This window comes from Ambystoma mexicanum, chromosome 1p, assembly GCF_040938575.1.
Source record: "Ambystoma mexicanum isolate Mex_15411 chromosome 1p, UKY_AmexF1_1, whole genome shotgun sequence".
Classification (NCBI taxonomy): Eukaryota; Metazoa; Chordata; class Amphibia; order Caudata; family Ambystomatidae; genus Ambystoma; species Ambystoma mexicanum.
The window spans coordinates 1,053,052,183-1,053,340,540 of NC_090921.1; the positions used below are offsets into that span (position 1 = coordinate 1,053,052,183).

Genomic DNA, 288,358 nt, shown 5'->3' on the forward strand with positions numbered 1-288,358 from the left:
TCTGACTGCAAATATAACGTTCTATTGTTCAGTGTCCTTGGGACAGGGGCCATGGCGAGGATGCAATGATTGATATGAATAGTTTGGGATGCGCAATAGCGAAGTGGATGATGAGGCCGGACGTTCCCAAATACATGTTACTTCACAACACTGGAATTACGGGCTGGGGCACAGTGGATTTTGCAGGCTGCATAACGCACAGACTCAATGGAATTCTCACATGTTATGTGAGTATGGTAACAGGCGTTCTCATTACGGGATGAGGGAATGATGAATGGATGCATGGGCAGATAATTTGATACAGTGTTTGCCATGTACAGGGCTTCTTGGAATCTGTCCGCCTCCCCTGCGCTATGTGATGCAGGGCTGCCATAGTGGGACCATCGTCTATCTGGCCTTGTTGAGCCCTCCCTGTCTCGACGCGCCTTCAGACACTTGTGTCCATGCACGTTACCAATCCCATCTGATGGATTCTGTTTTCACAGACGCATGCACAGGTACACTCGTTTGTGATGGTGTTTTCACCTCGATATGGATAGTTATGAGTCGCAAGTGGTTTTGGGGTGGTGATGATCCTTTGGAGTGGGCTAGCATGCATATGGCTGTGGATTTAGTGTGATCATTGAGGTGAGTTGTTCGGATGTAGTTCTGATGGCCATTCTTTTCTTTTTCTTTTCTTTTGGTTGACAGGTATCTCCTCCCCTTTTGCCACTGCCATCTGTATGCCACTCCTGCAGATGGGTTTTACTCCCGACACCTGCTGCTTCGTGTTAATCAGTGGAGCAGCATTACGATCTTATGGGACGATCGCCAATGGGCCACATGCCCTTACGCAGTACTAGTGGCTCGGAGCAACATTTCGGCCTTTCAGCTGGACTAGTGCCTCCCTATTGGGACGGCCCTGCGGTTCTAGGCGCTTCCATGTTGCCTTTTCGTACGGAATGTAGCCCCTGTATACCATGAAGGAACAGGGCGTCACACAAGAAGTAGCTGGTCATTTCTTGCGGATGCAGCCCACAATGGTGAAATGTGTTTTGGAGTTCATGGCCTAATGGCTGTATGGGCTTGGTGAATTTGTTGTGCATTAAATTTCTATTCTGATATGGGCCGTGTAGCGTTCTTCTTTGCAAGTGATGTGGCATATTCCTATTTGGGGAGCGATGTATTGTGAGGAGATCTGCATTGGGTTCCAGCTTCGGAGTATAGTTGCGTGGTACTGTGCTGGGCGCGTTTGCCTACGAAGCCCAGTGAGGTCAGGGGTGAGGGCTGCCAATATGACTGTTTGGATGATGTCATGCTCAGGGGCGGGGGATTAGGTTTTGTGTGACAGATGCCGGTCAGCCAGGTGGATTGGTGGAATGATGTGATTATCGGAATATTGCTGGTCACAGGTGCCTGTGTTTGCGTGCGTTTCTTGGTGGGAGTCTGAGGTCATGTCCATTGGAATAGCTTCTGTGTTCGTGCCATCTGTGCCCTGCAGCTCCCATTGGCCCCTCTTGTGATTCTTTTGTTCGTTGGCATGCATGGGTGACTTGTACATTTCACTGGTTGCATTGTGACTTCGTTGCACCTACGGGGAGTTGTACTATGTGGCCAGGGAGCGGTGTACAGGCACTCAGTGGGGCCGTTTACGGTTGATTCGCGATGCCGTACTTCTCACCATGGCGGAATGGTACTTTCCGCCGTGCTTGATGGCGTTAAGTACATGTCCGCTAGGGTCGGAATTCGCGTACCCTTGCGCCATGGTGCTAATTACGGTTTGGCATGGCGCGCGCGTGCGTACTTGGTGCAGTTAGCGTTGGCGTTCACTACGGTGTCGCTAATGGCATCGTACTTTACGGTGACGGGTCATAGTCGCACCGAGCGCTATTCGATGGCGGTATTGCATTTCCGCCATTGTTTTTCGCTTTCCGCAAGGGTCGTAATGAGGGCCAATGTCTGTAGTGTTCATTATCTTTGGAGATGCTCGTTTTGTTCGCCTTGCTGAGCATGGGAGGGGTTATTGATGGTGTGGTGTATTGGGAAACTTTTCATCATATCAGCAATTATTGTTTCTCTATGGCATCGCTTATTTGTATACTCACTGGCTTCAGATGTGACTGATGTGCATACAGCATCCCTTTACGACCCAGTTCTTTCTCATTGGTCCTGCTTTGGGATGTCATATGTTGAAAGGAAAACTGCATAAACTGCATGTGATGTAGTTTCACAGGACTGCATAGGATGTGACCATAAGTGTGAGAAATGTACTGGGATATTTATTTATTTTTTGTTATGTGGGAGAAGGCTGGTGGTTTGAGGGGGAGAGGCATGAGTTTAAAATGCACTATAGTGTCCCCTGCAGCTTTAGGATGGCTGTTATTATTTGCTTTTTGCTAGATACTGAAATACTGCTGTTCAGTGGAAGTGTCTGGTGCCTATGCCTGTAAGTTCTGAGAGTGCATGCTTGTATTCACAAACCTACTTGGATCTGTTTTTGGGTGATTTGGGATTTGCCTTTTCTCCTTAGCGGATTTTGTTAGTTTCACTAAAAAAACTGAGGGTCGGCTACTGGATCAAAGGGTGCGATGTGTGTTGCGATTTATTTTGTGTGCGTCATTTGACCAGAGTCTTGATTGATTTGATGGCTCTTTACTGCAGGGGTAGGAAGTGCTGTGATATTTTACACTATTCGCTGGGTTTTGGATTGTGAGATTTTCAAGAGTGTATGTGGTTTCTTTTTCAAAAGACTGTAATTAGTAGGGGATGATAAATTGGTTTGTGGTGGTTAACATGGGTGGGGAGGTTGATACATTATTTAAGTTGGTATTTATGTTCAATGTCTCAGGAGATATTTGGATTATACTGATTCTAGTTCATTGTGAAGGGCCTTGAAGCAGGGGGTTGTTAGGGTTTGGCGAGGGCTCTGTGACTCATTAATTGAGGGTAGGTGAGGAAGATATTCTGATAGTAAAATGTTAGGCATGGGAATCTGGGGGAGGTAGTTGGGATTAGTTTCATTCATGTATATAATGGTGTTTTGTTGAAAGCCAGGATATATTGGGTTTCTTGCAATCAATACTGTTTTTATATGTGTAAGTGTTGTCTTTTCTTGTCTGTGTGGTGTGGTGTGGGGCGGGGGGTGAACATATATTGCTCGACTTTGTAAGATGGGTTCAGCATTTCTCTCGATGTTCGAGAGGAGGATTGTGGATGATTGATGGTCTATGAGTGCATGTGAGAGTATGGAATGTATTTGTGAGTTATGAATAGGCCTGTTTCAGTGTGTACTTGGAATGTGAAAGGGTTGAATTGCATGCGTAAGAGGAAGAAGGTGCTCACTAAACTTTGGCGGGAAAAAATTGATGTGGCTGTTTTGCAGGAAACACATTTAGTGGATGGTGATGGTGATTCTATGACTAATGCAAGATGGTTGCCAGTCATTTGGTCGAAAAAAATTGGTCGACCAGACAAATGGTCGAACCAATTTGATCGAAAACCAAATGGTCGAATTTTTTATTTTTTTTATTTTAACCCTTTTTTTTTTTTTTTGGGGGGGGTCCCCCCCAACCCCCTTTTTTTCTCTAAAAACCCCTTTTTATATTAAACGAAAACCCGAAAAATAAATATATAAATTAAAAAAAAAATTCGACCATTTGGTTTTCGACCAAATTGCGTCGACCAAATTGCAGTCGACCAGTTTTTTTTCGACCAGTTGACTGGACACCATGCAAGATATATAAAAATATTCTTGAATTGCTGCTCCTCTAACTCCCGGGGTGTTGGAATTTTGTTGAGGAAGGGTTTGGATGCCTGTGTTGAAAAAGTAAGTATGGATGATGAGGGGCGTACTATACTGATTGACCTTAAATATGAGGGCATGTTGTTAACAGTTGGATCTTTATATGGCCCATGTGCGGGAGGAGGGAACTTTTGAGGTGAAATGATTTTTTGGGGGGTGACTTTAATTGTGTAATTGATTCTAAAATGGATAGGTCCTCGACGTGTACATTTACTGGGCAGAAGTCAAGTAAAGAGTTTCGGGATTTTTTGGAAGTGTGTGATTTGGTTGATGTATGGAGGAACTTTCATTGGGGGAATAGGGAGTTCTCGTTTTACTCACTGGTGCATGATTCTTATTCTAGGCTTGACTACATATTAGTGTCGGATAGGCTAATTGAAAAGGTGAAGGAGGTGACTATGGGAGAATGACACATTTCAGACCACTCAATGGTAATGGCTAGGTTGATTTTATCTGCAGAGAGGCCAGGATATAGCAGATGGAGGTTGAAATCTTTTGTGCTAAAAAATAAAGATGCCTCTGAGGCATTAATGAGGTTTATTCCGGATTTCTTTGAGGTGAATGATGGTACGGCGGACAATTTGGTGGTATGGGATGCGTTTGAGGCTTCTGTTAGATGGGAACTGATGAATTGGACTGCAAGGATGTGAAGGGTGGGGAGAAGCCAGGTTGGAAGAGCTTGAAAAGGAACTGGGAGATTTACAAAGAAATTATGCTTTGCCAAGGGAGAATAATATAAGACTCAAGATATTGGATGTCAAGGAAATTTTGAAAAGTGAGGTGAATTCACAAATTGGGAGAGGATTGTATTACATGAAGCAGAAATACTGGGAGCAAGGGGATACAGTCGGTAAGTTGTTGGCAAATAGATTGAAGACTTATTCAGAAAGGGTGAATGTTCAAAAAATGTTGATGAATTTGGAAATATGGAGATTAAGTAAGGTAAAATAGGTGAATCTTTTTGTTCGTTTTATGCTAAATTGTATACAGAAGATATTGCCCCACAAATGGATGATTTTGATAGTTTCTTTAGGAAAATTGCCCTCCCAACACTTTCTGAAGAAGGTAGATGTTTTATGATGTTTTATGGAGGCCCCAATTACCATCCTAGAGGTTTTGTCGGTAATCGGGGAAATGAATAAAGGTAAATCTCCTGGAATGGACGGTTTGACCGTGGAATTTTATCAAACATATGACGAAGTGTTGGCACCGATTTTATGTAAGTTGTATAATTGTTTTTTGAGGGAGGGGCGGTTATGTGATTCAATGAAGGAGGCAATCATCACAGTGATCCCGAAACCTGGAAAGGATGCAACTAAGTGCAGTAATTATCGGCCTATTTCTTTACTTAATGTTGACTTAAACATCTTTACCAAGATACTGACGGTGAGGCTCAAAAAATATATGGGTGAGTTAATAGAGAGATCTCAGGCAGGATTCATGGAGCGAAGGTATGGATATGGCAATATTCGGACACTGTTAGATATATTGAGTTTGCCAGACTCAGAGATAAAGGATATATTGTTGATCTTTTTAGACGATGAGAAGGCCTTCGATAGGGTGAATTGGGGCTTTCTGTATTATACACTGTTGAAATTAGGTTTTGGTCCTTTATTTATTAAATCTATTCAAGCACTGCAGAATGGTATATCGGCAAACGTGTGGGTGAATGAGGGATTTTCTATGTCATTTCCATTGTATAAAGGCACACGCCAGGGTTGCCCTTTGTCGCCATTGTTATTTAATTTGGTGTTGGAGGCCTTGTTACGTCAGAAGGGGTGTATCAGAGGGTTGGGTGTGGGAGATGGGGAGGTTAAGGCTCTGGCTTATGCAGATGATGTGGTGGTCATCTTGAATGATCCTGTTGTAGGGGGTCATGTATTGAGGAGTGTCTTTGAGGAAGTGGGTAAGCTATGTGGATATCGGATCAATTGGGATAAAACGGTAGTATTTCCGGTGAGGAATTGGCCAGGATGTGAACATTTGCTGGGTTGGAAATGTAAATTGGAATATTCTAGTGTGAAATATTTGGTTATTTATATTACTCAGGATTTCAAGAAGTTAGTGAGTTATGATGTGGATAAAATCACTGAGGTTCTTAGGCGGGACATTATGAGATGGGGACGGGTCAATCTTACTCTTTGGGGTAAAATTAATGCTATTAAAATGCTTTTGCTACCAAAGGATCTCTATGTTGTTCAATCTCTGCCTCTGCATTTTACAAAGGGGGCAGTTGCATGTATAGCCACTGGCGTAACAGGGGCCCCTGCAGCCCCCGCAGTGCGGGGGCCCCGCCAGCACATCTCCTGGGGGGCCCGACTGGAGAAAAAAATTGTTTGTTCTTTTTTTAAATATTTTTTTTCTTTTTGAATTCAGTTTTCATTCATAAAGAAATTATTTCTGTAACAGAAATTATTTCTTTATGAAGGCAGAGTGACTACAAAAAGAAAATTTCTTTTTGAAGCCCGAGGGCTCCACCCTCCCCATGGCATGGAAGACGCTAGGCTCGAGGCCTGCATGTCTTGGGGTGGGGGAGCCCTATGACTTCAAAAAGAAATAGTTTATTTTTGAAGTCACTCTGCCTTCACAAAGAAATTATTTCCGTTATGGTTTGGTCTTTAACGGAAATAATTTCTTTATGAAGTCAGAGTGACTTCAAGAAGAAACAATGGGCCTCATTACGGGTTTGGCGGTAACCGTGCCGGTGCTACCGGCAGGATGCCGCCAGACCCGTAATGATGTACTGGTCCCCAACTACCCGGTAACACCAGGGGATTACAACCCCGGCGGTCCGGGAAGTCCCAATTTCCATAGAGTCCTATTGGACTCTATGGGAATGGAGACCATGGAAGCACCGGCACCGTTAATAACGGTGCCGGTGCTTCCATGAAAACTCTGCGGGTGGGTGCCATTCTGCCTAGCAGGTCTGACCTGCCGGATGGGATGGCAACCGCCCGCAGAGCTGTAATATGCTTACTGGTAAGCTTACCGGCACTGTTGTTTCCAGACCGGCATATTTGTAAGAGGCCCAATTTCACAAGAATTAGGGCTCCCCTTAACCCCATGATGTGTGCGTGTGTGAGTGTCTGGTGAACAGGTGCACACTTAAATGTATAGGTGGCTGCCTAGGTGTGCCTATTTGGTGCAAGGGTGCACACTTAAAAGTATAGGTGGATGCCTGTGTGAGTGTATGGTGAAAGGGTGCACACTTAAATGTATGGGTGGGTGCCTGGGTGTGTGTGTCTGTATGGTGAAAGGGTGCAAACTTAAATGTACAGGTGGCTGCTTGGGTGTGAATGTATGGTGAAATAATGCACACTTAAATGTAGGGATGGCTGGGTGTGCGTGTGTGTATATGGTGATTGGTGTGTGTGCTTGCATTCAGGGGCGCAACAAAACCCACATTTCGGGGGTCTAACCCTTCAAATGTTGGGAAGGTGCTAACTTCATGGGCGGTGGGGGAGGGGCAAACCTATTTGTTTGGGGGCATCTCATTTCTTTACTCATTTTAATGAGACTATTCTAGTGCAGCTTCAATGGTACAAGCAGTTAACTCTCTCCTGAAAACACCCACTTATGGACTGCTGTGAGAATGAGTGGTCTCCTGTTCCCTCTCTACCCTTCCAGTCACTCCCCTGGCATACAAGTATTAAACCCACATCACGATTTCAATTGCATAAAACATTTGGCATTTCAAAAGCAGGTCCTAACAGTGAAATGCGTTATATTAGTATTTGCTGGGCTCTTGTTAACAGCGAAACCCAGGTGCCATTTAACATCTGTGCCATGTTCTGTCTGGCAACTGCTCTAAAGATCACCCAGGTCGAGTCAACAAACATAGCCCAAAGTTTCAGGAGGAGGGGGAGTGCTGAATCCCAGTCAACTCAATGGTGTTGCACAAATACTTGTGTTTAATGCCTTGATTACTCATTACTCCTAGCCCTATTCTTCCTTGTCCCATTGTGTATGAGAAAGTACTTGTGTATAAGGCACTCTGCCTCAGACAAAAGTACTGGGATGAGGTAGAGGTACATGGAGGTAATGCCTGACTTAGCTACCTGTACTCTTCATTACTCCTAGTCCCATTCTTCCTCATCCCAGTACTTACCTATGAGGCAAAGAGCCTCATACGTAAGCTCTAGGACAAGGAAGAGTGACATGGAGGTAATTCTGGGCCAAGGAGCAGATTTTGGAGGTTGGGGTAGGGGTGGTAGGGAGAGCGGATGTGTGGGGGGCAGGATTGTGCAACAAACCATAATGTTGTCCATGTCCAGGTTAAGCAGGCATGATATATGGTATTAGTGGCTAGAGAGGCATTTTGGTGCCGCCAGTCTAGTCATTCCTCAGTTTGGTATGACTTTTTTTTAACTGGGCATTTCTGATAAAGCAGTCCTGCTAAGTGCATTACCTGGCTAGACTGCCATTTATGTGCTGCCAGTCTAGCCATTTCTTACTGCGGCATTGTATATTTTTCTGGGCATCTGTGATCAAATGATATGTCATTTATAAAACGCCGGTACACAAATGTTTCTAGGAGTGAAAAGACAAGGGAGGGAAGATAGAGGGAGGACAAGACAAACAATCTTACTAAGCCTTGTGTGATTCAGATCGTGCAAGTGCGAGGACGTGAAGTGCAAGGGGAAAGGGAGGGGGAAGTGCAAGGGAGAGAGAGGGAAAAACAGGGCAGCAATGCTCTGATTAAGTGCAGCCAGGGCAAGGGCAGCACAGCTCTTGGTAGTGCAAGGAGAACAAGGGACAGTAGGGTTTCAGTTACAGCACCTAAGTGCGTGGTAGGCCCGGAGGCAGTGCAAGGGTGACTGATCAAGAAAGAGTCTGGACTCAGTGAGACTCTGAGGGTAGCCAGGCAACCAGTCGGTAAAGCAGGGGTTGTAGGAAAGAAAAGGGTAATCTGCTACATTTGTTGTGGAATTGTGAAAGGGTAATGCGTTTTTGGAAGGAGGTTATTCTCAGGATTGATCAAATCTGGAACATTATTTATCCACGCAATCCCTTAGCAATCATTTTTCTATTGTCCAGTGGTGGGCAGGATGTGAGCTGGGTAATATCTTATGGGGTGAGCAAAGTTTTGTTGGTGGCGGTTAAGCAGATAATGAAGGTCTGGAAGACACGTAAGAAACCGACAGTGGAGGAGTGGATTTTGGATGTTAAAGTTTTGTCAAGATATGAAAAAACTATATATAGTAAACAAAACAAGGAAACCCTTTATGAAGAATTGTGGGGAAGCTTTATTGATCTTTATGGATGATGCTGGATTGGGTTATAGAGTGGAGTGGAATGGTTTGTTTTCAGGTAATGTAAATATATGGGGGGGTTAGTGTTGTTTGTGTGGTTGTCTTGTTTTGTGTAGTCTTACTTGTCTGTTGACATTTGCTAAGTGCATCTGGGTTTGCTTTGGGTTATTATTAGTTTAGTTTGTATCATGTAGAGTTATGTTTGTAATTCTACTAAAATTGTCTTCAGCTATTATGTATGTTGTGGTTCAATGATCTATGATGTTGATACTGTTGTTTTTGTTGTACATTGTTGAAAATATGAAATAAAGAGTTATAGAAAAAAAAAAAATAATAATAATAATAATTGCTACGGCCCTTAATGTTTCCTCTTTTATCCATGAAAGCATTAATATCACGACTTACCACTTTCTGAAATAAATCAATTACATTTTCAGGTCCAAAGACGGGTGTAAACCTGGATGTGTCTCTTAATTCTGCCTCAGTTAGATGTTTGGGTTTCATATTGAGATCTTTGAGAAGATTTAATTCCTCAATATTTTCACGTTCCTCTAATGGAATTAGTAGTTTGGATTACTGATGTCAAAAGTGGCAACCTGCTCCACGTGGCTACTCTCAGCTCTCGCTCTGCTGTCAAAAAACTCCTCTGATATCTGTCACCTCCTTGGACTTCTGGACCTGGAGTTTCTCGATCCTATCGAGACATGGTTCAAGGCTAGCTCTGTCACAAGTTTTGACACACTCCTCCCTGAGGGCTACACAATCCTCTCAGAGCCCAGTCCCAAGAGGCCCAAAAGCGCAATGCCCATGATCTTTCCTGAGTGGATCCCTGCTTTCATCATCCCCACTCAGACCTACTCCTCCTTTGAATGCCTGTTTTGCAGGCTCTCTATCAATCCTGGCCACTCTCTGACCTTGCCCACCATCTACAGGCCACCTGGCCCGGTCACCCTCTTTCTCTCTGCATGGGCTGATCTCTCCTCCTCTCTACTTTCCTCCACCTCTCAGCTTCTCCTCCTTGGGGATCTTAACATCCACCTGGACTTCCCTGACTCCTGTGGGCTCTTTTGTAACCTATGCAACTCTCTTTCCCTCTACATTCTACCCTATGGTCTGATGCTCTCTGGTGGCCACACCTTGGATGCTGTCATCTATTCAGGCATCTCCCTCTCTAATCCTCTCACTGGTCTTCTCTCCTGCACTGACCACTTTCTTCTCTCTTCTCACTTGAAACTTCCTGTCCCTTTGGCAAAGGCCCTCCTAGCACTGCCAGCTTTCTTCGCGGTCATACGACTTATGAAGCGAGTGTCATCGGCTGCCTTTGCCTTCACCTTCTCCCCTCCACCTACTCCTGCGGCTGACTCCCATCCTGACACAGCCCTTTCCAACCTTCACCTCTCCATCTCCAACACACTGGATATCCTTGTCCCTGTTGTGAGGATCTGCCTGAAGCCTGCCACAAAGTGCCACTCTTTGTACGAGTCCAATTTGGCTGCTCTCAAACGAAAGTTCAGAGTAGCTGAGCAGACGTGGGCAGCTTCGGGTGCACCCTCTGACAAACGGGCCTGTGGCTTGCTCAAAAGGCAATACAGACTCTCCATCTTCTCTAAGAAGAGGATCCACATTGAAGTTTGCCTCTGTGCGTGCTCTAACAACATGGCCAATCTTTTCAAAATCTGCAAGGAGCTGGCCAATCCTACTGCAGTACCCCCCTCCTCTACACCCACCCAGGTCGTCTGCACGGTTCTGGTTTCTCATTTCACCACTAAAACCTAGGACATCCTGTCCGCACTCTACACCACTTCTCCTCTCTATGTTCCCTCACCCCTCTCAGGCCTGCCTTGGCACCTCTTGCTCTACTTCTATCCTCCTTCTCTCTTGTAACACCTGAATATGTTTCCAGACAAGTCTGGTCGATGAAAAACTCATCTAAACAGGTGACACCCTGCTCCTGCAGAACCATCAAGGACAACATTGTTTCTCTCGCTCCAGCCTTGGCCAATTTCTGTAATCACTCCCCAGGGCTCTATCCTCTTCTACTGGCTCAACATCTATCAGGCCCTTTGGCCCCCTAATCTCTACCTTCACATCTAACTTTCAGTTTTATGCAGAGGCCACGCAGCTCTCTTTCATGCTACCCTGGGCCTCCGCCTCCTCCTCACTCATCCCTGACTGTCTATCTGCTATTGTCATGATGCCTACCTCCAAGGAGCCAGGTCCGACCCAGCAACCCCAGAGGCAGGCATCATTTCCCCCAGGGGAGTGCCAGCGGGCCCAAGCTGGGGCCCTTTGGACGCAGTCCTGGCGCCTTAGGCGCCAGGCTCATGTTGGACCCCTGTCCTGGCGCCTTAAGCGCCAGGCTCATAAAGCTAGACGTGTTCAAGTGTTTTAATGTGCACTTACCTGATACAGACCATGCTGCCACATCCAGGCCCTCTTGAGGCCTGAATGGAACTACTTTACCTGTGGGATTACTTTCCACCCGGGTGTGGTCGGGGAAGGATACATACCTGATCGGAGGAAGGATACACACTTGGAACTTCTTCCAAAGCTATTTAAACCACACCCGATCAGCAACTCACGCTTCGCGTTGTTCTGCTCCTCGCAGCTGGACGCTCACCGTTTCAGCTCCTGCATCTGGACCTCAGCCACGCCTGTCAGTATCCTGGGTCACCTGCAAAGGGAGACAAAGACCTTACCTGCTAAATCAGCACCACAGAGACATCACACCGACGATCCTGAAAAGGAAGACATCATTTTAAAAGCATTTCGCTACGATCGCTGCAGCGCTGCATTTCACTCACCTTTCCTGGACGCCACCATCTTCAGCAGCGATCATCCGGATCCACAGCCACTTCCCAGAACCTGGAGAGAAAGACAAGAACAAGGTAAGAGAAGGAAGGGAATAGGAAAGCTCAGTTTCCTTCTAAGTCTTACCTGTTGGGTCATTCCCATTTCATTTCGGGTCTTGCCGCTTCCAGGCATCCGGACCCCGGCCTCTATGGGGAAAAAAGACAAAGACATTGAATGAGCGAATGCAAAGACATTACCCGAGCGCTCATGCAGAACTTACCTGTCATTTACTGGAACTGCACGTATCACTTCGGGTCGGCGCCATATCTCCGGCATTCCGAACCCCGGCCCCTAAGGGGAAAAAGACAATGAACATTATTATTAAGCTTGGATTTTTGAACTTGCAACAGAACTTTTACAGAGCCTTACCTGAATAGTCAAGCTTACCTGAACTCCCATAATCCTCAATCCAGTGAAGTAACTGGGTTTCAACACGCCCCTGCATCAGAAGCAGGATGGAGAGCTCATCCTTCCTGACCCTAAGGTGAGACTTCACGGGGAATCGTGGAAGGGTATCGTGGAGGGTTGGAAGAGAGTGGGAGGCTTGAGCATAACTCAGTCAGTAGGTAATACTCCCTTTTCACGCACAGGGGAATATTCCTGCGAGCCGGAGAAGCCAGAGTAGAGGGGCCCTTCCTGTCCATCTTCAGAGTCCTGCGCTTCACCATTGAAGAAGCATCAGCACTCGAAGCCAGACCTGCGCCTCCGTGGGAATCAGGTGAGCGTTACAGCTATTCAGTCATGGTGTGCCTCTAACGATCTCTGCCTAAACGACAGCAAAACAGAGATCCTTCTCATTGGGACCCCTGTTCCCATTTTCCCTCTCTCACTCTAGCCGCACTCCTCGGGCCCTCTTCCCTCATCTTCTATTGAGGCAAAAAACCTTGTAGTGATCTTTGGCTCCACACTCTCCTTATCTTCACACATCACAGACCTTGCAAGAAGGCCCACTTCCAGCTGTACCCCCTCCCTTTTCTCACCTTCCCCCAGAAGCTCACTGTCTCCAGAGCTCTGGTGGTTCTCTTTAGGCTGGACTACTGCAACAACCTCTTTCTCAATCTGCCTACCTCTACACTTCACCCTCTTCAACTCATCCAGAATAGGACCGGAGGACTTATCCTTCGCATGAAGCCCAGGGACCGCATCCCTCTGGCCCTGAAATTCCTCCACTGGATCCCGGTGGATGTAAGGATCAATTTTAAGACCCTCTGCCTCGTCCACAAGGCTTTTGGGGCAGTGGCCCTTACTACCTTCAGCTCTCTCTACCTAAGTACCTTCCCCCTAGAGCCCTTTGCTCGTCTACCTCTAACTCTCTGTGGGTGAGTAGCTTTTCCAAGCAGAGTTTGGGGGGCAGAACTCCTCTTCAGGTGCCTCTCTCTGGAATGGCCTCCCTGCCTCTTTCCGCCTTAAAACGGACCTCCTTAAGTTCGGGAAACTACACAAGACCTACCTTTTCTCCTCTTCATTCTCGCTCCCTCTATCCTACTAACCTTCCATTGCTCCTGCTCTGTCTACTGACTGGCTGCCTGGGGTTCCTCTGAGTCTTACATGACACCAGGCCCCGCTGACCAGTCCCCCTGCACTTGCCGGCTGGTCTCACTTGCCCTGCCTCCTAGTTAACCTTGCACTACTGGGCCGGGATTGCCCCTAATTGTCCCAGCCTACCAGCACTTAACTCAGGTCTCTACTGCTCTGGGTGCACTTCTCCCTTTACCCAGTGCACTTCTTATTTTGCGCACTTGCACAATCTTAATAACACAAGGCCTAGTACGATAGTTGTCTTGTCCGCCCTCTGTTCCCCCTCCATTGCCTTGTTGTGCCTTGAAACACTTGTGTAAAGGCGTATAACAAATAACACATTCATCAATCAAACTAAAGTACTGTCTGCCTCTTTTTTCCTGGTGTTGGTTTCCTTGAAATACATTTTATGGAAATATGTTTTTATTTCAATTTCCTAGTGTACTTAAAAAGATCATTTTGGGTGTCTATCCAGTCATTAGGAACTGTAGGTGCAAATGACATTCCTTTATTTAAGACTCTGATCTCTGATTCTATTAACTCTTCTTAGAGAGATTAAGTACAAGATTGTCTATCAGTGTGGTCTCTGTTGTTTTTGGGACCAGGACAAAGTCACTCTCCTTCTTGTGTTTATTTCATCCCCTCTCTCTCCTTCCTCCACCTCTAGTTCCTCGTCTGGTTCTTGATTGATTACAGATGACTGATTATATAGTAAGTTGTGCGTGCCAATAGAATTTATGTCACATTCAAATATGATCAATAGTACCAAGAGTTGCATTTATGAGCCACCAGCTGGCTGCACTTGTGAGTTAACTGCACTTCCCCCTTCGCCTCCCCCTTACACTTCTCCCCTTCCCTCTTCCCAGCACTTGTGCGATCTGAATGACACAATGCCTAGTAAGATCGTTAATTTGTCCTCCCTTGTTTCCCCCTCCTTGTCTTGTTGCGCCTAGAAACACTTGTGTACAGGCACGTTACAAATGCCACATCGGGGGGAGCGCTGTTGCACGAGCACCCAGTTGGCCGCGTCAGTTTTAGCTTCGGTGGCATCATGGTCTTCCAGCAGCGCAGATTCATACTCTCCTGCACTGCACAGCTACCATCCTCTGGCCGAGGTGTGACTACCTGCTAGGCTTCCTGCCTACCGAATCTGGGACTCCTGGGACACTCGCAACGCTCATTGGCACCATCTGTTCTCAGGCCTGGCACTGTGACTGTGGATACGTGCCGCGGACTGCCTTCAGCCGCTGGTTGTGTAGGGCCACTGGAATAATGCACGGCCCGGCTCGTACACCCAGACCCGTGCTGACACCTGATTCCCGCAATTACACACGCTCCCCCCTTGGCCCAGCTGGAGGGGGGTCAAGAGGAGACACGCTCTGGGGTTAAGACACTGAAGCCGAGTCGACATAGGAGCCACAGAGGAGACCCCGCTATCGTGTCCATTGGCCCCGGCTCCTCCTCCTTGCTGCGGGTGCCATTTGCAGCTGTCCCACCTGGTGTCCCTGCTGGGACGCCTCTGCTGCTACTTATATGGTGAGTCAACCACCGGGCTTGGAACATTAATTATTCTCTGCACGCCTGGACCGGCAGTGCGAGCTACGCTCTGGGGGCCCTCTACTCCCCTGCTGCTGGCCATGCTCTCCAGCTTCATCACATTGGATCTAACCTGTGCTATCCTGCGGACATCGACTGCTTCCTGCTCCTCGATGTAACCGGCAACCTTTGGCAATTGACATTGAGCCTGAGTGACCCCACGCTGCTGTCTGCATTGAAGACTGCGCTACCCCACCTCTAGGAGTGCAACTGCGGTGGCTCCAATGGTGCTGAGGAGGAGCTGCTTAGACCCCTGAACCACAGGGAGACTGGCACCTGAGTTTTGTACCTGTGGTGCACCCACACTGTTTGAGACTCTGTAATTGCCCGATAGGCGGTTCATCATCTCCCATTGATTAAGGTAGGGATCCTCCTGAGGTTGGTTGCACTGGAGGGGGGGCAAGCTAGCCGCTGGAAACCCTTAGTGGAGGCGCACTATACCCCTGGATACCCTTACCAATACTGACCTGTTACTGCTGCAGAGGGTCTGACCTATTGAGGGGAAATCACTACCCCTCCCCCATCAACTGCTGGGTGCCAGGTCCACCCCCTTCGTCGGATGCTGCTGCGGTGTACTGCATTGGATCCTGGAGCGCTGGGGGCACCACCACACTCTGGGCTTTCCATCTACTGCTGGGATCCCTGGGGGCACGTGGGGGTGGTGGGTGGCGAGCCGCCCTGCCTGGGTGCCCCTTGAGACTGTACCATAGACACTGGCTCTCACTCACAGATGAAGCTCATCACCTCCTCAGCCTGTGTAGTGTTAATGACCTAGCATCTCTGCAGTTTGTCTCCTCGGATACGCAGTGCCTGCTACAGTGCCTCTTTTCACGCTTACTACTTCTGGCCCCCTGGTGTTTCACATTCTGTACCACACTTATAACCCCACAAGACCATGACCAAGGGAGCGGGTTGGAAACAGAGTTCGATTAACATGTTCACCAAAGTGGCGCCAAAACCTGCGGAGGCTCAGGGTGAAACCGATGTACCTCCCTCAATGTCAGGTGAACCCACTGAACTCCAGAAGATGATGGAGTGCGTGCATGAAGGGTTCACAACCCCGCACATCAAGCTCGATGACGTGAGTGGGACAATCAGCTCCATCAAAGCGCATATGGAAAAGACAGACTCCCATGTTACAGAGGTGGAGGCAAGGGTGGGCTTGGCTTAGGATGGCGTCTCAGAACTAAGGTTGTCTCGCTGGCCAGGCAGGTCCAGGCGGTCAGCAAACAGAACGAGGACTTGGAGTCCAGGGTGCAGCATAATAATCTATGCATAATTGGAGTTCCTGAAGATAACGGACCCATGGAGGAGTATGTGGAATGCATCCTTCTTTCACTACTAGAAAGTCGCAAGCTGTCTCCACAATTTGCGATTGAACGGGCCCACCGCTCTCTCGCAGCGAAACACAGACCTGGTGCTCCTCCCCGGCCTATAATAGCCAGAGGCCCTAATTATAGGGACAGGGCCTCGATACTTTGTGCTGCCAGATCCAGAGGAGAGTTGGGATTGGGGTCTGCTAGGATCCACCTTTACCCTGATTTTTCAATCGCTGTTCAGCAGGAGCGCAAAACATTCCTTGCAGTTAAGAGCCGGCTCCACAAGCTTGGATTCAAATACTCCATGCTATACACAGCTAAACTCGGGGTTGAAAACACTGAAAAAGGTCTTTTCACTATTCCTGAGGAGGTCTCCAAGTTCCTTGAGGATCACTTCCCTGGTTGACCCCCAGGGTCCTGTTATATGACACAGAATCTCCCTAAGCATCCATTATGAGGGGACCACATCACCTAGTTCCAATAGGTGGTCCCCGCAATTCCTTGTATGATCTATGTTATATTACTCTTTGAAAGCTTGAAATGTGCATTATACTATGCTACCTACGACGCGTCCGTGTGGGAACAGACCTTGGTCTACGCACAGCCCCCATACAAAGTTGCAACTGTTGTTGTTGTTTTTGGACTAATGGCAGCTGGGGATTCACTCCCCATATTGGGAGCTGGGTAGGGGTGGGGGTGGGAGGTGAGGGACTAGAGTTAAAAAAGATTCTTGACCTGCAAGTTGGGGGAAAAGACAATCCTCACTTTCAATTCAGCTATGCTGAAGGCTGTTTCCACCTGGCCAGGACCAGACTTTTATTGCCATTTGTGTACTGACTAGATGGTGGATGAAGGGCTGACATTCATGAGCTGGCATGTTTGGGTGTTGGAGCAACCCGGTTAAGATGCGCAGATTACAGATTCATGCTGAGTGCCACAAGTGCGAGTTTTATTCTTGCAGGAGACGCACGCACTGGCTGTGGGATCCGAGAGGCTTGCTAAGTCGTGGGGTTCACAAAGTTATTATACTGCCTACTTTACACAGAGCCGCTGGGTTATGACCCATATACCTACGTCCATTAGATATACCCACAAAGAGACACATACAGACCCCCTGGGGCGCTATGCCAGACTATATGGTACACTTATGGAACGCAAAGTGGTTCTTTTAAATATATACGGTCCAAATGTAGATGACCCTGACTTTTTCTCGCAGCTTCACACACTACTGGCCCGGTTCCTTCTAGTCCCATTAGTGTGGGGTGGAGATTTTAATACCATAGTATACAACAACATCGATAGGTCCAGTACTAAACCCTGCCAGCTAAGTAGGGCAGCTAAGTCCATTCTATAAATGCAAGCCTCACTGGGGGTCGTTGATGTTTGAAGACTATTGCACCCTCTGTCTCGTGTGTTCTCCTTCTACTCCATGGTGCATGACTCGCACTCATGAATTGATAGGTGGCTACTCTCGGACACTCTGGTGGGGCTGATAAAACACATGGAGATCCTTCCTAGGACCTTCTCAGACCATTCCCCAGTAACGGTGTCACTGACGTGGGGTGAGAAGTGTGGGTCGCCTCGATCATGGCGTATAAAGCCAGAGGCACTTCTGGATCCCTTCTTTGCTGTCGAGCTAGTGACATGTATTGACTAATATTTTGAACTCAATACCAGATCAGTTGACTCGCAAGCAACCCTCTGGGAGGCCTTCAAGGCCTTCATCTGTGGGGTTGCTCTGGCAAAGGAAGCTGGGATCCTCTGCGCGCCTTTCATTCACTCTCAGCGGGGAAGGCCCCGGCTCCGATGGTCTTACTATGGATTATTATAAGTGCTACTGAGGGCGCCACGCACCTCGCCTATCCGCCATATGGGATGAATAATGTACATCAGGGAGGCTCCCCCCACTCTCCTGGATGCCATTATTTTGGTACTATTGAAACCTGATAAGCCACTTACGCAGTGTGGCTCCTATCACCCCCTCTCGCTGATTAATAGCGATGTCAAGATCTATTGGCCCTCCGGCTTGCCCCATACATGTCATATGTGGTTCGCCCTGATCAGGCTGGGGTCATACCGGGCCGCCCTACAGAGCTTAACCTGAGGTGTCTTTTTAACATCTTCGCCCAGAGGTGCAGGCTGTGGCAGCGGCACTCGACATGCAGAAGTCCTTCGACTCGGTCTCCTGGGAATTCTTGTGGGCCGTCCTGGAGAGGTGCAACTTCGGTCCCCGTTTTCGTTCATGGGTGAAACTCCTATACACTTGCCCGGTCGCCAGATTGAGCACCAATGGCCTTTCCTCAGCCCAGTTCACTATTGCCAGGGGAACCAGGCAGGTTTGCCCCTTCTCCCCCCTGATTTTTGCAAAAGCCATTGAACCGTTAGCAGAAAGGATACGACAGAAACAGAGCCGCAGAGGTGTGAGACTCCGCGGGGACCCCAAGATCATGTCACTTTATGCGGATGATATACTCTTATACGTACGGAGCCCTGAGGAGAACCTTGCACCTATTATGCAAGATGTTCTGCTCTTCGGCACCTTGTCCAGCCTCAGGGTAGACTGCATGAAATCTGAGCTGTTCCCACTGACGGATGCCACAAGGGCCCCCACCAGGGCTGCCACCAGGGCCCCCAGTGACCTTCTTGGGTTCATTTGGTTCCCACTAGAGATAAAATACTCAGAGGTAATTGTCACACGCCACCAGACCTTGGTATATGAGCACAACTATGGGAGCTACCTGCTGACACTTGAGAAGAAGCTGCACGGTTGGGCAAAGTTCCCCATCACAGTGTCTGGAAGTGTAGCGCTCCTCAGAATGGTAGCACTCCCACAATTCTTGTAGAGATTCCTGAATGTTCCTCTCTGGCCAGGTACTGCACTGTTCAGGAAGCTGGCTATGGCGATTAACGGATTCATGTGGCACTCTGGTGCGGTTTGCCTAAAATGGGACACACTGGCATGGCCCTACAGCCAGGGTGGATTTGCTGCCCCTAATTTTGTTAACTACTGGGTTGCGGCCCAAGCCTCCTTTGCTTCATTCTGGTTTGACCTCGACAGCCCCCATCCTCATGTCAAACTGGATTGACCTGCGGACGGGGCCCGAGACATTCAGTAGCTGATCCTCCCTCCCCAGGTACATCATCTGGGAGTCATACACCCAGCTTGAGTCACAATGTCGGCCTGGGGCAAAATCTGGAAACTAACTGGTGCCCCCAATCCATTTCATGGTGATATCCCCCTTTGGAATTGCCTGCTAGGTACACTCCCTATGGATGGGGCGGTGGTTGGTGGCTGGTCGGCAGCTGGCTTCTCCCTTCTCAGAGATGTCTACACGATGGGATCCTTCACTGAGTGGGTGGACCTGCCCGGACCACTGAGGGCGCACTCCACTTGGTGGCTGCAATACGTTGGCCTGTGCTGCGTGCTTAAAGACGGCTGGAAGGAGATCCCCTCACTCCCCCCCTGATGATCTGTTGCTATCCATGGTTACGAGTGGCTCCTCCCCGCAGAGGGATGTCCAGGTTATACAGACTCCTGCAGGAACGAGGATGCCAACCACTTGACACAATCCGGGGAGCTTGGAGTAGAGACATTGATGCCGACATGACAGACGATATGTGGGAATCTATGTGTGCCCGCACCAGTGAGGTATCATTCAACTCAAGATTTCATCTGATTCAATTCAAAGTCCTTCACATGTATCATTACACCCCTACCAGATTGCACCATATGTTGAGGGACCACCCCTCTGCATGCCCTAAATATAATACCGATGATACATTAATTTGCTTTGGGACTGCCCAAGGATTGTCACCTATTGGGAGGGGTATGCGAGGCATTGTCATCAATTTTTGACTATGTAGTTGGGCCATGCCCAATGGCTTACTTGTTCCACACATTCCCTCTGCTTAGCCGTACCTACAGGAAGCTGGCTGGTCTTTGCATGCTTTTGGCGACGCAATGTATATTATTGCTATGGTTCAGTGCTACAGCCCCCACAATAAACCAATGGCTTCACTATGTTACATGTTACTTCCAAACACCAAACAATCAAAGACGAGAATTGGTGTAATGACATCCAGAAGGCTGTGCTCGACAAAATTGACTTACTCCAAAAGAAAATCAAAGCCAACCTTGACAATCTACCCAAGTCTCCCCACAAAACGCGGACTGCCCCCAGCCCCAAGCACCCCCCCAAAACAAACACAACAACAGTCCTCCACCGCCTTTCACCTTTAGAGAGGTAACCGCCTCTGAGGTCCTACGCATCATGAAACAAATCAAACCCTCACTCTGCAAGGGGGACATCTGTCCAGCAAACATAATCAAAGACTGTGCTGAACCCCTAGCCCACTTCATTGCTACCTTCATTAATGTCTCATTCGCCACCGGCTCAGTACCATCCTCCCTCAAAGAAGCTTGGGTTTGTCCACTACTAAAAAAACCTACGCTAGACCCAGACTCACCCAACAACTACCGACCCATTACAACAGTGCAATTCCGGCTGAAAATCCTCGATAAGGCCGCATACCTACAGATACAAGCTTACCTTGAATCTCACAACATCCTAGGCAAGAGAAGTCTGGCTTCTGCCCACGCCATGGCACAGAGTCAGCACTACTCGACCTTAAGAACCAACTCCTAAAAAACATGGATAAAGGCAAATGCGCCATCCTCCTACTCCTTGACCTGTCGGCCGCGTTTGACTTAGTCAACCACAAAACACTAAGTACACATCTCACCAACACAGCCCACTTCTCGACTAAAGCCACAGCCTGGATCTCATCCTTCCTGGAAGGCAGAGCTATGAGGGTCTACTCAGACCAAGCGTCAGCCACCCCCTCCCTAATCAACTGTGGAGTATCACAAAGGTCCTGCACCTCCCCGACTCTATACAACCTATTCACACTCCCACTATTCAACGACTTAGAAGAATTTGGTATAACGTTCACCAACTATGCCGACAACACTCAAATCCTTCTCCCACTAACTGGTGACTACGAGCAAGACCTGAAAACCCTACAAAACACTTATGCCATCATCCAGGCATGGATGGCAGGCAATGGCCTCTGTCTCAATGGAGACAAGACAGAGATCCTACTAGTGGGCTCTAAAGAAACGCTCAACAAGCTAGACAATAAATACAGTACTTTCCTCATCGAGAACTCAGTAATCTCCGTCTCCCCGGCTGTAAAAACACTGTGGGTATACCTAGATTCTACCCTGTCCATGGACAGACATGTCAGTTACATCTCCTCCTCAGCAGCTCTTACAACCAAGATAATCAATGCAGTAAAGCCTCACCTGTCCACCACAAACCGCCTCAACATCGCCAGAGACACCATATGTGCGAAACTGGACAACTGCAACGTCCTCCTGCTAGGTACCTCGGCCAAAAACATTAATAGACTCCAGACTGCACAAAACAATGCTCTGAGAGCAGCCTTCAATATACCAAAGAGAGAACACATCACCCTAGCAAGACAAAATGCCCACTGGCTCCCAGTTAAAGAGCGCATCCAGTTCAAGACTCTCACAATTACACATAGATGCATATCCCAAACTGCCTCTAGCTACCTTAATGAACGGATACAACCAGTCCAATCACTCAGACCTAAAAGGGACCTATATGCCAACCAACTTGCAATCCCTAACTTCACTAGAGTCAAGGCTGGCGGCTCGAGTTTTGAAGTCCTAGCACCAAAAGCCTGGAACTCCCTACCGCCCAAACTAAGAGCTGAAACATCCCACACAGCTTTCAGAAAAGCTCTGAAAACCACCCTATTTAAGTGAAACCCATTTCTAATTCTATCGCATACAACAATGTCTGTAAATTACAACTGTATCATGATTACGGCTCCCATGTAACCTTGGAACCACAGCCAATCCTGCAACCGAATCAACATGTCAAGTAAACTTTCTTGTAACAGCGCCACAATGCCCTAGGGCAGCTGCTGCGCTTTAAAAATGCAAATAAATAAATAAAAATAAAAATAAATAAATGGGCCTCGGACTTGGATGAGCGATGGGCGGCCCTACAACCAGTTCCTCTGAGACCTGTTAACATTTGGCCTCCCTTCCCCATGTACTTGCAGTCATTGAATGCTGACTATGCTGGCAGTGTCAGCTCTCACTCACCCCCTAAATCATGATATAGTTTGTTATCTTTCATTTTTTTTTTTTTAAGTTCTGCTCTACAAATATTTGTATCCGGCCCTGTGCGGTCTCATTGTTAAGCAATAAGCCTTACAGCACTGTTCATCTATCCATTGTTGTAATGTCATGCATGTTAAATAAAGTGTTTTTTTTTTAAAATGCCACATCATATAATTTCATAAATTAGTCTGTATACCTAGTACATATTCAAGAGTTAGGTTTATTGTCATTTGATTTCTTCCGATCAGAGCTGATTCGTGTTTCGGCACAAAGTCTTTCTCAAAGCTGTTAATTGGACAGTGTTAATATGATGTCAGTTATACCAATGTGTGTTAACAGTAGCATTTAAAAATATGAAAATTATAAATACACACCAGGGTCATAGTTTGGGGATAGGAAAAAAATAAATATATAAGAAAAACAGAAATTAAAACATTAACTTCAGCAAAATATGTAGCAATAAGTAACTGTCATACTTAACACAGGTTATTCCATTTCACACCTTCTCTAGTAACAGTAGGAGCAATTAGCAATTTAATGTGAGCTCTAATATGGTTAGGTGAAGCACCCAAATTTGCTACATGTTGATTTACCAAATAGTGGTTGCACAGTCTGGTTAACAATACACCCATGCATTCTGCCAAAAAATGCACCAGTGATATTTAAAATGAAGCATAATTACGTGTATTACAGTGTCTAGTTATATCTCTGGTGAGCATAAGTTATTCCCGAGGTAATGCCCAAAAAAAAGGGTGGTCTCCTTTGTGTGTCTAGTGCTATGTCATAATGTAAACTCACCATTTGTAGCCTCTTATAATTTACTCTGAATCCAATTAAATAGATATATTATTGTCAGTCCTTTACAATCTGAACTATAACAATCCTGAAATTAGCAGAGTGTCACGCCGCCCGCATTGGGGTCCACTTACTTGAAGCGGCGCGCCCCGTCCTGGAGGCTGTACCCGCGCTTTCGCTTAGGGGTTCCTGGGTTGTTCTGGTCATCGGGCGCTTCCGGGTTTCCTGGGCAGGTTGGTCAGCGCATGCGCGGGCGGCCGTTTCGCGGTCTTCGCGCATGCGCGCTGCACGGAGTACTCGCTTTGGAGGACCTTGCGGTCCACGCCTCTCTCCGAGCCAACCAACGCTTGGGAGACGGCACGGCTTGCGTTCCAAGCCTCCTAGGGGTTGGCAGTCCTATTTAAAGGAGCCCGGTTGTTCATTCAAACTGCGTCTCAACGCGGTTTGATTAGGATCGTGTTTCCTCGCCGGTTCCTTGTGCCTTCCTTACCTGTTGCCTGATTCTTGTCCTCCTTGTTCCTGGTACCCTCGGGTACATCTGTAGTTGCCTTGCCTTGTCCTCCCTTCCCTTGTCCTGTGGTTGGGTGGTTCCTTTTCCCCTCTTCCGAGTTGGGTGGTTCCCCTGTGTCTATTAGTTGGTCCTTGCCCTTGTACCTTGTCTGCCTGCCCATTCAGCTTCCCTCTGCCTTGTGTCTACCTTGTGAGCCATACTTCTACCTTCCTTTCCCGGATCCTGCCTCCTACCAACTTCCACTGTGTCCTCCTTGGGACTTCCATCTTCCGGATCCAGTCTTCCTTGGGACTTCCATCTTCCGGATCCAGTCTTCCTTGGGACTCAGTATCGTCATCTGGAAAGGCTCCCCCTGTCAGTGCTTGCACTGTCCTGACGCCACGTTAATCAGGGGTGAGCAGACTCGTGGCGTTAGGAGCTGGTTCATCTCCAACCCGGTTCCATTCGGGCGGGAGCTGGGCTGGCTTCTCGCGTCATCAACCACATCGACGCAGGACTCCTGACAGCCTGGCATCATCATCAAGGTCTTCAACCAGACGAACAGGTACGCAACGTCCTCGTGACGCAGTCTATAACAGATTGAGACGCCTGCCTTCGGATACTTCGGACTCTGAGATGGAAGAGGACCCAGGTCTTCGTATTGAAGTACAAGCTCTTCGTGCTGAGATGACAGCACTCCGTCAGGAGAACGTGACTTTACGTCAAATGGTGACACAGAACATAGGGGCTTCTCCACAGTCTGAAAACACCATGGCCCACACCGCACCCATCAAGTTCGATGGAGATCCCAGACGTGTGGGTGAATTCTGCAATCATTGTCGGATACATTTCCTCTACCGTTCGACTTATTTCAACAATGATAAAGCCAAGATCGGCTACATTTTGGGCAATTTATCTGGGAATGCTCTTGCTTGGGCTACACCCCTGGTTGTTACTAATAGCCCCATTCTTAGCGATTTCTTGGCCTTTGAAAAAGCGTTCTTGGATGTTTTCCAGTCTCCTAATCTGGCTTCCACAGCACAGAATCTATTGATGGATATTCAACAGGCAAATTCCGATATAATAACTTATATCAGCCGTTTTCGTCAACTGGCGACTGATTCCCTATGGCCAGAGATAACACAGAAGACCTTGTTTCGCCGGGGATTAAGAGAGGAATATAAGGACGAGTTGTTGCACATTCCTGAACCCGAAGATCTACAGAAACTTATTGAACAAGTTTTGAGGATAGACCAGAGATTGGCCGAGAGAAAGGGCGAGAGACGTCGGTTTGAGAAGGTGTTCCCCAGGCCTTCAACCCTACCGACTGGACTGCCAGTACCTTCGGATTCCTCTACTGAACCAATGCAATTAGGTGCAGTAAGGGGTCCCTTATCAGAAGAAGAGAAGAAGCGCAGAAGAAGTCTGCGATTGTGTCTATACTGTGGAGCTGCCGGTCACTATCTGGGTACCTGTCCTTTGCGTCCTATCAAGAAAGGGGGAAACTAGGAGACCTGTCGTCTATTGGAAAGGCTACGACAGGTCCTTCTTTGCTACAAGTCCTTTCTTGTGCCAGTACAGCGTTTCCGCCTATGCAGCCAGCCGTCTTGATGATTTTGAAAATCAGTCTGAAGTGGCAGGAGAAGACAATTGATGTTCATGGATTATTGGATTGTGGGGCTTCCGGTAATTATATTGATAAGGAATTCGCCATCAACAACGGCATACCATTGCTTACCAGAAGAGATGCGATACCTGTGGAGGTCATTGATGGTACACCTCTATCTTCCGGACCTATACGATTGCATACAGTTGGCATGCTATTGCGAATCGAGGCTCATGAGGAGAAAATTGCTCTCGATGTCATCAAATCGCCTTCATATCAAGTGGTGTTGGGATTACCTTGGCTTCAGCGACACAATCCCTCGATCAATTGGAAGTCTCGTATTCTAGTGTTTACCTCTACTCTTTGTATTCAGGAATGTTGTGGTTCCAGCACGTCATTGAAGTCACCAACCTCAACCTCTCTTACCACTGGTAAGAACCCACTTGGTTTGTGCTCCTTGTCCCAGATTCCACATGCGTATGCTGACCTGAGGACAGTATTTTCTGAGCCTGGAGACATACCCCTTCCACCTCACAGAACTTTTGATTGCTCCATTGACCTGATCCCGGGTGCGGTGATCCCACATGGGAAGGTTTATTCCTTGACTCAGACCGAAAGACTGGTACTTCGGAACTACTTGGATGATTGTGTCAAGAAAGGATACATCGTACCTTCCAAATCCCCCGCGGGATTCCCGCTGTTTTTTGTGAAGAAGAAGGAGGGCACTCTACGGCCATGTATCGATTATCGTCAATTGAATGACATCACCCTTAAGGACAGGTACCCGTTACCTTTGATTCGAAACATCATGGAGTCATTACGGTCAGCCAGAGAGTTCACCAAACTAGACCTTCGGGGTGCCTACCATTTAGTCAGAATCAAGGAGGGCGACGAGTGGAAGACGGCCTTTAAGACTCCATTTGGGCATTACGAATACAGGGTAATGCCCTTCGGGTTGTGTAATGCCCCGGCCGTCTTCCAGCGGTTCATGGATCACATCTTCAGTGACTTGATTGGCATCTCGGTTTGGGTTTATCTGGATGATATCCTGGTCTTCTCAGAAAATCCGGAGGAACACGTTTCACATGTACGAGAGGTCCTTCTACGTTTATCACAGTATCAATTGTTCGCCAAAGCTGAAAAATGTTCATTTCATCGGAACAAGATGGAGTTTCTGGGGTATGTAATCAGCGAGGCTGGAATCCACATGGATTCTGATAAAGTACAAGCAATCCGAGACTGGAAACAACCTCATGACTTGAAGTCCCTCCAAAGATTCCTGGGATTCGCCAATTTTTATCGGCGCTTCATTCCTCAGTTTTCTCGTATCACGGCCTCGTTGACTCGTTTGACCAGCGTTAAGACTCCGTTCCTTTGGGATTCAGAGGCGTTAGCAGCCTTCAACCGTTTGAAGACGGCGTTCAGTACAGCTCCTGTTTTACGTCATCCCAACGACGAGATGCCTTACATCGTTGAGGCTGATGCTTCCAACTTCGCTGTTGGCGCTGTTCTCCTACAAAAGCATCCAATATCTGACGAAGAACACCCGGTGGCCTATTTCTCACGAAAGCTCGCTCCGAGTGAACAGAACTACGCTGTCATAGAGAAGGAACTCTTGGCCATTAAGACTGCGTTTGAGGAGTGGAGGCACCACTTGCTGGGAGGTCGTTTTTCTGTAGAAGTCCGCACTGATCATCGTAACCTGCAATTTTTACGATCCTTGCAGTGTCGCACCGCTCGCCAGGCCAGGTGGGCTTTTTTCTTTTCTCACTACGACTTCAACATTTCTTACATCCCCAGCTCTCAGAACCTGAAGGCTGACGCCTTATCGCGCTCTCTGGAGAAGGAAGAGAAGGATTGCAGTCAGAACACTCCATTGATTTCTCCTAAGCATTTTCTTTTGACGATTTCTCCTCATCTGCAGAGAATAGTACAAGAAACATTGGTGGACCCTGATCGAGTCGACATTCTGAAGCGATCACAGATCACTGAACACAACGGTCTTTTGTTCTTTTTGAAACGTCTGTACTTACCGACGTGTTCACTCCGGTTAGACATCCTTCAAGGGTTACACGATTCACATGTTGGTGGTCATCGTGGCGTCAAGGCCACTCAGGAGCTGGTTTCCAGACAATTCTGGTGGCCGGGTTGGGCTAAGGAGGTCAAGAGGTACGTGGAGAGTTGTCCAGTTTGCGCTCAAACTAAGACGCTAAGAAGAAAACCTTTGGGATTGCTTCAGCCTACTGAAACACCGCCTTACCCATGGCACACCATCGCCACTGACTTTATTGTCGAGCTTCCGCCTTCTGAGGGCAATACTTGCATTATGGTAGTAGTGGACTGTTTCACGAAGTATGCTCACTTTATTCCTTTTTCTAAGATACCTACCTCCTCTCAGATGGCTCTGGCATTTCTACACAACATTTACCGGCTACATGGATTACCGGAGAAGATCATCTCTGATCGTGGCTCGCAGTTTCTCTCTTCGTTTTGGCATCAATTGTGCAATCATCTTGGTATCCGCAGAGCCTTGAGTTCTGGTTATCATCCGCACACAAACGGACAGACGGAGAGAACTAACCAAACTCTTGAGCAGTACCTACGCTGTTATGCCAATGCTACTCAATCCAACTGGGTGAAGAATCTTGATTTGGCTGAGGTGTCCTATAACAACGCAACGCATACTGCTACTGGTATCAGCCCTTTCTTTTGCTCTACTGGACTACATCCCAAGTTGGTTCCTTTTACTCCAGTACTACCTAGTGCTGTTCCTTCTGCGGATCAATTGGTTTCTGACATCCAAAAGCAGCACGACCTGGCCCGGGGTACCCTGGTTGAGACACGGAAGCGCATGAAAAAGCAGGCAGATAAGTGTCGGACTACGGAGCCGGATCTCCAGGTGGGCGATTTGGTTTGGTTGTCCTCTTAGAACTTGCCAGTACGCAATCTGCCCACCAAATTGGCACCCCGATTCTATGGGCCTTTCAGGATTTCTAAACGTTTGTCCTCAGTTGCTTTTCGACTGGTGTTACCCCAATCTTGGCGAGTGCATCCAGTGTTTCATGTCTCCCTTTTGAAACCCTTTGTGAAGGATGTCTTTGGGCGTTCCAGTCCTCGGCCTTCCTCCATTCAAGTACGGGGGGTCCCTGAATTTGAGGTACAGAAAATATGTGACTCACGGATTCGTCGGGGCGTGCTCCAATTCCTTGTTGATTGGAAGGGTTACCCTGCTTGTGATCGCACCTGGGAGCCACGCTGTCATGTGCATGCGCCCCGTCTGGTTCGTGACTTTTTCCTTCGTTGTCCCTGGAAGCCGGGGGCTCCGGGTCTTTCTGGGAGGGGGCATAGTGTCACGCCGCCCGCATTGGGGTCCACTTACTTGAAGCGGCGCGCCCCGTCCTGGAGGCTGTACCCGCGCTTTCGCTTAGGGGTTCCTGGGTTGTTCTGGTCATCGGGCGCTTCCGGGTTTCCTGGGCAGGTTGGTCAGCGCATGCGCGGGCGGCCGTTTCGCGGTCTTCGCGCATGCGCGCTGCACGGAGTACTCGCTTTGGAGGACCTTGCGGTCCACGCCTCTCTCCGAGCCAACCAACGCTTGGGAGACGGCACGGCTTGCGTTCCAAGCCTCCTAGGGGTTGGCAGTCCTATTTAAAGGAGCCCGGTTGTTCATTCAAACTGCGTCTCAACGCGGTTTGATTAGGATCGTGTTTCCTCGCCGGTTCCTTGTGCCTTCCTTACCTGTTGCCTGATTCTTGTCCTCCTTGTTCCTGGTACCCTCGGGTACATCTGTAGTTGCCTTGCCTTGTCCTCCCTTCCCTTGTCCTGTGGTTGGGTGGTTCCTTTTCCCCTCTTCCGAGTTGGGTGGTTCCCCTGTGTCTATTAGTTGGTCCTTGCCCTTGTACCTTGTCTGCCTGCCCATTCAGCTTCCCTCTGCCTTGTGTCTACCTTGTGAGCCATACTTCTACCTTCCTTTCCCGGATCCTGCCTCCTACCAACTTCCACTGTGTCCTCCTTGGGACTTCCATCTTCCGGATCCAGTCTTCCTTGGGACTTCCATCTTCCGGATCCAGTCTTCCTTGGGACTCAGTATCGTCATCTGGAAAGGCTCCCCCTGTCAGTGCTTGCACTGTCCTGACGCCACGTTAATCAGGGGTGAGCAGACTCGTGGCGTTAGGAGCTGGTTCATCTCCAACCCGGTTCCATTCGGGCGGGAGCTGGGCTGGCTTCTCGCGTCATCAACCACATCGACGCAGGACTCCTGACAGCCTGGCATCATCATCAAGGTCTTCAACCAGACGAACAGGTACGCAACGTCCTCGTGACGCAGTCTATAACACAGAGTAATCCTAAATGCACTTACCCATTGAACCTTAGGTAATGCTTAACTGAAGCTAGATAATTGCTTGGACTGGTGTCCTAGAATCTGCTATTAATATCTGTGACAATTGCCTGGGTTGCAAGGATAATCAATTGGGTATTCTATTTAAAATGTGATATACTTTCTAGGAAAATATTGCCATAAACGCTCCTCTAAATGCTTAAATGTTCATAAATGTTGTAAATTAATAATGAGCGTTATCTATTCTTCATTCCAAATATATAATCCTGCAAAAAGAAGGAAAGCCCCAGCAATAGGTCTAGGAAATCAATTTCTTGAGAATCATTCGTACATTTGAATTGACTTCCGAACTCATTTAGATAACCTGCAAATTGGTAAAGTGTTTTAACATCCCCCTGACCATAAGATTTTCCTTTCTACCACTTTGTTCAAACGTTGATGTCCATATGGACGATCAATATGGTTGTTGGGATATGTATATTTGAAAATGATGCAATCCGAATATATGTTTTGGCAAAATTGATTTTAATTTCAACAATTCATATATGATTTTCATATGTGTACCATGTGGCAATACTGGCACATGATGATAGGGTTTGAAAATGTACATGTGTTTTCCATTTGAAATTTTGATAATCAGGGAATATTCTATAATAATGTGATGATTTGACAAATGTGTATTATGTATCATGGTGGATTTGTGATTGATACAGCCCTGAGGAAGGCCTAGAAGTGACTGAAACTCATGTTGGCTGTAGAGGAATGTATAACATCATCATTGCTAAGCACAAAAGTGTCAAACTGATTATTGTATTTGAAACTTGAATCAAAGGGATTATGAAGGGCACTTGGACGCAGGTAGCTTGGGTACATTATTAAATATTTCACAAATACCTTCTCCAGCTCTGCACCAACCGTTGCCTGTTATTGATGTGCCCTTTTGGTGCATAGATATGGACATAGTGGGGCCCCTTCAGCCATTTAGGTTGGGGAATCGTTACATCTTGGTAATTGTATATTATGCTACTCGATACCCAGAGGCTATCTCACTACGCAATAATACATACTTGTAGATTGTGAAGCACCTCATTCCATTTTTTTCATGGGTTAGTTTCCTGATCGAGATCCTAATGGATCAAGGGACTACCTTCATGAGTTGGTTAATGGCAGAGGTGAAGGAGATCCTACACATTAAAACTCTTACGACCTCTGTCTACCACATTTAAACCAACGGATTGGTGGAACATTTCAACAAAACCCTAAATATCAAACAAAAATTGGGTGTGGCTGACGGCAAACATTGGGATATTATGATATCATGGGCCCTTATTGCCAGCCCTAAAACACCACAATCCTCAACAGGGTTTTCAGCATTTGAATTACTATATGGGAGAGAGCCAGGGGATGTCCTTGACATGCTAAGGGAGACCTGGGAGGAGAGGAAGGAAGCCCTTTTACCACTCACCAAAATGGCCCAAGGTTTAAAAGAATATATGGCCACTGTGAGAAAGATAGTTCAAGCCCACTTAGCCAAAGTCCAAGAAAACCAGACGACCTCCTGTAATTAAAAAAAAAAAACTCTTCTTCTATAGGACAGAAAGTTCCTGCTCTCCTGCCAACATCTGAGAACAAGATGTTATCTAAATGGCAGGGACCATATGAGGTAATTGAACAACCAGGGCCATACAACTATCGGATCTCCCAGCCAGACAGGCAAATCAAGACCCATATCTATCATATAAACCTCTGTAAGGAGTGGACAGATGACCCCATAGAAACCAAACAGTGGTACTGACTAGTCTCTTAAGAGAAGAATCAGATAAAGATACTTTGATTCCTTCCCACCTACCCTAGACTCAGAAACCAGATCTAAAATACTTACCGGAACAGTTTCTAGATGACTTTAAAAATGAACCAGGTAGAGTGAAAGGGGGTTTTCACTAGACCCGTACACCCCCAGGCAAGGTTGTCCATTTAAAACCATATTGGATACCTGAAACCAGACAATAGCTAGTCAGATAAGAAGTGGAGAAGATGTTGAACTCTGATATCATTGAACCATCCCAGAGTGCTTCGTCCTCTCCGATAGTACTTGTTTCCAAGCCAGATCAATCTCTGAGATTCTGTATTGATTTTAGGAAGGTGAACGCGGTATCCCAATTCGACAGTTATACTATGCCAAGGATAGATGATCTGATTGATCAACTGGGAGCTGCCCTTTTCCTCTCCGCAATTGATCTGACAAAAGGTAACTGGAAAACAGCTTTCTCCACACCTACTGGACTATTCCAATTTAAAGTGTTAACTTTTGGACTTCACGGGGCACCAGCCACATTTCAAAGTTTAATGGATCAAGTCTTGAGTCCATATTCCTCTTTCTGTGGGGCTTATATTGAGGATACAATCGTTCATAGTAGGGCATGGGAAAAACATATGCACCATCTCTATTTTGTCATTAAAGCCCTAAGAAAAGCTGTCCTTACCACAAAACCCCAAAAATGTCACTTGGCACAGTCAGTAGTCAAGTACCTCGGTTTCTTTGTGGGAAATGGACTTGTACAACCCCAAAGTGAAAAGGTGATGGTGAAGGTGAAACGTGAAAAGGTGAAGGCTGTGCCGTACCCAAAACAAAGAAAGATTTGAGAGCCTTTTTAGGGTTGGTTGGGTATTATAGACGATTCACTCCCAGTTACTCCTATATTCCCTTTTGCCTCACTGATAAGCTTAAAAATGCTGAACCACAGATGGTAAAATGGAGTCCAGAAGACCAACACTGTTTTGAAAAACGGAAACAGATGTTGTGTAGTGAACCAGTATTAAAAGTGGCTGATTTTAACAAAGAAGGTATGTTACAAACACACGCCTCACATGTTGGATCAGGGGCTGTTCTTTCTCAAGATCATGATGGCATCGAACATCCGATTCTGTTTATTAGTCGAAAATGATATCCCAGAGAAAAGAACTATGCTACAATTGAGCTTGAGGCCTTAGCCATAAAATGGGCAGTCTCATACTTAAAATAATATCTCACTGGCAGAAAGTTTATACTGGTCACCGATCATTCTCCAATAACTTGGATTAGTCTTTGTAAAGACAGGAATGCAAGAGTTATGCCTAGATATGCAGTCCTAGTGCTTCATGGTAGAACAGCGAAAAGGAAGAGATCAGGGAAATGTAGATTTTCTTTCCCATTTCCCAATAGTTTTATGAAAGAACCAGCGGCATTAGGGAAAGGGTATGTGATGAATTTGACAATATCATCACTCCTTTTCCAGAGATAGCCTCTCCTGATGTGGCCAGGGGACAGCAGCCGATACCTGATCCTGGGGACAGCTATTTGAGGGAGGATCACATGAAGGGAGGCGACCATCAGGGGGGAGCCCAACATCATCAGAAGAGAAATGGTATCCCCCTTTCCCTTTTAGGGAAAGCCCTTCTATTACTCATACCTTAATGGTGTGTTGTGATCACCCCCTTCAATAAACCTTAAAGCCTGCTGATAGTATCCCTCAGTATTCTGTAACCAACAGAATAATGAAGACTAGGATGAGGAAGAGGGGCCAAGTAATGCAGAATACTCAACAGAATCAGAAGTAGCAGTCTAGTGTTTGGAGGAAGTCGATTGGCTCCAAGCAACTCCCTTCCTGGATTCAAGAGTTTAAAGATGGAACAGCTGAAGGTAATGGAGAGTTGCAGTCAGCTTGTTACTGCCGGGGAAGCTGACCTGAGAAGCCCACCAACGAGCAGGGAGATGGTGAGAGAAGAAGGACTGCAGGAGCTAGTTCGCCGTGCTGGGATAGCAGCAGGAAGAGCAGAGGATCCTTCCTGGCGACCGCAGAAACCAAGATGCAGTGTCTATGCCACCCGAACATGAAGAATGGCTCAGGAGTGATATGGGAGCCGCAAAGAACGCTGAAGCCACCAGATAAAGCTGGGAAGCTCTTGAAGTGGAAGGGGGACGCTGGGGCGCTTCTGAGAATTTTCCACGAGAGACCCGAAGAATGCCAGAGAAAGCCGGTGAGCCTGGGGAAAGGAAGCTGGGTCACCAGGGCACTTTGGCAGCTCCACCAAGTACTGGTACATGTGTCAGGTGACCCCAAGCAAGGAGGTAGGGTTACTGGGACATAAAACAGAGAAAGTGAATGAATGAGGGTTTGAGACCTGACACTTTGACAAAACTAATACTGAATACTGGAACTTTGTGAGTACGAGAAATGTCTGAATAAAGGAAGAACCTCGGAGGGGAGCATGCCAGGTGTTCGGACATATAAAAAAGGAAGAAAACGAAAGTGGGTTTGAGACCCAGTGTTTTGATGGAAGCAATACCAAATATTGGAACTGTGTCAATGCAAGAAATACAGGAAGAAAGAGAGACCCACATTGTATATAGGAATTGCAAGAGAGAGCCTGGCAGGAGAGTATACCAACTGTCTTGCGATTCTGGGACCCACACCCAAAATTGTGTTGCTTTGAAAAGAGAATCCCAAGGAAGAGTCATACTCTTGGGGTTTGTGAATGACAGTGTTTGTGAAAAAGACTTGGGGAAGGGAGTTATTTCCCCTGAAGCGGTTTGTAACAGCAAGAGGAGTCATGCATCCTCTTGGGCCTTAAAGAACTTGCCCATTCGTTGGAACTTTTGTTTGTGGTGGAAAGAAACCTGGGGAAGAGAGCCATTCCCAGGAACTGTGAGCATTATCCATTTGGAACTTGTGTTGGAGTTACACCTTTCTTTTGAACTTGAACATTTGTGCACTTTTCAAGCAAGAGACAATACCCTTAGCACCTTAGAGTTCGTTTTGGAATGTGAGGGCTAGGATAGCATTTCGAACACAGGACATTTTTGCTTTGGACATTTTGACACAGGACACGCCCTTTCTTTTGGTTGAGGTAGGGAAAATACCTCCTAATTTAGGGACAGGGAGGCATTTTCCAACTCCTTTATTGTTTAATAAAAGTCTTTAACCAATATCATGAGTGCTCTGTGTCCGTGCCTCATTCCTGGCTCCTCACACCTCATAGACATTGACAACAGGTTGTCTTTGCATGGCAATAGAAAGGCCCTTAAGAAGGTGCTAATAAGGCAGTAGACCAATACAACAAAATGTCCACAGCCATCAGTAACCAGGAAATCAATGGTTTATAATAGGCTCAATACAACAGAGCAGAACACTGCGGGTGCAGTGTTGTAAGGCGGATCAGGTCAGGGATTTTGCTTCTCTGGGGAAAACATTTTTACCGGAATCATGATCCAGGAAAATCCAGATATGTTTTTGCATTGTGCTTTGGATTCTTAGACTTTTAGGGATGTTTGGGTGATTACGCAGGGGACGCAGCTTTGTAGGTTGAGCAAGCCATTTTAAACTTGGTCATTGCTTTCAAACTAAACCCATGAAGTATCTTTTCCACTCTTGCAATGCTGCTATATCTTCTAACATCTAGTGGGAGATGTGCTGCCCAGTCTAATGTCAGCTTTAGAGAAGTGCTAAAGGGTCCACAACTGTTTTCCACCTATCTTTGTCACCCTTAGTATCAGGTTATTTGCACCTCGTATGGGCTGGGCACCTCAGCATCATGATGCCCACTGCAAATCGAGATACAGCAGTTTTTGAGTGAGGGACTCGACATCTGAGTAACAGGAGTCGTAGTGCTAGGCAGTGGGTAAGAAAAACATGAACAACAACCTAATTACCATGTGATTAAAACACTGTTGGCCTCTTACAGAAATCTAGTGCTTAAATACAGACTGAGAGTCGCTCATGCTGCTCCATATACCCAATACCTTTATGGTCCTGTAAGGAATCATCTTATGGCTTTTGAAGGAATCCAGCATTTGGGTAATGGAGCCCCCCACAGACGAGATGTTAATAAGAGCTGCCTTGCTGCAAGTCATTACTGCTGTGGGGCATTACCGAAGGGCCTTTTTCAGCGGGGGAAGAAAGTCCTATAGAGAGAGAACGAGAACGAGAGACCGAGTGAGGGACAGCAAGTGTGCCCACCAAAGAGCATGCAAGAAAACATGAACGAAACAAGGAGGGAAGGATGGAGGGAAGGAATGAGAGAGAACGTTTTTATTTAATTTTTATTTATTGAGCATTTGTATGGTGCCTATACAGCAGAGTTTCCAGGCGCCCCAAGACTAAGGGGGAAGGGTAACAGGGGAGGATAAAAAACAACAATTAACGATCCTACTAGGCCTTGTGACATTTGGATTGTGCAGACGCAGCTAACAGGGGGTGCAAAGGGGAGGTGGAAGGGCGGGGGGAGGTAGGGTGAGTAGCTGGGAGATGCAGGGGCCCAAGGGGCGGGGTAAGTGCTAGGGGGGGCATGGAGGACAAGTGCTAGGTGAGGCATGGAGGGCCAGCGGAAGGGGCATGGGAAGAGGGTGAAGTAGTGCAAGGGGAGGGGGTTGGACCAGACTCGGTAGTCTGATCAGGGAAGGGTGCAGAAGGCAAGTGCTGGTAGGGGAGAGTGCCGAGGCAGACTGTTGTATCAGCGGTGGGGGCATTAGCAAGTAAGGGGGGAAAGGAAGGAGGAGGAGAAAATGAAGGTCTTGAGGAGCTTCCGCAACTTAAGGAGATCTGGCTCAAGTCTGAGATGGGCAGGGAGGCCGTTCCAGAGGGAAGCTCCTGCGGAAGAGAGAGATCTATCCCCCACTCTCTCTTTGGAGAAACATCTGACCTGCAGAGAGTTAGAGCTAGAGGAGCAAAGGACTCTAGCAGGGATGTATTCAGTGATAGAAAGTTGAATGTAGTGATGTCTCAGGCCCCAGAAAGCCTTATGAATGATGCGGGGGGGGTCTTGAATTTGATCCTTGCATTCACCAGCAGCCAGTGGAGAGCTTTTAGGGCTGGAGAGATGCGGTCCCTGGACTTGAGGCCAAGGATAAGCCTTGCAGTCCTATCCTGGATTAGTTGAACAGGGTGAAGGGAGGAAAGAGGCAGATTAAGGAAGAGGCTGTTGCAGTAGTCCAGCCTGGAGAGAACCAGAGCTCTAGAGACATTGAGTTTCTGGGGGAAGGTGAGGAAAGGAAGAATGCCTCTGAGGAGGTGAAGTTGAAAAGTGAGCCTTCTTGGCAAGGTCAGCAATATGAGGTGCGAAGGAGAGAGAGAGGAGTCGAAGATAACCCCCTGTTTTCTTTGTCTCACAAGAGGGGGAGGGGGCACAAGGAGGGGGGCCAGAGAGTGGGGGGGGGCAAAAGAAGGAGTACCAATGAGAAGGATATCAGTCTTACTGGCATTAGGACAGATATCATTAGCAGTGCACCATGCCTGGATATTGGTCAGACAATCAGGGATGAGCGAGAAAGGAGGGAAGGTAGAGGAGGGAAGCTTGAAGGAGAGTTGAGTGTCATCTGCATAACACTGGAAGTGAGGAGAGAAGGTGGAGATCAGGTGGGCAAGAGGAGCGAGGTAAATGTTGAAAAGCCACAGCGAGAGGATAGAACCCTGAAGGACACTGCAGGAGGAGAGTGAAGTAGAGGAAAGAAAGGGGCCCATTGGAACCATATGGAAGGCCCGATTTGAAAGGAAAGCGGTCAGCCAGGCCAGCTCCCTGTCTGTGATGCCCAGAATATCACAGAGTCGATTAAGGAGGGTAGAATGATTGACCATGTCGAAGGCAGAGGACAGGCAGGTCAAGGAGGATGAGAACAGAGGGAGAGTTGTAGTAGAGGTTTGAGAGCATGTCTTCACAGTTGTTCAGGAGAGCAGTTTCCATGCCTCTGACTGCTCTAAAGCCACACCAGGTGGTCGTGATGACAACCAACAGATTCAGTTTCGCGGATTAGTTGGGAGATGGCCAACTTTTCCAAAAGTTTGCCCAAGAAAGGGGTGGTGGAGATAGGGCGGTAGTTCGCCGGGCAGGAAGGGTCTGCAGACAGCATTTTTAGGAAGGGATGCACCAGGTTGTGCTTAAGAGGTGATGGGAAGGAGCCAGTGGCAAAAGAGTGATTGCAGAACTCAGCCAGAGAGAGAGCGAGGGCAGCAATATTGTCCTTGATAGTTCTAGAGAAGCAGTGAAGCACCTGTTCGGAGGAGGCTTTCATAGAGCAAACAGCCTTGGTGACCTCATCCGGTTCTATGGGAGAGGAGGAGAGTAGGTGGGATGAGAAAGAGGGGCCAAAGGAGGTCTAGGTGCAGGTGGAGGAGGGAAGGGGTAGTAGAGAGTGAGGACAGGATGTCCTTAGTTTTTGTTGAGAAGTGGAAGGCAAAAGCCATGCAGAGGGCCTGGAAAGGAGGAGGAGAAGTAAAGACTGCAGTAGGATTGTCAAGTTCTTTACGGATTTTAAAGAGTTCAGCTGTGTTATTGGTGGGCCCAGAGATGCAGGCTTCTATGTGGGCCCTTCTTTCACAGGATGGAAAGTGTAATGCCTTTGGAGCAGGCAGCAGACCAGTTTGTCAGAGGATGTGCGGAAAGCTAGCCACTCCCGCTTCGCAACTCTGCACTTGCATTTCAGCAAGGATAGGTCGGAATCATACCAACTGTTACATTTTGAAGCAGGCTTCTTGCAGATCGTCATGGCAGGGCCAAGGATTTCAAGGGATTCGGAGATGGAGAGGTGAAGGTCAGAATAAGAATCAATAGCAGGTGTGGAGGGGGAATAAAAGAGGTGGGAAAAGCTGACACTGACACTCGCTTCATCGGTCGGATGACGGAGAAGGAGGCTAGCAGTGCGGGCTGAGGCTTAGCCAGGGAGCCCAGGAGCTCTGGATGAGAGGAGAGGAGAGAATGATCAGACCAAGAGAGAGGTTTACTAAGAGGGTTAGAGAGAGAGAGGTCAGCAGAGATGAGTGCATCCAGAGTGTGCCCAGCTGCGTGAGTGGGGCCAGAGAGAAGCATGGTGAGGGAGAAAGAGTCACAGAGTTTGCGGAAAGGTAAGGCTGCATCTGGAGAGTCAAGATGGATATTGAAGTCTCCAAGGAGGAGAAGCTTAGAGGTGGAAGTCAGGAGAGAGGAGGTGAGGTTGGTCCACTCGGAAAGGAAGAGGGAGACCAGCACAGGGGTCCTGTAGATAGTAGAAAAAGTGATGGAAATGGACGAGAGATGCAAAGCTTACAGATAGGACATTCAAAGGAGGAGTAGGATTGGATAGGTATGATAGAGGTAGGTATCCATTCAGGGAAGACAAGGGCCACTCTGCCTGCTGGCCTGTTAGGCCTAGACCTGAAGAGGATCATGTAGAAGAAGAGTGTCAAAAGCAGTGACAGAGCTGGCATTGAACCACGTCTCGGTGAGCCCAAGGATGTCGAAGTCAAAGTCTTCAAGGAGGTGATAAATGTCAGATGAGTGCTTGACAACAGAGCGAGAGTTGAGGGTAGCCAAGTGAAGCTGGTTACCACAATTAAAGGTTTTCTGAGGGGGTACAGGGATGTGGTACCACCACGGGAGAGGTGGGGCAGGAAGGATGGGAGAGAGAAGGCGGGGTGACAGGAGAGGGAAGGAAGTTAATGAGAGACGGTAGATGCCTGTCAAGAAGGAGGAGATTGGGTTGAGAGCCCTGAGCCATGATAATGCCATTCAAGTAGACATTGATGATGCACGTGGATGATGGGAAGTGTGCCAATAGCCTTCCCATCTGGTTCCATCATTAATGGGTGAGGGAGAGAAAGGGGAGAGGACAGAAACCATATGAGGAGTCCATAGGTCTGGAGAGGGGATGGCAAAGAGAATGTCAGTAATAGTCTGTCTGGAGAGAGCATTGACATAGGTGTCAGCAATGGGCAGACCGGAATTAGAAACCATGAGACCCTTCTTAAACGTCCTCCTTCCAGGCTTCGAAAGAGAGGGGGGATAGTTAATAGCGTAGCAGTTAGAATATATCGGGGAAATGGAGACCACCATAGGGAGGAGGAGCAGAAGAAGCCCACGTGTTATTTATTGGGTTTAAATGTGTGTAGGAAAGGGATAGATGCATGGAAAATCAGCATTGACTATATAAAATAATGTTTGAATTAGACAAACCTCAATTAACTCAAAAAACCCTCCACTTCACATAACCCACCACACACAGGAACTATGCAAGGCATAACATACATGTAGAATCCTCATTGAAAGAAGGTGGTAGGTAAAGTTAAATCACGTCATGTTTATTTACATATTTCCCCCAAACAATATAAAAATCACCATCATTGTCTTTAAGTATCTCAAAAGCAAGTCATCATTATGTCAGTTTGCCACATCTCCAGTTTTCATTTATTGTGATTTTCCATTCTTGCCAAATTATTGTTTTTGCTGCTGCTAACAATTATTAATGCAGAGTGAGACCTGTCTACACAGTATAATGAGGGATGCCTTTGAATAGGACCAACAGAGGGTCCAATTTAAGGTCAATTGTCAGCACAATGTTGACTCTCACAAGTATGTCACCCCACAAAATCTTTGAACATGTGTCTTGCATATTACTGTACAAGCCCAGCATGTATCATTTACCAGATTGCAATTGTAGCCATGATCATGAGTTCATATAAGTCAGGTTATGATGCAAGTGCCTCCAGGAGAGAGTGATTATACAGAGCCGTACCTCTCTGTTGTAACAATGCTTGGTCCACCTGGTGGATTGGATAAGAGGCTAATGAGGCATCTGGAATCAAGGAAACACACAATGGTACTTTGTGCACCTTAAAATACTTGTAAATGTTTATCAGTGGCAGCTCTTGGCTTTTACACATGCCATCTGGCTCCCTGCAGCTAACTGGCAGCCTCATTCAATCTAGGTCTGTCTCGCCTTGTCTCTTGGCTCTGCTCCAAGAGGCTATAGTAAATGTCTCTATGCCATCTCTGAACGTAGATGTGAATCAAAGGGGTGGTCTCAGAGTTCTTAGGCGGGTTTTGGCTTTCTGTCTCTGCTTGTAAATTGCCCTCAGTTGCCCCAGTCCTTGATCTTCAACATATCTCAAGCTTGAGATTCCTTACTTCTTCCTCAAACTCTCTTTGGTATATTAAAAGGAGACCTGCGTATACTTTTCCCACAGAACAAACACAGAAAAATGTGCTAACCTTTCATCAGTGTTTCAAAAATAAGAAAGCCCAAACAGCCACAGGTCCTTCAGGCTAAATATATCAAACAACAATAATATTCATTCCTACTCTCTCTTAATTTACATATTTATACATGTTTTACACAACCAGGTTTATACATAAACCACAATACTCACACTATTACATTAATCAATAACACTTGTCTAAATCTCAGTGAGGGTTAATACAAAAATCAAATAGCAAAATGCTTATTAAATGTAGCTCGATATATGTTTCAGTCATCAGGAAATAGTCTACCAATTCAGCCACCCAGTTTGAGGGACCTTCTTCAGGAAGCGGATGCTTAGGTTTAAAACGAATCCGAGGTGTCAAAAGGTGGGAGATGTGATCTAGCATCAATCTCCAAAATACAGTGATGGAGCCTTGTGTCAGCGGAGGAAAAAATCCTCAAACTGGGTGGCTGAATTGGTAGCCTATTTCCTGACGACCGAAACATATGTAGAGCTACATTGAATAAGCATTTTGCTATTTGATTTTTGTGTTACTGAGAATTTAGACAGGCGTTATTGATTAACGTAATAGTGTGAGTATTGTGGTTTATGTATAAACCTTGTTGTGTAGAATATGTATATTAAGAGAGAGTATGAATGAATAATGGAATGAATGGTGGTGGGTGTTGTAAATAAGAGGCACTTTTGTGCATGAAAAAGAGATGGTATACGAACAAATATTCAAAAACTGTATAGAAATAAATATATTTTGTTGATACTGACAAGATTTTTGTTGTCAATACTAAGAAAGTTTCTGATCTCATTTCCCAAGGTCCATAATTTTGTTGTCTAACCTTTCATCAGCCAGATGAATGACTTCAGACTTGGGCGTCAGCTTGCTTCTGTGCACTGGCAATGATCTCGTCACATCCCACATTAGTCTGCAGCCAATCACAGACATCAAACCTTGAGACACCCCTCACCAGACTGTCTCAAGAGCAAGGCTTTTATAAATAGTTGCACAGAGCAGTGTACAGAGACTTTTTGTGTACATTTTTAAAGACTTTATTTTATTTTTAAAGAACTTTTTAAATATAGAAGGACTCTATAGACGTTTTTTAAAGTTTTTTTTAGGAATGTAGCTGCTTAGGTAGGGTACAATTTTAAATAATGTTGTGTAATGTCCGCTCTTTTACATAAAACTGTTCAGAACTGCTGGTGTACAGGAAAAGGAGCTACTTAATTGAAAGATCAACTAAAGAGACCGTAACAAGCATTTCCTTTTGTATGCCAAGTTATTATAACCCAGGGTTTCCTTTGCTTTTCTGTCCCACATCAATTTCCCAGGGAGGTCCACCAAGGTGTTCTCGAGCTAAGCGGGAGTTGGAGACAGGTAAGCAGGGGTTAATTGGCAAAGTTGAATGTCATTAAGCATTTTTGTCGTGCCGGCCCATGCCTGTCTCCCAATAAATGCATAGTAACCATCCCCCTTACATTTTTGGAGGCAATGCTGAGATCACTGTTGGTGTGCCTATACCTGCCCTACTCTTCCTACTTACCTAGTCATACCTACCCTTTTCCTTCCCAGGCTTAGTGAACAGATTTCTAGTATATACGTTTCTGTTTTTTTGTGTAAATAAGTTTTATTTGTGCAAATTTGTGGCTAGGGTGATTTGTATACAACTTAATCATTGTTGCATGATTTTTTTACTGGATTTGCCAACCCACCTGACAGACAGGCACCAACCTCATGGAGCAGCTTTAGGTAGCCAGCTGGACAAAGGGTGATGGGACTATTTATTGGATATTTGTAAGGCACCTATGCAACAAATGGAGTTTCAAGGCGCCACAATAAGCTTGACCATTAGTTCATTATAGGTGACATCCCATGGAGCACGCCCCTCTATCAGGGACGTTATTTGGGGGTCGCTAGGAGGCACAGCTGCAACCCCAATGTCTCCCTTATAACTCCTGGCTTGGCCTTTGGGACCCCTACCTTTATCGACGGGCACCACTGGGTCTCGTGCTTTCAGAGTTTTGTAACATTTCACTAGTTGCTTAGCAACCACAAAAGGTAACAGAGCTCTTGAAAGCACGGGGTGGGGCAAACATGTTCCCATGACACGCTGTGCTGGCACAGGCCCACTGGCAGCTCTGGAGCCAGTGGAGCATTGTCCATGGAGAGGAGTGGAACTAGGTACAGCAAGGAGCCCTTGTCTGTTGCCACACACCGGCCCTAGAGCAGTCAGGAAGTGCTACGGAGGTGTCAGCCTCAGTTTCTTCCTCTGCAGGGAGGGGGGCTGTCACATACTTATTGATGGGATCTGGGCTGGAGTGCAGGTGTGAGCCGGTGGCTATATAATGATTAATCCTCGGCAGTGTCTTGATGGGGCGCCACGCTGCCCAGGAGACTGCACTTTGAACCATCCAGAGAGAGGAAGGAAGCCCTGTGGGTACATCAATGAAGGAGCGAGATGGTAATCAGTATAGCTCTGGAGAGGTAACTGGATATGAGGAAGAGCCTGTATTCTAAAGCGCTCCCTGAGCACCTGTCTGCCTCTAGGATCCTTGGTGTTGGCTTATGGGAGTGTTTCGAATTGATTGGTTTCTTTGGCATGTTATCAGGGTCCTCTGCTCCATTCCCTGGATGTCGGCTATCTGTCTCTGTCAGTTGTGATGGGTGGGGTTTGGGGTGCTGGCCATGGACATCGCACCAGCCCCCTGTGGGTGCTATGGGACGCCTGCAACACGGAGGCCCAGTCCGTGGTGGGGTTGCTGGGGGACACCTGCTCTTGGAGGGGGCAGGGCGTGCCTTACCCACACATGCAGGCCCTTGCTGACAAGAGGGCCCCATGGCAACATGTCCTGCAGGCCTGTGCTTAAAGGATGTGGGCCTGCAGGCCTGAAATGAGACACAGACTCAAGTCATTCTATCTTGGAGTCTGCTGCACGTGCCTGCAGGCTCCCTTTTATTAGCTTGGGCCATGACACACTCATGGCCCATCTTAAAAGGGCAATACACGTGGGAGGGACACATCCCATTAAAGGGGCAATACACATGGGAGGGTCTCGACACAACATCAGTGAGTCTGTTCCCGTCTCCGGCATGGAGGCCCACCTTATCTGTGGCAGAGAACTTGTGTCTGCCAGTGAGTGTGTTGTTGCTGTCGCTGTCATATAGTGTTTCTTTATTTCCAGCAGGAAGTCTCTCCTGTCTCTGCGCATCTAACCGGTTGTCAAACCTGTCTCTGTTTGTAATATTGAGCCGGGCTGTGCTTTTGGTAATGCCACTGTCTCGGCCAGTTAGTGTTTTTCTGTCTGTCAAAATCGAATACTGTTACTAGCAGCAAGACACTCCTTGTGAGTGGACCTGCCCTGTGTCTGCAGTAAGCCTGCTCCTTTCAGAGAACCTGCACTGTCTCTATGGTGTGCTTATTTCTGTCGGCCATCCGTCTCTGGCAGTGGTCTTCTCCCTGTCTCTGACAGTGTCCCTTTCAGTAAACATGTCCAGTAGGGAGTCTGTTTTATTCTCTCTCTGTCAATCGGTGTTCTTCTCTGTCATCAGCCTGGCTTCTCTCTGTCAGTAAGCCTTTGCCTGTCGGTGAGTCTTTTCTGTCTCTGTGGTGACCCTGGCCCTGTTACTGGCAGTAAGCCTATCCCTGTCACCGAACGTAGCCCTGTCTCTGGCTGTGACACAAGGTCTTTCTTGTCCAGGTTCATGACAGATCTATTATTGCGAGCTCGGTTGTCTGCTCTGTGCCAGATAACACTGTGCACTTTGTTGGTTAATAATTAAGACCACTGCAGACACCGGACAGTTAATAAACACACGCTCCTGGTCCTGTTTCTGAGCCCAGGAACAGGAGCAGCCATCCATGTGCCTCAAAAGTCTCACACTATGTGACCATGTGACACAAGCTGGCCCACGTGGCCCATGAGCCCCAAGCTCCTCACATGCTGTTCTTGGGCCCCGTGACCATCACACTGCCATTCATTGGACCCAGTGGCGGAAATGAAAAAAATGTAAAGGGGGATCCCACAGCTGGCATTTCAACTCCGCTCAAAGGAAAGGCTCCAAATAATAGTTTAAACATTGTGACATTTCTTTCATGCTGCTTCTTTCCATAGACACACTCTACACCAGAGTGCTACCGGGGTAGCTCAGCAGGTTGGGATATCATATATATTAAAAATTGGGTGTTAATCTTATTACTTTTTGCAATTCCTTATAAAAAAACAAGTGCTATAAAATGTGTTTGGCCAGGGCATGGGTTGGGCTGGTCGCCTATGTTCAGGGTGGAGGCTGGGGTATTTCTGCCCCTGTAGTGAAAATCCAAAGTTGGCACCCATGAACCCACAGTTTATTTCCTAATAACTGCTGTCATCATAACAGAAGCATTTATTTATTATTAAGTAGTTTGACAAGCATATAACATCTTCATAAATATATGTGTGATAAAACACAAAGGAAGAGGCACAAAAAGTACAGGGTATTTGTGTGGTACTCCGATAAAAAAAAAAGAAATACATTTCAAAGGAAACTAGCAAATGCAAGTTTACGAAGCATTTTTGAGTTTTGGGAAACAATAGTGTGCCCAGCATGTAGAAAGCCTGCTGTATGTAGGAGGAAGATCCTCAGTGCCCTGCTCCCCTCAGAGGTGCTCGTTATTGTGCAAAGGAGGTAGACCCTCAGTCGTTCATTCCCTTCAGAGGGGCTCTATATTGTGCATAGGAGGCAGCCCCTCAGTATCCCGCTTACTTCAAAGATACTCCATTCTGTGCTTAGGAGGCAGCTCCAGTATCCCACCCCCTTCAGAGGTACTCTGTGCTGTTCATGGAAAACATCCATTGAGTGGTCTGCTGCTTTCAAAGGCTCTCTATACTATGCATGGATGGATCAGCACTCCTAAAGCAATTGTACATTTATTGTAAGTGCATCTGGCATTTTACATCGTGTGTTTTTACACGCAGCCATTGATCTGAAGCACATGTTTTTAAATCCCTGTTGTGCTGGTGTAACGGTTTGGTGCGATCCCTACACTCGGGCACCCGATTTGCTTCTTGTGCTTTGTTAAAAGGGATTTACCCTTTTTGTAGACATTGGCCCTGATGTTTACTGGCCTTTCCAAGATGGCAGCACCCTTCGGATGACTCCTCGAGTAGCCTGGTCCTGGCTCCTCACCATTGGCCTCTCTCCCCTTCTTCAGCAAATCGGTAGCACCGGGAGGCAGGAGCTGGCCCATTCCGCAAAGGCCCACAGCTAAGGCCCTGTCTGCTCCCTGTCCGCTACCTGGCCGGGTCTGTGGTCCCCCACTACCCCCCTCAGGAACGCATGGTGACTGTTGAGCCCTGTACTCTCTCTGATGAACAATGTGACTCTTCCACCTCCATACAGGTTAGTCGCCATTACTAAGCAGCTCAGCCTACTCCTCTGACGCCCCTTACTCCTTCTCACCTGAACTTTCACTCTCACTACTACCATCTCTGCCTAGTGGCTGCACTGTATTTTCATGTGTCCTGCTGATTTCGAACTTAGTTGTGCCTAGTGCCTTCATTGCATTTCATGTGTCCTGCTGATTTCAAACTTAGTTGTGCTTAGCGGCTACACTGAATTTTCATGGTTCCTGCTGATTTCAAACTTAGTTGTGCCTAGTGGCTTCATTGCATTTCATGTGTCCTGCTGTTCCCATCTTGTTCCGTCCCTTCTACTTACATCCCCTCCTGTTTTCTCCCCCATTGTTCCAACTCCCCCTCTACTCTCTCCTCCCCAACATCACCTATGGAGCTCTCTGTTTCTCTTATCTTCTCCAACTGTTTCTCTATCGACTATCCCACCCTCCTCACTAAGTCTGTTAGGAAGAAGTTCAAAAGGGATATCCTGATCTCCAACCCAGGCCTCCCTATCGCTGATACCTCCACTAGCGCTTCCTCTAGACAGACTCTCACGGACATTCTCTTTGTCATTCCTTTGCCAGACCTATGGACCCTTCATATGATCTCTGTGCTCTCTCCTTACTCTTCCTCTACCATTAATGGTGGCACCCGGTGGGAAGCCCTCCTGGCTTCCATCTACTCCTCTAAGGTCATCATTATTGTTTACCTGAATGGCACTGTCTTGGTCCAAGGCCCTCAGACCAACCTCCTCCTCTTTGATAGACACTTCCCATGCCTTATCAATTTCCTCTTCTCTCCTGCTATCCCTTATGTCCCTTCTTTGGCTTCCTTGCTTCCACCCTCTGTCACTACTCTGGCACCATCTTCCGCCTCCTCGGCTACCTTGCCCTCTCCTCCTACCTCCCCTGCCCTCCTTCGGGCCCCTTCTACACCTCTGCAGGGAATACCTCTGATTTGTACCCCCTATCCCCTGGAAGTCTCTCAAGGATGGCAAACCTTCTCCACCTCGCCACTCTTAACACTTGCTCTGCCATCAAACACTCCTCTGACATCTGGCATCTCCTTGAAGAACTGGACCTTGATGTCCTGGGTCTCACCGAGACATGGTAAACGGCCAGCTCTGTCACAAGCTTTGACACTCTCCTTACTGATGGCTACAAGATCCTCTCCACCCCCAAATCCAACTGGTCCGGGGGTGGTGTAGCCCTGATCTTCCCAGAGTGGATTCCTGCCTCTATCATTCCAACGCAGGCCTACTCCTCCTTTGAATGCCTGGTCTGTAGGCTTTCTCTCTCTCCTGGCCACTCTCTCACCGTGGCTACTATCTGCCGGCCACCTGGTCTGATCACCCCCCTCCTCTCTGAGTGGGCCGACCTTTCTTCCTCCTTCTTGTCCTCCACCACTCAACACCTCCACCTTGGAGACATCAACATCCACCTAGATGCTCCCAGTCCCCCCTCAGGACTCTTTCATGACCTTTGCCACTCTCTCTCTCTCTCTCTCTCTCTCTCTCTCTCTATTCTTCCCTCTGGCCCGACTCACTCTGCAGGGCACACTCATCTCGTCTTACCTCCCCCTCTCTAACCCTCTCACCACTCCTCTCTCCTGGAGTGACCACTTTCTCCTCTCCTCTCATCTCTCTCTCTCTCTCTCTACCCCTCAGGCCAAGCCTACCCCCACACTGCCTCCCAACTTCTTAGTTATTTTACCCATGAAGCGTGTGTCAGTTGAGGTTTTCACTGCATCGTTCTCTACCCCTCCTGCACCACTGGCTGACTCACACCCTGACAACCTTTTCTATACTCCACTCTCCTATCTCTGATGCTCTCAATGTACTTGCCCTTGTCATGAGGATCCGCTTGAATCCTAAAATCAAATGCAACTCCTGGTACGACTCAGACCTCGTCACCCTTAAACGCAAGTGTAGGGTGGCTGAGAGGAAATGGTTGGCATCTTGTACATCCTCAGACAAACTGGCCAGCCGCCTGCTCCAAAGGCAATACCGACTCTCTATCCTCACTAAGAAGAGGGCACACATCCAAGCCCACATTTCTGCGACATCTAACAACTAGGCCGAACTCTTTAAAATCTGCAAGGAACTGGCCAATCCTGCCGCAGTGTCTACCTCTCCTGCCCCTTCCCAGGTCCTCTGTTCAGCCCTTGGTTCTCACTTCATCTCCAAAACTCAGGACATCCTGTCCACCCTCTCAGCTTCTCCCTCCAGTCTCTCCTCTTCCTCCTGCCCCCCTGTGGCCACTCCCCCCCTTCTCTGCCTTCGCACTCTTCTCCCCAGACAAGGTTTCTAGACAAGTCCGATCTATGAAAAACTCTTCAAAACAGGTTCTTCCATGTTCTTACAAAACCATCAAGGACCACATTGACACCCTCGCTCCAGCACTGGCTGACTTTTGCAACCACTCTTTCACCTCTGGAACCTTCCCCTCGCCCCTGAAACACTCTCTCTTGTACACCCTGTTCTCAAGCAACCCTCAGCCGACCCCTCCCTTCTGGCTAATTATCGCCCTATCTCTATCACTCCTTTCCTGGGAAAACTCCCGGAAAAGGTGGCCATCTTTCAGCTTAATCTTCACACTGAATATGTTGGTTGTTCCATGACCATCAGTCTGGCTTCAGAGCAGCCAGAAGCATGGTAACTGTTCTCCGGAACATCCATGGAGACTTGCTCTCTAATCTTGACTCTACTATCTCCTCTGTCCTCATACTACTTGATCTCTCTTCTGCCTATGACACTGTCAATCATGCCATCCTGCTCAATCGGCTTGTGATAACCTAGGTATCACTGATCAGGCTCTGGTCTGGCTGACATCTTTCCTCTGTGACCGTCCCTCCCAAGTCCAACTTGGATCCGTCTCTCCTCTATCGCTCTCTCCACATGTGGTGTTCCCCAGGGGTCTAACCTTTCTCCCTGGTTGTTCAACCAATACCTGGCCTCTTGGCCACCGCATTGCTGCTCTCTGCTCTAGCTTCCAGTGGTTTGTTGATGACACCCAGCTCGCTTTCTGGCTCCCAACGGCCACCTCTTCTCCTTCTCTCTTCCCGGATTGTCTGTCGTCAATCCAGGAGTGGTGCGCCGATAATGATCTCTGCCTGAATGCCAGCAAGATGGAGATCCTCCTCATTGGCACTCCTGAACCCCTCTTTCCGGTCACTCTCTGGCCGGCTTCCCTTGGCCCTTCTCCCGTTCTAACCGGTGAGGCTAAAAAACTTGGGGTTATCTTCAACTCCTCCCTCTCCTTCTCTCGTCATATTACTGACGTCTCTAAGAAGTCCAACTTCCAATTGCACCTCCTTAGAGGTATTCTTCCTTTCCTCTCTTTCCCGCAGAAGCTCACTGTATCTAGAGCTCTGGTTCTCTCTAGGCTTAACTACTGTAATAGCCTCTTTTTAAATCTATCTGCCTCTATTCTCCGCCCTCTGCAACTCATCCAGAACAGGACTGCAAGACTTGTCCTTAGCCTCAAGCCCAGGCATCGTTTCTCTCCAGTACTGAAATCTCTTCACTGGCTCCCTGTGGCTGCAAGAATCAAGTACAAGACTCTCTGCATCACCTGCAAGGCTTTCTGGGGCCTGGGACCGCTCTACCTCCAACTTTCTCTTCCAAAACATCTTCCTTCTCGAGCTCTACGCTCATCCACCTCCAACTCTCTGAGGGTCAGACGCTTCTCCAATCAGAGAGTTGGGGGCAGATTTCTCATTTTGTAATATCTTATTATCGTAATAATGGAGAATTTGCAATACGTACTATAGATTTTTTCATTTGATCACCATATGAGCTAGTTTGAATTCCAAATATAGTTCCAAATGGCTTAAAGTCTTGATTGGTCACAATTTAAGACCCAAATAGGTGACATCCATTGCACATGGCACCATTTGGTCCAATAGCTGCCACTAGAAATGGGGGGCAATCTCCTGAGGTCTTTTAAAAACGACGATTTCTGACTTCTGCGGATTAACCGTAAGATCATTCACCTTTGCATATTGACCAAATGCATTCAAGAGGCGTTGAAGGCCCACTGGTGTATGATCCAGTAGGGTGATGTCATCAGCGTATGCAATCCAATTTATGGATTGCCCGCCGATCTTTGGGCTAAGCAGAGAGTGGGAATTCAGGGAATATGTCAGATCTGCTAAATATAGAATGAATAGAAGGTGGTCCACAATACATCCTTGCTTAACCCCCCCTTCAGTGTGGTCTTCCCTTGATCGATCTCCTTTAGTGTACAGTCTCACTCTAAGGTTAGTATCCTCATGCATACTCATCAATATTGCCAGTAATGGTCTAGGTTGGCCCCAGGAATCTAATTTCCATTATAAACATTCTCTGGTAATTGTATTGAAGGCCTTTGATAGATCAAGCCATGCCCCATATAACATAGGGACGTTTTTCTTCCATGAGTTATTCGATACAACCGAAACAAGTAGGCCGTTCAACGAGGTGGACAAACCCTTCTTAAAACCTGTCTGGAATTTCAGAATGATCTTTTTTGCCTTGACCCACTTCTCTAGGGCTCTAAGCACGGCACCAGCAAAGATCTTGCTGTCAGCGTCCAGCAAGGTGATCGGTCGATAGTTGGCGGGATCAGACTGATCACCCTTCTTGTAGATCGGTATGATTATAGCTGATTTCCAAGAAGCTGGAGACTTTTGCCTAGTAAATATTCTGCTAAATAATTTTAGCAGGATCCCAGACCAGAGCTGTGTATTCCCCTTCAATATTGCATTTGTTAAGCCGTTTGGGCCTGACGCCCTAGAGGAAGAAGATTTTTTAATAAGATCTTCAATTAAGTCTTCATTCAGGGTCAATTTCCAGCTCTCATCCTTCCTCGGTTTATAGCTTTCAATGTTTGCCATTTTAAACATATTACCAAATAATTCACACCAGGTAGATTCAGAGATAACGTTACTTTGCACCTGGTTTTGGAAACCCGCAGTATTATTAACTAGGGCAGAAAAACAGCAGGAACTGTTGTTATGCTGAAGTTTTAGCATCATCGCTGCGTCTTACTGTTCCAGAGAATACCTATTAGCGCGCAACCACTCTCTGTAGTTGTCATGCAACCTTATACCTCAATGATGTAATGAGAGTGCCATTTAGAAAGATCTTTTTCCAAGTTTCATATGGAAGCCCTCAGTGCTCTTTTCTGCTGATAGGTTTCTACATCAAAAATGTGGGAATGATTGGAGAATCTCGTCTTAGGCGACTGCCCTGGGGGGGTCAAGCTCCCAAAGGGTTCTCCAAGACTCCCTGTAGTTTGATATTCAAGCCTGCTCCATTATGTTTGAATTTAACCACCCTATTTTGGGATCGATTCACAGTTGTTTTTGTGGCAAATAGACCCTCACCTAGATCCTGATTTAAGGCTATACTTCCTGTCAGCATTTCGTGGTCACTAGAGCCCTCATTTCTGACCTGGAGTCCTAGACACCTATCAACTAGATTGCCTACCAGGAATAAGTAATCTATTGTTGATCCAGAGGTGTTGCAGGTCCAGATGAGAGCTGGTGGAATTTCACCTTTCATACTGCCATTCATCATGATTAGATCCCAACCTGCTATAAATGATAACCACCTCTTGCCATTTAAAGTTGGTTCCTTATTTAAAGGAACCCCTCCCAACCTTGTTGTCCTGATGCACGGGGAGTTGAAATCACCTGTTAAAATGATTCCTATTGAACCATAATCAGTTTTTGTCCTCAGCAGTAATTCTGACAGATTTAGAAAAATCTGTTAAAATGGAAGAGGCAGGGTTCCAGTAAACATTCACTACTGTGATCTTATTGAGAGGGTAGGCACCTCTTAGAGTCAACAGAACGGCGAGGAGTCCATTTGTTGAAGTCACTAGATGTTCCAAATTTGAGCTGATAGCTGATCGGACGGCTTTAATTTGGCCACCAAATTTAAGTAGGTCGTCCACTTTTCCCTTTAATCGCTAACTGCTTGATCATCATAAAACCATCTAGGTTTAGCTGCTGGGTGAGCCAAGTTTCCTGGAATAGAATTAAATCATGGGTGCTAAAAAGGTGTTCTCTCATCCCCTTGGTAGTAAAGGAAGTGGAACCCTGTGTATTCCAGTCCAACACCTTAAAGTCGTTATTTACTAAAGAGCATTTTCAGAGGCCCTTAGTTTCTCAACAACTTGACCTATTATGTCTGATAACACAGACTACATTTTGTTTTTAATCTCCATAGAGACATTTCCCTCTTCTATTTATTGCAACTGCAGCACTGTTGGCCCACCCAAAGTGTAAACTAGTGCTTCTTCATGGTGTTTACCAACTCAACCATCTTTAGTCTTTGATACTTTGTTTTCATCATTCTTAATCAAGTCAGATGATATTTCGAGACCCATTCTTTCCAGATCTGTGCTGGCCGCCAATAAGGAATCCGCACCCTGGCAAGTTTTTAGGCCAAGTTCTGCAATATGAATACACTCTTCGTGTGGAAATCAAACATATTCAATATCTATCGATGAGAACAGATATAACTTGGGGATCTTCTTTAGAAACAATATAATTCTACTGCAATTAAGTGCTCTTTTGTCACCACCCTTCTCCTGTATCTTCAGCCATACTCTCGATTTGGCGAACACTTGATGCAATGGCGTAGGGGTAAACTTATTAGAGGACGTGCCCTCTTCCCCTGAAACAAAGTCGCAGCCTCCATCAGTATTGCTGACCTCCAATGGCTTCCCAATAGTTGGGCACGTAGAATTGATAGTCAACTTAACGACTTACTCTGAAGAGGTCGAACAGTCTGTTAGAATATCTCTAGAATTTGTGCAGGAGTCATTGAGATGGATTGCCACAACTTTATCTGGATCAAACGCCTTGTATTTCCTGCTTTGATGAAAAATTGGTTCATATTGTTTTAATTCACCACTCCATCTGTCTGGGTTCCTGAGGTTGTAGTGTTCACTATACCTCTGCAGTTCTCATTTTCCCCAGATAACCTCAGACCCAGTTTACTCATACTATAAGAGCTGGACATCGGGTTCGCTGTAACTCTTGTTTTTTTCACCCTATTGAATATAGGTTCCCATTTCACAGATAAATCGGTGGCCAAATTGCATGATGTAGTATCAGAGCACCCAGACACTGTAGTACTTATCACTTTGTTTGAGACTGATGTTAGATGCTGGAATCCAGTTTTTGTGGGGGTGTTCCTTTCTCTGGGAGCTTTGGTTTCGATTTAAAGTTGGAGTCAATAGGCCTTCCAAATATTTAGCCTTAACAGAGTTTTTTTTATTTTTGGGCCTTGCGATTTTTAGGTTTAGCAATCTAACTTCAGCTATATATCACTGTGCTACTAATAACTGGCTCCGAATTATTGGGCTTCTTGTTGCTTTTATGTTCTTCTAACCCCTGCGCCCAACTTCTAAACAGGCTGACAGATCTAGAGATTTAACCTGGGCACCTCCATCGTATCTACAATTGATCCTTCACATATCAAAGAGTCATTTGCTGCTTGTGCAGGTCGTCTGAACTCCTCTGAAACAGATCCGGAGAGGGGTGTGTCACCCAGATCTGAGGAATAATAGGAGGGACTATGCTCCTCTGCAACTGCAGCCACTACCTGACTGGTATCTAGCCCATCTGTATAGCCACTTCCCAGCATGTTGAGTTTGTTTGTTTATTTATTTCTTTATATGGCGCACCGAACCTAAAGGTAACTGGGCGCAAGAGGTACAAGAAAACTTTAGGCTTAGGTTACATAGTACAGGGTACAAAGGTAGTTTACATGGTACAAGGGTAGGTATTAACAGAAGAGGAAAGTGGCAGTGTAGATGATGCGTACACGATAAAAGGTACATAAATACAATCAGTAAAATTATCGTCAGATAGTAAGTCTGTTACCTGTTAAAACGTAGATGCAAGAGGTAAGGTTATTATCTATTGCATATTCTATTAAGCAGTATTAGGCAGCAGCGATGTTAAATATCATTAGTTCTCAGCCAGTTCACAATATTACGTCTGAGTAAGTTTGTTCAACTCTCAGTGCAAGAGGGAGTGAGTTCCAAGTTTGTGTAGACTTAAGTGGAAAGCTACTACCACCAGATTTTGTTAAGTTGAATCTAGGTATATTAAGGCAGAAGGAATTGGCAGTCCTAGAGGGGCGGCTGGAAGTTTTCCTGACTATACGTTCAGTAAGGTATAGTGGGTGGCATTGTTGTGTCATTTGAAAGCCAAGGAAGCTGTTTTGAGCAGGATTCTGTCGTTGATTGTCAGCCAATGGTTTTGTCTCCTTAGCTCAGATATGTGCTCTCTGTTTGGGATATTTAGCGCCGTTCTTAGAGCATTATCCTGTATGGTTTGAATTTTATTTAGGGTGTACTTGCTAGCTCCCATGTAGAGGGCATTGCAGTAATACAATTTCGAAAGCATGAGAGCGTTTGTTAAGGTAATGCAGCTTGTTTTAGATAGGTACAGCCTGCAAGCCCTAATTAATTTGCATGTGTAGGCTGTTGCCGATGCCATAGTGTTTACTTGTTTGCTCAAGGTTAAGGTAGAGTCAAGATAAAAACCTAACGTTTTTACTTCCTTTACGACCTTGATGGTGTTGCCATCAATGTTGAATGTAGAGTAGTTGGAGTTGAGTTTTTTTAGGTTGTCCGTGGTTCCGAGAATCAGGAGCTCGGATTTGTCGTCATTCAGGCAGAGGCCATGGGTTGCCATCCATGCCTGAATGGGAAGGTAGATTTTATTCACAAGAGCCGAGTCCTTGAGGTAATTGCCCGAAAGGGGTATGAGGATCTTGGTGTCATTTGCATAGTTAGTGTAGGTGACACCCAGATTTTCCAATTTGTCAAACAGCGGCTTTCTAAATATGTTGTACATAGTAGGCGAAACACAAGAGCCTTGTGGTATGCCGCAGGTTATGGGGACAGAGTCTGCTGAGGCTGAGGGGGAGAAGACTCTCATAGTCCTGTTATTTAAGAAGGATTGGACCCATGCTATTGCGTCCTTGGAGAAGTGAGCCGCCGAGGCAAGGTGTTTGCACAAGAGTTCATGGTCTACCAAGTCAAAGGCAGCTGACAAGTCGAGGAGGAGTAGCATGGCGGTTTTCCCTTTGTCCTTAAGCTCCTCAATTTGAGTCTTTAAATCAATTAATGCCGTTTCAGTGCCGTGTTGTGGCCTGAATCCTGATTGACGGACACCTAGGAGGTGGTTAGTTTCAAGGTACTGCTGTATTTGGAGATAAGCTACTTTGTCAATTATTTTAAGTAAAATGGGCACCGTTGTAATTGGCCTGTAATTAGTTGGAATGGAAGGGTCCTATGTTTGCTTTTTTAGCAAGGGTAGGACCCATTACTCTTTTAAGTTACTTGGTACAATGTTAGCTTAGAAGGACGCGTTGATGAGTTTGGAAATGAATGGTGCAAGGTCTCTGGCTGCATCTTTGATTAATTGTGCCGGGCAGTTATCAACCTGGCACCTTGATGGTTTCAGTGAGGAAATCTTTGGAGAAGTTGAATTGGTCTGGTAAATTAGTCGATCCATTGGGGATTAAGACTTGCGTGTCCTGGTTAGGTAGGGTGGATTTCTTGTTAGCAATCTTGGTTTGGAGAAGTACTATTTTATTTGCCAAGGTGTTCTGTATGTTAGTACACCAGAGTTTGGGGGTCATTCCGAGGTTGGTGCTAAGAGAAACCCGATGCCGGTAAAGGATTACCGGCATCGCTTACCGCTACTGGCTATTCTGACCAGCCAGACCGCTATTAGCAGCATCGTAAAGTACGGGGTCGCTAATAGCGGCATGGGTGTGGGCACGCGAGCCATCATGCCGGCAATAGCGGCATGCCGTAAACTGGAGGAGATCACAAGTGAAGCGGACATGCAAATAAGGGCATCATGATGGTGTTAAAGGTGGTTACCGGCATGCCGTAAATACCGGCATCTCCGACCTACCGTAAAATGCCTTGAGCAGTGTTCCCAACTGCCACAGGTGCACACAATCAGCACAGGTGGAGGCAATGGAGTCTGTCCCAGTCCAAAAGGAGCACACACCACACCCCCTCCCACACCAAGATGATTCCAATAGTAGTAGCATTACTGGAGCTGGAGGACATGCTTGCATTGCCACAACATCAACAACAACAACAACAATAGCCGGCACCACAGAGGAGACGCAGGAGGAGAAGGAGGGTGAGACAGGCCCAGCATGCCCCACCAGTGCAGCCACCATTAGCACGCAGGCAGCTCCCAATCCCTCGCATCAGAGCCAGTCCTTTCAACCTAACCCCTGAGCAGATCCACACCCTGTACCGTCTGGACCGGGACACCATCACCACCATTGTGGACATGATACACAGCGACATTGTCAGCCTCATTGAAATACACACTGCCATCCCCCCTCTACTGAAGGTAGTGTCTGTGCTCCACTTCCTTGCCACAGGCACCTACCAGCACACACTGGGGCACATGCATGGCATATCACAACCCTTATTTTCTCGGATTCTGAACCAAATGCTGGATGCCCTCCTCAAGCACAGAAGGGACTACATATCCCTACCACGGACTCCCCAGGAGATATTTGATACAAAAGTTGGCTTCCATGCACTGGCAGGCATGCCACATTGTGTAGGTGCCCTCGACTGCACCCACGTGGAGTTGGTGGTCACACATGCCATGGAGGTGGTGTACCGCAATTGCAAGCAATACCACTCCATCAATTTGCAGGTGGCATGCGACGCCGGCAAGATCCGCACACATTGTTGTGCCCGATATCCCAGATCAACTCATGACTCTATGGTCCTGCGGGACTCCACGCTACCACGCTTCATGGAGCGACATGCTGGATGACGTGCCTGGCTGCTTGGTAAATTGCAGGACTGGCACATGGCATTGAAATGGGGGGGGGAGATGCACCCACCACCATGCTGCCAATGTTGATGTGACTGCACGATGTGCACATCACCGAACACTGTGCCCCAAAGCATCACAAACGGTTCATGACACCCAAATACCATAGGAATGAAGTAATCACTACATGACTAACAGGAAACCACCCCACATCCCACAACACGTGCACCACTGATCTGTGGCCCTCACCCTTCGTAACGCCATCCAGCACCATGCAGTGCACATTCAGTATGTTGCTGTCTCCAGCAAATCACCACACAGGACAAGCATCCCTGGGAGTGCATCGAACGGAACCAACTAGGGAATCCACTGTCTGTCACAGGGCCGCCACACCCATAGGAGTGCTGCATTTCAGCATGGGAATGAACAGCGCTGATTGGCCAATATTGCTCAGACTAATGCCAACGCTCCCTCTAAGTAAATCTCACAGAACACAACACACCACAAATTTGACACAAACACAGCTGTATGCGTGCACAATGCATGTGCAACAAGACGTCAGTGCACACCATGTATCTTCTTGAAGATGCAACCCACACCATTATTCCATGGCACAGGAAACATTGAGGGACTGAAGATGGCTTAAATACATCCAGGGACATGTGCATGTGGCCAACGATAATCTGCAGGCATGTGTGACCAGTACAGCTGTCCATCATGAATCACCTAACATTTACCTTTCATTGCCTCTCATGCAGGTGATAGTGACTATCCCTTGAAGCCGTGGTTCCTCACCCCTGTCCGAAACCCACAGAACCGGCATGAGGAGGACTACAATCGTTCCCATACCCGTACCCGTGTGGTCATCGAGCAGACCTTTGGCCTGTTGAAGGCACAATTTTGCTGCCTCAGCCAGTCGGGTGGGGCACTCCTCTACAGGCATGAGAAGGTGGCCAAGATCATCATGACATGTGTCATGCTGCACAATATGTGTATCCGCCGGAACGTGTTCCTGCCCCCTGATATTGAACTGCTACCACCTGATGATGATGAAGGGGATGAAGACGATGTGGCTGGACATCATCTTGGTGCCGATGCACAAGAGGGACGTGCTGTGCACCAGTCAGTGATAGCACAATATTTCTGACACACATGGCAGCAGAGGGTGACGTGATAGTTGGACAGAGGGCACTGGGTGTGGAGGTACATGTACACTATGCACTGTATATGAATAAATGACACATGCGCAATGATGAATGTCCACTCAGGTCTTGATTTTCACACAACGGGTGTATTAAATATAACAATGGTAACGAAAGTGCAAAAACCCTCCACCACACTCACCCCTTCCCCCTCCCCCCACAACTCCCCCACACACCCTCACCCCTCTCCCACTACCCCCACAACTCCCCCACACACCCTCACCCCCCCACAACTCCCCCACACACCCTCACCCCCTCCCCAACAACTCCCCCACACACCCTCACCCCCTCATTCTCCCCCCACAACTCCCCCACACATGTCCCATCGAGTCACCAATGCCTACATGAGGCTGCCCTGATTATCAATTGGCACTCCCTGGTCCAGGTGGCGGCATGTCTTGCCGGCGCAGGGTACGTGCCGACCTGCGGAGCGGGCTCATTTGGATCGAACTGGATGAAGACTCTGTGGCCGCCTGCTGGGATTGGGTAGCCGGATGCCCTGCCTCTATGGCATCCGCTATGCTGCTTAAGACCTGGCGGAGGGCTGAGACCTCCTCGCAGAGGTGGCTGGTGTTATCTGCAATGGATTTGGCCATGGAGGTGGTGCTCTCTGTGAAGGACCTGCCTAGAGAGGCGAAGTTCTCACGCCACTCCTGTCTGGCCAGTCTGTTGTCCTTGACAAACTGCCGCACAAGGTCAGTTAGCTGTTCTGACAGCTGCGGCCCTGCAGAGGTTGATGCTCCCTGGCTGTCCTGCTCAGCCTCCACACTTGGCAAAATGGGACTGATGCTCCTGGGGTGGTGGCATGGTCACTTTCAAAGGACGAATTTGGGGGGATGCCGGTGGACTGGGCGTACGGACCACTTCCGATACATCGTCCTCAAACTAGACTCCTCTGAATGTGGTGCCTCGCCTGATTCCTCCGGATGGCCAATATGGGGTGGTGGTGGTGCTTCGCACTCTATGGGCCTTGGCGGCACTGGTGTGATGGCTACCTGGGGTGTCTTTCCTGTTGGTGCACGGCAGCCCCTGGGTTGTCCCCTCGAGGTCGAAGGGCGGTTGGCGTCATCCCGGGACCTCTTCCAGGGTGTGGTCTGTGCAGGGGTTGCGTCCTGCCCATCGCTGTCATGGTCAGAGCCTGTGGGGGTCGAAGAGAGGGACGGCATGAGTGATGTTTTGATAGGCATCATACATACATTTGGACAATTGATCATCCAATTGATCATCCACACAATTGGGGGTAATAGGCATTTGTGTTTGGATGAGCATGTTGTTTGATACATGGGTGGGTTATGCAGGCATACGTCGGCGTCACTCATGTTGGCCAAGAGCAATGCTATCTGACATGCATGGCATATTAGGCCTGCACGCTGTGTGACTCATGGCATTTACATCTTTGTGTGGTATGTGTCAGGTACGGCATTGCCTTGCAGCAGGCATCTGCATGTGTCTGTGATGCGTCCGCCTACTTTGCTGGGAGTGTGTGTGTGTTGGACCATGACTTTACTCTTTGGACTGACATATTGGTTGACTTTCATCAGACTTGGCATTACAGTGTTTTCTTAGGACACTCACCTCCATTGCCTGATGTTGTGGGGCCACACTCCATCTCGCCAACACCTTCTATCCCCTCCATTCCTATCATGCTGGAGCAGATGTCCTCCCATGGGGTGAGCTTGATCGGTGAGCTGGGACCTCCTCCTGTTCCCATTGCCTAGCTCCGGTTCACTGAGAGAATATTTCGAACTCTCAGTCGCAGGTCGTCCCAACGCTTGCGACAGTCTTTGATGGTGCGTGGGGTGTTCCCAACAGCACTGACCTTCTGAGCAACAAGTGGCCAGATCTCCTTTTTCTTCAGTATTGCCTCCTTCTTCATGTTATTGGAGAAATCTATTGCAGCATGCTCCTGCAGTGTGTCAACCAGCATCTGCAGGTCACCGCTAATGCCGCATTGGACCTTGCCGATAGTGCTATCTGCGCTATGCTTGATGCCGCTAAGGGCATTTAAAGTGCCTTTAACGGCATGGCGGTAATGGCCTTACCGGTATGCTGTAAAGCTTGTGCCGGCGAAGTCGTAATAGTCCTCTATTAGCGGACTGATGACTGCCCGGACACGCTATTTATGCCATGCCGGTAAGGACCGTTACTTACCTCCAAACTCGGAATGAGGGCCCTTGTCTTTTACGATGATGTCTGCCGGGAGAATTGGAGCTTCCATTTCGCATAGGATTGTGAATACTCCTTAGTATTAGATCTGGCGTTAGTAATCCTGTCATTGTATCAATCTTTTTTCGTACGGATTATTACTTTCTTATAGTTATCAGAGAAGTTGATCATGTTGATCTTATTTTCGCCGGAACGGGTATGTCGCCAAATGGCTTCTAGTTTTCTCTTTTCTAGTCTAAGGGCTTTTAGTTGTGGTGTAAACCAGGCATTCAAATGTGCCCATTGTTTGCTTTTACACAATTTGATGGGTGCAATAATGTCTAAGGCATTAGACATCATATTGCTGTAAGCGTCAGCTAGGATATTAGGGTCAGAAGCAGTTGGTAGTGAGTTCAAGGATGGGAGGATATAAGGTAAGTAACCTGTCTGACGTGATACCTTTTTTCTTCCTTGTGGGAAGGTGGGGAGCTATGTCCTTGTCAGTTGGGGCTTGCTTATTTATTGCCACCGTAAAGGCAATCCGAAGGTGGTCAGTCCATAGTTGCGGTGTTATGGAGTTGATCGATAAATCACAATTCATATCAGCCACCCAGTCAAGAGCCCTGCCTTTAGCATGGGTCAGCTGAGTCACTCTTTGGGTAAATCCCTGTTCTGAGAGCATGTTAGATATTGCTAGAGTGTTTTTGTTTGTTGGATCATTGAAGCCAATGTTAAAGTCTCCTAACAATAGTACGTGTGAAGATCCTTTGATATTGTTTGAGAGAATGCTCGAGATGTCCTCCTCAAAGGAGCCAATGGGTCCAGGAGGTCTATATACTAGATAGATCGTTAGGGTGCTAGAGTGAGAGATATGTACTTTGGCTGTGAAAATTTCACAAGATGTAATTGAAGGAGAGGGAGCTAATCTGATTGCTAGGTTCGATTTAGCGATAAGGGTGGACTATTGTAACAGCTGTTACTATTGTAACAGCCTCTTTCTAAAACTACCTGTCTCTACTCTCCGCCCTCTGCAACTAATCCAGAACAGGACTGCGAGACTTGTCCTTGACCTCAAGCCCTGGGATCGTATCTCTCCAGCTCTGGAATCTCTCCATTGGCTCCCAGTGGATGCAAGGATTAAATTCAAAACCGCCTACATTGTCCACAAGGCTTTCTGGGGCCTGGGTCCAAAATACCTTCAGCTATCCCTCCGCAAATACCTCCGCTCTCGAGCTCTTGGCTCCTCTATCTCTAACTCCCTCAGGGTCAGTCATTTTTCAAAGAAACAAGTTGGTGGTAGAGCTCTGTCTTTGGCTGGGGCCTCCCTCTGGAACAGCCTCCCTGCAACTCTAAAACTTGAGGAGAACCATCTCCAGTTCTGGAAGCACCTCAAGACCTTCCACTTTTCCTCTGCCTTCGCTCCCCCTCTCCCCTGCTGACCTGTTCTCTCTTGGCACTGTGCACCTGGCCAGCCTCTGTCCTCCGGGCACAGGTACCTGCTCACCCTGCCACCCTCCCGCTCCCGCACTACCTCCGGGCCACCCCTTGCACTGGGGTCTGTATCTGTACCCATACAGCCCCCCCCTTTTTCTTCCTGCACTTATCAGACCTACCCTGTCTGCTGCTTTAAACCTAGCATTTGCAAATTGCTGGCTGCACTACCACTGTTAGTTGCCTTTATTATTTATTTATTATTATTTATCTGTTTCTCCTCTGCTTCGCACTTTCCACTTCTCCCCTCTTCCATGCACTTTTCCCCTCCCCCTCTCCCATGCACTTGCGCGTTCTCAATGTCACTGGGCCTAGTAAGATCGCTGTTTTGTTCTCCCCTGTTCCCCTCCCTTGCCTTGTCGCGCTCTGAAACACTTGTGTACGAGCGCAATAGAAATAGAATATCGATATCAATATCAATAGCAACAACTTGTTGTAGCTCACCAATTTAATTTTCTTGTCCTACGACTTCCACTTTCAGATGTTGTATTGCATCTAGTATTGTTGTATTTAATACAGTCTTTAGACCCACCAGAGTAGCTTCGGTGTTACTCGACTTTGGATAATTCCAACAATATGCCTGAATGCACCTGTACTCCGGTTTTCAGCATCTGAAAGACGTTGACTAATGATGTTAAAACGAAGTTCAGGGCAGGTAGAGTAGCAGCTGATTCATTTTTTTGGGATTGATTACATTCCGTTTCAATTACGTCAGCCCTTGGTGGCAACTCATGTTGAGTCTGAAGAGCGCTTGAAGGATTTGAGGTTGGAGAGATCCTGGCCTGCTGAAATGATCTCTTATAAGTACCAGAATGCCTCTTATTGATATAGATGACATTAATACAAGTTGCATTCCAACAGAAAACAAACCTACAATAAGTTACATCAGCTGGTGGTTTTCCGTTTAAGAAAATAGTTTCACTTTGTAGCTTAGCCTCCAATTCTTCCGATAAGTTGGAATTGTTTTCTGCACCTATATGTCGATATTGTAATCATATCATATACTATATAATAAAAGTCCAGATGTATGTTTGTCAGAAACCGTCTAGAGGGTGCTGTTGCCTTTCGCACACAACAATTAGACTTCAAGTTCATCTTCCAGGTGAACAAAATGTGTGTTGGATACCACTTTAACAGCATACTTCAAGTTGCACACACTAAAAATATATATACATTAACAAACATTTTTATTTGATTTAGCACAATTTCTCTAACAAAATAAATTACTTATTTTTTCAATGCACTTATTCATTGTGATATAGCTTGGTATGTATTATTGTATCAATAATATTCATGTACGGTACGTTTTAAACTTTATTTGACTTCAATGTATGATCTCATGCCTACTTAGAATCATGCTGCACTTGAATCAATTGGCTGCATGTACTATTTTGAACTTTATACAGATTCCGTGAGAATTTGTTTGAGGAGTAAGATCCTTTGCAAATTTGTTTTTTTCTATTCACATAAATAACGTTAAAATACTCCACATAATATATTTACACTCTAAACATTTCTTCATTTACGCACATTAGCACAGGCTTTTCCCCTAGTTTCATCATAAACAATTTTCCCCAAAAAGTTCCCTTAAGGCTTCAAAACATGAAAGAAGGGCAGAGAATTTGCTCTGCCAAGTATGTGTCAGTCGTGAACAAAAATGTCATTCCAAACTATGAATAATTGCATTCCTGTGGACACTGGAAATGCTGCAAGTTACACTGACTGTTCCATGTCACAATTTATCAGGCTTGTCCAACTCCAGTCCTCGAGGGATGGACATATGCTAGATTTTCTGATATCCCTCATTAATAATTAATATTCATACAATGATTCTAAATCATGGTTGCACAACATACGGCCCACGGGCCAACTGCGGCCTGGCATGTTGCTTTTTCCGGACTGCCAGTGTCAAACACTTTCCTAATTGAGGCCAGCCCCCAAGCAGCAACTGCGGCCCTCCATTAGTAAAGCCTTTGTTTGCCTTGCCCGGTCAGGAAAAACACGGACCCCCCATTGGTTCAGCGCATGCACTACGTGGCTCTTACAAGTCACGCAGTGTTTGTGCTGCACTCATTGAGGGCCAGCACTGTAGCTGGCATGGCTAAAGGCTTATTGCCGGAAAGCATTTCAGCCTTGCCACACCAGCTGCAGTACAAATTCATAAAAGGCCCGCCCGCAAGCCACCTCTTCAGTCAGCCAGCCTTCAAGCTCACTCCTCCTTCAGCTCGCCCACCTGCTCTCCAGGTAAGTGCATTGTAGTTGGGGACCTGGGGGGCTTCATGGGGATGGTGTTTTGTTATGGGGTCATGGGGATGGCCTCTTGCTGCGGGGGTCATGGAGATGGCATTTTGTTGGGGGAGTAAGGGGGTCATGGGGATGGCCTTTTCTTGGGGGGGGTCATGGGGATGGCTGTTTTGTTGGGGGTTGGAGGGGTCATGGCGGTAGTGTTTTTTGGGGGTTCATGGGGATGGCATTTTCATGGGGGGTGCATGGGAATGGCCTTTTCTTGGAGGGTCATGGGGATGGCATTTTGTTGGGGTGTGGGGGATCATCGGGATGGTGTTTAGTTGGAGGGTGGGGTCATGGAGATGGCCTTTTCTTGGAGGGTCATGGGGATGGCATTTTTTGGGGGGTTAGGGGGTCATGGGGATGTCCTTTTGTTGGGGGTCATGGGGATGGCATTTTGTTGGGGGTGGGTGGGTCATGGGGATGGCCCTTTTGTTGGGGAGGATGTGTCATGGGAATGGCCTTTTGTTGGGGGGTCATGGAGATGGCATTTTGTTGCGGGTGGGGGTCATGGGGATGGCCTCTTGTTTGGTGGGTAATTGGGATGGCCTTTAGTTGGGACAGTGGGGGGTAATGGGATTGGCCTTTTATTTGGGGATTGGGGTCCTGGGGATGGTGTTTTGTTGGGGGGATCATGAGGATGGTGTTTTGTTGGGGGTACATGCCGGGTGACTCCCCTCACCTCCCGTCCGTGTGACACCTCCCGTCCGTGTGACACGGACGGGAGGTGAGGATCCCGGGTAAGGAGGGAAGCAGCAGACATATCATAACTGTGCCCTCGCGAGGTAGCAGTGCAGGACACAGAGGTTTTATCTTGCCACCAGCCAGTGGCATCGCGCAGCTCGCCCTCTCTGCAGAAGGGCAGGAGCCTGACTCATGTGAGGGAGGCCCTGCAGACTACCCTAGTCATTAGGACAATCAACCAAGGTGTCTCCACGGATCCGGGGTGGGGAAAGCCTTAAACTCTAGGACATTATTCCGGCCGCCCAGGGACTCCACTGGGGCCATTCAGAGACCGGTGCCCCCACCCCCAATAACAGAATTCACAGGGCCTTTGTCCTGGGGCCCCGGAGGAAGCAGAGGTGGTAAGAGCGCACATCCTACAACTGAGTGCAGTAAGCAGCGGCAGCCCAAGGCAGCCAAGTAGAGTCCTGGGATGTGGCAGGGCTCCACTGTTAAGTGTCTATTAGTGACTGATGCTAAAGTTCTCACAGTGCTTGCCTCTGGGAAAAAATGGCATTTTCACCCACTAAAGAGTACAGAGCATGCACGGAAGGCTGAGCTAGCCTCACCAGTTGCTTGGGTATCACTGCTTAGTTTTGGCAGGGGAGACTGGCTGCAGTGGAGATTGGTTGGCTTAGGACATAGAACAAGGCATGTCGATGCCCGCAGTAAGGCACAGCCTGGAGCTCCATCCTGAGCTGCTACACACATGACTCAGCTGCACCGACATCGGGGTCCAGCTAGGAGCCTTAAGAAACATAACCCTGCTCTGTGGCGGGACAGACCGGCAAGAAACGTGCACATTGAGGGGGAAATCACCCCCCCATCACACACCAAACCCAGGCCCACGAGGAGGAGGGTCATAATCAGGCAGGGGAAACATTTTGGAGCACCCTAGAGTGAAACCAGCCCTGACTGGCGCTGTTCTCCCAGGCGCTACATTTCAGGACAGCATGGGAGGAAATGGACGCCAACCGAAAATATACTCCTTCACGACTACCACCAAGTGCTCGCAGACCCTGTCACCAGGGGCGTAGGAGACACATAACATCTGGGGGGGACAGGGGACACCTTGGGGACTTTGCTACAGACGCAAATCAACCCATATTCAAACCAACATAAGGCAAGGACAGCCGAGTGCCAAAGCTTTCGTAGATCTACCAAATTCACTGGTACTTAGTCCTGTCACATGTCCATTATTAATTTCTATGTAGACACATTGTGTGGGCACTACACAACCATACAATCTGCACACACCCTATGCATGCCATATTTACGACTCTTCACACATTGTGCGTGCACCATTCCAAAATGTCTGCACACACAATGTGTGCACCATACTGACTGCTTTTCAAACACATGTTCTCAAAGCTTATCACTCTGCACACACTGGCACAACTTATCAACTGATTTACATCCCCTCCCCTTTATGCACCACAATACAGTTCTACACACGTTGTATCATCTGCGCTATCTACATCGGGTGCACATATCTATTTCACAGCACAAACCATGCATGCATTATACCCACTGCTCTACAAACACCTTGTGCACAGTTCCTACTCCTTATTGTGAACAGTGCTCTCCTCTGCCAGATCCTATGTGATTCGTACATAGAGCTCTCTGAACAATCATCATGTGCCCCATGCCTATGATTCCCCACATTTAGTGTGTACCACACCCACCAACACATTATGTGTATACCTTATGTGCCTAATATCTAACTACCACTCTGCGCACACAAACTGCACCATATTGATATTTGTACACTCGCCATGTGTGCATCATACCTACCACAATGCAAACATCAAATGCCCCATCCCTACTCTGCTCACAATACAAAAATAATATTTTTTTATTTATATAGCGCTTTTGCCAAAGCGCTGCACATACATCATTTACATGCAATTAATATCACCCAACCGAAGTTGGTACTCATCGATCCATCTCGGAAGGATGAAAGACTGAGTTGGCCTTTCAGGGATTCTAGTCTGCAACCTAAAGATGCTACACAGATCTCAGCAGCGAGTGTGTGCAACCCTCTGAGCTATCATACTGCCATATACCTACATTTATGCAGACAACAAATACATACAATACCTGCCACACGGTACTTGCACCTTACCTACCATTCTATACAGACATTATGCACCCGATCTACCTCTCTAGCTGTGCAAATGCCTTGTGGGCACTACCCATGCCACCCTGCTGCTCAAATTGTGTGCATCATTCCCCACCATAAACAAAACGAGCACCACACACACCATGTGTGCACCCTCCCAACCCCTTTGTACACCCCCTTATGTGGACCATAGATGCCACTTTACACAATATATGTGTGCATCATCCCTCAAATGAGCAGGCACACACGCCTGGGCAGAAAGGAATTATGGGCTGTGCACCAGGCAGCCAGCTACAGCCAGTAGAATGATGAGCGAACTGTGATGCAGGAAATGCTTCAGAGGGACAGGGCCTCTGAATCCTTGTCCTTTATTGCTTTATCATGTATGTTCTGTCTTGTTTTCCACGCAGGAGTTCACGTGGGACTCCTGGCGGTGCTCCTCTTCCTATATTTGGTTTCATGAACAGACCCTTGGGATACCCTTATGGCACCCATGGGTGGGGGTACGACCCTGTACTCCTAGTGTATGTTTTTGGGCACCTGTGTGTGGCCCACAGAGCAGGGTGCCCATGTTGCATCCTCCATTTTGGGATGCCCAGGCCCTGTCATTGGAATCAGTAGATTCCTGATGGAGACAAGATGGCCCCCATGGCCTCTTGCCTTCCATCACCTGTTACCTTGGTTTTCCCGAAGTCCCGGGAAGCCCTGACTCTGTCCCTTCCCCCTGACTGGCTGTTGGGTGGAAGTTCCATATATTGTAGTGTGGGGAAGTGCCGACCAGACTGGCTGGAGCCTTCCCAATGACCGTATGTTGTGTGTACGCCCATGGGGTGGGACCTGGGTGAATGGAGTGTGTGACGATTGCGCATTCTGTGTTATGGATGTCTAGTATCTGGTGTTTGACAAAATGACTGAGACAGCCCTGCTCGAAACTGGTATGAATGCAGTGTGTAGTGCTGAATGGCTGGGTACTTGTCCGAATCCACATTCTGTGTTGTGAGTGTGGCCTGAATGCACTGTGCTCCCGATTGGCTGACTAACTGCCTGAATGCCCTTCTGAGTGATTGGTTGTCTGAGTGTGACACAGCAGAGTGAATGGGAGATCAACAGTATATCTGGGGGCCTCTCACTGCTAAAAATTGTTCAGAAGCTCAAGTTAATACTTGATGCTTACTCTCGAAGCCAAGCCAGATGAAGGCGGTGAACCGCTGTTACCTTCTGTGTAATCTGAAAGCTGCTGTGTCTTCAAGAATTGATCCAAGAGAGGACTGGTAAGGAGACCTCTCCCCGCGCTACGAGGGACCATTGTGCACCAGCAGATCTTTGCCATATCTCCCTGGTAGACAGACCTACGACAGGCTGCTGACCGCAGAAGGGGACCACTGAGGAGAATGAAGAGAAGCACCGCACAGCCGTCCACCATCGACGACCGCCGTGCTCCCTTTGCCTAAGAACATTTGATCCACGGACTCCCTTGCTCATCACCGTTGACCGCTTTCGTCCTGCCAGAGAAAGTCGAGCTCATCAGCGACTGAGGAGAATCTGCCGGTGGGTTTCCTGCCACCCGAAGACCTTGGAGACACTGACAAAGCTACTGAAGCCAGCCGTGGTCACGTTCTGTTTACCGACGCCAGACGGCAAAGACTTGACGCCCTTGCTGGGTCAAAGTTCTTCACTAACTCTTTGCAACAACGAACCATCGTCGTCGAGGTGCACTGCACACCTCCCCTGTTACAGGATGTTTACGATCACTCGTCAACGAGCACCGCAAGGACCGATGCTGCTGCCTCAACGACAACGTTCACCTTTTCTTCATCTCAGAAGTTCGACCCGTGGCTCCTGCCTGAAAGGGAATACACTCAAGAAGGTCCTGTCGAATCCCCAGACGAGAAGAACTCTACAACACAAGGTACATTGGGTTGTAGAACTATAGAAGAAGATAAGACTCTAGTAGACAATATATGGACTGGGCTTGTAGTCCATCTTCATTTACAGGTTTCCCAGGTGGGGGGATCCTCATACAGAACTGTGTCTGGTTGGTAGGGACTCAGTATTCTGCTAATTGTCTAACCAACTTGTCTTTCTTCTAAGTCTTCGGTTGATATTGTTTTGCTGTGTTGATTCGTATGCTATTTGAACTGAGTACAGTTATGCATTTTAATGGAATCAGAGTCATCGTGGTACCACCTAGACCTGTATATATTTACCATTTTAGAATTGTCGGAGCACAAAGTTTATTATCGTGATTGCGTATATAACCTTGAAACATATTTATAGAAAGACTGTGTTTTAACTAATACAGTGTGTGGACATTCCTTTGTGGGTGCTTGGGGACTACACTGTACTTAAGAACCAGCCTGCATCACCACCCGAGAAGCTAGGCCTTGATTGCTCAACCACGATACCAATAATAGAGAATCTTGGCTGGCGTCCTTTGTGCCTCCCCTCTGCCATATAGAGAGAGCAGGAGTACAGACGAACCCCACCGGTGTGGTTCTTTACACGAACCATGCAGGCTGTACTGGATGTTTGCTTAGAGCCCAGCCCTGATTTTACTTAACGCTGCCTTGCTGCTTCATCACTTCACTTGGGAAAATAACAAAACCTGTTTTCCCTCAACTCACTTCTTATTGTGGGTGGGGGGGATGAATGGCATTATATCCCCCTACTTAAAATTGATGTGGGGGATTTGTATCCTATTCCTTCATTTCCCACACCCATGGCCTTGTGTATGACATATTGCCATTTTAGATTCTGTGTAAAAAACACCTTTGTCCTTCAACTTGCATGTTAGCCACTGCAACATATTTTTGATGCTAGCTGTGCCCAACGTTTGCAGGCAATGCTGTCGTAAAAACAGGCTCATCTTGCAAGTAGTACACTACAAACACATTTCCATGGTATGCAGCAAACCCTCTCTCTCGCCAAACACAGAACGAGAGAGAGAGCTACAGAGGCCTCCCATGAAATGAGGAAATGTTACACACAGACACACACACACACTCATTGAAACTCCCTTCAAATGTATTACATGAACACACATACACACAGCATCACCAGACCACCAAGCATAATCATTCAAACAAACCTTCTTATGCTAACACATACGTGTTGTTTCCATGACTTGTACAGCAAAGAAAGTATGTTTCATATTACATCCGACATGTAGTTGAATATTGTAAACACATGCAACAGATGCTGGCATGCTCCAGAGACCACATCCTCGAACTATGTTCAGAAAAAATTCATAATACAGGATCCAACTTCATATTTGCAAAAATGCTTATTTTTACTTGCGTGTACGGTACCATCTTTGTGGGGACTTGAACGCGTGTTACTATCCTTGTGGGGACTTACTTTATTATTCTTATTTGGGATGGATTGCACCATAAGCAAATGGAAAAAAGCTTACTTTATAGTACTCAATATACATTATACAATTGTATTTGTACATGTGAGTACCTGCCTGCATTTTAGCCATCACAACAGATGGATTTTGATGGTTTAGCATTTCCCACAAGATGTTTAATTTACATGTGAAACTTAAAAAGGCACTTAGTGTCTGAATTAAACACTATTATAAACACTCAAAATGTTCCGGAAAAGTTAACTGGGACAGAGGAGATGACTTGATTGACCCAGGCTGACACACTGAGACCAAAAAGGAATAAAGAATTCTAATTCGGATTTCATTCTTTCACAGGCATCATCTTCCCTGCTAACTCATATCTCCTCTTTAGAAATGGTGTAATGGAAATGACGTTCATTTCTCCTTTTGGAATGTGTATACTAATAGTGGAGTTAACTTTCCTCTAGGGGGCATGTTTGATTATGGAAACGTTAACATTTTCCACAGAGATCGTGTGCGATAATCATGAAAAAGTCCCCACAGAGACAGCGTTCACTTGCAATTATATTGAGGTCCCCACAGAGATGGTGTGTGATTACAATGATGGTAAGATCCCCATGGAGATGGTGTGTGATTAGGACTATACTCAAGTACCCACAGAGACAGTGGGCCTCATTACGAGGTTGGAGGTAGCCATGGAGCTATTAGCTCCATGGCTGCCTCAAAAACCCTACCGACTCAGTCCTGGTGAATGCAGCAATTACCGATCCATTGCAAGGTTGGCGGGACCGGTAATTCCCCATTCACCAGGCCCATTCCCCATTCCCATTTGAGCCCCCATAGGGCTCAATGGGAATTGGGAAGGCGCTAATAACGGTACCGCAAATTGCGGTACCGTTAATAGCTCTAGAGTCCCTTTGTGGGTCCAGTCCTTAACGCCAGAAAAAAACAGGCGTTAAGGAAGGACCCGCAAAGGGAACTCAGAGTAGGGCGGTAAGGGATTACTGGTGCCCTTACCGGTAATCCCTTACCACCCACCGCGTAATGAGGCCCAGTGTGTAATTATGATGCTATTAAGCACGTGGGCATTAGCCGCTATATAAATCTAAATATAATACAGAAAATACAAATAGAAAATATGGTCCCCACAGATATTGTAAGTGATTATGATAACACTAAAGTCCCCACAGAGATGGTGTCTGATTGTAATGATGATAGGGTCCCCATAGAGATGGTGTGTGATTAGGACTACACTCAAGTCCCCACAGAGACAGTGTGTAATTATGATGCTGTTAAGCGCTTGGGCATTAGCCGCTATAGAAATCTAAATAAAATACAAAATAAAATACATATACAAAATAAGATTCCTACAGATATGGTAAGTGATTATGATAACACTAAAGTCCCCACAGAGATGGTGTGTGATTATGACAACACTCAAGTCCCCTCAGAGGCAGTGTGTGATTATGATGCTGTAAAGTGCTTGGGCATTAGCCGCTATAGAAATCTAAAGAAAAGTTCATTTTAAGGATCCAACTTCAAATTTGCAAAAATATTGTTTTTTAATAACGTGTACGGCACCATCTTTGTGGGGACTTGAACATGTGTCACTATACTTGTGGGGACTTGCATTAATACTATGTTTTGGAATCCAGTGCTTTCATGTTCAAATGCAAATATGCATTTTTTACAACAATACAAATTAATTACACAATTCTATCCCCATATTTAAATCACTTTATGAATATTAGGGTGTACTCGCTGAATGCAGTTTAATGATTTTGCATTTTCTTAGAGATATATTGCATGTTCATTTATAGAAACTTAATTTTGGGATGTAGCCACATTCAATGTGCTTCGGGTTTCACAAATCTAAAAAACAGTGAGACATATTAATTGGGATTGGTCTAAGAGTATGCTATGTGGCAGAGAGTGGAAACTTTAGTTTAGATTTAGGTTTCATGGCTCCATAGACACCATCATAACCACTAGAACAGATCCTCTGCACAAAAATAGTATGATTATAAAGATGTTGCTTTCTACTTTGGGATGATATATTGTGACGGTGAGATGCATGTCTCCACGGGAATGCTATGTTGCATGATGATAGTGGGATTAAAGTCCCGTAGGGATGGTGCGTGATAATGACATTAAAGTCCCCACAGAGATGGAGTGCGGATATGGTGGTGCTAAAGTCCCCACATGGATGGTGTATGATGACAGTGAAGACTGATGTTAAAATCAAACAAAGATGTTTAAGTGACCACGAATATTTTGTGGGATAATAGAATTGTTTAAGTCTCTGCAGAGGGGGTCAGTGAGGTGGGAGATTGCAAAGTCCTCAGATGATGTGTGAGAATTGTTATATTGAAGTCCCCACAGAGATGGTGTGTAATGACTATGGTATTGGAGTCCCGACAGAGATGGTGGTTGTTGGAGATGTTTGAGTCAGAACAGAGTGAGGGCGATGAAGGGTATGGTATAGTCCTTACCGAGGAGGTATGGGATGATTGTGCGCACACACACACACACACACACACACGCACACGCACACACGCACACGCACACACACACACACACACACACACACACACTATATGACACTTCACACTTCACTTACCTTAGGTACTGTAGCTTAGGTCGAGTCGGAGTCTCACTCTGTCTCTCTCCCTCGATAATCAAACACTGTCAGTCACTCAGCATGAGCACTAGTCACTGCCTGGCTTCTCCTTCGATCTGCCCAGGCAGGGGCACATACAGTTTGTTCCCCGGCCTGGGCATGTTCCAAATGCTCAGGCGCAGGGCACGCATGAGTGAGCAGAAGTACTTTTAGTCCACTGCAGATAGTCTGCAGAAGTTAACTTGTACTTTTGCACGCTGCCATGACAGCTTCGGCCTGCAGACGTATTTTGACATGCTGCAGGAACACAATTCTGGGGGGGATAAATGCCATTATATCCCCCCACTTAAAATTGTGGGGGGGGTTTGTTCCCCTGTGCCCCTCCATGTCCTACGCCCATGCCCGGCACCGCTGATCTCCCCAACGAGAGCAGCACCCTCCACCATTCTGGAAGAAAAAATCTCAGAGGTTCTCATGGAAGTACAGGGCTCCAGAACGGCTATGAAGCTGCAAATTGGCCATGACATAAAGGAACTCAATCTGTTATGCGCTGACTTGCAGAAGAAGTCTGAGAAACAGAAGGAAACAGATATTAAGGTTGCCTTTGATTGCCTCAACAGGTATCCCAACTTATGCAGTCAACTAAAACACTAGAAGCGAGAACAGAAGATGCTGAGGGTCACTCCCAGGAGTGGTACAATTACTACTCGCATAATAGGGCTCCCGGAGGGCACAGAGGCAGAGTCCATGGAGCTCTTTCTATAATCATGGATGCAGGGCGAAGTGGGATCAAATGGTCTCTCCAAGTGGTTTGCGGTCCCCGCAAGCAGACCGCCACCCGGCGCGGAACTTTGCCCTGTGATTGCTAGGATGTTTAATTACAGGGATTGAGATGCAATCCTGCAAATGGCAAGGCGGTGGGATGTATGTGGGCAACAACACCGACCTAATTCTCCCGGACTATATGAAACAAGTCCAACACCAGCAGCAGAAATTAGAAGAGGTGAAACAGACGCGAGACAGTGGGGTATGCTACATTTTGCTCTACCCGGATAGGCTGCGAATAGTACAAGGCGATCGGTACTGGTCCTGTAACTCTCTGGAGGAGGCCTGGCACCGGTGGGAGACATTGGGGATCTGGACCACGGTGCCACCAACACAGCATCATGAGCGAGTAGCCCTGGTCCCACAGAGCTCATTCGGGAGATCAGCCTGGAGCCGGAGAGAACAAGTACAGGGAGGCACCATCGGAGACAGGATAACGGTGCCACAAGATGGCTCTCTGCAAAGGGGGGAAGCAGATACTGAAGGTGGAGCGGCTGCAACTGGCTCGGCGAATGATCACGCCTACGCAATAGAATCTCCAGAACAGACGGGATGCTCTCCCGCTCAAACTGCTTGAAAGACAAAACAGTCGACAGAGGGCAGCAGTGGAGAGGAGTGGGGAGCCAGAGGAGGTAGCAACTAGCTGCCTAGGATCCGCAAGCTCCCGACTGGACCGCCCCCATCTCCTTTGGGGTCAGGGTGGAAATCTACCCCAAGTGCAGGCCGGCGGTTGTACCCCTTCACCCTCCCAGGTGTCGGCGGTGGAGCGACCACCCGGCCAGCACACAAAGTGCAGGTATTCAGAGTATACACCCTCATGTTGAGGGCAAGTTCCTAGTTGTTGTTGAGGGCTTGGTAATTGAGACAGGGAGGGACGGTGGCAGGGGTGGACATGTTTAGCATTCAAATTAGAAAGGATAGAACAGGGGCTGAAGGGGATGGATGAATTGGTATCGGGAGGGGTTGGGTGATAAATCTTCCACTCGGAAAGTCACTTACACCAGAGGCGGTGCAGGGGCCTTGGGAGGTAGGCAGAGAAGAGGGGTGATGGTTTTAGATTCACTCAAGTAAAATGGGAACACTCACGATTTTACCATGGAATGTGCAGGGGCATGCGAAGAAGAAGGGAGAGATATACTGGGCTCCCGGAGAAGATGAAGGGTACAAGTAGCGCTGTTGCAGGACACCCATCTGACAGCAACAGGATTCGATAGGGGGAAAGCGAGTTGGGTGGGGAGGTTTATGGGTCACACTTCTCCACCTATTCTTGAGGTGTAATGATGTGGGTTGCGAGAGGGACTCCCTTGTAGGTCACCAAAGCCAAATGGGATGAAGAAGGCAGAACTTTGATTCTACAGGGGATCCTGGACCAAAGGGAGATCTGCATCATTGGGCCTCATTACGAGTTTGGAGGTAGCCATGCCCTTAACAAGGGCATGGCTACCCCCAAACCCGGGTCGGGGTCCGGGTCCCGTAAAAGGGAACTTACCGGGCCATTCTGACCTTGGAGGACCCGGTAAATCCCTTTCGCGGGACCCGGGTTGGGAGATTTCTCCTCTGTGAAATATAGTGAGCTAAAGAATCTGGGTAAGTCTCTCGCAACCAGGACTAATGTCTGGCAGAGAGACTCCCAGGACCCCCCCTTGTTTTTTGCACTTTAAAGGTTTACCATCTAGTGCACTGAGATGTATCCTCCGGTGTGTTTGTAGCAAAGAAGGTGTCTATGTCATTTTTAATGTCTGCCCGGAATACTACATCTTGCAAGGCATCTGATTTGAACCTCCATGTGCATCTCGTCGGGATGTCTCTATATTTTATGGTTAGTAGGATCGGGGAGTGGTCGAGAGTGTACACTGTCTAATTTCCACACCTCGCACTTTCCCCATTAGTGAGCCTGAAATCAAGAAGAGATCTTTCCGGGAAGCCATGTCATGTACCGTGGAATAAAAGGTGTATTCTCGGGCTGGAGGGTACATGGTACGCCATGCATCTCTGAGTCTGTATGTCTATATTAGGGAGAGCAATTGGTGGGCTGGCCGGGTTTGAGGTCGGGGGGCTTTGTTAGTTCTGTTGAGTGTGCGGTCAAGGATCAGGTTCATGTCCCCCCCCAAAACAGGAGTATCCCGTAGTACCCAGCCAACGTTTCTCCTAGGTCCTGGAAGAATTCCGGGGAGTCAGTGTTAGGGCAGTATGTATTTATCAGTATGGTCTCTATGCCTTCCAGAAAACAGTGCACCACCAGGTACCCCCCCTGCGGATCCAAATAGGTCTGTTTTGCAGTACATTTTAAGGACTTATGGACGATGATCATGACGCATCTAGCTAAGGTGGCATATGATGTGGATTATCTGTTTCCCCCCCCATGAGGGGGCTATATTGCGGCATGTATTTTCATTAGCATGGGTTTCTTGTAAAAATAGGATATTGGCTTTCAGCCTATGTGCATAGGAGATTATTTTACGAGATTTGGTGAAATTCCCGAGCCCCCGGACATTCCAGCTAAGTATCTTTATCTGTCTTGCCATACTCTCTGATTCCTGTTCTGTACCATGGGCCATGTTTGGCTCCGTGTCTATGTAGAGCGAGCCATTCGCCCTTCCGTGCCTATTCGCCAGGGTTTTAGTAATTTCAGCCAACTTCCCCTCTGTGTAGCGCAACTGCCGCTTGTGTTACCTCTTGGTTCAGGCAAGGATCCCGTGCCTGTTCCCCCCCCCTCACTGTCACCCCCAACCCAGCAGTGTGCATCCCCGTCCTCCTCCATCTCCCAACATCCCCTCTGTGCCAACGAGGCCTAGGGGTCAACAACATGATTCACGTAAGCAACAGCAAGTGGGAGCACTGTCACCGCACGGCTTGTGTCAGTAACCGGGGCATGAAGCCCTAGATCATTGCAAGTGTTTAGGTGGTTAGGCTTCTATGTAATGCCATCTGCACATAACAATAATTGGCATGGGATCAGGAACACTATGTATACATTTAAGCAGGGTTAGTTATCTCCTTCTCCCTGATCTCCAGCGGGGTGGGCCACTGGAATTTGCACCTTGATGAATTTTACAGCTTCATTCGGTACAGTGAAAAAGCAAAGTTTGCCCCGGAATTGAATTTCAGTTTCAGCCATGCAGGAAATAGCATTGCATATTGAATGTTTCTTTCCCGGAGCATTTTTTTTACACCAATAAATTGGCGGTGTTCCATTTGCAGTGGGATGGAGAATTCTGGAAAGATGCAAATGATTTGGGAGCCCATCCAGGCGGAGCAGTGTATCCCAGTCTCCAGGTTTTGGGTTGGGTGCGAGTGCCCGATGCGCCCGTTCGATGGCAAAGAAAGGCGCAAGGGCTGGCTGATCAAGTAGGTCATTGAGGAGGTTTTCAACTGCTAGCTCCATGTTACCAGTTAGGGCGTCCTCCGGTACACCCACCATTCTGAAGTTATTCCTGTGGGACCGTGACTCCAGATCATCGCACTTATTTTTAGTTTGCTTCATGTCTTTGGAGAGATTAGCGACTGTGTTTTGCAATGTACGGATACTGTCTTCGTTGGTACTGATTCTCTTCTCCGCGTCTGTAATCTATGCTCCTTCGTGGGCGAGTTGGGATCTGATCGAGGCCATGCTCACGTTGATGTCGTCCAATTTCTCATGTACTGAGGGAGCAGTATGGGGGCAGGAGTTAACGCCGGCGCTCCCTCACACAGGACCATAGCTGACCCAGGTGTTCCTGGGAGAATGGGAGGAGGAGCCAGAGCCCCAGCGTCTGCAGTGTGGACCCCGGCCCCACGCCAGTGTCGGCCCGGAGAATCCAGGCTGATTGGGAATGTTGGGATGCACCTTCGGGGGATGAGGGTAGGACTGGCTGTCGGTGTGGTCCGTGTCGAGCCCAGGTTGCGGCTGCCATGCTTTTTGAAACAACTCAGGAAGGCCAACAATCTGCGCTGCCCAATATCAGGGTACGCTCCCAGTGCAGACGGCTGGATGTCAGCGGGGCAGGGCCCCCGGCACTCGTCCCTCCGGCACAGTGGGCCCAGCGTGTGGTTAACTAGCGTACGAAGAATTGCAGCGTTTAATCTACTGTAGCTGCCACCATGAAGCAGAGTTTACCCTGTCGTGCAAAGCTCTCACACTAAGCAGCCATGGCGAGAGTGAGTGCGGAAGACACAGAATTTGCAGCAGTGGACATAGACGCGGTCAAAGCATTTGATTCCGTTCAATGGGTGTGGCTTTTCCAGGTGGTAGACAGATTGGGGATGGGTCCAACCATGCAGGGATAGATAGGTTTGATGTATCACTGCCCCTTGGCAAGGGTGAAAACGGGCAGGGAAGTCTCTCCTAGGTGGCAACTGGGCAGAGGCATATGGCAGAGATACCCACTCTTTCCTATCCTCTTCGTGCTCGCATTGGAGGCTCTGCCAAACATCTTCAGGGCCCAATTTTGGGATGTAGGTATCACAATAGATGGACAAATGCATGTCATATCCCTGTTTTTGGATGATGTCCTCTTCTATGTCCACGACCCAGGGTTGCATGTCCCATACATGTTGGGCGTGATGGCTAATATAGGAAGGTTATCTGGGTTTGTAGTAAATAAAAGAAAATCGGTGGTTTTCCCTTTGGGAACCCTGAGGGGGATGGCACGGTCCGACTTACCTGCGGTGGGGGTGCATTGGGAGACTGAGTCATTTAAGTACCTGGGCGTACAGGTGCACCATGATACCAAAGACACCTTTCAATATAATGTGGGACAAGCGGTGTCCAGGTTGGAAGATAGCATGAAGTTCTGGGACGAGCTATCTCTATCACTCAAGGGGAAAATAGCGATATGTAAAATGATAATTCTCCCCCGGTTTTTATATTTCTTCGTCAACATACCCTTTTTGATCAGAACTCCCTTTTTCAAAAGGTTGGATAGCCTGCTTTCTGGATTCTTATGGGCTGAGGGAGGGAAAGTGTAAGGTGTCTCTGGACACACTGATAAGGAGTTACTCGGAGGGGAAACTCTCTCTTTCAGACTTTGAACCCTATTATCTGGCTTCCTATTTGCAGCATACGGCCAGGTGGGGTTCTCATGTGGACGGGGCAGACAGGCGACTGATAGGCAAATCCCCACGATCTTAGGTAACAGGCATTAGGTCAGTGGTCCAATGGGTATGGAAGCGTGTGCGTGCAAACTTGAAACTGGGTAGGGGATACAGCCCGGACATCCCGCTGAGAGTGGACCCCAAAATAGAGTGTATCCTGGGAGATATAGGATCGAGCAGGTGTGTTACTGCAAATCTGCACACATTGGGGGACATGTTTGAAGGATGGACCCTGCTACCGTTATCCACATGGGCTCAACATTTCACATTCCAGAAGAGCCCTTTTTAAATTTTGTGGGACTGAGCAAAGCTCTGACTAAGAATTGTGATTCAATACCGGAAGAGCCCCTGATCACGGCAGTGCTTCACATGATTCTCTCACTAGGGGTGAAGCACTGTGCAACTAGGCAGCTATATACAGCGCTGCAAGAGAGTAAGACCCTTTAAAGGTCTGAGAAAAATGGGAGCGGGACCTGGAAGTATCATTGGAGGGGAACACGTGGTCCAGAGTCTGCACCACCATCCCAGAGGTTTCACGCAATGCTCGCCTCAAATTGATTCAATATAGTACAGGGGGACTATGTTACAAGTTGCACATGATGGATGCAGCGATCCCAGACACGTCCAAGGTGAAGAGTCTGCTGATTTGTGGCATATGGTCTGGGGATGTCCCCAGATAACTAGATGCTGGCAGGCGGTGCTTAACCGACTTTACACCCTTCTGGGGAGGGAGCTAGAGTATACGCCCTGGGTATGCTTGTTGGGGCTACTCCCAGGAGGGAAAAGGGCGGGAGCAGAGGCATTTGAATAAGATAGCGGCATTCGTATTGGTTCTAGCAAAGCGCTGCATGGCAATATCATGGAAGAACCCCAAAGGACCCCTAATACAACAATGGCTTCAGGACATTCTGGAGTGGGCCACCGCAAAGAGAGACAAAGTAAATGAGCAAAGCATGGAGGAGGGCTCTATTGCTAAGAACCTGCAGTGGAGTGCACTCCTCAATGTCATACAATCATCGCCGGATGACCTGCGCCCATGAGTACACACAGTGACATTTGCAGGAGTAGAGAGTTGGAAGACCAGTAAGGTGCCCATGGAACCAGAGACATAGGGACCCCACCCCCACCACGAAACAGGGTATGTGACTACTTTCTGAGTTGGAGAGGATGGGAGCAGGGGGGCGGGAAGGGGGCCAGTGGGGGTGGAGGGGAAAAGTGGGGGGAACAGGGTTTACGTTGATATGCGGTTGTACGGTTTGTTACAAAACTTAATAAACTCATAAAAAATTAAATAAGAATGCCAATGAAGTACAAGGATTTTGTAATGGACTCGGCCTATAGAGAGACACTGGTCTAGAGTGGGAAATGAGTGGTATCGACCGCCCGCAGGCTAGCACACACCTGCATGATGTGGCGCGAGTGAGCAAAACTTTGAGGGAGCAGGGAGAACACACGCAGGAGTTTCACTGTGTATTGTGAGGGGAGCAACCAGCAGAAGTGAGAGTGCTTGGCTTCTGGTTTGCTCTGACTACACTGCCGCTGGCGCATGTCATGGCTCTTGATTTTGTTACAGTCATAATAAATACGGTTACTTACCTTAAGAGAGCAATCCTCCCTGCAGAGTCTACTGCTGTGCATAAGTGATGGCCAGGCACTACACAGATCATTTCACCACAGCATGAATCGCAGCAATGTTTAGCATTCTACTTCCGCGTCAGCGGATTCACTTAAGGGCCAACGGAAATAAAGGAGTCCCCACGAGGACACCATGGTGCAGAGCAGTGCAAGGGACGATGGAGCGCGCCAGGATTTGGCGCACACATTACAATGAACACGCAGCGCAGTAACAGGTGCAGGGTTCCCTTCTTTCTGTCTCGCACTGTTGCCGACTACACGAAGCCTCTTTACTGAGCAGAGTGAAAAGTTGACCACGAGAGCTACATGTAGCCAATTCTTTCTCCCCGTGTGGATATCAACACACATTCAATAAACACCAATATTCAATGCATTTACTTAAAAAATAAACCCCTGGGTTACATAGTGACAAACAAATGCAAGACTAACTGAATGCAAACAGTATTCAACTGCTCACTTTGGGGCCTGAAGATGGAAGTGAATACATATTTTATAATGAAAAACTGAGGGTGTCAAGATGATTCAGACTGAAGAAGTCAATGTCAACTCAGGGAAAGTGTTTGCTTAGAAAACGTATTTATTAAAACAGACACAAGGGAAACATTTCTTATTGTAGGGTTGCTCTGAAGTGTTGTCCCATCACCATGGGATAGTCTTCCCATTCCAGTCGATGAGGATCCCATTATGGCTTTCATTGAGACCGTCCAGCACTTTAACAATGCCTTCCACACTCTGCTCCACCGTCAGGTCTGCCTGAGAACGGAGAAGAAGTTGGGGTACAGTTAAAACCATCTTTCAAAAGAGAGCATTCGTTGAGCATGCAGAAAGTCAACTTCAAACTGCACTACACCACAAGCTGCGCTGCCTGGTAATGGCCGACTCTACATACCACCCCTAGAGGCAATAATGTCCCCAAAGATTGCACCATATGGCTTGGTTTGCAAAAAAAGCATTGAATGACAAGAACGGCTCTCCCCCTCCCCCCTGAAGTCCAGTGCTTCATGTTTCACATAAATATGACTAGTGTGACATACATGCAATTCCAGAGCCTGTATGTTAATCAGATCATACATAAATACAGTATCATCCTATGTACATGATAAGATGTAATGTACACTCAACAATTGATTTAATGTAGCATTTGTAGACTGTGCGTCATTACCCGAAGCTGAGTAGTAATAGTAATCATGTTAAAGATGACTGTGGGAAAAAGGAAAAAGATTCTTGTACCACAGGTTAATTCTATGTCAAGACCAGAGGCGAGTATTATGCTTAAACTTCTTTAATGCCACTATCCAGCAGCTTTCAAATCTTAGAAAAAGTTTGCATAAAAAACTTTAAAACCGTAACTAACATTTTTTCCTGATCACTTTAAATCCACTGGAAACTTTCTGGTAAAAAAAAAAACTCTTTCCCATGAGTCCTTTCCTCATCCAGTAGTTTCCTCCTCCAAATCCAGCTCCTGAGGCCTCTCCAGACTCTTCCATGTCATGTCCTGTCTGTGTCCCTTCCACTTCTTTTTGTTGCTTTCCAGCAGATAAGTCCTATTTTAGTCTTGCTCCATGTATAATGTATTAGAGTTGTTGTTATAACCTGAAAGTGTGCTATTACTTATATGGGTTGTCGAGAGCATGTTTCACATCGACTTGTGCATTTGATGTTTGCTGTAGACATAGAGTGGTTTGGGTGCATGGGTTAATAGCATCTTATTAGGCTGCGTGCGCTATCCACTTCGTGGGCTATGTATTGTTGATTCAGCGAGGCAGCGAATATTCTATCGCTCGCGTTGCAAACGTTTTCTATCTCGCCGCTTTCATTGATGCGGAAGCCTCTGGATGGGGCGGGCGCGCTGTCAGGCGTATGTGCCTCACCGAGGGGGCACCCTTACAGGTTTAGGTGCCTCACAGAGCGGGCGCTTTATAGCAGAGCCGCGAGCCGGGTCTGCAAGCAATTTCGCTCTTGATTAGAAGTTGGCTCACGCTTCCTTCAGAACACTTCGGCCAACTACTCTTTCTGCCCATATTTCAGGCCAGTGGGCCGAGCGTGTCACCCATAGGACAGAGCTCGGCACTCAATTAGAGAATAGGACCTCAGAATGACATCACGCTCGAGGCCCCACGGCACTGAACATTCTCGCTGCAGCTCATTCGAGCATAATTGAACAGCTTGTTGCTCAATCCTACCAGGAGATACAGTGAAAATAAAGGTGAAGAAGTTGTTGGGAAAAAACAATATATATATATATATATATATATATATATATATATATATATATATATATATATATATATATATATATATATATATATATATATATATATTAGTATATTGACATTAAGAAGATACCTGAAAAGAAGGTTGTCTCAACAAGAGACCCCAGTAAAGCAGCTGTGACTGCATAGCAGATAGATTCTGCATATTGTGTCATCACTCAAGTGGAGGACACTCTGCCTGGCTGGAATATGGCTGAATCCTGGAGCGAAGGAAGCCAGGAGGAGGAAGGCCAGATGGGGATGGACTTAGAGGTGACTTAAGAAGGTACCTCGAAGAGGGAGATTCAGAACTGACACACCGCTTTAAGAGAGTGCTGGGAGACTCCACAGTGCAAGCAGTCTCACAGGGGGTGAAGCCCCTGTAAGATAGGCTGGAAATGTTAGAAGTCCTCAATGGCAAGAAAGACCAGTCGAGGCACAAGACGGGCAGCGAGAAGGAGGACGATAGTCTGAAAGAAGGTCCATCCCACCTACATCCTCAAGGAAGGGTTGAACATCAGGAAAGCCAAGTGACCCAGAAGCGGAAAACCTCTTCTCCCCCGGGTCAAGATAAAGCGGGAATAGAGAAGCCCCTGGAGGCAGCCGACACATTCTAAAAGCTAAAGGAGGCTTTTCTTCTAAATTCAGCATTGCCCTGCCTCTTACCTCCTGCCCCAGGTGTGCAAAATAGTGGGGAGGAGCCCGCAGGCCTCATCAGCAGGCAGGTAACAGGGCCATGCCCATCCAAGAGGCCTAAAGTGCAGGAGGAACCGAAGGAGGAGACATCTGATTTGTTTGACCCAGAAGCCAATAGGCACCCTAGGTCCTCTGAGTGGTCTACATCACCTAAGGTGACGGCCTATATGTCCCAGCGCTTGTGGAAGCCCCTAGATAAGGAAGCTAGGTACCACATGAGAACTGATTGCCACAGACCCGAGTTACCAGGGAAGGTATCAGACATGCTCGAGCTGCACCCAAGGATGCTCAGCTTCATCACCAAGGCAACCAAAGATGCCTGCATGGGTATGGATCGAACATGGAAGGGGTGCCAAGACAAGCTATTAGATCTGGCGGGTCCTCTAGCAAAGATTATGACCTCGCAGAGAGAGCTAAGAACACAGGGGAGCCTATCGATGCTCATACACTTGCCAGCTGGGCGCAAATTGCCATCTGCATGTTGGGCAACACAAACTAGGCACTATCGTTGGAAAGAAAGAGCATGTTGCTCAAGATCGATAATAAATTGGCCTGGCGACCTGCAAGGCAGGGGAGACTGCATAGGGTCTGTTATTTGGGGAGACATTTGCGAAGGAGATGAATACGTTTGTGGGAACTTTTACAGCGCTGGAGAAGGCCCAATCATCCATTAGGAATATTTTCCCGGGATCTGTTTTAGCTGGGGTGGTTGCTATAGGGGTTGAGCGACCAGTTGATTCCAGACGCAGAAATGACCTCAGGGGCCTAGGGCCCAATACTGGGAGAGCAGACAGCAGGACACCTTCTTCCCGTCCCATGGGAGAGGGCCCAGAGGTTGTAGGGTGTGGGATATTTTTACCCATGCCGAGATGCCCCACTGCACCTCTTTACCAATGGGGAAAGAAACAGCCAAAAATGGATGCGCTAACCCCTGTGAGCGCAAAAATCTGCAAAACTGTGCATGGGACACAACCACTAAAAAGCTGCACACCCCTGTGACACACAGTCAAGGTGGGGGTGAAAACAGAACTCACTGCAGGAGAATGCCAGCAGGTGCTGTTACATTTAACATGAAGCAAGGCCACAGAATTGGGCTAAAAACCAGAAATGCCTTTTAAAAATGCAGCTTTGCAACCTTCAAAGTGCTGTTTGGTGCTAGATTCATTCATTTTTCAGTGAATCATTGAGAGTAAAAGAATTACAGATCATCCAGTTTGGCCAGAGAAGCTGGGCCTCATTGACTGACAGCAGTTAAGAAATTTATCTCATGAAAAAGGCAGCCCGGCAACAATCCTTTTCAGTTCCACAGGAAAAATGCAGCTAAAAATGGCAAAACATGTAACAATTTCAGCTGTGCAGAGAAAACTCCAAGCAAAGGCTTGATACTTACTTCCAGACTGCAAACAAATATCAGCACTTAAGAGAAGAACTGGTGCTGAATAAATGTGTGTGCTGCAGAGGAAACTCTGATGTAAAGGATTCAGTTTAAATGTGCTTTTTCCATGAAGAAGTGCAAAATCACCTGTTTAAAAGCATGTTTTTGTGAAAGGCCTAATTCTTTAAATGTCAAAATCCCCTATAAATTGTGTTCATTTTTATATGTTTGAAATGAAAGATCTTGAGGTGAATCTTAAAGTCAAACCCAGTTTGGAGTTAATTAAATATTTAATTCTGACTTGACAGTGCCCAGCTTGGGAAAGATTGACACTTCAGGTTGGCACTTCACTGCTAGCAGGAAGGCTTAATTGATGTTGGGGGTTCTCGCACACTTAGAACAATTAACTCGTTAGACATTTGTCTGGGGCCTAGCCAAGGACAATGGCAGGCTGAATACTGACAGGCAACTTCCCTCTGGACCCCCACCCTGATCAAAGGAATTTGACAGCTGTTGCCAGTTGAAAGGAAAGAAAAAAACTGCTAAAAGACATTTGTTGTTTAAAATGCCTATTTGTGATTAAGTTTTGAAAACCTTTAACTTTGCAACATGAAGGAGGACAAATCTAAAAATTGGTAGTTGTAAATCTAATTTTATGCTCTTTCTGTGAAGACGTGAGTGAACCTTGTACTACATAAGGTACACAAGTTACACAAAAAGAATAATCTTGGCAAGACTATTGATGCTGCAAATATAATATTGTGCACCCATGTTGTAGGGGTAATTGCACAGATATGTACTCAATTTGGAAGTGTTAGGCCAAAACGTTATGATTAAAATTGACAAAATTCCGCAGAACGATAAAGCCAGCTCTCACTGAGATGGGAGTTAGATGTAAGGATAACCCATAAAATATGTAAGTATGTGTCCAATTTTATTAGAGGGCATAATTATAGAAATTTTCATTTGTGCAAAAGTTAAATTGTGGTCCAAATCAATGTGGGAGTTCCCAAATCACATAATAAAATATGAGAGCTCTTTCTGACTTCCAACCAGAAAAAGGCAAGTGCCTTTGACGTATCATAGCTGTAGGGTGTGGTTTGAAATTCTGCCCCTACCATAAACTTAGTGATGTCATTTGGCATGATAAATATAGGAACTTCACCACAAACAGAGACTGATTCCTGACTCCATCCTGATTTCGGCGTGACGCCCTGTTTCAGAATTCTTCATCTTGTTCCTGTTCCAGATTTCTTTACCAAGCCAAGGCCTCAGCATTTGCTGAACTCTTTTCAACTAGGCCCAAATTCTGAAACCATCCCAAAAGAACTTCAGGGAAACAATTCTGATCCAGTCTGGCTTGCTACCAGCCATGCTTGCCTACTGAAATTCACCATACCACTGATCTACAGGGTCCAGTGACCAGAAGGGCCAATCCAGTTGAGGTGCCAGTCCAATTGACCAGAACCGCCCAGCAATCCATCCCGCCAGAGGTGCCCTGCTGCCGGTAGACCCGAGCCGTGAGGACCAGAACCTGACGGTGCAATCTTAATTTACAGTGGACTGTAAGTATAAACAGGAATAATAGTAACCCATAGTATATTTGCCTTGTCCTGCCCCAATCTCAACCCATCCCATCTTTAACTTAAGAACCTCTAATATTGTCAGAACCATTTTTTGCAACCCTGTTGGTAATCCCTAGTGTCAGCACTGATTTTTTCTCATTTGTTTTACTAGACCAAAAGCCATTAGTGATTTGGATTAAATAAAGTAATTCTATCATGAACCCGCTCGGATGGCGGTGGTTACCACGGTTACGGCTTCGCCACCATTGATTGGTTCCATCACGCTTCTCACGTTGCTGTTGTAACGTTCTAGTTGTTGTCCTGCTCGCCTCAGCCGCAAGTATTTCATCCCAGATTTCCTTGTGGTCTGCGCGTTGCAACCGTCTTAGCTCTGCACCTACGGTCACACGCTAGTTTTTTCTCCTTTATTCGCTTCACACATAAGCCTGCCTTTCTCTATTGTTTTCCGTACCTGTTCTTTCTGCCTTTCTTTTCCCTCCCATTCGGCTCGCTCGCTTTGTGAGATCCCCGCTCTATCCTCCTTTTGCCACTTACCTGCTCAGCTTGTTTACCTTTTTCTGTTCCTTTTCTGCCACCGCCTTTGGCTTGCTCCAGCCTGGATTTTTCTTTCCGCTCTTGTAGTGGGACATTCGTGTCGGACACCGTTCCACACATTGTTGTGGTTTGCTCTCTTCCTCTTACTGCTGCCTGCCTCCGGCTCCACTTCAGCGGGGCTTCTGCATTCAGTGCAGCCTTGGACATCGGACTTCACTGTACCTGTTGGCCAGCAACGAGGGATATTCACAGGTTTTTTTTTCCGCCTTTGGCTTTTTCCCCCAAACATTTCCTGCTTCCGGGATTGCAGCCGTGGAGTGGTCCAGTTTGGGATCCACCACGGCTACTTGTCGTGACAGTATCCAGGCATCAAAACAGAAGAAGGACTATCTGGCCCACCGACAAGCAATCAAGGAGACAGACTCCGAACATTCAGGTGAGGAGAGTGGTGAGTCGAGGGAGGACATTAACAGATTGCAACGCCAAAAACCTACGATAGGCACCCCAGAACAGGTTCAGGAACAGATGCAAGAATTGTGGAAGGCAGTACGAAGCCTTTCCCAAGAACTAGAGACAGTTAAGGCTGAAAATGTGATATTAAAACAACTGATCTCTAACCGAGAACAGGCACCTCCTGAGCTACCACCAATTGCCCTAACGTCAGGCAAATTTGATGATTCTCTGAAGAAGGTCAAGGAATTCCTGGAGGTGGCTACGGTTTACTTTACATTCAGACCAGAATGTTTTCTACTGATCAGGCAAAGGTGGGGTTTCTCATCTCTAATATGATCGGCAATGCTCTTGTCTGGGCTACTCCTTTAGTGACAGGAGGTGACTCAGTTTTGCAGGACTATGGTGGGTTTCAGACCCTTCTTAAAGAAACATTTGAGGGACCAGAACTCACTTACACTGCTATCGAGGACCTCTTATATGTCAGACAAGGGTCCTCTGACGTTCTTTCATACATCACCACCTTTAAGACCTTGGCTGCAGGTGCAGTATGGGCAGAACAGGCTCAATATGCCATTTTTCACAGAGGTCTTAAGGAGGACATAAAGGACGAATTAGCACGGTTTCCTCGTCCTAAAACGTTCTCGGATCTGTTATCTGCATCACTGCAGATAGAAGGTGGTCTGCAGGAACGATGCCACGAAAGAAGACACTACTGAGGAAGTGTAGCAAGTAATGAGCCTCCGCCAAGTTGTTTCTCAGCTATGTCTGCTTCTCGGGATGAACCCATGCAGATAGGAAACACTTGATCTCCACTCTCCTCTGAAGAAAGAAGACGGCGAAGAGAAAGAGGGTTATGTGCTTACTGTGGTTCAGACAAGCACCTTCTCAAGGAATGTCCTGAACTGCCTCAAAGACGATCAGGAAACAAGCAACCCCGGAGCTAAAAGGGACGAGTGTCCGGGGGTTTTCAGATGCATCCAGTCCCTATGTGTCTTTGTCTGTTTCTACAAAAGAAAACCAAGAAGATTCCAGGTTGATGGTGGTCAGTGTCAGCATCCAGGTCGAAGACAAACTGGTGGACACCTTAGCCCTCCTGGACTGCGGAGCTGCAGGAAACTTCGTAGATACTCTATGGGCCGACGAGGTGGATCTTAAGAGGCTGCCCTGCTTGGAAGATCAGAAGGTGGAAGGAGTGGACGGTACCCCGCTTTCCTCAGGACTCATTACGCAGACTACCGAGACCTTTGAAATTAAAATCTTTCAGCATACCGAAAGAATAAGATTTGACATCATCAGGGCGTCCCATTTTCTGGTTATTCTAGGAATATTCTGGCTCAGGAGACACAATCCTCACATTGACTGGGTCTCTAAACAACTAAGCTTCGAATCAGAGTACTGTAAGAGACAATGGGCCTCATTACAAGTACTCCGGTCCGGAATTAACACTGCCGGTAAAATCATACCGGCACCGTTTCCATGTCCGCCCAATCATGACCCGCGGCCCCGGTAATAGCACCACCCTCAACCGCCACTGCGGAAATAGGGGTCCCGTTAAGTCTGTCTGCTCGGAAACCCCTCCGTTACTGTCAACACGAAACACTGTGAGCATCACAACTAGCGCAGACACGGAAATACCGGCAAAATGGCGTAAATACTGTGATCACGGTTGCGGAACCGCCGCCACCGCGAACATGGCGTTATACACTGCCTGCTGAACTGAATCAGGGCACAGGTGCACCAAATCAGCCCAGCTGGACCTAGCAGGCCACTGGGAGCCTACAAAAGGGCCACACCCAGCCCAACACAACACAGAACCATGCAGGCAGCAGGTCTAGTAGCACTGGGACTGGGCCTACTCAACCAACAGGCAGCACTGCACATGGTGGCAGTAATGCCGCAGAGGAGTAGGCGTAGGCGGAGGAGGCGGAGGAGGCGCAGGCGGCAACCAGCCAACCCTGCAGCTATGGCAAATCCCATTGCCCAGCCAGCCCGACCCCGCCGCCAGCCAGCAATACCACACATCAGGGCCTCACCCTGGAACCTCACCCCAGGACAGATCCACACACTATACCGGCTGGACCGTGCAACAATCCTGCACATCACTGCCATGATTGAGGACAACATCAGCAGCCAAATTGACACCCCCACCGCCACCCCCCCCTCTTGAAGGTTGTCTCAGTACTGCATTTCCTTGGCACTGGCACCTATCAACACACGGTTGGTGAGCTGCACGGCATATCACAACCCTGTTTCTCAAAAATCCTGGTACAGGTACTGGATGCCCTGTTGCGCCATGTGTCGGAACACATAGCCCTACCCCGCACCCTCCCCGAGGTCATTGCCACCAAGTTGGCCTTCCATGCCATAGCAGGCATGCCAAATTGCATAGGCGCAGTTGACTGCACCCACATTGAGCTGACAGTACCACGTGCAATTGAGGTGGTGTTCCGCAATAGGAAACAGTATCACGCTTTGAATGTCTAGATGGTTTGTGATGCCATGCAACTGATTACACACTGCTGCGCACGTTTCCCAGGCTCATCACATGACTCAATGGTACTGCGGAATTCCACGTTGCCACGGTACATGGAACGCTATGCCGGACAAAGCACATGGCTATTGGGTGAGTACAGCTGACAATGCTACAACCCTGTCGAAGTGGTGTGTGTGTGTCCAGGCCAATGAGCATTGTGAGTGTGCCGCTGTGACCGCACATGCATCACCCCCCTTCCATCTACCAAATACACAGCGGATGCCAAACATCATGAAGGAAGACATGGCAGGGCACCACAATGTGCCCGTGCACACGCTGGCACAGCCAATCCTGTCACTGTCCCATGAACCTTGTGCCACTGCAGACACCCACCCTCAATTGAAACACTGCCTCAAAAGGCACGAGAGGCATGTAAATGAGACGACGTGTATTTACTACTTCCGTACAGTGGAGTCACTCTGCCATGTGTGGACAGCACTGCACCGTGACATGCACACAATCAAATGTCACCCGCAGGGCACAGTAAACATGCAAGTTGTGTAGGCCCATATCCAGTTAGCGACATACATCGTGATGCCCAAAACATACCTCCATACACTGCATGGTACATATGCATGAATGAATGATGATACAAGATTGCACAGCAGCAGATGAGGACATGATGCCACAAACACTGACATGTGCCCCCATCTACATCCCATGTAGGTGATGCGGGATATGCACTCACGCCATGGATGATGACACCTGTACGGAGACCAAGGAACAGGCATGAAGAGGCATACAATAGGGCACATATCCGCACACGTGGAATGATTGAGAGGACATTTGGACTGCTGAAGGCCCGTTTCTGCTGTCTGAGCAGATCTGGCGATCATTGCTGTACAGCCCAGTGAAGACGGGTAAAATCACGCTCGTATGTGCCATGCTGCACAATATATGCCTGCGCAGGAACATCCCAATGCCACCAGAAGTAGAAGAGGAAGATGGGGATGGGGATGGGGATGTGGATGGGGATGGGGATGGAGATGGGGATGGGGATGGGGATGGAGATGGGGATGGGATGGCACCGCCTCCCCCTGGGGGTCCACATGATGGCCAGAGAGCACCGGATGCCCTGATTCGCATTTACTTTTGAGTCACAGCACATTCACAGAAATGCACGAACATGGTGACGACAATGAATTAATAGTTGCACTGCAAAATAAATGATCAATGTCCACACATGTATGTCTTGATTCGAAATGGTGATGTATTGATGTAATAACAACAGGGAAGGAGGTGCATTGGTTAGGGAAGCTGTACACCCGGGGCCACCCACCACCCAAACGTGCCCACCCCCACCCAGGCCCCATTGTTCAAACCCCCAAAACTACCTACCCCACCACCCAAATGTGCCCACCCCCACCCAGGCCCCATTGTTCAAACCCCCAAAACTACCTACCCCACCACCCAAACGTGCCCACCCCTCTCACACCCTTGTAGTCCACATGTGTCCTGCACTGCCCCACACACATGCCATCACTTCCGTGTGCGCTTCTGTGCCTGTGCAACCTTGCCCGAGGGACCCGTTAGCCTACTCGAGCGCCTCCTTGGACTGGCAGTAGTGGAGCTGGATGGGGTGGTTGTGTTTGATTGCGCAGAATCTGCGATTGAGGGCATCCGTGCCAGATTTGCCTGTTGGCCAACCAACATGGCCTGTACAAGCCTGGAGGTGTGGTCGTTGCCCTCCCGCACATGGCGTGCAAGGGTTACTATAGTGCTTGCAGAGCGTCCGTGGACCTCGACAGGCGACGCACTGAGGTGCTGTAGCTCTCCCTCTGCAGCCTGGATTCCTCTAGCTGCCTCTCCACCAGCTGGGTGAGGGTAGCCTGCTGCTCCTCCATCCGATGCATGCGGGCATTCAGTTCGGCCATGGATGGGGTGGGTGACCACATGGGACTCCTCAGTGATGTGGGGCTGAACTCCAGCTCATGGAAGGAGCCCAGGTCTTCCAATGTGGGCATCTCCCCCTGTGGCCCCGTTTCCGAGTGCTCTTGCGGGGCACTGTAATCACTGCAGGCCGCCCCCTCTGCAGTGCTGCAATGCTGCAATGGGTGGCCATGATAGGTTCCCGTGGCACCTGTCCAGACTCAGGCAGTGTGGAGACGGTGTGGATGTCGGTGGTGGTGGTGGGCGGCACATCTGTAGTGGCTGGTAATGTGGCCAGAGGTGCAGAACTGCCGGCAGCATCCTCCTGTGTGGTGGCGGTGGCTTGTGTACTTGCCAGTGCAGATTGGCTGGCCTGTTGTGCAGTATCAATGTCACTTGAAACGGCTGTGGGGACACAAAGGGCATGCAATTAGTGTTGTTGTGGTGGCAGATGGGTGCATCACATGCGTCATTAAGATTGTACATTGAATAGTGTTAGTCACATGCATCTGATTACTGGTGTATGCATTCTGTGATATTGGTTGCCATACGGATCATGATGGGTCCTTTGGCCCACTCATGCACTGCCTGGGGGGGGTTGTTAATGGGTCCTTTGGCCCACACATGCACTGCCTGGGGGGGTTGTTAATGGGTCCTTTGGCCCACACATGCACTGCCTGGGGGGGGTGTTGTTAATGGGTCCTTTGGCCCACTCATGTACTGCCTGGGGGGGGTGGGTTGTTAATGGGTCCTTTGGCCCACTACTCACAACTGCATATTTTCATGTGGCATTCATGTTTGGGCACTTACCGGCATCTGCAGGTGGGCTCACTCCTGCCTCAGCCTCCCCGATCCCATGGATTGCCTCAAGGTGGAGGACGCTGCTGCAATGCTCCTCCCATGCTTGCAGCCTCAGTGGGGAAGGGGGTCCTCCACCTGTCCCACTGCTGCATTGGCAGTGCGTGGAAATGAGGTTGCGTACCCTCAGCCTCAGGTCATCCCACCGCTTGTGGCAGTCCTTCACGCTCCTCACTGTCACGCCCACAGCGGTGCACTTGCGTGCAGCTTCGGCCCACACCTCCTTCCTCCGCTGCTGTGTGGCACGCCGTTGGTCGGCGCTGAACAGCATCTCTGCATTGTCCACAATGTGCTCCACCAAGACGGTTAGCTCCGCCTCGCTGAAGCGCTGTTTGCGCTGCCTCTGAGCCGGAATCCTGGCAGACATGCTGGTGGTCCCTTTTGGCTTCTCAGAGTTAGGATTGTGCTTGTGCTGACTCTGGATGGCAATGGATTGTGCTTTTATATGATGGCCGCCTCTCTGTTTCCTGTTTTGGCGATCATGGTATTTCCGGTTACGTGTCCGTGGCGGCGGAGGCGGACACGGGTTTTGCACCACTTGTGGCTGCGTTATTTCCATTTCCGTGGGGTTTTCCGTGACGGCGGTAACAATGTTTCCGAGTCCGTGTGGTGCGCACGACCGACAGCATGTAATCGGACGGTTTTTCCGCAACCTTGCGGACACGGAAACATTTTTACCGCCGTCACGGATTTTGCACGGTCCCGGACTGGCAGGTTGTAATGAGGACCAATGTCTTCCACACCAGTCTTTCACCAAGCTACAACCTGCCCCGGCTTTATGTCAAGAAACCTCAAGCATACATGCCTTGCCACATTGCTGTGATGATTTCCAAGAGGTGTTCATAGAGGTTGGACCTGCTGCGTTACCACCCCACCGGCCGGAGGACTACTCAATAGACCTGGAGACCAACGCTTTGGTTCCATTTGGCCGAATGTTCTCATTATCCCAGACAGAAAGGTGTGCTGTACGCAACTATCTGGACGCTAATCTACACAACAGCTTCCTTCAGCCCTCTAAATCCCCTGCTGGAGCTCCATTGTTTTTTGTAGCTAAAAGAGACTCAAAAGAATTGCGGCCATGTATAGATTACGGGGGTCTCAACAAGGTTACGATCAGAGATCGCTACCCTATGCCCCTCATAGCGGATATCATAGAGGTAGTACAAGGGGCACAGGTATTCACCAAGTTGGATCTGCGCAATGCTTACCATTTGTTACGCATAGCTGAGTGGGCTGAATGGAAGACCGCTTTTCGTACTCCTTTCGGGTTGTACGAATATAGAGTGATGCCACTCGGATTGGTTAACTCCCCAGCAATCTTTCAAAGATTTATGGACCGCATGTTCTCCGATCTATTGTATGTTTCGGTGATCATTTACCTGGATAATATATTGGTATACTCCATCAACAAGGAAGAACATGAAGAACAGGTTCGGAGGGTACTGAACCGTCTCAAGGAAAACCGTCTTCTAGCCAAACCCGAAAAATGCTATTTCGGAGTGTCTACCATTCCGTACTTGGGATTCATATTATCTGAACACAGTATTTCTATGGACCCCCACAAGGTTTCAGCCATCTTAGATTGGCCCTCTCCTTCTTCTATCAAGGAGGTTCAGAGGTTTCTGGGTCTCTCTAATTTCTATAGAAGATTTATTCCCAGGTTTTCCGAAACAGTACCCATAACTTCTCTCCTCAAGAAATCATCCAGACCTTTTGTGTGGACTACATCAGCTGAAGACAGCTTTAAGCATATCAAGACACTTTTCTGCTCTGCTCCCATTCTGTTACAACCGGATCAGTCGAAACAATTGATTGTTGAGACGGATGCCTCTTCAGCAGCCAATTGGTGCAGCCCTACTCCAAGAAAAGGAAGGAGTCAAACATCCTGTGGCCTACCTCTCTCATACTCTCACTTCCAGCCAAAGGAACTATTCGGTTTTGGAAAAAGAATTATTGGCCATGAGGCAGGCATGTGAAGAATGGCATCATCTCTTACTCGGTGCCAACCTTCCGTTCGTCATTCGAACTGACCACAAAAACCTCAAGGTCCTGCAATCTTTGCAATGTTCGAACTCTCGCCAGGCCCGATGGGCGTATTTTATTTCACAATACAACTTCAAGATTACCTACCTTCCGGGTTCACAGAATGTTTTGGCGGACGCTTTATCTCACAAAGAGCCTAATGCGGGATCTGATCCGCTTCCTCCAGAACCCATGTTTCCAAGAAACCAGATTGTAGCCCAAATCAACACCTTCTTATAAGAGGTCAAGGAGGCCACGGAATTGGAGCCTTTGAACATTAACCAAACGCCTTCACAGGAATATCAACTCAAAGATGGTCTCTGGTTCTACAAGAATCACTTATATATTCCATCGTGTCATCTTTGCAAGCAGATCATAAATTGGTGTCATGACAGCTTGACCGCAGGCCCCAGGGGTCAAGCGAACACTACCAAACTCATCGGACGTTCTTTTTATTGGCCAAACCTCAAGGAGGAAGTCCGATCCTACATATCGTCATGTCCGATATGTGCCATGTCTAAGAATCACAGGCAAACCATTTGGCCTACTCACTCAGCCAGATATCCCTCAACGACCCTGGGGCATCTATCCACAGATTTTACAGTGGATCTTCCCCTCTCCGAATCTTGTACCTGTATAATGGTGACAATGGATTCCCTTACAAAAATGGGCCATTTTTCTCATTTGGAGGGATTACCCACTGCTACTAGAATGGCCAAAGTCTTTGCCAGAGACATTTTTCATCTACATGGGCTCCCGGATAAGATTACTTTGGACAGGGGGAGCCAGTACGTCTCTACGTTTTGGAAAGCGCTGTGCAGATGGTTGGGCATTAACCGAGCTCTGTCCTCTGGTTTCCATCCAAAGACAAATGGGCAGACAGAGAGACTTAACACTACCCTCGAACAGTATCTCAGATGTTACACCAACCACCTACAAGACAACTGGGTTTAGCTCCTTCCCACTGCCGAGTTTGCATACAATAACTCTAAGCACTCAGCTACAGGTTTTAGCCCTTTCTTTTGCAACTATAGTGTTCACCCCAGGGCAATTTGTCCCATTTCTTCGTTACCAAGCAATTCCCCTACAGTGGAGTCTATCATATCTGATATTGCTGAAGCCCATAAGACAGCCAAGAACAGTTTGGAAAGGAGCCTGAGCATCTATAAAAGACAGGCTGATGCTCATCGGCACAAAACCCCAGAATGGGAAAAAGGAACAAAGGTGTGGCTTTCTACCAAATTCCTTCCTAGATGGATCCGACCCTCTAAGTTTTCCCCCAGGTTTTTGGGTCCATTTCCTGTTCTGGAGAGGATTAACCTTGTGGCCGATAAGATCAAACTACCGCATCATCTCAGACGCATACATCCTGTTTTTCATTCCGCTCTTCTCAAGGAATTTCATCCTGAGACGCGACGTAGACCTGGTCAGTCACCAATCTTGCCACAGGGCGAAACCCAAGACGAGTATGACGTTTCCAAGATCTGTGACTCCCGGGTTTTCAGAGGGCAACTCCAATACCTAGTATCTTGGAAAGGATATCCTAGGTCGGAAGTCTCATGGAAACCAGTGCACTTCCTTAAACCTCCCAGACTCGTGTCTCGTTTCCACCAATTACATCCCTGGAAACCTGGTGGAGTTATTATTAAGAGGGGGCATACTGTCATGAACCCTTTCGGATGGCAGTGTTTACCACGGTTACGGCTTTGCCGCCATTGATAGGTTCCATCACGCTTCTCACGTTGCTGTTGTAATGTTCTAGTTGTTGTCCTGATCGCCTCAGTCGGAAGTATTTCATCCCAGGTTTCCTTGCGGTCTGCACGTTGCAACCATCTTAGCTCTGCTCCTACGGTCACACGCTAGTTTTTTCTCCTTTATTCGATTCACACGGAAGCCTGCCTTTCTCTATTGTTTTCCGTACTTGTTCTTTCTGCCTTACTTTTCCCTCCCGTTCGGCTTGCTCGCTTTGCGAGATCCCTGCTCTATCCTCCTCTTGCCACTTACCTGCCTAGCTTGTTTACCTTTTTCTGTTCCTTTTCTGCCACCACCTTTGGCTTGCTCCAGCCTGGATTTTTCTTTCCGCTCTTGTAGTGGGACATTCGTGTCGGACACCGTTTCGCACATTGTTGTGGTTTGCTCTCTTCCTCTTACCGCTGCCTGCCTCCGGCTCCACTTCAGCGGGGCTTCTGCATTCGGTGCAGCCTTGGACATCGGACTGCACTGTACCTGTTGGCCAGCAACGAGGGATATTCACGGGGGGGTTTTCCGCCTTTGGCTTTTTCCCCCATACATTTCCTGCTTCCGGGACTGCAGTCGTGGAGTGGTCCAGTTTTGGGATCCACCACGGCTACGTCTCGTGACAGGATCCAGGCATCAAAACCGAAGAAGGACTATCTGGCCCACCGACAAGGAATCAAGGAGACAGACTCCGAACATTCAGGTGAGGAGAGTGGTGAGTCGAGGGAGGACATTGACAAATTCCCTTAACAGAAAACGTAGTATCCATCACGTGAAGAGTTACAATCGGCCGTGCGTAACTGTGGAGATTCACGGGTGGCATCCTCTTTTTCTTATTCATTAATATAGTTTAAATAAAACCAATCTGTCATTTTAAAACTGAATTTCTGCTTTTCTCTGATTTTTTTCAAAAACGCCTCTCATTAAAACTTACATAACTTCTTCAATTTTATAGCTAGAGACTTAATTTCAACTCTCACTTAAACCTAAGACCTGTAGCTACATCCACAACCAAAGTGTTTTTGACCCGTTTTTATTAAAAATCGCATAGTGCAATGTTTTACACGTGTCTTTTCCCATTCAAAGTGTTTCTTAACTTCCATTCTGATTTAAAGTGTGTTCTGTTGCTCATCTTGTAGCTCATGTAGGTTAGAATCTGTTCAGTGTTGCTCTCATAGGAATATCTATCAATTTAAGGATTTTTGCACACTTTTCATTGTTTCACAAAGCCATTTTCAACTGTCATTTCAAAAAGTGTAAAATGTCCCCAAAAGCTTTTCTCTCTTGTTTGGGGAGGGAAGAATGCATTCAAACCCTGTACTCTGTTCTTACATTCCTGAATACCTGCTGCTTACTTACATCTGTGTAGAATTGCTCATTTGTGCATTAAGAACTTTGCAGGGGGAAACCTTAACCTAAGAACTATCTTTTCACAAACCAAAACTGTTCTTTTCCCCTGTGTTTTCTATTCTGTATTACTATAAGTGAATTCAATTGCTTTACTTACTTTCCAAATTGTTTTGTCATAACATTGGTGATTGCTGCCCCACATATATTTATATTACATTTGTGTTGATTTAAATTTCAAATAAATAAATAAATAAATAAATAAATAAATAAATATTTACCTTTACCAACCAGCCTGATTTCTGGTCCAGTGTGACCTCGGGGGTATTTTCAGAAGGGTGTGATATGAGTGGTATCACTCAGAATATTGAACCTTTAGACGTAACAAATAAGTATTTCATTTGTGCATTACATGCTAGGCGAGACCCGGGTGTGTGCCTGATTGAAATCCTTAACAAGAGGTAGAGGCTTCTACCAGCACCCAGGTGCAGGCACAGGTGAGAGCATTGCCGCTTGCGTACCCTTCGGTGGGAGGGAGGACAAGTCAGTATATAGACAATTGGCGCGTGCTATCCGGCGATGCTTGGATACTGCAGACTGTAGCAGGCTTTATTCTACAATTTGTGGGTTTCCACAGAGGATAGCACAGGGGCAATGTGCTGGGCAATGTGCTGGTCTTGGAAGCAAGACCGCGCAGAGCAACAGAGGGTTGAATCCGAGATCCACGCTTGGAAACCTAACTCATGTATTAGGCATGTTGTAAAGAAACACTATTAAATTAAATAAACAGGATCAGCCCCCGCAACTGATGCAATCCTCTCACATAGAAGCACAGTTATTGGAGACAGAGCTGGAACAGCTCAGGGTAAAGGGGGCATTAGAGAAAGGTGTTCTCCAGGGACGGGAATAGAACAGCAATATGTTTCTAGTCCACCGGAAGGGGAAGGTGAGACCTGTGATAAGTTTCAAGGGGCTCAACGGCTGGCTCATATACCAAAAACTTTAGTTTTTATTGGCATTTTTAGATACAACAAACACAGTCAAGTAACCAAAAACCACATGTGGCCTCTGGTGCCAGTCTGTCCACATCCTCTCGGGCACCTAGGCGAGACCCCCGTGAACACCCTCGACAACTTCGCGGGATCCCTGTGCCACCCCTGTAACACCTTAAAGTTATGCTCCATGTCCGAGGTAAACAAATTTCCGTGAAATGCTATCTTGAAGATTCTGGCCCAGGAGTCCTCGGAAATCTCTTCCCCTGCTAGGTTGTTCCAAAACATACGAAAGTTCCTTCCGCCTTGAAGGTCGTAGGTGTTTAAGATTTTGTACATGCTGGACACCGCCCCCTTCCTTGAGGTCGCCAGATCGAGGAGTTTCTCAAAGGGGGTCAGCTGTCTCCTCAGGTTCGGGCCCCATGTCGGGTTGCAGAGGATGCCCTTCAGGCGGAGGTATTCGAAGATGGATAGCGAATCTCTTCCGAGAGCGTCCCTCAGGTCCTCGTAGGTTATGAATTCCCCTTCTCTGAACAGCTGCCCCGCCCATTCCATTCTCTTGTCCGACCATTCCTGAGAGTGCCAGAACCCTCTGCTTCCCAATCTAAGGGGATGGCCCCAGAGAGAGGTCATCGAGGATGACCAAGTGGTGAGGTGAGCAGTCCGGGGGCCCTCTCTCCAGATGTCCCAGAGGACTCCCAGGGTCGGGTGGGACCTTAAGTGTTGCGGAATCGACCCGCGAGGGGCCCACAAAAGGTCTCAGACCTTCAGGGGATGGGCATCCATATCTTCCAAGTATGACCAACACGTCCCCATTCCCTCCTTCATATGCTCCAGTAGGACACGCAGTTGGGCGGCACAAAAGTAGAGGTGAAAGTCCGGGAGCCCAAATCCCCCCTCCTCCCTAGGCAGAGTCAAGGTGGTCCTTCCTATCCTCTGGGTTTTCCCCTGCCACACAAAGACTCAAACCCCCTTTTGTAGCTCTCTAAAAGTCTGCGCTGTGATGTTGGTTGGGAGTGCCGTGAAAAGGTAGAGAAGCCGTGGTAGTATATTCATTTTTACTGCAGTCATTCGGCCATACCACGACAGGATCATCTTGTCCCATCTCCTCAAAACTGATTTGATCTCTGCCATCATGGGGTCATAGTTAGCTGCGCTCAATTTCGATATATCTCTGGTGAGGAGTACCCCCAGATACCGTACAGCGGCCTTCTCCACTTTAATCCCGTGAAACCAGTCCAGAGGGTCGAGCCCGGGGTCTAATGTCCACATAGGGAGCAAAACAGATTTTGCTGCGTTGATCTTCAGACCTGAGAAGTGACCGAACGAGGCCACCAGCGCCAGGAAGGGGGGAAGTGATACTACAGGGTCCAAGATGTCATCCGCAAACAGGGAAAGTTTGAATTCAACATCACCCCTTCTGATCCCCCTGATGTCCGGGTGAGCTCTAATCGCTATTGCCAATGCCTCCATTGTGAGGACGTATATCAGAGGGCAGAGAGGGCATCCCTGCCTTGTCCCTCGGGAGAGGGGGAATGGTTCGGACAGCCTCCTGTTCACCTGAACCCTTGCCGTGGGGGCCCTGTAGAGGGCGGTCACCCAGCTCATGATGTGAGGCCCGAAGCCCATCCTCTGGAGGAGGAGACCCATGAATCGTCACTCGAACCTGTCGAAGGCCTTCTCCGAGTCTAGGGAGAGGACACATGCGTTTAACCCCGACGTTTGGGCAAAGTGGAGCAGGTCTATTGTTTTGCGTAAATTGTCCGACCCTTGCCTTTCCGTAATAAAGCCCACTTGGTCGCCATGGATTAGCTTTGGCATGATTCCCTCCATCCGCCTCCCCACCACCTTGCCAGGATCTTGACGTCGATATTTAACAGAGATATGGGACGATAAGAGGAGCATTCCACGGGGTCCCTCCGTTCCTTGGGCAGCACTGCTATTATGGCCCCCTTCATGGACTCGGGGAGGATGCTATCCTCCAGCACAGCGTTGAAGACTCTCGCTAAGAAAGGGGCCAGGGTGGAGCGGAATCTTTTATAGAAGTAGACGGAGAAGCCGTCATCTCCGGGGGAGGTTCCCACCTTCATCCCACCTATCACCTTGTCAATCTCATCCTCGGTCACCGGACCCTCCAACCCCTCAGCCATCTCACGCGAAAGGGATGGGATCTGTATGTTCAGGAAATCCTCTATCTGGGTGTCATCCCCGTCATACTCCGAGGAGTAGAGGGTTTTGTAGTATTAGCGAAAGGCCTCTCCAATATGGGAGGAGTCGCGGCCGAGATGCCCTTGGGTATCTCTCACCTCCTTCTCCCTTCTGCTTCTCTGGACCTCCCTGAGCTTCCAGGCTAGGATCTTATCCGCTTTGTCCCCTTGCTCATAGTATTTTTGTTTTACCATTAGGAGGCTCCTCTCAGTTTATGTAGGAGCAGATCTTTCAGTTGTAGCCTGTAGTCCTCCAGTGCAGCCACACGGTCATGCTCTAAAGCCTGGTCCGGGGATCCCCCCGGCTGGAGACAGACTATTTTACCCCACAGGGCTTTCTCCTGGGCCTCCCTCTCCCTCTTCTTCATGGAGCCTATTTTTATGAGGACTCCTCGTAGGGTTGCCTTAAAGGCATCCCAAAGTGTGTGCATGGCCACCTCTCTGTTATCATTAAACTGAAAGAACTCTGCTATGGAGTCCAGGATCTCCTGGGCGAGTGCCTCATCTCTCAGTAGGGCATCATTGCATTTCCAGCGCCCTCTACGTTCTTCACACCAACCCATCGTTAAGGTAACTCGGACCATGTCATGGTCCGACCAGGGGACTGGGTCTATCCTATAGCCCGCTACATATGGAGTGAGGACCTTGTCCACCAAAATGTGGTCTATTCTCGAAAACGAGTTGTGAATGGCTGAGTAGTAGGTAAAGGAGGGGGTCCCTGATCTGGGGGTTGGGATCGTATCCGACAGTCCCAGGTCCCCATTAACCCTCTGAAAGTTCTGTGCCATGGCTTCATCCGCAGGTCTGAGGTTCTGGGGGCCAACCCGTCTTTTGTCTAGAGTTGGGTCTAGGACCATGTTAAAATCCCCCCCCACCACAAGTGGGCCCTGCACGAACAACCTCAGCTTGTCCCCTACCTCCTCCCAGAATTGGGCCTGACCTTCGTTAGGACTAAACACTACTGCTAGAGTCAAGGGGGAGCCCTGCAGGGAACCCCGCACCATCAGGTACCGACCCTCGGAGTCTCTCTGGATGGCCTCCTTCTCAAAGTCCATGTCCCTTGCCACCAATATGGCCACCCCTCTTATTTTGGCCTTGTGGGAGGTGTGAAAGACTTCCCCAATTCCTCCCCCTCGCATTCTAGGCTCTTTCCCCTTTGCCCAATGTGTCTCCTGCAGAAAGAGCAGGTCCAGTTTCGCCCTCCTAAACTCCCTATGAACCAGGGACCTCTTTTTGGGGGTGTTCAGCCCCCGCACGTTAAGGGTACCCACACCCAGGGCCCGACGGGCATCAGCCATGATCTATGTTTTCCTCTCTATTAGCCAATGATAACGCATCATCACTCCCTCCTTGCTCCCCTTGTTTCACCTTTTGGACACTTTTGGAACGTTCCCCAACTGCCCCCCAAACCCTTCCCCCAACAAACAAACCCGAACTAGTTAGTACTCCCCCTACCCCCACCCCGGCGTCCAGCCAGATAGTTCCGCCATTGCTGGCATTTGGCCGGACCACCAGCCTACCCTCCTCGGCTAGGCAATCAGTACAGTGCTCGTGTCTATGAGCCCCCCTCCCCCCACTGCTTCGTCCCTTCAGTTGACCCCGTTATACTTGCTGTTCAAGGGGACTCTGTATTCTGAGAAACCTCAGGAACTTCCTTTTTCCGACCCGCTGCGGGTCGGGGCATCACCACCGTCAGCCCTCCGAGTCGACGTGTTCGCTTTCCAATGCGGGCGGCGGGGTGTTCAATTTCTTGAATTTTCTCAAACTGGTTTTCTTTCGTCTGGCACTTGGCTGGCTAGGGCCGCCCCTTCCAAGGGCCTCCGGACCCACAGGGCCCCTCCGGGGGGTGGACTCCGCCATGTAATCCCGGATGGCTCCCCTTATGTCGTCTTCTGTAATCAGCATTGTCCGTTGACCCATGTATTCGAAGGCCAGGGAAAAGGGGTACCCCCACCTGTATCGCACCCCCTTTTCCTTTAGTAACTGCGTTGGGACGGCACATACTGCGCTTGGCAAGGGTGTATGCAGAAAGGTCCTGATAAATGGTGATCTGAGCGCTGTTATAGGTCACCACCCCTGCCTTCCTTGCTTCCTCGAGCACCTTCGTCTTTTCCGAGTAGTAGTGGAACCGGGCCAGGACCGACCGGGGGCCCCCTGCCCTGCCCCCTGCCCTATGCACTCGGTCAAACGTGAGCTCTGTGGTCATCTCCTCTGAAAACAAGAGTGTGCTAATGTCTCTCACCACTCTGATCAAGTCTCTCTCCGTTTCGCCCTCCGTTTTAGGGATCCCAAAAAATCTAAGGTTATTTCTCCTTTCCCTGTTTTCATAGTCATCCATCTGTCTAGCCCTTTCCTCGTCCCTCTTATCCAGGGCTGCGAGCCTCAACTCAGTTTGCACCTCCTGGGCTGCCGTTGATGACTGGTTGGTTTCCACTTGCAGGAGTCTGTCCTCGACCTTGTCCACCCTTTAGTCGATCTTTTTGAATTTCTGGGCGATATCCGAACGCATGTCCCTGATTTCCTTTAGGATAGAGGCGAAGCCCCTCTCCATCGCTGTCGTGTACTGCATTGAGGCCTCCGCTGTGCCATGTCCCCAGCGTCAGTGGGGCCGCTGACCGCACTCTCCGTTCCCTTAAAGCGATATGCCTGCAGTGCCACTTGACAGCTCATGCGGTCTTCCACTGTGCCCACTGCGGGGACCGCTGCGGTCCAGTGGCTTTAGGGAGTCTCCTCGAGGACCCAGCTTGAGGTCCCCAGGCTGTGTTGTCCCGGGGAAGCCCGCGGGAGGCTGGTGTCTTTCCGTGTGGGGGGGGCAGCTCCCAGGCGGGCACACGCCCCACCAGCGCCGGATGGGGGCCTCACACCTGGGTTCCTCCGAGAGGTTGCCGTTCCTCATCGGGGGGGGGTGGCGCCCGCGCCGTCCCACTGTCGCCGTCTGAGGTTGCGTTCCCCTTCCAGGGGGGTGTCAGGCAGGCACACGCCCTGGGAATGGGCCCAGGGGCCACCACCTGTAGAAGTCCGGTGCAGGCGAGCTAGGCCCCTCTGCGTGTCCTCAATGCAAGAGTAGGCTGCAGCGATTCTGGGACCCCTCGAGAGAGAGAGGGTTGCGTTTCTGCTCCGCCGGTTATTGTGCTCCGAGGGTGTTTTTTTTTAAAAATTATTAGGGGGGGGCATGGTGTTGTGCAGCCCCCCACGTGCCCTGATCCCGCTATCCCGCTCCGAGGGGGGGTCGGGGCCCGGAACCTCCCAAATCAGGCCCTGGTTGCCGTGTCCGAGACGGCTTGCACAATGTGCTTGCTGGGGCCCGCCCCGCCGGGGGCTCGTCACGGCCCGGGGGAGGTGGGTGGCGGTGAAAGCCCGAATCCCCCGCCGGGGCCGCTGTCCCGAAATCTTGTGGGCCCCCCGTGAGGGCAGGGGGGCGGATGGGTGCTGGGAGATGGGCTCGCCGGCAAAAGGCTCTCCCGCGGGCCGCTCCTCCTTCCCTGGCGCCGATGCGCTCTTCGCCGCTCCTAAGACACGGCCCGTTCTCAGGCTCTCAGGGGAGCTCGAGTGCCGTTCTTTTTGGCGGGGGCGTCACGGGGGGCTCGCCCGCTCAGGTCGAGCGAGTTAATCCACCTGGGGATTCCGGGGGGGGCTCAGTCCCCGTAAATGGCCCAGCCTCAGCGGGAGCACGACGCTCAGGCAGCCATCACCTGTGCGCCCCCTGGTGGCCTCCATATACCGGCATTTTAAGATGGAGACATCCTGCGGAAGGGGGGATGGCTGATGAGACTGGATCTCAAGGACACATATCTCACCATATGAGTCACAATTGAGCAATGTCCCTTCTTACGTTTCCATTGGAAGGGGCAGGTTTGGCAATTCAAGTGTCTGGCTTTCGGGCTGTCTTCAGCTCCCTGGGCATTCACTAAGCTCGTGAGGCCTGTTGCAGCAGCGACCCACGAAAGGGACCTATAAATTATAGTGTACTTCCTAGGACAAGACAAACTGCAGATGCTCGAGCAAGTGCAGTGGGCGACTTCGCTCCTAACATCGCTAAGGTTCCTAGTAAATCAGGAGAAGTCAAACCTAACCCCCAGAAGGCGCATTGAATTCCTGTGGTCTGTTGTAGATACTACCAAAGGGACACTCGAACTTCCAGTGCCTAATCTCAGGGCTATAAAGACAGAGCTAAGAGGAGCTCTCTGGAAGCAGGTTATATGGCTTCGGAATTTAGCTAGAGTAGTGGGTCTATTGACATTCTTAATACAAGCGATCCTCCCGGGCTTGTTGCGCTGCATGGTTCATAGACATAATTTCGAATACAAAATATTCGAAAGTCAAAAAGTCGAAAAAAAAACGTCGAAAAAAAAATGTGGAATTTTTTTTTAATGACGTTTTTTTTTCGAAATGGGGGGGTTTCCCCCCCAACCCCCCCTTTTTTTATTTTTACCTATTTTTTTCACAGAAACTAGAGCCAAAAAAAAATATCGAAAAAAAAAACAATTCGACATTTTTTTTTTTAGACATTTTTGATTCGACTTTTTTTACTTTCGAAATTATGTTTTCGAAATTATGACTGGACACCGCGCTGCATAGCTCTTCAGAGGCTGAAGATCAGACACTTGCAGAAAGGGCTGTGATACCATCAGCTTGTTTCTCTAGACAACGAAGTACAAGCAGAACTGGTGTGGTGGAGGCCTGTAACAGGCATGCCATTTTTGGAGATGCCCCAGACCTGGTTATAGAATCAGATCAGGTTGGGCCGCAAGGTGTGGCTAGCTGGAGACAGGAGGAGGAGGGTCACTGGAGGACTAAGCCCTGCATAGCAACTGCATGGAACTTCTAGCAGGGTCCTTCGCAGTCAAGGCGCTCACGAAAGACTGCATGAGATGTTGCATTCTTCTCCGAATAGACAACATTTCAGTGGCCTGATACATCAATCGCCTGGGAGGAACCAGGTCGAGGATGCTCACGGAATTAGTGATGGACTTCAGGCACTATTGCCTCAGCAATCAGGTGCCTATCGTGGCAGAGTGCCTGATAGGTGCGCAGAACGTGGTGGCAGATTGGAACTTCTACTACTTGAGGGACTCCAGCAATTGGAGACTTCAGAGGGAGATGCTCCTGAGGATTCAAGATATGTGGGGCCCCTTACATACGGACCTCTTTGCATCCCGCTCTAAAACGCAATTACCCAGGTACTTCAGCTGGAGACTAGACCCAGGTGCAGAAGCCTCGGACGCTTTTCTCCAGAAGTGGTTTGGTCACACGCATTACACCTTTCCCCCCGTTTATCATGATAGCCAGGACTCTGGCGAAGATACGCCGGGAGAAAGGGGAGGTGGTGCTGATAGTGTTTGAGTGGAAATCTAAAGCGTGGTTTCCAGTTCTGATGGAACCTTCCTTGGATTTCCCGAGGAGGATCCCATTGCAGTAGGACCATCTGTCCAATCCAGACGGTCATCCTCATCCTCTGATTCAAAGACAGAGTCTCAGGCTGCTGGCGTGCAGAGTTTTGGGCGATGATGGAATATGGCAGGGATTCCGGAACAAGCTGCTCTATTCATCAGAGAATCCTGGGCCCCTTCCACACTCAGGAGGTATAGTGCTGCATGGCAACAGTGGGAGAAGTGGTGTCAGCAGCAGGATGTACATCCCATTTCAGCCCCTGCAGTACAGGTTCTACATTTTCTGGCATCAATGTCGCAGAGCGGGAAGGCATTTCGGACAACAGGCGTCTATAGATCGGCCATCTCAGCCAGCCACGAGTCACTGGACGGCGCTCCTGTGGCCGAGCACCCAGCGGTAGTCCGGCTGCTTAAGGGAGTTAAGATGGTTAAGCTGCCTTCCGTGAAATGCACCTCATTGTGGGATGTTAACAAGGTTCTGGACCTATTCATGCAGTCGCCGACCAACAATCAGTTGTCAGCCAAGAATGAGTGCCCAATGCCAGGGCCCTTTAGGTGGATAGGAAAGTCTTCTACCCGGACAGCATGGAGTTTAACATCGCCAGACAGACTAAAGGAAACTCTGAAGTCATATCTCACCCTTATTTACCTCATAATGCCAAGCAATGCGTAGTGCAGTGTATTAAGGAATATGAGGGAGTGTCAGCGCCAGTTAGGTTGCAAGGCGCATCGCACTTCTGATTGCATGTAGGAAGCCTTTTCAAGCAAGTTTTTGGCGCACATTCTGCAAAACGGGCCATGGCATCTAGGGCATTTACAGTGGGAGTCTTTCTGCAAGATATTCTCAGAGCGGCCAACTGGTCGAGGAACTCCACAATCAGAACCTTTTACTTTTAGCCGATATCTGCATTAGCATTGGCAGCAGTGAGAAGCTTTGAACATGCATAATACTTGCCTACGGTCTTGACATAGAACGAAGATTACCCAGGTGTATAGCACAGGGAGTCTTGATTCTATTGACACTGATGCAAGCATTATCCTGCTCAGTGAAATATGAGGGTGGAAGGCTAACTGCGTGTGTGTTATATCGGTGTATAGCCCACCCTAATGGTGCGTTCTATGTTTTAGGGGATGACCAGAAGACTCTGTGAGAGGGCGCGAGGAAAGTGAACGTCTGGACTTTAAAGAAATCATGCAAATGCTTCACAAAAATGAATAAATAGAATCACATGATTTAAATTTCAATCAATCACTATTGAAGATTATGTGATTTGTGATTACACCACTTCCTAACCCTCAACATGTGTTTAAATTGCAAGTTGCATTCCCAAGCAATTGCAAACGTTAATGGTGTTCATTGTACAAGGTCTGGGAGAACAGAAAAGGTTGCTGAAAGAGAAATCTGCTCCTCACAAATCACAGGAAAACAGAAAAGACCCTGGAGAAATACAGTGCACGTTTACCTTGATTCGCAGCACGGTGCTGCTGCACTGGCTTCTTTGGCATACAGGAGACGGCGCATACCGCCTATGCCAATCAGCGCAGGCAGGTTTCTATGGCCATATTGTTTTCACCACAGAGTTCAATATATAAAGTCAGAGGCTGCATGCCAGTTGATGTCCTAGATCATAGAGAGTGGGATCTGTAAATGCACGACTTCATGTGGCGCCACCTTACAGCAAGGTTAGTACCTGGTAAGAACTATAACACACTAGCTCTGCGATTGTTCCGATTGATGTGTGGTAACAAACAGGTCTCATAAAGAGCATTGGAGAAAGTTGTAAGGAAATATCTTTCATAAAAAAAAGGTCCCTGATCAGAATTCCTTGGGATAGATATCAGGAACGACTTGGTAAGTGAGGGGGGGCTATTACCAATGAACACAGTGCATCGATGGATCAAAAACCTGTTTTAAGGGTTGACAGCATATCAAAATGAAAAGAATACGGTATGATCTGTAGGCATGATGGGCGTAGGAAATGGCGTCCGGGGGGAGAACAAGGGTGATAAATCCCACTCCCATTTTTAAGCAGGAGGGATACAATAGGATGTACCCCCTCAAACCCCCCAAACAATCTGGAGCAAAAGTAAATAAAGAAGGACTCTAAGTTTTTCCAATTGCGAAGCAGGGCAGCTTTTTAGAAATAAACGTTATTTGTTCCACATTTTCAAAATATAAACAGACACTCCTTACCTTCCCTTGAACTGCCCATTGTCTCGGCAGAATAGGGGGCGGGTGTTTGCACAGCTAGATTTTTGAAACCCCCCCACACCTGCAGGGCAAACACCAGAACTCAAAGCATCTTTTCCAAGACAGTGTTAAATATTGCTCACGGGATACTATAGAAAGACATTGCTTTCTTTTCTCCAATGGCCACCTTTTAGCCTGCTTAAGAATTAACAACACTGTCCAGTTCTGATAAATAGAAAACCCATATTTTTTTATTTTTTTTATTTTTATACGGTTTATACAAACCTTTTAAAAAAGAAAAGAGTACAAAACAAACAGTTCACAATGCTTGCTCCCCTCCACATCTTAGTATGCGCGCTTTCTTAAAGCTAATCCATCTTACTGCATGCAGGATCGCATTGTTGCGCAAAGGTCCGACCTAAAAACCATTTCTGGAGGTACTTAAGTACCGACTTCTGTAGATACTACTTCCGTGTCGGTTTCACTTTCTTTCAAACGTTTGTTTAATTCGTCCAGGAATGTTATTAAAGCGAACATGAGTGTACGGTTTGATCCTTCAAACATTCATTCCCACCATTCCGAGGGCACTGTGTCTGCAATTTCACAAATACAGGACCAAGTGTCCGAGATCTCAGTGTGCGTAGTTTTGGGCAAAAAAGAGTTAGATGTTTCAGCGTCTCTGTACAGGATTTACAGAAACGGCAAAGTAGCTCTATGTTTGGATTGTGTAGATTTCGACGTTCTTTGGTAGCCATTAGATTCAGTCTAAGCCTCAAGTATGTGGTTCTAGCTGTGGGATCTGGAAATTGGGTCAGGTAAGCTTGGAGGTTGCCATGTGCTCTAGCCTCTCCTGGTACATCAGCCATCATTCTAGTGTTGCGTCTTTGTTTGCATGTTAGATGCCAGTCCATGCTTGATGTCATACAAATCCAGGATCTCAGTGCAGTACTTGTTCCACATTGATAGAGTAATGCTAGCATGTCCCTTCTTCGATTTTAGTATCTCATACTGCAACGCTGGTTTAGTTAAAGTGCTTTTTCTGAAGAGGCATAATAAGCTCCAGCTTACTCTAGCGTGCATCGATATTAACCCCAATTCGTATCTGATGCAGACTGTGCATGTGCCACGAGGCAGATGTAACGCTCTTACCCAAAAGATGTTTTCAAGTGTGTTCCAGAGCTTATAAGAACAGCCCAGTGCATTTTCAGCACCGTAAATTATAGCTGGAACAGCTTTTTGTTGGCAAAATGCAATCATGGGTTTTAGCGAAAATTTCCCAAACTGCTTGTTGATAATCGCTGCTTGGCACGCCAATTGTCGGCATTTCGATTTCGCTAGATCTGCCCAAGGTGCATCGTCTATATTTGAGCTTATTCTCATGCCCAAGTATCTTGTGTTACATACAGTGTTTGGCTTCGTCTTTTCGATAAACCAGTTCTGTTTTTTCTGAGTTTTCTTCACAGTCCGCAGATTTTGCAGTGTTAATATCTCACACTTTTGTTTATTAATTTGCAGAACATTTCGGCGCACATATGCTTCTAGAGCGTCCATTTTACGTTGGAGTCCGATAGGAGTCATATCCAACAATATAAGATCATCCACGTAAACAAGCCAACTTACGTGGGTGCCATTCATCTTAGGTGGAAAGGAGGGAACTTCACTAAGGGCTTCGCCGACAACAGATAGAAACAGATTAAAGATGATGGCGGCCAGAGGACAGCCATGTTTCACGCCCTTGAATGTGTCAATCGGCTTTGAAAGAGTCCCCTGTCGATCAAGCCCAATTTTGATGTTTGTATTGGAGTGCAGTTCCCTAATGGCTTCGACAAGGCTTGTGGGACAGTTCCATGCTTTTCATTTTTTCCAGAGAATTCCCCGGTCAATGCTGTCAAAAGCATGAGAGAAGTCTATAAGGGCCAGATGTATTTTGGTATTTAGTCTTGCAGCTTCGATCTTAAAGAGATTCAGTATTAGCAGGTTTAGTCCACACCCTTCACAAACCCTGCTTGTCTGGGATCTATGTGATTACTTTCGCTTGCCCAACTCAACAGCTTCTGTTGTAGTTGCGTCGCGTAGATCTTAGCGATGACGTCTAGCAAGGCAATAGGTCTGTAGTCACCAGGGTTAGCCCTGTTGCCCTTTTTGAAAATCGGGACTACAATTGCGCTCTTCCAGGATGTTGGAGATACTCGTTTGTCAGATATTCTTTAAAAAGAGTGTCATGCAAAAGTTCGTCCAGGCCTCTGGATTACGTTTGATAGTGTAATTCGTAAGACCGTCAGGGCCTGGTGCTCTGGATGCGTTTACTCTTTGTATTGCAGTTAGAATATCATGGCGATCGAACTTTAGGTCCCATTTAGCCAATTTCGAGGACTAGCAGTCTTCTACACACCCCTCCGCACTAAACATGTTGGTGTAAAAGGCAGTCCATGTTGCTTCGGAGATGTGGTTTGCCTGCAGAGAATCTTGCATATTGCAAATCACTAAAAAGGAAACTTTGTGTGCTTTTAATAAACGTTCACTGTAGCATTATAGTGAGCCTTTTTGCTCCTTAATCCCATCCCTCCACCCACTCCAGCCTGCATCAGCTTCTCTGTGAGAAAGGTCTTTCGAGCTCCAAATGATTTCAGATTGACCTGGTCACCATTTACCTTTACGCTGCTCTATTTGGACAAAGCAAGGCCAGAAATGCTCTCGAGTCAAACACATGCTGTTGATTTTTTGCACGCAATAGGTCGGAGAGGAGACTTGTATAAAAACATCACACCTTTTAACAAAAAGTGTGCTTTATTGGCAGTTCATGGAGATGGCCAGTCAGCATTCTGTTGCAATGGTGATATTTCTCAGTTTGCCACAGAGAGATGTGCCAATTGTCACTGGAAGACCTACTGTTAAGAAGAGGGGTGACTTTTGCAAACCATTTGGGGTTCCAGGGCTAAGTTAAAATGATATTTCACCTACAGATCACAGCACAGTGACAGCCAGATACAGCATGAAAGAACAGATAACAGACAGCTGCTTGATACACAACGTATTATTCACCACCCATACAAGAGCAGTCTTACTGGACCTGCCTTTCATCTGAAGGAGCTCCCCAGGCCGCCACCTCTGGAGAAGCTACTTATTGGTGCCATTTCCTGCTAACTCACTACCGGAGGAGAACTGCTGCCCAGTGACTTTGCGACTCACCCCACAGACACCTGCAGACTGTCCCAAAGTCTACAGAATCCCGCTTTGCAGCTCTGCTATTCAACACATGGGGCCTCATTACAACTCAGGCGTTAAGGGTTAACGCCGTTGTTAACCCTTAACGCCTGATTCCAATTTTAACGGCTGCTTTTAGCAGGCGTTAAAATCCATGGTGCTAAACCGCCTTGGTGCTAATTACGGCATCGTAATTTACGGTGCCGTAATTAGCGCCTTCCCCATTCCCATTATGCCCTATGGGGCAAAAATGGGAATGGGGAAGGGTAAATGGGAAATGGGGATTTACCGCCCCACTCACCTTGGAATGGGGCGGTAAATCCGCCATCCACCATGGTGTAAACATAGTTTACACCATGGTGGTAAAGTTGGTGTACTTACCGCCTGGGTCGTAATGACCCCAGTTGAGTGGTTTTAGAAACGTGTTGATTACAACAGTGCTACAAAGCTGTAGAATTGTGCCAGGAACCATTAAAAACAATGGGCCTCATTACGAGTCCGGCGTTAACCGAGGCGGTAAAACCGCCTGGTTAACGCCGGACTCGTATTACCATTCCGCCTCCGTGATTCCCGGAATTACCGGGGCATCACAACCCCGGTTTTCCGGGAATCACGGAGGCGGAATGGTGTAAATCCCCATTCCCATTGAGTCCTATGGGACTCAATGGGAATCGGGATCATGGAAACACCGGCAGCATCTTGTAATGCTGCCGGTGTTTCCTCGTCCGCCTGCAGGCGGGCGGTGTTAAACCTGCCAGGTCAGACCTGGCGGGAACATCACCTCCCGCCTGCAGGGGTCGGGATCAGGCGGTCCGGAAACAACGGTGGCGGCGGGTTTACCGCCACCGTTATTTCCGGACCGCCACGGTCGTAATGAGGCCCAATGTCATTTTTGAAACTACATATCTTTATTTTTTGTTTTGGCAGAAAGTGGTCAGAGCAGATCATCTTTAAAAAGTCTGAGACAGGCACTTTAATGCTTTTCTTCTTGATTAGTTAGGTAAATTGAAAGGAAATGTATTCTGAGATGTGTTCAACATTAAGAAACTCTTTTGATTATGAAGTAAGAAGCAGGCATAGCATATGCCCAAGTACGCGTTAGCAATAAACATGCCAGAACTTCATAGAGAGCGGATAGCACTGCAAACATACAAACACAAGCCCAGCACTGCACAAACACCAGCTGACACATACCTCTAGATCCTCCCACATACATCTAACACACCACAGCACTGCTTATACACCCCCCAGTGCACTGCACACCCACATTGCCCAGTACTGCATACACAAAACACACAGCACTGCGCATACACCCCACCGCACTGTGCACACACAGACCAGCACTGCACATACAAATCACCCCACAGCACATCCACTACACATCCACTACACTCCTACCACCCCATTGCAAACATGTACATAGCCCCCACAATGCTCTGCACTCACACCATCGCCGTACTGCACAAATGTCTGCAGCCCCAACATTGCTCTGCACACTGTCTCCTTCCCTGCACTCACACAATCTCTTCACTTCACACATGGCAGCACTACACTGTACACACACAGCCTCCGGCACCACACACTTGCTCATACACTGCCCCAGTACTGCAAACACAAATCACCTCCAGCACTACACACATTGTACCCAACACTGCATTGTAGTACACAGGCACTAATACCAGCACTGTGCACCCACCATCTCTATAATTGCACACGTCACCCTTAATACCCTTAGTACTGCATACACATCACCCAGCACTACTTACACACAGCCTCAGCACTCAACTGCACGCGCGCGCGCGCACGCACACACGCACACACACACACACACACACACACACACACACTCTCTCTCTGTCTCTCTCTCTCTCTCTCTTTCTCTCTCTCTCTCTCTCTCTCTCTCTCTCTCTCTCTCTCTCAGAGCTGCATTTTCTCCCCCCTAGGACTGTGCCTCGGTATGTCCCCCTCGCATTTACTAAGGTGCTTGGCTTGCACTGTGATTTCCAGTGCCCGTTGGCATCTTGACCTTCTACCCCCTAACTATCATTATACCATGTGCATCTACTAAAACGTTCACACATGGTAACTGAACGCCAGCTAGCAACCCCTCCCCAATGCATACTACCACCATCAGACCCCATCTCTCCCCACCCACATATATAACAGTGCCACTCCATCCAGCATGCTTGCGTGTAGAAGGCTGCATTCGGGATCCTCATGTCTCAAGTGCCCACTCCTCAAGGGCCCTATAAACATCCCTGCACACTGAGCCTGATTACTTACTGTTCACATCGACACATGAATTTCCTGTCTTGAGGAATAATAACCCTCCTAAGAAGTCTGGATGGTTGTCATTAGAGACAGTGGGCCTCATTACGACCCTGGCGCTAAGGGGTCTGCGCCAGCGTTAGCTGCGCGGACCCCTTACCGCCAACTACGAGTTCCTGGAGCGCCATGGTCATTTTTCCGCCCGCTTTTTGCGGGCGGAAAAATCCATGGCGCTCTGGGACCTTGGTGTTAATTACGCCACCGTATTTTACGGTGGCGTAATTAACTCCTTCCCCACTCCCATTGAGCCCTATGGGGCCGAAATGGGAATGGGGAAGGGTAAATGGGTCAATGGGGACTTACCGCCCCGCCGACCTCGGAATGGGGCGGTAAGTCCGCCATCCGCCATGGCGTAAAGGGACTTTGCGCCATGGCCGGAAAGTCCGTCGATGGCGGAAAAAATCCGCCAGGGTCGTAATGAGGGCCAGTGAGTGGTAGTTATGAGTCGAGTGAAAAGAGCCAAGTTTTGAGGCCTTTGCAGAATGTCCAGAAAGAAGGCTCCGTTCTTAAGTGAAGAGGTAAGGCATTCCATTGTTTGCAGCCATTACTGGGAAGCTACAACCTCCTGCCCTTTGTAATTTAAATCTATGGATAATAAAGAGTTGTGAACGTGAGGCCATCGCAGGTCTGTTAGTTTAGGGTTTGCCAGATTTTCTGGCGCGGTATCTAGGTGCTGTATTAGCAAGGCATTTGTGCCTTAGTGTCGGGTTTTAAACAAGATGCGTTTGCGAATGGGCAACGATGAGCATTTCTTCTAGCTAGAGATTTGGTCTTTTTTCGGGATGTTCAATGCTGCTCTTGGAGCATTATTTTGAATCACTTGCAGTTTTTTGAGGTTTGCAGCAGTGGTGACAGCAAAGAGGGTGCGGCAGTAGTCTAGTCTGGAGATAAGGGCTCTTGCAAGTGTCACATAATTTTCATTGGTGATGACAGGTCTGCATTCATTCATGAGTTTGGTTGTGTAGGCGACGGACGATGCAATTACATTAACTTGTCTAGTAAGTGAAAGGGATGCGTCTAGATAAACCCCCAGTGTTTTGATCTCTTTGGAGTAGTTATACCGTCAATGATGAATTATTTGTATTTAGTGTCCAGTGACATCATATGCCCACGAAGTACCATCATTTGTCAGTGAGTGACATAATGTGGCTCTCACATACCAGGTATAGCTATGATGTAAAAGGTAATGTCATGAAAGGCACAGATGTTCGCAGGTGTCGGTATTAAAATCCAAACCATTCCCACCATTTCCAAGTATTCCCATCAAAAAACAACTATTTGCACTTTTGTAGCCAATGCCCAGGTTATGTATAGTTAGCAAAGCAGAAGGACCAGCAGGATCAGTCCATACCAGTCCATACCAGTTAGCATATCAAAGCCAGAGTACATTTTGCCCAATGAGGACATCAATGCCATGTGGCTTTTGCCCTCTTAGCTCAGTAACGCCAGACACCATAATGCCCAGTGACAAGAGCGATGCCAGGTACAGTTATGCCCAGTTAGTATGGACACATTCCAGTGTGTATAGTTATCACTGTAATATCAGCTACACTAGATCCAGAAAGCAGAATGTTCCATTGTGAATGGGCGTTTGTGGTGGTGGGGAAGTGTATGTGCATTGCTGGGGACAGTACGATGTGGGTCCAGGCAAAGGTTTTTCAAAGTGTGCAGGGCTTGTGATGATGTGTGTAGTAAGTAGGGTGTGCATGTGGGAGGGCCTAGAGCAGTGTGTGTGTGTAGTTCTGGGGGTGGTTGTGTGTACGGTGTGGTGCTGGGGACACATAAGTTGCAGAATGATGTACATGACCACGGTAATGCTGAGCAGTCGAATGTTTCTGCAGTGCTAAAAGCAGTGTGTTTTTTTTGTTTTTTGTTTTTTTGCAGGGCTGGAGGTATTGTGTGGGTATAGTGTAATGGCACGTGCAGTGCTGGGACAATGATGTGTGCTGATGCTGTAACTTAATGTTAGGATAATTATATCAATAATGATTTTGACACACCAAAGAACTATGTCCAATGCTTTACAATATAGTAGCTTCCATTGCCTTAGGTGAGAAAAGTCACCAATCAAACACGGTCTCTGTATTTGCTATAGATTTTTTAAAAAATAGGTTATTTCCCTCTCCTCCATCTACACTCGCATGTCAATAGTTTCTCGATGTTCTAAGAGCCAAAACTAACTAGGAAAAACCGGCAAGCAGGTGTCTGACCCTTGTTACCGCCTGCATGTGCTGTTGTGTTAACCAGAGGCGGTGGTATTGCATGCCATCCTACTGTGTTATCAAATCGGAAACGGGCAACGTCTTTTCATTGAAGTTAAATATGGGGATTGAAGAACGTATGCATTACAACAAAATGACTCTCTTTTTAACAAACTGAAATGCAATGTTAGTTGCCTAAAAATACCAAAATCTACTTGCTTATTCCCATAAAAATAATTGTAGAAAATAAGGGGTAGAATACTCCAACCTCAAATCTTTATTTGGAGCCCTAGTTGGAGCAATGAAATCTCAGCGACTTAAAACCTTAGTCTGAAGGACAAACAAGGAACACTCTTTGATCCCCTATCAATGGAGCAGCACCCTGTTTCTGGAAGGGGATGGCCGCAGTGCCTACCAGTGCACACTCGCCTCAGGTTCTCCACTCACCTCTGATCCTCCAAGGTCGGTCTTCACCCAGCCGGGATGGAGGGCGGTGCACATGATCCCGTCTGCTTTGTATCCGTATGACTGACAGTTTGTGAGCATGTTCAGAGCAGCCTGCAGGGGAGGGTGGGAAATTCAGGATGGAGAGGAGAGTTGAAGGTTTTACAGAACAAGCTTTTAAGGTCACCCCTTCTCCCAAACTGATTGATACTCAAGGACAAATTCCCATAGATAAATGTTCCTGGCTGTCGGAAACTAGTTTACTAAGCACCCGGGGAGAAAAAGAGCTCCCACTTCATCCCATGTCAACCAACACTTCCATTCCCTGACCCCTTTCAGATTCAATCTCTTGCGTTCAGCTATAATGCTATTGTCACATGCACCGTGTATCGGTTTGCTGGTGTTTTAACCTCCAAAGGTTGACAGAAAGCAGGGTGCAAAATAAAGGTGCGTGTGGAAAGAATTAGGGTCCTGTGGATGTGCAAGGAAGCCACAGGAATTGCCTGCATCCGTTAGACACAATGAGCTACCTGTGCATGCTTGCTCTAGAGAGCACACTCGTCTTAGTGCCACATTAGGTGAAGCAGTCTTATACCTGAAAATACAGATTTGGAGTCTCGGACATCGGTCAATCTCGGCAGTCCAGAGGCAGCGCCACGGGGTGACTGTGCCCCACTTTGGAGAATCATAAAGATGGTTCTCTCCCCTCCCCCAAATTTGGGAAGGACTTGTGCTTTAAAAAAAAAAAAAAAAAAGGAGGGGGGTCGGTTGATGGTCACCTGAACAGAAAAAAACGTTTTCACTACAGCTACCAGAATCCTTTGAGTCTAATTAGACACACCTGCTCAACAGCCTCCCTGATGATTATTTGAGATAAGAAAGCGCTAGGAGGAGAACAACTACAGACCACAGAACTGCAGCTGAGGGATCTAACCCTGTTATTACTGAGTACCTGATTTGCAGCAAGGGATCTAACCCTGTTAATACTGAGTACCTGATTTACAGCAGAAGGGATCTAACCCTGTGAATATTTGTCCATTTTGGGATGTGACCCAGCTACTTATTTTTTGGAACAGGTTCAATTGACCAGGACCGGGAGTGCGCGCCTCACCCACCTTCTTTTTTGTACTGAATGCTATGGGAGTCCCGGGCTCCAGAGGCAGCGCCACGGGGTGACTGTGCCCCACTTTGGAGAATCATAAAGATGGTTCTCTCCCCTCCCCCAAATTTGGGAAGGACTTGTGCTTTAAAAAAAAAAAAAAAAAAAAAAAAGGAGGGGTGTCGGTTGCTGGTCACCTGAACAGAAAAAAACGTTTTCACTACAGCTACCAGAATCCTTTGAGTCTAATTAGACACACCTGCTCAACAGCCTCCCTGATGATTATTTGAGATAAGAAAGCGCTAGGAGGAGAACAACTACAGACCACAGAACTGCAGCTGAGGGATCTAACCCTGTTATTACTGAGTACCTGATTTGCAGCAAGGGATCTAACCCTGTTAATACTGAGTACCTGATTTGCAGCAGAAGGGATCTAACCCTGTGAATATTTGTCCATTTTGGGATGTGACCCAGCTACTTATTTTTTGCAACAGGTTCAATTGACCAGGACCGGGAGTGCGCGCCTCACCCACCTTCTTTTTTGTACTGAATGCTATGGGAGTCCCGGGCTCCAGAGGCAGCGCCACGGGGTGACTGTGCCCCACTTTGGAGAATCATAAAGATGGTTCTCTCCCCTCCCCCAAATTTGGGAAGGACTTGTGCTTTAAAAAAAAAAAAAAAAAAAAAGGAGGGGTGTCGGTTGCTGGTCACCTGAACAGAAAAAAACGTTTTCACTACAGCTACCAGAATCCTTTGAGTCTAATTAGACACACCTGCTCAACAGCCTCCCTGATGATTATTTGAGATAAGAAAGCGCTAGGAGGAGAACAACTACAGACCACAGAACTGCAGCTGAGGGATCTAACCCTGTTATTACTGAGTACCTGATTTGCAGCAAGGGATCTAACCCTGTTAATACTGAGTACCTGATTTGCAGCAGAAGGGATCTAACCCTGTGAATATTTGTCCATTTTGGGATGTGACCCAGCTACTTATTTTTTGCAACAGGTTCAATTGACCAGGACCGGGAGTGCGCGCCTCACCCACCTTCTTTTTTGTACTAAAAATCATTGAAGCTGGTGTGTGATATTGTGCTGCATTGTCTATGGAAACACCTTACCTTGCTGCACCGATAGGACAACACTGGGACAAAACCGAACGTTAAATGGTTTTTCTCAATTGATCCCAGCAAAGTGGACATGTTGACCAGGGCTGCCTTTCCACAGCCCATTGAAGCGCCAGCGTTCTCCTTGGCAGACTTCTTCAGCAGGGGCAGGAACGCCTGGCAAGAGAGAAACACTGGGTTAGGTACGAAGTCTCCCCCTTCGGATAGTGCCACAATCCAATTATAAAACCAGAGGAGGATTGCAGAATTGTGGTACAGGTTCCCCGCCTCTGGAATTTATTTGATTTTATTGCTAATACGGCGCTCGCAGTTCAAGAGCAGCAGAACACTTTACAACAGGATTGTGCCAGTATTGGGCTTGGCATTTTATACAATAATGCAGTTCTGTGGGTGGAGGGAGAGAGGGATATTTATCTGCTGAGGAGTGAATCGTTCCAGGCATATTGCGTCTGGTCATTGTTGCACAGGTTGTTGTTTGGGGGGCTTTGAGGACAAATCCAGGCTTGGTTGGGTTCAGTTTAAGGTAAGCGGTTGGCATCCATGTTTGGATAGTAGCCAGGCATTCATGAGGGAGCGATGTCCTGGGGGGCCACTGAAGTTAAGGTACAGCTGAATGTCATCAGAGTACTGTTGGATGGCTATGTTGGGGTCATTTAGGAGACTTCCCAAGGGTTTCATGTATAGATTGCAGATGATTGTAGAATGGAACCTTGGGGGACCCCCACACGTGACTGGGACTCAGTTGGATCTGAATGAGTCCATCTGTACGCCTTGTTGCCTATCGGATAAGTAGGATGCAAACCATTTTAGGACAGTCCCAGAGAAGCCCACCCTGTTGAAATGTCTTGCTCCTACAATTTCGAGGGCTAGCCCAATTCACAAGCTTTGCAAGGCAGGAAAACGATTACCCTTCTGCTGTAAATTTTCTGCTAGTGGCACGGTTTAGTGGGACACATTTAAGTATGCTGTGTTGGTTGCATGCTACAGCTCCCGTATACATGCCATCACGCCGGCCCTGGGCCCAGAGCACAATCTCTGCATGTTCAGGCATGAGCTGCCCACATCACTAGTCATGCCCAATGATAATTCTTGGGCAACTAAACAACTACAAGATGTGGCCTTGTCTCCGCCTGCAGCTCTCAGTGATTTGTGACCTGTAGAGCTTTAAGGCATATCAAACATCCCCATGAGCTCTCTTTTTACAGGGTGACCATACAACTGATCTCCTGACCCAGTCTCCCACACTATCACACTCTATGAACACATTAACAAAGTGAAATGGTATCTTTTGGTTGCTCTGTAGTAGTCCTACCTTTGCCACCAACAGTGGGCCAACCACGTTAGTGGTGTAGACGTCCAACATATCTTTGGTATCTGCTGTTTCCAGTGTGCTTGAGGGCATGATTCCGGCATTATTGATCAACACATTCAGCCCGGCTCCATTCAAGTGCTTCTCCACTTCCTTTGCTGCCTCTTTGGCACTTGTGTCATCCGTAGCCTCTGTAACAAAAAGCACTGAAATGTATTTCTGTTGTTCGGACTGGTGACTCAGGCAGGTTGGAGAAGGGGCCGCCCATATTCACTGCCAGCAATCTTCACTTTTTATCATCATCACCCACCTCACACCTGCAGGATTTGCAAAGGCAGTCTTCTCGCTGGCGCAAGGCCCAAGCTAAGCAAATTAAACAACACACAATAAGCCCATCATGCTGAAAGAAACATTGCGTTATTTTTATACATCAATGAATGTTGGTTTTATCTGGGGCTTGGAAGAAGCAGCGGGCCTGAACACTGTCTGAAAGCCTGGATTTACAAAAGTCTGGAGAAGAACTTTTTACCACAATATAAAAAAATTAGAGACCTAGAAAGTTCTGAAATACGCTCCATGACTCATTCCTGTTTACATTCAATGAATCTGTCCTGTACCCCTGGAGTGTGTTAAACCTAGCACAATAGACATATGGAATTTGTTGAAGCAACAGGGTGCTGAATCTGCGGGTTAAGTGTCACTCCTAGAATATATTTCTTTTTTTTTTCACATTTCTTTTTTTTTTAAATCTCTTTATTAGTATGTCATTAAATTAAATCACAGAAGAATCAAATACGGAAAGGAATAGTGAACCAGAGAACACAAATCAAAATTATTCAATTAAAGAACATATCAATAAAAAAACAGCATAATCAAATGATCCCTCCGACATACTAAGAACATTTTCATTTTTGTAAACAATAAAAGAGCAAAATACAACAGTCAATAAAAACATTTAACATAGAACATACACACAAACACCAACAACACACAGACACCAAACCAAATCCCCCAAAAAGTATAATAGTGAGAAGAAGAAAAAAAAAGAAAAAAAAAGATCTTTCCCCTCTTCTTTTCCCCTTCCCTATCTCTTTTCCTTTCCTCTTCCTTTTCCCACTACACCATTTCTACCCACTCCTCATACTAATCCACAGCCTATGTAGTCAATCATACAAGGCATTGAATGGACCCCAAAACAGATTGTATACCTCTTCCTTGTCTTTCACTCTAAATGAGAACTTTTCAAAATTCGATAAGGTGCGCAAATCAACTGACCAATCTTCAACTGTAGGCTTCTTCCTAGTTTTCCAAACTCGAAGGATCAGTCTTATGGCCACCAATAAAGCCTTATTTATCCAACCACTATATTTCAAAGAACGCCTACACCTACCTCGATGTAGAAATAAGATAATGATCCCACCCGATCTCTGTAAAGCTACATCCAAAATTAAATCAATTCTATCAATCACATCAGTCCAGAAAGTCCGAACTCTAGAGCAATCCCATAGAAGATGCATTAGGGTGCCAACATCATTTCCACATCCCCAACATAGATTATCAGTTTGTAACCCCAGTTTATACATTTTAACCGGTGTCCAGTACACCTTACCCACCACCTTCTGTCTAATCAGACGCAAGTTCAAATCCGTACCCACAATGGCACTTACCCTAAGAATATCTTTCCATTCCCTGTCCGTAAAATACATATTTAGATCATCCGACCACACCATTGTCAATTTATCCCATGCCGCAACATGTTTATCTTCCAATTGCATAAAGGTCATATATGTACGCACAGAATATTCCTGTCCTGTAAGCAGTTGACACAGTGCTGGTTTGATTCCCAATGAATTGCCAATCATCCTTTTCCTAAGATATATCAGGGAGCTCAGGTCTTCATATTCTTGTCTTTCTCTTTCATGCAACCCATATTTCCTCTGTCCCCAAATGCCAAAAGATCATCACCATCTAATATATCACCTATTGTCAAAACCCCCTTCCAAACCCAATTTTGCCAAATCAAACATCTATCGTTTAATTGTAAAACCTCATTGTGCCAAAGAGAAGCATCTTCACTAAAACCATACGACTGGCTATTCTCTCCAAACCGTCCCTACAAGGTTTGCCTGGTTGCCACTATAGACTTCAACTTTAATCTATTAACTGACATATTGCCCATGGTATAAAGGCTATTTAAACGATACGGATTGCAAACCCCTCTCTCCATGAGTAGCCACATAGCACCTGCAAAGTCATCATTCGTATAATAATAAGTACCCTTCTTGAGCAGGAACGCCTTACAGTACTTATATAAGTCAGGATATCCAAAACCTCCTTCATCCACGCTTTGCATCTGCATAAATCTAGGGATCCCTGGCTTCTTACCCAACCCCCACAAGAAACATTGGAAAATCTTTTCTATTTGCATGATCTGTTTTTTTGGAAATCAATAACGGAATCGACTGGATTATATATAACACTTTTGGTAATAAAATCATCTTTATCGCATTTATCTTTGCCCATAATGATAAATGAAGTCTTTCCCATCGTCTTATTGGATATATAATTTTATCCACTAGTTTATCAATATTATATTGCATAATTTTCCTCAAATCACCAATGATATACACACCAAGATATTTAACATACTCCGGGGACCATTTGCATTTCCATACCTTCAAAATATCTTTACTACACTCACCACCTGCTGCCTTCCTGCTTGCCGCTCTTTTCCCTACTTAAGGAGCCCTCCAGCCTCTTTTCCTTTGCAGCTGGGGAGCAGGTGTAAGTGGATCTAGGTCACCTGGCCTAAGCCCCGCCCAGCTGGTGCCTTCCTCTTCCTGGTTGCCTCTCCTTTTCACCACTTAGCAAGCCCCTCCCACCTGGTGCCTTCCTGCTTGCCGCTCTTTTCCCTACTTAAGGAGCCCTCCAGCCTCTTTTCCTTTGCAGCTGGGGAGCAGGTGTAAGTGGGTCTAGGTCACCTGGCATAAGCCCCGCCCACCTGGTGCCTTCCTGCTTGCCGCTCCTTTTCACCACTTAGCAAGCCCCGCCCACCTGGTGCCTTCCTGCTTGCCGCTCTTTTCTCTACTTAAGGAGCCCTCCAGCCTCTTTTCCTTTGCAGCTGGGGAGCAGGTGTAAGTGGATATAGGTCACCTGGTCTAAGCCCCGCCCACCTGGTACCTTCGTGCTTGCCACTCCTTTTCACCACTTAGCAACCCCGCCCACCTGGTGCCTTCCTGCTTGCAGCTCCTTTTCGCCACTTAGCAAGCCCCGCCCACCATGGTGCCTTCCTGCTTGTCACTCTTTTCCCTACTTAAGGAGCCCTCCAGCCTCTTTTCATTTGCAGCTGGGGAGCAGCTGTAAATGGATCTAGGTCACCTGGCCTAAGCCCCGACCACCTGGTGCCTTCCTGGTTGCTGCTCCTTTTCACCACTTAGCAAGCCCCGCCCACCTGCTGCCTTCCTGCTTGCCGCTCTTTTCCCTACTTAAAGAACCCTCCAGCCTCTTTTCCTTTGCAGCTGGGGAGCAGGTGTAAGTGGGTCTAGGTCACCTGGTGTAAGCCCCGCCCACCTGGTGCCTTCCTGGTTGCCGCTCCTTTTCACCACTTAGCAAGCCCCACCCACCTGGTGCCTTCCTGCTTGCTGCTCTTTTCCCTACTTAAGGAGCCCTCCAGACTCTTTTCCTTTGCAGCTGGGGAGCAGGTGTAAGTGGATCTAGGTCACCTGGCCTAAGCTCCGCCCACCTTCTTAGCACTGCCTCTTCCTTCCAGCTCTTAACTCTTAGATGAAGGGCGTCCCTCGCCCGGGCGTCCAAAGTGAAGGGCAGTCAAAGAAAAGGGCTATTGCTGTTTGGACCTGTTCGGACCAGGATCCAAGGTCCGACCCCCTGCTAAAACAGCAGGTAAGCATGCACCAACATGTGTTTACACCCTCTGTCCCAACAGGCCATCCCCACCCTCTCTGGTCCCCCCGTGTTGTTCCCTTGTGCACCCCCACCTTCCTGCACACAGGAGTCTGTCCTGATACATTCTGGTTTCACCATCACCGACTTGTGGCCAATGCTGGATTTTACTTTTACGGACTTCATTGATTCACGGTGCGTCCCCCTTTCTCAACTCTCATGCTGGACTTCCTTTGCATCTTGTACTCATGGTGGCCCTGAATCATGATGTTCCCTCTTCATCTTGTATACTGGCTTGCAACATTATGTGTTACTACTGACTTCTGCAATTTTATTCGCTCTCCTCTCTTGCTTCTCCACTCTTTTTGACTGCTTACTCTCTGTTCTCTCCTCCCCACCCCTCTCCCTTTTCCCATCTCCTCCCCTCTTCCCCTTACTTTCTTCTATGCACTTACTCTATCAGAATTGTCCCTGGACCTACTAAGATAGCAACCTCGCCTGTCGCTCCCCTATCCCCTTACTGTTGCCCCCCCTACCTCCAGCACTATCTGAAATGTCGTCAGGCCGAGTATGATAGTAAATTTCACATCCTTACTGTTCATGGCCTGTAAGAATGTCGTCGTATTTTCCCTTGTTCCCTTCCTTGCCTTGAAGTGCTTTGAAACACATTGTGTATAGGCGCTATATAAATAAACTATCATATACATCATATCATTAGACAACGGGAATATCTCAGTCTTATCCCAGTTTATTTTGTGGCCCGAAATCTCACCCACTTCTTCAAACATCCATTTCAGAACCAATCCACATTGTTCAGGATTAGACAACAGGACCAGCATATCATCTGCATAAGACAATACTTTAACTTCCACGCCTCCAACACACAAACCTTTAATTTCTCCACATTGCCTAACATAAGCTGCCAAAGGCTCAAGTGCTAAATCAAACAAAAAAGGCGATAATTGGCACCCTTGGATAAAGAGAAAGACTCCGATATTAAACCATTTATAGTCACCCTTGCTTTAACTTCATAATGAATACACTTAATCATTGTCATAAAGGTTGGTCCAAATCCCATTTTTAATAACGTGCATTCCAAAAACCTCCAATTAACTCGATCAAATGCTTTCTCCGCATCAAAAAACCCAATTATCCCTTTCGATTTTTTATTATGATGTATTCCAATGACATCTAAAACAGTCCTGATATTATCATATCCATATCTGCCTGGGATAAAACCCACTTGGGACTCATCCACTAGATTACCCATATTAACCATAAGCCTATTTGCCCACATTTTTGTAAATATCTTGAAATCCAAATTCAACAGCGAAATAGGTCTATAATTACTGCACTTCCTGTGATCTCGGTCAGGTTTAGGAATGACAGTAATCATCCCCTCTGTCATTGAATCACATACCCTTCCTGACTTTAAAAATTCATTAAAGAGGACACATAAAATAGGCGATATTTGCTCAACAAATTTTTTATCAAATTCCGAAATAATCCCATCCGGCCCTGGTCATTTTCCGTCTTTCAATTGCAATATTGCAGAAGTAACCTCAGCCACATTAAAAGGTAGCTTTATCAAAAAAAGACTGCAAGTCCATTTCAGAAGGATGTAATTGTTCCTTATACAACTCTTTATAAAACAATCTAAGCTCTTCACAAATATCTTCACTCCTATGAAATACCTCGCCTCTATCATTTGCAATAGATGGAATACACTTGTCCACCATCAGACCATTAAGTTTATTTGCCAGAAGTCTACCATTTTCATCCCCAAATTCCCAAAAGCGCTGCTTCATATAAAATATCCTCTTCCCTGCTTGTGAATGCAAAAGCATCTTTAACTCCTCTTCCAATTTATTCAATTTATGTTTCATGCAAACCTTCTCTACTTGTGCACAATTCCTTTGCAAACCCACAATCTCCTTCGCTAATTTTTCAATCCTTACTTTATTTTTCTTTTTAGCTTGGGAAGTTCTACAAATCAATTCACCCCGTAAAACCGCTTTAAAGCAATCCCACACAATCTGAATGTCAGCAGATCCATTATTTTCCTCAAAGTATTTTTGACTAAATTCATCCAATCCCCCATTAACTAGAGGGTCATTAAGTGAATTAGCTTGCATTCTTCATCTCATATTCTTTTTATGAAAACCATGTAAATGGATTTTCAGATCTATGAGTGCATGATCAGAAATACACCTCTCCCTACTCCTAGAATATTTAAAATCTCTACTTCTGCTTTCAAACATCTACACATTTATTAAAAGAGCTATGGACTGCAATCATCAGATAGATCCAGACTGTGCTGGTTGGTGCTGCACAAACAAGGTAATTTTCCAAAAATTGAAGGTTATGTGGGGTACTCAGGCATGCATGTTTGAGGTGCGGTGGTGCTTCCATCATGCTCTCAGGTATTAAAGACAACTTGTGCACGTGTGGGAGGTCTACAGCACCTCACCTACCCCGGTCACATTTCAGCAAGCAAAAGTGTGCATACTTGTGGCTTATGCGAGCACCTCATCTTATCTCAGCCACAATTTTGAGGACCATATTATCATGTCCCCATAGGAGTGGAACAGGACGAGGAAGCGGGTAGGGGGGTGTTTTGAAAGAGAAGCATTGGCAATGCCAACAATTTGGGCTTATGTGTAGGGATGCGAAACGCACTTGCGAGGGAGAGCCATAGTGGTATTAACTGGCCATTGATGGTAGCAGGTACAAAATGGTGCAAGTATCTGGGCATCTAATAGCAATGCCGGGAAAATGCCTAACAGGACTTCAGTGAAGGACACGCATAGTGCTTCTAATATTGAGTGGCTGAAGACAGACCTAGTTAAGACAGTAGTGTGTTTACAGCTCCAATTAAGTCATTAACAGAAAACTGCTTTGAAAAAATACTAGCAGGCACTTCGAGGGCAACATTTCATGGTAAAGCTTGATTAAAATGATCTTAAATGGGCAGTCAATTGATGGGCAAATAACCAGACACCTTCAAGCTTTGTATCCCTCCTCAAACACTATTTCTCCCCATCTGTACTCCAATGCAATAGTTTCGGTTTATAGGTAGTGCTGCCACCTAAGAACCCAAACTAATCAATGCGTTCATTCACAGAGGGTGTCTCCATGAGAGGACTCCTGCATAAACAGCAACATCTGGGTGGCCAAAGGACAGACAACACCCCATCTGGGTGGGCAGAATGGATAAATCAGAGCAGGCCAGAAGACGATTAGCTGGACCTGGGGGGCTGGAGCGGGACGATGGCACAGTACTCGTAGAAGAGGGAGGCATGAGTGGAAACTGCCTGTGAGTTCATGTCCTGTGGGAAGTTGTTTTGTGGAAGCATGACCATGATCCTGGACCTGATTAGGTACAGATATATACACACTACATACGGGCACAAATTCGGATCGCCTCCTCTCAGCCCGTGAGAGGTTAAATCCTTGGGCAGCGGGTTGATCATTGCTAAGGCGTTCTAACAGGAGCACAGAGGGAGCAGATGAACACCTACCAGTTACAGGCCCTAAAAGGAAGAAGCACGTCTATGAAGACCGAATAAAACAATAAGTGCACAAAATATTGAACAGGTCATCATAAGAGCAAGTCATATTTGCTTGTAGCAGGGTAGGAGATCTAAGGTGGATGATGACTCTGGTGGGATGTGGTGTATGGGAGTGGTGTACTATCGTGGAAGGATTTGCAGGACTAAGAACATGCAAATGTAGTGATTGCTTTTATTATTTTTTTTAGGGATAGAAAAATCTGAAGTTTTAACAAAACGTAGGACCGGAGGCCCTTGCAAAGAATGTGTTACAGTAATAATGAAACACCCTGCACTGTGCTACAGGTTAGTGGATAGTGGGCCCCGCAGAGGGAGCTAGAGGAACGGCCGGCATAGCTGCTGCCTTCTGGCCCCACTCTGGGGATCAATTGTCTCGCCTCTCCTGAGGGAGGCGTAAGGGACGCGCCCCCTGGGTGTTGTATTGTAAGTCTTGTCTTGTCACTGGCCTGGAGTGCTTGCTATCAGAATGTTGATGTATGAATGAGCAGCTCAGTAGAATGTTGTGTGGATCTGTGAGCGAATGTTCTAGAAGTGTCAGTTGGGGACTGAGCTGGGTATGGTTGGATGGCCGGTGGGTCTACTCCTCTGTATGTACTTTTATTACCCATCCATGTACCTGTCTTGTTCCATATGTGACTGTATATACCCAAGAGTAACTGGATTATGTACATGCTGTACATTCAGTATAATAAAGCTCTTCCTGGACCAATCCGAGACTCCAAAGCAGGTCTGTGTATGAGTGCTGAGCTGATTGACTACAGAGAGACTTCATAACCCTGGGCCAGCCAGAACCGGCTCGCGGCTCAGGGGAATGTTTAAAGGGCTGGAGGTGCAGAGACTCAGCTTCTTTGTAGCCCCCGACTAACACGAGCAGCAGCAGGACAGCAGTTGGAGTCATCAGTGGACTGACCGTTCTAGCCAGACATTTAATGACAGTGAAACTTTCGCAGGGCCGGTCGTTTCGGGTGTAGCTGGAATGCGAGATTGCCTGCAGCACTTAGTTTGGTAAGAGAAAGGGTGATGGGAGCTCTGGGCCCAAATGATGATGTGTTTCAAGAGCCCAGCAACGGGTAGTTGTTTGAATTTGGCTGGCAAACATTGTGTGATTATGAATTTGAATTTGGCTGGAATAATTGTGTGATTATGTGAACTCTGGACCCAAAGGACAATGTTGTTGAAGAGCCCAACGATGGGTAGTTTATTAAATTTGGTGGGCAAAACTGTTTAATCACGGAAGCCTAATGGCGGCATCCACTAGGACTGGCAGTTAGCTGTTTCGAGGGCTGTGTTCATCTATTTTATTAAGGGAGTGGGCAGGGCATCAGCACCTGATAATGGTCGGGCAAGCAAATTCAACCACACAGCACTGCAGTCCTACTATTTTTTTTTTTATTGTTGCATTGTTAGTTTACATGAAACCTTATACAACATTTTACACACGATAAAAATGTACAATTCATTTTTATAAGACAGCATATAAAATTCCTCAAAGTCAAAAACATCTTCATAAATATCTATCCCAGCCCTTAATTAATATTGTTATTATTTTTTCCACCATAAAAAACATTGCATATTAAATTCCTTTTTTCCAATTCCTCCATTATATTTTGAAGCAATAAATCCAATGCTAGAATTAAAGAAATATTTACGCCCCACATACAGCGGCTCCAAAACAAGGGGATAGATATTTCAAGATCCCTGTTAAATTTATCTTTAAGATAGTGTGCACGTTTAGACTCAAAATGGGTACACGTTAGTATAATGCGCTTAAGAGTTTCTAGCGTTCTGGTTTCTCCACAGAAACGACATGTGAAACCAATTTGTTCTTGATTAAGTACCTCTTCTTTATGTCCCCAGTGCCGTATCCTTTCTAGAGTCGGCATCTGATTGAGTCTAAAGCGCATAAATATTAATCTCGCCCTATGACAAGGGAATCTTTGCAAAATAAGGGGGAATGCATTCCCTTGCGTGTCCAAATTTTGAATACTCCTTATAAGAGGAGTAAGACTCCAGCCCATTTACTGTATCCACCCAATCTGCCTTGAATAAAAGTCTCTTGACTAGTCCAGGTCGTTGTACCAGGTCTTCTAGGCAAAGACCTAGAGTATCTAATAGAAAATTCATATTATCACTGAACCTTACTGACACGGATTTAACAACGTTATTTAACAATTTGTATACAGTGTTTACAGGTGGATCATTCATCTTTCTAAACAAGGATAATTGCCTCCACAAATATCTTGCTTTGAGTGAGATAAGACATAACTCATGGCGGATAATGGCGTTGGGGACTGCCATAGATAGGCCAAGTAGTTCTTTCCACATTTGCCCCTGAACCACATTCAGGCATGAGCTCATATCATGGGTACAAATGTCCAAACCATACAAAAGAACCGGCTCACATTTTGCAAGATAGAAACGCTTTATAGGTAAGAGCGAAAATGTACATACCTTAACCTTCAACAATTTCATTTGAACCTTTAATTTAGACGCTTTCTCTTCCAGGCTCAATTTCCACATCTTCAGGCTAGATCTGTTAGTAAAATTATAGCCTAGATATGTTATAGCCTGGACCTGTTCCACCTGATCCTCTCCCATCTTCCAACTGTAAGATTTGATGGTTCTTTTCTTAGTGACCACAATCGTTCGGGATTTGGAAGCATTGGGGCAGAGATTGTTCACCATCGCATACTGATAAAAAAATCCATCTTTCTACGGAGGCCACGTGGAGTGCTGTCAAAAAGAATAAAATCATCGGCAAAGGCCATCCACTCAATAGCCAAACTCCCCAACCTAACCGGCGTAATGGAAGAGCCCTGCCACTAGTCCTCCACATCGCTTACGTATAGGTTGAAGAGTGTGGGTGCGAGTGAACAGCCCTGCTTGACTCCAATCTTAGTGTCAATGGCCTCGGAGAAAGTACCTTCATGTGTCAAACGAACCCAGACCGAGGTATTCCTATGCAACAGAGCCAAGAGTTGGACAATCTTTCGAGGGAATTGGAAAGGTCTAAGGATGCCATATAAATTTCACCCATGTTGGATTGATGGACCGTATCTCTTAAATGGGCCAAAATATTCCCATTCAGGTCGGTTCCCAAACCCTCTCTAAAGCCAACCTGAAATTTGCTAAAGCACGCATTCCTCCAAATCACTTTATTAAGATCTCTTAAAAGTAGAATACTGAAGACCTTACTAGCTGCATCTAAAAGTGATATGGGTCTTTAGTTCTGGGTATTGAGGACATCACCTTTTTTAAATATGGGTACAATAATACTTTGAGCCCAAGATTTGGGGATGATATGATTTTTAAAGATATCAGCAAATATGGGTTTAAGCAACTCGCCCCATATTTCAGGTGCCGCCTTGATGACGAATGGAGGTATGCCGTCAGGGCCCGGCGCTCTAGATGGTTTGAGTTTATTAATGGCCCAGATGATATCCTCAAAATCCCACTGGAGGACCTAAATCCATGTCCTGTTTCCTAGAGAAGGCAAAAGGAAATTCAAACTTTTTCTTGTAGTAAGAGCACCCAGCCTCTGCTTGGATAGGGCAATCAAGTCTGTCTTTTACCAGAGTGAGCGTGTTATTGACAGTAGCCCAAAATTGAACATCTCTGCCCTTACAAAGGTTGTACATCATCTGTTGATGGACTGCAAGATATTGATCAATTTCAGAGACTTCATAAAATTTTTATGTTTCAGGATGATTTTTTTCTTCCTAAGCTGCAATTCATCGAAAGAGATGGGTAATTTCTTCAGAATAGATCCCTGCATTTAATACGCTTGGATCTTTGGATTCTGGAGTCCCCAACCCTCCCCCTAGGTTTCGCCACCTCCATATCACCTGTCCTACTACTTTTGTATGCACATGACAACATAACGTTATTGTAATGTGATCCCCCCTGTGAGAGATCCTCTTCCATACTAAGGTCAGGTTCTCCAAGACAAAGGTATTTAATTTCATAATCATTTTTTTGTTCCATACAATCCTTCTCCCGTTATTTACCACCTCTAAACCCATAAACTCAGGATGATGTGGATACCTGGACATGGAAGTGATAGAGAGAAGAGTAGAGGAATGTGATCGCCCAACTCTACCTCCATAAGTGTCAATTTTCCACACGCTTGTTTCCAACTATTGGATACATAGAAAAAATAAATTCTGGAACTATTACTTCCCCTTTTCCAGGTATATTTGGGTAAGTTCCAGTCCGAGGCATGGTCTAAGAGCCCCAAATCCCAATGCTCAAGGAACTTATCCCACCATATACCTCTCTTAAGATTAGGCTGGAGCAGTTTTGTGGTAACCCCTCTTTCATTCAGCATAGAACTCTCAGCACAGGAGGAGTTAAAATCTCCTCCCATGATTATTCTACTAATTGTGGTCTGCAATCAAAGGCAGCCAGGTCGGTCTAAGGGGGGTGCTGGCACTGAAATGAGGCTGCGTTTCGTGAGATTGTGGGTGGTAGAGATTGGCCTCTGGTCACGGTGCTCGCATGCGGAGGACTGACTTTTGGGATTCAGGTCAGAAATGGTGATGGCCACCGTTTTTGACTGATCGCATAGCTTCCTTTGCCTGACATGCAGGCGATTTGATTAATGGCGGGCCTGTCACCATGTATGGCCTACAGCTGGGGTGGTGTGTAGGGTCAGATGTTGCGTTTGCGGCGGCCTACATTGCAGTGTGTGTGGCGGCAGTACGGCTTTATCTGTGCTGTGTTTCACGCTGGCGGTGGTGGGTGGGAGAATTGACAAATTACCCATCTGTTTGTAGTGGGTTCCGCTTCGCGCTCCGACAGTGATGCCGACAGCGTCACGGACGCCTGCTGCTTCTTGTGTCATGGACGGGGAGTGTTTTGCCAGGAATTGGTTTAAATGGTGGCAACAGGGCACTGGAGCCTGGCACCTAGCACTCACTGTGCTAGGTGCCACACAGGGGGAGGTTCTGCTCACCGCCAGGAATTAGAAGCACGGCAGTGTTTTGAGCAGCGACAGGAATTGTTTTAATTGTGCAGCAGCAAGGTGTGTGCTGTGCCGGGGGCCACGTGGGGTGAAGTTCTACTCACTGACAGGCATTAAGAGTGCGGTGGGTTTATCTTGCATACAGCAAAGTTCACACAGGATACTCCACAAGCAGTTGCAAAAATAGAAAAATATAAACAAACTAATAACAATTTGGGCTCTTTGCCACACAACTAATAAAATGTGAAATGAATTCACATAAAAATGTGATCGGTTTGCTTTCAAAGGGCGTCTGTGGATTTCAAGTCTCAAGGGGGTTATTAATTAATTTGGACAATTTGGGGTTCTTTACCACGAAATAAATAAAATGTGAAAAGATTTAACATGCAGTCTGTGAGTCTGGATGGTGCTGGGTTGGCGAGTCCTAAAATTGGCAAAGAAAGACTCACATGGATCGCATACGCGGATGACATTGTCCTTCTGGATTATACTCCCATAGGACTTCAGCGGTTGCTGAAAGCACTGGGGGAGTATTCCAGTTCAAATGACTTACAGATCAATCCAAGTAAGTCAAATATTGTTAAATTCAAACGTCCTCAGAGGCATGTTCCACAATTCGTCTGGCAAATGGGGGGGGACAGATCATATCAGTGGCGAACGAGGCTACATACCTCGGTTTTCACCTATGGTGTCATCCGACAATAGGTTTGCTGATGCAAGATTTGGAGTGTAAAGTGAAACACACATGAAAACAATCATGCACACCTATTGTAAATTCTCTCTGTCCCTGTTGGTAACATTTTATATATGAAAGGTAGTTTATCTCTCATTTATGGTCTGGACACAAACCCAATGACAAGAGGCATCAATTGGGACAAAATAGAAGGCAGATTATGGAAATATGTTCTAAATTTACCACAGACTTTAATGATAATGTCATTGAGGTATGAGCTGGGATTAGAATCCTTAAGATCACAGACTAAATGGATGGTGCTTTCCTTATACCGAAAGATCATAGATCCATGCAAAAAGTCATTGTACGAAGACATAAAGGATATGTTACAGGGGTACGATAACCCCTATTTGGAAGGATTAAAAATACAGGTAAATGAAATCCTTCTAAAGTGTGAGAGGGGAGAAATAAATCTCTTACAGAATCCAATGAAAGTGAAAGAATCCTTGAAGAAGGCGGATTGGATTCACACAATCTCCATGATGCGGGGCTCACGATTATTCCATTCACTTTCATCATGTGATAAGCCTAGAGGATGGTGTCCCAGGTATCTTAGGTGTTTTCCAGACTCACGATGGAGGTCGGAATTCTTAAGATTCCGACCGAGTCTCTTGCCAACAAGGGAAATACTTCATATAAGATACAAGGAGACACATCCAGATAATATATGTGCGTTATGTCCTGAAAAACGTATGCAATCTTTAAGACATTTTATGATAGAGTGTGCGGGGACATTGAAATTTAGAGTAGAGAGATTGTCAAGATTGGTAGACAAAAACTGGTGGTTGGCTACATCATCCTTTTGGGAAAGATTAGTGTCGGGTAACGAATCGGGGCTGACAATAGAAATTCTGAAAATCCTTAAGGAGCTAAATTTGGTCTTTGTTGAGAAGTAAACCTGAGACGAGTTGAGCATACGAAAGTATTTTAACTGTAGTAATATCATTTTAAAATGTTTGTATAATTGATTTTGGATACATATATGAACCAATTTGAACTTAAATCACATTTGTGAAAAGCTGTTTTGCGGCTATAGCACATAAAGAAAAAAAAAAAACAAAGTAACATGCAGGGACGGGGAAAGAATATTGCTGTGTATATTTGATTATACAAGTGAGCCAAGGCTCGGGATGGCTTGCTTCAGATGCAGGCAATGCCCCTGATTAGCACTCGCGAAGAAGGGGGATTGACTGATACTTAGCGGATTTGGAGTGACATTTCTGCCCATGAATGCATGGATTATTAGGAGAAAAGGGCGGTGCACCTCATTGGTAGGGACAAGGTTACAATATTAGGAGGGGACGAGGTACCAGGTTCGGGTTTGATTATAGGACAGGTGCGATTAAACTATTGGACTGGCTCGCTGTTCTTGCTTTGCCATGGCTGTGTTTTTGTGCTGTCACAGGTGAAGAACTCTAGGGGCAAGGCGGAGAAGACTGTTTCAGGTTGATCTCGGTTGTGCATGACACAGCATCTCGGTTGTGCACGACACAGGATCACAACAGGAGTGTCTTGGTAAGTATACACTCCATCAAAAAAAGGAAGCCCCAGCATCTCTGTGAATTCAGGGGAAGTAAATGTCATAACTTCTTCTGTGAGGGAAGGAATGGGTTGTTATATTTGGGGTACCCATTAGCTGGGGCTTATGGTGGGGGTTGGACATTTTATTTTTGCAGGTTAAAGAACAGGCATTAATACTCGAGTTACTCAGCACATTTAGGTGAATTAAAGGCAGTTTCTGTATTGGGGTTATGCCTTGCAAAGAACTTGGCTGCATTTAGTGGATGAGAGAGCTAATTTTGCTTATGTCATCATAGGTCATCTTTGGTAGTTCGGGACCTGGATCACTGGACATGTTCGCCAGTGGCAAAGGAGGCTTCTGCAGCGGGAGCGGGTAGGATTTCGACGAGGAGGCTGGGCTCTGTGAACCTTTTCAGGCGAGGTTACCCAGCAAAGAAAAAAGTTGCACGAAAAAGGTTTTAGACGAGGAGCGTGAAGTCCCTGCCTGCGAGCAAGTTGTGCAGACACAGGTTTGCCCACCGGTCTTGATCGACACCCGGCCAGCTACGGGGGGATAGGTAAGAAGCCAAAAAAAGAGAAAGAGAGCCGTGCAGCAACCCAATGATAAGGCGGCCGCAGTGATGGGCCACCAACAGGTTGAGTTGCATGTAGTTGTTTGCTTCACTCAAAGTGGTCTTTAAGGCTAGTAGGGTGTGTTATCAGCAGGTAATGAATTGGGAAATGGTGCAATTACAACGGCCTAAGAGGAAATGTTGAAATTAATAAGAAGTGTTGCACAGTCACCAGGTAATGCGGGCAACAGTGAAAGTGCCCGGAGAGTATGGGAGGGCCCCCCAGCACCTGCCTCGATCGCTGAAGCCATGTGGGCATCACCCACCCTTGTTGCAGTGGGGCTGGCAGGATCCGCAGAGGGAACGGCAGCACTATTGCAGCAACAGGTTCTTGCCGGCATGGGGAATATGCTTGAGCAGGCACAAGGTGAAAAAGGGCATGGTCCCACAAGTATCCCCCTCCCCAGCATGTAGAGGGAATGGTGGGGGGTGGGGGAACGGGCCAGTAGTAAGTCCTGAGAAGGAGACAGGTGCCGCATGCCAGCTGAGTGGAGTTGTAGATAGCGGCACCCTTGTGACTATTACCGCCCTCCTGTCTCTCAGGTCCACTCTGGCGTGGCATATTCCCATGCAAGTTAACGAGCAAATTTGGGCGAGGGTGTACTTCGTTATATTTTCTTTGCTATCAGTGGAGACAGCTGAGCCAGATATAACGGTAAGCAAGGACGAGGACAGGAAAAGACAGAAGAGAACTAGGCCAGGAGAAACAATGAGTAACTGAAACAAGGGTTTCTCCTTACTGGCAGCAGTGATCTGCCTTATGGAAATATAGGGATACGATTGTCGATGAACACAGAAGGTATGGTTCAACAGGATGGTTGGATTATGACTGGGATTTCAGGTCCAAGATGGCACTGGTTCCCGATATGACGTGGGACCAGAAGGACATGAAAGGTTGGGTGTCCCACATGGGGGCGGGGGAGGGGGAGGACAAGGCCAGCCAAGCAAATGGCGAACTAGGAAAGGTTCCACATAGGTCATGGTATGAGGGATATGAGCACAGCCAGAGGGAGCTGCCGACCCTTTCGCCAAGGGACCCAGGTGCCAAGGGGAAGGGAACAGGTGCACAATAGTGACACCCATGGTCACAGGGGAAAAGCAACAGGCAGAGCTGGGGCTTCAGACAACTCTTGCAGGCTTGTCAATGGGGAGTTCTGCCACTGGGGCACAAGGTGCAGATTCACCCACAAATGTCCCAAGTGTTGTGGGTGTGGTACCCAGCTGTGAAATGTTACAGGGGTAGATGGCCTCATAAAGGTGCACGATAGGATGAAGTGGTAAAAAGGGCCCTGCCCTGTTAACAGACCAGTCCCGCAGGAATTTTGGAATGACTACACCCCCCCACCCCTGGGACAATGAGCGCAATTTATTGTACAACAGATTTAGGGACGGGTTCCGCATATTCTATGAGGGACTGCTGACGGTGAGGATTGCAAAGAACTTGCCACTGGCGGAAAAGCAGCCAGGAGTGGTGAAGGAAAAGATCAGAAAGGAGTTGGAATCGGGCAGGGGACCAGGCCCCTTTACACCCCTCCCCCCACATAATGTCATCATGTTCCCACTGGGCATTGTGCCCGAGAAGGAGAAAGGGAAGTTTCAGTTGGAGGGAATGTTGTACATGGACAAGTGCATGCCTATGGGCTGCTCAGTGTCCTGCACATTTCTTTAGGCTTTCCGCACATTTTTGGAGTTGGCAGCACACAGGGAGGAGCAGAGAGGGTGCATTGTGCACTACCTTGACGATTTTGTTTTCATGGGCAAAAGGGGCTCTAGTGATTGCGCACACACGCTTGTTTCCTTGGGTAGCATGGACATCCCAGTGGTGCCAGAGAAAACCCAGGACCCCAACAAGGTAATAACATTCCTGGGCATTGGAATAGACATTGGAAAGGGCACCTGCAGGTTGCCCACTGACAAGGTGAAGGGGCGGATCACTGAGATTGAGGACAACTTGTCTAAAATCTGGGCCACCTTGGAGAAGGTGCCGCAATTGCTGGGCAAATTAAACTTTGCCTCCATGGGCATCCCGGTAGGGAGGGTGTTTGCATGATGGTTGGTGTGGGCAACAGGGGTCACACTAAAGCACCACCACGTCCGGCTCAGTTCTGCCTTGAAGGAGTTATCTGCACATGTGGCAGGCATTCCTACTAGAATTTAATGGGGTACAGTTGTGAAGGAGCTCCTGGGTTGGAAGGTAAAATATAGACACTTACAGTGTACTAGTATGTTCATCTAGTTTAATTTCCTTTAAATGAGAGCCTTATTTAAGAAAATAATTTCCTTGTTTTTACAATTAGCACACTTCATTGTTTTTATAGGTTGCCTACCAATTGTGAAATCATACAACCATTTGGTTATAATTGAAAAGTGCATAACCTCTGTGGATATCCAGAAAGGAGATATATCATTGGACATCCAGGTGATTACTACAGAAACTGTGATTTAAGATAAACATGACAGATGCTAAATTAACCTTAAGAACAAGATTTGATTATTATATGATTATATATTGTAGGTGAATGAGAAAAAGGACTAAAAGAGGGTAAAAAACTCTTGAAGAAGGGGATAGAACAAACCCCGAAACACGTCGAGTAATGTACAATAACACTTTCCATAAACATAATTTGCCATTAGGCATCTCTTTACAAAAGTGAGGAAAGTGTGATTAGTGTATTGTTTACCCACAAGGATCATTGTACTGAATCTAAGTGCAACTCAACTTACGGAGAATGTGAAAATGTGTATACTGTATGAAGTTTGGAATACAGATGCTAAGAATCTGATACATTGAAATGCAAATGAACAGCATGTGATTCACAGCAAAATCTAATTAAATTGATTACTATCTTTCTTGATATAATTGGTTTCTAAAGTATTATTTTATATACTGTTTTCCAATAAGTTATTACTTAAGTTTATTGAGTTTTTATTGTATTTACAATAGAAAGGGTGTGCAGGGGACGGGAGAGTTCCACAAGAGTATGGACATCTGTTGGTTCTATAAAGGAACTCCTGGGTAACAAGTGGGAAGCACCAAAAATACTCTGATGCATTAGGAAAGGAAGGTCTCAGGCTTATCCTGGGCAGGAATGGGGTGTACAGAAGTGGCCTAAATAATGGCGCAAAAAAGGGAAGACCAGGATTATCATGGCTCTAGAATTGTTTTCGATTGTCATGGCCCTCATGTTATGTCCAAGTGAGTTGGGTAAATGGAGGGTGCGTTTTTTGGTCCGACAACAGGGCCATCATGGAGGCAATCAACTTGCAGTCAGTGTCTTGTCTATCTGAACTAGGCCTCGTGAGGAAGCCAGTAGAAATGGGCTTTTACCAGAATACTAAGTTCAGGGTGCGCCATGTGCAAGGTACTGTTAACATCGCAGCCATCACTATTTCTTGTTTTCAGTGGGACAAGTTCTGGAAGGGCCATCTCACGCCCCAGGCAGAGGGGGAGCAGTTCAAGAACAAGTGGTGGCAGCTGGTGTCAGGGAAAGGATGCTCTGGGACCTTGGGGAGCTATCGCTCACACCAGGAGTTAGGTCCAGGTACCAGCAGGGCTATGGTACATTTCTGAATGTGTCACGCATGCTGGTTTGCGCTAAAGGGAAACTGGAAGAACAGGTGCCAATATTTTTTGTCTGGGCACATGGGCACGGGAACAGTAGGTGCTGGGCGGCCGGTCAGCTTGCGACAATAGCATTTTACAGCAAACTGCTGGATAAGGGGGTCCCACCAAAAGCTTTGATGTGCGAGCTGCACTGAAAGGATGGGGCCAGATGGAAGGGCCCAGGGAGGATGCGCGCAGGCCAATTGATTTTGAGATCTTAAAGAAACTGCTTAAGGGCCTGCATGCTGTTTGTTCTAATACATATGGGCATTTTTTGGGGCTTTTCACCTCAGTGAACTGGTCAAGACCAGCAAGGACGAGCAGTCGGGGAGGGCACTGCTAGCAAAGGATGTGGTTTTTACAGAGGAAGGGGTAAACATCTGGTTGCAGAGATCAAAGACAAATCAAGAGGGCAAAGGAAATTGGGTCACCTTGTTCGGCTCCCCAAACAAGGACAGCTGCGCTGCCCGGTTGCTTACGCAGTATTTGGCCAGCAGACCGCCAGGGGGGACTTACCTATTAGGGCACGACAGTGGATACCCCCTGACTATTTTTCAATTTTGCATGGTTTATCTGCCACAATAGGGGAGGTTGGCTTCCATAGGAAGCAGTGGTCTTCACACAGCTTCAGGATAGGGGCTGCTACAACAGAGTTCCAACAAGGTATGCCAGGTCAAGCAATAAAGGGAGATGGGATTCTGATCGTTATCAGTTGTATGTGAGGCCAGGTGTGGCCCCCCACATGACCCATGAAGAGGGCCTGACAGAGGGACCAACAGGAACGGGTAGCAGGGTTTTTAGGGTACAATGATGACCTGCTCTTTATCTCAGGAGGAGTTTAGGGTGTTGCTCTTGTTCTTTTGTTTTGATACATTTCATTGTACCGGCAAGTGCCGCCGGGTGGCTTATGGGACATTCATTTGTGTATTGCGCGGAGATGAGAGCGCAGTGCAAAAGGGGACCCTCTGCAACCCCACCTTTGACATCTGTGGACTCAGGCACTGGAGACAGGTCAAAGACAGAGGACGGAAACAGACGCCCGGATGCAGTTGCAATGTCATCTTTAATACGTCTTTAAGACCGAGCCGGACCTCATTAAAAATCCTTTATCGCCTGCCAAGAAGCAGCCCTTATCTGATCCTCGAGACCTGCCAACTTCACTTGGCAGGCTATACTGTGGGAAACGTCATGAGTTCAGCTTTATTTGTTGCCAAGTAAGCAGCTGTTCTGTCTAATTGGTAGATTTCCCAGACCTTTAACTGATGCACAATCAATCATTGTGTGTTTTGTCTGACAAGAAATTCTAAATAACCAGACATGCTTGTCTACAGTGAACTGCTGCCAAAGAATATTCCATCGTCTGCATGACTAAGGGCTTTTGACACCTGCTCCCAAAGCCATTTTGTTTTTTGGCATCCATCTTAGAATCTATCTGAGCCTGTTCAGCCTGAATGTCTGTTCAGCTACCAAACGGCAAACCAATCTACTTTTATACATAACTCATTTTCTGTCCAGTTTTCAGGCTACATTTTTACATATTCATGATTGTGTGTGTATTACCTGAGACACCCTTTACTTCCTGGGTCATTCTGACCCTAAAAAATATGTCGGCCTATATGTATTTTTTGTCTTAAAAAAGCCCTATAATTCTGATATTTGCCATACCGGAACCATTGATCAGCCTGGCATGTTACCTGTATTCAGTTTGAGGAGGGAGGGGTCCAGGACCTGCTCTACAGCAGCAGTGGAGGTGAGGTGGCAGCCTGTTCTTTCGGAGCACAGTAGTGGTCTGGCTGGGCATAGTGGGCATGAGATGCCATTTATTGCTGCCTGCAGTGCAGAGGCTGTGGGGGAGGATGCCAGCGCCTCATATTTTGGTTAGGCACTTGGTGGGGGGAATGGCCTCAGCATTCTAGGAGGGGGATGCCTACAATCGCAGATGCAGGTGGTACTAAGGATTTTGGGTCAACAACTGCCGGGCACAGAAATGTTTTGATCTGAATTTGTGCGGTAGTGGCAGGGTGCTCTTTCCAATGCTGCAATGGAAAGATCAAGGAAAAGGGTAATTAGAAACAGGGACAAATTTCCGAAAGCAGAGGGCATGAGATTTGTCAGGCACAGGATGCTTGGCTAGGGGTACCACGAACATTTTGCAAAGGATAGGGATCACCTGACAGATGAAGAGCATGACGTTTTTCTCATGCACATATTTGGTGCATTGAGGACGGTTGGCTGCAAATAAGGTTCCATGGTGAGTATTTAGGTCTTGGGTTGGGGGCATTTCGGGCAGTGGGGGGGCCACCCCCAAAGCGTGGTAGAGTTACTGGGCGGTCCTAGCCAGGGAGGAGTTTTGCTGCCGTTCCTGCCATGAGTTTTACCCAATGGCCGCACAAGCCAGGTTCAGGGTTAGACGGGCACTGACACCTTTAAGGACAGTTGAGACTCCTCGATAACTGAATGCAGTGGACCTGGGGTTATTCGCTCCATACAGGGGCATAGGAGTTACTGCCTGGATGTTGGTAACCAGAGGTGGTCATCCGCTATGTAATAACCAGAAGTGGCAAGGGTCCCCCTAGGAATATAAGTACTAATAGTACTCTCGACAGCCCGGGAATTGGAAAAAGCCACCCAAAAGGTATTGAAGGCCATTACTCTGAAGGAGGCTGGGACCAACCATTTTGCTGGGATATTGTTTACCAGGGAAGTGTCTTCAGAGGTGATATTGGTTCTTTCTGTATGTTACTGATCGTGAAGTTGTTAATTACGATGTGCTCACACATTTTAGGTTTCCTGGGTGATGTTGTTTTGTTGCTAATTTTCTTTTTCTGTCACAGGCGGAGTTACTAGGTGGCCCTAGACGGGGAGGTGTTTCGCTGCGGATCCTGGCGCTGTGGTACTCTACTGGTCGCAAGAGTCAGGTTCGGGGTAAGACAGGCACTCACACACTTAAAGACAGTTGCGATTCCTCCACAACTGAATCCAGTGGACCCGGGGTTAGTCGCTCCATGCAAGGGCGTGGGAGTTACGGCCTGGCAATTAGTAACCAGATGCGGTTGTCCGCTCTGTAATAACTGGATGTGACAAGAGTCACCCGAGGAAAATAAGGACTAAAAGTACTGGTGAAAGCCGGGGAATTGGAAAAGGGCACCTAAAAGGGTGTTGTAGGCCATTACTCTGAAGGAAGCTGGGACCGCCCATTTTGCTGACTCTAATAAAATGTGATCTGTTTGTTCCACAAAATATTACTGTCTCTGTGGTCTATTTTTGTAAGTGCATATTGTCTGTGGTTCTGGGTATGGTGGCAAAGTAGGGGATGGCCTCGCTATGCTTTTTCATAGCTCAGAAAGAATATGGTATCCCTGCTGTCCAACTTAGTGGCACGCGTTTAGGAGACGATTTGTGAATTGATATTTTACCATTTGTGATACTGAAATTGCACTTCATTCTCAAAATAAATTCTGGTCTTTTGTTTCAAGCCTCTCTTTCAACATACCTACACAAAACACCATTCATTTATTATTTGACTTTTCCTAAGAAAGAGAAGCAAACTCTCGAGTCACATTAGTGCCCCAGAGTTCAGTCACACAGACTTACCAAGCTTAATCACCACCAGGTTGCAATGTTTTGCTGCTAACTCGTTTAGTGTCTGAAAAACAAAAGTGAATGAGTCAGGAAGCAAGGCCATGCACTGTGCTGGGATTCAAATATCGCAAACCTTGTGATGCAAGGAGCACTGCACAAGGAGCATCGTTTAATAAGAGCACAATTGGATGGAAGGGCAATAAAGGGTACACTTGGAAGCCCTGATTACAGGGGATACAGAGGATAGAGGTTATGTAGGCAAAACCAGTCCCAATCTTGATTAAGTTGTAGGCAGATCACCTGATGTGGTCGCCATATGACAGTGCATTCCTGCAGGTTTCACACGAGTTGAACTTGCTTGCTAACTGCTCCCGTGGCTAGGTACAGGCTTGGGAGGGCAAAGTGAGACATTTGAAGGCAGAAGAAAGTACTCTGTTGTGACTCCCAGACTGGGGCGCTGTTGGGAAAGGTGTGCTACAGCAAGAGCCTGTCAAATGTATTACCTTTGAGAGAAGAGTATTTATGTTCAAACACTTATTAAAAAGACAGCAGCAAAACGTGCAGAGGCCTGCCCTACCCAAATCGATAACCCTTTCCCCATCCCTCCATGATGCAGCCAATGGCATAAGCACTCTATGCTCAGTTTTAAAATGGCTGCTGTCGCTCGATGATCAGAATCTCTGTGACACTAAATAGCCTCTCAACTAGAATGAAGATTGTTCTAATTGGCCAAAATAAGCCATAATACACAATCAGCCTCCTGGTCACTGACGGGGTAGAGGGTCCACAGTGCAATGAGTTAATGCACCTACTGTAACTATCTGTGTAACATGCAGGATCCAAATCCTGGTGGGGCACAGATACAGGTTTGATTACTATGCTGGGGCCTGTGGTCCCTCCCACCTCATCACCTTGATAAGATGCACTGCTTGATTTCAATCAAAAGTAACTCATCAACCACAGCTCCCCAACCTTCACTTTTTTCCCCCTCAATTTTTCCTGGACAGTTGGGAGTATAGAGACACCTTATGTATGAGTGTTAGTGAGGTCAGCATAGACTGATCGTAGGCATGCAGGTACTTCAAGGGGCACTGGGTGATCAGCCATGGACACATTCACAACCTGCTTTTTAACAAACTGTCCTCCAGCCCCTAACCCCAACATTTCGAGACTGACTCCACGCCCTTACGGTGCCCTCCCCCCTGCCCTCTTCTGCTACCATGCAAGAACCGCAGGATGGGAAAGTGGAAATCCCCATATCACTCCCACATGGGCGAGAGGGGTGCTGCAAACATGGGACTATCACGCATACTGTATAATGCACACACTTATGGCTGTGGCTTTGAACAGCCCTCTGTGGGTCGATCTACTGAGATGGTGCAGGTGCTGTTACAAATAACATTACGGCACTGTTGTAGGAGTTGTACGTATAGATTTCAGTGTAACTGAGATGTCACGAGCTGCCAAACCTGCGATGCTGTGATTGCATGATATATACAAATATAAATGTAATGAATTGCTGGCGTACAATTATTAAGAGTATGAAAATAAAACGATTGCTACAGATCATTGTGGTGGCAGATGAAATGTATGGATTGGCAATCACTGAATGAGTGTTCAGTGTACATTACTTCCTCGTCCAATCCTCCTCAACCTGCTGCCAACAATGTAAGGTAACAGCCTTCCCCGATAGACATCACCTGGATCTCCTTCTCTGATGGAATACCAAGGCAGGTCCCGCCCCACCTCCTCCTGGTCTTAACTAGTCCCAATCACGATCTTTGCAGTTTGGTATGGCCTACATTGCCCTAGGGGTGCCTGGAAAAGAACAAGTTACTTACCCCTGGTAACGTTCTTTCGACTGGATGTTCCTCCCACATATTCCTCGTCTTTTTTTTATCCAGTGGGCGCTGTGCATCGATGGCGTTGACTCGATGTCCCTCGAAGGCCCCCGTCTCGAGGATGATGTCAACAAAGGCATTTATAGCATGTGAACTGCCCGTTGACTTCAGTTCTGTTTTTTTCCTTAGAGTAGAAATACGGCATAACCACGGGAAAGACCATACTCAGCCTTGAAGGAAAGAAAGCTGTAATAGCATGGGAAATTCTACTGAGGGGTAGGATGGGAAGGCGATGAGGAATACGTGGGAGCAACATCCAGTCGAAAGAACATTTCCAGGTGTAAGTAACTTGTTCTTAGAATGGATTGTGTCTTCCCACGTATTCCTCATCTTTGATAGACTTCCAAAGCAGTATTTGATCTGGTGGAGGGAGTAGAATTTAGATTTTAATTGTTTTCATGAACCGAGTGCAGGACTGCTTTTCCAAAGCTACCAATCTGACTGGGGGAAGATTGTGAACATGTGGATAGTAGACCTCGTTGCTGCTTCACAAATACTTTTTATCAGTACACCCCTTTGCAGTTCTGTAGTGGTAGCCATGCCCCTGGTGGAATGGGCCCTTAATCCTTACAGAGGATCCTTCCCTGCCAGCCTGTACCTTCTGAAATGGCCATAATCATCCATCTGGATACGGTCTGTTTGGTAACAGCCTGACCCAGTCTGTGACCCGTATAGCCAATGAAAAGTTGATCATCAATACAGAGTTTTTGCAGTCTAGATATATAAAAGCCTAAAGCTCTATGAGGGTCCAATCTATGTAACCTCTACTCCTCCTTGCTAGGATGAGGGTTGGATAAAAAGAAGGCAAAACAATATTTTGTCCTACGTGGAAATCAGAAATGATTTGGGGTAAAAATGAAGGTTTAACCCTTTGAACAACCCTATCCTTGTGGAAGATAGAAGAGGGTGGCTTAGACGAAAGTGCCTGCAACTTGCTCATTCTAGGGGCTGATATTAGAGCTACCAATAGTGTAAGGGTTCAAAAGGTGCACACATTAGACATTTTAGAACCAAATTAAGATACCAAACCGGAACCTGGAACTAAGATGGGGGGAACACATTGGTGAGCCTCTTTATAAATTGTCACCAGTGGAATTTTTAAGTATGAACATTTCTCTGACAAACACTTAAATATGGACAGCGCCGCCAACTATCCTTTAATAGTACCAATCTGGAGCCGCAGATTAGCTAAAGATAGTAGAAAGGATAAAACATTTAGTGTTTTACACAGAAAAGGATCTACATTCTTGTCCTGGCACCAGTTGCAGAATGTTTTCCAATGGCAACGGTACAAAGACTTTGTTGCTGGCCTTCATGCCAAAAGCAAAATCTCCATTACGTTACCCAGGAGGTCCCAATCCTTGTATCTCAGCCTTTCAGAAACCAAGCGTGAAGGTTGAGCGTTTTGACCTGGATGGAGAACCCAACCCTCCTCTCGCGAGAAAGGGTCCTCTCTTTGTGGAAGACGTATTGGAGGACAGATGAATATGTCCAGAATGTCCGGGTACCACGTCCTCCTGGCACAATCTGGGGCAATTAGGATCATGTGTTTCCCGAACTTTCTCAAACTCCTGATCATGTGAAGAATGACAGGGACTGGAGGAAACGCATACAGGAGTGGAAATTCCCAGTCTACCAAGAATGCATCTACTAGAGCTCCTCTCAGGGAGGGAGGAGGGAAATTCCCAGGAGCTATACAGTTCACCCTTCCAGTTGAAACTGTTCGCAAACAGATCCACTTGAGGGGTTGCCCCTAGGGTTGAAGATCTCTTGGAAGACTTCCAGAGCTAGTTCCCACTCGTGGGAGACTGTGTGTTAGGCAACGTTTGCATGCAGTACTCTCTGAGACCACGACACACAACTATGACTACAGGTGTAAGCAAAACCAACCTTTGGTATAAGTCTGTACCACACAGTTTTTGGTAGCGAGCTGAGCAGCCAGGCTTATCTCAAGAGGGAATGTGAGCTTGTAATGAGGTTACACAGAGGTCTACAATTACAAGTATTCAAACAGACACTTATACTCAAGGTTTCTTGGTAAAACACTCATTAATTTATTACACAGTCAGTTAGAAAACATTCACTAAAAGGAGGAAATCAATATCACACTAAAATATACTACAATACTTCACACTAACCGGTTCGGAAACATTTACACTACTATGAAGGCAGAGCAAAATGGCATTCAGAGCAATTGAAGTAGGAGCAAAAAGGGATAAGTTAATAAAACGAATGGTAGAGGTCCTTTTAAACAGTGGAAATAGTTTGAGTTCATCAGAGAAGTTGGTCCAATGCAATAGGTAGGCCAAAGTCAATGGGCTAGTGTCTTGTATAGGTAAAAACGGTTCTGGTCGATAAACGGAAAAGTCTTTGCCAAGGTTCTCGGAAGTAGTTCTCAGAAGAAAGACTTATATGTCGGGTCACAAGCTGACTGGGCCTGCAAGTTGCCAAAGTTTCACATGCTTTTGCAGTGAGAGGTAAGTTCTCTCTGTCTGGTTTTCACAGTACCTTATTGAAGAAAAAATGCAGCTGAAGACTTCTGTTCCTAGCAGTTCCTGCAGATCTCGCTGTTCCTGAGCCCCAGTCGTGGGGACAAGAGGGAGGATGTCGGGGGACTCCGGCACTGCACGGGGGCTGGTCACAAAGCTGGCAAACTGGCAAATCTTCGATTCCGGTAGCTGTCTTCAAGCACACAACTGGTGTCCTTATCCCTGGCTATTCGGTTTCCTGCAGAACTCTGAGGAAAATACAACCAGCTCCGAGAATGGTATCCAGGTAGCTTACGAGTTGATTGGTCCCACCAACTCAAAGGAAGAAGTCGTCCTTGAAGGGCTTCTCTGTCGAGATGAACTTGGCGATTCGGACCTGCAGCAGGGCTTCACCGGGCAAACCAACGGTCCAGGAATTGCAGCAGGCGTCCTCTTCCAGCTTGTCTTTGGTTCTTTCATTCCAGTGGTCGACTTTGCCTTCCAAGCCAAGAGACTCGCCTCTTAAACAGTTTTCTCCCATTCATTCCATCATAGCTGCCACTCACCCAGCAGGGTGGCTGTGCTTGCCGGACAGTCAGCCAGCCAATTACGCCAGAGTGCATTTGAGTCTCCTAGGAGACAAAGCACAGGGGGTTTCGGGCACCTCCCTCACTTCCTGCCCACCCCAGACACTCAGGCGCCAGAGGCGGACTTCAGTCCTGAAGCCCACCAAAGGCATAGGAACAAAGGGACCAAACCTAGTTTGGCGCGCAGAGACAAACTCTAGAAGGACCTTTCCAAAAAGAAATGGCAAAAAAAGAAGACCGGGACCCGTTTTAAACAAAGGAGGCTCAGACGCCATCTTGAAAAACATGGCTCCCGCGATTTAAGGCTACCGGTGTTCGCGGTCGGGAAAAATCATGGTAGTCCGTTGTAAAACCACTGCCACCAGCCATTTGGACAGGAAAGGGTAGCATTTGACTGCTACATGAGTTTCTAGACACAGGGTATACTAGGTAACCCCTCCAGCACTCTATTGTAAGATAGTGTGTGCTGGGTCTAGGAATTTAAAAAGACTAGTAAAGTCAATTTAACTTTATGTTCTCTGGGAAACTGTAGTTTATCCGAGAGAAGGTATTTAAACCTTGGGACCGCCTGAAAAGGCTTCCCTGTGTCACTGCACTGAGGGTCTGTGTAACACACTTGAAAGGATGATGCCTATGGAGTTGTCTAAAACCCTATAATCAAAGAAACAAACACAGAAAACAAACAGAATTAAAAGTACAAAGTCCCAAAGGTCAGCAAAATAGCTGGGGGTCTCTAAGGTAGAGAGGAATTAGCACATTTATGAGAATTCTCCCTAACACTGTGCTATGCCTTCTCAGAGCATCCGCCGCTGTGTTCTCCTCTCCGGCTAGGTGAACTGCCGATAGGGAGCCTCTTGATCGGTGGTTCATTCTCCTCATGTATGGAAGTAAGAGAGTTGAAATAGTATTTTCTTGGTAGGGCTACATAGCTCTTCTCGTGTATGAGAGGTTTTGTAAATAATGGATTTGACGATGGGGCAGCCGTCAAAACTTTCTTTATTGGTGCCATAGGCTTTAATGGGGCGCTCAGCATTGATGGCGTAGCCGGCAATGATGGCGCAGCTGGCGTTGATGCCTTCGGCGTCGATGTCGAGGGTTTGCCTGCCGTCGAAGGCGCCGCCAAAGGTGCTGATGGCATTGGTGTATATAGTCCACTATAGAACTTACTAAAGGTGTAATTTATTGCCGCTTCGGACCACCAAGGGGCACCACATTCATCGTGGATTAGTGTGATTGCCCACTGGTGATGCTCCGCCCTGCACAGCCATGACAGCAGCCTTCCAGATTTGTCTACCTCACTGTGCATGCGTGCCGTATGTACTGAATAATGAAATCTGTTCAGTCTTTTCCATGCCTCTACACACTAGGCCCGCAATAGGAGAGGTTCGGGCTCAGCAGAGGGGTCTGTGAGTTCATTCGATTCTATAATTTGAATCTGATCTTCTAAAGGCCCCAAATCTTCTGACATCAATTTCCTAACCTCTCCTGCTCCAGCAATACCCTCCCGCTGGCCACCACTTTCAGAGTCTCCCATACTGTTCCCCAACTGTCCACACTGCCCACATTAGTCATTAGAAAGGCTGTAAGAAAATCTTCCAACTAGCCCTGAAAGACGTCATCCCACAGCAGGTCTGCCGACATGCGCCACGTCGGGACTGGGGCTCTAAGTCCGACTTTCAATGACTACAATGCACGATTGACAGACCTTTGAGATCAGGATTTGCTGCAAGGCAGAAAGGCTGTTGGTAAAATTGGTAAACGATGTTTTTTCTGTAAGAGAGCAGAGACACCGTACACTTGCAATGTGAGTACATGTGTTTAGTAAGGTGAACAAATGAACGTTCTGGAAATGTTCAGTTACAGGTAAACTCAGGTATGGCTTCAGGGCCTTTCGATCTTTTCAGTTGAAATGGGTCAGGGGCTCTGGAGGTGCCCGAACAGTTTCTCCAAGTTGCCAGTCTTATGACACAGAACCATAATTCTTTAATTTTGGACCTCGCTGCAGGTTGCCTTTTGCAGGCGTCTTCACCTACCTCTTATCCATCCATCTATCTATTTGTTGGTATTTGTAAAACGCCAAAGAAGGCTTCTAAGCATTAATGCTAGGAAGCAAAAGTCCAAAAGTGGGAACTTTATTCGAACAGATGAATTTTACATTTGGCACCTCTTTTTGCTCTGGTTTCCCTGATATCAGCACCCAGATGCCAAAGAGCGATTAATAGCTTTCCATCAGATATTTGTGTTTTTATGCCCCTCAGGCTGGGATGGATTTTGATTTGCGTATAATGTAAGCATCCCACAGGTGTCTCTGGCTGTTTTTACCAGTTGTAAGAGATGGGCCTCCCAAGACTCTGTTGAAATGGGCCCCATGAACCCTGACACATCCTCAGCTGGACCTGGATAACTTTTAAACATTTTTGCAAAAACCTTTGGAATACCGGTTTCAGCAAGACTCCCTGGATACATGTGTACTTACCTGTAGAAAGTTTGAGAAGTTCTGCGGTGCGTGCGACATAGACCGCACCACGTCATGCAGTTGACTATTTTGTGGTGGTGCACTGCCAGGTGACCTAGCCGAGTTGAGCAAGAGCAAAGATGGAGCTCAAAACCAACAAAACTACTGTGGAATGGGGCTCATCTATTGGACACGTGTGGTCTATTGTCCAGACTAATGCACAGGGTGAGGGTCCGAGTCACTTTTTCTACTCAACACACCTCCTTGTACTCGGAGCATGGCCTGCCATCCTATGCATTGTATTTCCCATGCAGGACTTAAATACTCGATTTGACGCCGCAGAGACAGGCAGAACGTCAGCCTATTGACACACGCTGATGGTCAACTGGGAAGGAATGGACCTGGTTGGGTTGGAGATGTAAGACAGATTAACTCTGGGACTCGAGGGCCGGGGTCCTGATGGGTTTTCAGGATATCCCTCATTAATATTCATGAGGAAAAATGAGCATACATTTAGAATTGGTATATGCAAATGTATCTGTTCAATATTCATGAGGGGCATCCTGACAACCCAACACGGATCTGGCCCTTATGGCCTGCAGTTGGACAACCGTTAGCTGAACTCAGTTTCAGCAAAGAGCGGGGTGTTGTGCAAGGTCCCTAGTGTACTCGAAGACTAGAGCTCAAATCATGGGGAAATTGAGCGTTGGTCGTTGAGCCACTGACTCAGGAGTTAGAAGGAAACAGACATCTTCAAAAAAGGATGTTGCCTACACTGGCTGAGAAATGGCTAGCAGCTTGTACTGAAAAGTGATTTTAGTTAACATTTACAATGTAAAATTCAAGTTAAAATGCAGCCGAGTTCTACAAAACAAGACCAGAAAGACTTTAAAACGGATACTGGGTGGAAGCGTAGCAGGAGAAAACTAGGAAACAGTCATTCTCCTACTGCTCTACTCTGATGGAATTCCATCCCAGTAGCAACCCTGACCGCTCCCAACCTCCTCCTATTCCGGAAGAACTGGCTATTTAGTCACACCTTGACATTGACATTACCTTGTCTCCATGACCACTCACCAGCCACGGGGTGACTATCTGCAACTCACAGTTGCTACCGTGTTAATGATTTTGTAAACACGCACAGTAATGTTTTACCGTCTACCCCTCAAAATTCTTGCCTGTTAATCTGACCTTAATGCTGCTGTACAGCGCTCTGCTGCTTCAGACTATGTTAATAATAATTAGTGGAGCTCTTTTCTTCAGTCCCATTACACTCATCCACCTTAATGGGCAAGAATGCCCTAAGCACTTTTCTGCCCTCTTCAGATCACAGGCTCTCCCTTCAAGGGTCTCTGGCAAACCCATTGAAGCATGCCAATACACACAGCCCAGGTACATCCGACCTGTACCCATCTGCCCCACAGGTTTGCTTCTGCCTCTCTGCCTACCCCTCTGACAACCCCCCTCTTTTCCTACAGACCTATGTGCAGTGAGGCCATCAAAATGGCAGAAGGGTGCAATTCAAGGCCAGTTTATCTACTATTAAAGCCACGCAGGAGTGTATTACATTTCCTCTACCACCCACTCCCAGTTTGCATTACACGATTTCTGTTTTCAGTTTTATTAAACTCGCGAAGATGCCATGAAGCACAACTTTTACAGACAATGGTGTATTTGAAAGGGGCGGGATGGCTATTTTTGCATCCTTGGATGGGTCAAGTGTTCGTGTTTCTACTCTTTCTGACGAAAGGTCAATAGTCTTCATGTTTAGAAGTTTTCTGCCTCAAGAGAGGACGTATTCTGCACAGGGATGTCGGTTAGAAGCACATAAAATGGACTATTGGAAGAGACACTGGGGCACGGTGAAGGAAGATTCTGGGAGTGGCAGATTGCAAATGGATTTCTCTAGTTGTTATTCAGAAAATGCATAATACTTGCCTCTGTGCTTTTAGAAGAATCATGATTTAGTCGAAACAATTGACATTTATCCACAAACAAAAAACAAAAAGTTTGAAGTTCTTAACCCAAGTGACAATTATCATGGAGGCCTGACCTGACCCACACCAGCAAGCATCGGTTCCCCGATTCCGCCTGCCCGCATTAACCAATGACCAGAAAAGGGATAGCTGGATCGAGCCAATGTCATAACCTGGCACGCTGTGACTTTACCGCACTTTAAGTTGAGAAAATATCACAGCAAGCATTCCTATTACATGAAACACTCACTCCTTGGAGGAATAAAAAAGGCAGACTTGACACAGATACTGAATTGATAAGCAGGTCACCGCAGGGATGGGCAAGCCAAGGCAAAAGATCACCCGCATGATAGAAAACAGAAATATTGCTGGCAACCCACAGCCTTCCTTTAGGTCCCGCCACCCTACAGCCCGCCTTCCCATCTAGAATACTTTTGAGATGCCCCTGGGGTTTGGCTCTTGGGAGCACCTCAGGTCCAACCAGGAGCTGCCAAAAGACTCATGGGGACACCAGGAATCGTATACTCCGGTCACACCTGGTTAATTTCAATCAGCATAACACAAAAGAAAAGAGGCCGGAGTAAAAGTGCATCTACGTAGAGAATGTAAGTGAGCACAGCTTCAGTACATTCAGGGAGCTCAAATAGATTATTTTAGGACATGAAAGAATTCAATTCACATCCAAATCTTCCTATTTTCACAATTTTAATATGCTAAAAAAAGCCATCAATGGAATACTAAAACAATTATTGTATCAGTATAGAAGTAATACAATGTAGATTTATGTTGATACAATAATGCTGTTAAAATTATATGAATAACCGAAATCAAGAAATCAGAACAAAAAAAGTGGATCATTCACACAGATTTTTCACCACCCTAGTTCATTGCGGTAAACATACCAGAGACAACCACCCTCAGTTACTAAAAAGACTATAAAAACTAAGCACACCTCAAAAAGTGCATCACTAACATAAAAGTACTGGACACAAAAAAATAACTGTTCAAAATCCTACTACAAAATAAGTCAAAACCACAAGAGTGAAATAAGTGAAAAAAAGAAAGTGAAGCTAATGAATATAACAACTATCTAGCTAGCAAAATATAGCTAGTGTACAAAAACCAGGTCTCACTCAATAAGACTCATAACAATCCAACATGTTTGTTTCCATTACATCCAAGTCATCTATTTCATGGAAATTCTTCAGGGATTCTAATAACGTAGATGGTCTTGCTGGTAAGAAGTTACAAAACCACAAGAGTGAAATAAGTGAAAAAAAGAAAGTGAAGCTAATAAATATAACAACTATCTAGCTAGCAAAATATAGCTAGTGTACAAAAACCAGGTCATACTCAATAAGACTCATAACAATCCAACATGTTTGTTTCCATTACATCCAAGTCATCTATTTCATGGAAATTCTTCAGGGATTCTAATAACGTAGATGGTCTTGCTGGTAAGAAGTTACAAAAGCGAACGTTCAGTGTTAGATCCGCCTCCATATAGAAATGCACATGATTACTGAACTTGTATCAGTCAAAGTTCATATTTACTAGCCGTGCCAATTAAATAATTTACATAAAGGTCAGAACAAATAAGACCTAGTAAGAAAAAGTAAGAAAAACTCACACTTCCCTATTGAGGATCAATAGCTCAATCAAGGTAGTCTTTTAGGAATGTCAATTTCCTCATCAAGCTGAGACTGTATCGCCGAAGCCAAGGAACAAGAGGGAGTACACAGAGTCAAGGCGAGGAGAAACGCCAGCAGAGGAAAGGAAAAGACAAGAAGGGGGAGGGACAGTTTTGAAAGCTGCGTTCGCTTACATTCGTACATAGATGCACTTTTACTGCGGCCAAACAGGAGCTGTCCTGCTTTGCCCAGACTAACTCATATTACGAAAAAAACACAATCTGACCTTTCACATCAAGGAGCCTTCATTTCAGATACTCAGTGGCCCAACATGTTTCATGCCCCTGGGAGCGACCAATCCACGCCAGCTTCCCTAGGCCTTAAATTGCATCATTGGCGCCAGGTCTGTTTGCACCACACAAGGTCATGCCCCCCATTCCCAAATCCAGTCCATTAAGTCCAGGATGGTGCCTGCAAGCCCGCCCCACCTAGCTACTGCTTATTCTACGCCGCCCCGCTCGGCTGTGCTGTGCAGGCAGGGCCATGGCGTGGACTTATTGCTAAGCCATTGGTGAAAAGATCAAATAATTAATTGAAGCCAATTTTTACTATTAGTCGCAGGTTATGTATACTGGTCCATTATTAACAACGCTGTCCCAGGCAGTCGAAGCGGGCGAGAACAAGGACCTGCTCTTTGTGTCTCTTTCAGCGTTATGGACTTGTTTCTTGATGTGCCCGCGTGCCATGCATGCCAACTCGCCCTATTAGAATGGAAGCCTAGGATTTCTTTTTGCCACAATATGGTGGACCACCAGGGGTGGACTGGGAACCAAAAGAGTCCCTGGAAATCATTTTCAAAGTGTCCCCATATCACACATTTTCAGCAGCCCCAACCCTTTTCCTGTGAAAAGATTTGAAAATAAAATAAGTTATCACACAAAAGAGGCCCAGGGTGCAAAAGCCTGCCGGGAAATCTCCAGAGTTCCCTATAGACCAGTCTACCCCTGTGCACCCCTACAGTGGTAACTGGTGCCTTACAACTAAGTACTTACCACAAATATTGCTCCTATTTCATGTTTTCAACTATCTCCCTTTCAAAAGTATCTGATACAATGCACAACATGAGGAATAACCAATTCTCTTTGCATTTCCAGGTCAGAGGCTGACATGCCTTATTTGGCCAGGAGAGGCACAGTAAAGGGGCTGGATTCAGAAAGGACTAACTGCAGGGACGAGTTCTCATCCTTTAAAAAATGCAAGGAAAATCCCCTTACATTTGAAGGCTGGTCCATCTTCAGCATTCCGTGGGGGCTGTGTGACACTAGTCTTTTTTTTTATGTAAAACGACATCCAAATGCTCCAAATAAAAGGTAACGTGAGAACCTCTGGACTTGCTGTGCTAACTGGACATTAAGTAACATTGCCCTCTTGTGCGGGGCAGAAGAGATCGTGGACTTTCCATCCAAACCGGGCTTAGTGGAGTGCAGACTTGCTAGCTACGAGGGCACAGTGTACCTGCCCATACCGTGATAACTGTGCAAAATATGCTAATAGGACATGTTGGAATGTGTTCACACGATGACTCAGCAGAATGGCGCGATAGCTGTGCATAATGCAAACATCCATGGCGCGATAGGGCATAATGGAAAACATCCATCGCAAGACGACTGACCATAATGGAAAACATCCATGCGCAATAGCTGGGCAGAATGCAAGCATCCAATGAGTGATAGCTAGGCAGAATGGAAAACATCCATGGTGCGATAGCTGGGCAGAATGGAAACCATCCATGGCGCAATAGCTGGGCATAATGCAAACATCCATGGAGTGATAGGGCAGAATGGAAAACATCTGTCACTGTAGCTGGGCTAATTGTGTGAGTGAGTAGTTGGCCCTTTGATGGAAAAAGATTGCATATGATGCGAGTTCCCTGAATACTGTCTCAGTGTCTGGCATATGGCAATGCTGCAACTACCAGGGGTTAATGGCAGTAACTGGAATAAATGATGAAGTACCCTTCATAGAATGTGTGAGGAGCAGAAAAGATTATGAAAGTACCTGGGAAATGATGGCAGTGCGTGGTGTGGCATGTCCTTCCTCATGCCCAACATGCAGAAGATATATACTAAATATAATGAACGAAATCAAGGCCTCTCCAATAAGAGGGAAATTAATGGTGTTTGACATCATCTGAAAGGATGCCATAGTAAAGCAAATGTTCTTAAGTAATAACTCTGGTCCATGCGGTCTTTAGAGGCCCTCGGGGTGCGGCTTGATGGCTGGCCGTCTGACTGTGTTAACGTCCATATGTTCTCTATCCCTATGGGTCCTTTCCTCTAATCCATCCCCCGCTTGCTGTCTCCTGCTTGCGGCGTGTCCTTTTCTCCAGCTGCTGTGTCAGGCTGTGCTGCTGTAGGGGCTACGCCGAGTCTGGCGGTCTGTAAAACTGAAAAACAACAGTGAAACACAACGGTGAGCATACTGTACCCTGCCTGTTGCTTGTTGCCCCTGTGTGCTGTCCCTACCATGGACAGCAGAACAGTGCAGCACGCAGTGCGGCTGGTGTTGCTGGGACCGAGGATCTAATCACATTGGGAAGGGATTACTATTTAATATATCGGGGTTTCAGGCCAGAGACTCTAACACCCCAGAGAAACCGAGTCACTGAGGTGATGGCTGCCAGTGCCCGCAGGAGAAGACGCCTCCATGATACCCAATCAAGTTTTCTTCAAGTCGATAATGGAGAAGCATTATTAGCGGATCAAATTGAGCAAGGAGAATTTGCTAACCTAGGTAATTCCTGTCCTTGCCCCTTAGCGGACGAGAACTTAATGGCCTTTGGGGGTGATTCTGAGTTGTCAGTCCCGGCGATGTCTATGTTCAGTTATGTTTTGACATAGGGGAAGAAATAATGACCTCGCCTGTGGAAAATCTGGGATCCAATGGTGAACACCTTGCTGGGACGGAACACTTCAGCTCTCCGCAATGGCAGTTAGCAAAGGGAAGATTAGCTGCTGATGTATTCTGATGTAGAAATGATCATAACTTTTGCCAATGGTTGGAGTTGCAGGATAAGGTTACCACTTTGGTGCGCTCGTTATGGTGGATAACTCTTAAACAGACACACCTTGGAATGCTGATGTGGTTAATGGGGGCTGCCAGACCTATCAGCAAAAATTCGACATTGCTTTAAAGTAGCCAGACCGAGTTAGCTGGCATGAACATAGCTATGCTATCATCTACTCTTGGGGTACTGACAGGCATGGTCATGTGGGGCTGGGCTCAGTCGCTGTTTCGGCATCATCATGTGCTACTCTTGGAGTTTGCACCAAAATCAATCCCAATCCTTTTAGGACTGCTCGAATAGGGAAATTAGAGCGACCACATATTGCTGGTAAGTCACTGAGAGATGTTGTTTTAGGCACAAGAAACATTATTACTACTAACGTTATGTCGCCTGTGAAGCAGGAACCCAGAGAAGCTCTCAGAAACAAGGCGATAGCCTGGCTTTGTGAACAAACTGACCAGGGATTGTCAGAGATTTAGATGTGAAGGTTCTACGTAGGATTGAGTAAGTTGGAGGAGTGGAGTATGCAAGCCATTCGGGACTGCATAATGATTGGCTGCGGACACAGTAATCTCCCCTTTCTTTTGGCTAATTTTAACAATTTCTCCAACTTGCCCTCTGAACTGAAGTTGATAGTGGACCGTTGATCATTTTTAGTACTGTCCGTCCCCTCTGGTTTTTTTAGTCTTATCAAATTATTTGTATTACGTTTTTTTGTGTTGTATCTAAGATTTTTTTTGTATTGTTTGTGTCTTGTCTCTGTGCACTGAGGCCTATGGGCGTGTTGCGCAATATAAGAATTAAATAAATAATAATGAAAATAAAATCGTCAATCCCCTTCCTTATGATGTGAACAGTTTCTAGGTCGTCAGTCTCTTGACAGAGATCCAAGAGTTCACCTCGAATTTAAGTTCCACTTTTCAGCACACTTTTGGGAGTAAGCTTGGTTTCAGTGTTTCCTCCAATTTTGGGATTCCCTGCTGTTCACCCCTCTTCAGGATATGCTCGATTTTCAGGATTGGCTGACCTTTCTGGCTTCCACTCATACTTAGGATTCACGCCCCTTTCAGACTCTTCCTCCATTTCAGGGTTTGCTCGCCAGTGGTTCTGCCATGTTCAGAGGCTGGCCCTGCTGCAAACCCTCTGCATTTAGTGTTTGCAGCGGGACCAGGCTTTTCCTTAAGCGTCTCAGCAAAGCACACCATGGGGTTTCCTCCTCTGGCTCCTAACCCCATCTAACTTTCATGCAGAAGCATCACTCTTTTATACACCCAACTCCACCCTTCAAATGTATCTCTTCAATTCCCATTAGTTCTTTGATCCTCATCTCTGTGGGCTGCCAACCAATTGGCGTGCGTCTCCTTACTCCTACACTTCTCGTTTCCAGGAAGTGGCATCTTGGTGACCTTCCCGAGTGGGTTCCATGGTTGATCTAGCACAAGTCTGCAATTTTGGAGCTCATGTTCCTGTTGGGGAAAACCCAGAGGGGCAGATTCTCAAAACTTTTTTTTGGTGCAAGTGATTAGAGGTTCTAGAGCATTTGATCACTCGCGCCACTCGCGCCAAAAAGCAGCTTACTCCACAAAGACCATCTGAATGAGCGCACCATAGATGCCCTTTTTACCCTGCGCAAACCCGGGGGTGTTTCTGCGCATTTAAAAGCACATTCTGAATAAGCAAGCCGGATGCGCTTTTAAATGAGTAGAAATGAAGGTTGAGGGCCCGATTCATGGAATTATTTGCCTGCAAATTCAGGGATTAAACCCTGTTTGTCGATTCATGGAATGGACTGCGCAGGACTTTTCCTAGATTTGCGTGGAGTTTGTGCAGGCTTGGCACGTCGCAGAGCATGGGCCGTGGCTTGCGCAGGCAGCTGGCAAGGGGGCGGAACACAGAAAATGGGGAAGTAAATGCAAAGAAGTGGGCGTTACGAGGGTCGGCCTGCAGGCAATCCTTTGCACGCCCACTATTGCGCCAAACGACACCTATTCATAGAACCACCAGCGCAGCCTCTTGGCATAGTAATGGCCAAACAAATCCCTCAATCTCTACGCCACCCGAAGGCAGGCACAACTACACTTGCGCGTAGGAATTGCAGCATGGAGGTGGGTTTGCATGTCAGATATTGGGGTGCATGAACACAACCGGGGTTCCGATCTAGCTTAGGTGTATGCATATACAGTGTAGTGGGGTGCAGAAACGGTTTATGGGGGTTCTCATGCAGGTTTTCCGAGTTTTTACCGCATTACGATTTGTCATACACATGTTGTTGGGGTGCCGGCAACAGTTATGGGGGAACCTGCGCAGGGTCCCCAAGATGAAGGCCTGCTTGCAGGGGACCCTTCGCACTTTGAAGGCTGCATATACTTGCACCAGGGGGAGCATGCAAAGGTAGATGCTCTGGGTTGCTTCACACCTTCGATATCAAATCAGTGCATTCATTCCAGTCTCCTCACTTGCGTGTACCCTGCTAAGGTTTCAGACTGTCCTCAATCATGTGTCCTCTAGCTCTGCCTCCAGACCCTGCCCCAGACCCTGCTCATGGTGGCGTTCACCCCAACAGCTCCACTGATAGATGGACTCCGCTCCTTGGCATCTCAATGTCTTCTCCCAGCACCACTTAAGCCAGTCTTGCCACCCAAACCGCGACTCAAGAATGGACATTGATCCGTGTAGGAGCTTTGTCACAAAGAGTATCTGCTCAAAACAGGAAAAGGGTGCAAATTCCTGGGTAGAATACAATAAGCCTGGCAAATGCATATCAACGCCTATGAAGTCAAAACTATTGTCTTTGTAAATATGTTTGGACATTTTTTTTTAAGTTTAAGGGTTTCATTTTATTTAGTGCCAGAATAAGAAATAACAATCCGAGAATATATGAGCAATCAGTTACAAGTCATAACATTTCAGATCATTGGAAACATTTTATAATATAATAACTAGGAACAAGTATAGTACGAAATTCATTAACTTTGAAGGTGTTTGTAATAAATAACTAAGAGCAGATTTATCATACATTCATTAACATGTATGTAAATTACTTTGATTAATTAAGCGGAAAAGGGATACTAGAAGAAAATGGGGAAATAAAATGTTGGGATATTTTAATGAAGTTGTCTAGCAAGGACTTCTTTAAATTGTAGGTACAGTTGGCAGAACAAAGAATACATGTGTGTGCCTAGTGAAAGTACAGAAGGAGTGCTGGTCCTCTTTAGTGCACTGGTAGCGTGCAAAGCAGCTCTTCTTCTTTTCTTCTCTCTGGAAGCTGGTAAAGCCAAACGACTGGCATCTTAAGACCAAAAACACTGATGGAGGTTGCTCTCTTTAAGTAAGAACAATGCACTTAAAAATAGTTATAGTGCATTAATATAGCTGTATAGACAGAGGGAGGAGTCGTTATTATGAGATAATGACCCACCACCAAGTTATGGCTTGAGGCGAAGCCTAATACATATTTTTCTATAACCTGCTTATTACAGTGGACAGTAAAATAAAGTCTTGGCATGATGACCCATTTTTATATGCAACAGTACAAAACAAATACAGACTGTATCTTATGTGACTCTAGATGTCACCCGCTGCATAGCTTCTCCAGGTGAGGGCTTTCTAGGGCAGTTTGATGACATTATGTGCTTTTTCGCAAGTATCTACCTGTGTGGATTAAAATCGAATGTTATTGCTCAGAATCTGGCTCTGCAGGTCTGCTTATTTTACTTTGGCATGGACCTAGCTCCAGGAAGCAACAGAGTTCAACCTCAGTGGCGGTTACATTCACACAGTGTGGTTAGAGGAAGGGGAGGGCACACCTTGAAACATAGCATTTAATACTGGCATTGCATCCCAATTAAAGCAAAAATAACAGAATTTAAAATGACACTCTACCCAAGATAGTATATTGGTGATGGGGCAAGTGGGAGAATTAAAAAAAAATGGGCTGCAGGGAGTCCAAAAATGGCCAAAACAAGGTTGAATTAAAAAAAAAAGATGATTTGAGGCTTCTGAGGAGAACCGGCTGTGAAAGGGTGGTTGTCAGGAGGTATACTGGGTAGGGGAAGGGGGTATCGAAAGCGCCATGAAGGTGGCCTGGGTTTCTTTTCCCAATTGCCTGATGGTGGAAGTGAGTTTAATGTTGACAGGTAGGAAGTTCCTGGCCCAGATCAGCAATACTAGTTTCCTGGTCTTTCATTGTTTGTGTTTCTGCTGTTCTAGCGTGGCCATGTTCTCATAGTGGTGTGCTGACTGCCAGACATAGTGACTTTCTGCCAGGTAGAAGGGAGATGGTATATGATGCAGCCAGCTTTTAAGGTGTAGCGTGTGTGTAGGGGTAGCCAGGGAAGTACAAGGAGTGTACACCTTATGTGGTCTTATTACAGAGACCTCGGATTAGAAGGGCATCAGCCTGGAGGGCACTCCTCACAGGTGCTAGGGTGGTGGAGGGTGTGCTGATTAGCAGGGTGCTTTCTCTGTCCAGGTGAAGTAAGAACAGGCCCTTTACTGTGGATCTGAAGCTGGTGATTGGTGGGAAAGGAGTGATTTTTCACAGGAGGAAGTCAGTACCCTGTTGTATGGCTTTTGCTCACTATATGTTGTGCAGTTCAATAGACCTTTTTAGAAAAAACAAATAAAAAAAAATTATTTAGAAAGACCACTCTGTGACTGCACAGAGCGGTCTTTTGAAATCGAACTGTCAGCCCCTGTGATGCACACGAATGCGCACAGGGGCTTACGAGCACGCCAGGATCCGGAAGTGGCCGCGACGGAGAACGGGAAAGTGTTTGTGCTCCGTGTGTGTTTGATTGTGTGTTTGTTTATTTTTGGAGAGTGTGGGGGGTGCTGAGGGAGGAGGATTTGGGGGTGAAACCCACCAAATTTTGAACAAATACAGTCGGGAGAGGGTGCGGCCGAGGGCGAGGCAATATGGATTTTTGCTTTTTGTAGTCCGCCCAAAATCGGCCGAAAAAAATCGGTCTTTTTGTTGGGCGACCTACAAAAAGCGAAATTATGACATAAAACCAATCTATGTGGAATTCCAGAAACTTGCCGCAGGGTGTCAGCTGCCAGGTGAAACCCTTGAGATGTCTTGTGTACAGCTATGACTGGATGCGGGAGTGTGGGGGTTAGAGCAGGAATTCTGCCTTGGCGGGATTCAGTTTGAGGTAGACTCTGCACAGATCAATGAGGTCCTAGAGTTGGTGGATCTATTCAGATGGAGTGGATCCGTGTGTGCCTATTGTTGGATGTGGTTGCTGTGGCTGGCAAGGAGGGCTGCCATGGGCTTCAGGTAGAGGTTGAATGTCATGAGATGATGGATCTCTGCTGGTGACGGGTGGATGTAGCGATCTACAAGATAGCCATTTGGACAAACTGATGGCAGACTTCTAGGTAGGACAGGTGCTTTCAAGTTCACAAAGTCACAAAGATCCACCCCCCCCAGATAATAACCTGAAAGCATATAGCAGCCTATCAACACCAAAGAAGACCTTGTTTCATGCAGCAGCAGTGCATAGGTTTCCGGAATACAAAATGCACAGAAACCCTCGCAAAGCTTAATCCATCGTTTAGCTGTAGCATAGAAAGAAAGAAGTCAACAATGGAGTAGGGAGAAGGCACAAAATCATAAAGGCAAAACTATAGACCATCCTAGACTCATACATTAGATTGAAGACATGACTCCATGATTAGCATACACCCACTATTAGCAATCACGACCGCCCTCCATCCACCGCGACCAAGTATGCTTCAGCTGCACTGCCCACGTGCTTTATTTATTTATTTCATTTGTAAAGCGCGCAAACAACCCGTAGGCACTGAGGGGCTGTTGCAGGTAAGAAGGTCATGCATGCCACAGTACGAGGGTCTCCAGATTACTACGTCTTCAGTGTGTGCGGCTAAGCGTGTGATTTAGTATCAGCGTTTCATGGTCAAGGCCCAACATGCAGCCGTCTGATTCTGACGAGGATGCGCATCAAGAAAAGTGCTGTTCTGTGGCAGAAGGACACTTCTCTAAATGGGACCATATTCTGCAGAAATATGAAAGCGGTCTAGTGGCATTTCATCAATCACGTATATCAGTGCGTTAAGCAGGCTGCAAAATCGAGGGGGAGTCGGGGTCTTGCGGGGGGTATGGCATAATGGGGCAGTTTGCACCGTAGGTAAGTGCCTACTCCTTTTTTTTATTTAATTGAGCTGCTGACCCCCACCAGTCTTCCCTTTACCTAAAGAGTTGCAGCGATCATCACATTCTCACAACAGGAGGGAGTGGTGATTGCTGCCACTCTCCAGTTAAAGGGACGCCTTGTGGGATCACCCCTCCCTACTCAACACTGCCCTGCATTTTGTTTTCTGAATCCTGAAGCTCGCGCGTTTATGCGAGAAATCGGATTGGGCCGATTCGATTTTACCTGTAGTCTTAAGAGGCTTCAGACATTACAACAAAATGCCTTGGCTTATAACAACCTTATCAGCTCACGCTACTACAGGTGTTTAAGGAGCCCCGGTAGCTCCCCGGCACACTTAAAGCCCTCATGGCAGCACCTTAGCATTGCAGAGCAGCCGGTGCGAGCGGATTCTGCACGGAAAGCGCCCTTTTGCAGAGCAAAAGAAAGATGGCAGACTAACAGCACACCGTGAGGTGTCGGAAATCACCCGATTTCGTTTTTGGCGGGTGAGACGCCCATTGAAATGAATGAGAGCGCTGGAGGCTTGGCGGGTGAGTCAGCCTTTTACAAGGCGGGTGACACCCGCCAAAAGCGTGTGAGTTGAGAGCTATGCTGAGAGCCGTCATGTATTCCAAAGTGTAAGGTTTTGCTTCTAAACAAAACAAAAAAAAGTGGTTTCTATTAATCGCTGTAAAATATATATGAGTAGTCCACCAGGTGGCAGATCGAGCACGCTGAGAAGCAGTCCAATACCGGAACTGTCTAATTCCCCTGTATCCGGGCCACTCGTCACAGTAGAAATAGCTCTTTGACCTTTGTATGTGGCACTAGAAGTGCTCCGCGTATTGTAACCATGCAGCGCTAAATAGGGGCTCTCTTTACACGATTTCCAGGGCACAAGTCCTAAAATAAAAGTTGTGGCAATCATTAACTTACGCAATGGGTAGTGACGTCACATGAAGGGAATATAATTAAAGTGATATTTCCAAACTGTACTGAGGTTATTTACCTTTGTAACGGATGAAAGAGCACAGACCAAATGCATGCGTGACTTTCGAAAATGAATCATCAACTTCTGAAAAATAACCTGAGAGAGGAAGTATTGCTATAATGTGGCTGGCAAAGTATAAAAGGCGCGAAAACTTTGAACCTGATAATGTATATGGAAACATTCCTTGCGCTGCGAAATTTCAACAGGATACATTTTGCACTTTGGGGTCGCGCTTTCACGTGGTCTTGTGGGTATGTTTCTCCTCTGAAAACGGAATCCTCTGGGTCGGCACCTGGATTCAGCCCACCAACCAATTTATACAACTGATTTTCTCTTGGGCAGGGTCGAAGTGTAAAAAAAATAAAAGTGATGGATAACCTGTCAGATAGCATGGTGGGTAGCCAAACTCAGCCTTTCATCCTTCCGAAGTCCATACATGAGCACCATGCACTGTGGGTAATAATAAGCAGCGCTCAGATACCTCAGGGTTCGTACCGTTATATAAAAGCAAATTATATTATTATTATAACTATGTTATAATATCTCTTCTTTGTTATCTGACCTCACACAAACTGTGTCTCTCCCTCCTTTTATGTCCTTTCCTGTGGTGGTTGATTGTGGCGTCCTGCAAGGGTCAGCACTCTCCCCTTTGCATTTAAACTTATAAATAGTTGCCCTTGCCAGGCTCATTGCTAGTTTTGGCGTGCAATTTTTTTATGTATGCGGACGATACTCAGATTTTACTTCGTCTCAATGCTCCGAACAAAAGTCCTTTTGAACTTTTGAGAACCTGTCTCTCAGCGGTGTCCCAGTGGATGACTGAAAATTGGCCCAAGCTGAATGGGGAAAAAGACTGAGGTACTGGTGATTGGTCAGTCGCCTAATAGCTGGTCTTCTGATTATTGGTCTGCCTGCCCGGGACCCTGCCCTAAACCATCTACTGTGGTCAAAAGCCTGGGTATTAAGATCACAAACTCTAGAGAGGCGCAAATGTCAGCGGTTTGTCGGAGTGGCTTTGTCAAACCTAGCGGTCTGAACAAGGGGTTTTCATTCCTTCCTACCAAGGCTAGGAGTAAGATCGTTACTGCTTCCATTATGGGTGCTATAGACTATTGTAATGGCATCTATTTTGGCCAGCCAGAAGCATTGTTTCAACGACCCAAAATCCTCCAGAATGCGGCAGCCAGGCTGGCCCTTAATGCCCCTCGCCTCACCCCTTCTCAGGACCTCCTTCGGTGTCTTCATTGGCTGCCCGTCAGAACCCAGATAAAGTTCAAGGTCTTATGCACAGTACATTGTGCTATCCACTCCATGGGCTCTAAGTTCCCACAGGCAAAACTATCTTTTTACCAGCCCAGGAGAATTCTACACTTGGCTCATCAGTTCTTGTTGACAGTGCCCTGCTTTCAACGCTCTCGTGCGAGAGGCAGATCCTTTTCGGTACTGGCCCCGACTTTGTGGAATGCTCTTCCTTTGCACATCAGGAGCATCCATGTCCTATCCATCTTTCGCAAGCAGCTACAAACTTATCTGTTTTAATTTGGGTAGGTCTCCTTTCCTCTCCGGTGGGTTTTTTCCCTCAGCGCATTGATGCCTTTTGGTCTTTGTTGCGCTTTACAAATCCTCATACAATACAATATAATACAATGTTCCCCTGTGCCACGTCCCCTTCTTCACCCCCCTCCTTTATCAAGACCGAAGAAAACACAGTGGCAGGGAGTGTTTAGCACTGGGAGGGAGCATGTGCTGTGAACCACTCGCCTTGTATGTGGCGTCCAGTGCAGCCAAAAAAACAAATCCACGCCCAGCTCCACGTCCCTCGCCCCCATCCATGGCACTAACATATCCTCTATCATATGGTAGTCCAGCTTTTCACACTATCTGAGCCATACAACATCCCCCAAAATTCATCTGTGTTGTTACGATAACATTCTGGTACTTCGATAAACTGGGCTTTAAGTGGTCCAGGGCTAACTGGGGCAGAGCACTGGCAGTCTCCAAAAGGCTGCTGAACTGCGGCCCTGCCAGGGTGCCCCTCCGCCCTGACAAGCCCACACACGCAGACTCAGGCAGCCCGTTTTTCCAAAGCTCTGCATGGGTAAAGGTCAAGCAGGTGTTGGCCCTTCAGATACCTGCAGGCAGCCGTTTAACCATGCAGCACCTTGAGTGAAAGGGCTGCCTGCTGGGGTTGGCTGCTCACTACAAGATGGAAAAGGTGATGATGGGCGCCCAGCTCTCCTGTTTTAGAGACGAGCTAACACCCAGCAGGCAGCCCTTTCATTAAAGGAGATGTGTGGTTAAAAGGGAGCCTGCAAGGACCTCTTGCAGGCAGCACTTTAACCATGCGGGAGTCACCACCGGCAGCCCTTCAACCATACAGCTCATTGAATACAAAGGGCTGCCTGCTGGGGGTTAGCTCCTCTAATTAAGAAACAAAAAGAGACTGGGGCACACTGGTATAAGATCGTTGGTGCACCCGTCCTCTCATTTTGTTTCTTAATCACAGGCTCTGCCCCTCCACAGGTAGCTTGCGAGTGGGGCTCGGAGACCGTGATTTGGAACAAAAAGAGAGGCTGGGTGCACAAAAGGTATGATATCAGTGTGCCCAAGCTCTCCCGTTTGGCTCCCGCTGCTTGTGAGCCAAGCAATTGCAGGTGAAGGGGTGGGGGGAAGGCTCTAGCTTGTGGGGGTGGCAGCACCCACTCCTACTAGGCCACAACTCCTAACTAGAACCCCCACCCCCATCAAATTTTCTCCAATTTAAAGCACTGCCAATAAGGCAACACAGAAGAAACCTCTTGCAGGAAAGCATTTTCTACTACCTGGTCATCTTTCTCTCTTTGGACGCACATTACTGGAGTAATTTCAGGTGCTGTCAAGAGTATGGCTGAGTTATTTGCAGTAGAGAAAAAACAGAAGGGGCTGACATGTGCCTAAGGTTGAGCGGGATTGAAGTGGGCTGCTCACGTGGTGTCTGACTGCTAGGTGACTAACTCAACAAGTTGGGAGATTTGGTGAATGAGGCAGTGCTTTAAGTTGGCCGGGGCCTGCGGGGGCTGGGCCCCGGCCGTCTCCAAATAGTGAGTCTGAGCCGGGGCCCCCTGGTCCCACCAAGCCATGGTGGGTGTCATCCCCCGCCAAAGCCATGACGGGAGATGTGCCCGCCGGCCGCCCATGATTAAGTCAGGCAACAAAGTCAGGCAACAGGCAAAAGCATTGACTGACAGAATTGACAGCCAGTCACAGTGCTGCGCAAACTGGTTGAGCGAGGCTGTGACTGGCTGACACTTCTGGCAGTCACAGCTGCATGCTGTCGGAAAAACATCACTTTTGTAAACTGTAACTTCCTATGGCGATCCCTCGCGAGGGTCAACAGAGGAAGTTAGACAGTCCCAGCCTGGCCAGCCCTAATGAAAGGGTGCGCCATTTTAGAATGACTTACCATTGGCACTGGATTGTATGCAAATGCTGCGACCAGCGATGACCACCATTAAACAACGCACCCGACGAGAAGGAGAAGCCGCACATCCATGGTAATTGATTGCTGCCACTGGCTTTGCTGTTCCTTGTTGAAGTTTCAACTGGTCGAGGCAAACTTTGCACTTCAGTGTGTTCGCCTCGACCAGCTGAAACTGCAACAGACACTTCTGTTGCTTTTGCTTTCTTGATTTCTTCTTTGTTCCTTTACTTTCTGCTCTCTGTTCCCTCGCTTTTTCTTTCATGTATTTTTCCTGTTTCAAACTTTCTGCTGTCTGTTACCACGCTCCTTTGCAAGTAAATGTGCAGGGCCTTTCTCGTTTCTTTCTTTGTTGAGGTGTAGAGTGAGAGTGGGCTTAACATTTTTCTTAATCATGTGGTATTCAACTGGATTATTTTCCATTGCATTCCTGTTGCCTCCCCATCTCTAAGCATGCCCCTCTATATATAGCTTCAGTGCAGCCTCCTCTCCCTCCTGAATGCTAGGGACGTGGACAACCTGCTGGTGTGCAGCACAATGGGGGACCAGTGCAGTAAAGATTCAGTTACTCTTCTGACATTGCTAGCAGAGGGTAGACAAGGAAAAATTGCAGTGCTGCCAAAAATAAGTAGTGTACCTAGGACCGATAATATCAGTAAAAGGCAAAAAGATCACACCAGAGAGAGTGGAAGTGATACACAGCATACCACAGCACTGCACACTGAAGCAGATGCAGCAGATCTTAGGCCAGTGCAACTATTGCAGGGACCTGGGTCTTCGATTATTACACATTTACAAAGCTCCTCATTCAGGGGTTAAAAAAGCACAGAAGGTAAAAGGCCCCATAAAATGGACATCTGAGATTAATGAGTCATTTGTCGAATTGAAGGAAGCGTTAGCACACACACCAGTTTTAGCAACCCCAAATTATGAAGAAAATGTATTTTTGTTTTCACATTCTGATGGCACAGTGATGACGGCTGTCCTTGCTCAGAAGAAGCCACAGGGACACGAGCCCCTAGCCTAATACAGTGGTCTCCTAGGCCCAGTAATGCAATGCCACTTCCCATGCAAACAGGCACTCGCCACAGCAGCATATGCCATTGAGAAATCAGCAACAATAACGATGGGCTGCACCATCATGCTATAGGCAGAGCAATCGAGTTTTGCGATATTAGAAAAATAAAAATCCACATTGACAACCTAGAGAGAGTCAGGGTACGAGGTAATTTTGTCTAATCCAGTGATTGAGCATGAGGTGTCGGGTTATCAACCCAGCGTCATTCATAGCACAGCCGGCAGGGGCAGGGGAGTATGTGCATGTGCCTCATACATGGACAGGATGTGGTGCAACAGGTACACGAAGAGCCCATAGAAGGAGGAGAAATGCTCTTCATTGATGGGTCACCAACGATAGATTCATACACGGCCTGTCGACATACGGGTGTGGCAGTGGTTTGTTATCATGAAGGAGAATATAAGCTATGGGCTCAGATGAGGTTGCCATTACACCGTACAGCACAGGCAGCTCAACTAAAAGCCCTGATAATGGCCATGAATATGTCAGAGGGACATGCAGTCAAAATCTTTTCAAATTCACCCTATGTCACATCCACTGTACATTTGGGATTGGCCCCTGGGAAATGAGGAGGTTCAGGAATGGTGATGGATTGCTCGTACAGCATGCAGAGTTATTGTCCCAGTTAACAGAGGTACTGCCAGTCCCAGCAGAATTGGTAATAATAAAATGTGCCACCCATACCAGCAGCACAGATTTAATTACCAAAGGCAATGATAGGGCCGACTCTGCAGCATATTTGCCATTACACACAACACAGTTCATGCCTTTTAAAAAGGATCAAGCGCCTTTGATGCCATTGCTGTAAAGGTAGCACTGTACACTTGCAGAGCCATTTAACTCAGTGCCCATTGTCCAAGTGACTGAATTGCAGAGGAGTGCACCCCAACAAGAGCAGGAGTTATGGTAACTGAGTTTGTAAACAATTGCACAACATGCTAGTAGTTCACAGCAGGGCACACATTAAAACTATTAAGTCAACGCTACCACGCACAGAGAGGCCCTTCTGGCATTTGCATATTGACTATGTCAATATGCAGGATTGATGTAGCTCTTTTAGGTACATGATCGTTGTGACATGTCCTTTCTCACGTTGGCTTGTGGCTAGTCCATGTACTCATAATGATGCAAAATCTGCCACCAAATTTGTGGTCCGTGAAGTATTCCCAGGTTACGTGATGTGTTGAGGTCCGGCAACGGACAATACTTTGCCAATTAACTTTTTTAAGAAGCTAATGTCTTTAAACAGCATCAAGCACAAACGGTGTTGTGCGTACCATGCTCAAGCCAAAGAACTTGTTGAGCGCCTCAATGGCCTGCTTAAAAAGTGTCTTGCCATGCTGTCAGTGACACTTGGCAAGAATTGGCTGTATTGTCTTCCACTCGCTTTATTTTCACTACGCAATTCCCCTGGCACAGATCATCATTTGACTTGCACGGAATTACCACAGGCAGGAGAATGCATGCATCTCTCCCTCGCACATACAATTATGGATGCTAGCAGCTCTGCCCAAAGTCTTGGGCATGAATTCAAAGTATATTTAAGTGAGCTCATGAAATCTCTCACCTATATCTCATGTCAGGTGCTGCCACGTCAAAGCATGCCTGCTGATCCGCCACAGACACCTAATGAGCACAAGAAGCGACATTCGCAGCATAGGCTCCCCTCTATCTTGGTCGAAAAAGTCCTCATCAGAAATTTCACAAGATCTTGGAAGGAGCCACACTTCACCGGACCCATCACTGTCATGTACTGCACCCCTACATTGGTGAAGGTAGCAGAGAAGCGGCCAGGGATCCACTGTTCCAACATCCGTCTGGACAAGACCAGTGCTCCCCTCAGATGAGAAGACAGGGGGGCCAACTAATGGGAAGTCTTCAACTGTCTATGACTTTTTTCTTCTCCTTCCACCTGTATAGAAAGCCTGTGAGGGGGCAGAGGGAGTTGCAGCAAGTGAAGTGGCAGGAGGAGGAAAGACACTGTATAAGCTATGTTGTTGTAGTGTAGAGTTTTTCAGTTTTTGGTTTTATGTTTATTTGATTTTTAGCAGAAAGGGGACAGCTTGCCCTTTTTAGGAGTAATAATGAAGGAGTATGCACCAAACAAGATGTATTTAATTTTGAATTGTTCAATGATGTCATTAGGGGCAGTCACAGTACTGCGTCTGGCAATATATGGTATTAAGAAATTAGAAAGATTGGGTGAGAGAGGGCAAATGACACATGTTATGTGGACTCTCTCATTCCACACGTTACAGGGACGCCAAAGCTCTTAGTCCTTCAAGAAGTGTCAGAAGATGAAGGGGGTGTCTGATGCATGTCATTGTGTAAGACAAGGGGCTTGTTTCAGGGAAACTCAGTTACTTCCCAATGGATAGATGAAGGGGAAGAGGTATATGCCGACAATTATATGACACTCATGAGAATGGTGAAAAAAAGAGGCCACAAAACACATATTAGAATATGTGACAGAAGGGGGGAGCAACTATTCACAACCCACAGCAGATTAAATTGTTATAATGAGACAGGGCACAACATTCCATGGTGCCATATAAAACCACTGATGCGCATTGAGGGGTCTGTCTTCATGGTGTGGCATGGGAGGGGGGAATGTTGCAATGTAGGGCAGAAGAATTGGTAGGGTTCGAAGGAGATGCCATGAGAAAAATGAATACCGGCTGTCTCACAGTTTGGAACAAACCTCTTCATGCTCTAACATGAATTGATGAGAAAATAACAAAACAACTTGCACATACAGGAACTCACACACTTTTAAAAAATGTTTCCGATCCACTGGCTTGATATATTTGGGGACCAATACTGGATGCACCAAAATGATGAGTATCCCGATGCTGAAGAGCAGCACTGAAGCTATTATGGGTAGATGGTGTGATGTGGAACCCGGGCATATGTCCAGCTCCCTCCAGGTTGGCGGGGCACGTGCGCCCTCGTCACCCTACACAGCCCTGCCCTGGTGGTGCCCGGCTCAGAACCCATTCTGTTCAACAACCACCCTACGCTATTGAATAAAGATTCACACACTAATGACGCATTGAGCCGGGGGGTGCATACACAACCAGCCCAATCCTTGAACTTGAAGAGAACATGCAGGGACAGTAATTATTGGTCCCAAAATCATGAGACATATAATGAAGCATCAACTTTTTTTGCGTCCCTATTGCTTCAGGTGTCCAAACAGTAGGTAATGCAAAATGGCTGCAAATCATAAGGTACAAAGTACTACAATTTACTAATTCAACATAGAAAGGACTAAACATTGTGAGGGAAGAACTGAGGGTGGTTAGATTAGTTCCCCCTACAAAATAGGTACATTTTGGACTTGTTAACAGCAATGAAGGGTGGCAGCTGTAAGAAGATCCGAAGCAGCTGCTGTCCCTTTGAGCCTGCAAATGACACAGCAAACGGAACTTTGACAGAGGCTATTGAGGCGCTGCACACACTTCAGGAGACTATGCCAAGGGAAACGAACACAGCAACATCTGACAGCTGGCTCAACAGTTTATTTGCCTGGGTTCCTATGTGGTTGGTGAATGTTTTTAAGATAACTGTCCCATTAATAATTTTTGTGCATGTCAATTAGGATTACGAATTTGGAAGAGAAGCAGGGGGGATCTTTGATGCCCCTGAATGCTGTCAGAGCTGGGTAAATGACACCCCTAGTACGACACACACACAATAAACAGAAATGCCTGAATATTGTCCACTGGGAATGCTCACAATGCCACCCTTGGATATGACGAACTATGAGGCCTTTTGGGTATATTGTTCAGCTGTTGGGAAGAGTGTATGATTATGGGTTACTCGCCGCATGTTTGCATGCGGTAACAAGGTTATGGATACCAAAGAAAAAGAGCAAAGAGCTGCTGGCCCAAAATGTGTTGATCGATAGATCTATCAAAGGGGGGGAATGTTGTAAAGGTCCAGATTCAAAGCTGCCAAAGTTGGGGGGGGCACCCATACCAGTTGCGCAAATAACATGGTGATGTTGAGGTGACATCAGGGGTTGGAATGTCATTGAATGCGGCACTGCTTATATAAAAGGACATAGAAGCAGGCGCAGTGCAAGAATTCCCATGGTGGACCACAATAAGGGATGGGTGCGTTGGGCACAGTATGGGATAGTCGTATAGAGCATGCACCGAGTTGGGTGGGGGTAAAATGTTGTAGGGGGCTTTTAAGCAATATGTGAACAGTAGAGAAGCCATTTTTGTTTATAGGCCCATGTTAAGAAAGTATTTCTCACAGACAGCTCATAAGAAGGGAACTGCAAGCCCTATGTGACAAGCAGTATGTATTTTCTTAGCATTCAGCAGAAACAGAGTGCTGAAATGTTCCACAGATTAATTTTCCCAGGAGAACACACAGTCAGAACATAGTCACTCTAAGAGATACTTTTGAGGCCAATGAGCTAGGCACTTGGGTGCACAAGGAGAATTGGCAGAGAAGTAGAAATTAAATTCAGTTAATTAAACTCCAGCCGTGGTTTGGGATCGTTCAGACTACACTTGACAGCAAGACATGAGAAGGGAGATAGGGGGCCAGAGCGGTGGGGTTAAGGGGCACGGGACGGGGAGCCAATCAGCGGGGAGAGGTTTGGTGGCCATAGGGTGCAACATTGTATAGTGTACTTGCTGGTGTCCATAGGGCACATTATTGGTCAGACTCAGTGTGAATATCTCGCCCCTTGCCACCTCAAGCCCTTTTTGTATATTGGACATTGCCAACCAATGGCAAGCAAGTGTTTTTGACTGATCCGCACAATCACATAATTGAGGGGCTGTGACGACACAAGGGGTGTCAATGTAATTGTGGCCAAAATATGTATTACCCGATAAGGATCACTGAACATAGATTTGCATATAATGGACTGACATAGACCCATCAATCAGCTTTTTTGACCTGCCTTAAAAATGTAACTAAAATGTTGTATGGTAATTTGGCAAATTATGTATAAAATGGCCACTGACAGTGGGTGGTGTTGACAGCTCATTTTGTTAAGTTCAGTTCCACGGGGCTGTCAGAACCGTGCTTCCCAGCTGCTTGGTCAGATAAATGTGCGTTACTTCTTGCTTGGTGTACGCTCTGTTTTTTGGATTACTTTTATTCCCTGGAGTTAGTTTTACCAGAGGTTCCCTTTAATGTCAAATTACTTAGACCGTTGGGCCCCACTGCTCTAGATTTATTATCCTTTCCTCTATATCACAGACATTAAAATTACCCTGCCATTTACTTAGAGTAACCGGATTTACAGGCACCAATTCCTCAGAGTCATATACTTAAAAAAAAAGTGTTGGGTCCATTGAGGTTCCCCTATAGGATTAGTTTGCACCTGGATTTGCACTTTAATATTTTGATTGATAAAGGTCCAAAAATCCTCTTTCTTTTTTGTTCTAATAATTTCTAACATTCTGTGGTTGCCCCTTAGCTCTACTTTCAGGTTTTGGGCCTGTAGCCAATTCTTATACATCTGTTTTACTTTCCGATGGGCATCAGACTATCTGTGGGCACCAAGTAATCTGTTCCTTGCACCGCTAGTTTATGTGAACGCCAGATTCAAATTGTAATAATGGCGATTTGCCATCAAGGTTACATTAAACATAAGGCAGGCATGATCACTTAGATCTCAATGTGTAATGTGCAAGTACACATACCAAAAACATCCACCGTAGAGTATATATAATCTATGGTTGGCACCACATTCCCACATCACCAAGTTGGCCTGCTAGTTAGATCCCCGCTCTCAATATTTCTTTTTAATCAAAATCAAATTGTATTCATTCATACAGTCCACAAAGAGTCTACCCCTGGACTCCTTCCTTACCTCATTATCTTGGTAGATATTAGGTATCAATTTCAGGTTAAGATTCCCAAAGCCTTCTCGAATCTGTACCTGTGGACAATACCATTTTAAGTCACTGCCAAAATGATCTTTAGGGGGCAGCCCTTGCCAGACCATTCTGATAAAATGTCAGTTAAAGATTCAATCATTACGGTTTCTTCTGCTCTGTACAGATTCCAATACATTTTTACTAGCAAAAGGTCTGGTATCGGGAGGCGTTAGGCCTACCACCATCAATGAGTCAGAAGCAATGTCCCAATATTTTATAGCTGCACCCAAGTACTTATTTGCCATTGTTATGAGAGCCCCACAAGGGTGTCGCCTAGGACCCTTCAATGCCTTCTTTAGTAAAATGAATACCTGTCTCAAGCAGGAACTTCTAAGAGCCAAATGTCTTACAATAGAATTAGATCAAATTCAGGAAAGAACACATTTCATTCCAAGAAGCTTGGATTGACCCTATCTTCAAAGAAAGCAAATGAATAGAGGCATTACTATGAAGAAGCCGCAGGCCTGGGTTTATTTAAATCGCAATGTAGTAGCATAGGTACCCAGGACCAATCTTGTTCTTCAATGAAATGTAGACTTTTAAATGTATTTCTCACCACCCTTCTAGTACCTCCAACCGTTAATGAGTATTTCAGAGACTGATGGAAATCTATCAGACTATTGTTTGAGGAAAATTGGTCTACTGGGATTCTTGAAACAGCTTCTTGCCCAAAAGTAAGATCTTGTTTGTGCTTAGTAGGGAACTGGTTATACTTAATTGGGGAAAAATTGAAGAACATCAAATCCGAATGATGAAAAAGGATGCACTTCCAATAACATATTAAAAACAGTTCTAAAATTCAAATGAATTACCATATCATGCAAATGATTAAAATCCCCAAAAATCCCCTGTTTGATGTCACTAGAGGTTATGAGCTCTAAAGAGGGGATAGCTGAAAACAAAGAAAAGATGGACAAGTTATTTAAGCAAGAATCAGTATGATCTTTAAAAAGTCTCTCAATGCTGATCATCAAACTAGTCGAGCCATTCCGCCCCATTGGGTTAGTAGCAATTAACAGTGTATAGTGATAAAGTCGAATTACAAAATGTCGAAAGTCAAAATGTTGAAAAAAAATGTCTGAAATTTTTTTTTAATATCCTTTTTTTTATTTTCTGTTCGAAATGGGGGGTTCTCCCCATCCCCCTTTTTATTTTATTGTTTTTAAACCCTTTTTTTAAATGCATGAAAGCAAAAAAAACATGTAAAATAAAAAATGACATATTCGTAATTTTCTTTCGACTTTATTTTTACATTATGTCTTTCGTCATAATATTTTCGACTTTTTCACTGTCTACCGCAATTAACAATAGGGGCAGAGTCTTTGATCCTCCTGAATCCAGGGTAATGTGCTTAAAGAGCCCCCCCCCCGCCGAAGTAGAAATACAGTTGGAATTAAGAATGGATGCAGGTACCTTCATGGTGAAGGAGGCCTGTTGTGGAGCGATAGCCTTCTCTCCTCATCGAGACAGGAACGGTTAGGGTGGACCTTTCATTGTGCCGTGGCAAGGTTTTATTTTCTTTTTAAAAGAAAAAGCAAAATTTCCACCTGTCTGAGTATACATACTTGAGGTTAGAACATTTTTTTTTCTGTTTTCTCAAACCTTGCTGTATACTACTCATTGATACCTTTGCCCCGGATTCCTTCGGCCCTTAAATTACAAATGGGGGGTTGCCCTGATTGTCCAACAGCTTTAAGGTCACATAGAAATTTCTTCGAGCTTCTCTTCTGATTTTTCGCCTGCTGCTTCACGTTTTTTCGATTTTTTTTCTCTCCCTTTGTTTAAAGTGAACAGAACGTTTTGTATGTTTAGATACCTTCACAGATGATATTCCGGCACTCTAATCCTCTGCCAATGCCCCCCGCCCTACCTGCAGGGATACAATTATGGTCTGCTTCAAAGGGAGCTTGATCCACATATCCAAATATCAGGGACCCCTTTAGGGATGAAATTGGTGCCAACATTGGCAAAACATATACTGGTTTAGGATCAACCCTCAGTAATGCGTTTAACTCAGAGTTACTGGAGGATATGTTGTTAATCTTTTCAGCCATTTTCTCCATGTTATTACACAGGCCGGATAAGGAGATAGTTTATCTTTTCAATTCCACCCTTAGGTTTTCATAAAGTCTTACGAGAGATTCCAATACCAGGTTAAGTGCAGCTAACGATGTCACACCTAAAGTGTTTGCAATAAGTTCTCCAAAGGGGAGCTTATTTTGTTCACTCCGTGACAGGGAATTAGGTGGTGCTTTTAATAAATCACTCGCCAGCAAGGAGTTTACACCTGTGTACAGCACCGTAACTGGTAAAGGTGGTCTGTTTGGCTAAACCTTCAAATATCAACAAAAATTAATCCTACTAGTCCATTCCATCTCAGTACATCGGGCACGTGATCTAATTGACTGTCAACTGGAACCGCTGTGGTTGTCGGTTGTCAATAAAGCATCAACACAGGGAACTGAGTTAGACGTTGCTGGAGACCGTTCCGAGTGATTTTGTTTCCCCCTTTTATTGCAGACTACCTCATTTTTGGTCAGAGGATTGTCTACTATCCAGAGCTGACGTTGGGTTGGATCCGACTAAAAAGTCTCCTCGAGTCTCGGTTATGGCTCCAGTAGAGAGCCACTTGGACACTCTACATTTAGTTTACTGTGCTGCCTTGTATACTATTTGCCACTGAGTCCCTTGGTTCAGAGGCGAGACACTTCCCCACAAGACCATTTCAGGGACTTGGCAGGAGTTTTGTGATATTCATTGATAATTTACCGAATTACATTATGAGCAATACATCTTGTCTCACTTTTTCAAATACATGGAAAAGACACACAATAATGCGTTAGGAAAACCTTCTAGCTGTTTATATGTTTCCTAACACATTATTTTGTTTGCTTTCCATGTTTTTGGAAGTGAAACAAAATGTATTGCTCACAAGCTAATTCGGTAAATTAGCAAATGCATAGCAGCGTCTGACATAGTGGGCATGCAACCATCAAACAGTTTTAGTGTTGCTGCCTAGCAGCCTCTTCAGAGGGCTTCCTGTCGAGCATACTGATGCATGCGTGCAGTGCAGCAGGTGGGAGTGCAGGGTGAAAGGACAGCAGACAGGCATTAGAGACTGCACTGAAGCTGCATGGATTGTGTGAGCATACAGGTGCTACAGCAAGGAGAGCAGGAGGATTGTCATCTGGACAGTCGTGCTGCAGTTTGCAGAGCTGCACAGTATGCATCTCCGGTATTATCGCCATGCCCCTTGGCGTTGGGAAAATGGTGACTGTGGTTGCGATGTAGCCAAGCTCCTAACTTTCCTGGAGAGCAAGTGACAGCTGCTGCACTGAGTTCAACAAATGAAGTGCAGGACCGCAGCCCTCTTGGTGCATGATTGAAGATTACTCTTTATTAACTGGATAGGGCCGCTTTGTCCCATTTATTTTTATCATACTCATTGTAGGACTTACCATAATGTGCCTCCTTGTTAATAATGCACTCTATGGCATATGCTAAAGTATATTGGGCCTCATTATAAGTTTGCCGGTCCGCTAGTAACGGCGCTGGTAAGCTACCGGCGCCGTTACTACCGGACCGGCAAACTACGAGTTCTGCTCGCGGGTGCTTTTTCGCCCGCCAGGTCTGACCATTCACGAATGGTGCTGGTGCATCCGACCTCCCCATTCCCATGGGGCTCAAATGGGAATGGGGAGTAATTATTACCAGCACCGTGCAATGGGGATGTACTGGGTCCGCCGGAGCTGGAATGGCCCGGCACATCCCCATTACAGGGTGCCGGTAAAAAAATGACTCCGGCGGCAGCCATGCCGGTAATTACTGGCACGTCTACAGCCGTAGTCGTAATGGGGCCCAATTGTGTTTAGCTTTAAAAGGGGTACACATTTTATACTGTGAAACTGGGCTATTTCCAAAGTGTTAACCATTCATTTTCGGAGGGACTGAGATGCAAACATATATGGGTGTGATTAAAATGCCCTGCCGTCTGCTGCCAACTGCCGAAGTTGTTACCCCCCAAGCTCCCACCTTCCCTCGATGGGATTCCTCAGTAAAAAAAAGTCAATTCCCAGCAATGCTACTATATTTAAAAGGGGCAGCGATGTGGGATCAAAAGGTGTTTCTGGAGGCTCATTACAAGAAGAGATGCTCCCAGCTCAGAGGCATTGTGTAGTAATGTGCTGGTGTCTGTGGAACTTTGAGTTGGTGGAATGTTGGTGTGAAGGGTCCTTTGAGTGTTGGCATTCTAGGGGCACCGTTAGAGAGTGAGTGAGCTTAGCTGTGTGGATGGGCCAGTGTTTCTTCCTGCATTACACTTGGGCTAAGTGTATAACTGGACAATAAATCTTTCCTATGAACTTTGGTGTCCTGCGCTGTACTTCAGAGAAGAACCCCACCTGGTTACTTCACTGGCAATAAAGATTTTCTGCCAGTAACAGGTGCTGCTGCGGGGAAGTAGCAGGAGGAAGACATTGCCACCGGAATAGTTTCCCATCCACTGGAACATCAGCAAATTGTGTGCCTTGTGTACGGTTGGAGCAGCGTTAATAGCGGTGGCCTAACTGCTGTAGGTGACTGTTGACCCTGTGGTTGGTTGGGGGCCAACGGTGGTGCTGGCAGGTGGCCTGTCCTGGTGCTTGCAGGAGTTCTGTCTTGCAAGCTCACTTCCAGACCGGACAGCACAGGAAACATCCTGAAAGGGGTGATCAGAGCCCTAGAAGAAGGACTCCAGGATTCTGCGGGCCGGGCGGTGCAGCAAAACTGCCTGAGGGACGAAGCCAGGCACGGTGCGGTGCATGCCAGAGTAAGGCAGAGTTGCAGAGTCCTGTGGACGGGTGGAGAGGTGGGTGCTGGCTCGGGCGAGGAGGATTGCAGACTCAGGCACCCCCTGGTAATGATGGTTCGCAGCAGCATGGGTTCCATGTTGCGGGTGGCGCTGCTTTGAAGATAAGAGCGTCCAGAGTTCGGTTTGAGGGTGCTGAGTGCATGTTGTGGGGCCGAGGAGCCACGACAGACCAAGATGTTCTTTCTTCTAGTGCCATATGACAAGTGGTGACATCACTGATAATGCGAGGTGTGGCGCAGCTGTGCTGACTGGAAAGCAGTGGCAGGCTGGAATGCAGCGTGCTTGCCACTGAAGTTCTTGTCATTGCTGCTGTGGAATTCGTTTGGGACCAGCAGAGCACAGTAGGGCCTAGTTGCGCAGAGGATCATGATGAGAATTGAGCTTTGGGAGCAGGGTGCTACCAGGAATTTGAACTTGAGTGTAGCTCGTTCGCCACGTAAGTTTCCGCTTTGTTTCCACTCGATTCCAGTGTCCCAGAGGAACGCGGTTTGGCCATAAAATGCGCCGTAGGCGTTCCCCAAGTTGGCGTAGATGTAAAGCACAGCGTATAGTCCACAGCAAAGGGAGAGTGTGCTGCACGGGGGACCGCAGAGCATGTTTTTTTAATGGAAGCTATTAACAAGAGCAGGGCATGTTTTTTAATGGAAGCTATTAACAAGATGAAGGAAGTAAAAAGAGAGCAGCCTGATATCGGCGGCTGCCCGGAAAATGAACCGAAGAGACCGTTGTGTCTCCGGTGGGTTCCTGGACACGGGGAGATGTCCCAGCTGTACGGTGGGTAAAGCTTTGTGTGAGGAGTTCCGTGAAAGGTGTAGTGGTTTTGTGAAAAACTTGAGAGAATTGGATCGTGATCTGTAGGGCCTTTATGTTCAGTTGAAGGTCCTTGCAGGCCGGTATATTTTTGTGTTGTCGTGTTAGTGTTGTGGCCTCTGGGTTAGTGTCTTTAGTGGGATTGGACATGGGTAGCTATTGGTTTGGGCTTGCATGTGCATGGTGAGTGTTCATGTTGTGGCCCCTGTCACGCCTTTAGTAATCCTTAGTATTACCTAGGTTTATTACGTTTTGTTTTATTGTGTGGGTTTTACAGTGTTGCCATGCCTTAATTTGTATTTCCTTCCTAGGGGGAGCATGGACTGTGGGTATGGGGTGTTTATCTTGTGGGACACTCCGTGATTGGTCTTCTTAATACAGACAATGGGCCTCATTACGACCCTGGAGGTCCTGTAATGAACGGTGCCGGTACAGAACCGGCACCGTTCATTATGGGATGCCTGATTACGAGGTCCCCTAGCGGGACCTGGAACAGAGATCTGGTAAAACCAGACGTCCTTTCCGGGAAAAGAGGGGCTGATCACCGTCACCCACAGACTTGCTGTGGAGACAGAACAGTACATGGAAGCCAGTATTGTCCCAGAGGCTGCTCCAAACAGTCCTGGATCAGCTGCATCACCATTTGTCAAAAGAGCATGTCGATGCAGAGATTAGCCGATAATAGTTTGTGCCTAACCTACAAGAAATGGTAACTGAGTTTGTAAACAATTGCACAACATGCTAGAAGTTCACAGCAGGGCACACATTAAAACTATTAAGTCAACGCTACCACGCAGGGAGAGGCCCTTCTGGCATTTGCATATTGACTATGTTAATATGCAGGATTGATGTAGCTCTTTTAGGTACATGATCGTTGTGACATGTCCTTTCTCACGTTGGCTGGAGGCTAGCCCATGTACTCATAATGATGCTAAATCTGCCACCAAATTTGTGGTCTGTGAAGTATTCCCAGGTTATGTGATGTGTTGAGGTCCGGCAATGGACAATACTTTGCCAAATAACTTTTTTAAGAAGGTAATGTCTTTAAACAGCATCAAGCACAAACGGTGTTGTGCGTACCATGCTCAAGCCAATGGCCTGCTTAAAAAGTGCCTTGCCATGCTGTCAGTGACACTTGGCAAGATTTGGCTGTATTGTCTTCCACTCGCTTTATTTTCACTACGCAATTCCCCTGGCGCAGATCATCATTTGACTTGCACGGAATTACCACAGGCAGGAGAATGCATGCATCTCTCACTTGCACATACAATTATGGACGCTAACAGCTCTGCCCAAAGTCTTGGGCATGAATTCAAAGTATATTTAAGTGAGCTCATGAAATCTCTCACCTATATCTCATGTCAGGTGCGGCCACGTCAAAGCAGGCCTGCTGACCCGCCACAGACACCTAATGAGCACAAGAAGCGAAATTCACAGCATAGCCTCCCCTCTATCTTGGTCAAAAAAGTCCTCATCAGAAATTTCACAAGATCTTGGAAGGAGCCACACTTCACCGGACCCATCACTGTCATGTACTGCACCCCTATAGTGGTGAAGGTAGCAGAGAAGCGGCCATGGATCCACCATTCCAACATCCGCCTGAACAAGACCAGTGCTCCCCTCGGAGGAGAAGAGAGGGGAGCCAACTGATGGGAAGTATTCAACTGTCTATGACTTTTTTCTTCTCTTCACCGTATAAGCTATGTTGTTGTAGTTTAGAGTTTTTCGTTTTTTTTTTTTAAACGTATTTTATTGATTTTAGTGGGAAAAAAAACGTGCAATACAACAAGAGATCAAACAGTGGTTCAAACAAAGGAGGGGACGGTGCAAGGGGGGAAAGGGGGGAGGGAACAAACAAATCAACAACAGTCTTCATGTTACAGCGAACTCACAGTGGATGGATGGGTCAGGGCCTGCGACCCGGAATTTCAGGATGCAGGGGGGGTCGCATATGAAGGCTGTCCCTCCAGTGCTGGCTTCAGGGGATAGTGTCAGTGTGATACTGCGAGATTTCAGGGGGGTTTGTAGTCGGCGCTGAAGCGTATGTCTCTGAGGAGGGCATTCCATGATTCCACGGTGCCGCATTCGGCTTCGCCGCTTAACGTGATTCCCTCTTGCCAGGCCCTGGTTTCTGCAACTGTCCATCTCTCGAGTTCTTTGAGCCATCGTTCATGCCTGGGACCCGACGGCGTCTTCCAGGCCATTGCAATTGTTCTCTTGGCCAGGATGCATGAGATGTCCATTAGTCTGACAGCATGCTTGGACTTGCTAGGTCTGGGGTAAATCCCCAGGAGGCACTCGCCGGGGGTCCATTTGTACCTCGTCATTCCGGCGTCCATGCAAGTCTGTTTGGCTTTGGACCATAGTGTCATCGCCTTAGTGCAAGTCCAGAACATGTGGATCATGTCCGCTTTATCATTCCCACACCATGGGCATGCAGGGGAGGATGTCTTATTGAAGGAGGCGACCCTGTGAGGGGTCATGTATGTCCTGTACAGGATGTTCAGTTGGATGTGACCGAATCTGGTATTCCTGGACACTTTTTTGGGAAATATTAGCGCTCTCTCCCATTCTTTATCCGTGTTCGAGGTCCCGAGATCCGCCTCCCATTTCGCTCTCAGTTCTTTGCCTTTAGGGTTATGTTTGTCGCATAGTCTGCTGTAGTGTCTGGAGACTGGTCTCCAGCCATCCGAGAGGTCGTGCATTTCCTGAAGTAGAGGGTCAGGGGGGGTTCCTCCGGCCAGCCTGTCCACTGTTTCTTAGCAGTCTGTTTAAGGCGGTGGTACCAGAGGAACTGGCCCGGGGGTATTCCTTCGGCGGCCTCAAGAGATTCAAAGTCCCTGAATTCCCCTTCCTCGTACATGTCACCCCATGTGTATATGCCGGCTTCTTCCCACCTCCTTGCCATAGAGAGGTCTGCATCCGTTCGGCAGGCATCTGCTAAAATGGGGTTATCCGGGGAATATGGGTGTTGTACTCTCCTGATGTAACAGGACCTGGCCATATCTTCCTTCCCAGGTCAATCAGTTGTGAGATGACCAGGGATTGCCGTGTAGGATGCCACAGGGTTTCCTTGGGGATCACATTGTTCGAGGATTGCCTCAGTAGTTCCGTCTCAGCCGAAGATTCGTCCGAGAGCCATTTCGTTATGTGGCTCAGCTGTGCGGCCAGGTAGTATAACTGGAGATCCGGCAGCTTTATTCCACCCTCTTTGTGTGGTAGGGAGAGAACAGATAGTGACAGTTTGTGCCTGTGGGGGCCCCAAAGGAAGTCCCTGATGATAGCCTCCAACTTCTTGAAGAAGGGCGGTCGAACGTAATGACAAATGTTCACAAAGAAATATAGGAATCGGGGGAGTACAATCATCTTGACTATCGCTGCCCTGCCCACCATGGCCAATGGGAGCTTGGACCAGAATTTTATGGAGCGTCGAAGACTCATGATGGCGGCCTCAGTGTTGTGTTCGTGCGTGAGTAGCGAGTTATGGCTTACATTGATCCCCAGGTAACGGAACTTGACCAGTTGCCAACCTATTCCTATCACTGGAAGTTCGCTTTCTGGAATGTTGCGTAGGCCCGCCAGGGGAAAGGCAGAGGATTTTCTTCTGCTGAATCGGATCCCCGAGTACTTCGCGTAATTATCTAGTACCTCCAGTGCTATCGGTGCGTTAAGCTCGGGAGTGCTTAGGTAAAGGAGGACGTCGTCTGCGTATAGAGATATTATGTGGTGTTTAGTGCCCACCTTGATACCAGCGTCGAAAAGCTGCTGCCTGAAATACAATGCAATCGGTTCCAGGCCCAGTATGTACAGCATGGGCGATAGCGGACACCCCTGTCTCGTTCCCCTTTGTATTTCCCAGGCTGCTGATACCATTCTTCCCGTTTTCACTCTCGCCATTGGGGAATTGTAGAGGACCTCGATCCACCTGATGAAGCCCCCTCCGAAGCCAAATCTTCTCAGGACCTCCCTGATCCATTCCCAGTATATGGAGTCGAAGGCCTTAATAGCGTCGAGCGACAACACCGCCAGATCCTCGTCCCTCTCGTATGTTTCAGCCATTACATGCTGTAGCCTCCTGAGGTTAGCAGTGGTGTTACGCCCAGGTACAAATCCGTTCTGGTCTTCATGGACAATGGATCCCACCACTCTGGCCAGCTTGCGAGCCAATATGGATGTGAGGATCTTGGCATCGTAGTTTAGCATGGCCAGAGGGCGGTAAGACTCACAATCGGTGGGCGATTTGTGCGGCTTGAGCATAGGGACGATTATGGTTTCTTTCATGGTGTTGGGGAGAATCCCATTCATGTATGCTTCCTGGTAGACCTCGTGGAGAACTGGGGTGAGGATGGACTCATAAGCCTTGTAAAACTCAGGTGGGAGGCCGTCGCTGCCAGGGGCCATGTTGTTAGAGAGGGACCTGATCGCCCCTTGTACGTCCTCAAGAGTGATCTCCATCTCCAGTTCCTCTCTCTGCTCGAGTGAGATGCGTGGAAGTTCTATCTCCTCGAGTGTGTCTATAATGTCTTCAGTAGGAATTTGCGTCTTGTGAGCATACAATTCGGTGTAAAATTTGGCAAAGGCTTCATTGATCCCCAGCTGGGTCGTGTGGGATGTCCCATCGGCATCCCGTATTTCCACTGGGAGATGTTTGGGGTGTTCCCGTTTGCAGAGCCAGGCCAGTAATCTCCCTGGTTTATCCGATTCTTTGTGGGATCGGGTGGTGTGTGTGGCGAAATCAAATTTCTCTAGTCTTTCCCCTGCTTGTCGACATTCCGCGCGGGCTTCCTTCAATTTGTTCTCGGCCTCTGTGGAGTTGTCGTGAGCAGACTCTAGCCGGGAGATCTCAGCTTCTCGTGCTTCAAGCGTTCTCTGCAATTGTCTGCGAGTACCACCGGCTCTCGATCGGTTTTTGGTTTTATGTTTATTTGATTTTTAGCAGAAAGGGGACAGCTTGCCCCTTTTAGGAGTAATAATGAAGGAGTATGCACCAAACAAGATGTATTTAATTCTGAATTGTTCGATGATGTCATTAGGGGCAGTCACTGCACTGCGTCTGGCAATATATGGTATTAAGAAATTAGAAAGATTGGGCGAGAGAGGGCAAATGACACATGTTATGTGGACTCTCTCATTCCACACGTTAGAGGGATGCCAAAGCTCTTAGTCCCTCAAGAAGTGTCAGAAGATGAAGGGGGTGTCTGATGCATGTCATTGTGTAAGACAAGGGGCTTGTTTCAGGGAAACTCAGTTACTGCCCAATGGATAGATGAGGGGGAGGAGGTATATGCCGACAATTATATGAAACTCACGAGAATGGTGAAAAAAGAGGCCACAAAACACATATTAGAATATGTGACAGAAGGGGGGAGCAACTATTCACAACCCACAGCAGATTAAATTGTCATAATGAGACAGGGCACAACATTCCATGGTGCCATATAAAACCACTGATGCACATTGAGGGGTCTGTCTTCATGGTGTGGCATGGGAGGGGGGAATGTTGCAATGTAGGGCAGAAAAATTGGTAGGGTTCGAAGGAGATGTCATGAGAAAAATGAATACCGGCTGTCTCACAGTTTGGAACAAACCTCTTCATGCTCTAACGTGAATTGATGAGAAAAAAAACAAAACAACTTGCACATATAGGAACTCACACACTTTAAAAAAATGTTTCCGATCCACTGGCTTGATATATTTGGGTACCAATACTGGATGCACCAAAATGATGAGTATCCCGATGCTGAAGAGCAGCACGGAAGCTATTATGGGTAGATGGTGCGATGTGGAACCCAGGCATATGCCCAGCTCCCTCCAGGTTGGCGGGGCACGTGCGCTCTCGTCACCCTACACAGCCCTGCCCTGGTTGTGCCCGGCTCAGAACCCATTCTGTTCAACAACCACCCTGCGCTACTGAATAAAGATTCACACACTAATGACACATTGAGCAGGGGGGTGCATACACAACCAGCCCAATCCTTGAACTTGAAGAGAATATGCAGGGACAGTAATTATTGGTCCCAAAAATCATCAGGCATATAATGAAGCATCAACCTATTTGTGTCCCTATTGCTTCAGGTGTCCAAACAGTAGGTAATGCAAAATGGCTGCAAATCATAAGGTACAAAGTACTACAATTGACTAATTCAACAGAGAAAGGACTAAACGTTGTGAGGGAAGAACTGAGGGCAGTTAGATTAGTTCCCCCTACAGAATAGGTACATTTTGGACTTGTTAACAGCAATGAAGGGTGGCAGCTGTAAGAAGATCTGAAGCAGCTGCTGCCCCTTCGAGCCTGCAAATGACGCAGCAAATGGAACTTTGAGAGAGTCTATTGAGGAGCTTCACACACTTCATCAGACTATGCCAAGGGAAACAAGCACAACAACAACTGACAGCTGGCTCAATAGTTTATTTGCCTGGGTTCCTATGTGGTTGGTAAATGTTTTTAAGATAACTGTCCCATTAATCATTTTTGTGCATGTCAATTAGGATTACAAATTTGGAAGAGAAGCAGGGGGGATCTTTGATGCTCCTGAATGCTGTCAGAGCTGAGAAAATGTCACCCCTAGTACGACACACACACACACACACACACTAAACAGAAATGCCTGAATATTGTCCACTGGGAATGCTCACAATGCCACCCTTGGATATGATGAACTATGAGGCCTTTTGGGTAGATTGTTCAGCTGTTGGGAAGAGTGTATGATTATGGGTTACTCGCCACATGTTTGCATGCAGTAACAAGGTTATGGATACCAAAGGAAAAGAGCAAAGAGCTGCTGGCCCAAAATGTGTTGATCGATAGATCTATCAAAGGGGGGGAATGTTGTAAAGGTCCAGATTCAAAGCTGCCAAAGTTGGGGGGGGCGCCCATACCAGTTGCGCAAATAACATGGTGATGTTGAGGTGACATCAGGGGTGGGAATGTCATTGAATGCTGCACTGCTTATATAAAAGGACATAGAAGCAGGCGCAGTGCAAGAATTCCCATGGTGGACCACAATAAGGGATGGGTGCGTTGGGCACAGTATGGGATAGTCGTATAGAGCATGCACCGAGTTTGGTGGGGGTAAAATGTTGTAGGGGCTTTTAAGCAATATGTGAACAGTAGTGAAGCCATTTTTGTTTATAGGCCCACGTTAAGAAAGTATTTCTCACAGACAGCTCATAAGAAGGGAACTGCAAGCCCTATGTGACAAGCAGTATGTATTATCTTAGCATTCAGCAGAAACAGAGTGCTGAAATGTTCCACAGATTAATTTTCCCAGGAGAACACACAGTCAGAACATAGTCACTCTAAGAGATACTTTTGAGGCCAATGAGCTAGGCACTTGGGTGCACAAGGAGAATTGGCAGAGAAGTAGAAATTAAATTCAGTTAATTAAACTCCAGCCGTGGTTTGGGATCGTTCAGACTACACTTGACAGCAAGACATGAGAAGGGAGATTGGGGGCCAGAGCGGTGGGGTTAAGGGGCACGGGACGGGGAGCCAATCAGCGGGGAGAGGTTTGGTGGCCATAGGGTGCAACATTGTATAGTGTACTTGCTGGTGTCCACGGGGCACATTATTGGTCAGACTCAGTGTGAATATCTCGCCCCTTGCCACCTCAAGCCCTTTTTGTATATTGGACATTGCCAACCAATGGCAAGCAAGTGTTTTTGACTGATCCGCACAATCACATAATTGAGGGGCTGTGACGACACAAGGGGTGTCAATGTAATTGTGGCCAAAATATGTATTACCCGATAAGGATCACTGAACATAGATTTGCATATAATGGACTGACATAGACCCATCAATCAGCTTTTTTGACCTGCCTTAAAAATGTAACTAAAATGTTGTATGGTAATTTGGCAAATTATGTATAAAATGGCCACCGACAGTGGGTGGTGTTGACAGCTCATTTTGTTAAGTTCAGTTCCACGGGGCTGTCAGAACCGTGCTTCCCAGCTGCTTGGTCAGATAAATTTGCGTTACTTCTTGCTTGGTGTACGCTCTGTTTTTTGGATTACTTTTATTCCCTGGAGTTAGTTTTACCAGAGGTTCCCTTTAATGTCAAATTACTTAGACCGTTGGGCCCCACTGCTCTAGATTTATTATCCTTTCCTCTATATCACAGACATTAAAATTACCCTGCCATTTACTTAGAGTAACCGGATTTACAGGCACCAATTCCTCAGAGTCATATACTTAAAAAAAAAGTGTTGGGTCCATTGAGGTTCCCCTATAGGATTAGTTTGCACCTGGATTTGCACTTTAATATTTTGATTGATAAAGGTCCAAAAATCCTCTTTCTTTTTTGTTCTAATAATTTCTAACATTCTGTGGTTGCCCCTTAGCTCTACTTTCAGGTTTTGGGCCTGTAGCCAATTCTTATACATCTCTGTTTTACTTTCCGATGGGCATCAGACTATCTGTGGGCACCAAGTAATCTGTTCCTTGCACCGCTAGTTTATGTGAACGCCAGATTCAAATTGTAATAATGGCGATTTGCCATCAAGGTTACATTAAACATAAGGCAGGCATGATCACTTAGATCTCAATGTGTAATGTGCAAGTACACATACCAAAAACATCCACCGTAGAGTATATATAATCTATGGTTGGCTCCACATTCCCACATCACCAAGTTGGCCTGCTAGTTAGATCCCCGCTCTCAATATTTCTTTTTAATCAAAATCAAATTGTATTCATTCATACAGTCCACAAAGAGTCTACCCCTGGACTCCTTCCTTACCTCATTATCTTGGTAGATATTAGGTATCAATTTCAGGGTTAAGATTCCCAAAGCCTTCTCGCATCTGTACCTGTGGACAATACCATTTTAAGTCACTGCCAAAATGATCTTTAGGGGGCAGCCCTTGCCAGACCATTCTGATAAAATGTCAGTTAAAGATTCAATCATTACGGTTTCTTCTGCTCTGTACAGATTCCAATACATTTTTACTAGCAAAAGGTCTGGTATCGGGAGGCGTTCTCCCAGGTTAGGCCTACCACCATCAATGAGTCAGAAGCAATGTCCCAATATTTTATAGCTGCACCCAAGTACTTATTTGCCATTGTTATGAGAGCCCCACAAGGGTGTCGCCTAGAACCCTTCAATGCCTTCTTTAGTAAAATGAATACCTGTCTCAAGCAGGAACTTCTAAGAGCCAAATGTCTTACAATAGAATTAGATCAAATTCAGGAAAGAACACATTTCATTCCAAGAAGCTTGGATTGACCCTATCTTCAAAGAAAGCAAATGAATAGAGGCATTACTATGAAGAAGCCGCAGGCCTGGGTTTATTTAAATCGCAATGTAGTAGCATAGGTACCCAGGACCAATCTTGTTCTTCAATGAAATGTAGACTTTTAAATGTATTTCTCACCACCCTTCTAGTACCTCCAACCGTTAATGAGTATTTCAGAGACTGATGGAAATCTATCAGACTATTGTTTGAGGAAAATTGTTCTACTGGGATTCTTGAAACAGCTTCTTGCCCAAAAGTAAGATCTTCTTTGTGCTTAGTAGGGAACTGGTTATACTTAATTGGGGAAAAATTGAAGAACATCAAATCCGAATGATGAAAAAGGATGCACTTCCAATAACATATTAAAAACAGTTCTAAAATTCAAATGAATTACCATATCATGCAAATGATTAAAATCCCCAAAATCCCCTGTTTGATGTCACTAGAGGTTATGAGCTCTAAAGAGGGGATAGCTGAAAACAAAGAAAAGATGGACAAGTTATTTAAGCAAGAATCAGTATGATCTTTAAAAAGTCTCTCAATGCTGATCATCAAACTAGTCGAGCCATTCCGCCCCATTGGGTTAGTAGCAATTAACTGTGTATAGTGATAAAGTCGAATTACAAAATGTCGAAAGTCAAAATGTTGAAAACAAATGTCTGAATTTTTCTTTTTTAATATCCTTTTTTTTATTTTCTGTTCGAAATGGGGGGTTCTCCCCAACCCCCTTTTTATTTTATTGTTTTTAAACCCTTTTTTTAAATGCACGAAAGCAAAAAAAACATGTAAAATAAAAAATGACATATTCGTAATTTTTTTTCGACTTTATTTTTACATTATGTCTTTCGTCATAATGTTTTCGACTTTTTCACTGTCTACCGCAATTAACAATAGGGGCAGAGTCTTTGATCCTCCTGAATCCAGGGTAATGTGCTTAAAGAGCCCCCCCCCCCGCCGAAGTAGAAATACAGTTGGAATTTAGAATGGATGCAGGAATCTTCATGGTGAAGGAGGCCTGTTGTGGAGCGATAGCCTTCTCTCCTCATCGAGACAGGAACGGTTAGGTTGGACCTTTCATTGTGCCATGGCAAGGTTTTATTTTCTTTTTAAAAGAAAAAGCAAAATTTCCACCTGTCTGAGTATACATACTTGAGGTTAGAACATTTTTTTTTCTGTTTTCTCAAACCTTGCTGTATACTACTCATTGATACCTTTGCCCCAGCTTCCTTCGGCCCTTAAATTACAAATGGGGGGTTGCCCTGATTGTCCAACAGCTTTAAGGTCACATAGAAATTTCTTCGAGCTTCTGTTCTGATTTTTCGCCTGCTGCTTCACGTTTTTTCGATTTTTTTTTCTCCCTTTGCTTAAAGTGATCAAAATGTTTTCTATGTTTAGATACCTTCACAGATGATATTCTGCACACTGATCCTCTGCCAATGCCCCCCGCCCTACCTGCAGGGATACAATTATGGTCTGCTTCAAAGGGAGCTTGATCCACATCTCCAAATATCAGGGACCCTTTTGGGGATGAAATTGGTGCCAACATTGGCAAAACATATACTGGTTTAGGATCAACCCTCAGTAATGCGTTTAACTCAGAGTTACTGGAGGATATGTTGTTAATCTTTTCAGCCATTTTCTCCATGTTATTACACAGGCCGGATAAGGAGATAGTTTAGCTTTTCAATTCCACCCTTAGGTTTTCATAAAGTCTTACGAGAGATTCCAATACCAGGTTAAGTGCAGCTAATGATGTCACACCTAAAGTGTTTACACTAAGTTCTCCAAAGGGGAGCTTATTTTGTTCACTCAGTGACAGGGAATTAGGTGGTGCTTTTAATAAATCACTCGCCAGCAAGGAGTTTACACCTGTGTACAGCACCGTAACTGGTAAAGGTGGTCTGTTTGGCTAAACCTTCAAATATCAACCAAAATGTATCGTAATAGTCCATTCCATCTCAGTACAGCGGGCACGTGATCTAATTGACTGTCAACTGGAAACGCTGTGGTTGTCGGTTGTCAATAAAGCATCAACACAGGGAACTGAGTTAGACGTCGCTGGAGACCGTTCCGAGTGATTTTGTTTCCCCCTTTTATTGCAGACTACCTCGTTTTTGGTCAGAGGATTGTCTACTATCCAGAGCTGACGTTGGGCTGGATCCGACTAAAAGTCTCCCCGAGTCTCGGTTATGGCTCCAGTAGAGAGCCACTTGGACACGCTACATTTAGTTTACTGTGCTGCCTTGTATAATATTTGCCACCGAGTCCCTTGGTTCAGAGGCGAGACACTTCCCCACAAGACCATTTGAGGGTCTTGGCAGGAGTTTTGTGATATTCATTTACAAATTACATTTTGAGCAATACATCTTGTTTCACTTTTTCAAATACATGGAAAAGACACAAAATAATGCGTGAGGAAAACCTTGCAGCTGTGTATATGTTTTCCTAACACATTATTCTGTTTCTTTTCCATGGAAGTGAAACAAAATGTATTGCTCACAAGCTAATTCGGTAACTTAGCAAATGCATAGCAGCGTCTGACATACGTGGGCATGCAACCATCAAACAGTTTCAGTGTTGCTGCCTAGCAGCCTCTTCAGAGGGCTTCCTGGCCAGCATACTGATGCATGCGTGCAGTGCAGCAGGTGGGAGTGCAGGGTGAACGGACAGCAGACAGGCATTAGAGACTGCACTGAAGCTGCATGGATTGTGTGAGCATACAGGTGCTACAGCAAGGAGAGCAGGAGGATTGTCATCTGGACAGCCGTGCTGCAGCTGCAGAGCTGCACAGTATGCATCTCCGGTATTATCGCCATGCCCCTTGGCGTTGGGAAAATGGTGACTGTGGCTGCGATGTAGCCAAGCTCCTAACTTTCCTGGAGAGCAAGTGACAGCTGCTGCACTGAGTTCAACAAATGAAGTGCAGGACCGCAGCCCTCTTGGTGCCCGATTGAAGATTACTCTTTATTAACTGGATAGGGCCGCTTTGTCCCATTTATTTTTATCATACTCATTGGAGGACTTACCATAATGTGCCTCCTTGTTAATAATGCACTCTATAGGATATACTAAAGTATATTGGGCGTCATTATAAGTTTGCCGGTCCGCTAGTAACGGCGCTGTTAAGCTACCGGTGCCGTTACGACCGGACTGGCAAACTACGAGTTCTACTCGCGGGTGCTTTTTCGCCCGCCAGGTCTGACCATTCATGAATGGTGCCGGTGCATCCGACCTCCCCATTCCCATGGGGCTCAAATGGGAATGGGGAGTAATTATTACCAGCACCGTGCAATGGGGATGTACCGGGTCCGCCAGAGCTGGAATGGCCCGGTACATCCCCATTGCAGGGTGCCAGTAAAAAAATGACTCCGGCGGCAGCCATGCCGGTAATTACTGGCACGTCTACAGCCGTAGTCGTAATGGGGCCCAATTGTGTTTAGCTTTAAAAGGGGTACACATTTTATACTGTGAAACTGGGCTATTTCCAAAGTGTTAACGATTCATTTTCGGAGGGACTGAGATGCAAATATTTATGGGGGTGATTAAAATACCCTGCCGTCTGCCGCCAACTGCCGTAGTTGTTACCCCCCCAAACTCCCACCTTCCCTCGATGGGATTCCCCAGTAAAAAAAAGTAAATTCCCAGCAATACTACTATATTTAAAAGGGGCAGCGATGTGGGATCAAAAGGTGTTTCTGGAGGCTCATTACAAGAAGAGCTGCTCCCAGCTCAGAGGCATTACGTAGTAATGTGCTGGTGTCGTGCTGGTGTCTGTGGAACCTTGAGTTGGTGGAATGTTGGTGTGAAGGGTTGTCCTTTGAGTGTTGGCATTCTAGGGGCACAGTAAGCGAGTGAGTGAGCTGAGCTGTGTGGATGGGCCAGTGTTTCTTCCTGCATTACACTTGGGCTAAGTGTACAACTGGACAATAAATCTTACTTATGCATGTTTTTATAATGGAAGCTATTAACAAGATGAAGGAAGTAAAAAGAGAGCAGCCTGGTATCGGCGAAATGCCCGGAAAATGAACCGAAGAGACTGTTGTGTCTCCGGTGGGTTCTTGGACACGGGGAGATGTCCCATCTGTACGGTAGGTAAAGCTTTGTGTGAGGCGTTCCGTGAAAAGTGTAGTGGTTTTGTGAAAAACTTGAGAGAATTGGATCGTGATCTGTAGGGCCATTATGTTCAGTTGAAGGCCCTTGCAGTATCTCAAGACTGTTTGGAATTTAAGGTGTCTGTGGGAGGCCGGTATATTTTTGTGTTGTCGTGTTAGTGTTGTGGCCTCTGGGTTAGTGTCTTTAGTGGGGTTGGACATGGGTAGCTTTTGGTTTGGGCCTGCATGTGCATGGTGAGTGTTCATGTTGTGGCCCATGTCACGCCTTTAGTAATCCTTAGTATTACCTAGGTTTATTACGTTTTGTTTTATTGTGTGGGTTTTTCAATGTTGCCATGCCTTAATTTGTATTTCCTTCCTAGGGTGGAGCATGGACTGTGCGTATGGGGTGTTTATCTTGTGGGACACTCCGTGAATGGTCTTCTTAATACAGACAATAGGCCTCATTACGACCCTGGCGGTCCTGTAACGAACGGTGCCGGTACAGAACCGGCACCGTTCATTATGGGATGCCTGATTACGAGGTCCCCTAGCGGGACCTGGAACAGACATCTGGTAAAATCAGTCGTCCCTTCCGGGTCCCGCGAGGGGACCAAGGAGCTAATAACGGGCCCGTTATTAACAGGCCTATTATTAGCTCCCTCCCCATTCCCTTTGAGCCCTATGAGGGCTCAAACGGGAATGGGGATGGGTTTTTCCAATGAGGACTTACCGGGTCCTCCATGGTTGGAATAGCCCGGTAAGTCCTCATTGGAGGAACCCGGTACTGGAACCCGGTATGGAGGCAGCCATGCCCCTATTAAGGGCATGGCTACCTCCATACTCGTAATGAGGCCCAATGTCTTTTAATGCTGGTGTCTGTGGAACCTTGAGTTGGTGGAATATTGGTGTGAAGCATTGTCCTTTGGGTGTTGGCATTCTAGGGGGACAGTTAGAGTGAGTGAGCTGAGCTGTGTGGATGGGCCAGTGTTCCTTCCTGCATTACACTTGGGCTAAGTGTAAAACTGGACAATAAATCTTACTTATGAACTTACCTGGTGTCCTGCACTGTACTTGAGAGAAGAACCTGGTTACTGGTCACTTCACTTAGCTCTGCAGATTCATTTATTAGATACTATGCATGTTAATCAATATACTATACTTGAACCGTTATTAAGGTATTTTGGGTGCATCCTATGAATGTGCTATGGAGGTGTGAAATTATAAGGTGGAATGATGTAGTACACTGCTGAGAATATTGTGTGTATGCATGCAGTGCTGTGGGATGCCTGTGTGTGTATGCATGTGTGGTGCTTGGAGCAGTGAGTGAGTGATAGGATATTTATTACGTGCTTAATACCCAGCGGTTTCTAAGCACGGACCCGGGGATCCACCCTTTGTTGCTCCGTGTCGTCTTGCTTCCAAGGCGAGCACATTGCCCCTGAGCGATCCTCCCGAGTGAATGTTTGCAGTCCAGTGCAGTATGGTGTGTGTTCTTAAAGTGCTGGGGCAGTGTGTGTGTGTACTTCTCCTCTTGGAAATACACTTAAAATGTGAAAGGAAATTGGTTAGCTTGTCAATGCACTCTGCTGCTTCATCATATGTCCTACACATTTTTCATACATGTTACTATTTTGTTTATTGTGAATTACTTTACAAAACCTTACACAAAATAGATCATGGTAGACAACGTCAATTCATGAATAGAATATAGCTTATAAAATAAAAAAAATGACAATTCATATTCACAGTCAATACAGGGTATGCAGTAACAACCCTGGAGTTATGCTTAAATTTGGTTGGATTATATTTTTGCCACAGTTCGACGAATCCCCACGAAGCTTTGCAAAAAAAGTATTTAGTCAACTCTAAATCATTTTGCGAAGTGTTGTGCGGTTTGTCAAAGGGCCGGGGGCAAAGTCACAGTCGGTGTCCCAAAACATTTGAAATCCAAACAGACATGAATGGAATAAAAGGTGTCCTTGAGGCTACATCCCAAACCGCTGGACGGGTTTGCAACATACTTGCGCGAGGAGCAGTGGCTTGGTCCCGAAAGCATGTTTTTACAAATTTGGTGTTAATACATCCCGCCGTTTTTTTTAAAAATTCCCAAAATGTAGGTCCCAAAAAATTAGGGCTATCTCTGTCCGGTTTGCTGACTCACTTTTTGGTTCGGTGCCCGTGGATGCCTCCAGACCAATCAGGGAGCCACATAATGTTCGCAGACATTGTATGTGGCCGCTCATTGGTAAATTAAAAATGTGAATAGTGTCAAGACTTTTGAAACGAGCGCCATGTTGGATTCGCGAACTATGTGCTTAGTCCGCAACATAGTGGTAACAACATATTAAAGAACACAACATTGCACTTGCCAAACAAATGAAACAATTTCTGGGGAGGTGAGGGGTGATGAGGATGGGATGGGATATGTCCACAAAAAGTCAAAAATTAGATGTTTCTTCTTCCCCGATGTCTCTGTGGAGGTGTGAGGGGTGATGAGAATGGGATGGGATATGTCCACAAAATGGCAAAAATCAGATGTTTTTGCTTCTGCGATATCCGCGAACATCTCGGATTTTCGGGGTCATTGCTGCAATGTTAATTATATTAACTTGACAAATGTTCGAGGCCATCCATGTATAGGTGTGCATTACAGGGTTGGGGAAGAGCAGTTATTAGATGGCGTATAACTTTTGCACTGTTCAACTTTCAGAATTTTGCAACAAAAATATAGACCCAACATTGAATGATGTTGCAAAGTTTGGGGCCATTTGGTCAAGAGGGTGCAAAATTAGACGGAGCGGTCTCAACATTTTTTGATGGCTTATAACTTGGTGCCGTTTGATGAATCTGCATAAATGTTTTAAAAATGATTATAGACCCAACTCTGAATGTTTGTGCAAAATTTGGAGGGGTTTTGCCAAGATGGGGCTAATTTGTAAGAGGGATCCAACATTTTCTAAATAAGGCATATGCATGAATAGGTAAAACAAAAGTTCTGCTTGTGGCTACAGCCCAAGTGCTGAACAGATTTGCAGCAAACTTGTGGGAGGAACATTGGCAAGGACCCGAAAACACACTTCTGCAAATCTGTCCTGTGTTTTATTTTTTTTCTCCAAAATGTCAAAATGTATGTATAAAAATAGTGATATAACTTTGGTACCTGGGCAGTAGGCCTGGTCCTCCACAAGGATAAATGTCTACAATGATTTGCTTATTGGGGCCTGCAACACGGCTGAAGTCCATGCCCCACCGATTGTGGACACTGGCCATGACTGCAAGCCATGACCGCTGGCCATTGGTCACATTATGGGAAGTATAGTGGGCATGGACCAGGATGCAGGCTAGGTGCAGTGGATAACGGGGGTGGTTTGGTGGGGATGGGGTCATGGTTGAGCCTCATGCCCTAGGCAATTCAACCATGACTTGCACCCGCAGCATGCGCTGCTGAAAAAGACACACATCAGTATGCGCTGTAAAAAATATGTTTGTTAAATAAGGTTTATAGTCCTTTCATATATGTTAAAATAGGAATTATTAATAATTTATATACAGTGCTGTAACATCATAAAACATTTTCACTTATAGAAACCATTGAAATTCAGAGATAAACCTTTGTTAAAGGAACGTTATGGTTAAGTTGCACTAATGAAAGCCTATGAAATTCATTGAAAAAAACATTGTTAAAGGCATATTATGGTTGCAAGGTAACATTGAAAAGCCAAAAGAAATACATAAGTTATGGTAAACTATGCAACCATAACTTGAGCCACTGCCATGCACTGCTAAGACTAACACCCAGGACATCAAAGATGACATCACAAATGGCATCATTGATGACATCACTGACATCCTATATGACATTAATACTTGTATCCTAATTGAAAGTCCCTATAAAGGTCCTGTTTAGTGTGTTACTGCAACATATGAACGGTAATCGGTATGCGTCTAATCCACTATTCCATTTTTCACAAAATGTACATATTGAAACAGAAACTTTCGACAGAGGTTTTGTTGTTAATACATCAATCTAATAATGCATAAAGAGAGACAATGACTACAGCATGAACCACATAAGTAGAGTATTCTTAATCTGGTATGTTTGACTAGTACAATAATAAATCCAAGCCTATCAGAATGTTGACCAACGTTAAAGTTGGAGTCAACAACTAACAATACAAGAATTACTACCACATGTGTTAGTACAGAGAGTATATGTAAAACATCAATGCATACAAATCTCAGGCACATACGGGGGAACTCTAGTAAGGTAGAGAGTTACGTGGGAAGCCACAGTTTTAATTTTTGTGGTTAAAAGTAGCTTCATTCTCATGGCAGATGTGATGTGCAAGAGTGCTTGTGTAATATGTGTGTGCAAGGTGTGTGGAGTGAAGCCATGCCTTCCACTAAGATGCAAAGGTGCAGAGTGCGAGGGCAGACAATAGGTTAACTGTACAAACAACAGTGAGTAATTGCTGAGTTCCGTTTAAGTACAAGGAGCATTACTTCGTCTCACAGGAGATTTAAGTGCTTGATGCGTGTATACTATTCGCCCTACGACAGGTTCCTAGAGAGTGAGATTGACATCCATAGTTCCATCTAGTGCGCGAACAAGAACCCTGTTTCATGACTGCATGTGGCAGCTTGGCCTACCATTCTGTGGTTTAGGGATACCTGTCATGCCCACCCTGAGAGGTGGGTCCTTTGGCATGATCAGCTTGATATTCTCAATGTGCATTTAAGTGCAGTGCATTGTCACCTTCCAAGCCCATATGGGTGCAATACTTGGCCCACTGTTAATGTTCATTTAGGTGCAAGTTGCTGGAGTGAACACCTGAGTCATCCATGAGTGTTTGGCATTCCCCACAGAAGGGTGGATGGCAGAAAACCAGGCTGTTTGAGGAGAGGAGGCTAGTGGCTGAGATGGGCAGGTGGGGGTGGGGCGCCTGCTGGGGAGGTGAGGGGGTCGGGTTGATGGGAGGCAGCAGGGAGGTGGACTGCTGGCTGAAGTGGTTGTGCAACAGGTGGGGGGTGGGTACGGGGGATTATGAGGCCTGGGGGAATACCAGGTTTTGAGGGCTTTCCTGAAAGCCAAGTGATCCTCTATAAGGTGAAGCATGAGAGGAAGGGCGTTCCTGAATGTCAGTGCGAGAACTGAGAAGCAGGCGCTTCCTAGTCTGAAGAACTTGAAAGGAGGGCCTGCCAGGAGGTGTGCAAAGCCCGATCTGAGGTTTCTGGTAGGCTGGTCAAAGGAGAGCTCGCTTTCGGAGAAATTCCGATCCTTTCTTGTGGATTGCGTGGTGGGTAATGCATATAGCCGTGAATGAGACAGATCCAAAGCCAGTGGAGTGTCCTGAGTGCTGGAGAGATGTGTTCCCTGGGGGACAGTGCAAGGTGGAGCATTGTGTCAGAGTTTTGAATGTGTTGGAGCTTTCTCAGTTGGTATGTCGGCGCGCCTATGTAGAGGGAGTTAGAGTAGTCTAGGCACGAGAGGATGATGACCATGATTGTGGATACTCTATGAGGGCACGAGAGATAGGGAAAAATCTGCTTGAGGATGCAGAGGTGGAAAGTGCACAGTCTCGAGACTGTGTTGATGTGGCGGGAAAGGTTAAGGTCTGAGCTAAACGTGCATTCTAGGTTTTTGACTGAGGGGGATGCAGTGGGGGCAGAATCCAAAGAATGAAGCCATGGGATAGTTTGGGGAAGGAGAGCTGTTTTGCTGCAGATTAGGTTTTCCATTTTTCTGAGGTTGAGGAGCAGGTAGTTGTGCGTCATCCAGAGTTCAATGTCTGAGAGGCAGGATGTGAGGTCTGGGTGGGGTGAGGAGGGGGATTTGGTAATTTTGAGGATGATCTGGGTTTGTCCACATAGATGTAACAGATGAGATTGTGGGAACGGATGAGCTTGGGAAGGGGCGAGAGGTAGAGGTTGAAAAGGAGGGGGAGGCAGGCTCCCTGGGGGACTCCATGCGGGCCTGGGCAGGGGGTGGTGGAGAAAGAAGCGAGAGTGACGATTTGGGAATGGTCAGAGAGAAAAGAGGATATCCATCTAAGGGCAGAGTCTTTTATGCTGAGATCAAAGAGTCTGTTTGTGAGGATGGAGTGGTTAATCATGTCCATGGCTGCTGAGAGGATGAGAGTGGCAAAGCCCTCAGAGTCTGATGTTCTTGTCAGGCCATCCCAGATAGAGACCAGAAAGGATTCCATTCCATGAGGGGTCTGAAGCCGGACTGGGCCTGGTCAAGAAAGCCGTGGGCCTCTGTGAAGAGGCTGAGCTGGGAGTAGGCCGTGTGGTCTAGTAATTGAGCTATGAGCGGTTGTTGGAGATGGGGCGGTAGTTGGAGGGGAGGAGGGAGTCTGTAATGCTTTTGAAATGTTACATTTCTGACTAAAACATGGAGTCTGTGTGAAATGCATTCTGGGTGAGCCCAGAGCAGCAATGGACATTTTTCTTCCTCAGCGAGATGTGCATTTTAATGAAAAGTCTGAACACTGTCTGTATTCTTCCATTAGAAAACATGTTTTTCTGGCCTATGCTAGTTTGCAGTGCTTCAAGGATTATTTTGAATAGAGATGCCAGCAGCTGTTTGATAACATGGTAGTGCCGATGCAGTCTTTCGCGCTCCCATGAGAAAGCGAAGTGTTTACCTCTTGCGGCTTTGATGTGGCATTTTGGCTAAATGCCCATGGAGGCAAGCAACAGGTAGACTTGGAAAGTCAGAGCGTTCTGGAAAAATACCATCCTGCATTTGTGGGAGGTTTAAATTGGAGAGCACCAGATTAGGCAGATGGAAGAAGCTTCAGGCAAAGGGTGGACACACCTCTTTCTATTGTTCGTTAAGCACAAATCTCTCTGTTCGCCTGGTTTGAAGTTTCCCAGTGCAGTTCTGGCAGAGATGAAGAGTTATCTGGCTGGCGCTTTAACGGTGAAGTATAATTAACCTTTTTACATTATCCTTTTTATGTAGTTTATGTATGCTGATTTGATAATAAACAACCATAAGGAGCCATTTGACATTCTAGCTGAAAGTGTGTTGTGTGAATATTTGTCACATATTACCAGTTATCAGCTTTTACAAACTGAAGGTGACTCCCATACTGATGTATGGCTCTGAAACCCAGCTACAATTTACAGCTCTTTGTGGCGCCAGGTTGAGGGAGCATTTTGGCATCGTGTTTTGAACATACCAACTTCTCTCCCGGTTGAAGTGATCAGGAGAGAAATGGGTACAGTGTCACTTTACTCCTCTATGGTGTGGAGATCACTCTCACTACTGAAGAAATGTTTACAACCTCCAGGTGAAGGTGGGTATGAAGTCTTACATAAGGCCATGCTCTCAAATAGTGAGAAATCCCTAACTGAATGGAGGAGTACATGTGTGGAGATATTAAAAAGCTTAGCACTAAGCGAAGAGCACCTACTTGAAAATCCAGACCACGTCAAGAAGAAACTTTATGACCAGGACTGGGTAGATACAGGTGAACAGATTCAAACCATGAAAAGTGGTAGAGGGATAACGAAAGACAATAGGAAATGAGGACAAGGTCCAAGATACTTGACTAAGTTTCCCTCTCCCACCTTGAGACAAGACTTCATGAGGTTCTGCTTTAAGCTGCACCCAACAAAAGAGGTCCTCGTGAGACGTAAAACAGCCGCAATGCGAAATTACACATGCCGACTTTGCAAGGGAAGACATAAAACTCTTGAACACCTAATCACAGAATGCGAATCACTGAAAGACTTAAGAACAATGTATTTGTGGCCTCTGTTTCAAACTTCAGCAATAGCATCCCCTAATTCACTTTGGGCTAACTTGTGTCAAGGGAGGAGAACTACAGAGATTCTAGCCTTCTTGGCCTTCGTCAAAAAAATCTTCGAGAGATTAGCAGTCGAAGAAGACGAAAGGGAAGATATTGAAATTACACTAACAATTGTTGGAATCTGAGGGCTCTACTGAGAACATTGCAAAGCTTTTTTTAAATTAAAATCTATATATATTTTTATTTTTTTATTTTTCTCTTTTGTTTTTGTTCTTGGGTTTTTTTGTGCTTTTTTTTAACATCCCTTTTACCTTGGCTGTAAATTATTGGAAATGTGTTTTTTTTTAGTGAATAGCATAAAAAAGGTTTAAATGTATACTGAAGACATGCTAATAAAAAAATAAAAAAGAATATTTGTCTTTCAACGAGTAAATGTTTTTCTCTCTTCATTGTGCATTGGGGCTGTGAAAAAGATTACCATGCACATTTGAAAAGCAAAACATTGTCAAGAGATAACTGTTGTCAGAGATTGGTTGATTATGGATGCCTGTACAGGTGGAAGAGAGGATGTTCTTGAGGAGGGCCAGTGGGTACGTGTCTCCCGGTTAACCTGAGGGGCGGCTATTGGAGAGAAGCTTTGAGAACTTGGGAAGGAAGATGGCAGAGAAGGATTTGAAAAAGTTCTGAGTTGGGTCCTGGGAAAGGCGGCTGTCGTTATGGGGGTGCAGGATTGCTAATTTGGCATGGATGACAAGGTTCCTATCAATGGCTGTGTTGATTTAATGGTCTGAGAGGATGTCTCACAGTGCCTGTGAGACGAGGGGCAGTGAGGAGGATCAGAGGGCGGTATTGAACTCAGAGATAATCTTGTGGCGTTCTCTGCATGGTCGATGCGTGAGGTGTAGAAGGCATATTTGGCTTTCCTGATTTCGAATATGTAGGATATCATCTATCTAGCCAGAGCGGCTTTGTTTTGGTGGGGAAGGGTTGGTCCGTCAGTGTTGTTCCAGTCGATGGTTGAAGGTTTTGAGGAATTTGAGGTGAGGGTTGAACCACCTGGGGGAAGGGCCTGTGTGGTTGGATGGTGATTTTGTGAGGGTTTGGGGGGACAGAGCATCTGAGAGCCCTTGGTCGAAGAGGTCTGGGATGGGGGTGGCCTTCTTGCAGGGGAGATTTGGCAGGGAAGAGAGTAGGACAGAGGAAAGATCGGGGCAGATGCTTACCTTTTTCCACAGTGGGGCGGCAGAGGGGGGCAGGAGGCTTAGAGGGCAAGGGGTTGCAGCAGTCAGGGCTGAGAAGAAGAGAGCAGAGTGCTCAGTCCAGATGAGGGGGTGGGTGAGTGCAGAGGAGATCAAGTTGGACGAGCTGAACACTACATCTAGTGTGTGGCCTGCAACTTGGTTGGGCCTGATATGAGTTGTGTCAGGTTAAGGGCTTCCATGTTGTCAATGGGATTGCAGGTCATGGGGTTGGTGGTGGTGTCCTAACAGATGTTAAGATCCCCAAGAACAGTGAGACTTGGGTGAGAGAGAAGTATGGCTGATAGAGTCACTCAGGGAATCTGCGAAGGTTCTGTCATAGCCTGGGGGTCTGTAAAGGAGGAGGAAGCTTAGGGAGAAAGAAGCAGAGGATTGGAATTTAACTAATAGAGATTTGCAAGCATCACTGCATTGTTGTTCCTTGAGCTGTCAGGGTGTGAGGTAGGGTTTGTGGAGGATGGCAATGCCTCCTGATCAGCTGCCTCTGTTGTGGGTGATCAGGGAGTAGCCTGGGGGTAGACCTCATGTGCAGAAGGGAGGAAGTTGTCAGAGAACCAGGTTTCAGTGATGAAAAGGATGACTGGGTTTTTCGTTGGAGATAAGGTCGAAAACCATGTGTTTGTTCCTGGCGAGTGATCTGGTGTTGATGAGGATGCAAGAGATGGGGACAGTTCTGCAGATTCTGGAGTGTTGGCCAAGGCAGAGCGGGCTTCGCTTAATGAAGTGAAGGTTGAGTGCTTAGGCCGGGCCAATTGGGCCAGGAGGGATTGGGGTGATGGTGGTGGGGGCGGGATGGAGATTTTGCGAGTGAAATTGGGGCGGGGGTAATCAGGGGAGAGCAAGAGAGGATGGACAGGGTTGGATAGGCAGGGTGAGGGGGTAGAGGTGTAGGAGAGTGGGGTGGAGACGGGGTGGGAGGGAGGATAGCAGAGCAGGATGGGGGTGGCTGTGTAAGAATGGTCTTGTGGTCCTGGGTTGGCGGGCATGTGCCAGGAGTGTGTGGGTGAGGGTGGGGGGGTCAGCTAATAGGCTAAATGTAGAGAGAGTATGTCTTAGAACAGTAGGCTAAATGCCGGCTATGGTTAATTTACACTAAATAGGCTAATTTCAAGAAGGCTAACTTCTAAATGGGTCAACTGCAAGATGTGACTGGTTGAACTGGAGGGCTAATACAAGATGAGGCTAACTTGAGCTAAGGGCTAACTGCAGCATATGGCCTACTACCACTGGTGTGCTAAGGCAACTAAAGGCTACCTTACACCAAATGGGTAACTGCAACTAGTGTTGACATTAAACAATGGGCTAAATGCAAGCTCAGGCCAGTTTACACAAAAGGTGCTTGCTGCAGGATCAGGCTGGTTAACGCAAGACATAGGTTGACTTTCACAAATTTGCTAGATGAGAGATTATGGCTGAGTGACAGTGATGGGCTGAGTCAAGGAACAGCTACTTTGCACAAATAGGCTAAATGCGAGATGTGGCTGATTTACACAAAATAGGCTAAATATGAGATATGGGTAACTTTCGTAACTAGGCTAAATGTGAGATATTATAGCTTACATAATTCTGCTTAATGTAAGATATGGCTAACTTACACCACTAGGCTAAATGTGAAATATGGCAAATGTACACAAATATGCTAAATGCAAGAAATGGATAACGTACACGATTGGGCTAAATGGAAGAAATGGCTAACTTACACAATTGGGCTAAATCTGAGATATGGTTGATTAATGTTGGAGGGCTAGTTGCAAGACAGCAGAAAATATACAAATGAGTTCAATGCAAGCGGCTATATGATATTAGGTAATAAGAGTGGCTGGGTTTTAGTGGACTGCAGTAATGGTTGCATTCCCTACCCACACCACGCAACCTCTCATGGATGTTGTTTAGTCGCTGGCAGGCCCAATCCCAGGGCAGTGGGACAGAGGGAGGCAGGCGTGGGGCGGGAACATGAAGTAGGTCAGTAGTTGTGAGGGAATGGAGATTAAGAGCGCTCCGAGCACAGGGCTTTACAAAAAAAGCAAAAATAAGGCACAAAGAAATGCTGTAGCAGGAAATGCAGCAAGACAAAAGCACTTCTACTCACCGGCAGGCAGGCAGAAAGACATTAGCCTTGCCGATAGAGCACAAGGTCTACAACCACTCTTGGATGTTGTATAGTAGCCAGCAGACCCAAAGTGTGGCAGCAAAGCCTACAAGCAGCTGCCTCAACTCTGGAGCGGCAGCTGCGACCTAGGCCATGTGGTGCCTGCCATCAGGGTCAACAAAGAAAGACCTCCTGGCAAGATTCAAAATGCCTGTGACCTACAACAAGCCCATGACATAGTGAAGACCTACACTCCTCTAACGGACGCACAGCTGTATGTTACTGCATTAGTACCACAGATGGGTGTCATGAGAGTAGCTTGGGCTGTCTATCGTGTACAAGCAATTTTGGAGGTGGCGGCAAATGAAACTGCTGTCTCACTGGAAACATTGTCCGCCAAGCAGAGGGAGTTGATAAAACTGGCTCTCCAAATCCATATGGCCCCCAACGTGATATTGGCTTCCCATGGTGGAGTGTGTGCAATTATTGCATCAGAGTTTTGTGTATTTGAACCAGACTCCTCTGACAAAAAATCTTTGACCATGCCGCTCACATCACCTCCCTTAGAACCACCCCCAAAGATACATCAAGGGACTTTCTGGCTGGAATAAAAGACTGGTTTAGCGCCTTCTGTGGAAAACTGCTTTCATGCGTCCTGTATGATTTTGGGCAGCTTACTTGCACTGTCATGCCTCATATCAAAGTGTTGCCAGACGCCTGGATCCTGCTTGGCATTGGCTCAGATCCCCCTCAGATCCTGGAATCCAGACTCCCTAAACCAATAACTTTATAGACTGGCCCAGAATGAAGTGTGACACTGGTCCCCAGCCCAGTTGACGTGGCCCTTCTTGGGCCCAGATGTGGGCTGTGGAAATAGCTGTCTCCACTGGACCCTTACAGCACTGTGGCAAGGGCTGTGTCCACTGGACCCCTGGCAGCACTGTGGAAATGGCAGTCTCCATTGGACCACTGACAACACTTCTTGTTTACTGGGGGCATGGGGGTTCATTTATTGTGTGATTTTTTCCAAATTAATTTTCCATCTTGCATTGCATATGACTGCATACTCGCCCCTGACTACAGTTTTAGCACTGTTTATGCTTGTGTTTATTTCTGTCAAGTGCTTGCGTGTTCCCCTGTGTGTGTATGTTGTCCTGTATTTAACTATTGCATTTATGATTAACTATACTTTGTTCCAACATTGCTGGATCACTGCATTTTGTACCTACCTTTATAAACCCTATAGCTGCTTGTTTCAGGCACACTGGACATTAAACAGCTTAATGCCAGTGCCACCCGAAGGCCTGGCTAACTCCCCTTGATGGAAAACATGTTACCACTTGTCAGCCTCCCCCTGCAAAACAAGTTCCACTTGGTGGGCCCATCATGTGTGAGGGGCTCTGGAAAGCCACTTGTCCCACACCCTATAATTATCCTGCCCTCTGCCAGGTAACAAAGCTGCCCCTCTGACCTCTTGTACCCCTTTCTGAGATCCTCCTCCATCCCCCAGTCATCTACCGTCCCTACCTATTTGCAAACATGCCCTACACCCCATAATTAAATTAACCTCCCCTTTGGGCCCACCTACCAAGCACCCTATAATTTTCATCTCCCATGACCTGGAAATCACAGAGAATCTAGTTTACCTTGTTGTGGGAATGGATGGGGGCGGGCTCCAGAAGGACACTTGCCCTTCACCCTGTAATTACCTGAGAATGTGTTCCCACCTGCCCTTCAATCCAATCTCTCCTCCCGTGGGAACCACAGAAAAATATATTCTTGCACTTATCCTACTTCCCGTGACCCCCTCTCCCCTTACGGCCACTAAGCCCTGGAAAGAGCCAAAACCGGTTCCATGTGTTGTGTTCCTGGGTGAGGTCTGCCTCTGGGGTGGGTGGGAGTGACAGTCGTATTTAAGCCTGTGGAAAGAGGACAGGGGTTTGTTCTTTTTGGTTGCTGGCAGTGTGGTGTGCTGACCGGGTAGGTTGGGGGAGGGAGAGGCTGCAGAGGCCCTTCTAGCAGGTACCCTCCCCCTGTCTGACCTTATCCTTCTTCCCTTCCTCCCCAACCTGCTCTAATTTTCCACCAGTGGGTCTCCTGGCCTCTCTTCCTCTGCTTCCCCTACTTCTTTCCCCTGGCCTTGTTGCCTCTGCTTCCCCCTGCCTCTCTCTATCTCTGTGCCTGTGCCCCCTATGTCTATGTGTCTCTGACCCTCTGTGCCTCTCATGTGCCTCCCTCTGTGTTCTTCTCTGTCTCTCTGGTACTCTCCGTCTCTCGGGACCTCTCCGTCTCTCTGGGCCTCTCCGTCTCTCTATTTCACTGTGCCTCTGCGCTACTGTGTCACTCTTTGAGTCACTGTCTCTCTGTACCATGTTCTGTGCCTCTCTCTCTGTGCCACCCTCTCTTTCTGTGACACTCTATGTGTGTGCCACGCTCTCGCTCTGTGCCACACTCTCTCTCTCTTTCTGTGCCACACTCTCTCCCTCTCTCTCTGATGCTGTGGCTTGCCTTTCCTCTGTGTGTGCCTGGCCAGTATTCCTGCCATCAATGCCCTGCCTTGTGCCCGCAGCCCAGTGCAAGCAATCATCACTGGTCAGTGTGCCTAACAATCTGCAGTTAATGAGACTATTTCTCTGCTTGTAATAAATGTGTTCCTGATTTCTGCAAAGACTTTGGTGCCTTCTTTTTATGTTCCCACTTGTTTGTGTAGCCTGCCTCTTAATGCCAGAGGGGGGGGCAGTCTGCATACACAACAGGCCCTCACTGGGGTCTGTTAAGTCCCTCGCCCAAAACTGTGGTTCTGTATGGGGTCTCTCACATGGCCTCCCCTATTTTGGCCTGCCTCTCACTTCGACATAAATTGTGTAGCAAAATGCAAATTCACTGATTAGGAGTATTATGAAAGGAGGAACGATGGGAATAAGGATCCATAGATAGGGCACTTCAGGGAATGACATGTCGAATAATTCACCTGGGTGAAAGAAATTGAAGGAGCAAGAATGGGACAAGAATGAAGGGATGAACTGGCAGATGAAGATGCTGGAGATGGAGTTCCCAATACGCCCAGGCACACACCCACTCCCGGGAGTTCTTCAAATAGAATGAGTCACTACCACCACGGATTAGGTGGGGCAGAGGAATGAAGAGGAACTTCCGCAGCTGCAAGAGTTAAGGAGAGACGAAGAAAGTCCTGCATTATCATAAGAAACAAGTAGTGAGGAACCAGGGAATGTATGGTCCTCCAATTGACCTAGTAGCATAAAGTAATTGTTGGAGCATCACATAGGTATGGTTATATTCTCAATAGGTTAGATTATGGGCCTCATTACGACCCCGGCGCTAAACCATGGTGCTATTAGCACCATGGTCCATGCCGGAGTCCGCCATGGTGAATGGCGGAATTACCGCCCCATTCCAAGGTTGGCGGGGCGGTAATTCCCCATTCACCATGGGCCCTTCCCCATTCCCATTTTTGCCCCATAGGGCTCATTGGGAATGGGGAAGGCGCTACGTACGGTGCCGCAAATTGCGGCACCGTACTTAGCACCAAGGTCCCTTTGCGGCACCCTACTTTAACGCCTGCTAAAAGCAGGCGTTAAGGTCGGGTCCCGCAAAGGGAACTCGTAATGAGGCGTTAAGGGTTTAACGGCGCCGTAAAAGGTGCGAGCGCCGTTAAACCCTTAACGCCAAGGTCGTAATGAGGCCCTATGTGTTAAATTGAAATAAAGGGGATTATGTTATAGAACATATTTAAATGTTTAAGAGTAAAGGTGGTGTGTTCTACCCTTGTCTACTGTTCCATGGTTTGCTGTTGTCCTTTCTTTTCCCTCTTCCTGCTTCCAACGTTATTTCTTTACCTGAGGATTGAGAGTTTGACAGTTGGGTGGCACTGGGCAAGAGTGGAGGTCTGGGCCACTCAGAATAAATGGAGTAAGTCAAGAAACAGTCTCTACTTCTTGAATGCTCACTTTTCACCCCATTTCTCAAGAATTGAGCTGTAACATGCAGCGTTTCAGAAATTCGCTCTGGGAAAGACCCACACTCCCCACATCATTCTGAGCTCCCTTGCTACACTCAGTCGCTCACACTAATCTGGGGAGATATTTGGAACCCTCCATTGAAAATATTCACCATCTGTGACTGACAGAGAATCCTTTAGAATCCTCGTTCCCACTCAGGAGCCACCTGGCACCCAAAACTGCCCCCGCCACTACATATGTAAGAATGCATTGATGCAGAATTACTATAATCCACAGAGCTATATATTTTTAAACTGTCTGGACCGATCCACTCTTCGGAGGCAGGGTGTAAAGAAGGGTGGGGGTAACAGTGGTCACATACAATTTTGAGTGCACATTTTTTGGAGCACTCGTGTTGGCAGGGCTGGATTTTCAGAGCACTGGCTGGCAAAATATGCACGGCTGGCCCCCGCTCCCACCCAAATTGCATTTTCAGTGACATCACAGACGGTCTTAAATACCAGCCAGGGCTATGGAAATTTACATACAAAGATATTGCCAGAAGCAAGGCAAGAGACAAACTTTATGATGCCCAGTGTAGGAATGGTCATTGGTATGGTTTCTATATATAGTGCAATATCATGAGTGAGGCTTTTTTGAGTAGCAGAAAGTGTGAACTGACTCACTTCTAATTTTGGCAGATAAGTTACACTGAAATAAAACGATTTGACCAGAAGTAAATACTTTAGTGAAATGGCAAGCCCAGACTGGAGACCAGCCTGCAACTCAGGCACTTGAACACATAGCTTCCCAGTGGAGTTGATGGAACTTATGTTTGTGACAGTCTTTTTGCAACTTTGACTTGAAAACAAGATCCAACTGTGGAATGAGGTGCAAAACATGTGATTGCGTTTTCTAAATGAATCAAAGTGCGATTTTGCAACCGTTTCAGGATTGCTTTTATTTTTGGCGTATATATGTGCTGGGCTATATTGTAGAAAGTAGTATGCCAAGTATTTTCAAAACATAGAAATACATGCCTGGTCTCTAGATGTGAACGCGGGTTTCAAGGATGTCAGGGAAGAGACTGGGCCAGGGCCAGATAGGGCATTCTTCGTGTACTGCATGAGTGCCCTATAGAGAGAAGTGGAGCATATATACCCGCTGGGTCTCGAGGACAGGAACAGGGAAAGCAATCTGTCCATCCTCAAGGACAGAAACCTCTCTGCTCACATCTTTGGCAAGTCATCATGGCTCAGTTGCCCCTATTCCCCCCGCCCCCCGTCCACCACCTTCATAGTTGCTTTCAACAATACTTACAGGGTAATTCATAGAATCCAGCGCACAAGTAGCGCACGCGGCTGGCGCACAGCGTGCGCCTGCGATAGTCTGCGCCAGGCACGTGCGCTAAAACTGATTTCCGCGCACAGCGTATTCATGGATTTCATGCTCCCAAACCAGCCGTGGCACAGAGAATCGCAGCGAGCCTGCAGCAGCGCCAGTAAAGCCCCCAAGAACGCCCTCGCGCAAGGAAAAGCCATCAAAATCGCTAAATCATCGCTAAGGGCTGCGCTAACCCTGGACCACTTCACAGGGCAGGCAAACAAGGAACGCAAAGCGGGCAATCTTCAAATCAGGAGTACGCGGGAAGTTCTACACGCCACTAGGCAGGGAACGTGAATTACAGGGGTACGCGGGAATTATCACACGCGAACAGCCAGGGAACGCGTATTACAGGGGTACGCGTGAAGTAGAACACGCGATAGGCCAGGGAACGTGTATTACAGGGGTACGCGTGAAGTAGAACACGCGATAGGCCAGGGAACGTGTATTACAGGGGTACGCGGGAATTATCACACGCGAACAGCCAGGGTGCGTGTATTACAGGGGTAGCGGGAAGTTCAACACGCGATTGGCCAGGGAACGTGTATTACAGGGGTACGCGTGAAGTAGAACACGCGATAGGCCAGGGAACGTGTATCACAGGGGTACGCGGGAATTATCACACGCGAACAGCCAGGGTGCGTGTATTACAGGGGTAGCGGGAAGTTCAACACGCGATTGGCCAGGGTACGTGTATTACAGGGGTGCGTGGGAATTATCACACGCGAATAGGCTGGGTGGGCCCTCACAGGTGTACCCTGTACACCCTCCACGGCCCCTGCAGGCAGCCCACAAAACAGGGGACTACCCTGCACACCTGATCATGTCCCCCTGCACCCCCATCCACCAGGGGCACCCTCCACCAGGCCCCCACCCATGTCTCCCACCACCCCCACCCCCCAGCAGTGCAGGGGCACCTGCCAGCAGGCCCCCACCCATGTCTCCCACCACCCCCACCCCCCATCCACCAGGGGCACCCTCCACCAGGCCCCCACCCATGTCTCCCACCACCCCCACCCACCAGCACTGTGGGGCACGTGGCCAGCAGGCAGTCAGGCAGCAGCAGATGGCAGGTGGGAGCGTGCTCAGGGCTCTGGGGGACTGTAATTTGGCCTCCTGGCCAGGAGCGTGGTCTTTCGTGTTTGAACGCGTGGACAGCCTGATAGGGAGTGATTTTGCACGTGAAAACCCCACACTCAGCGAATCGCGCGAAAACCCGTCACCAGCATATGTGCGTCTATAGTTACCTGCACGGGCAGTGTCAAAGCGTGTGATTGGTGAAAATGGATCTACACGCAGGAGTGACAAAGCGTGTGATTGGTGAAAATGGATCTACACGCAGGAGTGACAAAGCGTGTGATTGGTGAAAAGTGAGCTACACGCAGGAGTGTCAAAGCGTGTGATTGGTGAAAAAGGATCCACACGCAGAAGTGACAAAGCGTGTGATTGGTGAACATGGGCCAAGCACGTACACGCCGTAAGTGACGCTGTACGTGTGGGCCTGTATATAAGGTAGTGTAGAACACCATTTCCCTGTACGTGCTTTTCGTGGAGAGCGAGTGGGTGAATTCTGTACTTCTTGTCGTTTCACACGCGATTTACTTCACGGCGTTTCCAGTTCGTACTCCCTGTTACCTCTGACAGCTTTTTCTCTTTTTCCTCTTGTACTGGTTTACCTGGGCCTGTTCCCTCAAACAGTGTCCCCTTCTACTGTTGTCCTGTCTCCTCAGACAGCGTACACATCTTCTTTTGGCGGGGGTGTTGCCAACCAAACGCGCTCATTTTTCACGCTCTTTTACCTGGCAGACGGTGAGTCACGCACGTATCTAACTTCTGTGCTTGCCCCGTGTGTAGCCTACCCCTTCAGAGGTCATTCTAGGCTGCGTGTGACACGCATACGTTCATTGTGTTACTGGATGCCACAGCGTAGTGCAGGGTTTTCCATCAGCACACGTGGTCTAGGAGGGGTATTGTGCACGTTCCTTAACTTTTCTGGGGTGCCTGTGCGTTGCGTGACCCGTCATCTTTCCCCAGGGGTGTCATATAGCCTTGCCACTGCACTAGGGTACGAATACCATCTGGTACCCAACCCCTTTGACACCCAATTGCCCAGGACAATTGTGCACACCGACTCCCATACGCACAATAACATCAGTGCCATGGTTGGGAGGCGTGCAAGCCGTAAGGGTGGCAAAGGTGGCCGAGCCACACGTGGTGGCCGTGGAGGATCCACTAGGGGACGTGGTTGTGACTTGCAGGGTGCCCCTGTCCCCCCCAGTCTGGAGGACCAGTCAGGGACACCCATGCCCCCCCCCCCCCAGTTGAGGGTCATGTGGCTGATACCAACCCTGATCAGCCCTTGTCGGACCAGCCCATTGTGGCACCAGACCTGTCCGAGGGTGAACCCATCGCTGACATCCAGGTCAGCAGGTCCACTGCACGTGCACCGGTGCACATTGGTGTCATCAGGGCACGCGCATCTATGCCAGATAGGTCATCTGCTGGCCCCCGTAGCCAGGGTGTGGCTCCATCCACCCCACCTCTCATACACCCTGCCAAGACTGTGTCGGTCCTAGTTCATGCACCTCAGATCAGGCCTGACCCCATCCCACTACCCCCAATGCCTGCACCTACTCCCATGCTGAGTGTGCAATCCCACACACCCAGTACTGAGTCCACCACGGCTCCTGCCCCTAGTGTCGACAGCGGCGTAGGACACTCTGGATCCCCACCCCCTTCCAAGCGCAAGAGGAAGAGTGCACGTCCGGCACAGGCTGATGCCCCAGGCACGGCTGCACAGTCCGGCCCATCAAGGAAGCCAAGCTTCACAGACGCCGAGCTGAATGCACTTGTTCAGTATGTGTCAGATCATGATAGGGAAATGGTCATCGTTGCAGGGTCCAAGACCACACATGCCAGACGCCAGGCACACTGGCAGACCATTGCTGACAGAATAAGTGCCCTTGGAGTAGTGAGGCGCACAGCTAGTGATTGCCAGAAGCGCTGGAATGACCTTAAGCGCAGGGCAAAGGATAAGCTGGCCTCAAGTCATGCCGCAACCTTGGTGACTGGAGGTGGGTCCACAGCACAGGAAATAGAACTCACACCACACGAGTCCGTAGCTGGATCCTACGTCACCGAGGGACAACTCCAAGGTGTGGGAGATCTCCCTGATTACGAGGCATCATCCGGTGAGTGCACATGCCTGTGTGTATTATCCATGTGCATGGTGTGTGTGTGAAGCATTCATGTTGGGTGCCTGTCAAGGGGGTGTGTGGCAGAGTTGATAGTGGCACCCATGTGCCTCATCCAGTATGTTCAGTGCAACACCATCTGCCCACAGCACTATCCCAACTGGCAACAGTGCACATATGGCCCTACACCATGGAAGTTGCCCTTGAATTGTCATTTTGTCACTACATTGTTGCTCATACTCCCCTGTCTATTCATCTGATGTCTTACATACCATTCCTATACTTTCCCCCAGCCAATCAAGTTTCATCTTCACATGCCTGACATGCAATGATACCACATGCTAATGCGTCCTCTGTATATAAATGCCAACCAACATGCTGTCATACTGTGGATGTTGCCTTGACATCCACCTCCTACCTGTGTGCTTTGGTACCGTCTGGTTTCGAGCCCCATTCCCTCACACTCCATGCTGCTCTTCATGGTCTATCTTCCCTGACTTCTACAGTTCAGACCATCGTGCCCTACTCACGACACCTGCTTGCTAACAGTCAAATGAGGGCACCCTGCCCTCCAATGCGACCCACCCTATTGCTGACAAGTGCATCTGAGCCTACTCAAAGCTAACTCTCACTGACATTTGCTCATACATGCCTTTGCCTGTCCCATAGACCCTTCACATGGTCCCTGTCCTCTCTCCTTGCTCCTCTTCCACCATCAATGGTGGGACCCGTTGGGGTGTACTCCTGGCCTCCTTCCAATCCTCAGAGGCCACAATTGATGTGCATGGTAATGGGAGCATCTCAGTCCAAGGCCCTTAGGCCAACCTCATTCTCCTTGAGAAATGCTACCCACATCTCATCAACTTCCTTTCCTCTCCTGCTGTCCCCCCTCCTCTCTCCTCATCAATCCTGCACTGCCTCCCTGCACCCTCCCATGATCCTTCTCCGCCTCCCACTCCAACTCCTACACATGCTGCACCTCTGATCTCTAGCACTCCCCGTAAGTCCTCCAAGGCTGTCAACCTCCTCCACAATTACACTCCTTTCACTGCGGCTGCATCAGGCATTCCTCCGATATCTGTCACTTACATGAGGTTATGCACCTTGACATCCTTGGTCTCATGGAAACATGTCTGACGGCCAGCTCTGTCTGCATCCTTCACACACTCCTACCTGATGTTCAGGAGACCCTCTCCCTGGCCCGCCACTACTGTGCAGGGGGGGTGTGCCCTTGGCTTCCCTGAGGGTATTCCTGCCACTGTCACTCCTACTTAGACCTACTCCACTCTGGAATGGCTTGTGTGACGTCTCTCTCTACCACACCTTGACATTCACAAACTGTGCGTACTGTGTCTGGGAAAACTGGTCAAATGTACTACTTCCTTTCTGAGTGTCCTCACCTCTCCTCCTCACTCATGTCCCCAGACACAGAAATCCTCTTCCTTGGTGCTGTACGCATCCACCTGCATGCTTGTTGACCCCCCCACGTGACCTTTCTGTGACCTCAGCAACTCCCTCTCACCCTCTAGACTCCCGTCTGTCCCTACTCATTCTGCAGGGCACACTCTTGATGCTCTGATCTCATCTGACTTTCCCCTCTCCGTCCATCTCTGCACTCCTCTCTCCTGGAGTGATCACATTCTCCTCTCCTCCCAGCTCACCCTCACCACCCCACAGGCAAAGCCACCCTCACCACTGTCACACACCTTCTTGGTATTCCAACCCATGAAGTGTGTGTCAGTCGAGGCTCATGCTGCCAAGATCTCCCCCCCATCCAGCTCCCCCTTAGGCTCACTCCCATCCTGACAGGGCCCACTCGATGCTCCACTCTATGTCAGGTACACTGGATGTCTTTGCCACGGTCATGACCACCTGTCTGAAGCCCCATGCCAATGCAGAGTCCTGGCATGACTCGGATCTTGTGAACCCAGACCACAGGTGCCGGGTGGCAGAGAGGGAATGTCCTGCATCATGCTCATCCTCTGGCAAACTGGCCTGCCACATGCTCCAAAGGCAATAGCGCCTCACCCTTTTCACCAAGATGAGATCCCCAATCCAAGGGCACATATCTGCGGCATGTGACAACTCTGCAGGACACATAGAAATCTGCAAGGACCTTGCCGAGCCAGATGCAGTGTGTACCTCCCCTGTCCCCTCCGAGCCCACAGCACTGCATGATTGTCTCTGTACCCCTATAGGCCACCCCCCCCAGCACTTGTCTGCGCCTAACACCATCTGCCCTTGACGTTAAGTCCTACTTACCTTGTACAGCACTTCCAGCCGCCACTTCCCCTTGCACTTCATTGTGCCACCCACCCCTGCACTTGCGTGACATGAATGACACCAGCACCAGTAGGATTGTTGACTGGCATCCCCTTCTGCCCCACCACCCCTCAGTGCTCCGCTGTACCTTCATACATTTCTGGACCGGTGCTTCACGAATGCTATATGATTCCTTTACAGGTGATGGGGAGGTGGAATCTCATTGTTTACTGCATTTTGTTGATGTAGACAAGGCACTGTGCATCGTGGCCAATTTGGACTAGCAGATCCATGTACAACATGTTAACTTATTGATGTGATGATGCAATGTCAGGACCAGAGTGGTTGAAATCCAAAAAAGTTGCCCTCCTCTCCCTCTTCACTTGGTGGCTATGTCACATGCCATGTGTGTGATGGCATGTGCCTTTGACATGGCAATCACCGGCCAATGTGTGATGGCAGTGCTAGGCAGCATGGTGAGCAGGCGTTGCTCTCCAATCTGTACATTGTATGCCCTGAGCCTCCCCTACAGACCCAGTGATGGTGAATGCATAGGAGGTCTCCCAGTCATGTGGGACATGTGTCGTAGAACTACTGCCTCTGTTGTTCATCAGCCCTTGTTGCATGCCATGGTGCTAATGCCTGTTTCCATTTTTCTCTTTCATGTCTTTGCAGGGGACGAAGCACTTGTTGATGCTGGGGATGTGGTGGTTGAGCCGTCCCAGGAGGGCAACCCGGGCCGACCTTCCACAAGTGAAGGACGTGGTGTGTTTGTGGGTGAAAACCCACAAGTGCTGCAGGTCGTGCTGTCGAGGGGTGTCTCTGGGGGTTCCTCCCCCGAGCAGTATTCAGGTGTAGACTCGGAGGATGACACCTATGTGCAGTCGCAGGTGAGTGTTCTTGGGAGAGAATCTCCTCTGTCCGACCCACCTGCAGCCGGGCCATTGCCCTCAATGGGGATGTCAGTGTCGGCAGCTCAGCCTCTGGTGGTTACGGATGCAGGGCCACACCACACAATCTATGATCCTGTTCCTGGGGCTGCAGATCAGAGAGGGAATGCAGTCCTGCAGCCTGAGGCCTTGCCGGCACAGCAAGGCGCAGTCCGCCTTGCCCCAGGCAGGTGTGGTGCCCGTCAACGTGGTGGCCGTATGCCACCTGGCAATACCGCTTGGGAGCAATCCATCTACGGTATGGCCAACCAACAGGCAGCATCATCCGAGATGATTGCACAGGCCATGGATAGGGTGGCCACTTCCATTGTCCCCCCAGAAAGGCTGATGGAGCGACTGGAGCAGGCTACAGAGTCCATCTGCCAGGCACACAGGGAGGATATGTTGGCGTCCAACATGGACAGGCGGGCGGCACTGGCGACTCTGCGGGAATCACTTTCCATGGAGTCCCAGCGCCACAGGGAAGGCCTGAGGGAAGAATTCCATCACCTCAGGTCGACCCTGTTAGAGCTTGAGGCTTCATCCCATAGAAGGACAGAGGAGCAGCTGGAGCGTCTGACACGGACGCTCTCGGCCGAGATGCAGGCAACTCGTGCGGAGGTCAGGTCATCCCGGAAGTTACTGCATGGGGACCTCCGCATGATTACAACCCAGAACCAGAACTACCAGACCCGCCTGCTTGCAGCCATGGAGGAGCAAACTCGTGCTTTTCGTGGGCTGCCTCCCATTGTCACACCATCTTCTGAGGCAGCTCCCCCACCTCCTGAGTCAGCTGCAGGGTCTGGCCAGAGCGATAGCGACTCATCTCCCACAACAGAGTAGCCGTGTGGGCCACGAGCCTATGGGGTGTTTTAGTTTCCCATGATCCACACAGGTGGATTGTGGCGTGCATCCTGTCCTCGGACCTCATAGGTGCCCCCCCCCCCCCCGCCGGCCCTTTCATGGCCATTTTTTCTCAATATTTTTTTTTCTTTTCCAAGAGTGTTGCCTTGTGTGGGTACCTGGGCATACACTGTATTGTGGCTGGGCACATGCAGGCTTGTCCTGAGTTTGGTTTCGATGCTTGGGTAGCAGACATCCACACCCCTCCTGCTTCCGTTTCCATGGGCTTGCAAAGGGTGTGCCCAAGTGACAGCAAATTACACGGTGACATTGGACTCCCATGAGCTGTTGGCCAGTCCATAGTCAATACTGTGTAGACATTCATAGTGTACATTGTTGTTGCACCTAACTATGCATGATGGTTTGATATGTGCCTCTACTTACATATGTTGCTCATGTTTTGCAGGTATTTCACACAGTTCTTCACACGGGCATACTCTCTGGAGTCAGACTACATGTCGGTAGATGTGCACTGACACTTTTGCGTGGCGCCATCACTGTACATCTGGACGGTGAGGACATACCAGCAGAATCAGGTAATGAGACTACCATTGATTACATGCATTGTGTCTTGTTTGGGTGGGCTTCAGGGTGGGTTGGTGTGTAATTTGATTGAAATTACTCTTACACAGGTGTGTAGTAGTGGCTCCAGCGCGGTTAGCTGTTCAAGTGCGGCTATGTACCATTTGGGGCACTGCTATTTGTGACACCGGTGTCATGTTGTGATGGCCAGTTTGTTTGCTCTCACATACCATGACATGGTGTCCTCAGTGGCGGGACTGTGAAGGGAATGGGTGACATGGCAATGTTGTCATGTAGTGAATCGCCTGTGGCAATGCATATTTGATTGATGGAGTTGTGTCTTTTCGTTGTGATGCATTGCTGGTGTATGTGTAGGTAGGGGTGCACACATAGTGACACTTCCATGTTAACAATCTCAGGCTGATGTGTATCTGACAGTTTATTGTCAAGTAATTTTGTGACATTGTCAGGTAGTGTCATCATTGATTGTCAGATGGTATGTGCCAGAGCAGTGTGCACTAGCCAGCACTGTGATTCCTAGGTGAAGAAGTTGGCCACCAGTTGCGTACGGGCTGCCTCCCCCCGTGCCCTTTCCCCTCCCATGCGCAGCGGGCGTGCATGTGGTTGTGGATGTGGGGGCACCACCATGTCCACGGGCAGGCCCCGGCGTGTTGCAACGTTGTGCAGGACACATGCTGCCACTATGATCCTGCACACTATTCGGGGAGCATATAACAGCTGCCCGCCAGAACGGTCAAGGGAGCGAAAGCGTGACTTCAGCACTCCGAATGTGCGCTCCACTATGCCCCGTGTTGCAATGTGGGCTGTGTTGTACCTTACCTCGGGTGGCGTGGTGGGGTTCCGGATTGGGGTCATCATGTGGGGGCTGATAGGGTAGGCACTGTCCCCTGCGGAGGTGGTGATGGGTATCATTAGTGGTGTTGTGTCATGACCCAGTATCTGACATGCATGCATGTGCAGTGGCATTCATGCTCACCAAGCAGCCATGTATCTCCATGCTGGCCAGCCTCTAGGTCCCGGCATAGGGTAGACATTCTGTAGATGAAGCTGTCGTGGGTGGACCCGGGATAGTTGGCATATACTGATGTGATTATTCCCTTGGCATTGCATACAACTTGCACGTTGATGGAATGCCAGTGCTTGCGGTTTCTATAGATGTGCTCTGTTGCCCTGGGTGGACGTAGAGCCACATGTGTGCAGTCAATTGCACCAAGCACTTTGGGGAATTGAGCCACACCATAGAATTCCTGGATGCACGTCCGCCTTTCTGCATGAGTCCTGGGGAGATATATGTGCCTGCGGACTGATGGCCGTGCAGTGATGATGTTCAAGACCTGGTGTAGGCAGCGTGACTGCGTGGCCTGTGACACACCACCCACTATGGCACTTGTCCGCTGAAAGGATCCAGTGGCCAAGAAGTGCAGTACATTCAGGACCTTCTGCAGGGGGCTGAGTGCTTGGGAGCACAGGGTGGGTGATGTGAGGTCATCCTCCCACTCACTGACCAGGTCCAGTATGATGTGTGCTGGAAACCTGTACCTCCCATACACCTGGTCATCAGGCATCCCGAATAGGCTGGTTCTGGGTGTGAATATTCTGGCCCTGACTCTCCTCCTCCTCCTCCTTTGGTAGCCCACTGCCACTGCTGCTAGGAACGGTATGTTCATCCTGGCATCTGGCTTGTTTATTGATAAGTGCGCAAATTAATGCCTTGCGCGTGTTCTAGGCGAGCGTGTGACCCTCGCACCCCTGGAATCTAGTTCCCACTCCAATAGCGTGTGGAAATTCCCACGCAGCAGGCATACAGGTGCGCTGACGTACTTGCGTGTGTAAGTGCCCGCGCACCCCTGAAATACACGTACATAGGCCAATGGTGTGTACGCGCACTTTCGGCCAATTACACGCGATGAAATACACGTACATAGGCCAATCGCGTGTACGCGCACTTTTGGCCAATTACACGCGATGTAATACACGTACATAGGCCAATCGCGTGTACGCGCACTTTTGGCCAATTACACGCGATGACACTCTGACGTGCAGTATTTCCACGTGTGCTCCGTCCTCACGTGCTGAGTGGGGAACGCCCGTGCGGATCACGTCAGACGCGCTTACGCGGTGAGGGACTCTGGTCCAATAGAATCGCGTATGCGTGCTGACGCACTTACGCGCTAAGGGCCTTTCCTCGGATTTCACGCTGACGTGCAGGAATTTCACGTGCCAAATCACTCCGTATCAAGCTGGCCACCCGAAAACACACGGAACACCACGCTCCTGCCCAGAAGGCCGAGTTACTGCCCCCCCAGTGCCCTGAGCAGCCTCCCACGTGCTATCTGCTGCTGCCTGCCTGCCTGCCTGCCTGCTGCCACCGTGCCCTGCCATTTGGTGCCTGCACATCAGCCATCTGCAGGGGTCCAGTTGCTGTGTCCACCCCTGCTGGAACTGAAGACTCCCAACTGGGATTACATCGCTCCACAGCCCAGCCCCAGGACCCAGTTGCCCACCCACACCTGCCTCTGGGGTTGCCATGTCGGGCACTTCCACATCTGGCACCAGTGGCAACCCCAGGCCAGAGGGGCAGAGGGGCACCAGCTTCACTGCCACCGAAGTTGGTGTCCTGGTGGAGCATGTCCTGGGGCAGTATGATGCCCTCTTTGGATCGTCCCGCGCCAGCAAGGAAGGACGGGAGAGGATCTGGGCCGACTGTGTGGTTGCCATCAACGCGGAGGGGGTGGCAACCCGCAACGTCCAGAAGATCAAGAAGCGCTGGGAGGACTTGAGGTCCAGGACCCTTGTGAAGGCCCGGCGCCTCGTGGAGGGGGGCCGGGGCCGCATGAGTTCCATCCAGAAGAGGGTCCTGGAACGCGTACGCCCAGCGCTCCACGCCCAGGTCCTTGAGAGGGAGGCCCGTCTGGAGTTGAGCGGTAAGTGTGCAAGCATTACTGTGTGAGACAGGGCATGTTGCGGTGTGCTGGTTCTATGATACTTGCCTGTATGTGTGCCATGGGCCATGTATGCATGTATGTGTGCAGGGACATCATGGTAATGCATGTGCGACCAGTGATGTGTGACCCACATGGTTGTTGCATGTGTTGAAATGCGGCATGGGGAGCCCTATGCAGATTTAGGACATGAGAGCATGCCAGTCTCTGTACCTGGACATGGATGGGGGTGAAGGATGGGTGCTGATGCCAGGTACATATATGGTAGCCATGTCTGTGTGCCTGACCTGCGTGTCTGTGACTTGTGCATGCCATGGATGCATGACACATGTGTGTGACAATGCACAGATTCAGTGACGCACCCAACTTACCCTTGTTTCGCCTGTGTTCGTAGTGTTTGGGGCCAGATGGATGTAACTGAGGTGAAGTGTGTGCATGTGATATGCATGAGCCATGATGCATGTGAGTTACATATCATTGAATGTTTCAAGAGTCAATTGGACATGCATGGAAATGTGCATGGCATGCACCATGCCTGTTACTGTGTGTGTTTTGCCTGGACTGACCCATGTGTTGTGGAGGGACATGATGGAAGTGTACTTTGACAGGGGTGCTCATCTGCTATTGCTTCCTGTCTAGGGGACCATTTTACAGTAGCCTGATGCTTGTGTCCTTTGTCTCCCTCTACGCAGCGGCTAGTGAAGAAGAGGGCGGAGACGGCGCTGTGGAGCAAGGCGGCGGGGATGCCCCCACGGCTGCAGCGGAAGGGGTGGGTGAGCCCCCACAGGGGCCTGCTACGGCGGAAGACGGTGAGGAGCCATCCAGGTTGGTGGTTTGCACAGAGGAGGAGGAGGCCGACACTGGTGCACACATGGGGCCTGGTGGGAGCATCCCTGCTGGTGCAAGTGGTGCAGTCCAGGGCCAGGGGCAGGAGGCAGCACAGGTCACCGTGGAGGTGCCTGTGCATGTCGCTGTCCCTGACCCTGTGAGTGCACCACCATGCACCAGCAGGGATGCCCCGTCCCAGGCCCGTCCGCAGGTAGAGGGGATGTCCATGTCAACTGACTCCCCTCCACCTGCGGCCGTGGGAACCCCTGGCCGCGTGGAGCAGGTCCTGATTGGGGTCGCGATGCGCACGGCTGTGATTCGTGATGCCGTGCGTGCTTCCCGGGAGGAGCACGCACGTCATCACGAAGTGCACCGTGCCGACGTGGCCCAATTGGGATCGGCCATGTTCGGGGGGTTCCTGCATGTGTTGGCCAATCTGACGGCCCTCTCCTCCTCTGTGCAGGCTATCCACCGGTCATTCTCCTTGCCGTCTTCCGGCCCAGATGCCACCATGGCCCCCTGTGGACCTGCCCCGACCAATGCAGCCAGCTCGGTGGGGATCCCATCCCTGCCACAGTTGGGAGTCGGAGGTCCAGCAGGGGTGGACAACACAGCAAGTGGACCCCAGCAGATGGAAGATGTGCCGGCATCATCGGGCAGGGCACGTGCACGACGGCGTCGGTGGTTACCATCAGCCTGGATGCCGTCGTGCTGGCAGAGGCAGTGGCGTCGGAGGCAGCAGCGGGCTCGACGTGGGAGGCATCATGGCTCAGGGCCATCAAGATCAGAGGGGCAGGCATCGGCCGGAGGGCAGGGCAACCCTGGCATGGCGGTGTGTTCCGTGTGGGAGGAGTTTGGCCAGCGGATAGGTGCGGAGCGGCAGCGGGCGGAAGAGGAGCGGCTCGCCATGGCCAGGGCGGAGATCTCCATGCGTCGGGCATTGAGGCGGGCTGAGTGCCTCGAGGAGGCTCGCAGGGATTTTGGTGAGCACATGGGGTTGTCCCTGCGAGACCTCGGGGCCAGGACAGAGTCCCGCCTCCAGGACATTGACATGGAGTTCGAGGATGCCCTGGCCAGCATCACCAAGTGAGCCGCAGGACTAGCCCGCTGCCTTTGTATATAGTTTTTTAGTTAGTTAGTGCTAGGTTTCCTTTATTAATTTTTATTATTTTGGACCGCTCGGACAATGGCCACTTTTTTGTACATATTTTTTTTATTAGTTAGTATTAGGTTTCATTTGTGGTGTTGGGCTCATGGACCCTGGAACATTCCTGTATATATTGTTATTTTTTGGGAGATACATTTTTTTATTTTCTTATTGTTTACACCATGACGTAATGGTTTTTCTTTGATTTCCTACTACATGGTTTTGCTTTGGACAAATTCTATTGATTTTTTAATCCTTTGTTTTTTGGTTTATCATTTTTGTTCTCGGACATGGACCTTTTATTTACTTTGCCACATAGTTGTATGTTTTATTGGTTTACTTAATTTTTGTTTTTAATACATTTTTATATTATCTTACACTTGTGTTATTTTCTCTTTGGTTTCTTACATGTCATGATATGGGTTTTGACATTCACTTGCACCCATTGTGTATGTGTGTGTGACGGACATGTGTTCTTTTGCATACTTGCCTTTGGGGTTGTGTCATGTGATTGCATTCACTATGTGGGTGCATGCAATCCTTGCCTGGGTGTTTGTGCTGGGTATGCTGGCCATTACTGCCATGATTGTGTATCGTCAGGACCTGGGGCCAGGGGGACATGGGTGGGGGCCTGCTGGCAGGTTCCCCACAGTGCTGGGGGTGGTGGGAGACATGGGTGGGGGCCTGGTGGAGGGTGTCCCTGGTGGATGGGGGGTGGGGGTGGTGGGAGACATGGGTGGGGGCCTGGTGGAGGGTGTCCCTGGTGGATGGGGGGTGGGGGTGGTGGGAGACATGGGTTGGACATGGGTGGGGGCCTGCTGGCAGGTTCCCCACAGTGCTGGGGGTGGGGGTGGTGGGAGACATGGGTGGGGGCCTGGTGGAGGGTGCCCCTGGTGGATGGGGGGTGGGGGTGGTGGGAGACATGGGTTGGACATGGGTGGGGGCCTGCTGGCAGGTTCCCCACAATGCTGGGGGTGGGGGTGGTGGGAGACATGGGTGGGGGCCTGGTGGAGGGTGTCCCTGGTGGATGGGGGGTGGGGGTGGTGGGAGACATGGGTGGGGGCCTGGTGGAGGGTGTCCCTGGGGGGTGGGGGGTGGGGGTGGTGGGAGACATGGGTGGGGGCCTGGTGGAGGGTGTCCCTGGTGGATGGGGGGTGGGGGTGGTGGGAGACATGGGTTGGACATGGGTGGGGGCCTGCTGGCAGGTTCCCCACAGTGCTGGGGGTGGGGGTGGTGGGAGACATGGGTGGGGGCCTGGTGGAGGGTGTCCCTGGGGGGTGGGGGGGTGGGGGTGGTGGGAGACATGGGTGGGGGCCTGGTGGAGGGTGTCCCTGGTGGATGGGGGGTGGGGGGGGTGGGAGACATGGGTGGGGGCCTGGTGGAGGGTGTCCCTGGTGGATGGGGGGTGGGGGTGGTGGGAGACATGGGTGGGGGCCTGGTGGAGGGTGTCCCTGGGGGGAGGGGGGTGGGGGTGGTGGGAGACATGGGTGGGGGCCTGGTGGAGGGTGTCCCTGGTGGATGGGGGGTGGGGGTGGTGGGAGACATGGGTTGGACATGGGTGGGGGCCTGCTGGCAGGTTCCCCACAGTGCTGGGGGTGGGGGTGGTGGGAGACATGGGTGGGGGCCTGGTGGAGGGTGTCCCTGGTGGATGGGGGGTGGGGGTGGTGGGAGACATGGGTGGGGGCCTGGTGGAGGGTGTCCCTGGTGGATGGGGTGTGGGGGTGGTGGGAGACATGGGTGGGGGCCTGGTGGAGGGTGTCCCTGGTGGATGGGGGGTGGGGGTGGTGGGAGACATGGGTGGGGGCCTGGTGGAGGGTGTCCCTGGGGGGTGGTGGGTGGGGGTGGTGGGAGACATGGGTGGGGGCCTGGTGGAGGGTGTCCCTGGTGGATGGGGGGTGGGGGTGGTGGGAGACATGGGTTGGACATGGGTGGGGGCCTGCTGGCAGGTTCCCCACAGTGCTGGGGGTGGGGGTGGTGGGAGACATGGGTGGGGGCCTGGTGGAGGGTGTCCCTGGTGGATGGGGGGTGGGGGTGGTGGGAGACATGGGTTGGACATGGGTGGGGGCCTGCTGGCAGGTTCCCCACAGTGCTGGGGGTGGGGGTGGTGGGAGACATGGGTGGGGGCCTGGTGGAGGGTGCCCCTGGTGGATGGGGGTGGGGGTGGTGGGAGACATGGGTTGGACATGGGTGGGGGCCTGCTGGCAGGTTCCCCACAGTGCTGGGGGTGGGGGTGGTGGGAGACATGGGTGGGGGCCTGGTGGAGGGTGTCCCTGGTGGATGGGGGGTGGGGGTGGTGGGAGACATGGGTGGGGGCCTGGTGGAGGGTGTCCCTGGTGGATGGGGGGTGGGGGTGGTGGGAGACATGAGCAGGTGTGCAGGGTAGTTCCCTGTAGTGTGTGCTGCCTGCAGGGGCCGTGGAGGGTGTACAGGTAATGCCTGGGAGCACACAGCCAATTCGCGTGTGGAACTTCCCGCGCACCCCTGAAATCCACGTACCCGGCCATATCGCGTGTGGAACTTCCCGCGCACCCCTGAAATCCACGTAGCCGGCCATATCGCGTGTGGAACTTCCCGCGCACCCCTGAAATCCACGTAGCCGGCCATATCGCGCGTGGAACTTCCCGCGCACCCCTGAAATCCACGTACCCTGCCATATCGCGTGTGGAACTTCCCGCGCACCCCTGAAATCCACGTAGCCGGCCATATCGCGTGTGGAACTTCCCGCGCACCCCTGAAATCCACGTACCCGGCCATATCGCGTGTGCAACTTCCCGCGCACCCCTGCAATCCACGTACCCTGACTAATCGCGTGTGGAACTTCCCGCGCACCCCTGAAATCCACGTACCCGGCCATATCGCGTGTGGAACTTCCCGCGCACCCCTGCAATCCACGTACCCTGACTAATCGCGTGTGGAACTTCCCGCGCACCCCTGAAATCCACGTACCCGGCCATATCGCGTGTGGAACTTCCCGCGCACCCCTGCAATCCACGTACCCTGACTAATCGCGTGTGGAACTTCCCGCGCACCCCTGAAATCCACGTACCCGGCCATATCGCGTGTGGAACTTTCCGCGCACCCCTGCAATCCACGTACCCTGACTAATCGCGTGTGGAACTTCCCGCGCACCCCTGAAATCCACGTACCCGGCCATATCGCGTGTGGAACTTCCCGCGCACCCCTGCAATCCATGTACCCTGACTAATCGCGTGTGGAACTTCCCGCGCACCCCTGAAATCCACGTACCCGGCCATATCGCGTGTGGAACTTCCCGCGCACCCCTGCAATCCACGTACCCTGACTAATCGCGTGTGGAACTTCCCGCGCACCCCTGAAATCCACGTACCCGGACATATCGCGTGTGCAACTTCCCGCGCACCCCTGCAATCCACGTACCCTGACTAATCGCGTGTGGAACTTCCCGCGCACCCCTGAAATCCACGTACCCGGCCATATCGCGTGTGCAACTTCCCGCGCACCCCGGTATACACGCACACGTTTATTTTTTCTCTCAGCGCGTGTCTGTGTTTGTGGGTACCCCTTTGTACGTCATTTGTCCTGGAGGGCCACTGTATTGGACATTGATCATGTCTGTATATAGGTGCTATTTGTTGGCGCACCTTTTAGCGCACATTTCTTGCAGGCGCAGAGACGCTACCGCCTGCTTTCTTGTGGCGGTCGTGTTTGTGCCTGTTTGTGCCTGTGCGCTGCTTTGAGCGTGCGCTTTTTTGCCCTATTCTATTCCATGAATACGTGTTGTATGCGAGCGTGTGGGCGTTCCGCGCACTTGCCTCCTAAACTTTCCCCGTGCCGCCCACATTCTTCCCCATTCCGAGTGTTGTGCCCCATTTTATTCCCCATTCCGAGTGTCCCGCCCTGTGTTCCGCCTACTTTAGAGCTGTGCGCTGCGCTCGGAGTGATAGCGCAGTGGCCGTGGCGCACGACGTTGGTTGACCTGTGCGCCGGCCTGCGCCGCGCGCTTTTTCAGCGCACGTCCTCTGCTTTTCTTGCGCACGGACTTCCATGAATCGACGTGCGCTGGTTTCCCTGCGCTTTTCGCTAATTTTCGGCGCAGCGCACGTATTGGCCCCTCTGCGCCGGGATTTTCGGCGCACATTTATTCCATGAATCGGCCTGTTAGTTTTGGAAGGATGACTTGAAAAGTGCACGTCAGAAAAGTACTCATACAACTATGTAAATTCATATAGAAATATTTTAAGCTACACGCGAACGATTGTAGCGTTATTCCCCAGCCAACCAGCAGTTCAGCATAAGGTTAAACAAAAAATGGCCTTTGATTTTGTGAATGTACTTTTAAGACTTAAGGACTCACAACAAAAAAAGTAATTCGCTGCTTTCCATGTCTGAAGATACCCTGTGAAAAAAGTAATTCGCAGTTTTTCCATGTCTGACAAAGGAATGCTTCATGTATGATGTGAGGATGTGACATTCTACAAACAACAGCAAAAATAAACGCGTTTTTGGTGTGTCAAATGAAAATAAGGGAGATGCTTTTTTTGTGTGACCTATGTTAATTGTGTCAGAAGAAGGCATAGATTTGAGCGGATAACTGATACTCTGTGTTCTTCCAGAATATTAATTCCCCATTTTGCGGTTCTCATCACCAATCCGTTTAGAACTTTTGTACAAAACAATAGTTACTTAAAAGAAACACCATTTAGAATTAACTTCCACTTTAAATGCACAACCAAAATTAAGAGTTAGAAGTAGTAGTAGTAGTCAAGTATGTACGAGGCGAAGTAGGGTGTATCTGTCTGCAGAGGTTTACAGGTGTGAGAAGACAAGAGAAGAGAAGAGAAGAGAAGAGAAGAGAAGAGAAGAGAAGAGAAGAGAAGAGAAGAGAAGAGAAGAGAAGAGAAGAGAAGAGAAGAGAATGCAACTGAAACGGCAAAACAAAAAATGTCTCGTGCCTGAAAGCAGAGCAGCCCTCTCTAGAATGCATTTTGTGTTACTCAGGCCACTCGAGTCATGAGCAGTCTCTGGCGCTGCCCAGGGCCAGGTTGTTGGGGCCCTGCAGGCATCAGCCGCCTGCCTAGAGTATACCGAGCAATATTGTTTTCAAGAGGAGCTGTGTGGCTTCCACATACAAGGCTCTATTTTCTGTTTGTCCGAGTGAGGCCATAGTGACGCCTATCAACCCCCCTTTCAGGGCTTTAAGTGGACTGGGGCTAGCCAGGGCTGAGCCCAGGCAGGCTCTGAAAATTTCGTTTGAGAAGGGGCCCTGCAGTGGCTCAATAAAGTCCCCTGCTAACCCCATCCCAACAGGCTGCTAGATGCCAAGGTTTTTTTCTAAAGCCTGAAGTTCTCACGTGTAATTGACAGCTTCAAGTTTTACAAAAAATAGTCTCTCACCTTGATTGTGTCGCCGACTCCTGCCAGGCATCCCCTTCATTAGAGATGCAGGGGTGATGATGCCTGCATGTGTGATGAAAGGGGTGTCTGGCAGAGGACCAGCGACACAAATGAAAAGGTGAGGCTTTTTTTGTAAAGCCTGAAGCTCTGAGTGCTTCAGCCTTTACAAAAAAAGTCTTGCTTTTTCATTGTGTCGCCAAACCCCTGCCAGACCCCCCTTTCATTAGAGATGTGGGGATCATCACCCTCACACCCCAGGTAGGAGGGTGATGAGTCCCGCATCTCTAGGGAATTAGTGCCTGCCGGGGGTCAACGCCGCCATTAAAAGCCACATCAACACTTACCTGACACGAATGCACGCAGTTAGGCCACCGCCCCGGCTGACCTTTTGCAAAATCGAGCCAGGGCTCTTATGGGGGCATGGCATAACGGGCAGCATTCAGGTCAGTTAGTGTTGCTTGCATTTAATTGCGGCGTTCACCCCTACCAGGCCACGCCCCCTATGAGCCCCGGCTCTAGTCTGCAGGCCATTTAAAGCACTGCCCCTTTGGCACCCTACAGACAAATACTTCTCTCCCAGCGGCTCATCAGACGCTGCAGGTCCCATAGTTACTGCTCATCACTTTCTTCTAGCAGAGCATTTAAAGTGGGAGCAATTTATAAGTGATGGCTCATTTAAGAGATCATTGTTCTGGACATGGCATTTTTAAAGTTTCCATGTTAAGAGGTGCAAATAAGCATTTTTACTCTGAAAGCACAAACAGAGCACAGTTAGCTGCCTAAATCTATGCCCTCCTCTAGGCCAATTAAAATATATCACACAAAACAGTTTTTAACTATTTGCTTTATTTTCACATGTTCATATTTAACACCCACAAAAAAAGCGTTTATTTTTGGTAGAATGTAACATTTTCCTCACATCATATTTGAAGCACGCCTTTGTCACTCACTGAAACACAAACAGGTAACCTTTTCACACATTACCTTTTGTTATGAGCCTTGACAGTACTTTTTCGGAACCCACAAGCCATTGTTTGCTTTCTGTTCAATTGCATTCTGGTATTTGTAGTCTTCCATTAAAGATGGAAGGATAATGCTGCAATTATAAATGTTTCCCCCAGCACATTTCTAGAAGGATTTATTTTTTTGTTTCAGTACATTCCTACGGTTTGTGTACTTCTCACGTAGGGGTGAGCTGGGGAAAGGGTGAGAGGGCAAGCGACTCATGAATATTTGTCCAGGATGTTGCCACAGGAACTGCAGTCCTGGCGACAGGAGGGGGTATTATTCACCCTGGTTTTGGCCCTCTGCCGATTTTCATGGCACAAGTCGAGGATACATGTCGGTGGAAAGCATCCGCCTACTTTTTTCAGAGGGTGAATGCAATCCCTTTGGGTGCTTTTGAGGCCAGTATTATATAAAAAAAGTTTGCTTGCTCAAGTGTTCGGCTACAAGGATTTCACCTGAGGTTGTCATTTTTACAGTGCAGATGCTTACCCACAAATCACATAAAAGTGTCATCAAAGTATATGTCCCGTGTTCGTATTTTGTTTTCCAGGGAATATTTAATTATAGATTGTTAGGTTTGAAAGGTTTGCACCTTTTATACTTTGTCAGTGTAGTTATTGGAAAATCTCCTCCCTCTGTTGGTACGATTTAATTTTTTTTAAAGGCCAATGCTCATTTGTCTTGTGTACTTCTAAGACAAAAGGTCAGTTGAACTAAATTTGTATATTTCATTTCAAGATATGTTCACTTATTGTGAGCATATTCTTGAATGACAGCTTTTGATTTTCACTGTAGGGGGCAGGAATTCCCACACCAATTGAGGCGTGGGAGCCATACCCATCCCCAGGTCGAAACAGTGTCTTGTACAGCACATGTTGTCGCAGGATTAGGAAAAAAGCTATATGATTTACATGAAGGTATATAAATACAACATCTCCGCAACAGTCGCCTAGCCTGATGAGTTGTCTTTGCATCACTATGCTACAGGATCCCCTGTTTCAATGACAAACAGCTTTGACCTGCCCACCCCCTCCAATCAAGGTTCAGGAGGTCCGTGGATGAGTCTCCCTTCCCATTTTGAAGTGAGCAGCACGTGTTCATTTTGCAAGGTGCATGCTAACACATCACCAAGGCTGGACCCAGCAGCAGAGGACACAGAAACCCTGCCACACGAGAGTTAGATGAGCATGGCAATCAATCCAGGTTATTTTTTCTGGTTTCGTCACTCCATGCAAATACTTTATAGAATCTTCACGGGGGCAACATAATTATAATTATAATTGTTCTTTTATAACACGCTTAATACCAGGGACCAGTTTCTAAGCACAAGCCTAGGATTCAAACCTGTGTTGCTATGCGCTGTCTTGCTTTCAAGACAAGCGCATTGCCCCTGAGCTATCCTCCCGGCCCTGACACTCAATATGACACTCCTGCGCCGGTTGTTGAAGGATAACAAGTGCAATGGTGCCCTCTGCCACCATGTACTTGGCACCCATGTGTATATTATTGAACCCCCCGCCCCCACCTTTTTTCACTTTTTTTTAGGGCTTGAGCCCTGTTATTTTGTTAACATTTGTTTGAAGACCTGTGAAATTGCTTACTCTCACTGTCTCAGGACCTCCCAGGGAAGTAGCCTCTTTTGCACTGGAAGACCACCCTGCACTAAACACAACCTGCCCTGTCTGCCCTATACCCATCCCTGCCCGACATCCTTGAAACCTGCTCGGAGTTTATTTTGACAGTCAAAATAATTCTTATCTGTAGATTCTGAAATAAACGAATATGTATAGTTTGGTCGCTATGCCCAAATACATGCATACACAATAAAACAATTGTGAAACATCGGCAGAAACAAAATCACCATACTTTTGCAATCCCTTCCACAGCCAGATGGTATTTTCAAACAAAAGTTTCAAAAAGACCTTTTGCAAGCATTGTTTCTACCAACTACATCGGGGAAGAGATGTGTTCATGCTCCTGAATTACAGGCTGGTCTCAAATTCCGGCTTCGACACTTAACCAAAGTGCGTGCTCCTGGGCAAATCATTTTATCTCTATATGCCTTACCTGCTAATATTAGAAGTCTGTACAACGTATTCAGCGAACACTGTCTGCTTCTTGAAAAAAAAGCCCCACTAACAGTGACACTTGACACTCAGACTGGCCATATTACGGCTTCTAGAGAGTCTTACGTCACCTCGATCTCCTCACCCGCAGACCGCACGTTCAAACCCACCAGGCCATCTTTCGGTGGCTGCCAAAAGTAGAGCCTTCGATTCTACCCATCTATTGTTGAGAAAAGGCCCTTCTTACCTGACACTGTGGGGAATCTGGGTTCCTACAGGTGGCAAATATTTTTTTGGGGGCGCTGGGCTTTGCCAGGAGCTGACGGACCAGTTCAAGGCCGATGCCCCGGTTGCAGCCGGTGATTAGGACGGTGCGCGCGTCCCAAGCCATCTTGACTGATCCTGGCCGAACAGTGCGGGTAAAAAACGCGTGCGTTCGAGGGTTCCTGGCAGCTGGGACCTGATATAAGCAGTCCCCTCCCCCTTATTCAACTGTTTCCTTCACGCCCCGGCGAGTAGCGAGAGAGTAGGGAGCCTGTGAGTGGTTAAACCCGCTTTCTGGTGTTGATTATGATTATGAAGACGCTGCAAAGGTTCCACGGCTGAACAGACTTGGATTGCAGCCAAGTTTCCGCCTGAGAGAGGATATTTATTCCTCGAGTTCCGAAGTATGAACGGCTAGAGTGGTGCAGCGCGTTTCTTGGGGCAGCAAATCTTTTCAGCAGAAGGAACACAGCGTGAGTTGCCACCAAGAGAGGCTGGGTTTACATTCTGGGTAAGCTGTTTGAGCTGAACTACTGGCAGGGGCGCGCAAAGAAACCTACATTTCGGAGGGGGGCTAAGTGGTGATGGGAGGAGCCGTCACAACAGGCGGGGCAAACTTGGAGGCTCCCGCCCCACTGTTCAATCCCCCCACCCCTCTCCATTGTCTGGTGTGGGGACCAACTATCAAATAGTATACGATACAGCGCAACATGCAGAGGCGATGGAAGTCTTTCTTTAAAGTTTTACTGAGTTTGTTCAAGTACATTTTTCTGAACAAACAGTAAAACTTTGACGCCACTAGTTTTGGGGAAAGGCTTCCCTCACCTCTCTGCCTAACAAAAAGCAAGTGCGCACATCCAGGGGTGCACCTAGGCTAAAATTTAGGCGGGGGCTCACCCTCTAAATGTTGGGAGAGGTGCTACCTTCAGAGACGGTGGAGGAGTGGCAGAATACTTGTGCAGGGGCATCTTACTTCTTTACTCAGTGTAATGAGACTATTCTATTGCAGCTTCAATGTTACAATCAGTTAACTCTCTCCTTTAAGTCTGAAAACACCCACTTCTTGCAGATCCTGAAGGTCCAAGAAAGTGTGAAAATGGCAGATGGTGTGCAATGAAAGACTCCATATCCTAGCATAACAGGACATTGCAGAGTGTGGGGCAGTACTGTGGGCGGCCCAAGAAACTTCAGTGGCTGGAAGCAACAGGGGAGAAAATGTAATGTTTGGTTCGAATCTCTGGTGCACTGACTGGCTGCTGAGACTATGGGCCTCATGTTTGCCACTCCGGAAACAAGGGTGCCGGTAAGCTCACCGACACCTTTGTTTCCAGACCGGCAAACTATGAGTCTGCCTGCCGGAGTTGCTGTGCCCGACAGATCTGACCCGCCGGGCGCAGCAGCCACTGTAGGCAGACTGCTCACGGAAGCACCGGCACTGTTACTAACGGTGCCGGTGCATATGTGTCCCCACTCCCATAGAGTCCTATGGGACCCTATTTGACTCTATGGGAATGGGGATTAACAAATATACTGGTGCCTGAATTCCCAGCCGCCAGACTCGTAATGAGCCGGTGACACAGGGAGGTCAGGCGGCGGTATATTATTCAAAGTCCAGTGGCAACCCGCCGGTAGCACCGGCATGGTTACCGCCAGCCTCGGAAGGAAGCCCTATGTCTGCCTGTCAAATCAAGAGATGTGAGACTGGGGGAGGCCCAGTGCAGCAATAATCCAATTCTACGTGACAGTATTGGAGCCACTAGCAGAGGAGCACCAGGGTACACCAATATCTCCCTACACTTAGTAAAACGGTCCTATTGTAAGGGATTTAACCCACTCTGCAATTTGGGCACAGCCACCTTCTCCCACGCTTTACTTGGAACAAATATTTGAGTTTTGGGAGTCAAGAGCTACAATAATACTGTTGTATAGAGTTTACTTGCAAAATACACAAATTGCATAGTAAAGCATCATGACAACATGTAAATCCTTATAGCAGCATTTTGGGCCAAAATAATATTAGTGTAGCTTTATTTTCCACATCCTGAATGGAAAACTATAAGATGCAAAAGGCAAAATATCGATGTACCCACTTTATTTTCAGCGCTTTAAGACATACAATAAAATAAGTTGTGTCTTAAATGCACTTAGGTTCGGAGATTCGTCACATACCTCAAGTGTGTTGTTATGTATTGTTTTAAGAACATTCAACTAAAGACATGAAAAGCATATCAAGATATTAGACGTTATGGGAATGAACACATATTCAAAGGGTGCTTTATTGTGTTGCTTGCTTTAACTGTCACAGATTTGCAAGGTGACTGGTGGTCTTTCAGTTGGAAATTCACTGTTATGCATAAGAAAAGCTATGCTACTGATGACAAAAGAATCGTGTTGTTGAGTTCATCAAGGCACCGGCTGCAGAGCCAGGGACGCAGCCTGTGTGTCTGAGGTGTGCGGGGGGGGGGGCGTGACTCTGGTAAATGGGCAGTGCTTGATCATCTGTTCCCAGCAGAATCTAGATTTGTCTCTGAAGAATAAAAATGTGCCCAGAAGCATGTTCCTGATCCTTTGTACTGTTAAACGGCATGGAAAGCCCCGCACTCAGCTAACATTTTGGGGGGGGCTTCAGCCCGGTCAGCTCAATGATGTTGCGTGCCTGACTACTGGGCATATTTACTCCCAGAAAGGAGAGCGGTTGAACTCTGTTGTCAGGGTAAGAGGCAGTGGTGCTCAACTGTTTGAACACGTTCCCTCCACGATTAAAGGGGGCTTAGCTCTTTAGAATGTACGTTGTACTTTGCCTGCTGTTTCAATCTATTCACAGACCTGTTTCCTGAGGGGGGCGAAGAAGGGCAGCAACCTGTTGGGCACAGTTTAGGAGCTCAGGGGGTGGAGGGTGCAGGAAGGGACCCACCCAGACAGCTGTGTCTGGCGAAGTGGTCATCAGCTCATCGAGCACAGTTTAGGAGCCCAGGGGTGGTGGGTGGGGTGCAGGAAGGGTGCTCCCACACTCTAACACTCAATTCCACTTAGCATCCAACGCTTAGAGGACCACCTGGCCTTCTGGAAGGCTCTCGATACCTGGCTCTTCCCATCTGCAACCTGACAAACTCTTGCCTCACTCGCGATTTACCCACATGTCAATTAGGCTGTTGCAGTATTGTTTTTCCTCAGGCTCTCTCCAGAACAAGGTAGAAATAAAAACCCAGCAGACCCCAGGACTTAAACGAATAGTGCGCTCAAAAATTCTATTGCCCCGAGCGTTCGGGCATGTGGTTTTAAGCAAACTGTGATCGATCATAAAGAACATTTCCTATGCACCTTTCCTTTGTTTTCCGCACTTTTACATATGCAAAATCAATGAGCGGGGCGTGGCCATCTTGTGCTAATCTTATCCGTGGATCGATCACCCTAAGTTCAAGTGCCCCTGTGGCACTAAATCATATCTCCCTCCCCTGAAGCTGCCATCACTATTCCTAGCGATATTCTCCACCTATTTTCATGACGTAAGTGGGCAGCGTAGCCAAACGCGCCAAGTCATCACCTACGTCTTAACGTCAGTTGACGTAGAACCCAGAATATCAACACACAAATCCTCTCACAGCTCAGTGCGTCCCAAATCGGAATAGAAAACACTATTTTTAAAGGAAACATCAATACTCAATTTACAATGTGCTTTTATTTCACAAAAAACGCTTGGAGAACATCCAGTGATTTAATTTACCACCAATTTTTGAATGTCCTTGGGTTAGAGTATCAAAACTTTATCATGAGGCACACAGTGTTCCTTTCGGGAGAAGATGCGCATTCGACGCACCTTGAATCGCAAGGCTTCGACATCAGCTTCTTGCTAGACCACTGTAAATGATGACAGGTTGCTCCTTGTCGCTGGTACCGCCAAAGGACATATCAGTTCCGGGCGATCGTCCCACATCAGCATAATGGAAATCCATCCATTTAGGTGTATTTGCCAGTGCTGGCTGAAGAAACCATCTGTCGATATCTGGAAGCGATGGCATTCACAAAACGGCAAAATGTAGCTGTGTAGAAAACAGAATAAAAATATATTTTAGTAGCTGTTCTTTATTCAAATGTATCCATTTACCCTGTAATTCTGCACCGGGTGAAACCTAATAACGAACACAAACCACAAACAATGGAAAAACACAGAAAACTTCGGGGAAAGTTTGAGTCTACAATGTGCTTGAGAGGTTAGCGCTGTGGAGTATGTATAGCTCCCAATGGGATGTGGAAGCTGACGGAAAATTTTGAACAACACACTCTTGTTCAGAAGGGAATTGCCATAGCGGTGCTGGACTGCCCATGTGGCAAGGACAAAGACTGATATGCAAATTGATATTTCCCATCTGTGAAAGGTACATTGAGCAAAAGGCGATGGTTGCGGACACTCAAAGTGTGAAAAAAACACATAACAGGTTATCATGCCATGTTCTTTCTAGAAAGGGGCGCCTGCTACTTTTTTTAAAAATGTAATGGAACTGTTACACTCACCTGGTATCCACAGGGACGCCACCCAGCCGGGTTACTCGCTGGTATGCTTCTCAGCTTTGCCCAGATGTGGTCTGCGGGGAAGGTTCTGCCTGAAAATACCAGAGGACTGTGTTCAAGTCTGACCGACCTGGGTAAATATCCTCCCTCCACCCCCGTATGATTTCAGCCCCTCTGGACCCTCTCCTCACCTTGTGGTAGAGTTAGGCATGCTCTCCGTCCTGCCTTCTTCGCAGGGGCGCATTGTCTTTCATGGGCGTGTGCTGTCCAGTTACTTCACTGGTGCCGGCCTGTTTGATATTGTTCGGTAAGTCTTATTGCTGTTCTTTAGTTTTGTTGCTATCCTGCATGCCTTTCTTTGTTTAAAAATGTCTCTTTTTCTCCCTTAGGTATGCAGAGCTTCAGCGCGGCGTACTGGCTTGGTTGAGCCCCGCTGGTAAATGATGGCGTATTAAGAGCGCTATGATGCGGTAAGTAAGCGCTATGCGCAGCGCTGCAAAGTCTTGCCTTTGGTAACCTGTGTTTTCCTTCCTTGTAGGTCACGGTGTTCTTCAGCGCGAGTGGAATATCTGGAGTGGTGCCAGCCGAGCAGTTCGTAACTTGCAAATGTCTCTACGGCTTTCTTTAATGTTGCCTCTATCTTCCTCTTTCAGGTCGTTCTGTCCGGGAGGCGTGCAGATTCGAGGAAGCTGTTATCAGTAGCTGCGAGTGGCTAAAGATGAAGACTGCAGGTAATATGCTGCTGCTAATGATGTTCCTTTTGTTTCCTTGCAGGTTCTGATTCTCCGAGGTTTGAGGGAATAGCGGGACACGGTGAGCGTCACGTTGCAAGCTGTAAAGTAACGCAAAGCATGTTGTCTTGCTCGGGTGTGGTTTAAATAGCCCCAACAAAATAGTCCAGGTAAAGTAGTCCCTAGGCTGCCACACCCAAAACACTAGACTGCATAGCTTGGTTCTTTGGGACCAAGCTATGTGGAAGCCTCCATAATGGCTGATAACACATTAAGTAGTTCCCAAGCACATGTTTTTCATGGTGTATGAGCCTGGTGCCATAGTCGCCAGGAGTGGCCCCAAGAAGGTTTTGGAAAAGAATGCCAGGTTCTAGAGGCCAGAGTCCTGACTCCACCTGGCCAATGGGTTTGCCAGAGAGGGTTTTGGGCGAGGGTCGTGACAGCACTCCCCCCTAAGGCCCCTCCCATGATGTTCCTTCTGTCTGGCCCAGGTTTGGTCGGGAAGTTCCAATGGAATTTTCTGATTAGACGTGATGCGTGGATATTCGCACTGGGCTCCCAGGATCTATCTTGTGGTCCAAATCCTTTCCAATCGACGAGATAATGTAGCCTGGTCCTAGAGTATTTAGAGTCCAATATATCTTTGACTTAGAATTCTGGTTCTCCGTCAGCAAATATGGGCTTAGGTGGTGTCCCAATCCGTGTTCCGGGTTGTATTGGTTTCAGGAGGGACACACGAAATACCGGGTGGATTTGTAGTTTAGGTGGCAAATCCAGTTTCACGGCTACTGGGTTGATAATTTCCTTAATGGTATAGGGTCCTAAGAATCTGGGATGAAATGTCCGGGTTCCCTTGATGGGTACGAATTTAGCGGCTAACCAAACTTTGTCTCCTACTTGATAATCAGGGGCATTTTTCCGGTGTTGGTCGGCGAATCTCTTTTGTTTTTCTTTGGCATGAACCAGGTGTTCCTTTGCCCTTTTGAAAGACTGAGTAATGGTTGTGTGTAGAGTCTTTACCGCTGGCATTTCCAAGCTGGCTGGAAGGTCTAGTTCAGAGGTACGTGGATGTCTGCCATAAAGGGTATAGAAGGGCGTTTGTCCCGTGCTTGAATGCAAAGAATTGTTATATGCATATTCAGCTATCCATAGTAGGTCTTTCCAATTCCTTTGTTCGTGGTGCAGCATGCACCGTAAATATTGCTCGAGTGTCTGATTGGTTCTCTTGGTTTGGCCGTTCGTTTGGGGATGGTGACTGGTAGATAGCCGAACGTCGATCTGCACCATTGCACAACATTTTTTCCAGAAGTTTGAAACAAACTGGATGCCTCAATCAGAGACCAGAACCGAAGGGAAGCCATGTAGCTTAACCATGCCCTCCAGGAACACTTTTGCTAAAGTGGCTGCATCTGGGAGACCTTTGAGAGGAAAAAATGGGCTATCTTCGAGAATAAGTCCACAATTACAAGGATGGTGTTGAACCCTTGGCTTGGAGGTAGATCAGTGATGAAGTCAAGGGAAAGAGTGTGCCATGGAACTGGAGGAATGTCCAATGGTTATAGGAGACCAGATAGTTTTTGTTTCTGAGATTTATTTTGTGCGCAGACACCGCAGGACTGAATATACTGAATGATGTCCTTACGCCAGGTAGGCCACCAAAAGTTCTCTTTCACCTTAGCTAGGGTTTTGGCGATCCCAGGATGCCCTTCGATCAGTGAATCATGATAGTTTGAAATAATATGCTGTTTCAATTCCTTCTTGGGTACATATAGGCGATCCCTAAAAAAGGGTAGATGGTCCTTGATGGTATATTGTTCTCCTTGAGTTTGCCATGCGAGGAAGGCATCAGGACTCATTGTCCGATGGATTTCTTTCCGTAGTACTGCTTGTGTTAAGGCTGTCATGATACCCAAAAGTTTGTCTTCAGGTATAATAGGTACTGGGTCTGGGGTTGTATATACTATTTCATCTATGCCCATGCGAGATAAGGCATCCGCCTTTCCGTTTCTGACTCCTGGTCAAAATGTGATTACATAATCATATTCAGTGAAGAAAAGGGCCCACCGTATTTGCCACGAGGACTGGGCCTTGGCTGTTTTGAGATATTGCAGGTTTCGGTAGTCTGTGATGACTGTAATGGTATGTCTGGCCCCCAGAAGGTAGTGCCTCCAGGCTTTAAAGGCAGATTTGATAGCAAGGAGTTCCTTGTCCGTGATGGCATAATTAATCTCTGGAGGTAAGAACTTTTTCGACCAGAAGGCCACAGGATGTAGCTGGCTGGTTTCTGGGTCTCTCTGTGAAAGGACAGCCCCCATTGTGAGACTGGACGCATCAGTTTCAACGACAGAAGGAGGTCTGGACGAGGATGTCGCAGGATTGGAGCGGAGGTAAATCTTTGTTTACGTTCCTGGAAGGCTTCTTCTGCTTCTTCGGTCCAAGTAAACTTTTTATTGTTTTTTCGTAATAGTACTGTGATTGGGTGCACAACCTGAGAATAGTCTGGGATGAACCAGCGGTAGAAGTTCGCAAAGCCCAGCATGCTTTGTACCCCTTTCAGAGACGTTGGCGAAGGGCATTTCAGAATGGCATCTACCTTGTGCACGTCCATTCTGATGCCTCCTGGAGCAGGATAAAACCAAGAAACTCTACTTCGATGACATGAAAAAAGCATTTTTCAAGCTTTGCAAACAAGCGATGTTGACGGAGCTTAGTGAGGACTGAACGAACATGCATGATATGATCTTGTTTCGAGGCTGAGTATACTAAGATGTCGTCTATATACACTAAGGCGCACACATCAATTAACTCCCTTAAGACGTCATTCATGAAATATTGGAATGCCGCAGGAGCGTTGCATAACCCGAAGGGCATGACTTGATATTCAAACAAGCCGTACTTAGTACGGAAGGCGGTTTTCCATTCATCTCCTTTTCTGACTCGGGCCAGGTGGTACGCTCCTCGAAGTTCCAATTTGGTATAAATCTGGGCATCTTTAATTTGGTCTAGCATCTCCGGGATAAGTGGCAAGGGGTAGCGGCTCTTCACGGTGATCTGGTTCAATGCGCGGTAGTCAATACAGGTTCTCAAGTCTCCTTCCTTTTTCGGTACGAAGAACAAAGGACGGGCTGCGGGGGACATCGAAGGATGGATAAATCCGTTTGCAAGGTACTGGTCTAAATAGAATTTCAAATGAAGGTTTTCTGGTTCTGTGAGAGGGTAGATCCTGCCGCAAGGGATTTGTGCACCAGGAACAAGGTTGATCTGACAGTCATCGGGCCTGTGCGGCGGCAATGTATTGGCTTGGTCCTTTCGGAAAACATCCTGGAAATAATGGTATTCACTGGGCAAGGTATTAGTTGCTCCCAGGGTTGATACTGTCGCTCCGGGAGTCATGGGGATACAGACGTCAGGTTTCTCCTCTTGGTAATAGCAGGCAGGGGAGCAGTCACAGGGGAAGGTTAATTTTTGTGCCCGCCAGTCTATCAAAGGGTTGTGAGCAACCAACCATGGCATCCCTAGTATTAGCCTGAACTGAGGTGCCTTGATGAGATCAAATGAAATAGACTATCGATGTCTGTCCTGGCACAGCAAGGTTACCCTGGCTGTGCACTGGGTTACTGGTCTGGAAGGGATTTCTGTCCCATCCACGGTGTTTACCTTGTCCATAGTTGGCTTAGAACACAAATGAAGCCCCATCTCTGCTGCCAGTTCTTGATCAATATAATTTCCAACTGCTCTGCTATCGATGTATGCTTCAACGGCATGCATTCTTGATGACTGTTGGTGGTTAATTAAGATCACTGGTATTGCAAAGTGCGAGGTCAGAAACTCTTTCTTCTCACTGGACAAACTGACCTCTACGTTTGTCGATCTTGGTAGTTTTCCGTTTCCTTAGCTTCATCCTTCTCTGTGGCCCGACTGTTCTTCTTGGGGGTTTTACTGGACAGTCCTTCAGGAAATGTCTGGTTTCCCACAATACAAACAAAGCTGTTGTTGTCTTCTTTTGTCCCGCTCTTGTTTTGTTAATGGAGGCCGTATCCCTCCAATGTGCATGGGTTCTATAGCATTTTCAGGTAAACGGGGTGTGTTTTCCCTTGGTCGAACATACACGGTCCGAGGGTCCGTCTTAGACCGGTCTGCCTTTCGGTCCTGCAACCGGTGGTCTAGCTGCACGACCAGTTTTATGAATTCTGCACAGTCTCTGGGTGGATCAACCACCTGGGATAATACGTCCTTTAATTCGCCTCATAAGCCTCGATGGAATAACGTGGTTCTTTTGTTTTCTGGCCACCTATCTTCGGCAACCAGTCTGTTGAAGGTAGCAATGTACGTTAACAAGTCCTGATTCCCCTGTCGGAGGGACAAGAGTTCATTGTCTACTGCTTGTCCCTGGGTATGGCGAGCAAAATGTTTTTCCATTTCTCTCTGGAACCACACAAAGTCATGTAATAGAGGATCGTCGTGGGTTACCAACGGCACCGACCAATCTGCTGCAGTACCACTCAGATATGATAAGACAAAAGCTACCCGAGCTTGGTCGTTTGGAAATGCTCCAGGCCTACAAAGAAAATGAAGGTGACACTGATTGATGAATGCCGCATACTTCCGTGGGTCGCCTGAGAACGTTTCTGGTGGTGCCAGGGGGACTGTTCCAGGTAACGTGATCTTTACTGGAGTGGGTGGTATGGTGGTGTTTTGCATCGTTGGATTGCTTCCAGGTAGAGGCGTCTGTCCTGCCTGTGATTGCAAGTATTGCCTGCTAATCTCTTCAGTGCGTTCTTTGGTCACTATTAGGTCTCTCTTGGGGGCAATAGTCTCTTGTTGGGCAGAATGAACCTCAGCACGAAGCTCTCCAAGTAATTGGGCCAATTGGTCCATTTCTGATGTCTCCATGGTGCCCAGGTGGATGTGTTATGGTAGGCTTCGCGTTCTGTTACGCTCACCTGGTATCCACAGGGACACCACCCAGCCAGGTTACTCGCTGGTATGCTTCTCAGCTTTGCCCAGATGTGGTCTGCGGGGAAGGTTCTGCCTGACAATACAGGAGGACTGTGATCAAGGCTGACCGATCGGGGTAAGTATCCTCCCTCCAGCCCGTGTGATTTCAGCCCCTCTGGGACACTCTCCTCACCTTGTGGTAGAGTTAGGCGTGCTCTCCGTCCTGCCTTCTTTGCAGGGGCACGTTGTCTTTCATGGGAGTGTGTGACTTCACTGACGCCGGCCCATTTGATATTGTTTAGGTAGGTCTTATTGCTGTTCTTTAGTTTTGTTGCTATCCTGCATGCCTTTCTTTGTTTAAAAATGTCTCTTTTTTCTCCATTAGGTATGCGGAGCTTCAGCGCAGCGAACTGGCTTGGGTGAGCCCCACTGATAAATGATGGCGTATTAAGAGCGCTATGATGCGGTAAGTAAGCGCTATGCGCAGGGCTGCGAAGTCTTGTCTTTGCTAACCTGTGTTTTCCTTCCTTGTAGGTCACAGTGTTCTTCAGCGCGAGTGGAATGTCCGGAGTGGTGCCAGCCGAGAGGCGACCAGCCAGGTAAGCCTTTTGAGCAGTTTGTAACTTGCAAATGTCTCTACTGCTTTCTTTAATGTTGCCTCTACCTTCCTCTTTCAGGTCGTTCTGTCCGGAAGGCGTGCAGATTCGAGGAAGCTGTTGTCAGTAGCTGCAAGTGGCTAGAGATGAAGACTGCAGGTAAGATGCTGCTGCTAATGATGTTCCCTTTGTTTCCTTGCAGGTTCTACTTCTCCGAGGTTCGAGGGAATAGCTGGACACAGTGAGTGTCACATTGCAAGCTGCAAAGTAACGCGAAGCGTGTTGTCTTGCTTGGGTATGGTTTAAATATCCCCAACAAAATAGTCCAGGTAAAGTAGTCCCTAGGCTGCCACACCCAAAACACTAGACCACATAGCTTGGTTCTTTGTTATCAGCCATGTTGGCTGATGACACATTAAGTAATTCCCAAGCACATGTTTTTCATGGTGTATGAGCCTGGCACCATAGGCGCCATGAGTGGCCCCAAGAGGGTTTTGGAAAAGGATGCCAGTTTCTAGAGGCCCAGTCCTGACTCCAACTGGACAATGGGTTTGCCAGAGGGGGTTTTGGGCGAGGGTCGTGACAGGAACTGGCAACATCAAATTTCGACAAGCGGACCAAGTCCCCTTGGAAAATTTTTTGCATCCGGCACAACCAACAATACTACGATGATAGCACACACTGATATGCCATGGGACGAAGTGGTTTAGATATCACTAGCCTGCATACAGGTTGTGTTTGCGGGTTGTCGATGAATAATCATCACAATATGCTCCAACTAAATACCTATAACAATGTAAGCAAGCAATACCAGTCAGAAAATGAAACCTTTAGTCGTTTGTCTATAAACTCGTCTTTAAACTGAATAGTTAAACTTACATTATATTTGGTAGTTCCATTTTCTTGGCGTAACGCAGAGTGTCCACTCAGAACAACAGTTTGCATAGATTGAAAATAAATTTTCCAATGTCCAGTTTTAAAATAGTGAATCTTATCATTTTTGTGGGTATTCAAAACCTTCCGTCGTTCAAGCCATAGCAAATCCTCCCTTTCATCCACAGTCGAATAACAATTGAAGCTTCTTTAGAGCGTGTATGCCTGGTAGTTTTAGTTTTTGTGAAGGAAAGCCATAAATCTAAAACATACTGTACAAGACGCGTCGGTGTGAACTCCCCACAAGTAACATCAAACGAAGTAACCTTCACTCTATGGGAGCGATGAGCCCGGCGGACCAACGTGGCATTCGAAATATGTTCGAAAAATAAACAAATTGCTTGCTGACATCCCCCAGTTACACTGAAGGTCAGTAAAACAGATAATACAAGCCACTGAAAGTCTGGTGTAACCTAAGATTCCATTTGTGTCTGTCTGAAACAGACCGTGATAGCATATGATGATATGATATTGCATTTATAACGCGCCAATGCACAAGTGCTTCAAGGTGCGATGGGGCAATACAGGGGGAACAGAGGGAAGACAGAGACATCGATCTTGCTAGTGTTGGGAAGTAGATGATCCTTGCCCTCCTACCCTTCATTCGTCACTCTCAAAACAAAACATATGTAATAAGCAAGGGGGGAGGCGTAGCCAACCCCTGTCACATTCCGTTACACCACACCCCATCGCAAATAACACATACACTATAGTTTGAAGCCCAGCATTAGGAAACCATTTTCAAATAGTCTGAATGAAATCTTTCTACTAGCCCTGAAAATCCATCTCTCTGTACAAATGCAGCTCTCCCATCTCTAGCGCCTCGCTCAGCCAGATCACACCATCTCCTCTCCATTGCCACGTCTGCTCTCGCTCTGTTCTCGCAGAGAAATGTGCTCTGTGGATAATGTGAGACACTGACAAGTCATAAATACAAGTGCCCATTCATCTCCACTTAACTTCCCGTGCACTAACAACCTCCACCCCGCCAGGCCAGAGCCCACCAGCTCAGACCCTGCAGTTTCTTTCATGCTGATATCCATCTGACCCTCCCGTGCCCTGATCAGTCAAGGACCCACATAACAGCCCTAATCCCATGTAGTAATATATTCTCCCAAAAAGCAACACACACGTCTACCTAAATCCTGAGGACCCAAGCAGGGCAGAAGATCGCGCAAGTTCAGTTGAAGGGGAAAAGAGCGGGGCAAAAAATTGACAAAGAGGATACATTTGAAAAGACAATTTAGACTGTCCACGTTTGTCGAGTTCTGCAGAACCAAAAAAAAATCACACACAAGAAAAGACCAAAACACTATGTAAGTGTTTAAAAAGGAGCACACTCGCCAAGGTGTTTGTCAAAATAATACACAACTAAAGCAAGACGATCTGTATGTTATGGGGTAGACTTCGGTCAGTCGATTTATCATTGCGATAAAAATGTTACCCACCATCAACGCCAGAGCGATGCACTGCATGTGTGGATGTGGTTTGGGTCTAGCAGACGAATTTACAGACACCTAGCAACCACAGACATGTACGTTATGGTTCGAGGACCAGTAATATAAATTAAGGGAAGGCAAAAGAAATCAATTAATGAATCATACAACGGATTACATCTGCATAATTAAACACTTTTTAATACTTTTTATAGCATTGAAATTTGAGTTTAATAGCATTCCATTATTGGTGTACAATGTACAAACATTGGGGAACATATCCAAAAGGTTATAGTGAGCACATTAAGAACACCACTTCAAATCATTTATACCGGGAAGTTAACTGTTCAACAAGTTCAGCTTTAGGTGGACAGGGCCCGTTTGCAATGTTTTGTGGCATTGAATGTCTCCTAGGAACAAAATCAGGATCCATTCCATGAAAATGCATGGCCAACACAGTCAAAGTGAGATCTTTCACAAAATCGAAGTCCATTTCCTGGTATATTGGCTTTGCCACCCATTTTGTGCTTCGTTTTGCAAAGGCCAAGGTGTAACTAAGCAACCCAAAGTTTCAGGCAGTTCTTGATTGTTCTCTACCTAAATTCTCATTATGCGCTAATATGGCTAGTAATGTTCGGGCCTGCATACCGTCTATTCGGAAATGCAACCTATTGGGCCTGTACTTTAGGCACATATTGTGGGACGCCTCCAAATCTCTGGTGTGACAGAATTCTGTGAGTCCCTTTAGGTCTCTTGAAAGAGTTTTGTCATGCACAATCCTCTCAAGAGCTTTGTGTGGAGGTGAACATGGTACCAACCACTTCTTGTTGCGTTCTTGCTCCTCCGATAACGGTCCATGTGCACATTCATGAAAATGTTGGTTTTCTGTCGATGAGTGAACGTTGGAACAGTGGTGCATCAATGAGTGCCATTTTTCAAGTAGAATTTCCACAGACCCATCACAAGTTTTGTAGCTCCACCAAAGATGGTTGCTGAAAGACTGAGACCACTGTAAAATATTTTCCAAACCCTTTTTTACCAGCAGCTGTAATTTCTTTATCGACTTATTTGGCAACGTGCCATACATCAAATTGATGACAAATGTTTCGAAACTGCTCTCGCATGGCCTTGGCTATTGAAACATGTCTTTCAGTGGATATGAGGTCTATTTGCATTCCCCTCGATTGAAGATGTTCGAGGGATTTTATGAACCCATGTTTCTCCATGGCCACTGAGGATTTACATTGGGACACCTGCACGATCTCCAAACTCACCATTTTTTTAGTTTCCATGTCTTGAAAGTGGTATGTGCAGTATTTTGCAGAAAATCCAGGGCTGTCACACTGTCCGTCGCCAGCTAGCCTGAACCGTTTGCCAGAGAATGTGCTTTCAAGAATTGACATCTGTTCAATTTTCCAAGCTTGACTTATAGCGGGGAATAAGAATTCCCTTTGATATTTGTAGCACTGGCTTTTAGCAAGGACCTGAACTCCCACAAGTTGACAGAAACTGGACATCTTACTGAAAGTCGAGCCACTGAAAAGTAAAGCTGATGAACATAGTAGATTTCTAGCTGGCACTTTGCCCAGAATCGGTTGAGCGGGCCATGAAAAAGTATCATGGAGCTGGACACAGCTGGCTTGGATATTCAGGTTAGTGTCTTGTAATACACGAGATACATGCACCAATGGCTGCCCGCATATTTTCCCACTCAATGTATTGACACATTTCAGCATCAGTATAATCTCTACCAGGCAGCTGTCGAATACAATGTATTTTTGCTCCTTTATTAGCCAATCGTCCTACATGAATGTGGTTTGTGACTCAGCTGTGGTGGACAAATCGCCCAAACTGTAGTCGAGATCTTTGCCAAGTTCCTCTGTCATTTGTGTTGAAGCTTCAGTCTCTGTTAGTTCCACTTGTGTTATTTTTACGCGAATTGGAGAAACTGTCAACATCGAGTGTTTATTGGGTGGACCTTTTTTTGCGGGTGTAGATTGTGTCAAGTGGTCTGCGAGAAATTCCAATGCATGTTCATTATATTCAGTTTCATCTTGTCGAGTTCTCCCATTGTAGCAATGGTCCAAGATCACTTTGCTGGCTTCGCAGGTCGCATTCAATTCAGTTTCAGGCCATTGGGCATAAGCATCACGATTCTGCTTATTGAATGGACTGTGCTGCGCCTCAAATAGTAGTTGCTCCATGGTGAAATCTGTTTGGCAAGCGACATCTTTGGTTTAATTTGTTGTCTGTGTCTTTATACTTCTTCTCCTTCTGGGCCTTCAGGAGATGTTTTGTAAAAATGTGTTCAATGTATAGCACACATTCAGCAGATATCATTTTAAATACAAAAACATGTTATGAAGGAAACACCAGCCCAAAACACTTATAGAAAATTAAATTGTTTGTTACTTACCCTTGTTTTCTTGATTTTCTGTCTAACCGTGATCTTCTCTGTAACGACCGCACCAGCTAGCTGATCCACCACCTCTGATCCATGTGCCCCCACTTCTAATTCCACACCTTGTGTACATTCCTTGAATAGAATATTCATTAAAGAAAAGTCAATTGTATTGGATATTTAAATCTTTCATCGCACACAGAGCTTACACACATACCCTTGCAAACTGTGTACGTCATTTGGTCAAAATGTAAATTTCACATTACACCTGATTGATGGCAAGTGTACTTGATCAGAGATCACCATGCAAAACATACTGATTGCAATGTCACCCTCAAACATTTTGCAATGTACTCTGCACTAGGGAGGAAATGTAACGTTAGAACTGAAATCATAAAAGTATGAAACACTGCACGTTTATATGAATGTCACTGTCTAATAGTATCCTATGTAGGATTTACTTTCTTTCATTCAAGGGAACTGCAAGTACGCATACTTATACTCTGGACCAGCTGCAAACGACGATGTAATTGTCGTCGAAGTACCAACATCCCCCAGTAACACAATACTTTTTAGTACGGATGAAAACAGCGAAATGGAACAGACAATGGGATGCAGACAATGGTACATATAAAGAGAAACCCATAAATGGCACCTAGTGTAAACAACCGACAGCATACATAAATTATTTCATATTATTTGAAATTCCAAGCATAATACATTCTCATAATTGAAAAGTGAAATAAAATTATCTGGTAGGTGCTTGAAGTTGTTGTTGACGCTGCAAAATAAATGGATGCAGAATCTTGCTCCTTCATTTTCAGTGCATTGTCATGAAGTGGTAAAAGGGAAATTAGATTTGCATTAGATATGTGGGAAGATCCAACTGTCGAGAATATGAATTTCTGCAATCTGTACGGCTTCACATTGGTATACTGGACGTGTTAGTGGTTTCGTCACTTGCGAGGGTCTGTGGTGCCGCCAGTATGCTTTCCGGAAAAAATGGACATGTCAAGCAACTGATTACAAAAACATTATCCTTCTTTTGAAGGGCACAATGGCATTGATTTCCATGGTCATAATTACTTCATTTGAGCCTCCATAAACCAGGGACAGATGTATAGTAAAATGTGGTATAGTTAAAATGTAATACAATCTGGTAAATATGCAAACTTTAGTAAGACACATTTACAGCACCAATCCGTTCATGAAGTTATCTTTTCAATACCGCACCGCCTACAGCTAATTCATCATCCGGGACTCACCTGATGCAGGGTGTGCATCAATAGAGTTGGAATTGTATTTGGAAGTAATTTATGAAACATTCTGGGTCGATGCTTTTTTGTGTACTTCGATTGGTCATACATATCCTTGGTAAAGTGGAGGGTGCAGATGCGGAATCGATTGGCCCTCAAGTCTCCCAAGACAGCCTGGGCTCTACTTTCAATCTCGTCCACTGCAAAACCACAATATTGAACCCATCTTCTGATTAAATCAATATCCTTCAGGAGTGTGTGCAGGATTGTGCCTTGACGTTTGACATGGCTCCTATAACGGCAACCCAAAACCATAGAAGCAGGCATACTTGAAAAATCTATAAGATCTGTATAAAAAAAGTATAAACAATTACAAAAATAATTGTACTAAACAGTCATTGGGGTGTGTTCGTGCCGGTAGAGAGATTCCCAGACCCCCCTTTGTTTTGCATACATTAACTTTGGGTCTCACACTAAGTTACCAGGGCAATCCAGACGTGGACCCCTTGCTCACTGTTCTTAGAGAGGCACACCTTCACCTCACTGATGATGCCCAACAAGGCTGAAACACGTGTATGGGGTTGCTGTTGGTACTCTTGTTCACAGGATAATTGCCTAGCATTTCGGTGCTGGACTGCCCCTGGGCAGGACAAAGACTGATATGCAGGGACATTTCTTCTCTGTGAAAGGGACAGTGAGCTAAAGACTTGGTAGAGTCTCTCGCAGGGGTTATTCACACAAGAACAGGTCATTGGGCTGTGTTTGTGCTGGTAGAGAGATTCCCAGACCCCCCTTTGGTTTGGATAAATTAACTTTGGGTCTCACCCTAAGTTACCAGGGCGATCCAGGCGTGGACTCCTTGCTCACTTTTCTTAGAGAGGCACAGCTTCACCTCACTGATGATGCCCAACAAGGCTGAAACACGTGTATGGGGTTTCTGTTGGTACTCTTGTTCAGAGGAGAATTGCCTAGCATTTTGGTGCTGGACTGCCTCTGGGCAGTACAAAGACTGATATGCGGGGACATTTCTTCTCTGTGAAAGGGACAGTGAGCTAAAGACTTGGTAGAGTCTCTCCCAGGGGTTATTCACCCAAGAACAGGTCATTGGGCTGTGTTCATGCTGGTATAGAGACCCCCCTTTGTTTTACTGTATGCAACAGATTGATGGAATTATACCACAGCTTTCTATGCAATGTTTGTTTTGGTCAAAGAAGCAAAACCTGTGTAGCATAGTCGAATATAGACTGGGATAACTTTCGTACAGAATAGATTGATATGACGCAAATCGTAACGTGTTACTCGTCTGTTGAATGTACTTGCATGCATCAAAAGGAAACATGCTTATAGACCTGGTCTGAGAAAGATGCAATTCTATTACAATGGACACTGATAAAATGTACTATATATCGAGATCAGAACACTTGAAATATTAGACAATGGTAAAGCCATTGAGACAAATGAACATTACACTACTGGTACATTCGGTCAAAATAGATAGAAAATATGAGATCAGAAAGAAATGAATATAGTGAAGTTAATAGGTGACCAGCCCTTACCTTGACTAACAAACAATTAGATTCAGCAAGCAGGGGAGTTAGTAGCAGGAGAACAGCTAACACGATCAAGAGTTGACTTCAAGTGTTCAGAGATGTTCTCCGGATAAATATCAAGCGGTTTATAAAGGATTAGAAAAGTGGGTGTGAATGTGAATGTGTGACATGTTTCTGGCGGGGTCTGCTTCAGGGGAGCCTGGAGACACTGGGTCTGGGGAGGCCATGTGAACAATGGCCCCTTTGTGGAAGATACCTTTGAAATGTACATGGTTTTTGACACCTTGGCCATTCCCATCCCTGCCAGCCCCTTTGGGAGCGCACGGCCACAGGTGCGTACTGCAATTGATAGTGGAGGGGGGATGGATGGGCAAGAGGTGTGCAGAAAAAGGGCGGTACACTGCTGAAGGGAGACACATGTATGTGGATTGCAGGGGCACAGTCTGCTTCAGGGGAGCCTGAGTACACTGGGTCTGGGGAGGCCATGTGAACAATGGCCCCTGTGCAGAATATACCTTTCAAGTGTACATGGTGTTTGATACCTTGGCCATTCCCATCCCTGCCAGCCCCCTTGGGAGCGCACGTCCACAGGTGTAAACTGCCTTTGATATTGGAGGGGGGATGGATGGGCAAGAGGCGTATAGAAAAGGGCCGGAACACTGCTGAAGGGAGACACACTTATGTGGATTGCAGGGGCACGGTCTGCTTCAGGGGAGCCTGGAAATACTGGGTCTGGGGAGGCCATGTGTACAATGGCTCCTGTGCGGAAGACACCTTTGAAATGTACATGGTTTTTGACACCTTGGCCATTCCCATCTCTGCCAGCCCATTTGGAAGTGCACGGCCACATGTGCGTACTGCAATTGATAGTGGAGGGGGATGGATGGGCAAGAGGTGTGCAGAGAAAGGGCGGTACACTGCTGAAGGGAGACACATGTATGTGGATTGCAGGGGCGCGGTCTGCTTCAGGGGAGCCTGGAAATACTGGGTCTGGGGAGGCCATGTGTACAATGGCCCCTGTGCAGAAGATACCTTTGAAGTGTACATGGTGTTTGGCACCATGGCCATTTATAATGCAGGGGGGATGGATTGTTGCAGAGGAGGTGAGCGGTAAAGGGCACCAACCATTCTTTCATGTCCCTCATAGACAAGTGAGCGTGTCCTTGATTCACTAAAAAAATAAAACAACTATTCATAAAAGCTATTTTGTATTTTATTTTGTTGCTGATGTTGATGGCACAAATATACCACAAATTGTATACTTCGGGTTGCAGCACAGTGTGGGAAAATCCCCTGTACTGTCCGCTGTCACTGGGGAATTTGGCGTGAATTGCTCCAACGACACAGGTGGGTATTACTCGTTGAACGCGGAATCCAAGCCTCCCATAAAGCCACCATGTAAATGAACAGTAGGCCACCAGCCTGTACCACCTGTGGAAGAGAAAACCAGATACTGTTTTTAAATGAACCTGATAAGTGTACAAACCTTACTTGAAAATACACCCTGTATCCTACGGCATAGTTGCCCGTACAAATGTTACTTCATGGATCAATCAACTTGGGCTTTGAAGTGTAGACACATTACAAAAGTGAACACCCATGCAATCCATAACGTTTGGGGCACAGAGAAATAGTATTTCTTAGTTGAACGTGAAAGACACATAAAATGAACACTCTGATTTCCCCAAAGCGCGGGAAATGTATTCAATTGGCAGACTACATTCATTTGGCAGTGATAGATCAAAGTTACGACAATATATAAGACACAAATGAAATGTTAGTGGCCTCAGTGGTCAAAATGACATCACATCTAGAGTACACTTACTCGTTACTTGGATTGCGGGGGCGAACAGTGTGTGCATAAGCACCATCATAATCCTCCACACGGAACTTGTGAGGCAGGCTGCTGTGAAGTCATGCAGCTCGGTAACGCATATCAGTGGTGTGTCTTCTTCCGATATGTAGGCCAAGCATCCAGAGTTTTCTCTGCAGCAGCAGTTCTCCTCCTCGGTTGTCATGAGCTCGCACTGATTGCAGGTACAGCAGGTGGAAACGTCTTCCATGCGACTAGGCTCTGGCTCAGGATCCAGTGATTCGTCTTCCCACTGTCGTCCAATGCCCCATCGTTTCTGCATCTTTCTCTATCAAGTAATTCCGCCTCAGAATACTCCAGCTCATACTTGTAAGGCTGTATTGTTGCCATTATAAAACAAAATTGAAATCAATAGTAATGCTGGTATAAGTATCTGTTCGCAGTGGCTCCGTGCAATGAAGATAGCTGAACACAGCAGAAACGAGTCACAGGTTATATAAAAAAAAAAAGTGAAACGATTGAAAAACCAACTCTGATGTTGTCTAATGAGAAAATGTCTGTTTATACTTATTGAGGAAAGAGGCATCCTGCCATTTCCATGGAGACACGTCATTATCTGGCGCACAGAGAACATTGACACGAGACGTGCATTCGCGTTGTGAAATGGGCCATTTGCGTCTAGTGATGTCAGCTTCAGGGGCGGATGATATGAGTTAGTGCTGCATGGGCACTTGAACTTAGGGCGATCGATCCACGGATAAGATTAGCACAAGATGGCCATGATTTTGCATGTGTAAAAGTGTGGAAAACTAAGGTAAAGTGCATAGGAAATGTTTTTACGATCGATCACAGTTTGCTTAAAACCACATGCCCGAACGCTCGGGACAATTACATTTTTGAGCGCACTATTCCTTTAATCCTTCACCACACCTACGAGAACAATGAGCAAGCTGGGGCTCAATGGTACGTATCACACTCCATGCTGATGGATTCTAGCCACAGGCATGTCCACCTACCCGCACGTATCCGCTACCATACACCACTGTAAAACACTACACCTCTGCCATAAGAATGAAGCTAAGTCCCACAACACAAAATCAGTCTAGCTGGACACATAATGAGTCTCTTGTACTGACACACACACCCGACCAGCTCATAGCACCCATCCACATGCTTGCTCAACATGGGTAGCTAACTAGCGGCTTGGCCTTCCCCACCCAAGTTCGTACTGTTCAGAATGCACACATGCATTCTAAACTTCTCTGACAAATGTCCCATACCCTGGACTTCGGTCCCCTGAGGGCGTTCACCCACTCCGCTTTGAGGCCATACCAGTGGGATTAAGGCGCTATACAAATGACAAATTAATTAACATTTCAGTGTTAAGAACTGAACATGGGGCATTTTTTGTTCCGAAGGCCAGCACAAAGCATAACTTAGCTGACTAAATGTACGCATTCTTCCAAGAGAATTAACAAGCGACACAGAAAATGTTTTAAACTCTGTTCTTTATTTTCATGTCTTTTTAATTGACACACCAACACGTTTTTTTTATTATTACATTTTAGTTACATATGGCGCATGCTTGCGAACGTTAACTGTCATTTTCTTGCTTAAGTAGTCTAGTGGCTGCTTTGGTACATGCACTAAATGCATTCCCTCAGCAGATGGCATGGCCCACGCAGGGGGTACTAGATGACAGCTGACATAACAGGCTACCCCTTCTCACCCCCCCCAACCGCGTCTGCACCGCCTCAGCTCTCCTAAGCGAGCCGGAAGGGGCGTGCCCTGCACCTGGGTCGGCTGAAACTAGCCGGTGCCCTTGGTTGCAGGACACTTAAAAAGCATGGCGCTGGAGGGAGCCAGTCTCTTTTCCAGCGCAGGTCCAACATAGCTACTGTTTTGGAGGGCAGACCGTACATGAATTGTAACTGCAGAAGGAGGTAAGGCATTTTGCCCGCCGACTCTTCGCTGGCCTCCCCTCTTGTGGGTCCGAACGGCGTTTCCTCATCAGCAGAGCTGGTGGCTCAGTGGCGCAATGGTTTGCGTTTTGAACTGATCAGAATGATTTAAAGGTTGTGATTCTCCCTTTGGTGCCTTTTTTGTATTTTGCCCGGATGGTGTCTTTCTTTTTTTAGGGATCAGAGGCGGAGATCGTGCGGCAGCAGGGGGAGCTGGCTTGCATGGCCTGTGCAGCTTGTGGGAGGGCCGGGGCGGGGAGCCGCCAAGTTGAGATTGGGTCTGCCAGCGGGGGCCTGGCTGCCTGTTGTAGTTGTGGTCAGGGCTGCCAACTGTTTCCATGGTCCCTGCAGACTGGTACATGAACTTGAGTTAATTTCTGGCCACACGGTCCTGGGCGTAGGGGGCTGCACAATGGAACAGGGGGTTTTATGCCGTCGGAGAGACAACAGAGTAGTAAGGCCGGAGACCGGTGTTCGAATCCCATGATGGAAATGGGGTGGAGAGATATAATGCGGCTGTTTGTTTTTCCACTTGCCGCAATCCTGGGGCGATTGGAATTGCAAGGGGCCGGACGCCATTGCGCCTGTTTTTGTTTGAGGAGTGTGGGGGCTGTGCAAAGCACGCACAGTGGCCTCGCCGGGTCCCCAGCAACAGCAGCGGGGGGCATGATCGCACTAGAGGGAAATATACAATTTTAAAGAAATACTAATATTAAGGAATACGCGCAAGAACCGGAGCACGTCTCCTGGTTTGCATGCGTTCTTGGCAGCTGTGGATAATGCAGCAGGTCTGAAAGTTAATTGACTTCAGGCCAGGTGATGCTGAGAGCGTGACATGGCTAGCCAAAATAGCTCAGTAGGGCTGGCCCAGTTGATATCTGGATGGGGGACTGCTGTGGGTGAAGTTGGGTCGGTTCTTCCTAGCATTTGGTAGCAGCGAGGGGGAGTTGTGGATGAGTTGTGGTGCGGGGACTTGCTCTCGCACTGGAATGAGTGCAAACAATCTTTTGGTTATTGTGGAGTGTTTTGGTGTAACGCAGATGGCAAATGAAAACAGGGTGATATGCAATTTCATGCGGGGGATTTAGGAAGGTGCAGCCCCTGGCACAGGCGGGAAGCTGTGTCGGTTCAGTGGGGTGGATGTGAAGAGGGATGGGGGAATTTTACCACCCCCTCCTACAAAATTCATGACACAGATGAAGCCCAGGAAGCACTGCACTCACCCATTCTATTTCGGACCGATTCCCAGTGGTCCCATGATTAACAAGTATGTCGAGAGATACCCCCTCAGCCAACTATATCTCCTCAACCAACCCTACAGACCAGGTGCGGTGCAAATGTACCCGAGCATGGACAGGCCATGATCAAAGACACCTCCATTGACAGTCTCGACTAAGCACCAAGAAGCCATGCAACTGACATCGTTAGAGACACCACGAGCAGCGTTAGACATGAAGCACTTGTGCCATCTGCACTCGGGGACTCAAACACACACTCGAATACACAAAGAACACGAGCGTATAGTTCTTTAGTTAGAGGACAGACACATATACATACTGTCATTTCTTTTATTATTATTTTGCCATTTAGCCAAATGCAGCAAAACAGAAAATGAAAGAAGCAAGAGATCCTGACCGAATCTTGCAGATGCTTATAGGCAAATAACCCTGTGGTTCTACAGGAGCACCTATGGGACCTGACAGAACCAAGTGTGACTGACCTACCGACCTAGAACGTAGTATAGCAGAGACACTGTAGAAACCGCGTTATAATGGTTTAGGAAAATTACAGCAGTCCACAGGTTTCTCAGCAAGAGACGAGCTGAGCTGATTCAGGTCGGGCAGAGAGCAAGACTTTTGAGACAGGACCCACAGCCAAGGCCACAAGATATGGATGCTATTCCATTGCTTAGACGATAAAGGCCCCAGCTGCAGTAAATACAAATAAAATCCCCATAATTCAGAGCTGCACAGCTCAGATTTGTGGTCTCTGAACACGTGATGCAGCCGAAGCAGACAATGGACAGTGAGCAGCACTTGCAAAGAGAGCCAGTCCCAGGCTACCAGACAGAAGACTGCAAAAAATATGCCACAATGTGAGACAAGTGTTGCACCGAGCAGGAGAGCGCTCTCATAGACTAAGGTGCTACACACATGTTACAATGCAGACACATAGTCATTCTTATTACCTTGAAAAGGTACACAGAGAGCTAAGAATCTTTGCAGATCCCAGGCCTGGGGACGTCAACTTTAGCCAATCACAGTTTAGTATCCTAGGGGTGGGTAGCAGCAGGCAAGAACCAATGGTAAGTCAGCCACACTACAACATTGTTATAGATACTGACTAGGAGATGGACCAGACCAGCCACCTGACATGTGAGGGCTAGAAGAATAACATGTATAGTGTCCACTACAGGTGGTAAGATAATCAATACCCAATTTTGGAGCCCGATAGGTTTGCTGGAGAAGGGCCCAAGTTGTGACGTGGCGCTGACGCCACACTCGAGTAAAACCTGCCTGCGAGCCGAGGACGAGCGTGATGTGCATGGATTCTTCTTGTTCCTGTGCTGATCCCTTTTGGGTTAGTCTGTAATAAACCGCAGTTTGAACTTGCCGTTGACTGAGTCCTCTGTTATCCTGGGGAGGGTGTTGGGCCTTCCAAGAGCCCGCAGACTTCCAGTGTCCCTCTGGTATACCTGGGAGTTCTTCTCAACAAATTGGTAGCAGAAGTGATGGTTGGCTGCACCAGCCTGGCACCAGGTCGTCTCCTTTGCCGTCAAACCTGAGAGGCTGCGGGACCCTCACATATTTCGAGCACCACGGGACAGCGCTGTGCCCGTGTAAAGGCCGTCAGGAGCCCTTTGTGAATCATCCTGTCCGAAGTCAGCGAGTTGTCCAGGCGAGACCAGGACGGGGAGGTGAGCGTCTTGAGGAGGAGTCGGCAGACGAGCAGTGCCAGCAAACAACAGAGTGTAAGTATTGACCCAGTCTAACGGCAACTGTGGGTGTGAGGGAGGGTATTGAGTATTGTAGTGTATTGTTTAGTATCATCGAGTATTGTCAAAGTATTGTCTAGTACTGTCAAAGTAAGTAGGGACGGGAATGGAGGTAGAAGTCCCTTTTCTATGTCTAGGGCACATTCGGTTTTAGAGGTAAGAGGTTCTGGTGAATAATCTAGACTATTGACTCGAGGGCTTGGATGACAGAAGATGTGTAAATAAAGGTATTCCTGTGGGTTGGACATTTCAGTTTGGGTCATAGATGACGGTATCACCGTAAGGGTTCGCAAGGGAGCTGGCCTAGATTGCGAAAGGTGAGTTGACTGGTTAAGTCTCCTGGAGTGAGATGTTTTGCACGGTAGGCAATGCAGCAGGTGCAGTTCAATCACAAGACCGGTAAGACAGTTGTGGGGTTTTTGTGTGGTTTAGGAGTAATAGGCTATTACAGTGTGCGCGCGCATTTGATCTTCCTATATTATTCTGTTAGCTTGGTGACGTCAACCATAGGTTTGCACATAGGAAGAACTTGAGACAGTGATGAGCTTGTATCAGAAACTTGGGATTGGCAGACGAGGTGAACCAGCGGCGTTGTGCAGAAGGCACATGCGCAGTAAACCCGATTAGAGGCTCTTTAAGACGAGGTGGTGCTCTTATGGGAAGGATGGGTATGCAGAAATTACTCAAACACCAATAATTAGGTCGACTCAAGAGGTTGGCAAGGTGTACACTGTTTTATTAACAATTATCTAAAACAAGGAGTACAACAGACGTTGGCGGATGTTTCACAGCAAAATTTCAACGATTCTCATAAAAAACATCTTGTTATACTAAACATTTGTCATCATTGACGTCATACTACGTGGCACACTGTAAAATCATATATGTAGTTGTGATAGGGTAACAATGAACATCTACATATACTTTATATAGGGGCTGACGTTGTGATTGGGTCTCTACTGTCAGGTGGGCAACTATGCCCTCCTCTAGTGCATCATCTCCATCGTCACAAAATACACAACGATCTATTGGTTCACAAACTATAGGGCTCTTTCATACATGGTCCTCTATAATTGGTTGGCATGCTTGTACCCTTCTGGAATATTCCACTCGCTAGCAGTGCACAAGCTGGCACCCCAAGTGCTGTTGGGCTGGTCTTTAACATGCCTTCCCACCCAATTAGCCTGACATCTATCATCACTCTTACTTTCTGTCATTCAATTAGCCTTTGAACATGGCCTTGTAGGCTTCACAGCTCCTGGAAATATTAGGGAGTGTAGGTATACTCGCATCTTCTTGCCTCAACGTCATCTGCTGGAGTCTATTTCCATCTAGGTCACATGAATGGAGACCGCGTTTTGAGCTTCAATTTAATGATAGCTCTCTCGCACCTTGACAGGAGCTTGGTTCATCTCTTGTATTAATTGTATCCTTTGAATAGTCAACCACTTCTCGGCTGTCCTGGCCTTCCTGACACTGGGCCAGACAAGCCTACTTGATTCTTTCTTGCTCGTCAGCTACTGTTTATTAACTGCAACACACTTTCAGACTTTCTGTCCATGGGATCCCAGTTTGTAAAACACAATGTGGAACATCCAGATTTCTTATGCTTTATGTATACCTTGGCAGCACCGCCTGCAATCTATATACTACATATAGCTAGCTTCTATGATCACTTAGTCTACTTGCATTGCTGGCTCTGTGCAATTGTAAAAAGGCTTGCATTTTCTTCCGTGCTCTTCACATGTGTGATCTTCATTTTGCACGTAACAGGTTACTCGATTCTTTTACTTTGTCATCAGGTTCTATATGTTCTCTTTATATTCTCCACTGCTATCTCTTTTCAGTGCATCACGTTATATCATGTGACGTCGCCAATCTGATCATTCATTCATTTTCTCTCGCTCTTCAGGGATCTTCCCTAAGAGACAATCAGCTCTTCGTGGATAAATAAAGAATGGCTTCCTAAATGGGTACTTTGCTTCGAAGGCTGCTTGTGTTATTGGCATCATTACAGGTGTCGCCTTTGTCATTATCTCTGGTTCCCAACATAAAGGCAGGTTAGGGGTGGGTCTGGTAGAGGCTTGTGGTTCCTCCTCTACACTCCCCCCCTCTGGTTGATTCATCGACCACTCCATCATTTTCCACCTTTAGACATCTTTTCTTGTAGAAGTGTTTCTTCGGAGTCCACATTTCCATCACTCACTTCAAGGATCCTGCTGATTTTACATGGTCATCAACACTCCAGACCAGGTGACTGCATCTGTCCACTTTGGCTACAATAGATCCATCTTCCTACTTATTTCTTATGGTCTCTTGGATACAGGAACTTCGTTCCCTGAGGTGCATAGATGCTGGCCTTTATATAGTGTATGATTTCTTCATGTGTCAGCTCCTTTGGTTCAACTCCAGTTTCGACTTTAAACATGATCTTCATCCCTATTGCTTTCTTCATTGTCTTCTTGCATTGTGTGATGATTATCTTGATCACGCAGAATCCAAACATTATCATCACTAGAAGTGCGCCAAGGAACTTAAAGATGTTTGCCATCCACTGTGGCACCCATGAGAAGATTGATGCAAACCAGCTGTCATCTGCAACATCTTCTACTTCATCCTCCATTTTGACGTGTATGTTCTTCAGCATCGTTATGGCCTCTGTCAAGGTCCCATTCTCTTCATCGTGAGAAGGTATGAATGTGCAACATGATTCTCCGATTCTGGCACAAACACCTGCATCCAGAGCTGTGATCATGTCTATGACATATCTGTTCTGGAGTGTCATTAGTCTTATGGCTCTCAACTCTTCTTTGATTGCGTTGAATCTGTTTATGATAGTGTTGATCGTCTGCAGGAGCTCCCATCTGGTTATCTGTAGTCACCATCGTCTGGATCCCTGGCATGAAGATAATCGTAAATGTTTAGGCAGTCTTGCTGAACAACCTGTGCGCATATGGAATGGAATCAAACACTGTTATTGACTTTGCTGAGAAATAATTCTCTCTTTTCATTTGTGTGATAATTTCAAGTGATCTCTTCTTTCTTAGATGAGCATCAGCTTTGGGAAACTCTACAATGTTCAGATCACTTTCGGAATCACTAATGCTAACATGAATGATCACCATAGAACACAGTCCACCCCAGTCTCTGGGCAATTTCATGTATGCTCTGGATCCACAGGCCCAGTAGTGGTCCATTATCACTACTGTCCCATCTCTCATTCCTGGTGCGTCGAAGATTCGGTCGCACTGTTCATTCTCTCCAGCTTTTCTTGTGCCATTGTTTCTGACACACAGTTCTGCACTTGCCATAGGCACTTTCTATACTGGGCCTCCTCTATCTTCGACCCAGGTCAGTAGCTTAGCAAGCTTCAGCCATAGTGGTTTGCATATCCGTTCCACATTCTCCACAGGGGATTTGTGGTATCCTTTTACTGCCAGTGCTCTGCGTACAACTACGCCTTCTTCCCATCCATCTGGTGAAAGCACTGTTCCCCAAATTTGCATTTGTCCTCTCTCCTTGCAACTTCAGATTTCTTCTTCAGTCTTCTCTTGGCAATTGAGCTTTGTATTTATCTCCCATCTGATCCCTGCTCCATTCATTCCAGGCTGTTTGTATCTTATCACATGATTTCTGGTGTGTGATCTTGCTCTTGTTTTTGAATCTTGAACATAGTCATCTTCTTCTGGTGCTGACCATTCTGTTACCCCTTACTAAAGATGCTGTTCGGATGTGGAATTGACCTCTTGAATGACAGAGTGCAAGATGAGTAAGGCAATGAGCTGTCTGGACATCTATTTCGATAGCAATAAATATCTTAGAGTTCCCCAATCCATAAGGTAGGAGAGCACAAACATAGCAACTCTCCTCTGAAGTGTTTTTACCCACCTCTTTCATGTGCTGATACCACATGCTATCGGCCAAATGTGCTGTACTGTCAAGATCATTATTTAACTCATAATCATCTTCTCTTATACCTCTCTTAGGTATCTTCCTTGCAAGCAGAGTACATGCAAGCAACTCATGGAATACATCAGTAGCCATATTTCCTACCGGGGGAATCATAGGGACACTTGTCAAAGAGATAGGTGACTTTACATGTGTCACTGGTGTAGGAATAATCACATATGTCCTTGGCCTTCGTGAAACAGTTATATCTGCAACAGCCTCTTGTGTGGGGAGGATCAAGGGAACTGTTGCCCTCTTTGGACCAACACAATAAACAGTGTGTATTGTGAGAAACAGATAAACAATAATGAACGTGGTGCATGCATATATTATACACCAGTACATCAATCCCCACCAGCGGTGATTCCTCATACGTCGCTGTGCTCTTTCGTTATCTACTATAGTACCACTATCAGGACTCCACATCATGCCTGCGAACTACTTTTTTTAAGGAAGGAACAACGTCTTTAATCAGGCAAGTTTATCAGATGCTCAGGAAGTTGTAGTTGCAGCCGGCCATTAATATCTTCGTCAACAAACTACGGTGATGTCACCCGTGCATATGCGAAGTGACGTCACATACCTTTTGGTATCAACACACATGCAGCACTCAAAATGGCAGCGTGACAATTTGCAATGTCGCAACCACTGTGATGTCACTCATGCATGCGCAATCTGACATCACATACCCTTTCTTTAGCATACACACACGTAACACTGAAAATGGCAGCCACAACAATTTAGATGTTGCAACCACGGTGACGTCACTCGCGCATGCTCGATGTGACATCACAAGCCCATTTTGTATAAATTCGAAGGTCACCCTCAAAATGGCAGCCGCTGCTATTTGGAGCACCATGCACTGGCATGTCCTTAAGGTTCCTGACAGCTGGAGGCACCCTTTTTCTTGGACACACAAGTAAGTCTTCAACAAGGTTGATGCTATACACTCACTGGATAGGGACTCATTAGTCCTTTTTAGCACTCTTATACTGTTATCTTTTACAGATTGTGTAGTTTGAAAATCCCTGCTCACATTGGACTCTGTGAACGTTATTGAAGTTACCATCTGCATTATAAGAACATATCATCACTCTGGTACTTAGCTCCACTACAACAGGGGTCGGTAGTACCCCGAGATACATCCTAAAAGTTCCCACTTCTTTGGGTAAGACATTTTTATTTTTATTTTTGTATATTCAGCCCACCTCCATATTGTAGGACATATCACCAAGTGATTCTCTATTATAAAAGGGGTGTAAGATTCAGACACCGTTGTAACAGCACTACTTGTAACAGCACTACACATACAGAAGGATCCACATACCTAAGAGTTCCCTAACCACTAGACACAGGATTGGACAAGTCTTCAGTGGCAGATATCTTCTTCTTTTTATACAATTATTAACACTTGCACCGGTAAGAAGTTAGACTTTGTGATACCTTACTTTAGACATAAAATATGAACTTCTCTCTAGACAGACACCACAGTATGAATAAGGAGTCCGTTGGGGAATGTTCAAAGAGAATTAACAGTATAAAAGTGGTTCAAACAACTAGACTTGCATTTGATTCATATATATATCCCCACAAATTACACCATTACTAGGCTATTACAAGACCTCAGACTCTCTTGATTTAGCAAACTTTTAACCACTGTTTTTCTGTACTGTGTTGGGTAATCACTGCACCATAAGTCATCTTTGACCCACAACGAACACTATAGTGCTCAGATTTAACATATGACAAGATCGGGAGAATTGGAGAGATTTCAATGAATTAAAGTTCAGAGGCGTTCAATCCCTATTTTGAATCATCTTTGAGTTGAACTGTCTAAATGCACAGAATATTGTGAATTCTCTGATATACTTATACCCTGTGAAAAGTAAAGAAATGTGATTGATGTGTTCAAACAAAATTATTATACTATATGTACTAAAAGATTTTTTTACTATTATTCTTTGTAGAATTTGTTGAAATCATTTTCTGACCCTGATGAAGAGTGGAACAACTCGAAACGCGTTGGGCACCTTATATCATTGTACAAATAAATTGTGTTTACTCTAAACTTAATTGTCATTTGAATGTTTACCTACATTTAGATGTCTAAAATTGTGACTATTTGTAAATGTCTAGCAAACAACTAAAATACCCATGAGCCCTGGCTACCACCCCTCCATATTGAGGTTATGTGAGAGGCTTTCTTTGAATACCTATGGGCTATTTGCAATTGATAGTGTGTAGGGGATGTGGCTTCCCTAATTGGGAACCTCTTTGCTTTTCTACTTTCCCCCAGTCTAGATACCAAGACTGTTGTTTTTCTTCCCGCACCTTAAATCCCTGTTTAAATACACAACATCAAACTAGTTTACCTACAATTTAGTATTCTAAACAAATCAACAACTAGGTGTGCCACCCAGGTTCTTGTTCTAGTTTCCCTGCAAGGGGTTGGTATCCGTTTTAACACTAGCACCCTGACTTTAGAATGTCATTCTAAACAATCAGTACATTAACTGATAAATCAGCAACTACATTAGCATTTACGGATGCAGAAGCTACCAGAATATTAGGTTTAATTAAGGACACAACCGGTGATGAAAACCCTGATCGTCTAATTCAAAAACTTGAACGACTGATCCGAAGAGAGATATCGCAAAAACTATATGCTACAACATTATCGCAATACTTCAGAGCAAAGAGAATCCCCAGAGGCCTCAGAATCTACCTGAAACCTACACTCTGTAAAGAAAATCGTGAATTTTTGAAGCAGTTGGAACATATTCTTAATAAATGTTCCCTGGACTCATTTTGCTCACAATTGAACAGTTAGAAAAATCATTCTCCAAAATCAACCAGGACATTGACGAAGTATCGACACAACTCTCCAAACTTAAGACTGGTGCAGAGTTAAAACTCATTCTGGAGGACACGAATGCCAAACTTGAGAGCTATAAAAAGGACATAGAACAACGCAAAATACGAATATTTAGAAGGGACACCCGAGACTACGCACGGGACATAGTATACACGTGGCAAGAGTTTTATGCCAACAGTAGACGGCTACAGCTAAACCACCAAGACAACCCTTCACCAATAACAACGCTGACAGCAGCAATGTCACAAGTGGAGAAATAGAAGAACGGCCATCGACAAGTACAGATCCACAAAGCACTACTCAGCTGGAAGTAACAACCATAGAACGACCAATTGCTACTACAAGTGTCCCAGTACCTCCACAGCTTCTTTTAGGAGAAGGAAGAATAGAAGAGGGAAAAAGAAAACCCAGGCAGAAAAACAAATGAAGGATTCCATCATTATAAATATCTCATTTAAATCACTATCCAATAACACCTCCCTGTTTGAGGAAGAGGTTAATTTGTTCAAACTAATATGCAAAATGGAACTCAAAGTATTTTTTAATAATTTGGACGATACAACATGTACATCTGTGACACCTGAATATCTTGAGCTAAGTAATAAGAGTGGATTTGACCCTCAAATCAACCACCCTTTTATCAATTTATTTAAACAAAGATCTACTAAAGAATTGAGACCTCTCAAGTATAGCAACTCATGTACCAGCAATATCCGCAAACATTATCTTAACATCATTCAACAACTAGCGGAGGACACTAGTTTTACCCTGAAACAGGCTGACAAAGGAGGCGCTTTGGTTTTGATGGACACTTCACACTACAACGAAGGATGTCGCAAATTACTTGCATACATAAGAACATACATGATTCTCCAAAATGATCCACTACCGGGCATCATGGATATCATTGATAAGGTGTTGGACAAAGCCTTACAAATGGAATGGGTCTCAGATAGAACCATGGAATATCTGGATAATAAACACCCGGTGACACCGGTCTTCTACAGATTGACAAATATCCATAAGAACATCACAGATCCCCCTTTCCGACCTATAGTCGCAGGAACTGACAGCATCTTCCAACAACCTCTACATATCTACTTGGATACAGCACTCCAACCATTAATACAAATGACACCTACTTACTTAAATGATACAACACAATTCTTGCAAATACTAAACTCCTTGACCCTTAGGGAAACCAATCTAATGCGATTCGCAATGGAGGTATGTAGTCTCTACACCTCTATTCCACACAGAGAAGGAATAGAGGCATTATAATGGTTTCTACTTAAGAATGATGATATCTCCATCCACAAAGTCTTTGCAATTGAACTCATCAACCTAATACTTTACAATAATTACTTTCAGTACAATGGACAATTCTACTTACAGATAGCAGGTACATCCATGGGCTCTTCTGTAGCCCCCTCATACGCTAACCCATTCATGTACCATTTTGAAAACACCTATGTGCTGGAAAACCAACATTGGAACAACAAAATCAAACTCTGGCGGAGATACATAGATGATATATTTGGGATTTGGATTGGTACAGAAGATGAACTGACTCAGTTTTGGCAATACCTCAATAGCTGCAATGAGAGGATCAGTTTTACTATGGAGATCGGAAGTCCTACAGTGAACTTCCTGGATGTTACCATCGAAATAAGAGGAGAAGGATTCAGTACCAAAATATACAGGAAACCTACAGATGTCAAGATCACACTACACCATAACAGCTTTCATCCTAAGCACTTAAAGGAAAGTTTACCATACAATCAACTACTAAGACTAAAGAGGATAACATCAGATTCAGACAAACTACAAGAAGAGTATGAAAAAATGTACTCCAGATTTTTAGATAGAGGCTTTCAAAAGGAAAGTTTGAACAAAGTGATCCTAAGGACTAATGCGCAACAACGGGAGGATCTCCTGAAAGGTAACATCAAGAAGAATGACAGAAATCTAATACATACACTGAAATACTCCGGCCAAAGCGTTCAGGTAAAAAGGATAATTCTAAGAAACTGGGATCTCATCAAATCAGACCCAACATTAAAACAGCTTTTCCCAGAACCACCAATGATGGCCTACAAAAGAGGGAGGAACCTCAGGGACAAATTGATCAAAGCAGAGAGATCAAAACAACAAACTCAAAATACACTATCTAAACCGAAAAACGGGACCTTCGCCTGCCTCAATTGCCAACATTGTTCCAGCATAATTAAAAGTGACCACATTCGGCACCCTAACACTGGCAAGAAGATAATGCTCAAACATTTTGCTACCTGTAACACCAAAAACGTGATCTATGCGTTAAGCTGCCCTTGCGGGAAGTACTACATAAGAAAAACAATCAGACGTGCCAAGGACGGGTGGACGGAACTTAAGTCCTGCATTAGAATTGGAAACATCAAATCACCAGTCTTTAGACGCTTCAGGGATTATAGCCACAACATCTCGCAAATGAGAGTAATCATCTTGGAAGTAATACATCCACTCCCTAGAGGAGGAGACCTGGCAAAAATACTTGCACAAAGAGAGTTGTTTTGGATCCATAAACCATATGCCTTGACTCCCCTTGGAATGAATGAAGACTACTATCTGGAACCCTTCCTTTAAATCAATAGGTCAAATACAGCCAAGACCAATGACTTCTAAAAAGCTATTCCCCGGTGTAATTCTCACTGTTAAAACCACACAGGGATAACAAACAAAGTTATAGATTGTACACCCGAGTTGGGATAGGACGAAGATCTTCAAAATTATGTTTGTTTTACTTTGAGCTGAATAAATCGCCCAAGGACATAATTGCGTTAGTAGCAACTGGATATATATTATATCATTGCTTGTTAACTCAGCTGGACATTTGTTATTAGATGAACACGTGATAATAACACCTATGTACATGATTGTTTTCTACTAATGCCGGTCAGATAGCACAGTGAGTAGAGTGCTCACTTTGACATCTGTGCAGAGCCTGCTGAAGCAGGTTCGAATCCCGGCAGGGCCAAACTCAGCCTTTCATCCTTCCGAGGTCGATAAATGAGCACCACACACCGTGGGAAATAAGCAGCACCCAGATACCTCAGGGTTCGTAGCGCTATATAAATGCACAAACAAACAATGCTTTCAGAACATTAACTAATATTTGTTGACCTAGTGGACAGGTCACTAGGTGCATCAACCACTTATTGATTTGCCTGTTGTAATTCAAAGTAGATGACTTTTTATACTAACTAACATCCCATCAGAATACCATGAATCGAGCGCTTCTACTTTTGACTATATATTGACACCACTTAGTAGTCACTGTTTAGTTAGAGCACATGTACAAATTATGAGCAGCCCTTTTTAGTTATCTTGAACACCCAAGAGAAATCAGTTATTTCTGACACAGAGATATGCAATTGGTCGTATTATATACCCCGAGAGATCGGGATGGATTATTTTTTCACCAGTCTAGATGACTAGATTACGTAATACTGACATTAACTGTTACACGTGCCAATTCCTTTATGGTTGATTCATTATTATATGAGTTTTTTTCCTCACCTTACTAATCACATGGGCAATTTGCTCCGACAGTAACGAGTTTTAAAAAAAAACTCTACTTCTTCATAATAGATAGGATTCATCTATGGATGACGTCATGACACGCAACGCGGGTCGGACAGCACTCCACCATTACGTAGTGAAAGATCTGCATTGTTCAATAACCCGGAGACGTATATTATTTGGCATACTACACCAGTAGCTGGCCATTAATATCTTTGTCAACAAACTACGGTGACGTCACCCGCGCATGCGCAAAGTGACGTCACATACCTTTTGGTATCAACACACACGCGACACTGAAAATGGCAGCCGTGACAATTTGGAATGTCACAACCTCGATGACGTCACTCGCCCAATGCGCGATGTGACGTCACATACCCTTTCTTTAGCATACACACACCTAACACTGAAAATGGCAGCCACAACAATTTAGAATGTTGCAACTACAGTGACGTCACTCGTGGATGTGTGATGTGACGTCACAAGTCCCTTTTGTATAAATTTGAAGGTCACGCTCAAAATGGCAACCGCTGCTATTTGGAGCACCATGCACCGGGCATGTCCTTAAGGTTCCTGACAGCTGGAAGCACCCTTTCTCTTGGACACACAAGTAAGTCTTCAACAAGGTTGATGCTACACTCATTGAATAGGGACTCATTAGTCCTTTTAAGCACTCTTATACTGTTATCTTTTACAGATTATATAGTTTCAAAATCCCTGCTCACATTGGACTCTGTGAACATTATTGAAGTTACTGTCTACATCATAAGAACATACCATCACTCTGGTACTTAGCGCCACTACAACAGGGGGTCAGTAGTACCCAGAGTTACATCCTAAAAGTTCCCACTTCTTTGGGTAAGACCTTTTCATTTTTATATTTGTATATTCAGCCGACATCCATATTGTAGGACATATCACCAAGTGATTCTCTATTATAATAAGGGTGTAAGATTCAGACACCGTTGTAACCACACTACGCATACAGAAGGATCCACATACCTAAGAGGTCCCTAACCACTAGACACAGGATTGGACAAGTCTTCAGTGGCGGACATCTTCTTCTTTTTATACAATTTGTGATACCTTACTTTAGACATAAAATATTAACTTCTCTCTAGATAGACACCACTGTACTAATAAGGAGTCCATTGGGGAATGTTCAAAGAGAATTAACAGTATAAAAGTGGTTCCAACAGCTATACTTGCATTTGATTCATATATATATCCCCACAAATTACACCATTACTAGTCTATTACAAGACCTCAGACTCTCGTGATTTAGCAAACTTTTAACCAGTGTTTTTCTGGACTGTGTTGGGTAATCACTGCACCATAAGTCATCTTTGACCCACAACGAACACTATAGTACTCAGATTTAACATATGACAAGATCGGGAGAATAGGAGAGGTTGCAATGAATTAGAGTTCAGAGGCGTTCAATCCCTATTTTCAATCATCTGTGAGTTGAACTGTATATATGCACAGAATATTGTGAATTCTCTGATATACTTATACCCTGTGAAAATTATTGTACTATATGTACTAAAATATTTGTTGAAATCATGTTTTGCCCCTGATGAAGAGTGGCACAACTCGAAATGCGCTGGGCACCTTATATCATTGTACAAATAAATTGTGTTTACTTTAAACTTAATTGTCATTTGAATGTTTACCTGTATTTAGATGTCTAAAATTGTGACCATTTGTAAATGTCTAGCAAACAACTAAAATACCCATGAGCACTGGCTATTACCCCTCCATATTGAGGGTAGGTAAGAGGCTTTCTTTGAATACCTATGGACTATTTGCCATTGATAGTGTGCAGGGGACGTGGGTTCCCTAATTGGGAACCTCTTTGCTTTTCTACTTCCCCCCAGTCTAGATACCAAGACTATGTTTTTCTCCAGGGCACCGTAAATCCCTGTTTTAATACACAACATCAAACTAGTTTGCCTACAATTTAGTATTCTAAACCAATCAACAAGTAGGTGTGCTTAGTGTTTACCCAGGTTCTTGACAACAGGAGAGTGCCCATAGTAGAACAAATAGATGTATGTGTATGTGCAGGCATCGAGAGCGAGAGAGGGGACCACCAAGTGATACTGACCAGGAGGACACACGAGGAGCAGGCAGCATTCACACAGATGCCCTTATTAGAGAGAGGAGGGTGCGACTTCAGTACGTGCCGTGGAAGCACACAGACAAGGAGAATGTCAAGTGTAGACTACCATTGTTAAGTGCGGGAGCTGGGAAGTGGATTCATGAGATGGAGACAATGATAGCTGGCCATGGGCTAGGAGTGGGGGACGTAAATGGTCTCTAGGTATCGATCTTAGGAGATGCAGCTGATGGCATATGGAAAAGGGCAGGTTCCGGGGGTGACGACACAAAACACTGCCCATGACAGGTCGCCAGTCACAAATTGCAGGGTAGCAGTATGGCAAGCACTGAGGACTCAATACCGAGACACATCAGACATTGGGGTGATTATGTCACAGAAAATGAGGGAAGATGAAGATCCTGTGCAGTACATTCAGGAGATTCAAGTGCTTTGGCATCTCGAAACTCGGGAGCTTTGGGAAAAAAACAGTAGCAATAGTCTACCACATATTAGTGCAGGGGCTACCAGAGCAAGTTCAGAAGAGTTTAATGAAATTAGTAAGGATGTAGGCGAAAGGATGGCTAGAGATACAGCTCACTATAGTTGATCAATGTAGGCTGTGGCAGAAGGTTAAGCAGGACAGGAAGGCAGATGAAGCAAAGTTAGGACAGAAAAAACGATCAAACTATTAGATGGATGGGGCGGTCATAACCAGCCCCACCACACAGGTACAGCAGCAGCAGCCGCAGCAACCACAACAGTTTGCACCACCCATCGAAGGAGTGTTTTGGGGAGGGGTAGACAACAGCAATGATTCAGAGGAAGGGGGGCCAACAGAGAGGGCGTGGCTTTGGGCCACAGATGCATCACAACCAAGGTGGCTTCCCAGGATGGTTTTCGAGTACATGGGCAACAGATGTAGCAGAACTCAGGGAACTTTTCCAGGGGTTCAAAGGGAGGGAGCACCACAGTGTTGGACCTGTGGGCAGATGGGACATATAAGAGTGTCTCGGTCTAGAGGGATGCAGCACAATTGGGGAGGGCATGGCCAGCAGCCTTATCAAGGGGACCAGGATGACTACTATGCACAAAATCAACAACAGCAAGGACCGATGCAGGGCACCTATCAACAGACACCACAAGCACAAGCCCAAACACCACAAACACAAAAGCAGGCACCACAGTATTTACAAGCACCACAGATTCGAGGGAACACACTGCAATTAGCAGAGATACAGAGCACTGACACACCAGCACACGTGGACACAGTGACAACAGTTCCTGTCAGACAACTGGGACGAGTTACCATGGTAGGGAACAACCCCTTTACTGGAAACAACCCCTTTACTGTCCCTCTACCCTCAATAAGACAGCCCACAGATAAAGTTGATGTGTCCCTTCCTGTCGATCACACCCAACCCTGCGGAGGAACCTTGCATAGGGGTGGTGAAAGGTGACAAAATCTTTTCCTTTCTTGTTGACACAGGGGCGACTAGGTCCTGCATTAGGGAAGGAGCATTTACTTTGTCAGGCGATACCATGAACACTAAAGGATTCTCGGGGGCTAGGGGAGCGGTTTCTTTTACAGACAATATCTCACTATATATAGGAGATTGTGATCTATCATTACCTGTAAACAGTCTGGGATGAGACATTATGAGCAGACTGAACATGATCACCTCATTCACAGACATGGGTATAGTGTGCTGTACATTAGGCATACACATGCTAAATGTTAGACCGATTGTCCAAGCATATTGTGGATGCAAAGTACAGAGCGGGGTGCCAGTGGATGCAGAAATGTTTTAGTACAAAACAGGCATTGCTATTGCATGACCTCCAGGGATTGCAGTGAAGATGTGGCGAGTACCAAACAAGTACCTATTCAGGCCTGAGTTACCATTGAACAAGCCAGAAGGAATCGCAGTACCCATACAAATAGAAGCAGTGGTTGCGAGGGAGGATTGGATCGCAGTACATGGGATGGACGACACAGAGCAGGCATGGAAAGCAGTGATCGCAGTAGCAGAGGGTGCAGGCTGACCACAGTGACAGACACCAAACTATTCAAAGAAGAGAGACAGGAACTAGAGATGGTGTTCGAAATGAGTGTAACTTACTGTTTACAGATACACTACAGAGAAGTGCCACAGAGAAAGGAAATGACACTGGAGGCGCAGCCCTCATTGTGGGTGGAAGACATGGCCAAGGTACCTAGCACCCTATGGACCACAAGTCCCTATGACGTGGGCCACATCAAGAGCATAGGGGGAGTGAAGATCAAGCTGAAACCAGGAGCAATTCTACCAAGAGTAAAGCAGTATCCCCTGACAAAGGAAGCAGACGAGGTGATATATGAGACAATCACAGCACTGTATGAGAGAGGCGTTCTTGTACCATCAGAATCCCCATGTAACACAGCAGTGTATCCTGTGCGCAAGGCAAAGGGAGGGTCATGGTTTTTCATGCAGTATTTAAGATCTCTTAACAATATCGTAGAAGCAGAGTATCCTTTAGTTGCAAATCCAGCGACAATTTTGGGCAGTATTCCAGCAGAAGCATTCTTCAAGTCATTGGGCCTCATTAGAAGTTTGGCGTAGCCTTACTGGTAAATCCGGCAGGTTGCCGCCAAACCTCCGAACATTTCCGGCGCCGGCAAATGGACAATTACCGGGTCATTATGGCCCTGCTGGACCCGGTAATTGCCCTTTCGCGGGCGCCAGAACGGAATGCTCCCCATTCCCATTGATCCCAATAGGGCTCAATGGGAATGGGGAGGTCGGATGCACCGACACCGTTATAAACGGTGCCGGTGCATCCGACATGCTGTGCTCGCGGGTGCCTTTCTGCCCACCAGGTCAGTCATGGCGGGCAGAAATGCACCCGCGAGCACAACTTGTAGTTTGCTGGTCCGGGTATACGGTACCGGCAAGCTTACCGGTACCGTAGTTCCCGGACCGGCAAACTTATAATGCGGCCCATTGACTTGAAGAATGCGTTCTTCTCAGTATCACTATATCCGGACTCACAAGACTTGACCAGCTTTATGTATAGATACCAGAAGTGGAAACATACTCGGCTCCCACAAGGGTACTGCGAGTTACCATCTATCTTTAACAGAGTGATACAGATGGACCTGAACAACATACAGATGGAAAGCACAGTTTTACAGTATGTAAACCACATTTTGATTTGCAGCGAGACAGAAGATCAGTGTAGACAGGACTCAGTACACATGCTGACCGTGTTAGCAGACAAAGGGTACAAGGTGGACAAGGCAAAGCTACAGTACTGTCAGAAAGAGGTGCTATACCTCGGACAGACGATATCCCAAAATGGCTGACAGATTACCCCAGAAAGCAGAGACAATATGCAAAACACCTAAGCCCACGACAGTGAGGGAAATGCAACAGTTCTTAGGGATATGCAATGACTGTAGAGCATGGGTCTTTAACTACAGCACATACACAAGGCCACTATTGTGCACCATGAAGGAAGCACAGAAGGGAAAATAGACACTGACATGGACCACTGAGATGACTGAAGCATTTGATGAACTGAAAGAAGCAATATGCACAGCCCCGGTGTTAGGGACCCCAGACTACAAAAAAAAATTCATTGTGTTCTCGAACACTGACGGTACAGTGGTGAAGGTAGTACTGACACAAAGGACAAGCATGTGCCACAAGCCAATAGCTTAATACAGTGGGCAACTTGACTCAGTAATGAGAGGACATTATCCATGCTAACAAGCTTTGGCAGCTGCCGCCTTCGCAGTGGAGAAGTCAGCAGCAGTAATGATGGGGTGCACCACCACACTTTACATGGAGCACACCCTCTTTGCGATACTGCTGAAGCCAAAGAGCACACTGACTACACAGAGAGCATCATGGTACGAGGTGATACTATCAAATGTAGGCTTGAAGATAGTGAGATGCAACACTGTAAACCCAGCAACAGTTTTAGCAGATATCCTCCAGGTAGGAGACTATGCACACGATTTCACAAAGAACATAGAGATGTTCAGTGAGACACGCAAGGCAGAGGAGGATGCACTTGAGGGGGGAGATGTTCTCTACATTGACGGTTCTTCAATAATTGATCAAACTGATGGGGTCAGACATACAGGGACTGCAGTGGTAAGACTGAAGGAAGACGGGACAAGTGAGGTGGTTGCAAGTGCGCGACTGCCTTCCCATTATTCAGAAAAAGCAGCAGAACTAGTGTCCCTAATACTAGCACTGGAGCATAGTGTGGAGAAGGAATTGACAGTGTACTCCGCCTATGTGACAGTACACTCAGGATTAGCACTTTGGCTCAGGAGAGGATTCAGAAGTGCAGACGGGACTCCAGTACAGCATGCGCTTCTGTTGGGCAACTGCGTGGCCAACACGGATAGCAATAGTGAAGTGCCAAGCCCACACAAAAGGGGAAGATCCTATCTCAAGAGGGAATAAAGCAGCAGATTTTGAGGCAAAATGTGCAACGTATTTTGGGTAATTATGGGAGCTAAGAGAGAGACCCAATGCACAAGGACGAGCGAGAACCATGGTACTAAAGGAGGGTTAAAATGACCAGAGACACAAATTATGGCGTTGCAGGGAGCTGCACCCAAGGAGGAGAAGGAGCTATGGCTGAGGAGAGGATGCTCAATGTCTCCGACAGTCGCCTAATGGCAACAGAACAACACAGGAAAAGTGGTCATGCCACTACCATTATTGAAGACAGCATTAGCACAATTGCACTATCCAACACACATGGGGAAGGAGGTCATTGGTACACGCATTGGATTAACACAGTTCTGTCATAGTTTGACGGAACACGTGGGCGAATTTGTGAGTAATTGCTTGACTTGCCAGCAGTTTTCAGCAGTCATACTTTGAGAGGAGCCATACCGAGACCAGTAGGCCCATTTCTGCATTTACGTGGATTATGTGGATATGATCCAAGTCTGCCAAGGATACCGCTACATGATTGTCTGCCCATTCTCCAAGTGGATTGAGGCAGGTCCCTGTTCACATGCTTATGCCATTAGAGCGGCTAAGTTCTTGGTTAGAGAAGTCTTCCCAAGATGCGGCGAGTGTGAGGTCCTACGGTCTGACACCGGCCCTCATTTTGCCAACAAAATGTTTCAGCACATCACAGCACTGTTAGGTATTCAGCATAAGTTTGCCTGTGCGTACCGCCCGCAAGCAAATGGGATGTGTGAACACCTGAATTGACCCCTAAAGGAGTGCATAGCCAAGACGCAGCAAAGCACCAAGAAGAATTGGTTGCAGTGCTTGCCTCTTGCACTGTTTGCATTGCGCAATAAGCCAGGGTCCGACCACCATTTAATGCCCCATGAGGTGGTGAGAGGACGGTGCATGCATCTTCCCCTGGCTTCTCCCACAAAGGCACTGAAGGACTGTGAGAGTAGTGCTGATGTGTTAGGACAGGAAATTTATGAATACATTACTTCTCTGGTGGCTAGCGCTTCTTTTATCTCTCGCCAGATACAGCTGATCCAGGGGGGCCCAGAAGACAGCAAAGAGATAGACTGCGACAACGCACCACATGACTGTGAACTCAAAACCACTGTGAAGGTTGGAGACATTGTTCTCCTGCATAATCTTATTAGGTGATGGAATGCGCCCCGGTTCCACGGCTCACACGTGGTCGAACAGGTAGCAGACCATGCTGTCAAGTTAGTAGGTAAGATGGTCTGGAACCCCTTGCAAGACATCATGCCCTACAAAGCAGTGGCCTCACCTGGCAACAGAGTGTCCATGACCAACAGGGCCAACATTGAGCACCTAGGAGAGCTAAAAGTGCGTTCTGAACTTACACTATTAGGAAGGCCAGGACATCCCATGGTCACACGCTCCCAAGCAGCAGAAGTGGTGACTGGAATACTTGAAGACGTTGATTAAGGATACACTGTCTGTTTGTTATTTTTCTCTTCCGCACACACAGGGTCTATGTGAAAGCCGAGGGGATTGTACTGTTTGTTTGTATCCATGCTGCCTTCTACCCAGCACCCAGATACTTTCTCCAACCAATTTGTTCACGCTGTAGGAGACACAACCGAATCCGAGCTCGATCCCTTGGAGTATACTATCTTGCCTTTATAGAGTATTTGTCCCAAACATACCGTATATTCCGGTGTATAAGGTGACTTTTTAACCCAGGAAAATATTCTCAAAAGTCGGGGGTCGTCTTATACGCCGGGTGCTGAAACCTCCGAGCCGGACTGGAGAATCTGCGGTTGCCGCATATGGTGGGGGGAGCTAAAAAATGGCTGCTGAGGACTGCAGTGAAGCAGCGCAGGCGCGCATGTGCGAGATCTGAGTGGCAGAGTAGGAGGTACGGTAATAGGATACAAGGGCGGGCCAGACGGGTGAAAGAAGCGTGTTTGTGCTACCGCTCTGATAGTCTTGGAGACAGGGAGGGCTGGGCAGGCAGGGAGAGCTGACCAATGCAAGCAGGTTTTGTATACAACAACCAGCCAATCGCCGATAAGGTACATCGCTTGTCGTGATTGGCTGGTTGTTGTATACTGGGTACCACATACAGTACAGCACCAGTAGAGAAGAAGAGGGGGTAGTCTTATACGGCGAGTATATCCCAAACTCTATATTTGAACTGGAAAAGTTGGTGGTCGTCTTATACGCCCAGTCGTCTTATATGCCGGAATATACGGTACCCACAATTTGAGTTTGGTGAACCCCCAGTACTTGCCACGTTAAGAGACCCATCAGTAAGGAAGGTGTGGAGGAGGTGTTCGCTTTTGCAATTAGTGATTATTTGGTCCACGAAGGCTTAAGAGCATTTACGATACTAACACAGTAACGCATGTCTTTGCACATTTCAGGCAGGCAATTATATCTCCGAGCTGCAAGGATCAAGCAGCGTAAGTGGAAATGAGGGAAACAGTAAAGAATATATCATGATTTCATGTCTATTACCTCCCAGTGGGTTGATGGGGTTCATATTCTGGCAGTTATATGTTGTTGTTGCTGCTACCACGGTACCGTATACTAACATTCCCCCGACCCAAGCAGGCGGAACGACCATGTCAGCTGAATGAGAAAACACTGCTGATAAGGTAAGGCGAGGTAAGCGCAGTGTTGACACAGACATGAAAGGAGTAGACAAGTATCTCACCGACAATGCTCGAGTGTCTAATAACAAATGGTACAAACACATGACAAAAGTAGGGAAGGAAACCACTGGGTAGAGCTGCTATGTCTGCTCTTTAATCTCCCACACATTGACTGCCTCCAAAACATTCAAGGCAACTGAAATATGCGCAGCAAGAGCACAATGCCTGATATATCTCTCGATGGTGCGAACGCGAGGAAGATTCCAAAGGAAGACAGCCACATTGGGATGGATGTACAAGGGAGCGTTCCCATATGATAATAATTATATAAAAACATTGGACAAGATGAAAAATTAATTAGATGAAGTGTTGCAGTAAATAACCGATGGGCCTTAGAAGGGAGAAACAAAGGCTATCACCTTGAAGGAACCGCCATGTTCCTGGACAAGAGAAAGGGAGACAGGAGGAGAGCCTGGTTGCTTGGAAAGACCACAGCTACTAGTGTACGGCCAAGTGTACACAAACAATGGATGGCAAGATGGAGTGGTGGGAAGCAAAGCACTGACACTAGCACAGGCAACAGTGAACAAAGTGCAGGAAGAAAATGACAAATGCCTGAAAGAATGGGAAGCAAGTGCAAAGTTACTGACATGGGTGGAAAATGAAGCTGGTCCCATGGCGATAATACCTCTGAAGATGCCAGCACTATGCTTTCAGAACAATGGCGAAGTTGAAATTAGCAAGAATGTTGGATACAAAACAATTGAACACCTTGCAGCAATGAAGGCAGGAACAGCAGTGCCGATGGATCACTATTGGGCTTGTGGATAGAAAGCATACGAAAAGCTGCCACCTTATTGGGGAGGAGTTTGCCCGTTGGTACACAACAACATGCCTTTGTTGGTCATGCCGAGAAAGGACGTAAAGCTCGATGAGTTCCCGAAAATGGATAACAACAAACAAAAAAAAGAGGTTGGTTGAAGTGGCACCAACTGCCAAGACAGAAAAGGCAGAGAAGCAAGCAGGATTGAGCAGAGGGGAGAGAGGAGGAAATTACCTCTCAGGAGCATCAGAAGAAGCACTAGATGAGGTTCCAGCAGAAAACAGACTGTTCAGCAGGACACAAATGTTATTTGCATCAATAATACCTTCGGTGCAGACGTACACAAACGCAAGTGGTTACAGATCACTTGATGGGAGCTGATGGTAACGATTAATTCTACTGTGAATGGATTCAACTGTCATGATGCCTGCTCCCGAGGAGCCAGGTCAGGCCCAGCGTCCCCGGAAGCAGACTTCATACTCACCAAGCAGGACCCAGCAAACCCCTATAGGGGCTCTTTGGACCTTGTCCTGGCGCCTTTGGCACCAGGCTCATAAAAGGCATCTGTCCTGGCGCCATAGGCGCCAGGCTCATCATGGCAGAACATATGGTAATGCTTGGGGGAACTCACCTGAGGCAGACCATGCTGCATACTCACCCGAGGCAGACCATGCTGACTGAAGCTCCAAGCCAACTAAGGCTGGGGAGGAACTATTTTCTTTCAGGAACTCTTTTCTTACTCGGGTGGGGCCAGTGGAAGAACACTCACCTGAAGCTCTTCCAAGGCTATTTAAACCACGCCCGGATGGCCACATGTGCTTCGCGTTATTCTGCATCTGCAGCAGGACGCTCACCGAGTCGGCTCCTGCATCCTGGCTCCTGCCACGCCCGCCAGCACCTGGAACACCTGCAAGGAGAGAAAGGCAAGCATTAGGACATTACCTACCTTTATCCAGCATCCGGATTCTTCACTCCGTCGATCCTGCAAAAGAAAGTCAAGGGTTGGAAACGCATCTCATTGCTCGCTGCAGCGCCGCTTCCACTTACCTTCACGTGGCGCTGTCTAGCTCTTCAGCGGTCATAGGCGACATCGGCCGCATCCCAGCACCTACGGAAAAGAAAGACAATAGTTAGAAGCGCTCCGCTTCTCCCGCTGCCGCGCCGCTTCCACTTACCTTCACGTGGCGCCGGCAACCTTTTCAGCGCCCATAGGCGACATCGGTCGCATTCAAGACCTACGGAGAAAAAGGACAAAACAAGGTGAGCAACGAACTAATTGCAAAAGGATAGATTACTCACCTTAAGTCTTACCTGAATTTTGTTGGGACCTCAGTTCCCTTTTCGGAGCGGCTTTTCTGGCTTTTCCGCACCCCGGCCCCTAAGGGAAATAAGACACACTCATTAAGGTGTCGGAGCAAACCACTACGGCACACCTTCATTAAAAGTACTCACCTGAGCTTACCTCGGCGAATCCATTCCTCCACACGGATTCCTCACCTAGTCCCTGAAAATTAAACAAAGGCCAAGGGACAAATAAGACTTGATCTTTTGAACTATATACTTACGGCAGCATTTTGGTAAAGGCAAGCAGACATCGAACCCTCGCCAAATCCGAGATCCAGTGAAGTAACTGGAAATCTACGCGCCCCTGCGTCAGAAGCAGGATGGAGAGCTCGTCCATACAGAAATTAAGGTCAGAGTCTGCGGAAGGCACATCTAGGGTTCGAGGAGGGTGAGAAGGGGAAACAGGGGGAATCTCACACACAATCTAGCAGACAGTTAACTCCCCTTTCCCATCTACAGAAGGATTATTCTACGGGCAAGACAGACGAGGTTTGGGGGTCCAGTCCAGTCCATCTTCCAAGCACTACGCTTTACCGTGGAAGAAGTTGTAGCAGTCCAGAACGGGTCGGCGCCTCCGTGGGAATCAGGTGAGCGTTACAGAACGCAAAGCCTACCAATAACTTCCTACCCAAGCGCCATGGAAACTTCCGAGACAGACCAGCTGGCCCAGCTGCTATTAGGGGAATTACGGGCCGAAGTTCATTCCGCTCGCCAGGAGACGAATGCCCTCAGGAGGGAGTTGATTGTGTCAAAGGAACAAACTGATGATCTTGCCCGCCAGCTGTTGCAGAGTCAAGCTGGTCAAACTCCTCTACCAAGTTCAGGGGGTAGTTTCACCCCCGTGGCGTCAACTAATCCAGTGCAAATCAATCTACCTGGAAACGTGCCACTGGCCTCGCCTGAACATTTTGCTGGAGATCCCAAAAGATTCGCAGTATTTATGAATCAATGCCATTTGCATTTCCTCTGCAGACCTGGGGCCTTCCCGAATGACCAAACCAAGGTAGCCTTTGTACTTTCTTATCTCAGCGGCAGCGCAGCTGATTGGTCAATCCCATTGGTTACTCAAGACGACCCGATCCTTTAGAACTTTCAAGCCTTCCAGACAAGTATGGAAAGACTTTTTGCGAGGCATTCTCAGGGACAGGCCCTGGACAACGAACTCCTATCTCTACGACAGGGTAATCTGGAGCTCTTAGCTTACATTGCGACCTTCAATAAGTTAGTTGTGGAAACAAGATGGCCCGAGGATAAGAGAATTACGCTATTCCATCGAGGTCTACGTGGAGAACTTAAAGATGTCTTGGCCCAGGTCGTAAATCCACCCCAGGACTGCTCGGACTATATTGACTTAGTGGTCCAACTGGATCACAGGCTTCAAAACAGAAAAGCAGATTGGTCCAGGTTTGAAACCCGGGTTTTTGCCAAAGCCCAGGTTCACTCCAAGGGTGTCGATGCTACTGAACCTATGCAGATTGGAGTAGTCAAGGGACCTTTGACCCAAAGGGAGCGTGAAAGAAGACGGCAAATGCAATTGTGCCTCTACTGTGGAACTTCAGGACACTTCTTACGAGACTGCCCTGTAAAACCGCCCAAAAAGGCGGTAGGAGCCACGGATAAAGATCTTGTAGAATCTGAGCCAGTAAACGACCACGCCCGACAAGCGTAGAGGTCCGCTTGCCGAGCTTAAAAACCAACTCTTTGACCTCGCACTTCGGCATGCCAATGGTCCTCGTAAATCCAAAGCAGCCTGAACGGTTGAATGCAATTAAGGCATACATCGATAGTGGGGCTATAGGAAACTACGTGGATCGTGAATTGGCTTCTAGGATGAACCTCCCTCTTTGCCCTAAAACCAATAAAGATGTCATCACCACTGTGGATGGAACCGAAATCGCCTCTGGGCCGCTAACTGACTCCACCACGGAAGTGACATTGCTGGGTCAAGACGGGCATCGGGAGGCAATGGTGTTTGACGTAATCAAGGCTCCGCAATTTCAAGTAATTCTAGGAATCCCTTGGTTGGAAACACACAATCCTCAAATTGATTGGCGAACAAAGAGGATAACCTTTCCAGAGTGTGTACAAACCTGCTATCCACGAAATACAAGCATTGGCCTAGCTACCGTAACTCCTGTCAGTTTGCAAATACCGCCAGAGTACCAAGAGTTTCAAGACGTCTTCCAAAAGGAACAGGCCAATACTCTACCGCCCCACAGGACATACGATTGCCAGATAGATCTACTACCCGGTGCAACACCCCCTTGCAGCAGGATCTATGCCCTTACCGAGCCCGAGAATCTTCATTTACGACAATATCTGGACCAGTACTTAGCCAATGGTTTTATTCGCCTGTCTAAGTCTCCTGCATCCTCGGCTTTATTCTTCGTACCTAAAAAAGAAGGCGATCTCAGAACTTGGATAGACTACCGCGCACTGAACCAGATAACTGTCAAAAACAGATACCCTTTGCCTTTGATCCCTGAACTCCTTGACCAAGTGAAAGATGCCTGCATATACACCAAGCTAGATCTCCGGGGGGCTTACCATCTAGTGCGAATTAAAGAAGGCGATGAATGGAAAACTGCCTTCCGCACTAAATATGGGTTGTTCGAGTACCAAGTTATGCCTTTTGGAGTGTGCAATGCACCGGCTGCCTTCCAATATTTCATGAACGATGTCCTCAGGGAACTCATCGATGTTTGTGTTATCGTATACATCAATGACATTCTTGTATTCTCCTCTTCAGAATCTGATCATCGAAACCATGTCAGGGCAGTCCTCGAGAAATTGCGCCAACACAAACTATTTGCTAAACTTGAAAAATGTGTTTTCCATGTCACGGAATTCGAATTTCTAGGTTTTATCTTGACACCTAAAGGAGTCCACATGGACTCACGAAAAGTGGATGCTATCCTCAAATGGCCATCACCCAGCTCTGTAAAAGGTGTTCAAAGCATGCTTGGCTTTGCCAATTTTTATCGCAGGTTCATTCTGGAGTTTTCACGGGTGGTTCAACCCATCACTGCACTCTTAAGAAAAAATAAACGTTTTGAATGGTCCAAAGAAGCTGAGCAAGCCTTTCAAGAACTAAAAGCTAAATTTACTTCTGCACCCGTATTGAAACACCCGCGCCCGGATCTCCCTTATATCGTCGAAACCGACGCATCCAGTCTAGCTATGGGAGCTGTCCTTTCTCAAAGGGACCCAGAGACTAACCAACTGCAGCCCGTAGCGTTCTGGTCCAGAAAATTCTCAGCTCCCGAGATTAACTACGCCATCACGGACAAAGAACTGTTAGCGATTAAATCTGCTTTTAAGGCCTGGCGACATTATCTCCTTGGCGCAAGACATACCATCACGGTGATCACCGTCCATCGGAATTTACAGTACTTGAAAACCGCCAAGGCTCAGTCATCTCGACAGCTCCGTTGGGCTCTGTTTTTTGCTGAATTTGATTTCATAATCACCTACCGTCCTGGCTGTAAGAATGGCAAAGCGGATGCTCCATCCCGAATTGGAATGGGGGACACAGTCACTAACTCAGAGCCTGTGCCGATAATTCCCGAACAGAGGATCTTAGGTATGACTTCTTCACAATCGCTAGAAAATATCCAAACTAGAGTTAAACAACTCCTGGACCCAACAGACTTGCAAGACTGGGTTCAAAAGGGATCTGATTTTACTATAGATAATGATTTACCTTATTTCCGAGGACGATTATTTCTTCCACACACGGATTTACAAAAGCTAGTTGTTTCTTGTTATCACGATACACTAATAGAGGGACACCCCGGCATTGCCAAAACTGAGGAAAAGATGAAAAGACAATTCTGGTGGCCTTCTTGGCGAAAAGATGTAAAATCATTTGTGATGTCCTGTGGTGTGTGCGCCCAAAATAAAGGCCAAAAGAAAAGACCAGCCGGTCTTCTTCAACCGTTAGACATTCCACCATCGCCCTGGCACACCCTGTCATTGGATTTTATTACGGACTTACCCCCCTGTTCAGGATATAACACTATTCTTGTTATTGTGGATTTATTCTCCAAGATGGCACACTTCATTCCATTAAAAGGTTTACCTTCAGCTTCGCTTCTAGCTAAAGAATTCCTTGAAAATGTTGTCCGGTTACACGGATTTCCGTCTGTGCTGATTTCAGATCGAGGAAGCCAATTTATTTCCCACTTTTGGCATAGACGTTGTCAATTGGCACAAATCGATGTAAGACTATCAACCAGTCATCACCCCCAGACCGATGGTCAAACAGAAAGGATGAACCAGACTCTCGAACAATATTTACGTTTTATGCTGCAACAATCTGAAAGTAACTGGAAAGACATTCTTTGGATAGCTGAATATGCATATAATAATTCTGTGCACTCTGGAACTGGGCAAAGTCCTTTTTACACTTTATATGGGCTTCACCCTTTGAACCTCTGACCTGGATCCACCTCACGATCTCGGAACACCCGCAGTGGACCAGCTGCATACCGCAATTACCAAAGCCTTCAAAGAAGCAACTGAACATTTACAACAAGCCAAGAAAAGATACAAGAAAAGTGCTGATCGGCATCGAAGTGAGGCACCTCAGTACAAGATTGGGGACCAAGTCTGGCTGGCTACCAGACACTTATCACTCAAAGGACCTCAAACTTTTAATCCCAAATACCTGGGACTATATTCCATTACGGCCATAATCAATCCTGTGGCCGTTAAACTGGATTTACCAGCTCATATGCAAATACATCCTGTTTTTCATGTGTCACTTTTGAAACCTGTGCAACCTGGAACCAGACTAATCAAGCCTCCAGAACCCATTCAAGTGGAGGGAGAACCTGAGTTCGAGGTGAAGAACATTTTAGATTCTAAAATGATAAGATCAAGGCTTTTCTATCTAATCGATTGGAAGGGTTACGGGCCTCAAGAGAGGTCATGGGAACCCCATGACCATGTACATGCTCCTCGGTTAATTAAAAAATGTCACCGGACCTTCCCAGACAAACCAAAACCCCCGGGGAAAACAACCCTGGGAGGGGCCTTGGGGGGAGTGCTGTCATGATGCCTGCTCCCGAGGAGCCAGGTCAGGCCCAGCTTCCCCGGAAGCAGACTTCATACTCACCAAGCAGGACCCAGCAAACCCCTATAGGGGCTCTTTGGACCTTGTCCTGGCGCCTTTGGCACCAGGCTCATAAAAGGCATCTGTCCTGGCGCCATAGGCACCAGGCTCATCATGGCAGAACATATGGTAATGCTTGGGTGAACTCACCTGAGGCAGGCCATGCTGCATACTCACCCGAGGCAGACCATGCTGACTGAACCTCCAAGCCAAGTAAGGCTGGGGAGGAACTATTTTCTTTCAGGAACTCTTTTCTTACTCGGGTGGGGCCAGTGGAAGAACACTCACCTGAAGCTCTTCCAAGGCTATTTAAACCACGCCCGGATGGCCACACGTGCTTCGCGTTATTCTACATCTGCAGCAGGACGCTCACCGAGTCGGCTCGTGCATCCTAGCTCCTGCCACGCCCGCCAGCACCTGGAACACCTGAAAGGAGAGAAAGGCAAGCATTAGGACATTACCTACCTTTATCCAGCATCCGGATTCTTCACTCCGTCGATCCTGCAAAAAAAAGTGAAGGGTTAGAAACGCATCTCATCGCTCGCTGCAGCGCCGCTTCCACTTACCTTCACGTGGCGCTGTCTAGCTCTTCAGCGGTCATAGGCGACATCGGCCGTATCCCAGCACCTACGGAAAAGAAAGACAATAGTTAGAAGCGCTCCGCTTCTCACGCTGCCGCGCCGCTTCCACTTACCTTCACGTGGTGCCGGCAACCTTTTCAGCGCCCCTAGGCGACATCGGTCGCATTCAAGACCTATGGACAAAAAGGACAAAACAAGGTGAGCAACTAACTAATTGCAAAAGGACAGATTACTCACCTTAAGTCTTACCTGAATTTTGTTGGGTCCTCAGTTCCCATTTCGGGTCGGAGCGGCTTTTCTGGCTTTTCCGTACCCCGGCCCCTATGGGGAAATAAGACACACTCATTAAGGTGTCGGAGCAAACCACTACGGCACACCTTCATTAAAAGTACTCACCTGAGCTTACCTCGGCGAATCCATTCCTCCACACGGATTCCTCACCTAGTCCCTGAAAATTAAACAAAGGCCAAGGGACAAATAAGACTTGATCTTTTGAACTATATACTTACGGCAGCATTTTGGTAAAGGCAAGCAGACATCGAACCCTCGCCAAATCCGAGATCCAGTGAAGTAACTGGAAATCTACGCGCCCCTGCGTCAGAAGCAGGATGGAGAGCTCGTCCATACAGAAATTAAGGTGAGAGTCTGCGGAAGGCACAGCTAGGGTTCGAGGAGGGTGAGAAGGGGAAAAAGGGGGGAATCTCACACACAATCTAGCAGACAGTTAACTCCCTTTTCCCATCTACAGAAGGATTATTCTACGGGCCAGACAGACGAGGTTTGGGGGTCCAGTCCAGCCCATCTTCCAAGCACTACGCTTTACCGTGGAAGAAGTTGTAGCAGTCCAGAACGGGTCGGCGCCTCTGTGGGAATCAGGTGAGCGTTACATCAACGCAATAAAGGAAGAGCTCAGAGCGATAAGGTTGGTGGCGCTCCAGAATAGGTACGTTCTGGATCTCTTCACAGCCATGGGAGGAGGAATTTGCACAAAAGTAGGGAGTTCCTGTTGCACATTCATAACTGCCAACGACGAAGATAATGGGACCCTATCAGCTGCAGTGGCACAATTGGCACAGATGCATGCCAAGATGGAAGATAAAGCAAGCGGGACAGGAAAGGATCAAAGCTGGATAGCTTACATATGGTACTGGATGCCATCCTGGCTGTCAGATGAACTTAAGGTGATAATGGGAGCTCTTGTGTTGGCAGCAACATCAATGTGTCGGATCAAAATCTGCACGGCCAAATGCAAGAAAACAGCAGAAGAGTCTATCAGAATGCAGATCCTGATGGATGTAAACATAGGAGGAGCAAAGGACAAGATTGTTGCAGAAAGGGACAAGCTACGAGAAAGAATTGCACAATGCCAACTATTCCCAACTGAATCCATGAATCTGGACAACCCATTCGACCCCAAGTACTATGAAGGGAAGTGGGTTTGGTGCAACCCCAAAGGAGTGTGCTGTTACATGCACTGGTCGTTCGATGACCACACAAACTACTATGGGCACTTCGTAGGAATAACGAAGATATAGCAGCCCAGAGCAAAGGGACTATCATATAAGGATGTGGTCGACAGGTTGACCAGAGGGGGGACTGAAGATGGGGAGGTTTACCACCCCCTCTCCCTCCTACAAAATTCATGACACGGAAGAAGGCCAGGAAGCACCGCAATCACCCATTCTGTTTCGGACCGATTCCCAGTGGTCCCATGATTAACAAGTACGTCGAGAGATACCCCTTCAGCCAAACATATCCCCTCAACCAGCCCTACATACCTGGTGCAGTGCGAATTTACCCCAGCTTGGATGAAGAGCCACAGGCCATGATCAAAGACACCTCCATTGACAGTCTTGACTAAAGCACCAAGAAGCCATGTTGCTGACATTGTTAGAGACACCACGACATAGCAGCGTTAGACATGAAGCACATGTGCCATCCGCACTTCTGGATACAAACACACACCCGAATACACCAAGAACACGAGCGTACAGTTCTATAGTTAGAGCACAGACACATATACACACTGTCATTGCTTTTATTATTATTTTGCCGTTAGCCAAATGCAGCAAGACAGAAACCGCAAGAAGCAAGAGATACTGAGCCAAGTTTGCAGATGCTTATATGCAAATAACCCTATGGAACTGCAGGAGTAACCATGGGACCTGACAGATCCAAGTGTGACTAACCTATGGAGAATGTAGTATAGCATGGACACTGTAGAAACTGCATTATAATGGTTTAGGAAAATTACTGCAGGCCACAGGCCTCTTAGCAAGAGACTAGCTGAGCTGATTAAGGTTGGGCAAAGAGCAAGACGTGTGAGACAGCATCCGCAGCCAAGGCCACAAGATACAGATGACATTCCAATCCCTAGACGACAAAAGCACCAGCTGCAGTAAATACGAATAAAATCCACATACTACAGAGCTGCACAGCTCAAATTTGTGGTCTCTGAACACGTGGCGCATCCGAAGCAGACAATGGACAGCGACCAGCGCTGGGAAAGAGAGCCGGTCTCAGTCTACCAGACAGAAGACTGCAACAAATAAGCCACAATGTGAGACAAATGGTGCGCCGACCAGGTGAGCACTCTCATAGACTAAGGTGGTACACACATGTTACAATGCAGACACATAGTCATTCTTATTACCTTGAAAAGGTACACAGAGAGCTGAGAATGTTTGCACATCCCAGGCCTGGGCACGTCGGCTCTAGCCAATCACAGTTTAGTACCCTAAGGGTGGGTAGCAGCAGGCAAGAACCAATGGTAAGTCCACCACATTGCAACATTGTCATAGATAGTGACTAGGGGATGACCAGGCCAGCCACCTGACATGCGAGGGCCAGTAGAATAACATGTATAGTTTCCACTACATATGGTAAGATACTCAATACCCAATTGTGGAGCCTGATAGGTTTTCTAGAGAAGGGCCCAAGTTGTGACGTGGCGCTGACGACACACACTAGAGTAAAACCGGCCTGTGAGCCGAGGTCGAGTGTGATGTGCATGGATTCTTTCTGTTCCGGTGCTGATCCCTGTTGATTTTGTCTGTAATAAACCACAGTTTGAACTTGCCGTTGACTGAGTCCTCTGTTATCCTGGGGAGGGTGCTGGGCCTTCCAAGAGTCTGCAGACTTCCAGTGTCCCTCTGGTATACCTGGGAGTTCTTCCCAACAGATGGAGTCGGCAACACACATCCTGTAGGTTCATTGTTTATAGGCGGAGAGGTTCATAATTTATAATTCAATTATTTAACTAAGTGTTTTGCGGGGCGAAGGACCAATGTCATTGGAAGTAGGGAGGTCCAGGTCGGCACATGATCGGCTTTGGATAGTGCAGCTCGTGGAGCACTTATTGCGGGGAATGCCGGGTGTTTTTTGTCTGTGTACTGTCACAGGAAATAATCCAGAGTGAGGTACAGCTGCTTCAGGTTTTGTATCAGGGATTGCATATCAGAGAACAAGACAGAGCAAGTAATTTGGTAAGGTGTTGGCAAGAAGGGGGAGGCGTGTAGTGATGGACCTCAGGGTCAAGGACTAGCGGCGCCAGTGGAGTGTTTTAATAGTGTTTTTGCATTTTAGGATGACATTATATCGAGTCAGGATCACCTATTATGTTTTCCAGTAGGGAAAGCAGCTCCAGCGGCATGACTGGGGCCAACAAAAACAATGAAAAGGCAGCACTCTGGGCGCTCTTCCAGGAAAAGGTCTACAGCAGAGGGACGGATTGGGCGAAGAAGGTCCTTGAGCAGCCAGGTTTGGTGCCTGCTTGAGATGCCTCTGAGATTACTGTGGACATTCCCCCAATTACGGAAGAGAGGGCAGAGGACCAGGCCAAGAGGAAGAGAGCTGTGCGTCAACCCATGGGTAACGGGATTTCAGTGGGGAGGAAAGGGCGTGCCTTACTACCTGTTTTGGGGTTGCTGGCAGAAACGGCCAAGAAGAAGAGAGCCAGGTGTCAGCCCAAGGGTAAGGGGTTGCAGCGGGTGAGGAAGGACATCTCTTACTACCTCCACTGGGGTTTCCGGATACCTGTGCAGGTGCTGGGGCACCCAAGGTACTGTCTAGTAGGAGTGGGGCCAGGTTGCCTGCTTCGGCGCTGGTTTTGAGGCCACAAGACACCACCTAGTGGTAGTGGGGCCATCTCCGGCATCTCAGTAGGAAAGCTCAGAGGCAACACACTCGCCGTGGAAGCAAGATGACACAGAGCAACACTGGTTCGATCCCCGGGCCCGCACTTAGAAACCTCTGGGTATTAAGCGTGTTAGAAATAACTAATTACAGTTACGATATGTCAAGCAGCGACATGGTTAACAGTTATGGCGGAGATGATAAAGGTGATGCAAAATGTGGTGCAGTTGGTGAACAGGTCTGGTTTAGGGGGGCCTAGGGGAGTGTGGGAGCCCCACAAGACCGCCGCTCCAGCGTGGTTATCAAGGGGATCTGTGGATCGGATAGTTGGGGATACGGCTATAAGGACAGCCGACCCACATCCACAAGCACCAGGGGTGGGCAAAGTAGGAGGCGAGAAGGGGCCACTGCACTGGTGGTAAGTGGGTCCCTCCACCCCCTGCTCTAACGGAGAGTACAGTGTCAGGGTATGGGCCGCCCCAGGTGGCGAGTGTGAG

At 47.1% G+C, this 288,358-nt stretch overlaps 1 protein-coding gene across 2 annotated transcripts; it reads right to left on the bottom strand.

Annotated features, from left to right (window-relative positions):
• Nucleotides 1-80,915: 80,915 nt before the first annotated feature.
• Nucleotides 80,916-231,681, bottom strand: LOC138447940 (C-signal-like). 2 transcript variants are annotated; one of them, XM_069604466.1, is made up of 6 exons: nt 231,156-231,681; nt 142,608-142,659; nt 120,113-120,300; nt 118,795-118,956; nt 116,579-116,689; nt 80,916-81,109 (listed from the first exon to the last, which is right to left on the bottom strand). In XM_069604466.1, exons 1-6 carry the CDS (start codon nt 231,297-231,299, stop codon nt 80,996-80,998), a joined length of 771 nt encoding a protein of 256 aa, XP_069460567.1. In that variant the 5' UTR covers nt 231,300-231,681; the 3' UTR covers nt 80,916-80,995. The 2 variants fall into 2 exon arrangements, with proteins under 2 accessions (XP_069460567.1, XP_069460568.1); XM_069604467.1 differs by lacking the exon at nt 116,579-116,689 and having other exon boundaries at nt 231,156-231,414.
• Nucleotides 231,682-288,358: the final 56,677 nt, after the last annotated feature.

What these genes read in the sequence shown, in the direction of transcription:
- LOC138447940 (XM_069604466.1), bottom strand. Translation starts at nt 231,299, where the DNA reads ATGGCTTGGGACGCGCGCACCGTCCTAATCACCGGCTGCAACCGGGGC. An exon ending in CAGATTCCCCACAGTGTCAG is followed by an intron (nt 142,660 to 231,155) that starts GTAAGAAGGGCC and finishes TTTGTTTTTCAG; the next exon opens with ACACTAAACGAGTTAGCAGC. An exon ending in CCGACCTTGGAGGATCAGAG is followed by an intron (nt 81,110 to 116,578) that starts GTGAGTGGAGAA and finishes CTCCGTTCTCAG; the next exon opens with GCAGACCTGACGGTGGAGCA.